Here is a 288358-nt window from a genome sequence, read left to right on the forward strand (position 1 = left end):
TCATTTGGTATTGTTGACTTTCCTTTTGAGTCTATTCCCTTTTGTGCCTCCCTGCGTTGTCTGTCATGTGTATCTTGCATGTGAAGTTCTGTCTCCACATTGAGTCATCTGTTTCCCACTCGTGTCTCTTGCTCCCTCTGTTCCCTGTGTTCAATCAGGCCGTGTCTTAGGGTGTGTCTCATGTTTCCTGTTTTATTTTGATAGTCTCTTGTCCTGTGTCCAGCGTATTCAGTGTTTTCATTGTTGGAAAAAAATCTGTTTGTGAAATTTCTTTCTTCCTAGTATTCCACAAACAACTGTAAGTGGGATTATTGCAAAGTGGAAGAGTTTATGAACCACAATGACTTCGTCACAATATGGCAGACCATGCAAAGTTGCAGATGAGATTGATGAGTGCTGAGACACGTAGTGCAAAAAATGTACCAACGCACTGCTGACTCAATAACTGCAGCGCTCCAAATTTTCTCCGACATTAACATCAGCACAAAAACTGTGCACTGGGAGCTTCATGGTATTGGTTTCCATGGCTGAGAAGTTGGTGTAATGTGTAGGTACTTGGTACCTACACTAGTTCTTTTGTCCATATGCTGTATTTCCTGTCACGTCTTTGCTTTTCTTAATAAGAACAAAATGTTAAAATGGGAAGAGTCAGATCAAGCCTAACAGACAGGTCATCAGGAGGCCTGACAGGATGTACCATTCTTTGTTTCAATGGCACAGCAACGTTACTACAGACAGATTTGGTTATCAGTTGCTGTGCAAGGCCTGAATAAATCAAATGATCTGCCGATTCAGCCCACAGATTCTCTCCATTAGTTCCTTCTCATGAAACCTCGCCTTTGTAATACTGTGTAATGTTAGATTCTCACATGGACAAAATGCCTCAAAAAGATATAAAGCATTAGTGGCTCTGCATCACGAGTGGCACTGGTACCATTTCAGTCTCTTTTATTCCAAGTGATATTGGTATGTTTAATGGAAAACTGCACTCTGTCTGGGTACTTGGACTACTCTTGCACTTCAGAGCTTTGCTCACTTGGTACAAGTTTCCTTTTTTCTGTATTAGTTTTGTGATTTATTGTTGACGCTATTGTTGTTGTTCCTTTGTATTCTTGTACGCAAACCCTTACTAGAGAGCAGATTTGCCCTTGTGGAACAACAGCGATAACTCTGAACCGCAAACATCTCAGCAGTAATGGTTCCAACATACATTGCTGTACATTTAGGTTTGTTTGCTATTAAGATTTTTTATGAATGCTACAGAACGATCTCTCCTAATGTGTCTGTGTGCACTAACTGTTGTAACTCTGTCACTTTTCGGCATCATTTCACCAGCGGTGCTGTTATCTCAGAACTTCTGTTTCAAAGACTCCTTACAATAACTGTGTATGTGTGTGTGAGTTTGTAGTAAAGGATGTTTATATAGGCTATACACAGTATGCAGTACAAATCAGGAGAAGCTGATAATCGATAACTACCCTGAAGTCTAATTGCCAAACAACGCATTTCTCCAAGATATAGAAACAATACGTCAAAGAAACACGCAGAATAAAATGAATTGATTACTGTCTATAGATTTGTATTTCAGAATGTGCAAGCATGCAACCAGGCAGACACACACAAACACACACATAGACACTCACGTTTTTCCTTCTTACATGTAAAAACCAAACAATAAGCCTCTTACATTGTAATTAACAAAGAAACAGAAGTTAACAATAGAATCTGATGATAAGACACGTTCTTGAATGTTCCACCCAAGCCACAAAGCAGCGTGTGCGGTCTGATAAATAGGCATAAACGCCTGGTTTGCAGAAATGCTGTGACTGTGGAACTGCAGAACATTTCTGTTAACATACAGTGGGGCAAAAAAGTATTTAGTCAGCCACCGATTGTGCAAGTTCCCCCACCTAAAATGATGACAGAGGTCAGTAATTTGCACCAGAGGTACACTTCAACTGTGAGAGACAGAATGTGAAAAAAAAAATCCATGAATCCACATGGTAGGATTTGTAAAGAATTTATTCGTAAATCAGGGTGGAAAATAAGTATTTGGTCAATAACAAAAATACAACTCAATACTTTGTAACATAACCTTTGTTGGCAATAACAGAGGTCAAACGTTTACTATAGGTCTTTACCAGGTTTGCACACACAGTAGCTGGTATTTTGGCCCATTCCTCCATGCAGATCTTCTCGAGAGCAGTGATGTTTTGGGGCTGTCGCCGAGCAACACGGACTTTCAACTCCCGCCACAGATTTTCTATGGGGTTGAGGTCTGGAGACTGGCTAGGCCACTCCAGGACTTTCAAATGCTTCTTACGGAGACACTCCTTTGTTGCCCGGGCGGTGTGTTTTGGATCATTGTCATGTTGGAAGACCCAGCCTCGTTTCATCTTCAAAGTTCTCACTGATGGAAGGAGGTTTTGGCTCAAAATCTCACGATACATGGCCCCATTCATTCTGTCCTTAACACGGATCAGTCGTCCTGTCCCCTTGGCAGAAAAACAGCCCCATAGCATGATGTTTCCACCCCCATGCTTCACAGTAGGTATGGTGTTCTTGGGATGCAACTCAGTATTCTTCTTCCTCCAAACACGACGAGTTGAGTTTATACCACAAAGTTCTACTTTGGTTTCATCTGACCACATGACATTCTCCCGATCCTCTGCTGTATCATCCATGTGCTCTCTGGCAAACTTCAGACGGGCCTGGACATGCACTGGCTTCAGCAGCGGAACACGTCTGGCACTGCGGGATTTGATTCCCTGCCGTTGTAGTGTGTTACTGATGGTGACCTTTGTTACTTTGGTCCCAGCTCTCTGCAGGTCATTCACCAGGTCCCCCCGTGTGGTTCTGGGATCTTTGCTCACCGTTCTCATGATCATTTTGACCCCACGGGATGAGATCTTGCGTGGAGCCCTAGATCGAGGGAGATTATCAGTGGTCTTGTATGTCTTCCATTTTCTGATGATTGCTCCCACAGTTGATTTTTTCACACCAAGCTGCTTGCCTATTGTAGATTCACTCTTCCCAGTCTGGTGCAGGTCTACAATACTTTTCCTGGTGTCCTTCGAAAGCTCTTTGGTCTTGGCCATGGCGGAGTTTGGAGTCTGACTGTTTGAGGCTGTGGACAGGTGTCTTTTATACAGATGATGAGTTCAAACAGGTGCCATTCATACAGGTAACGAGTGGGGGACAGAAAAGCTTCTTACAGAAGACGTTACAGGTCTGTGAGAGCCAGAGATTTTCCTTGTTTGAGGTGACCAAATACTTATTTTCCACCCTGATTTACAAATAAATTCTTTACAAATCCTACCATGTGAATTCATGGATTTTTTTTTCACATTCTGTCTCTCACCGTTGAAGTGTACCTCTGGTGCAAATTACTGACCTCTGTCATCATTTTAAGTGGGGGAACTTGCACAATCGGTGGCTGACTAAATACTTTTTTGCCCCACTGTAACTGAACTCTGCTGTAAAGAAAACAGTGTCATTTTGAAAAGGAGCTTTTCTTGTGTGGCTGAAGGCTATGAAGTATACTTTAAAGATCGCGCAGGCTAATAGAGCAGGACTCGAGCCTTGGTTTCAAAGGTGGTTTTTATGGCTTTTTGCCTGATCTGAGCTCATAGATTGTGTTGATTTTCTCTTTATTGTTACTGTGGGCCCATTGTCCACATCACTCTGCTTCACTGAAATGTGCTTTCTTCAGTGTGAATTACAAGTTTCTAAGGGAACGTTCTGAAGCCTGAACTCTTGAGTCCTGCTGAGGTCACTTCAAAGGGCACAGAAAAAAACCCTGCGGCGTATTAAAGGTGGTTCCAGTCAGCAGGGGTCATATGTAATCACTCCTCAGGTTACCTCAGTATGGAATCTTAGCATGGAGGAGATTTTTTTCCGTACTTATTTATTTAATTTTTCATTGCCGTGGATAATATTAAGATATATTTTTTACAAATATCTTTTTATTGCATAGTGAGTACATTGGGGGCATTTTAGATGAAATAAAATACAATTGTTTAATCCCTGAGAGCCTGAACCTTGGAAAAAAAACCCTAACCCTATGTATGAACTTTAATTAGCATCATATTTGCTAAATTTCTACAATTCTCCGATGCATTAGAATGTATTTTGGAATTTATTTAAGTTTTCTGGACGTAAAGAAGTCAAACTAATGATGGAAAGTTCTCAAAAAACTCACAAAAGCTCATGTATTAAATATAATACAGCCACTGTCAAGGGTTTAAATTGGGAAATTATCAGAAAATATTTATACCACAAGGGAAGAATACACTAAAAATATTAACAGATACTTAAAAGTCGTAAATGTTTTAGTATGGCGGTTTACGAGGGTGGACACACTTTTGGAAGAACTTTAAAGTGGCCATTTGAGGGCCTCCAGGTTTTTGACCCCCTTCGCTTCATTTTGAAGCCTTGTGGACTGAAAGTTTTTAACAGGCATTCACTAAGGGAAGCAGTCTTTGTAGCTGTGTCTTTATTCTGAGAATCTTGTAGAAAGGACCGAACAGAAAGTGCTCAAACTCTTGAGAAAGTACACGTCGCATTTTCTGTGCAGATGTTGCAAATACTTGACCTTCGTACAGTCGCAGTACAAATATATGTCTGATTGAATTAATAGAGAGTATGAAACTGAGATGCTGCTTGTGTGTAGATATTCTTCCCTTTATAGATTGTGAGTTGATAGGAGACAAGAGAGAATATCTGAAGTAGTATTGCATGGGTAGTGTATTGAACCCTAAGGGCCCTGTCACAAACACTGGTCAATACAGAAAAGAGAACATTTCCCTACTCGTTGCAAGTGGTCGCTGGCAGTCACTGTGAAATTGATTGCTAAAGCCGTTCACCTTCAAACAACAATCTTTGCCTTTTGAAATGTGTCGGTTTCAGTGGTAAGGCACAACTTTTATTCTGGTGTAAAAACCAAAAGCTTACGTTGCACTTTTTCTTGTAGTTAATGTTTTTGCAGACAAGTTGACTTCTTCCACGTAAACTGTGGGCATCTGCAACCAGAACAATAATAATGAGGCTTTTGGTACAACTGGACTGGCTGCTAATTGGACTCTAGAAGTGTATTACTGAGGCCTAAGACCACCAGAGCAAATCAAATAGTAACTGGACTTAAGTGTATTCTGGAGCGCCTAATTTTAAGTTGGCAACTGAGAGAGCTGTATGGCACAGAAAGACCAGACGGTGTAACAACTGGTTGGTTTAAATGCGCAACAAATGATATCAGGGAATGTTTTGTTAAAAAATAAATATTGACTGAGTTTCTGGAAAGAGAATAAAGGATAGTGGAGCTGCATACGTTAGCAGTTAGAAGAATCAGTCACATTCAGCTGTGGTGGTTCCTGCTTTGACTGAATATTTTGTGTTTCGGTTTAACTCCCCTCCACACATCATACTGTGTGTGTGTATTTAATTTCTAGTATTTAAACGTCACAGAGAAAATGTGGGTTTTTACTCTTTTCCAGTTCTCCTTTATGAGATTTTGTGGTGTGTGTGTGTGTGTGTGTGTGTGTGTGTGTGTGTGTGTATGTATGTGGTGGACGAGGGTGGCCAAAGGTAAACCTCGAGGGTGGGGGGTGGGGCATACAGCTGAAAAGCCACTGTAAGCTTAAAGAAGTTTGCAAAATGCAGCAAAAATGCTTAGCCAGGAGTTTAACAGATGAAAATTATTCACTGGGGCACCATGTAAGGAAAACCAGACCTACTGGGAAAGAATTTGAAAAATAAAACCATGAGCGAACATGCATAAACTCAACAGACTGTAAGTAAGTTTACACCTTTTAAGAAGCCGAGAAATGGGCCCGTCTCTGCATATTTCGATCATGGAAACAAAAAAAATTATTTTAACCTCATGAAAAAAGTTCAAACTTCATACTGGACTGTGTGCTGAAGTTCATAAAGGGAGGTCATATCATTGGAGATGAAATTAGTTCATTTAAATAGTTAATGCTGACTGTGAATGTGAGGTTATTTGACTCCTAATAAGCTTCAGCCTTGTTAGCCAGACATGCTTGTTCTTTCACGCCACAGACTACCTACAGAAATGGTAAATGGCCTGTATTTATATAGCGCTTTACTAGTCCCTAAGGACCCCAAAGCGCTTTACATATCCAGTCATCCACCCATTCACACACTGGTGATGGCAAGCTACATTGTAGCCACAGCCACCCTGGGGCGCACTGACAGAGGCGAGGCTGCCGGACACTGGCGCCACCGGGCCCTCTGACCACCACGGGTGAAGTGTCTCACCCAAAGACACAACGACCGATACTGTCCAAGCCGGGGCTCGAACCGGCAACCTTCTGATTACAAGGCGAACGCCCAACTCTTGAGCCACGATCGCCCCATCACAGAAGAGTGATGTCGCCACCATGACTTCACTGACTGGGTCGTACACAACTGTTCTAAAGCCCTGAGGCTTGAGTCCCTTATGCAGTTTAAATTGGTATAAAACGGTGTCCTTATTCTACAGTGGCCCTGGGAAATGTCAAATACACCACAACCTGAGAAAAAAAACCCAGCAAAATACACAAAACACAATAGAAATAAAGAAAATACACAAAGGAAATCGAATAAAACACAAAGGAAGTTTTTATGGGGAGGCAAAAAATGGTAAATGGCCTGTATTTGTATAGCGCTTTTCAAGTCCCTAAGGACCCCAAAGCGCTTTACACTACATTCAGTCATCCACCCATTCACACACCGGTGATGGCAAGCCACAGCCACCCTGGGGCGTACTGACAGAGGCGAGGCTGCCGGACACTGGCGCCACCGGGCCCTCTGACCACCACCAGTAGGCAACGGGTGAAGTGTCTTGCCCAAGGACACAACGACCGAGACTGTCCAAGCCGGGGCTCGAACCGGCAACCTTCCGATTACAAGGCGAACTCCCAACTCTTGAGCCACGATCGGACATAAAAGCTGCAAAAGTGGAAAAAGTGGAAAAGGGTCGCATTGAGACACGCTTAAAAGAAGCAGAAGATTCATCTATGTCGTCAGGCAGAAAAAGATGCATGTGGTGTGTGTTTTAATTGCATGATTCATACAATTCTACAGATAAATGTTCGCTATTAGCTGTTTACTGGTAGCTTCTCACCTCCACAGCTGTTCTATCACGCTCTTGTCTCCTAAAAACACTTCTGTTGTGTTTCGTGAGGGTTTTTTCTGGATGTTTTTCTGTTCCTTTGTTGTCTTTTTCCCCTACTATTTCTGTTATGCGGCTTTGCAGCACTTTCTGTTGTTTTCTCAAGTTGCCATGCGTTTGACCCCTCAGGACCACCGTACTGTACCATACGGATGTCATGAAGGGGGAAATTAGCCAAGGAGACCAAAATCCCTGTTTCTTAACCAGCTGTATTCCTGTTTATTTCTGCAGGTTAAGTTTTAAATTTTAACATAGTCTAAGGGGACTGACTCGTTTTTTTGGAGCCGGTCTCCAGGGGCCATTAGAGGAACTGCATTTTTTTATACCTCTGTGCTGGCTGCATTTCTTAGCCCTGGAGGTTTTTGCTTGGTTAAGTCAGATAAGTGTTACAGTCTCATGTTCCTCTTGGGTATGAGGGAATATTATTGGTTTTAATGAAGTGAAATACAAAAATCATAACAGAGCCCCCCGGATGACACCACTGACAACCCATTTTTTGTGTCTTGTGTTTCTTCTCCTTTATGATTTTCATGTTTTTATTACAAAAGTTTTTGCCTTGATAATTAGTAATACTTGAAATACAAACTTTGTCCCGGGTTTGTAGCAACATAGAGGTGATGTACAAAGACTCAAAGAGATGAGGCTGAAAGATGCAGGGGGAGGTGATATTATAATCAGCACTTCCAAAGCTACCAGTGCTGAAATTAAACAAACAAAAATTTTAAGCAGCAGAGATATCAGCCTGTGATGATTGCCACTGGGAAGGATTTGTTAAGGGCGAAGAACGATGACAATCCAACGCTGTCCCCTGAAGAAAGGAGCATTTGGACAGGCTGGATGGGGAATTGCCCGAGGCCCTACTAAGGAACAGAAGGAACAGCTGTCCTTGACACATACACTGCACACAAATATCTGTGCAGGCACGCAGACAAACACATGTGCATGGACATGTACATGCAGAGTGCACACACAAACACACACAGTCAAACTAAGCCTGTTTATTGTTGCCTGGGGGCATATTGTTTGCAGGGAGACGATTGATTCCACAGAAGCCGACGAGACTGCTGCTCATATCGAAACCTCATATTTCTTGCACTGCAGAGGAAGCACCTCGTATGAGGCTCTGTGCAGACGTGTGTCCAAACGCAACCTTAATAAAATATAAAAATCATCTCCAGTTCCATTTCTCCTATAACTCAGCTTTATGTCCCTCTGCGACTTGTTAACATAGAAGGTCATTAACTGACCCATTTAAAGCAGACGCTGCTTAAGCCATCTGAGAATTGATAAATCAATGCGACACACATACACGCACGTACTGTACATAAACAGATACTGGGTCTTTAGGGAAGTGTTAAGGTGCTGGTGAATTATGGCAGCCATTATGTTTTCACATGAAGCGTTTCCTGCTTATCGGCTTGTGTTGGCTTCACAGAAACACTTCATCTTCCTTCTTGGTGGAGCTTTGCTCTTGTTGAAAAATAGAAACACTTTTGGCATAAAAAGTTACCGTCTGTCAGCCCTGTGTTTAGAACTTAAAGGCAGCACTAAAACAGCAATATAGCGCACATCTTCAACTCATAAACAGCATGGAGGCGAAATATGTCATCTTGGAACATCATGTACATTATAAAAAAACAACAAAAAAAGATGACTGTCTCCATTAGATTTGTTACACGCCAGCTCTATTAGAAAACAGAAATCCTCAAAACCTGCAAAAGCCTTCATTAAGTTATTTACTAGCTTGGAGTGCAAGACAGATATTTATAAAATAAAAACTTTATCAGGCATTGGTAGATTTGAAAGCAAACATTTATGTTCTTGTTGTAGAGTTTCCAGTCAAATATCACTGTGAAACAGGCAAGGTGCAGCAGGTCTTGAATAAAGGAGACCAGACAGGATTAAGATTTTAGTTGGTAACTTTAGGGTATTTAGAGTGTAAAAGGTAAAATTTAAAAGGAAGACTTTTTAATCAGAGTTAGCATCAAGTCAGTTAAACTTGTGAGATATTGATCTGTTCAGTTAAGTAGCAAAGGGGGTTGTTAATCAGTTTCAGCTGATTTCGTGTTAATGAAATTAACAACAGGTGCACTAGAGGGGCAACAATGACACCACCCCCCAAAGAGGAATGGTTTTCCCTCCTTCTCTTTTCTGACTGTTTTTTTTTACGGGTTCTGCATTTGGCTAGAGTCAGTGTCACAACTGGTAACAAAGACCGTCCAACACCTCCAGGATGGCACTTCAATATGCACCATTGCCAAAAGGTTTGCTGTGTCTCCCAGCACAGTCTCAAGAGCATGGAGGAGATTGCCTGCCTCTTGGAGTTGCTCTAGGAGAGCTTGGCAGGGCTGTAGAAGGTCCTTAAACCATCATGATTATGTCAATAAGGACCCAAAGTGTCTAGTGGGTCCTCTACTCACTTTTACTGATAAAAGAAGGTTCACGGTGAGCATGTGTGACAGATGTGAAAGGGCCTGGAAAAGGTGTGGAGAAGGTTAGGCTGCCACCACCAAGCTGGTCATGCTTGGTGGTGGGTCTGTGATGGTATGGGGAGGTATATCTATGCAGGGACGCACAGACCTCTACAGGGTAGCCAACAGCAACCTGACTGTCATTGGGTATTGGGATGAATTCCTTGGATCAATCGACGACAGACCCCACTTTAATGCAGTGGGTCCTGGTGCAGGACAATGCCCGGGCCCATGTGTGAGAGTATGCACTTATATGAATATGAACAGACGTCTGTGAAAATGCTAAATCAAAATGTTAGTGATCTACAAATACATCAAAGGCAAGTAGATAATTATCAGTCATACCTGTATGTTTCTGACACAACAGTACTTGTTGAAATAGATGTTTGCAAGATAATTGGCGAGGCAACAATATGCTCACCAGTCTAGAAAAGTGGAAGAAGTTCAGTTCTGCTATACTGTATCTTTTTCAGATTTTCCTTTCTTTTAAGGTACTACAAGTCCCTGTGCAGACCTCTAAAACGTATCCAAGTAAAACAGAGTGTGAAAGGAAAATCAATCCTCAAACAACTTGCTCACAAATCATAGATGTGCACTGAGGGGGTCACAAAAAATCTCTGCTTTTGATTACAAGCAAAAAGGGAACCACAACTCTAAAAGCCCAAAGTGCACTTTTAAGTTTGTAGAAGTCTCTCGTGTGGATAAATATCATTAGCATCAAACTGTGCTATTCAACAGCCATGGGTACGTACCTAAAGATTTCTCTCCAGATGCTGCTGATCCATCCATGTATCCAATGTTCCCTCTAATTTTTCACATGTCTGAGCAAACACACAAACTCCCTGAGCGATCCCTTGGACCACTGTGAGCAACATTAGACGTGTGCACACAACTTTATTATTATTATTATTATTATTATTATTATTATTATTATTATTATTATTTTGCTCTGACTTGTATTGTGAGTATGAGTCTGTGGTCTGGGAGAGAGTCCTGTATGACATTTAATTTCTGTCCACTATGAGAGAAAGGAGAACAACAGCCTGATACCTGCAGGCCTGACAACAGGAGATGTATCACTCCTGTCAAAACTATTGACTACACTACACACTAACTACACAAGATTTGCGCTAAACCTCTCAAATCTCGCACATCTCAAAACACCGCTGTCACTCCTAAAACTTCCCCCTTCCTAAACAACTAAATGCCATGTTGCCATCTAATTTGATTGGTCGACATGGTACATTTTTCGACCAATAGGAAAGGCTGGGGGAGGGGGGTGTTTTTGCTCACAGGCTTTCTAGCGTTTTCCTTATAAAACGCAGTTTTTACCGTTTCTTCCCACAGTAAATATAAACAACGATAGTGTTCAGGAAAAATAACAAACATTGCATATATTTTTTATCATAACTCTGGTTTTCCGTGGTCTATCAACACAATTTAAAAACTATAAAAAACTATAAAGTCCACACTTTTTCCGTCAATTGTTCCGTCTGTCCTGCTCACATCTCCAATGGTTGTACACGTTGTAATTAACGTGGCTTCACTCCACATCAGCCACGCTGCTTAACTAAAACACCGGTGTCGGCCCATAAGGACGCTGTCATAGCCTGTCAGCAACGTTGATTAGCTGCTTATACACAAATGCGAATGCATTATTGGCTGGACTATGGGATAAAGTGGCATCGTTCTAATCCCATATGGGAGCAGCCAGTCACTCACTGACTAACACTGCAAAACAGAGTTGTTAAAGTATTAATGTTAATTTCAATTCAGGTTAGATTTTTTTTTGTGCACAATGCAGAATTTCTGTGCGCAGAGACTGTGCCAGCAGTGCGCAATTAGAGGGAACATTGCATGCATCCTTTTTTTTTTTTTTTTTTACCACTTATCCAATTTAAGGTTAAAGAGGAAGGGGCTTATCATTTGACTGGTTGCCAATTGACGGCAGGGCTAACACAGAGAGAACAAAAGCATTCATACTACAGCCAATTTAGATGCATGTCACACAGGCACGGTGACAACATAGAGAAGGTCCTGGTGGGTTTGAACTCAGGACCTTGGTGAGTGACCACTGTGGTGCAGTGGTCACTCACCAAGGTCCTGATTGACTGATCAATTAAACAGGTTGTGTTAACTTTTTTTTGTTAACTTTGGTAGATAGCTAGTTGTGCCTTTACTGTGCTATTAGTTTTCCCCTGATGCCAGACTTTGCAGATGGCTCAGTCCTCTCATTAAAAATTACTAAAATTGATCTGTGGAAGGAGAGCTGGATTGATTTTTTTTTAAAGAGACACTTTGAAGAAGAGGGTCCCCACCAACACTTGCCTTTACAGTGACCATTTTACCTGTGAAATTATACTGAATTACTGGAGACAACTTTCCCTCCCTGGACTTCATCTTCACATCCCATAGCCGTGTGCTGCCCTGTTCACTGCAGCAGTACACACCACCACAGTTTAAGCTTTCTTACTGTTCACCAACACAATGGCACTGTGATTAGCACTGTTGCGTCACAGCAAGTAGGTCCTGAGTTTAGTCCCACCACCTGGATTCTTTGTGGAGTTTGCATGTTCTCCCTGTGTTTGCTTGGGTTCTCTCTGGGTGCTCCGGCTTCCTCCCACAGTCGAAAGACAAGCAGTTAGTGGGGTTAGGTTATATGGTAACTCAAAACTGCCCATGAATGAGAATGATTGTCTGTCTTTATGTCTTAGCCTGGTGACCTGTCCAGGACGTACCCTGCATCTTGCCCTATGGGAGCTGGGATAGGCTCCAGCCCCCCTGTGACCCGGACTAGGATATGCAGAAGAAAATGGATGGATTTACTACAAAACTGGCAAAACAGGTGTTAAAATGAGATAATGCTTAAAACTTGGCCGTTCTCCTTGGGGTGATGGGATAGTTCTCTTGTCAGTGAACGTGCACTAAAATCATGCCTGCCAGCTTGAGAACTAAATAAGCTGACGTTCCATGGAACCTTTATATTTTAGTTTCTTTATATGAACTGTGAAAGGATAAAATACACTCAATACTTACACACAATTACAGATTTCCACCTTGTTGATGTGGATGCTGGATGAATGACTGTCACCTGCTAGTGTGCATTTCCTGAATCACTGACAGATGGTAAACAGCTGACGAGTAAACACACACTGCCATGCCATGCTTTCTGCAGAGCCGAGCATCAGCTGTGTTTGGAAGTAGTGATGTAATAAATGTAATAAAACTATTTTTTTTGTTTTTTTTGTTTTGTTTTTTTTGTAGCGTTCATTCATAGCCAACATTCATAGTCATAGATTTTTTATGTGCCATTATGTGTTGATGAGTTACTCACCAAAACTATAAATCTGAGCTGTAAAGAGAAATGTTTTTGTTGCTGTTTTTCACTAGCTGGGCCCACGTCCTCATTGAAGGTTGGGCAGCATTTTTTTAGTAGATAAAGGCGAATGGCTTAATCAAGAATTGAGGTGCGGTTTGGGGAAGGCCTCGATGGGGACTGGCGGTGTCTCCTGGGCCTGGCAGATCCCCATGTACTAATTTGAAGTGAAGAAGCGAGGGAATTGAAATTCAGATAATTTATCTCCAAATAATGTTACGATTGGTACACTGAATTGCCAAAAGTATTTGCTCATCTGGGTTAACGGGCATATGAACTTGTGTAACATCCCATTCTTAATCCATGGGGATTAATATGGAGTTGGCCTACCCTTTGCACATATAACAGCTTCACCTATTCTGGGTTTAGGGGGGTGTTTATGGGAATTTTTTACTATTCTTCCAGGAGCACATTTGTGAGGTCTGACACTGATGAGGGATGAGAAGGCTTAGTCTCTGCTTTAAATCCTCCCAAAGGTATTCTGTAACATTGAGGCCAGTCAAATTCTTCCAGACCAAACTTGCTCATCCATGTCTTTATCGATCTTGCTTTGTGTACTGGTGCACAGTCATGTTGGAACAGGAAGGGGCCATCCCCAAACTGTTCCCACAAAGTTGGTAGAATTAAATTACCCCAAATCTCTTGGTATGTTGAAGCATTAAGAGTTCCTTTCACTGGAACTAAGGGGCTGACTCCTAAAAAACACCCCCACACCATAATCCCCCCTCTACCATACTTTATATGTGCCACAATGCAGTCAAACAAGTACCAACAAACCCAGACTCATCCATCGGATTGCCAGATGGAGAATCATGATTTTTCAAAGCAGAGAACACATCTCCACTGCTCTAGAGCCCAGTGGTCACATGCTTGACAGCACTAATTCATTCATTAGTTTTAAACCTAATTTAAAGTTTGCAAGAAAAGGAACATAGTGTTTTGTTAGAGTAAAATAATAGCTGGGTGTGCTTTAGGGCACGATAGGGCCATTATCCTTGGTTTGTCAGCCAAATTCAACTGTCACTCATGACATGATGATGCTCAATGGCCAAATGTTTCAAAACAGGATTTCACCATCGATGGATGATGTCAGGGTGGGGTATCTTTTATCTTTTTTTCTTTGGCATTTCACAAATAAACAAATATTACTATTCAAGGAAAAAGGCAAATCTCAGAATGAATGTAAACAAAACCCACCTGACAACGTGGCCGCTACTTAAAGCACAACACTGCCATGAGGTGATTCCAGGGGTCCTTGAGTAGCCAAACAATGCCCAAAGGACATTTCTATTAAGAGGGTAGGAAAGCACAGAGATTAAAACAAACACAGTCTGAAGGGGTAAATCAGTGACTTCTGTAATTGCTGAAGGGGAAAATCCATATCGCATGAATTAAAACAGAAGAGGACAGAAAGGGTAGTGGTCACAAAAGAGTCAATTTATCCAATGGAATCCAGTTTGAAATAAATAGAGAAAAGCAAACGAGCGTGACTAAGAAAAAGTACATCTGGAAGAAAGTGAGTGGCAGTTTGTATGCAGAACCAGCTGGATTTCTTACTTGGCCAACCATGTGCTGCTTGACAGAGTGGCAATCCCCCGAGTGGCTATGATTGATTTTTTTTTAATCTTCACCTTTTTCTGCTTGACTTTTCCCCCCTTACTTTACTGGATATTCTGATTTGCCCAAAGGAAGCAATATATTAAGTCATCTGTTTATTGAACAAGTTTTTCCTACTATTTCAGAACAGCTCTTTGTCTGCTTTGTTGTATACTGGGACTATGAAGGTCTTAGTTGGTTCAGAAAAGGGTGAGTTATGTATTTAGTTTTCTCTTTTCTCTTGCTCGAGAGATGGTAGTATGTTATTGATTGCAAAAATGTATATATATGATAATCACAGATCCTCCATGTCAGTCTTACGACAGGAGAGCTTCATACCCATTTTCATGAAAGTGTACATTTATATAGTGTAAATGTAAAAGTAAGTAGTTCCGTGCGTTTGGTTACTTCCTGTCATAATGGTTTGATTGGTCAGCTCCTGAGTGGGCTCCACCCACCATTCCTCATCCAGGTTGTGTTCAGCCTTGACAAAAAGTCTTTATTTATATGGAGACTGCCAAAGTATGAGAAAGTTGTGCAGGTATGTGTGTATGAACTAGATTATCTGCCTGACAGTCTTCATCGATACGCACATTTTGCAAATTGCTTGTGAGAACCTGGGAACATTTCTGCTCCAAATCCAAGCAGCTGCTCAGTTTTGTCTTAATATCAAGAGCCCGCGCCAACTTGGAAATGTCCACTGATCATGCTGCATTCCTTCACACATATCTGTTTCTGTACAGAAAACATGCCCTCCACCCTCTGGAAACATGGGACTACAGAGCTTATGGAAGTGGCATAAAAACGACCTCTAAAATGAGTCTTAGTTTGACGTTGAAGACACCCAAAACGACCACATTTAGATTATAAAAAGGCGGTCCTACACACGCCTCTCGCCCTGTGACAACTGGGATAGGCACCCTGAAAAGGATAAGCGGAAGAGAATAGATTGAACTTCAAGAACATGAGGTATACCTTTAATTTTAATATTCATACAGGTGTTCTGACGTTGTGAAGTTCCACATCTTGACTGTCTCTGACCTGCTCCCGTGAATAAATTCTAATCAGACTTTTAGCTTAATGCTAATGGGACCGGGTGGAAGTTAGTTGATTGGCAGGAAATGATGTACACTTCTTAAAGGTAAGTGATTAGTGAAGTAGCAAATGACTGGGCCTCATTAAAACACCCATGCTGTCACACACACACATGAACGTGCACACACACAAGCACGTCCTCTGGTGAATATGCATGAGACTTGATGCTTCCTAGTGGGATGACAGACTGTTTCCAGCCCCCTTTGATCTGAATGCCCGCTCACACACATGCGCACACTTGCACACAAACAAACACACTGTCCCTTTGAACCCTGGCCAACATGGTGGGTCAGGAACACACAGCCTCCAAACTGGACAGGAAATGGAGCCGGTCCATGTAGAAAACAGCATCAACAAACTCCTGTTTACGTGTTGCGTAGAATAAATGGACAGAGGGGGGAAGACATGAAGGAGAGGACAATGAGGAAAAAATACCAGCTGAGGACAGACAGAGCAACGTCTGTCGAGCCTTTCTAGTACTGCCACGGTCTCTTAGGGTTGACTGTAAATGCAGCTAAGTATATTTGTGTGTATGCACAGCTTGTGCGTGCGTGGATGCAGATGTTGGAGTTGCTCATCCGTGAATGGTATACTGCGAGTATTTGTGTACTTTTAACTTGTGTGTCGGCGTGTCTTTCTGTTGAATAGGCTTCTTGTCATTGACCTAAAAACAGTGTGAGAGCCTGCCAGTGTCGCTTAAATCCTCTTTTCTTCTCCATTCCCCCAGTCTCTGTCTTCTACTCAGCGCACGCACTCGTCTTTGTGCATATGCGTGTCTTTTGGCGAGTGCGTGCACGCACGCGTCAGTGGCTGTCTCTATTTAAACATCATACAGACTCACAAATGGCGTTCCTGCCAACGGAGATGAGAGCACACTGTTCACAAAGACTTACTCTCCCGCTCTTTCTCTTTTCCACTCTCCTTCTTCAGTCCCTTTTTCACACTTTGAGGTACCCATGGGATATCATTAGTCTTATTACCGCATCAAGATAAATGAGCGCATGTATGTCTGTATGTGTGAGCACACTGTTACATATGTTTGTGTGAGAACCATGAAGGCTTGGATATAATTACGGCATATGAGTGATTACAGATGCTGCCTTCAAAAGATTTCAAGTGCAATGTTATTTTTCTTTTCCGTCTTCATTCTGTCCTCCATCATGTGTGTGTACATGTGTGCTTCTTATTTAAAAAAAAGACACTTTTTCTTTAGCCTTACAAAAGGTAGAGCGATGTACTGTTGTTTTATCAACCTTGGTAAAGGAGGAGCGATGTTGCATCACCAAATCTCTCCTTAAGGGGGTGAGGGTTAAGCATAATTACGGCTGCAGCTTTCATGTTTTCTCTTGCCTCGGCTAGTCTTCGCTGCCACCGCTGGCCTTTCGTTCCATATCAAAGGAGACTTTGGTCCTCTGGGGCTGCAGTCCCAGACAGACGTTGACACAGATTAATGCACACATATGCAGACCCGCACACATTCATCAGGATTTTATTTGGTGGTTTGCATCAGTTAGGTTTTAAAATGTTGTGATGTCGATCAAGATTTCATTTACATTTTAACTCTATTATTGATTTTGGGCAGTAGTCAGTTAGGCTTTGGATCTTGTTTTTTTTTAGTTCTGACACAAAAGCAGTTTTGATTTTGCTGTCAGCTGTAGTGGACTAATTTATTAAACTTATTAAAGTTCATCACTTTAATCAAAAACACTTCTTCTCTCTCTCACTTTTTCTCAGCTTCTTTCCATCTGACTGTTTCAAAGTTTAAACCTTAAAGATTTGAAGGCATAACAATTAATTTTATTATAGAAAGAAGAATCTTTTACTGATAAATATGTGCATTAGTATGTAATTACTTCTTCTAACAAACTGATGCATTGATGAACGTATCCATTAAAGATGCATAGTTGCAGTTTGTGGAAGCCATACTGTTGCCCCACTATTTTGAATACAGTGGCCAAGGCGAACATCATGTTCCATCTAATCACATTTTACGTATGTGGTTAGAGACTGGCCACACATGTTGAACACATAACTTATTTTTTCATTTAAAGATCACAAATAGCTCTTTTAAACTATATGTGACCATTTAACCTTTGCACATGTAGCTATGTAGCTTTCCGTAATCTCTTTCTCATTATGTCTTTCTCCTCCCTCATTACCGCCTCATCCTTTTCCTCCTCACCTCAAGGGTCACCTCTTGAACTGAAGTCAAGGCTCTAACACACAAAAACTTGCATCAAAATGCTAATTTATTGATGTTGTTGTCAGCTGATTAGACATATGACCCTGCTGTCCCCAGACACCTGACGCTTCCTAATCTAAACAGCAACGACAAGTATTTTTAAGCTAACATTAGCCAAGCTACTGTTGGGCTTGAGAGACCTAATAGTCCCACTTTCTCTCTGCTAAACAGTTTGATGACATTGTTGCAACACAAGAGAGCTTATTCACGATGTCTGAGTCCAACAGTGTTAGATTCACTTCAAAGAAAGTTTCACTACCATCGGCTAACAGCAGCAAAAACAGCAGTGCTTACCTCGGGGGTGGCTCCTGATGTGTCCATTGGACTGTGAATGTAAGCTAGAAAGCACTTAGACATATGAAAAAAATGTTTGCATACATGTGTGTGTGAATGAAGCATGTTGTATAAAGCACTATAAAAGTGCTATCTAAGTTCATTTATCATTTACTGACAGGAAAGGTGATCATACCCCAATAACTCAACTCAGTATCACTGTCATCAGACGGAAGTGAGCTTCAGTGACTCATCAACTCGTATCAGATGACTTTTTTTTACACTTCCTATAGAGTAAATAGACTGGACACATATCGACAGCTGAGGTAAGACAGCCTTTTTCTCACCACAGGTGAATGGGGGCATCATACATGTGTGATAATCTAAATGAAAGTTTATTTGAACACAATTATTTATGGTGCTTAGCATAAAAACCTAAAAAAAACCTAAGTGAAAATATGTTTCGATACAGTTCTCTGCATTTGAGTTCTGCTTTATTAAATCCAACCTATACTTCATCCTAACCTCTAAGCAACATACCAGGTTTAGCTTTGACAAAAAGCCAAATTGTAGACTGGGAAACATAAATATAACACTTAAGGGTCACATTTACTTTGGTAATGATATAGCAGTGCTTTTTAAGATTCACTTATGAACAAAAACTACCATGATGTGTTTTTTTAAAATTATTACACTGTGCTCTAAACATAAAATTATAGCTTTAAATCCCAAGTGATATTAATTAAATATTAAACAGCAACAAAGCCTTTGAACTTTTTTATAGTGAAATTTAAACTCTAAAATGTTTTCTTAGTCATCTAAGTCGTAAAAGGTCTAAAAGTTATTTTAGACCTGAAGAAGATTTGCTTTCTTTCCAAGCTCCTTGGACTCTTCACTCTAATCTAAAATGTGTTAAACTGTAACTTTGAGAGTAAATATTTCATGCCATATTCGGTGGCTCAGGTATTCAGGCAGGCAGCTGCTGAAAAAAAAAATCTATCTAAATCATTGTGTCACACCTCATGTTGCTCCAAGAAATCAAATATTCAAAAGCTTAAACATAGCCCATGCCTTTTCCAATAAACATCTTTATCAAACACCTGAGTAATGCCCTGATTATTTCCTTTTACCTCTTTCTAGAGCATGCACTTGGAATAGTCTGTCTGTGTTTCCTCATCAGAGAAGGCTCTTCCTCTTGTAGCATTTGCATATAGTTTTCTTCTGTTTCATTGTGCTTTCTGAAACCAAAGTGTGCTTAGATGAGGGCTTATTTCTTCCATACTAGCTCATCTTCATCTGCATTGTGACGGCTTCTGTTCCTCTAGCCACGGGCTAATTTTCACTTTTCTTGTCCCCCATTGCTGAGCAACGGCAGTAACATTAACCTAAAAATGTTAGCTGTGAGCTAGGAGGAAAGATGCTGATGAGCATGTGTGAACTCAAACAAAGGTTATGAGCACAAAAAAAAAGGAGATTGGTGAGGCAAGCTTTGGGTCCTTGTTGGAACTGAAAGTAACTGTAACATTGTAATACATCACACATTGTATTATGCATTGCATATATATATGTTGTAACTGTGACAATAGACATATACAATACACAACTGCCACAAATGAAGGTGACATTACCAGCAGCTGCACTGTGACAGGGGTCCAAAGCAACTCAAGAATGCTCGATAGGCTTCCTTCTCACCTCTGCTCTCCTCATGTCAGTCATCTGAAGCTCTCCACCTGTCGGCATTTTATTCTGCCTGCCTGTCTGCCAGATCGGTCGACCTGTAAGTGTGTTTCTCCACACTAAATGAGCGATTGTGTGCCCGTTTGTGTCTGAATGTAGGCCACATGCGGAGGAAATGTGGCGGGTAAAAACACACATGGAACAAATAGGGTCTGCAAGTGAATATTCTCAAACTGATGATAGTATACCACAACTGGCCAAAGAAAAACTGACAAAATTAATTGTGGATGATTGAAAAAAAGAAAAAAGATTTCTCTACACTTGGAGCCTTTATGCCAGCTGCACTTGTTGCTGTCTTCCATGTTTTCCTGTGTTTGTGGGCAAGGATAGACAAGAGCACCTGAAGCATATGCCTAGTTGCAGATTCGGTACATATGCTGCATATGGTCGTCACAGGAGGTCCCACTCCTCCAAAAGAAAAGAAGAAAAAAACCCAAAAAAGTGAAATAGGTGCTGTAATGTTTTCAGTATTTTGCTATTAAAATGTATCATAAGTTCTTGAAGCACATTCAGAGTTCTGCTTTAGATTTTGCCTCCTTTTATTCCTCAAGATCCATCAAGATGATCCCACACTGCTACAGTGATGTTAAGGTCCAGGTGCTGGGAGGCCAATCCATTACTGATAATCCTTCACTGTGCGTTTTTCTATCCAGGTGTACTTTTTTTTTTTTACTGCATTGGCACTGGCAGTGTGTTTGGGATCATTGTCATGCTGAGAGATGAACCTGTTCCCAATCAGAGGCTTTTCTCGTGGTATTACACGATGGATTGAAATCTGACAGTACTCATAAATCCCAAACACCACTGGCTTAAATGCAGCACCAAGCCATGACAGAATCTCTACCTTTCTCTCTCCTGACCCCCTCCATGCATATTGGCAACTATTTGAGCTACAGATTTCAAGTTTGGATTCATACCTGTTGCCACTTCAGTCCAGTTCTTGTGTAATTTGGCATAGCTCAGCCTTTTCTCTTCCTCAGAAATGGCTTCTTGACAGCCACCCTTCAACTGACACGATTTCTGATCAGGCTTTTGTAAACAAAAGCTTGCTCAAGTGAAGGGAAAGATGCATCTCTTGGGTCCTGGTCTTTGCGTGATCTTTTACTATTTTGATACTGTTCATCTGTTGTAGTTTTTTTTAAGGCTTACCACTTTGTCTTTTGACTATTTGTCCAGCTTTCTCAAATTCCTAAAGGCACGATGCACATTATGCAGTACAAAAATACTGTTTTATGGTGTCAAACTGTGTTATCTATGGGACTTTTTATGGATTCATCTCTCTTTTTTTTAGATAGGCTGCTACTAACAAAGTGACTAAAATCTTCTGTCTCCTCTATGTCCTCATCTTTAGTGGTCTCCACAGCAGGTATCTGCCTCCATCCTACCCTGTCCCTTGCATGCACCTCTGTCAAACCAACCATTTGCATGTCCTCCTTCACTAGATCCATGAACCTCCTCTGAGATCTTCCTCTTTCCTCCTGCCTGGCAGCTCCATATCCAACATCCTTTCTAGCGTCTTTTCCTAGAACCTTTCCTAAGTTCTGTGTTAGCTGTAGATGGAACACTGTTTCATCTCTTGATTTAGGTGCCATTTCTGTGCTTAAATGAGCCACATTCGCTCACATTCACACTTATGGTTAATTTAGAATCACCAGTTAACTTAACTCCACTACTTGCATTTCTTTGGACTGTGGGAGGAAGCTGGAGTACCTGGAGAGAACCACCACAAACATGGGGAGAAGATGCAAACTCTACACAGAAAGGTAGATTCAAATTCAGGACCTTCTTGCTGTGCGGCAACCGTGCTAACAACTGCACCACTGAGCCGTCATAGTTAAGAAAAGTAGGAAATCAATGATTACGAGGCTTGATAGAGAATTTTCTTTATATTTGTGTCCTTGACTGGTCAAACCACAATAAATAACAATATCCACAGTGATTTTCCTGTGGTTTGAATATCGCGAGTCTAGGCAACTATCCACTCTTACTAGATTGTATCATGTCATCACAACAAGAATACATTTAACAGGTGTTAAGTTTTTGAATTTCATGCATATTTTACATGTTTTAATTACATTTAACATAGAAACATGAAATTATTTGGTTCAAATTACAAGTTAAACTCTTGTAAATGTAACAACCACCCAATTTCTCCCAATTTAACAGTCAGATGATCAATCAGTCGTTCAGTCATTCATTTTAAAACAATTAATGATTCACCCATGAATCTAGCTTCTCCAATATTATTGTTGGTCACTCTAGAAAAAAGTGACGGACCTGATTCAAGTCGCCTTCACAGCTGCCTAAGATATTTTACGAGCTTTGCTGAGTTTGCTTTTGGACAAAAAACACAAAATCATGGTTATCTGGAAGAATTGTGCATACAGATGTAAACACATCACACATGCATTTAAAACTAATTATAAAACTTCACTCAGTTATAAATAGAAGTCATGTTGAACTAGCAGGTTAGTTCCTGACCCTGTAATACGTGCATGCATACACAGAGTGAATTTGCTCAGCTGTCACTGAGAGTACAGAAAGAGTCAGCATCTCAGACGACACCTTGACGGACAATTAATCAAATAACAATCTGCTAAAGCGACAGAATGGCCTCTGCAGTGTTCTGACACATTAGGCTCAATAAGATGATGTTTAATTGATACACAGAAACATACTGTAGGTGAACATTCACATGCAGTGCTCAACTCAAAGTCATGAAACTGGGACAGCGGCTCTTTGAGTTTCTTGAAAAGATGCTCACAGGAGACATCCAACCATGATCAGCAGCTATCCTGGTTACTGGCCTTTGTCCAAAGGAAAAACGTGTTGTTAAATACCTTAATGTGACACAACATCTCTTAAATATGCTTAGTTGTAAAGGTCTCGAAGCGAGACACTTTTACAGCAGGTTCGAGGTGTCCATGGCTCAGTTTCAAAATGTCCCACTGACTTTCAACAGTCACACAGGAAGTGATGTATTTTATATCCACAGTCGACCACAGTGCAGGGCGGATTTAGTGAACTACTGCATAGTGGTGCTGGGGTCCTGCCAACGCGCATGACCTACAGCTCAAAACTTCATTCTTATTTTCCAGGTGTTTTTGAAAGTCACTGTGTTGTGGGGAGAAAAAAAGATACTGCCAAACTAACACCAGAAGTATGACTCACTTGTTTTTACAGTGAATCAATTTGATTATGCATCTTGACTATTTTATTCAAGAGTTCAAGAATTTTTGCCCTTCGTTTAAACTTTTGGAACTTTTGAAGCAAAAAACAAAAACCAAACAAAAAAGCACTGAAATAATTTTGTGAAATCTGGATAAAGCAGGGGTGCTTTATAACAACACACACAGATTATAAAACTCTCTGCTGATACTTAGTGAAAATATCATTGTGGCTGATAGCAGTCAAGTCTTTCTTCTTTTCTTTTCATGTCACGCATTTCCAGTTTTGTTCCAGAGAAAAAAAGAAATCTTTATAAGTCATACACCTTCATATCAATCTTCATAAATCTCCTCATATGTAAGAAAACAACTGAACTGTTTGTCACTCTAAATCTTTGTCACTCTGTCTTTAAACATTTAGCCGGTGAACAATTGATACAAGAGATAAATATTAGCCACTCGTGTGAGTGAATAATGATGCAACACAATCAGTAAATGATATCAGTCAACAAAGCATATATATATATATATATATATGAGCATAATCCTACCAAAGTCGCTTTTGAATAATAGATGGAGTTACTCTAAACTTTTAGTTGAGGTTCACTTGATATGTTTAAGTCTGCATAGATTACAAATCAGAGTGGATTTAGTTTGTTTGGTATTGAATATTGATTTCTGCTAAAAGCTCCCATGTGAACTGATTGTGTTTTAGTAGATCTATAAACTGATCACGCACAGTGTAATCAAAGCTTTAATGTCATGAATAAATCATTTTACCTCTAATAATCAAACCTTGGTTTGAAAAAGCATGTTGGGAAATTAGGATCATCAAAGTCTTAGTGCGAGGGCATCTAAGAAGAGGCTGAGGCGGACTGATGATCGCTGCAAATAATACATGCAAATCATACAGAGAGGGTGTAAGAATACTTTATGTTGCATTTCATTGATTTGTCCATCTAAAGGTAATAATCTTCCTTTTAGCGCTGCGTGCAGTGCAAATGAGCTTTGAAAACAACTACTGTGTGCTTCACTAATGTCGCATCTTTGAAGCATCCAGCAGAAATGTTCTCATTTATTCGATTTGTTTTATTTCCACCCGAAGAACGTCAGCCCGGTGCTTGCTTGCCAGCTGGTGTAGGAAATGTCTCTTTAGCTGCTGAAATCTCCGCTACATTTACCAGCTAATCGATAACTTTGTCATTAATCTGGTGCTGCATGAGAAGGTAGGTGTGCCGTGGGCTTTTCAGAGCCTTTCTCCTGGAAACAGATGCTGATACATCTGGACGCAGTTCTGATGGGAGCAGAAGGAGTGAAAGAAATGAGTGTAGTTGAAAAGCTAAAACACGGCGCTGGAGGGAACTAAATGTAATGTTGACATCAGGACACAGGCGATAATGCCCTGTGGGCTCATTCTGACCATTGTTATTGCCTGCTGTAAATCTACCAAGTCAGGCAATCTTCAGATTTTGAAGAATCCTTTAGTAAAAACACACAGAGTGGCTTTGATATGCTGATTAAGTTTTCTGTCATTTAACTCACCCTTTTTATTCCATCAATAATAATATGGTGATTCATCATTCAATACTTAAGTCCCTCGTGGGGATGCTTTAATACAGTAGGTCAGCGGTCAGCTGCCTCAATAACCCAGCAGAAGCAGGAGATTTAATATGCGATTCACAAAAGCTCCTGAGTGGTCTGCTGTGCAGTCCTGTATGATTTTACTTACCCCACATGCCCACAGAGGCAGACACGAGCATGGATTTATGCAAATGAATGAGGTGTCTTTCCCTCTGTTTCTTCCTTTGTCCCCCCACCCAGCCTCATCTGCCCCTAATTCCTAAATACTCAATCATGCAGGATGAGGGTCACAAGGCTCGGGTTCACTATAATGCCAGCCATCACCTGCAGCCATGTAGCGCTAGGTCACTGGATTTATATATAGTTTCCATATCCATTAATGCAACACAAAACATAAGCCAGAGGACACCCAACTTTGTGTTTAATGTGCACGACTTTTAACAGAAGCTCTGATATTTTTTCTTCTTCTCTTTTTAGACCACAGTACATGTTGTAGTGGTGATATGTGGTTTCAGCATTCATAGCGCTTTTAAGTTGTTTAGCTATTTATCCGCACCCACGTGTGTGTGTCTGTTTCTGTATGTGTGTGTGTGTGTGCCTGCACTAAAGAGGCAGTTAATCTGACCATGTCTGCTGGCAGGACATCAGGTTGCCCCGTAGTGCATGTAGGCAAACAGCCAACCTTAAATAACATTGAACTGTTCAGTCTGGTAGGCTTCTGTCACTCCAGCTGCAGAGACCTGATGCTTCCAGCAGCGGCAGCTGGAGTGCAGATAGAAAAAGGCAGTAATGTGAAATCCTATCACTCCAAAACAAACTACAGTATATCTCTAATGCTATTCTGCACGGCTCTTCTAGTCTTCTAAAGAACTCCAGGCTGGATTTCATATAGTTTCGTGAAGAACTTTCACGGTTTGGGTTTGATAGTGCAGCACTTATACAGCTACAGTATGTCACTCTCCAAATGGGAAAGCATCTAATCTAAATGACTGTCTGCTGCGCTTGAAGTGCCAAGCAACCCTCTCTCTCTCTCTCTCTCTCTTGGCTACCGGAACAGCTGGCTGGTGGACGCTTTAGTTCAGAGAAGAAGCGACGGATCGAGGCACATAGCTATAGAAACAGAGGGAGAGCAGAGGAAAGAGAGAGAGAGAGGGAGAGAGAGGTGGAATTCTAACGAATTAATCACCGTCTGTTCCCGTGAGTGTGTGTGTGTGAGAGAGAGAGCGTGAGAGTCAAAGGCAGTGAAATAGAGAGAGAGAGAGAGAGAGAGAGAGAGAGAGGAGGGGGAGCGGAGCCTGACGCAGTGTGAGAGGCAGAAACTGAGAGGAGAGAGGCAAAGAACGAGGGAGACAGCAGCGGGCAGGCAGCGCGTCACATCAGGCGCCGTTTTGCATCCAGAAAATCTTGACGCGGGTCAATAACCACATTGACTGATGCCGTGATCGCACGAGCCACTTCCCGGTCACCGCTCTTCACGGAGACCGCAGAGGAGACAAGCTGGGACAAATCAGTACAGACAAAGATAAATACACATATATATAAATATAAATATCCCAGTATCAACAAAACCACACATACTGCCAGAGGCAACGAGGGGACGTTGGTGCCGCGGACACCTGCGAGGCGAAGCTCTTCTTCTTCTTCTTTTTCTACGCTTGCATCTGGAACAGGTAAAGTGAAAAACCATGAGGAGCATGTGTGAACTGCGTGCAGGGCTTTCATGTGCGTTTCATGTGTGTTTCTCGTGATGGCTGGACTCGCATTGCGTAGGCAACTTTGAAATATGTCAAGCGCTCTGGCATTCCTGCGGTTCCGAATTTACCGACACTGAAGCCCGTGTCTAAGAATGTGTGTGTGTGTGTGTGTGTGTGTGTGTGTCTCTCTCTCTATGTGTGCGTGTGCACGCGCGCGTGCATTGGTGGTGAACGGGGGGGGGGGGGGGGGGGGGGGGGGGGGGGATTTGCTGAATGGCTATTCCCAGGCAGCTTGTCTTGACTGTCTTATCTCCATCCTCATGAGTCCATTGATAAATGCGGGCGCAGATACAGTACGTACACCCAGATTTACATTATCAGTCCGGTGGATGCATGCCTGACAGACACCGTGCTCAATTCCGTGCAAGTAATTTCTGTTCACATTTTGATGCAAGCCTGCTCAGGATTTGGTAATATTTCTGAGGTGGGGCCACATTTTGCTCACATTTAGCTCGGTCACTTGCTCTTACTGTAGTTTTCGTCCCGGGACGCTCTGTAGTGCCAGAGCCTTCATACCCCTCTGCAGCCCCGTGTTCAGCACCTTGGACAGCGGCTCCACACAAGCCGGGTCGCCGGAGAGAAAAATCCTGCACTCCGAACTCTTTCCCCCCCTCCTCTGTGTTGATGATGTTTTGAAATCGTTATTTCAGCTGTAGATGTCTTACTTTATTCTCAAGCGGAAATAACTTTACACTCATATGATGCCGAAACAGTATTCTCCATAATTTCTGTTTTCCCCCTCTAAACACGCAGAGCACCTTCACCACTGCACTGTAGAAAATCCCACCATAGAAGAAATTGACCATGTGCAGGTGCAGGTGACTAATTAAAAGGGCATTCCTGGGATTTGGTATTATGTTACCTTAAAGTTGGGAGAACATGAGATTGGGTGAAAATTGGGTGTCTGTTGGTTTCCTCCCTTCAGGGGTCACCATAATTTCTCACACCTCAGTCGTTTCTCCACATTTCTCTTCCTTAACAATGGCTTCTTGACAGACAGCCTTCCACTGAGACCTTCTGATGATGCCTCAGTGAACAGTAGATGGATCAACTAAAAGTCCAGATGCATCTCTGAGGTCCTGTGTCAGGCCCTTGTTGGATTTTTCTTTTCCATTTCTTAAGGACACGACTTTCAGATACTGTTCTGTTATAGGTAGTTTTTTAGGCCTGCTACTCCTTTTGTCCTCTACTTGTCCAGTATCCTCAAATCTTTTAAGGACACACTGCACACTATGCCAAGATATGCCAGGTTTTCAACTAAAAGCTCTTTCGAGAATCACCTTGTTGACACAGAAATGCTATTTTATGTCTGCTAATTTTTATATATACATTTTTCCCAACAGGCTGCTAATTCCTCTTTAAGGGTCTCCACAGCAGATCATCTGCCTCCATCTCAACCTGTCCCTACCATCCTCCTCTGTCACACCAGCCCTCTGCATGTCCTCCTTCACTATATCCACAAACCTCCTCTGTGATTTTCCTCTTTTCTCCATCCTCAACTTCCTTTGTCAAGTATATCCACAATCACTCCTTTGCCCATGTCCAAACCATCTCAGCCTTGTGTCCTAACATTGTCTCCAAACTGCTCAACCTGAGCGGTCCCTCTGATGTACTCATTTCTGATTGTGTCCATCCTGATCACTCCCAGTAATCATTTTAGCCTTTTGAACTCTGCCACCCACTCCTCCTCCCATTGTTGTGTCAGCACCACCATCTCCAAACCATACATCACAGTCGGTCTCACTACCATCTTGTAATCCTTCTCTTTCCCTTTAATTTAGACCAAAATGAGGTCAAAATTAAAGCAGCTTATTACGAATCCCAAACATAATATTGTGTCTCCTAACTAGACCTTTTGTCAAACTTTAGTGTCACCTCCTGAGCTGCATAAGTCATTATTTTTCAGGTTTCATGATCATTGTGACAAATAAATGAAACTTCCTGTGTGAAACCAATGGTGAATCCCTTAAAGGAAAAACTGAATACGAGTAGAGAAACCTAATTAATGATAATTCTTCCTAATAGGGCACCGGGTGGGCTGGACTGACTTAATGAACACTGGAATAACGTGAAGTGTATTCACATGGTTTTCACAGTAACCGGATTTGAACCCTGTTGAATACTTAAAGTAGATTTTTGGGAGACCTTTTGTTACCTCTCATCGCCATCATGCAAACATCACTTCAACAGAGTTTCACACATTCAGAGTGACGAGCAGCAGCGCTGTTTAACACTGGGACTCGTGGTGGCTCCAGACTTTGCTAAATAAGTTTCATTCCTTCCCTCCATGCTTTTATTTGTTTCCACAGCTTTTCCATAAACGAATAAACTGGCTGTGAAGCCATAAACCACACCTTTAAAAACAGCCCTGACGTGTTTTTTATAAACACAGCAGCCCGCTAAGTGCACGCGTGTGAGCCAGAGTCACTCAGCCAGTTAAATTTTGGCTTCTGTGCCCCGTGCCTCCTGCCCACTGCCCCACTATCTCTTGTAACGGATGTTGTTGCCACTTTGTCCCATAGGGCATGGACTACTAACAGAGTTTTTCCACTGACTGACTCCAATTGTTGGCTGAGTGCCACAGAGGGAGAGCAGGAAAGAAAAGGAAGAAGGAAAGATTGATAGAAAGAAAAGAGCGAGAGAGGAGCATGGCCCCACTCCTGGCACCATGAATAGACACGAGGTAGTTCCAGCATTAACAGTTTCAATGACTCAGTTTAGGACATTATGCTTTTGGGATTTTAAAATGGTTGACTGGCTCTTTTTAAGGCCGGAGATCCTCTGTCACAGTGAAGTCTTTACTTATCCTGGGAATTCACTGATAACTATCTTAGAGGTCGCTCATCTTGCTTTCATCCTGCATTAGCACTGCAGTGCTTGCTGCAGCAGTACACTTCTCCAATCAACAGGGACATCCCCCCTTCTCCCCTACAAACCTGTGCTTACCAACCTGCTTTTTTTGGTTGTTAAGACCTAAAAGCTTTGCACGACTAAGCTAAACAACATCTCTTTGCAAGCAGCTCCACAGTGAGAGCATTTTGTGCCAAAGCGGCACAAGTGGGAAAAATCTTGCGACCTTAATGGTTACATTTCTAATAAGACAGGTGGCAACACTAAAAATCAGCCATAATGAGAAGTGACAACTTTAGTGGAGAGGAACTGCCAGGATGTCCGCAGGACTAAATGAATGAAAACTGATGGGCGGTGATGTCTGTACTGCTTTCAGTTGGTGCTCTTAACCTTCTCCTGAAGTTGTAAGACGTTTTTTTCTCTCCATCTCTTGCTGTCTCATTTACTGTAGACCCAAGAGCGAGCTATCCATCCATAGTACAATCCAAGTACCTAGAGGCATGAGTGTGGGGCAAGTTCTTCAGGAATAGCGCGGCGATGTAATGGGAGCTCACTCCTCGCTCTCCCATCCACTTATTGCATTTTTTCGCCCCTTTGGCTGTCGCTGCAAGAGAGCAACACAGGGCGTGTATCTGGTGAAATCCCCAGCTTAATTTCAGAATCAACTCTCACCAGTTTTTATTTGTCAAAGCCATCCATATTTCAACAGAAACCAGCTCCCCATATTAAGCATGTTGGTGCAGAGTGCTGGCAGAAGCTCTCGTCATAATGTTGATCTTTGTTGAGAGGGAATACCCCGTCGTGTGGAAGCAAATCCGCTTGCATAGTTAATGTGGCACCTCAGTGCTGACTGGGCCTGAATGTGAATACCTTTTTCCCCTTTACTGCGCTATTACTGCAAAATGTTGTGTTACATTTATTGTTTTTCCTTCTTTTTCTTAATAGAAATACAAGTTGGTTGTACAAAAGTCTTAGATTAGGCTACTTGTGTTGAAAGGGAAACTTAACACCTCCACGCTCATGGAGTCATGCACAACGTGCAGCCACAGCAGCCGTGGCATGCACACGTACTCAGCTGAATGCGAACAATGCATGTGCACAAGAAGGGGAGAGGGACGGGTAGCGCAAATAAACACACGTCTACACACAGAGGTGCACGCGGGCGTGCTACAGACACACACTTCCCAGCAAAGGATGCGCACACTCAGGCGAGCACATGGATTAATAATGTACCATATTCCCTGTAGGAGGCTAGTTAGCATTTCAGGAAGATTGCACAAACACTGGGGAACTGTAATTAGGAAGTTATTGTTACAAGTTGCAACTCTCTGTCTCTCTCCCTTTCTCTCTCTCTTTCACGACACACACACACACACATACACACACACATTGGTAAGCATATAGGCGCATGCATGAATAAAGAATGCAAATGGTGAAGGTTGGGGTAGAGTATTTCTCAGCAAAAATGAGCAGAAACAACACAGAAAGATTAGATACACTATAAAAATGCAAGAATTTTTGCACAGCAATTTGCAGTTTTTGTAAATGCAGCTGAATATCAATGCTGACGCCTCTGAAATACTACCGGCGACCTACTGTGATTATATTCTATGCTGAAATGCACTTTATTTTATTAGAGTTAGTCTGCTGATGTAGATTACAGTAGGAGTACAATGCCAGTAAGTCTACTGAAATTAACAAGGAATGTTTTTGCAGTTTATGCCACAAGACATGTGCAAAATAAATCAGGGGTGTGACGTTGCCCCAGACAAAACCTGAACAGTGCGTTAAAGCAACACAAAAGTTGTCTAAAAGAAGACTAACGCATTAAAAATACTCCAAAAACCTGCTGCCACAAAAAAGGGGGGCGCACAGTTTCTGTGGTCTGGAGTGTGACTGGAATCCAGCTTGTGGTGCATACAGCATTAAAACGGTGCGTTTAAAAAAAATTCAGAGTAACATCTCCTTTCGCAAATAGTCCCGCTGTCAGAGAGCGGTAGCTTCAGAAAAAATTCTTCAGAAGTTTTTTGTCTTATTCTATCGTGGATCTCAAATACTGGGCAAGTGAGCCAATCAAATCTGTCTGCATAGATGCAAAGAGAAAATCTTCCTCTAATGTAGCTGTAGCTCTAATGTATAGCCAATTAGCGAGTAAGAAGCTATCCTCTCACAGCTCTGAAGTGGAAGGTGAGCTTTTCATTTTGGTCTGACGAAGGCCGTCAAAGTTTGCCCAACAGCAGCTGCATCCATTTAGGGTCTCGAGTCGCGGTGCATAAAGATTCCTGAGAGCCTGTTACATTTTGAAATGCTGAGACAACCCAAAGCTGACCTCATACCTCATATCCATAGCGTAAATGATGAACGAGGTGCTTAATATCTGCTGACACGTATCTCGCTGTTGCCAGTTTTCCACAACTCGACCTAATCCTGACCTACACTCCCCAGTAAAGCTCTACGTAGCTTCTCCTTTTTCCTGTGTCTGTCCAAACATATTCCCGCTCTTCCCAAATTTACCTCTCATCTCTTCCCATCTATCTATACACATACCATAATGCACACGTCCTATGTGTGTGTGTATGTGTGTATTGAGTCAGCTAGTTTGTATGCCGGTTGCTGCCGTACCACCCCTCTCTAGAAATCAAGGCGAGATTGCTGTGTGTATGAGAGGAGGAGAAGAAGAAAGAGCAGAGAAGGGGGAGGGAAGGTGAAGAGGGTGAGGCGATAGAGACTGAAAAGAGAGATGGAGAGAGGGATAGCGATGCCACGGGGCGAAATGAAAAAGGCAGAGTGGAGAAAAAACCCCAGCAACAAAAGGGTGGAAGAATCGCTCAATAGACATGTTTTCCTCCCATTCTCCTCGTCCTTTTTTCCCTTTTCCCCTCTGCCCTCTGTTCTGCAGACAGAACTGTCGCTGTAGCAGAAGTGGTTTGGAGACTGTGGTCTGGCAGAGACTTGAAAAGCTCTCTGATGCTCTGTGTCTGAGGTGCTCTTCAGGGCTAAGAGGAGAAATCTCTCCGGCTGTCCCATTAACTAGTGGAGGCTGGACCATTGAAATCGTATTACCTTCTCTGACTGAGCAGCACATCGGCTTCCTGACAAAGATCAGATCTGTTGTTAAAACCCCGAGACGCCGGCAGCAGCAGAACAACACTGAGATTTTGTTTTTTGATATGTCCCTCCTCTCTTATCTTTCAGGCATCTCTTCTTTGGCGACAAATTTCTCTAGGGTTTAGGCGTCATTTGTATCCCCCTCCCATTGCTTGAAATGCTCTGAGAGCAGCTTTGAAAGAGGCAATGGTGGAGAAGAATGGTGAAGATGATTCTCTCCCCAGTTGCTTAACAGGTAACTTTTACATTTGAGAGTAAGATGATGATTGAATCCCCCCAAAACAATTTTGCTCAGTTTCTAAAAATCCAACCATTTTAACACCTGGAAGCTCTTTTTCAAACCACTTCACGGCGTGCATGGCTGCCCCGGAAACAAGATGTAAAGAACGTACTCAAATAGAAACCCTGAGACACGTCTAACGACTTCTTATTTACAAGGAGCTCATTATCTTTCTGTGAAGTGTGTGCGTGCCCTCAACGACTATTGTTTAATTACAGCTGAGCAATATTATTAGGAGACATCGGGATAGTCAAGCTTAGGGGTTAAAAGCAGAAAGTTTGGGCTTGTTTTTTTTTGTAAAGAAGAATTATAGAAATACAAGTATAAAGGGGAAGTATTCTGTGCCAGCAAGTGGGAAATATTAGCACATCCTTGTGAACTAGCTTGCTACTGACAGCATCCTGTGCTTAATTAATTCTGTTTTTTCTCCCATACTGTTATAATTGGTGGGGTAAGTCTTATTCACATCAGCACAGTCTACAGCACAGTTGGGTCCGAATCCCCCCCCCCCCCGAGACAAAACACTAAATCGGGCACAATCAGCTAACCTCGTAACTCCTCTGCTCACCGTCAACATACATCAGCAGCACATTGAATCCCTGATATGCGTGAGTTGTGTTATCAGGTAAGCTCTTTGTTTCTTTATTTTTCCAGCTTGTGGCAGAAGATCAAAAGAAAGCACTGAATGCACTGAAGAAGCTACTTTGTATGCATTTGTGTTACAAGTGTGAAAGTGGGCATCTACAAAAAGAAAAACAACATTTCTTATGGTTTCAGTCTGTCAAGTCAAGTCACGTCAAGTCAAGTTTGTTTGTATTGTCCAATATCCTATTCAGTGTCTCAGCGGGCTTTATAGGCTCACAGCAACAACAGCTCAGATCCAGAGCTTTCGAAGAGACAAGGAAATAAAAAAAGCAAAAAAACCCCCCAAAAACTGTGAGCACACAAAAAATTGAAACTGCTTGAGAGGAAATTCGAAAAGATATTCTCTCCTCTCTGCTGGGAGTATCGAATAACCTCAGATGTGTCAATGATGGAGCAAGACATGGTCTATAATTCCAATGTTTCCACTAGCCTTTAGGTTTGTATAAACTCATGGAGCAGTTTGTGTAACGTTCTCAGGCAGTGGGGAGGACGAGCACAGGACTGAGTGAAAAAGCTCTATGAAATACACAAGTGTTGGCCGTTTCCAAAACCAGAGACCAAATTCAGAATCAGAATCAGAATACTTTATTGATCCCTGGGGGAAATTATTTTTTGTTACAGTGCTCCATTTTAAACCAACATTAAGACAAGACAGACAATACGCTAACTAAGAATAGTACAATATATACATATATATACATACATACATACATACATAAGTCACTTATAAATAAATAGTTGGAAAAGAAACATGTGTAGTTGTAGCAGCAAACAGTGTGTTAAGTGGATGCGTTGTACAGGGAGATGGCCACAGGCAGGAATGATTTCCTGTGTCGTTCAGTGGTGCTTTTCGGTAATCTCAGTCTCTCACTGAACGAGCTCCTGTGACTGACCAACATGTCATGGAGTGGGTGGGAGGTGTTATCCAACATTGTCTTTATCTTGGACAGCATCCGCCTCTCCGACACCACCTTGAGGGAGTCCAGCTCCATCCCCACAACATTGCTGGCCTTACGGATCAGTTTATTAAGTCTGTTGGCATCTGCGACCCTCAGCCTGCTCCCCCAGCATGCAACAGCATAGAGGATCGCACTGGCCACAACAGACTCATAGAAAATCCTCAGCATTTTCTGGCAGATGTTGAAGGACCTCAGTCGCCTCAAAAAATAGAGACGACTCTGGCCCTTCCTGTAAAGTGCTGTGGTGTTTTTAGCCCAGTCCAGTTTATTGTCAATGTGTACTCCAAGGTATTTATAGTCCTCCACAATGTCAACACTGACCCCCTGGATTGAAACAGGGATCAAGTGTTTCCTGGTCTTCCTGAAGTCCACGATCAGTTCCTTGGTCTTTGCCACGTTGAGCTGCAGATGATTCTGCTCACACCACGTGACAAAGGAGTCGACCACAGCCCGGTACTCTGTCTCATCATCCCTGCTGATGCATCCAACCACCGCAGAGTCATCAGAAAACTTCTGAAGATGGCAGGTCTCTGTGCAGTGGCTGAAGTCTGTGGTGTAGAGGGTGAAGAGGAAGGGGGAGAGGACAGTCCCCTGTGGTGCCCCTGTGTTGCTAATCACCTTGTCAGACACACACTGTGGGAGACGTACATATTGTGGTCTTCCTGTCAGGTAATCAACAATCCAGGACACTAGAGAAGCATCCACCTGCATCGCTGCTAACTTATCACCCAGGAGGGTCGGCCTGATGGTGTTGAAAGCACTGGAAAAGTCAAAAAACATGACCCTCACAGTGCTTGCCGGCTGGTCCAGATGGGTGTAGACACGATTGAGCAGGTAGATGATGGCGTCCTCTGTTCCGAGACGAGGCTGATAAGCGAACTGAAGGGGATCCAGATGTGGTCTTACTATGGGTCGCAGCTGGTCCAGGATGAGCCTTTCCAGGGTCTTCATGATGTGGGAGGTCAGTGCCACGGGCCTGTAATCCTGGGGGCCACTGGGACGAGGCGTCTTTGGTACAGGGACGAGGCATGATGTCTTCCACATCACCGGGACCCTCTGCAGACTCAGACTCAGCATAAACAGTTTATGAAAGACTCCACACAGCTGGGGGGCACAGGTCTTGAGGACAAGGGGACTCACTCCGTCTGGTCCAGCAGACTTGCCTGAGTGAAGTCTCCTCATTTGCATCTCAACCTGGTATTGAGTGAAGGTGATGGGTGGGGGAGGGGTGTCAGGAATCTCACAGGAGGCAACATGTGAAGAGAGAGGCTGGCACAGTGGTGTGGCTCTGGATTCCAGGCTGACTACAGGTGAGGTTGTGGGGATGGGAGCAGACACTGTGGTGTCGAATCTATTGAAAAACAGATTCAACTCGTCGGCTCTATTCTCACCTCCCTCAGCTCCCCTGCTGTTGGTTGGCCTGAATCCAGTGATGGTCTTCATGCCCCTCCACACCTCTCTCATGCTGTTCTGCTGGAGTTTCCACTCCAGCTTCCTCCTGTAATTGTCCTTAGCCTCTCTGATCTTGTCCTTTAGTAACACCTGGATCTTCCTCACCTCCTCTTTGTTGCCCCCTCTGAAAGCCCTCTTCTTGTTGTTGAGGAGGGCTTTGATGTCCTTAGTCACCCACGGCTTGTTATTTGGGTAACAATGAACAGTCTGAGCTGGAACAATGGAGTCGGTGCAGAAAGTTATGTAGCCTGTGATACACTCAGTAAGCCCATTGATGTCCTCGGCGTGAGGCTCACAGAGTGTTTCCCAGTCGGTCACCTCGAAACAGCCCTGTAGTTCCGCTATTGCCTCCTCTGACCACCTCCTAACAGTCCTGGTGGTCACAGGTTCCCTCCTCACAATTGGCACATAGCGGGGGGTGAGGTGAATCAGGTTATGATCTGACCTACCAAGTGGGGGGAGGGAGGAGGAGCTGTATGCATCCTTGACGTTAGCATACAGTAAGTCTAAAGTTTTCTCTCCCCTGGTGGGACAGTCCACATATTGTTTGAATGTTGGTAGTGTATTGTCCAGTGATACATGGTTGAAGTCACCCGAGATCACAATAAAGGCACTCGGGTGCTGAGTCTGTAGCCGAGCTATGGCAGAGTGGATAGTGTCACATGCAGCTGTGGGGTTAGCAGAGGGGGGTACATAAACAGCCACCAAGATGACGTGAGAGAATTCCCTGGGTAAATAATACGGCCTGAGTCCAACAGCACACAGTTCAGTGTCCGGGCAACAAATCCTTTCTTTGATTGTTATGTTGGCAGGGTTACACCACCGGTTGCTAACTAAAACAGCAAGCCCACCTCCTTTACGCTTACCGCTAGCGATGCTGTCCCTGTCCGCCCGAACAGTGTGGAAGCCTTCCACGGAAGCATTCTCATCGGGAATGTCCTGGTGCAGCCATGATTCGGTGAAACACATCAGGCTACACTCTCGGTATTCCCTCTGACTCCGTACCAGTGCTGAGAGCTCGTCGATTTTAATTGCCAACGATCGCACATTTCCCATCACGATAGACGGCAGACACGGTTTAAACCTCCTCCTCGCTTCGAGCCTCCGCTGTCTCACCGTCACCTTTTTTCTTCTCTTCTGTCCTTGACCTCTGCATCCCCGATGTGTTTTCCTCCAAACTTCAGCTGGTACTTCTGCGGGCCTGGCCAGCGAACCGGCCGGCATCAGGGCGATCAGCTGATCTCTGGAGTAAACAGTCCGTGCGTGTAGGAGATGTGCCGCGGTCCCGTTCCTTGATAAAAGTAACAGTTCCACGGCCACCAGAAGAACAAAAACTCTCTCAATCCACATGATTGAGTAAGAGATAGAAAACGGAGGAAAATACAAGTCAGAAAAAAAAGAATACGTAAGAAAAAAGAGCTAAACTAAGAGAAAAGCAGGAGCGACTGTAACAGGCTGCACGCTGGTTGGCGCATGCGCACTACTCCATTCAAATTCAAGCTAATACTGGATGTTTTCACCATTCGAAGTGGAATCCTCGTGTTTTTATCAAAACATCTTAAAAATATATAAAGTAGGATAGTTAAAATAATTCAGCAATGCATAACTTGTGAGGTTTTCGAGAAAGGTATAGCTGAAGAAGTCAAACATCAAAAAAGACACATGAATGTACATTCACTGGCCACTTGATTAGGTTCAGCTTACTCTTACCGCCTTGAACCTCTTTTGTCTTCAGGCATATATTTAACAAGGTTCTGGAAACATTCCTCAGAGAATTTGGTCCATATTGGTAAAAAAAATGGTAAAATGGCCTGTATTTGTATAGCGCTTTAATAGTCCCTAAGGACCCCAAAGCGCTTTACACAACCTGTCATCCACCCATTCACACACTGGTGATGGCAAGCTACATTGGAGCCACCGCCACCCTGGGGTGCACTGACAGAGGCGAGGCTGCCGGACACTGGCGCCACCGGGCCCTCTGACCACCTCCAGTAGGCAACGGGTGAAGTGTCTTGCCCGAGGACACAACGACCGAGACTGTCCAAGCTGAGGCTCGAACCAGCATTACAAGGCGAACTCCCAACTCTTGAGCCACGATCGACCAATATTGAGATGTTGGCATCATTTGTTGGTCACACATCCATGATGTGAATCTCCTGCTCCATCGCATCCCAAAGATGCTCTGCTGGATTAAGATTTGTTGACTGTGAAGACCACCTGAGTACAGGAAACTCAATGTCATGTTTAAGAAACCAGTCTGAGATGATCTGAGCTTTGTGACATGGTGTGAGATCCTGGTGGAAGTAGCAATCAGAAGATGGGCGCACTGTAGTCATAAAGGGATGGACATGGTCAGGAACATTACTCAGGTAGGCTGTGGTTTTTGAATGATGTCTTGCACCAAGGAAATATCCCCAGCACTATTACAACGCCAGCCTGAAATACTGATGGTTTTGATTTTTGAAACCAAATTCTAATACTACCATCACAACTTCAGCAGAAACTGAGACATCACATCAGGTTTTTCCGATCTTCTATTATCCACCTTTGGTCTCAATTTCCTGTTCTTAGCTGTCAGGAGATGAATCCAGTGTGGTCTTCTGCTTGTAGCACAACACAAGGAGGTCTGACATCGTACATTCGGTAACGAGTGGTTATTTGAACTACTTTTGCCTTCATACCAGTTCAAAAAAGCCTGGCCATCCTTCTCTGACATCAACAAGACATTTTCTCTCAGAGAACTGCTGCTCACTGGATAGTTTCTCTTCTTTTGAACCACACTCTGTAAACTCTGCTGATGGTTTTTGTGGGAAAATCCCAGTAGTCCAGCCTGTTAGCCTGCCTGCAGTTGGTGTAGGCAGGCTTTAAAAAAAGCTAAAGCTGCAACCTACTTTCACCCAAGGTCCTCTTTTTTCATGTGGCAATTTAATCGTACCATGTCATGTCAGTTGTCACTGGTGCATACTGTGCTTTGTGCAGGGGTCTCTTTAGCCAAGACATCATTAAAGTTAAATGGATCAATAAAATGAATGACTATTTCCTTAATCAGATCCACTATGACAGTCTTGGATGGCTGAAACAACTTCTCAGTTTTCAGCCACTCGCTCTGTGTTAAATAGTTTATGGTTATGATTTGTACTTTTTCAAGTTAATTAGTAATACCCATATGGCTGGCAGGGAAGCCAGCTTGATAAGTGGGTGTCCAATTTAAGTGTCTGTTTTGGTAAATTTGTGAAACACGGCCACAAGTGAACTTCAACCAGGAACAAAAGAAAACTAGTTTTTTGAAATAAACAGTTTCGGGCATTTGATTCATGAATAATGCGTAAACACAGTGTGTACGTGTAAAAGTAACGCAAGCCCCACTATTTGTTGTTTCTGAATTTATTAGTGTAAGTGGATGCCATACTATTTGATGGTAAGGCTGCTGTTCACAGCTGCAGGTTTTTAGGAGTCCTGTGATCAAACATGTTTTTGCTTAATTGATCCCGTGTTTCCATGACTTGTCCTTGTTCCTGTTTTCGATTTTTAAAAATCTTCTTTGTTCAATTTAGCACTCCAGCTATTTACAAGCTTTGTGAAATCATCCAGTTGGCAATCACAGCAGAGGCTAAACCATACAAACCCTTTGTCAATTAGCGCGCTGCAACACCGGGGGGAAATACCAGCGCTTGGCAGGCAAATGTGTGTTTGGTGTGTGTGTGTGTGTTTATTAATGTGTCTGTTTTGTGTGAATTACTAAGTGACTGAGTGAACGAGTGGGCAGACTAAGTGTTTGAAGGAGGTCAGAGGTCGTGTGTGTATGTTTATGTCAATTTGGGTGGATAGCACACATGCATATGTGTGTGTAGGCAGCAAATGCTGCCGGAAAATGCGTGTGTGTTTCCGAGTGTGCGCCGAGACAAACTAAATATCACTCCTTGTATAATCCTTAAAATTTCCCAGAGCGTTGTGCATTTTATCCAGTTTTTGTAGCCAGCTTGAAGACACACAGAAGTGTGCTGAGAGTCTGTGTGAGGGAGTGTGCGTGTACGTGTGCGTGTACGTGTGTGTGTACGCGTGCGTGTGTGCGCGTGCACTATGTGTCGGACAGTCGAACCAAAGAAAAGAAAGAGAAACATGAGCACGGCATTGATATCTGTCAGCTGCTGGCAGTTTGTACTGCATGTTGGAAGTGTGACATGCTCTGTATTGAGGCATATGCTGGGTGTTAAATGTGTGAGTGAAGGCAGTGTAAGGTGTATATGATTTATAATGGCTGTCTGCGCTCCGCCTATGATTTTCTCCTTCTGTCTGTCGCTTTTTCTGTTTCCCGGGCATTGTGTTGTGATGTGACATGTTGTCTTCTAGCTTCTGCAGATTGGTTTTGTTTGAGGAGCCTTGCACAAAATGTTAAGAGTCGGCTCTTTATTTCAGCTTGTCTCGGGCGGTAAAAACATGCTGTTCAGAGTCATGAGTGCTAAAAAGGGAGCTGTCCGGTCTCGGGCTACAACTGATGATTGTTTTTCTTTAGAGTGAATCCTCCAATTATTTTCGATCGATGTTTATGAAACCACAAACAAGGACTTTAAAAAAGTTCATCACCTTTTTTTTTTTTCCAAAGGGACCAACAAAAAGAAGCAATTCTTCCACTGGAGAAGCTCGAATCAGGAGTGTATGTTTGTTAATAAAGAATGACTTGTGATTAACTTGTCATTGACCCCACTAATGGATTAAATGACTGTATAACTGATTTGAGATTTTTGGGTTACGTTACTGTGCAAAAGTCTTAAGCCAACCCACATATCTTTATATTGTACTTACTTTTATATTATGCTTAATTTTCAACGTTTTGCTTTGGTACCTGGCTGCTTGTTCGATCATTTGCAGTTCAATCCTTTTCATTTTTTCATTTTTTCAGAGGAATGTTTTTTAGTTTAACTGTTTGACACTGATCTATGGCTCATTCAAGAATAAGGAAAGCACCTAACTCAAGAGATAAACCAGACGACTGAGCAAAGAACCAATTTTATTACCAGCAGCCTGTCACAAAAACTAACTTTTAGCATTGCTTTAGCTGAAGCTATGAAAAATGTCAAAGATGCCCCAGATTAACAGGCATAAAATAGTATTAATAGACCGATGAGGTGATTTTCAAAGAGCTATTAGCTGAAACTGGACAAGTAGAGGACAAATGAAGAAGGCCTTAAAAAATTATCGTCAGCAGATGAAATGTATCTTAAAGTCATGTCCTTAAGAAAGAGAAGGAAAAATCCAGCAAATATCTGACACAGACCCTGAGAGATGCATCTGGCTCTCAAGCTGATCATTGAAGCCTCATCAAAAAAGGAAACAAAGCCATTTTTAAGGAAGTGCTGAAATTATGCCAAATTATACAGGAACTGAACTGAGAATCTGGGGCAACAGATCTTGGAGAGTGATGAATCAAAAAATAGAATTTTTGGTCAATATGCAAGTAGAGGGTCAGGAGAGAGCAGTGAGTGAGGGTAACAGCTGGGAAACTGAGAGAAATGCTTAGTTATGCCATATCAGACAAGAACTGGACAGAAAATCATTTATGGAGCGACGAATCCAAACGTGTAAGATTGTTCAAATCAGCAATATGTATGAAGGAGGTCAGGCAAAACTGAGGGCATTATGAACGCAGGAAAGTACCGTCAAATTTTGATCCACTGTGTAACACTATCAGGAAAATGTCTGACGGGCAACAGCTTCATTTTTAAGCATGACAATGATCCCAGACACACTGTCAGTGCAGTAAAAACATACCTGGATAGAAAGGGAAGAGAACAAAAGCAGCCAGCATCCAAAGAAGAGCTTTGAATGTCCTTCAAGAAGCCTGGAGAGCTATTCCTGAAGACCACTTAAAGAAATGACTAAGAGAGTTCGGGCTGTGCTGAAGAATAAAGGTGATCACACCAAATATTGACTTTCAAACTTGTTAGAAACGTACAAGCTCTGTTTGTGCCTCTGATACTGTATTTCCATGTATGTTTGCATGCTTTAATAAATCACTCTACCTATTGTCAATTTTTTATACAATATAAAGAAATGAGGGGTGATTAAAAACATCTGGACAACAGCCAGTAGTAGATCCAGTAACTGAGAGATGGGGTACATCCTGTAAGCCACAAACGGCAACATGAAAGTAATTTTTTTATTACCGCAAATGCTTAATTAAAGCTCAGATTGCTGCATAACGTTTTCTGTTGTGTCACGCATTAAATAAAAAGGTTGTAACTACAGTCATGTGTCTAAAATATTGTTAAAAATAATTTGAAGCTGACAGGAGATTCAGCTACTGCTGTGCAAGAATGACAAAATGCACCTACCAGCACTTCCAAAGTGCACTAATTAACGCATCAGATCTTATTTGTTTTAATTGTTCAGAAACCAAAGTGTACAAACACCTCACAACCACACTGTGATAACAAGATCCCTCCGAATTTTAAAGTACAATGAGTCGTGAGCTTCACGTGTGCTCGCGGCTCGATTTTGTTTCTTCTGGACAGAATAAGGCTCGTTTTCCCCATTTTTCTAGTAATGGCTTCATATACCTTACAGACATGAGAATGATACTGATCCTCTCATCTATGAAAGCAATTAAGTGCATTTTCCAAAGTGTCAAATTATTCCCTCAAGCAATCGCAAATTATATTTAATCTCTACCATCAGTTTGACTTTGGAAGTAATGCATAGTTAAACACTTTAAACATTTCTTTAATCTTTAAAAGTAAGGTAACTTTATCTTTTACTTTTCTTCAAAGTTTTTATTTTTTAAGGGAACTGAAAACACACGCTGAGCATGAAATGCTTCACAGGGCAGGCGACATCCTGAGATGGTGAAAACAGTGTGAAAAGAAATTAAGAAAGGCAAAAGCAAAGAAAAATCTTTGTGAATGTATCACAATGGCTCAGTGTTAGATGCACTCCCATCCTTATTTCTCCATCTCCATCTCCATCTCCCACAGACATCTATTACCATGACAACACCGAGAATCCTGGGTAACGACAAACAACCGCTCAGGACTGTTCAAGTGTTCAAGTGCTTCAGAGCTGCAGCAGGCGATGCTTCGCTCTGTGACACAGGGAAACTTAACCTTTCCCTTTTAATGACTTGTCAGTTTAAGCGACAGCAGAAATGTGTTTAAATCAGCTCGATTTAACAGCATAATCTCACGACATGCCCCTTTTCTATGAGGCCTTCCTCCTTCGGGGACTTTTTGGGAACAGTTCCCATCAGCATTACACAGGTGCGCTGCACCAGATGCCAAGATGCTACAAGTGAGAGTAAAGTTTTTTGGCCCATAAATCACTTATTCAATCAAAAAATAAATCTGAAATCATATTAGGAGTGAAAGGTCAGGGCTGTCCTTAAACTGCAGTTAAAATAATCTCATCACAAAGTCCATCCACTTCCTGTTCTGGGCATTCAGTCATTTTACAAGCAGGGCTGGTTCTTGCCTTGGTGACATCACCCACTGGTCTCTCAAGTCCCAGTGGATGCATCAGAGGCAACTGCGTGCAGACTGAAGTACACAGGGCATCAAACCACTAAATTGGCAGACAACCCACTCTTCCGGGAGTGGAGCTATTTGCCCGTCACTGCCATGAGTGGGATTTAACATCATTGTAAAGCTGTTGCTATGAGAGGCATATTTTCAACCCCCAGCACCTGCTTTCTTTTGGCACCACTAATCCACAACTACTGAGCTGAGCGTTGGAAAAACCCTAACGTCAAAGTTTGTTTTAGTGCCTTCTGTCTAGAATTTCACAATACAAGTTAGAGAAATATAGCACCATATCAGTGTCAGGATCCCGTCTGCCTGCTCTTCTTCATGTCCTCTGGTTAGAGTGGCACTGTAGCCTACAGTACAGTTAACCAGGCAGTGTCACCTAGCAACAAGTGTGTACATGCTCATGCTTTTATATGAAACATGTTTACAGCTCGTTTTTTTTTATTTTTTTTATCATTTTGTTTCTTCTTCTTCTTATTAGACGTTATGTGTAACATATCAGGAAACAATTAGAATTACAAGTGATGCATATTTATAGTTTGTGATGACTGTTGATCTGGTCATGGTGTGCCCAGGCTTTTACCCTTTGACAGCTGGGACAGGCTACAGCCCCCTCACCCCCAACCCGCTGCCATTTTCACAGTAGGCCTCTATTCAAAGCTGAGGACATGAAGAACAGCAGGCAGGTGGTTTGAAAGTAGGTGCCAGATCAGAATCGCCTGCTTCCCAATGAAAGCTGAGCCGGGTCCTGTGTTTAAAAATATATTTAAAAAAACAGGAAAATAACTAGTTAACACTCATTAAATTTGCACTGAATAATCAAGACTGTGATTGTGAGCCACTGCCACTCCTGTGTGCTGAGGCTGCCTTCCTCATGAATATTTCTGACATCAAAAAGCACAGCAGGCTTATTTAAAAGCATTTCAGCGTCTTAAAAAACCAGCAGCGCTCCAGAGATTTATTTAGATGTTCTTTCTAAAAGGCCTAAAATGTACATATTTAGTAAGGCAAAGAGTAACTGCAGAGAGCGAGAATGGTGCTCAGATTTTATCTCCACCGTGCACACAAAAATAAAGATGCTGTTTTAGCTGAGCTTCCTGATAAAATCAGAGTAGCATATCATAGAGCGTGAGGCACTCACACACACACACACACACACACACACACACACACACACACACACACACACACACTGGTGCACACACTGGTGCACACACACGGCAGCTGCATGGTGATGTCAGGAACAAAGTCACATCATCTTGGAGAGAAAACAGGCCAGAATCTCATCACAGCTTCCTGAAATGAGATTACCACCACAGCCTTGCTTTTATATAGAAGTCAATATATCATTCATTCCTCCCTGCCTCCTTCCCCTACAAATTGCATTAAATCCCACATGCGTCCCTTAGAATCAAGACTGGATTTCTGGGTGGGGTGTTCAAGCAAGAGCTGGAGAGAGAAAGAAGGGAGAGCGCGAGTGAGAGAAAGAGAGATGCGAGTGGTGGGGACTTTAGAGAGCAGAGCCTCTTTGTGCGTCACTCAGAGCGAGCTCAGTCAAGGACACATTGAGACGTGTAAACTGAAAATATCACACACGGGAGGTTGTATCTGTTGTGTGTCTGCGTCTGTATGCGTGTCACACGGAGTTGGATGCACCATTATGTCTTTGAACACACGGGCTGAACGCAGTTAGGCTTTTGTGAGCAAAGCTGCTGCTCTCACATGCCTGCACTCACACTGGCTGCTGCTACAGGATACAACCAAAAGTACGTGGACACGTTTCAGTTATTTGCAGGTGGCGCAATATTTGGAACTGAGGTGACAAGATCCCCTGCTATTGCTTGCACTGGCAATAAGTCATCACACATTCAAATATACACATGTACATATGCATCTGGAAACTCACTCAAGAGCACAGCGTTTTATTTGCCTCTAACATACACTCTGAGCCATAATCATAAAACATCAAAAAATCGACATCGACGAAATGTAGGATCGATGACAAGGAAGACAAGGATCTTTACATCAGAGATGAGATGTAGTTGGGAGTCATGCTTATTAGATGCACAGCCACCCCGCATTTCTTTATATTTTGCTAAGACGATAGGAAATTTATTGAAACGTGCAAACTTATAATGGAAATACAGTTTATATGCAAACAAAAGGAGTATTTAAAATTCTAATGAGTTTATTCTTCAATACAGCCTGAAGGCAGCTTTCTTGTCATTTCTTTAAGCGGTCTTCACGAATACTTCTCCAGGCTTCTTGAAGGACATTCAAAGCTCTTCTTTGCATGTTGGCTGCCTTTTGTTCTCTTCTCTGTCAATATGATCCCATACTGCTTCAGCAATGTTGAGGTCCAGTCCTCTGGGGAGCCAAATCCATGACTGATAATGTTCCACTGTGTGTTTTTCTATCCAGGTATCTTTTTTTCCTAGTATTACACAGTGAATCAAAATTTGATGATACTTTCCTGTGTTCATAATTCCCTCAGTTTTGCCTGACCTCCTTCATACATATTGCTGATTTGAACAAACTTAAACATTCAGATTCATCCCTCCATAAATGATTCGCAGTCCAGTTCTTGTCTCATATGTCATAACTAAGCATTTCTCTCAGTTTCCCGTCCTTAAGAATGATTTCTTGACAGCCACCCCTCCACTGAGACCATTTCTGATGAAGCTTCTGTAAACAGCAGACGGATCAAGTGAAGGGCCAGATGCTGCTGCTGGCGAAGCTGCTGAAGTTACTGTTAATCTGCTGTAGATATATTTTGTTCTTCTTTTGTCCTTCACATGTTTGGTTTTTGGCAAGTTTCTAGCAAATAGCTCTCTGGGAATCACCTCGCTAGCAAAATGCATGTTAATCTGTGCTATTGGCATTTTTAGTAGATTCTACTAAATAAATTGGAACAAATTATATGTTTTTTGGAACAGGCTGCAAGGTACAATTTAAAACTGGTTCTTTGCTAAGTGGTTTGCTTTGTGTAGACACAATACTGGATCATGAGGACTGAACTGAAAATAAGTGAAAAGCAGCCAACGTCGAAAGAAAAACTTATATTGCTCCTTAAAAAATACAAGCATGCCTGGCTCTTTGTAAGCATAATATAAGGATATGTGGTCTGGCTCAAGACTTTTGCACAACAACGTCAACCAAAAATCTGTGCAAAACAATCTAATGTATATACAATTGGGAACTTTCAGGCTTTCACTGTAAATTTGTTTACTAAGCTCTAGTTTTAGTGAGGAAACACTGTTTCCTGTGTGACTACAGCGCTTTGGAAGATACTCATTACTACACTCGTGATTGGGCCAAGTTGTGCTGTTGAGGCGGGATTTTCTGGAATAAGTCCCCATCTCTAATAATAGAATTAGAATAGAAAGATCTCCATTTGGACAGTGTAAACAGGAGGAACGCATTGTGCACAGCGTACATACAAGCATGTGAGGCATGCTCGTATGTAATAAACAGTTTCAGTTTATTGAAAAATCTCCAAAGTAGACTGGCCTGTTTCTTCTTCATCAGTCTACTAAGGCTCTTATACCTGAATAAAAGCTAATCCCTGCAGCCATAATTCATTATCTTGTGGACAACATACAAAGCAGTGATCTGTCCATATATTTCTGGTCATGTGGTACATTTTATTCCTCTCTTTTTTTTTCTGGGCAAAATTAGGCCACAGATTAAAGTCAAATATGATTATCATAGGAAATAAAGCACAGAAGAGCAACCCCCACAACTATACAGACACACAGCTCATTGCTTCCAGCCACCGAGAACATTTCCCCACAGGAAGAAACAGAAAAAGTCCACTGTCCTTACACTGTACCTCATCACAGAGCAGTGTGACTCACCCACCCTTCTCTTCCCTCTCTCGTCTACAGTTGCCAACTCAGCTATTTAGCTCACGCCTGCCCTCTCTGACCATGCACGGTCTCACTCCTCTCTTCTCTCTCCGCTGGTTTTTTGCAGCACTACAACTCTTAGCGAAACTGCTCACGCACACGAACACATACGTGCCCCACTGCCTGCACTGCATTGCACCGCGCTGCACACATGCATGCACGCACACACACACACGCGCATGCATTTCAGGCACTTTATATAGTTAAGATGCAAATGTAACATAAAGGAGTGTCTCGATCAGCAAAAGGTCCCGCAGCCAATCACAGTAATGAGATCCTTGGGGATACGTGTGTTTAGGTGTTTAGTTGCGTACGACTGCGCTTTACCGTGTGCGTTTGTGCGCTCATGTGTGCCCTGTCTGTTTGAATGGGGCACTCTGTAATGGCTGAACAGTTGACTACTGTCACTCTGTCCACGTTTTCTACAATTAGAACTGAGTGGCTGTCAGAATATTTGGCTCCTCTTCTTCCATCCTCAAAGCCCTTTGATGTGTGAAGCCAGCAGCTGTGTATCAACGGGCCTCTTGCCAATCAGAAGGCCAACTAGGACTCCTTATATTTTAGCCTAATGGTGCAAAACACTGGACTCTTTGATTTAAGTGACATGATCATTTTGCGTTTGAAGACGATAACGTGGAACAGAAAGTGAACTCTATTGTGCTTTTTGAAGACTCTGAGTAGTAGTACATGCATCACATCTAGAGCTAACACACACACACAAATATATACAGCAATCTGAAAGCTAGGACCTCTCTGTATGTGTATACAGAAGCAATACAATAGTAATTTATGCATGCTGCCACCAAAGTTACTGTAAATTAATATCTGGGCCCTAAATTAATAAAAATTAACTGGCAAAGCAACAAAGTGCAAGTGTGGAAAACATCCACAAGAATAAACTGAGCTTAGCTTGATACACTGGGCGAGTTAATGAAAGATGGCTCATGGTTAAATTAAGATGCGATTCACACAAGAGAATCGACAGGTCTTTAAATTTGTTGATTTGCAGTTAACACATTCTTTTGGGAAGTGTAAGGTTGCTGGTTCGATTCCAGCCGGAGAAACAAACCGTTCTTTTGGGTTTCATCAGCGTCTGCCAAATCAAACCAGCTTACCTGCTGTGGCAAAACCCTTGTGACAAGGGAGCAGCTGAAAGTAGCTTTGATGATTTAAGTAAAGGAAAACTTGAGCTGGAACAATGTCACATCCCTTCAAATAACACTTCACTGTGATGTTTTTCTAGCTTAAAAAGGAAACGCACAAGGTCATCAACAAATTAGTGATTAGCTTGTAAGACAAGATGCACTTCACGTAGGTGCCTGATTCCCTGATTGATTGAAGAAAATTGTCACATATTTCCTCTAGAGTTTGCAGGAGCAATCAGGACCGTCCCCTGCTAAGTTGGCTCTCCACTCTAACGCGGTTGTAAGTGAAAAAGTTTGCCGTGACTTCTCAGTGAAATGGATGAAGAATTTAAACATGAAAAACAAAGAAAATTAAAAGAAATCTGATAACATTCTTACACAATGAAGACACCTCAGACCTACTTTGGTAAATTTCCAGAGTGAGGGAGGGAACTCTAAATCATTACTTGCTGTTTATTATATATTACGTCACAAACAAGTGCCTGGTAAAGCCCACCAAGCAAGCTGTAAGCTGGCATTGCCAGGCGATGAGTTCTGTTTTATAATAAATGTCGGGAAGAAATTCATGTGCTTTGTATTCACATAACAGCCCGTTATCTTGTGCCAAATTTAAGTCTCCCAGAAACATCTACTATTTGTTTGGATATGTTTTCTGCTTGGCTCGAAGACTTGACGGCTGGAAAACCTAGAAACACACAATAATAATATCTGTTCAACCAGAATGCTGCGATAAATAGTGATGTTAACAGTTTCCAGTGAGCTGATGATACAGTCAGATTTTCTGCAAGGGGCTCCAAAAAGCTAAACTAAGAATTAATTTGATCATTTTACCTTGTTGATACTTAATATACGCACACAACACAGAGATACACATATTTTATTCACATATTCGCATACATATTTTTCTTCTTTATAGCTTTTCAATAGACTTTGTCTCTTCATTAGGTACACTTTGCTAGCACCAGATTCGACCTCCTTTTGCCTTCAGAACGTCCTTGATTCTTGATGGCATAGATTAAACGAGGTGCTGGAGATTTGACATGATGACATTACAGCTGCTGAAGATCTTTGAGCTGTGCATCCATCATGTGGATTCCCATAGTAGAATGGGACCATAAGGCCATTTGAGTACAGTCAACTCATTGCAATGTTCAAGAAACTAGTTTGAGAGGATGTGAGCTTTGTGACATGGTGTGTTATCCTGCTGGAAGAAGCTATCAGCCTTGATTTCCTGTTCTTAAATGACAAGCCTGGCACCTGGTGTGGTCTTCTGCTGCTGTAGTCCATCTTGTGTGTTCAGAGATGCTCTTCTGCATACCTCGGTTGTAATGAGGGGTTACTTCAATTGCCGCTGCCTTCCTATCAGCTCAAAGCAGTCTGGCCATTCTCCTCTGAGCTCTGACTTTAACAACGCTTTTTAGTTTTATGTTTGTCTCATAATATCTAGTTTTATTCAACCTTGTGTTCAGACAATCAGTGATCATGTTCAGACAAGCTTGTCGTTAAACATGATCACTGAAGGTAATTTTAACCATGATGTTGGTGTTCCTCAAGAGCAGGTCACTCATTCTAAGTTTCTCATTATATTAATGATGACTGCATTTAATCATCAGTAATTGTGCCATTTGAGTCTGAAAAGAAGATTTGAGAAGATGCAGTTACATTCATCATGCCTGCCTATAATTACAGTGACATGCTGTTTTTGTGCAAATAAGAAAAAAAAGCACAACCAGAGAAAAATAAATTAATAACTGAACTTGTTTGCACTGACTTAATAAGCACTTTAAATATCAACATACTGTGCTCATAGAATTAAATCAAATATTTAAGTTTTAAGTTTATCAACTTCCAGGACTGATCTTTGAGGTTTTTCTCCACTGGTAGAAAACATCCTCACTGAGTCCCTCAGTCTCCTGAATGGGCCATCCCGGGTCATCTGCTGATAGTCATGGGCTGATGACTGTGCTGCACACTGTTTGTCAGCACTCTCGCCGTTCCTCCCTGGTTTCCAGAGAGACCACATGACTTGACCTTAAGCGTCGGACCTGGCGAAGTGTCCTTAAGCAAGACAATGAATCACTTCTGGTTCTAAATGAGGCTGCTGGTGTGTATAGCTGGAGGGCAGCGGTGAAGAGAAACTCCCCAGAGGGATAAACAGAGTGTCACATCATTGCTAATTATCAGTGGCCCTGATGTACTGATGATGAACACCTGATTTAATTATCATTGAAGAGTCTTTTTCTTATCAGGCTTATCACAGCGCCGAGGTGCCAGGGTGCAGAAAATTAGGAAGTAGATTTCAGGGAGCACTATTTCCCCGCTTAACCTGAAATGATCGCTGTTTAAAAGATATCTTCTCAGATGTGCGTGTTGGAACTAACAAAACAAAATCACAAAATGAGCAGTTCTGATAAATATCAAGGCGATACTGGCAGTCTGTGTGTCCATAATTAATGAAGTAGCAGTGCTCGGAGAGAGGGGACATAGGGGTCGAGCTTAGAAAGACTGGCATTGCCATAGGAACGAGCTGCACCCACGCACTCACGGAGTGAAGGCAGGGAGAGTCACAGAGGCAGAGAGAACAAGGGAGAGTGAAAAAAGAGAAAGATTGAGAAAGAGAGTGATGTCTTTGATGTGACTATGAGCCTCAGGTCTCTAATCTCTGGCTTCTAAATATTTTTGTGCTAATGTGATGAGATTTACCCCCTTCTTTAAACCCCCCTTCCTCCATTTACATGTTCTTTGCATCCGTGACAGATGTCTTCGGGCAGAGTGAAGATGGAAGTTTAGTGGGAGATGGAGAGCATCCGGGGCAGTTCTGAAACAGTAAATGATGTCAGTCAGTCAGTCCACCTGTGTGGAGGAGGAAGAGATAATACTCCCAGGGTGCCTGCAGCTTGAAGAAGCCTTCGGGGGAAGTAGGGCTGCACTGTAGGATTTCATATGCGCCCGACATGTGGGGGCCCATGTGTCAAATCTTATCAGGCTGGCCAGAGTGTCTGAGCAGCCGCTCGAGTTTTGCCGCGTGGAAGCCCTGTCTGTCACATGCTTGAGCTCTTTAGAAATACTGTGGCGTCGCTTGCCTTGGCTGCATTGATCTCTCTCATCTATCTCACAGCAAGGCCATCAAAAACCCCTTTTATTACATCCAGGCTTCCATCAATTACTAATTAGGCTTGGGTCGCAAAACGACTTTGTTTCTCTATTGGCTTTATCAGCTTGTTTCCATACTGTAGACCAGGGGTGTCAAACTCAAATACACAGTGGGCCAAAATTCAAAACTGGAACAAAGTTGCGGGCTGACGTTAATATTTATTGAAATATATTTATTCCTCCAGATATAAGAATGAATCTTTTCTTATGGACTCAAACACGTTTTGCTGAAAAACTGAATATGGAACAAGCAAAGCTTAATACTAAACAATATATATATTAGCTGTATAATACCAGTAGGCCAGCTCTAATAGTAATTTGGTATGGCTCCGCGGGCCAGAGTTTGACGCCTATGCTGTAGACACAGCAGTCATGTTTTAGCTGTAACGGGCGTGTAGATGGAAGTGCTGCTGTAAAATACAGAACACACATGCACTGCAGGTTTGCTGAAGTTCAAAAGCAGACAAGATGTGTCTGTATGAGCAAGATACAAAGAGTTAAGTGTTGAAAGTGATGTCATTTGTTATACCGTTTTGCATTTCTCTATTTTCTCACTCCTCGATCACTATATTTCTTTATTCTCTTGTCACTTTTTAAAATAACACCACGAATTCTGCTTCCGTCTCAAGCATCAGCCTCTGTCATTAAGCCATTTACATCTCTCTGTAATCATGCTATCAAAGCGCTATCCACAAAATCATCCTTATTTCATCACGGAAAAAAAATGTAATGAATATAATTTTTCCCTTATATCTGACAATTTAAATAATTAAAGGCATACGCTTAAAGTTAAGGGTCTTCCTCATTATTAACTTTTGCTCTCAATGTCCAAATAAAGCTGAAGAAAATGGTAGAGTTACACGATGTAAAACATTTGCACAAACTTCAGTCCTCAATGAAAGGCTGAAACTTTCTAAAACTCCATAAATGCCAGCTCAAATCAGATTCACGATTTTAAAAACCTTTGGTTAAAATTTAACCACAACTGCAGTTGCTGTGTAAATGAACTCACACTCTAAATGTTGCATAAGGTGATTATTCTTGCTATTTTAGGTCTTTACTCACCATCAGGGAGCAATGTCAGTCAAGGACCTTGTGTTAAAAAATTAGCCACATATACAGGACACTGGTGATGCTTTTTCTCTGCAGTTGTTCTTTTCAGTTAAATAAATTCTATTGAAAACAAGAACGAGAAGCACTCAGAGAGCCAGAAACTAAACCACAGGAGCTCACTCTCTGGGCAGTCTTTAATTTGAATAATAACTTGAGCTTATTATATAATATTATACTACAGTATTTCTAACTAACTAGGCAGCTCGTTCTCATTCTTCCTACTTTCTTTAAAGATATAAACGACTTTAGGTTCAGCTTGAAAGAATGGCAGATCTGAGGTCAGAGGTCAAATGCGATATGGTATTTGGATGCAAACTATAACATGATATTTAGATTTTCTCCATGTAGCTCTATTATTTACTAAATGTTGCCAACAAAGGCAGGAGAATTTTGCACAGCGTTTTAAAGATGAAATTTAATGAAGGTTTGACCTTATTTGATGTTAAAGAAGCAGTCAGAGGTCCAAAGTAAGGTGATATTTAGAATCCAAATATATTGTTCCCTATATGCCTAAATACCGTGAATACAAACAATGGTAGTAAGAAACATAGTTTTAAATTGTTTGGTATAGCATTATTATTACTTTGACTTTCAGATCAATTAGTTGACCTTGAAGGTGAGGGGGTCAGAGGTCAACTGAAAGACGATATCATAACATTCATATAAGAAACTTTCCACATGCTAACAATACACAGCACACCTATAAGAATCACAGATTCTAAATGATAAGACTTTGTGTCAATTTTTCACCAATAAATTAGTAAGTCGACTGTGAAGATTTTAACAAACTGTTAACACGAATCCATCTACACCCAGTTTTATTAGAATTCATTCAAAATTATTCAAGTGGTCGTTTTTATAGCCTGAAAGAAAAGCAAACCTCCTCAGTGGAGGTAAAGTTAGTTAAACTAATTTATCACATTAATGAATATATGCAATGCCAGTTGACAGCTGGTTCGAAGATGTTATGCAGCCGGCTGCCAATAGGCAGACAGTACAACTCCCTGTGACTGCAAGTTAGAAATTAGCAAGGTGAGAAAAACAACAGCCATAAGACGCAGTGGAGTTGTGCCGTACTTTGACATAGGAAATGCAGAGTTGTGCCAATACATGCTATGTCACAATAAACAACAATGAAACAATGCCTAACTAATTATAAAACCATTAGATTATTGAAGAATTTGAGTATGTTGAGTAGAGTTACATCAAAAAGAGTTGTTTCTTCTCTGAATGTTAGATATGTATTTTAAGGTGTTAAAGCTGATTTTTTTTAATTCCCCAGGAACATCCTTGACTTTTGTTACGTTACTGTTTCTGTAATCCCAATCATCTGTTTCATCTTATTTCTTCGGATTCCTCTCTTACATAATTTCTTGTATCTCATCTCATTATTCCCTTTTAATTACTCCATTTCTCTCTCTCATCATTTCATAGTTTATTGATGGTAGCTCATTTAATTCCTGCTGTAATTTTTGTCCAACTTCTCGGATCTTATTTTCCTGTCTTTGTCTAAACCTGCCTTCAATTGAATATTTTTGTCAGCTTCCTTCCAACTCATCAGTTTTATCTACCCTTTCCTTTTCTAAACGTAAAATCTATTTAATAAAAAAATTGAACTGAATTTCAAATTTTCACACAATTAGCAGATCTCATTTCTCTCACTTGTGTCGATTTTTTAATGTAACGTCTTCGTTGTAATTTAGTTCTTAAATCTAATTTTGTTCTCTAATTTTACTATCTCATGTGACTGCTTATGCCTTACTAAATGTTATCAAATTTCTCAGCGATTCTCTTTGTTGTAATATTTCTTAAATGTGATCAAATTAGCTCATCTCTAAAAACAAGGAATTCTTAATTCCTTTACTTGTGACGTCGTTTCTCATTTCTTTTTTAAAATCTTCATAAACCGTGAATTCGTAAAATGAATTTGCAAAAATGACCTTAAACTTAGAAACTTAGATTTGTAAGTCACTGAAGAGTAAAGTTAAAGAAAATGTAATGAGGAAGAGAAATAAAAGAGTGCAAAGAGGTCAGGGGAGATGATAAAGAGGAAGTCGGGTGTCATTCTGACGCTCGCTCTGATGGGACCATCTGTTATATGCACCTATCACCAGGCTCGCCCGCAGCCACCTCACTCATTGTCATCACCACGGCCTGATGGATTGGCTCATGTGGTGTGTATATGTGTCAAGTCCGAGTCAACACCAAAGTGACTGCGCGATATTTTGTTTGAGACAAGGAACAAAGTGCTTCCAGACAGTTTTATCATTAGATAATTGTGCATATGTTGTTGGCACCGCACTACACACATATGCTTCAGGGCAGTCGGCTATCATTCTTCCATTCCTTTGTTCTTCCTCCCTCTTGTAAATTCCTTTCCTTTCCTTTCCTTCCCTTTCCTTTCCTTGATCCCTTTTTTATCGTCCCCGTCGTCTTTGGTGAATGAACTTTTCTCCCTGAAGTTTCTTGCTCAGTCCTCTTTGTTATTCTGTCTAGTTATTTCTGACAGGAGCTTTTTGAAGTCTTTCTCCCCTGAGGTTGACAAAAAGACCAAAAAAAAAAAAATCTTTTGGAAAAAGATGTGGGTCATTCTGTTGTCAAAAAAGCAAAACACAAAAACTTCTTATTATATTATATTTGTCTCATAAAAAATAGGGTCTCTCTCTTCTCTCAGGTGGTATCACATTAGATATTCTCATGACAGATTGATGTTTGGAGTCAATTTACCAAAAACCCGACTCCCTCTGTTGTTTGTTGTTCGGTGAAACACAGTAAGTTCAAGTTGCTCTTGCTCATTAATATTTCTTTTTCACTTTCGCTTATGCCTCCCAAATCTTTCCCATTTATCAAACTAGAGTATTTCAACTGCTTTACCTTTCTCCCTCCCTCTCTCTCTTTCTCTCTGCGTTGAGTCCTACCTTCCTAAAAGTGATCTATACCACCAGAAGGGTAATTTGCTTTAGCTCAGATCCCAGATGAAAGCCATTTTTCACCCAAAAGAGTCAGGACGGATACATATTCAAGTGCTAAGAGCAATATATTTCACAGAAAGGCGGTGAAGAACAGGAGGAATAGTAAAGACCAACGAGGGAAGGACTGAGAAAAACTTGCAGTTTGCAAAGAATGTGCTTCTGAGTATCGGGGACACTCTGTTCCACTCTTATTTTCCTGACATCAAACAAAATACATGCTATTGTTTTTGTGTTTTGCCGCTGATCAGAAGTTGTTCATTAACCAAGGAATGCATTTGTGCAGAGAGAATAATGAGGAAGAGAAATACTTACACTTGCATTTTTTTTAACGATGCATCATTTCAGAGTTGAAGTCTAGAACGTAAAGTGTAGGGCGGCTGTTGTTTGAGCCAGTCAGAAATGGACCTGACTGAAAAAGAGGTACCATAAGCCTTATGTCTGCATACTGGCTTTCATTTCACAGTCCACTTCAGTAATGTATGTGCAGTCACAGTAAGGTCCAAATCATCCCGCAGCCCAGGGAGTGGCTGCTTTACTGCTTTGGCGAGCATGAGTTATTATAGCCTCTTCTCTTCCAGCACCAGTATTGGCACTCTAGAGTGATGTTAGGCCAAATGACTTTACATATTTAATGCATCGCCACAGGCTCAAAGGCAACAGGCATCCACTCCTCACATTGTGCACCACTTGTCCCTCATGCCTTCTAACAGCAGACCTAAATGATGCTGCTGGGGGGATTTGTCAATTCCGCCCCGGGCTTGTCCACATGCCATTTTTAAAGGCTGCTGTGGTTTCAGGTTTGAATTTGAAAAGAACATTAGCAGATGTGCATGTTCTCCAGCTGAGCGAAATCAAAGTGTTTTTGCTTCTCACGGAGAGTCACGACTGAGCTTTAAGGCACAAGCTCCTCGTTCGGCTTTGTGCTTGCTGGAGGAAAAAAAAAATCTAGATTTTCGTGCCACAAATTGATTAAATCAGATGTTTAGCTCATTTTGTCTTCAAACTCAGGTCAAATTTTGGTGTCTATACGGCTTCACTCAGAGACGTGTGGTGTTTGCATGTTTCTGGGTGAGGCAGGGATTTATTCGTTTCTGCTTCTCTTATCTTTGTATGGGAAGTGCATATTACATTGCTATCTCTGTGAAGAGCATGCATGTGTGCACTCAGGAGGTTGTGCACAGTGTAGCTCTACTCATCAGACCAAAGGTCCTTGACACTGTAATCTCTGACATACAGGCAAGCGCCCACATAAACTCCCATGCCTTTATTTTTGTGTTGATATGCTCTGAATCCACTGACCTGTGCATATATTTCTATGTTAGATTCATTATTTTACTATTTTTAACAATAAAGTCCTCACATTATGACCTCAATGCAAACATAAATGTGGACTGCCAGGGTCCAGATTTATTTTTGAAAGGTGACACAAACCTACTCGGCATGAAGGAAGCTAAATTTCTGTAGAGACTGCAGAGAGACCTTTTTTTTAAAAGCCTCCTTGCTGGAGGAAATGTGCCATCTTTCCCTTTAAAACACCCCAGAGGTGTTCTGTTGGATTTGAGTCAGGTGACCAGGTCATAGTTTCCATTTTTTTCTTCTTCAGAGACTCCTGTGTGATTTTGGCAGTGTGCTTTGGATTATTGTGATGCTGGAATTTTCCTTTCATGCCAGACTTCTGGAGGCTTGGAGTATTTTGGTATGCCCATAGGCACTGATGGTGCCATATTTAAGTATGATCCTCCCAGCACTATTTGTACTCATTTAGCCCCATATCATCAAAAGTCCCAGCTTCATACTTCACTGTGGTAGCCCTGATAAAGTCAAAGTTAAAGTCAAATTTATTTATGTAGCATTTGAATTGATCTTTACCATTACACCGCCCCGTTTCCCTCGCCTTCTGTGGCATTTCTTCCTGGAGGGATGGCAATGTGGACCGCCGCTGTAGAACAGTGGTACGGTCTCTAACACACGTGGGATACAAAATTCCTCACATCATGGGGCCAGTCAGGACTGCTCTCCAACAGTAGCTCAGATATTTAGTAGCGATTGGAAGTCATAAACCAGAAGAGTAGAGAGATTTTTTGAAGAAAACAGATGTAAACAAAGCTAGCAAAAACAAAAGAGGTAACAGCTGACAGCAAGCAGCGCACACACAGGCGCCATCTTAGATTAGGAAGAGCTCAAGGTTCACACGAACATACTGGATCCCATATGAGCCAGAGAAATGTACTGTGGCTTCACTTGAAGACAGAATGTGTTACCAGTATTCATTAGGCTTCTTTTCATCATCTTTCAGGAAGTTAACCTTAACCTTGGATGCTGTCCTTTGTCACTGTTTGAGCTGTTACCAAAGCTTTGATTACCACTAATGACGTTTTAGTATGCTGTGACTAGTTTGGCTACCTGTATGCATTGCTAATTAAAAATATATATAAATAAAAACTAAAATGTGTGCACTGGTATGTAATTTAAAGCTTAACACCACCATTTGACTTAAATTAGACTCTGATGAAATGCAAATCTTAAAAAAAGACAAACAAAACAAAAACACATGATTTAAGCTGTTAATTTATGAGAAGCTCTTTGTGTTCACATAAAAACTATTAAAAAAAACCCACAACTCTTTTATAGCATCAGTTTTGATGCTATAACACAACAGGGCTGCGTTTTTCCATCTGTCATGCTAATGCGCATGTGCAGATAAGAAACTGAGTGCCGTGTGAAAGCCCGAGAGGCCTGAACGATTACACAGGAGCTGCTGCTTTGATGGTTCCATACACAATAAAAAAGGCAAGTGTCATTAAAGAAAAATTGACCCTCAGAGACGAATGCATTGTTATTTTCAGCTATTAGGCTCTGATGTTCAGTACATTCCAAGAATTATTATGCGCTAAAGTGCTGTAATTTACTCTCTCCTGCATACCCTCATGTGCTTTTAGTTTAGCCCGCGATTTCCTCCTGAGACACTATTATGAACTAATGTACGAAGCAGTGGATTGCAAAGTGCAGCAGTATGTATCCCACGAGTGAGGTTTTCTGGTCAAGAAAACGTGAGATCCACATTAGGAATTGCGCCTTGTGGTTTATCGGTACTGCTCTCACAGGAGAAGCCGGTTTGACGTCCTTTTTATTGTGTTTTTCTTCACAGTGAGTGGAGCGTGGACTATTTTTTTTAATCTTTGTGATTCTGAATGACCCTTTGTGATTTGTCACTTTGAGTGACACAGCTTATATACATGTTGTCTGTGGATAGAGTGCAGTGGATCTTTTTTGTTTCTCTTTTTTTTGTTCTCTTGAAAATAATGGAGCTTGGTGGTACTTACCTCATACAGTCTGAGATAAGATGGTGATTTCAAGAAAGAGACATCACTGATGAGTTTTTCAAATGTATACTTTTTGGTTCTTTGTGCACCACACAGCATTGTACCATTATATTCAAGAGGCGGCAGATATTTCTGCAGCTGATATCTCCGTAACTGGGCACCACATCGAAGCCATCTAAGTGTATAAAAAGCCCTATAGGCCTCAACAGTAAAAAATCCAATTCTTTTTCTTCATGGGGATTTTGATTGTGAGCTACAGGCTTCAAAAGTCTAGTGGGTAGAGCTACTCTACTGCAGTAGTGGGTAGAACTATTCAAGCTGCAATCCTAACCTGAAACACCAATGTGTACGGAATATGGAATTTGTAGTGCATTGTGGGATGAGTAGTTCCTTCACTGTTAAAAGTAATTCTTTACAGTCGGGCACCTTTTTGTTTTCCCCCCCCACATTTTTCTTTGTTCTTTTGATCAAAATCAACATTGTTTACAGGTATGAGTAAAAAGCATCATAGCTTGTTGGATTGGTTCAAGGCTCAAAATTTAATATAATGATTTTCTGAAACATCGGAGAAAAGATGTAATCTTTTTGATGTAAAATCACCCGTTTGTTGAGCTATCCATTCTTCACAGCAAAATCTCCAGTGTTAAATTAACACTAGAGAGTGTCTATATGGGTCCACACCTCTGAGTGTTAAATACAACACTGTTGAGTGTTAAATTAACACTTTTGACAGTGTTATATGTTTAAAAGTAACCTAGTCAGTTTTGAAGATTAACAAAGACTAACACTGAGCAGTGCTGATGTTCTAACACTGGAATATTTCTAACATTTTGAGTTATTTTCCAGTGTTAGAAAATCAGCACTGCTCAGTGTTAGTCTTTGTTAATCTTCAAAACTGACTAGGTTACTTTTAAACATATAACGCCGTCAAAAGTGTTAATTTAACACTCAGAGGTGTGGACCCATATAGACACTCTCCAGTGTTAATTTAACACTGGAGATTTTGTTGTGTTGGATTACAACATGCATTTTTTAGAGTTTAGGTAGCGGCGGCATTCGGTTATGGTTTTCTGTCAAAAACATCCACGTCTATTTTGCATTAAACAAAAACCTCGATCGTGCTCTCGTTGCCTCCAAACCTAAACTCAGACGTGAACAGAATCCAGTCGGTCATTAGATTAGCACCACATCATAGCTGTGAAAACAACTCGGTAATATATGAACGTGATTTCTGGGGAATAAGGTTGCCTTGGAACACATTTTAGGTTATCGCAGTATATTACTTCTGCACTAATCTACTATCATTTTCAGTTTTATTGCTTTGCCTACAGTCTGATTGAATTTTCAACCTTAATCTGGAATTTGAGGAGCAAGTGAAGTTCTCCTCAGTGTCACTCACAGCCCTGAGCAGAGCATTATGGCAGCGCTTCAGTAAGTGTTGGAAACACAAGTCACACGCAGTCACTTATATACTGGAGACTTAGAGCAAATGCAGAAAATTGGGTTTGGGCTCAGATGAGTGTTTTGTTTGTCTTTGAAAGACACTAATTTTAATGTTAAAGCTGCTGTGTGAAACTTTTTATTTGAGTCCCAGTTAAGAGGAAATGTCAGCGCCTGAATATAAAAGATTTCATTACTTCATCAGAAAGATTTGAAAGCTGCCTTTTCACATAAAAGCATCGTATCCCAACTTAAACATAATACTATTATATACACACATCCCCATTACAGGCAACACTTGGCTCCGACTCTGATCCAATTGCTACTCTCTGCATGAAACACATAATGTTAGTTTATTTTCTTATGAGAAATCCGATTTAAAAATGGCCAAGTCAATTTAATTGATACTCTTAGCTGTCATTAAATAGAATGACGAAATTTAAAAAAAAGATAAAAATGATATAAGAGATTAAAAAATATCCTCTGTACAGTGATTATGCAGTGAAAATCTCATGAACACAATATGTGCTGAAAAAATGACATCATGAAACACAGATTTTGGACCCCAGGAGCTTCCAGTGAAGAAAATGACAACAGGTATGACACAAGGCAAAGAGTGAATGAGTGAGTGAGGTTATGCAGCAATTCTGCATGTAAGTCCTTTAACTGCAGCAAGTAACTATTCAGACCAAGTTACTGGACACCATGCATCATCACTACTGCACTCCATATTAGACTATTAGACTACAGGAGAGAATAGGTATGTGCCAATTCATAGGCTGCATCCTTGGAGGCCGCATTTGAAGGCCGATTACGTCACAGCCAGGCGACGAAAGCTGTCCCAATTCAAAGGCTGCTCCACATGTGGCTGACAAATGGGTCCTTCATTTGAAGGATGGGTCGGGCGTATCCTTCGTGGCCCAACCTATCCCAGACGTCTGTTACCCACCAGCCTGATAGCTGACTGGGAGGTTGAGGCTCACTAGAGCTGGCGAGAACGCTGGACCCCCGGCACATTGCTTAGGTAACTTAAAAATTTTATTGTTTGGCTTTTTTCAGTGTTTTATTTGTTCCTGAGTAAATCGGTTTGGCTGAGATTAAAGTTATTGTTTTCACACAGCTGAATAAATGTCAAACAGAAAACTGATTAAACAGAAGTGTGAGATGCGTTAACATCTTTAGGCTCTATGCTCCTTTGTGCAACTTGGACATTGCTAAAGTTGTGAAAGAGAACCATTTACTGTTTCTTCACCATTTTCTAATTCTGAAATGCACTCACCATGGAAGAGCAACAACGCAACAACAAATCGACCCTGAGGAAGGCAATAAACAGAAATACATCAATAAAATAATACATTAGCACTATAGCATTAACCTCATCCAAACAATGGCCTGATTCCTCCAACAGTGTCCAGAGGCCAGGTTGTAAAAGGTTAGTGAGTTTTGTTTGTCTTCATTAAAAAAAATACCACATTACGCATACATTTACATGTACATGTAAACTGCAGCCAGACAAAACATGGGACATAGTCTCAGTATGTGGGATGAGGAGAAAGATAATCCTGTACAAAGATGGACGGAACATCTTTATTTTATTATAATTCACAGTCCTCAGATAATTAATCCTACTGACTTTGGCAATACTCAGTCTTTACCACTAAAGCCTCAATCACACAAGCCTAGAGATTGGTCAGTGACTCCCTGGCAACCTCCTGTCACTAGGGGAAAAATGTGTTTTCCCTGCTGGTTGGTGAGTACCTGCTTGAGGTTGCAAAGCTAGTGCACCAAAAACCTCTTGTGATTGCTTTGGTAGTTAGCGGATTGCCTTGGTCACCCTTAGACATCGGTTTGTCTGAAAACATTCACTAACAAACCACTAAGTAGAAACCTTAAGCTAAATTGTGCCCTAATGTTAAAAAACATCTCTCTCAAAAGGCAAAAAGCTTAATTTCCAGCGTATGTTGCATGCTTTACAGTCCACAACTGCTCACAATCCCAGCAATTACAAGGTTTTCTTTAGCAACTGGTGGTTACAAAGTGTTGGTCTAGGCTTTTTCACTGGTCCTTAATTAAAATATGTTAGCATGCTAACAAGCTAAACTCACGACTGGCATTTAGTTTGCTAGCAGGATCTGGGACAAATTAAGTCCCTGTTCATTTAGCTCACAACACAGTGTTACAGTACAAAGTCTTCTGGGACTGTTTAAAGTGATCTGCCACCCATAAAAAACCACATTGTTCACCTTGGGCTGGTTGGGTTTAGACAGTACTGTCATCATTTTCATAAATGTCCCCCTTTGCATGTTTTCTCCTGCGCATGTTGCTGTGTGCCAGTTATTATCTTCTCTGAATTATGTGTTGTGACAAAAGTCTCTCTAAGTTTATGCAAACTGCTTAAAAATGAATGATTACTAAAGGGAAAAGGATGCTTACTGAAGTATATAATCGTAATATGGTGCTACTGGATGGTGTAGCGATTATGCAGCTCAGTATTCAGATTTCACTCCTTTGCCTCAGAGCGACACAGTTTGAAGGTACAATCTGACATGTGACAGAAATGAGAGTGAAGAGGTGGTCCTGCCTCCCAGACAGTGACGTCTCTCTGATCTTTGTGTCTGTGAAAAGAGACTTTCAGAGGAGTGATTTTCACAGCAAAAGGGTTACATGCTGATTTTCACACTGAACACAGTTTAAACACTAAAAAAAATCATTTGAATGCATTAATCATTGAAATGAGTCTAATTAGCCCTAATTAGAATGACATTTCAGATAACTTCCTATATTATCACATTTTCAGCTTGTAAAATTGCCCAGGAATGCTAACTTGTAGCATGTAAGACAACAAATGTTGGTAGTTGTAGTTAAAAAGCTTTTTCAAATCCTTTAAAAATGACTAATTTCTTCATATAGTAACAAAATAATTATGCCCCATGCTTATCTTGGTCCTATAAGATTTGATACATGAGTTTTGTTAGCTTGTTAGACTTCTACATCATCAGTGGGATTTTCTTTTCATCAAAAACTTGCACAAAAACTTTTTAAGCAAAAATTCCACAAAAATGCTGGATGTTGCAAAAGTGATACAAATTAAAACTCATATATGCAAATTGATATTTAATTTCTTTGTTTTAATTTGTTAGAAGGTTAAAAAAAATGTATATATGATAACTTATTACAGAAAACTGAAAAAATGAAATATTTGCTGGTTTCAGCTTTTACAAAAATATGATTTATGTTCTTGTAAATTCAGTTCAGATAAATGAGGAAATCTTAAGATAAGCTGTTTTTATGCATGGTTTTACATCCTGCTTTTCTTTAAAGTTAAAAAGCTAAAACCTCCAAAAAACATTTACATTGGTGTGTTCAGAAGTAGTGATTGATATTTCAGGTGGAAAAAATCTGTGCAGCCTCTGAGTTTTGATTTGATTTGATTAATTGTATTTGCTCTTGGCTTGAGGAACAGTATTATGTAAATTCTAAATCTGAGTAGTAGGCACCTTGTAACACAACTACACCCCATATGGCCTGAGTAACGCCTGTGCTCGACTCTGTCCCAAAATATTTAAGTCCCCATGGAAACCAGGCACGCCAAAAATCCATAAATAATGGTGAGTGTTCATATGTGCTTCATCTGAGTTCAGATATACAAAAGTTACTACTTTTATATATTTACTGTACACATCTGAGGGAAATCAACTATCTGTATAGAGTAGGCTAAAATAAGTGAAATAATTTACAACGTGATGAAATCAAATGCAACACGATGAAACAGCATGAAAATGACCTAGTTGTGAAATGTACACTATTCCCTTCAATTTTTGCATGTTATGTTGTGTTCTTGCCGTTTTTTACATGTTTATCATAAATCTACAATAATGACAGAGGTTATAAATGCATGTTTTTAAATGTGGGGGCAAATACAGATATATATAAAAAAAAATCAAAAGCTGAAGTTTCTCATTTCCAGAGATATTCAGGCCATTAATTCAGTCCTTACTCTAGAAAGTCTCTATACGCTTTGCACACCTGGATTTGGGCAGTTTATCTGATTCTTCCTGGCAGATCCCCTGAGCTCTGTCAGACTGGATGGGAAGCATCTGTGAACTGTCATCTTCGGGTCTCTCCACAGATGTTGTGTGCAGTATAAGTCTGGAAAATAGAGCTTTACAGTGTGTGATTTATGTTGTAAAAGGCTCTACTTTAATGCAGATGATCTTTTTTTGTAACACTAACCACTATGACTCAGTGGAGTCAGTCTCCTATGCCATGTGAAATATAAAGTTTACATGAAGACATCTGCAGTGATCTTAAAGAAGCAATTGTTGTTTTCTGTCAACCTGAGAAGGGGTTTAGGGCTATTAAACAAATAAATCCATCAACCCAGCACAAACCAAGCACAGCATAAGAGCACAAACACCACACACCAGCTGTTAAGCATTGAATTGGAGATTCACAAGCTAGATATCCCCAGACTGGGATAAATGATGATCAGAAACAGCATAAAATCTTTGGCAATTCAAACGTGATCATCAAGTGTAAGAGTGAAAGGAAAGGTTTACAAGACCAAGCTGTGACACCTGCTATGAGGTATGGTTTAAAGATGGCGGCTCTGACAAAAAGACTGGAGGCCAAGCTACAGATTAAAGTGTTGAAGAAGATAAGATGTTCATTGGGTGTCAGAAACAGCATAAAAGGTGAATTTTGGGGTTTATGTGGGTTGCAAAGTGACATGCAGATGTGCAGCAACTGTCATGCTGTTTAATAGCCAGCCATCAAAATCAATCAATCAATCAATCAATCAATCAATGCTTTAGTCGCCACGTGCAGGTTGCCCTGCAGTGAAATAGGACCCCCCCCCCCCCCCCCCCCCCCCACCTTACACACACAACACAGACATCACATGGGGATACAGGTCGGAGAGCATTACAGAAAAAAAACACTGAAATATACACTACAATGGGAAAGTACAAGAGGAAAAAAGGAGACCTCTACTCATGCTGGGCTCCTGGGAGGAAAGCATGAGAACGGGAAACAAAAAAGCTCCTCTGCAGAAAAAAGCACATAAATGTCGACAGCACAACATTATAGAACACGTGACAAGCCACAGGGTCGGGTGGGGGGTGAGGAGTAATCTGAAGCAAACACAGCAGGCATCCTGCCCAGCGCTGCCATTCCAGCGCGGGCTCAAACCCGAAGAAATGATGAAGACGAGACACGTTATGGATGAGGGAAGCTGAGAAAGGAGGGCTAGCAGGGGTGTTGGAGGCAGATGACATGTTTTGGTTTCTTTTATAAGAAAAATGTAATTTCACTGTATGGTGGAGTTTCTGTTTAGGTTGACACTGTTTGAAACACATTATTACTGAATTTTGTTTGGTGAACATTTAGACTACACAGTTTTCCTGTGGCTTAGGTACAGCAAAACATAGCATGTAAATTTGAATTTTGGCGTTATAAAAAGGCATAGTTCTCCTGTTTAACCTAAGTCTCCTTTTTTTTTTTTTTTGCCTGTCCCATTTGGTTCTTTAGCCGTCAGAATTGTTGTCTGAAGACCAACAAGGATACCCAACGGATTTACTTTGCCAAATGGATCATCACGGCCTTGCCGTATTGGTCCATTTGATCGACCTTTGTTGTTATTATTTATTTTATTTTATCTTTAGTTGTTACAGACAGGACAGACATGACTGAGGGATAGAAAAGGGAGAAAGAAAGATGAAGGAAAAGAAAAAAAAGAAGGGAAGAGGGACAGTGAGAAAGGGCACTTAAAAAGAGAAAAAAGAGAAAAAAAATCTCCTGGATCACCTGTTGAGAGAAAAAGAAGAGAAAACAAGCAAAAAAACAGAGCAACATACTAAACACAACACCGTCACGTTAATCTAGCTAAGTGTAAACAGCAGTAAATACTAAATATTGAATGTTGTTGTGTAGCAAGCAGGACCGACAGCGCACAATGTGCTTGGAAATAGCAGCCAATAAAGGTGTAGTTTATGTCTATGAACAGTGAACACCCATGTGCACACCTGTGTGGATCAGTGCGCTTGTATTCAAAAGGTTTCCCCGTGTAATGGTCTGCTAGAGAATGTAGAGAGCCATAGCCCCGTCCCCCAAGGCATGAAGCAGGCATGGAGGAGATCCAGGCTCCAGACATCCAGAGGCCCCAGAGTGCGAGAGCCCAAGGAGGACCACCAGAGGGGCATCCGTAAGTCTCCTGAATCAGTGTTTCCACTGTATGCTCAGAATCAGAAGAAAAGCAACCTTGATGCCATAAATAACTCTGGGTAAGACGCTTTACCTATCCCTTCAAATCGATAAATAGCATTGATGTAATCTAACTGTAAGTGTTTTTCAACTTATTTCTACTTGTTATTGAAGAACATAATGATTTTTACTGTGACATTGCTGTGCAGTGTCATTAACAAACCAGACCCATTTCTCATTGTCCAAATATAGTCTTCTTTCACTCGTACATCTAGCTTTCTTCTCCTCGCAATCTGCCCCGAGACTTTCCCCTCTGATGCCTCTCATCTCCAGTGGCTCTCGTCTCTCATTGGGCCTCGAGTGTCTGGTTCAACACCCACTCTGTGGCTAATGACTGCTGTTGGAGGTTAAATATTTTGATTTCACAAAATCTAAAACATCATGTGCTTTGTGTTTTTATTAAGTGCTTTCTTTTTTTGTGTGTGTGTCCTTGCAGTGGACTCATCCAAGGATACAAATATCTTACTGTCTCGCTCACGCACACATGTACACGCTTTCACACAAGAGAAGTCAGTGAAGTGTCCCAGTTTCTTAGAAGGGAGCAGGCAACTGATGCCCTGATAGCTTCTGATCACCAAATGTCTCCATCATCTGAGTGCTGACACACTCCTGTATGCCCAGACACCGCTAACACTACACTAGAGTGTGACTGAGAGCAACAGCACAATACACTTCAACCGACAGCACTCAAGCGCTTTTTCAGTTTAGAGCACAACTCTTCTCCCTTGATCCTCCTCTCACCTGTCTCCCCCCCCCCCCCCTCTGTCCTTTGCTGTTGTGTACTGCCCGCTCCTCTTTTTACTTTCTTCCGCCAAGATAACTCATCTGACCCCAGCTCGAGACCCTTGAGAAGCATTCATATCTTATCTCCCGTAGCAAGATTAAAAGGGAAAAAAAGTGGAAGTGAGAGAGAAAGTTTGGTAAGCGCACATATGGTTTGATTGAACTGAGCCCTCATTCTGTTGAGCTTATGTTCTCTATAGTGATGAAGAGGAGACGAGACATGGATGAGGGAAGGTGAAAAAGGAGGGCTGGCGGGGGTGTGGGAGGGAGGTGACAAAAGGAAAGCTGATTGTGGCCAGGAGTGGAGGGGAAGTGGGTCTCTTTCGGTGCAGCGCACTGATGAGGCAAAGAAGTGATTGGATCGAAGAAACACTTGCGTATAGTGTCAGTTACGTGCTGAGAGGCTTTGGCTATTTTGGGATCTCAGGCAGGTTTTTTTTTTTCAGTCAGACGCATTTTCTAGAATAAACCTGCCACAGGACACGTGCCTTGAAAATATGTTAAAAAATGTATATAGGTCCTTTAAAAATTGCAAAACAACCAAAAACTCCTTCCCAGCGTTTCTGCTTTCTCAGTAGCGCGTGACTGCAGACCAATTAATGTCCTCTCTGCAATCAGCCTGTGTGCTTTTGTTTGCCTTTGGGCTGGCAAATATAAAACTTGCATACAAGTTGTTTGTTGAATACTAACAGTGAGAAGTGACCTGTTTGGAAACAAGGACCTTAAGGAAAGCCACCTTTTCCCTTAAAAGCTGCCTTAATTCTTTGTGGCACAAATCCAACATTGGCTGGAAATTTGAGTGCAGGGAACTTATTCTCATGTTCAAGAAACCAGTTTGAGATGATCTGAACTTTGTTATGTGCTGCATGAAACACATTCCTGAAGATGGGTACACACTAAAGGGACAGACATGGTCAACGACAGTACTCGGGTAGGCTGTGGTGTTTAAATACTTCTTAGTTTCTACTAAGGGTCTCAAAGGGGACTAAAAAATATCCTCCTGAAGCCTGAACCATGAATGCAAGGCAGGGTGGACCATGCTGGCAAGTTGTTGACTTCAGTCTGAATCTGAATCCTTTTTCCTTCTTTATCCTTTATCTTCTTCTTGCCCAGTGTTGTTGAGCACATGTGAAATATAGTCTCAGTTTCCTGTTCTTAGCTGAAAGAAGTCACTCAGTGTGGTATCCTGCTACGACAGAGGTTCAAGGTTGGATGTATTGCATTCCAGAGATGCTCCTTTGCATACCTTGCTTGTAACGATTGGATATTTGAGTTATCGTTGCCTTCTTATCAGCTCAGGAGTCTGGTCATTCTTCTCTTTATTTTGGCATCAAAAAAGCATTTTTCACCCAGAGAATTCATACTTCTTTCTGCTTAAAAACACCATTGCAGCACATTCATACACAGAGCCTGTTCAGTGCTCTGTGTATGGCTTATTTAACAAGTCAGAAATACACAACAGTGGCAGTAAGGGTTAAAAGTTTGCGTTCAGTGCCACAATCTTGGAATATGTAGAACTGCTCAGACCTTCCAAGTGGGAAATATGAGTTAAGGGAGAGTTGAACAAATAATTTCAGACTGGGGAAAATTTCAACTTCCGATTCATTCATGAGCGCACCTATCAGGTCCCAACAACTATGCTACATTAGAAGTCATATTTATTAACTTTTAGTTATATGAAACAAAAAAAATCTTTTTTCATAAAAAACCCACTGAGATCTTCAACCCTTAACAGCAAGTAAGATCAACTGCAATGGTTAAGTAAGTCACTCTAGTTCTGCCAGTTGGCACGACTATTAAAACCTTTTTCTGCTTGTTTTGTCAATGTTGAAAGTTGTTGATGTCTTTTAAAATGGCTGTAATTGGGGGGGGAAAGTCTGTTTTGGCCCAAACATTTAATGGGGTTTTCCCCTGAGTCTAGATGCTGCCGATGTTGAGCAGCCAACAGCTGGTAGATGGAACCACTTCATGAAATCTGCTGATCAAGGTGGTAATTAAAGAGGCAGCGAGTTGTGTAAAACTTGCCCAAATGAATATTTCAGGTTGGAATTTAGCTAATTAGGTAGATGTGATCATGGAGGAAATTGCAAAGGACAGAATTTGGACATCATGGATATGTTGAAATTGAAGTTTTGCTGCCCTTGGTTGGTCATTATATATTGTGATTAAAAAAGGTGTGAAAGTGTATGTGTGTGTGTAAAAGTGCACGAGAGATGAATCAGGAAAATAGGTCCAGCTTTTAATCTGTTCGCAAAATGCACAAACATGTGTGGCGCAAGGACCCACTTACACACATGATACACAAACTAGAAAGTGCAGAGCTGGCAGGGTGGACTAATTTATGCTTGAGTGCAGTTCAATTAAGGCAGATGTTAAAAAAACTGTTCCCCAGTCTCAGCATGTGCTACCCCGTTAAACGCAATGCAGAGAGCACACATCCTCCCTCTGTCACACGTACACACGCAGATACACATACATGGTACCAAGGGTGTTGGAAAAATCCAGGAGTTACATAATGCCGCTGGAACTGTTCACCGAGCCATAGGATGTGTACCAACAGTAGAATGCCATGGCAACACAGGGAGGGCACTGGATGAAGGAGTGCTGGAATTCAACTAAAAGGCATCGTGACTGAGAGGATTGTGGCTTCTCTCGGAAAGGCTGGGGTGATGATCTGACACAGAGAAATGTTTTTCATCTCCAATCTGCTGTGTATGAAAAGAACCTTTATATTGTCAGAGTAGATTAACAAGGTCAGTGGCATGAGGAACATCAGACTGACCAAACAAGAATTCAGATTAGCCGTTATTTTTTCATTTTTGTCCAGGGGCTCCTGTTGACTGTATTATGTGCTCGGCTTACTTGTGACTATTTGACAATTTTTCAGTGATAAAGCATTAAAGCTGAGAAGTTCATCAGCAGCAGCTATACCCTGGTCACTAAGCAGGGTCGAATTACAACTACCTATTCGATGTCATCTGCTTGACTTTGGACTGCATGCAAAAACTTTGCATAAAAGAGTGGTCGTGACCTCGTGCCATCCCGTTTTGTCTTGCCAACATCCTGCTGACTAAATGTAAAATTAGCTGAATTTTGGCCACAAAGTCTAACAGAAAATTAGGGTGCAGTGAGCTCTTTTGGATGAAGTAGGCACTAAACGGTTCATTATAGAGGGAAAACCTTGCTCTGAGCAATCCTGTAGTTGAGACATGATAAACTGTTCTAGGGCTTCCTTTGAATCACGACTTGTCTTTTTTCTTTTTAGTAGAATTTGGCAGTTCACTTTTTTTCTTTAAGAGTGAGCCAGGACATACACTTAATGCATACTTTGCTTGGAAAATGGGAAATAATTGCATGAATGGATATAGTATATGATGCAAAAACAGAGTCTGTACAGTTTTAACAAGCTTGAAGGTCAATATTTAGTACGACCAATTATTCTTTAACACAGACTGAACTCTCTTAGGTAAGCTGTCAGTTCTTTATTTCTTCAGGAAAAGTTCTGCAGGCTTCCTGAACAACATTCGAAGCTCTTTGTTTGGATCTCGGCTGCCTTTTGATCTGTTCTGTGTCAATATCATTCTACGCTGCCTTTAATAATACTGAGGTGCGACTCCGCGGACACTGACACTATGCACATTACATTGTGTGTACTGCATTGGCAATGTATTTGGGATTATCTCCTTCCTACATACTGAAAACAATTTTCACCAAAAATTTCAAATTTGGATTCCTCACTCTGTTGCCACTGACTTTCAGTGCAATTCTTGTGAAATGATTCATATTTCAGCCTTTTCTCCCAGTTTTCCCCTTCTTTAAGAATGGCTTCCTGCTGCCAGCCTTCCACTGAAATCATTTCTGATGAGGCTTCAGTGAACAGTAGATGAATCAACTGAAGGGCCAGATGCATCTCCCAGGTCCTGTGTCAGCACTCTGCTGAATTTTTTAAGGACGTGATTTTCAGATACAGTTCATTTGTTGTAGGGATTTTTTTTAAATGCCTGACACGTTTTCTTTTGTTCTTTACTTCTCTAGTTTCTTAAAATTTTATAAGGACACAGTGCACACCATGTTCAGATATGCCAAGTTTTCAGTTAGTAGTTCTTTAGTTATCACCTTGTTGGTGCAAAATACTATTTTTTTCTGACAAAGTGCCTGAAAATACAATTTAAAAGTGGTTCTTTGTTTTTCTAGTTCTTTGTCTGCTGCTGGTTCATTTTTTGAGTGAAGTGCACTTTTTGCGTGTGAATGATTCACAGATCATTCACGCATTCCTTATGTGCTTCATAAACAAAAAAGACAAAACAAACAATTAAACAAATAAACCCACAACTTTTAAAGACTTTCAGAAAGCCTGGAGTGTTCTTGTTCAAGACCACTTTAAAAATGACAAGTCTGGCTCCTTGAATAAAAAATAAAGAAATGAGAGGTGGCTCAAGACTTTTGCACAGTGGTGTACATTCCAAGGGGTTTGCCATAGTCGTTGTTGTTGCATATTACATCATTTCTTGCTTCCACAGTTTTTTCTTTTCCCATCCCAACTGAAACGTTGACACTTTACGGTTGATTGCAGTAACTTAATCACCGTAGCTGGCAAGAAGTTCTCAGTGGCTGGAGCTGCTTATCACACTGGTGTCAAACTTTCCACAACCTCTGTCACACACAGGTTTCCGGGATGGAAAGGCTCAGTTGGTAACAAGAGCATCACATCATTGCAGGTTTCAGCTCACCAATGAGTAGATTTTTATCACAAGCCAAGCAAACTAACTGAAATCAGGGACATTTTACTGATGTTCGGTAGCTTCGACATTCAGGCAGCAGCTTTATACTTAATGTGTGACTCTACAGTGCGCCAACAAGCTACTTTTTTTTGCATATGTTGTGGCTAAATTACTATAATTTTAAAATTTGTGTGGTTCTGCTGCTTAAACAAGAATCCAATAAGTAAATTTGGTCAGTGAATTATTTCTAAAGAAGACCTTCAGCTCTGATAAACTCAACAAGCGTTTGCCATCTTCTCTTAGCTGCTGTTTACTCTTAAATAACAACACCTCCTCCTCCCGCGCTCAGTTCTGTGAGCATGGATAAGTGGCATACTTCAAACGCACTTTTCTCTAACTGCTCACTTTCCCATCCATCCATATCTGCGTATGTCCTTGTTACTGTATAGTTTTGGTTTTCTGGGTTTTGCTTGATTCCCTGTGTTACGGCCCTAGCAGGGCCTCTCTCTCTCCTGAGGGTGCCTGTGTGGGCGTGTCCCACTACCTCCTGCCTGAGGTGCCACCTTTCCCTCCTGTACAGCTGACTCCCATCAGCAATTAAGGGTATTTAAGCCCAGAGCAGGGTGAGCTCTGGGCCAGAGTGCCATGAGTGTGGTTACAGCTAGTGAGCTGAGTGTCTTGTGGTTTCCAGCTAGTGAGCTGAGTGTCTTGTGGTTTCCAGCTAGTGAGCTGAGTGTCTTGTGGTTTCCAGCTAGTGAGCTGAGTGTCTTGTGGTGTTTCCAGCTAGTGAGCTGCGCTTTCCTTTTGACTTTTTGCCTTACTGACCGACGCCTGAGTTTTGTTTGTTTCTTTTATGGTGATAACGGCTTGTCCGTCTCTTTTAGTTGAGCTACTTTAATAAAACTCTTTAATTTAACCCTTTTGCCTCCTTGACTCCTTTTTCTGACCTGGACACCTTTTGTTACTTCCCCCTCACCGCCTAGACCCCTCAGGGGAACGTAACAAGTGGGGGCTCGTCCGGGATTTGAACCCGGGACCTCTCGCACCCCAAGCGAGAATCATACGCCTAGATCATTACTTCAATAAAACAGTTTTATTGAAGTAATTCAACTAAAAGAGACGGACAAGCCGTTATCACCATAAAAGAAACAAACAAAACTCAGGCGTCGGTCAGTAAGGCAAAAAGTCAAAAGGAAAGCGTAGCTCACTAGCTGGAAACACCACAAGACACTCAGCTCACTAGCTGGAAACCACAAGACACTCAGCTCACTAGCTGAAAACCACAAGACACTCAGCTCACTAGCTGGAAACCACAAGACACTCAGCTCACTAGCTGTAACCACACTCATGGCACTCTGGCCCAGAGCTCACCCTGCTCTGGGCTTAAATACCCTTAATTGCTGATGGGAGTCAGCTGTACAGGAGGGAAAGGTGGCACCTCAGGCAGGAGGTAGTGGGACACGCCCACACAGGCACCCTCAGGAGAGAGAGAGGCCCTGCTAGGGCCGTAACACCTGCTCGCTGGCTTTCTCTGTGTACATCTTCTGCCACTCCCTCCCACATCTTATCGCTCGGAGCAAACAATTACTTGCCTTGTTTGAGATACTCTGGACTAAAATAAATCTGAATAAATGTAGGGATCACAACTGCTACAGAGATGTAGTGCGGGTGAGGGAGGAACAGATGAAGAAACGCAAGAGATGGTATGCAAAGAAAGAGGATGTCACTGGCCATCAGAATAGTCCTCCCCGCCTTTTTCTGCCTTGCGTCCACGCGCACACACTAAAGAAGTGTAGGGTTATATTCGTAATCATAACCCTACTAGGCAGGGAGGAAATAGGTTATTTTCTAGGAGATTACTAAAGAAAATGTGCAGTCCTGTCAAACCTGAGGGCTTTTTTAAATGTATATGACGAAAATGTTTAATTTTCTGCTTTTCCCTCCATCTCTGCTTTGCATATTTAGGTTTGTGTTACTGTAAATTATTAGCAGCTCCCCTCCCACCATCGATCCCGGTCCATCATTCACCATGGCCTCCATTTGAGGCTGTTTCCCCAGCTGCACCTCTAAGATCTTGGAAGAGATTTAAAGAAGCTGGAAAAAATTTAAATTGCAAATAAGACTGTGGGACTCTTGAGGGTGCACATGCGAGATTATTTAAAACATTTATGACATTTCTGACTTTTTTTTCCCACTGAATGGATGAGAGAGGAAAAATGAGGGATGGAAAGATTAAATGTGGGGAGGGATTAACCCTTTAAATGTCCCACCCCCTCAAAAATGATTATTTGGGATGCTGACAACAACAAAAAAAATATAAGTATATTTTAACAGCATTTTAAACTCACTTATGAGCCTCTATCAAATACTGTTAGGTATGAAGTCTCTATCTCACAGGTTCAAAGTTTATAAAGAGCCACTGCAGGTTTAGGTTATGGTAATGTGGTTCTCTACAAAGATATAGGCTTAGGCTGCAATTCTGCAGTTGAACTGTAGTTGGACATTTATATATATGTGTGTGATTGTGTGCTGATAATAGAATCTTAATTGGTTGATTAAGGAGGATTAAGGTCATTGATTGGATAGAGCTCAGGGTTCACCTGCTGTTCCCAACATCTAATTGGTTGGCTAAATAACATTTCAATGAAAGGCTGGGAGCTGAATCAGGCGAGCTTTCACACACTCACACAGACACACACATACACAGGCAGCTGAGAGAGGGAGGGAGGGACGGAGGCAGATAAAAAGAGGAGCAAAGGGTGAAGGATGAGGGATGAGGGAAGAAAAGAGAGAGGGAGAGAACATCCTTTTACACCCAAGTGTCTCAGCCTTTCTGGGTGACAAAAATATGGCTTGTCAATCACAAAGCAGGGTGAAAAAATGTGTGTTTGTGTGAGGGAGAAAGATGTTCAGAGTGCAAACGGTGCAGGTGTTCAGAATAGACTGTTAATAACCTGTGTCAGCACACACCGTGCTATGTGTGTGCGTGATAGCTGCAGTGACAGTAACAGGATGCAGAAGATGAGGCTGATAATTGATTGACACCGATGTCCTTGCAGCTGTATCTGTGTTTGTATGTGTCGGTATGGATTTTGTGAGAGTGACTTTAAAATGTGGTGCGAATTCGTGTCTGTGTGAGTGATTCGAATATTGAATTTGACACGGTGATGGGAAAAAGGGTGCACATCCATGCAAATGTGTTTGCTTTTTTCCCCCTTTTTGTGCAGCTGCATGCTGCGTCTGCACCTGCAGGCTTTTATGTGCGAAAGCACATGTTCAGGAGCTTGTTGTCAGTTTGGTTTCATGGAAGGGATAATAGACTTTCACCTGGTTTATGAAACCACTTGAGTACTGCAGGCTGTTAGAGGGTTATTGAGGTGTGTGCTTGGCAACCACAGCCTGTATCATTATTATGGGAGACCTTAATGATGGTGAATTATCATTACTGCAGAAAATGCTCCCCTGCACAGCAGGAAAGAGGTGCATAAACTACATATTCACACACGCAGGAGGTTGTAAATCTCACTCTAGATGTTTCTAATGTGATGTGTAGTGATGCACTAGAGTCACCAGGAGCGCTGCTAATATTGTTTGTGTTATTAATCCAGAAAGAACGTTAGGAAATAAAGGAAAAACATTACTTAGTTATGACAATGGTTCTTTTTATTGCAAAGAATTTGCACATTTTTAAGGTCCAATGAAGATCTAGCCATCTTTTTTTTTACATTTCAAAATGTGATATGACTTAAATCTTAAGTACTTGATAATAATGACCTAATGATCCTGACCAAAATACACTTGATGAGTCACACAAATTCGACAAGCACATACCTTCTACTTGCCACTTTCACAAAGTAAGCGACATATGCTGTGCACTAAAATCCAATCCTTTCTATTGCTTGCACCACGCAGCAAGGCTGGACTGAGACAAAAAATTGGCCCGGGCATTCTGACTAGAGACCGGCCCACCAGGATAAAGATTGAAAATGTGACGTCATTCAGGGGTAAAACCGCAAAGGATTCTGGGAACTTGTGGCAAGAGGTACTAGCGCACGCAGGCTTTCAATTGAACTCAGTTACACAGCGATAAAAAGAAACACAAAAAATGGCAAGAAGCTGTTGTATTATTAACTTCAATAGCCGGTCGCATGACAGCCACGGGAAGCCGACGGGTAAAGAGATCTTTTTTTTTTTTTTTTATCGGATTACGTCGTTGAAGAGAAATTTTTTAAGCCATGTTTCCGAAGTAAGAGCCGACGGATGGTCTGGATATACCAAATATAACGTCTCAGAACACTCCAGCTCACATGTTAGTCTGCTCCAAGCATTCCCACAAAGGTCAGAGTTTTGTAGTAGTTAATGAGTCATTTTTCTTAACATAATTGGTGATATAGGTTACAAGCAAGTCTGGCGCTGAACAGAAATTGTCGCACTATGCTCCTTTGTTTATTGTGCATAAATAGTGAACTGTCCTGACACAATATTGCGTTTCGCTTCTGTTATTACCATGGTACATTGACAAAAACATATATTTTTATTCACAGGATAAAACAGTTGTTTTGTATCACTAATTGTCCAGTGCGATTACAACATACAATATTATTGTCACTGCTACATTTCTGTGATGCTACCAGAAATTATTTCCACTACTAATTAATTACCGTTGAGCTCAAAGGTTATATTAATAAACGGTTAACGAATGTGTATTTATGACGACGATTTGTGAGACTGGTAAACTTACCTTTGTTCGTACGATGGTCTTTCGTTCTACACGGTGCATTTCAAGGTCCTGTACCCATCCATCGGTAAACTGTACCTTGTCTTGTTGCAGTGACCTGAAGTTACTAAACTTCATGAGTGTATGCACTCACTCCAAGAACCGTATAATTATAAATCTGAGCGTGGTGAAAGTTGGGCAGCACGCTAACGTCTTTTGTCCACTCTGTGTGCTCGTAAGGGTCTGACCCTTTCACTCCTTTGATTTTTTCCTCGTATCTTTTCTTTGTCTTTTCGTCGAGTCTGTCTTTGTACGGACCGGCATTGTTCTCCTTTTGTTTTGTACATTCCTTTTTTGTGTGGCAAAGAAAAAACAAGAAGGTATTGGAACCGGAGAATGAACGTTTTGCGGTGCTGCAAATGCTTGCATTTGATGCGGTACTTGGATTGTTTTGCCACTAGTTCCCGGCATGCAATGCGCGAAAATCACATGATTGCTAAACAAGGGGGAGGGTACATCCGGCCTCCTCGGCTGTAATTGGTCCAGCCCAGAGTCGATCATGACCAATTGGCCAATCCAACACCTTTCATTATATATACCCTTCCTTAAAAAAAAAAAAAAAAAAAAAAAATCCATCGGCCCATAAAAACAAAAAATCGCCAGCGGCCCACCAGGCAAATGCCCGGTATGCCCGATGGCCAGTCCAGCTATGCCATGCAGTAATGCTTTCCCACTGTGCTGAGTAAAGTCCAGCGCAGTGGTGGTGTACTGGCTGGTCAGGACACTTTGGCTTTTGCTCAGCACAGCGTGACGAGCAGTTGTGCAGCCAATAGAAATTCAGAATGACAGGGAGAGGGTAGAAAAAATGAATAAAATACAGACAGAAAGCCACTCAACACAAATTTTGCGCCGTTTTCTCAACCTAGCAACAATGCATCCTTCCTTAACAGTTAGTGATACTAGATGAACAGGGTGACACCAAAAAAAAAAAGAGGCGCCATCAATGATTGCAGGAAATGAGTTAAATCCTCAACAAAGGTTGTTTCCAGCTTGCCATTTATTGCTATTACTGTTATTATTGTTGTTGTTATTGCCTTGCTACTAACCAAACGCAATTAAACACATGCCTCTTCTCTCTAATAGTTGACTAATGAGAATGAATGAGTGAGAATCAGTGATCAGTTGGGGTTGTGATGTGCAACACAATTAAGTAATATGATGGACCGAGAGGGCTCGAGGCTCTCCAGCTGATGTAGGTCAAAAGTTTGATGGAGACACTTCAACAACAAAAACAACATTTGCCACCACAAACATTCCTCCTCTGTGTCATTTAGTGGTTGTCAGAGATGTGAGTTACCTATTTATAGACCTGATCCTGCTCAGTTACACACACATCGACACACACATTAAACTGCCAGGCCTTGACCTTTTGGCCAGTGGTCATGTCATACTAAGCACGGTAAGAGAACAAACCTGACTCAGCTCTTTAACTGTAGGTGTTCACACACACACACGCACGCACACACAACAGCACACACACGCAAATACACACAAACACAGATTATGTGTATGTGTGTAACTATAATAGAAGGTTCTGCTTTCCCATTTGCCATATTGTTCAGAGGAAGGTACTTAGAACCAGATGGATCTTCTTCAAACACACACACACACACGCACACACACACACACACACACACACACACACACACACACACACACACACACACAGAGTCTTTCACAAATTGAATATGCATATTTATAAGATGAGTCACTGAATAATTGAATGGTTTGAAATAGAGCCAATAAAGGTACAGCAGGACTGTGTATGAGTACACACTCTATGAATATGTATGTGGAAAAAATGTGTGTATTTAAAAACTCAGTGACCCCCAAAGTGCTCCCAAAGCGTACATCTCCTCACCTATGGAGGTAGTGATGGCTTTAACAAGTACATGAACACACACATATGCAGGCACTATAACCTTAGAGGACATTTACTTATACTTCCTTGTGTTTTACTAATATGAACCATAACTGCTAATTTCCTAATCTTATCTCAGCCTCATGTTAAATCACGTGTTTACCTTAAAGAGTAACATTTTACACTGTAGAGACTTATATTTTCTTCCCTATAAGGATGACAAAGCCCCTCGTTAATGTGACTGTGGGAAAAGATTTGGAGAAGGTCCCCACAGCATGAGTAACAGTTGGGTCTCTTACACACACACACACACACACGCACGCGGCGCGCACACACACACACGAGGGTTTGACAAAAATATAATCTCTCAAAATCTTTCTACTGTATGGAAACCTTTTTATTAATTCATTAGCTAATCGCTCTTAAATGCTTCCCTGGAAGTTTTTAACTATTTATATTTTCCTGATTCATACCCTTAGAGGGTGTGTTTGAAAAGTTTAATACTCAATGGGAAAACTTGTTCACTCAGCTCTCCATTAGCAGACCTCACATCAGGGTGCCAATCTCATCAAAAAAAATATACAGGTTTGAGATATTCTTAGGAAAATAAAAACCTTTTTTATCCTCATGGAGCAGTGGGAGAAAAAAAGAGAAGAGAATGAAAAAATAAAGTCACATCTTGATTTAAATCAGAGGTAGACAGCAGTGTTTCAAATAAAGTGAATTAAGGGCTACATATTGGATAACTTAATCAAAATATGTAGATTAGATGAAAACACTACATTTAAATTAGCCCATACCCACCACTTAAGTAATGAAATCTCAGCACTGTTTCCAGGTCTACTGAATTGATTGAGGCTGTCATCTTTTTAAAGTGTTGTAAATGCATTGTGTCTTGTATTGCATGCATTGTGTGTTGTAATGCAATCCTACGTCTTTACTGTGCTAATCTGTTTTTAGCTTAACCCTCACTTGCCTAGCTAGCCATCAGATAGCATATAATATATGTCAGCTTGTCCAACACCACTAACCTTCTAGTAGTTTGTGTTCTGTCTTTATTTACTTGCAAAGTTAGGGCAGAGGTTTACATTAAAGAAAAAGAAAATATTTCAGTCAGAAAATAATATATATTATCTTTAGGTGAAAGCTAGATTAGCTAACTTCCTGCTAACCTCTGTCTCCGCTAGACCTTTTAAATCCTCTTTTTCATGGATGCTTGGGCATTAAATAGCATTGTAACACCTGTGAGAACAGTGTCATTGATCCATTTACTGTAGCTGAAATAATTTAGACTGTTTTTAATACTTATAGGTGCCTCAGAGCTTGTTTGATTTTGGGAGCATTTGGACCCAGAAACAGGTAACGATGTTCTCCTTAAGAAGTGAATAATCTTTTGCCCTTCAGACCTTTGCAATGCCATATTATGATAGTACAAGTATTTCATTGATGTGGGAAAAAAAGGTAAAAAAATCCATTATGTATTTCCAAAGCAATCACATGCAAACCTATAGTGGCATAAAAACATCTAAAAGTCAGGAAGTTTATATATAGAATTAAATACACAAACAATACCTAACAGTGCTCAAACCATATATAAAATAGGATGGATTTGCTATTATTCAAGAGTAGTTTGCACTTTTTTTTTTTTAAGTTGGAGACGCCACAAAGTTTTTACCCCTCAACAAATACTGAAAGGCGAAATAAATGATGAGGTTCCCTAGTTTAATGCAGTGCCAATGTTCACCATTTTGGCATGTTTCACTAATGTGTTTGTGTTCATCGTAGAAGAAAAAGAGGGAATACTGAAGGCAAGAACACCATACAAACTGTTCTCTCTTAATAAAATATAAGTGCTAAAAGGAGACTTCTGTAGTTTATAATGTAAGTGGTGATCTGATTTGCGCTTTTCACAGTCATTAAGAGGTATAAATGATCACATGACCTGACCAGCCAACCCACACCAGTCATCCTATTCTTAGAATTTTAATGATTACAACCCACTTTAACATCCTCTTATGAATCACCCGCCGCTCAGACTCTTCAGTATAAACACTCTCTGGTCGTCACTCCATGTTAACTTGAGAGCGTACAAAAATAAGAGCTACTTATTTAAATGTTCATGGCAACAAACCACATCAATCCAATTTACATTTTCAGATGACAGACATTTGCAGATTTTGGCCTCGGAAGACTGCGAGCACCGCAGTTGTGTACACTCACAGTTATGAGAGCCCAGCTTGTACATTTTGATGAAAAATGAACTTAACCCAGAGTCATTAGTACTGTATGTGGGCTGCTCAAAAATCCACATACTGTATTTTCTTTAGCCTGAGGCTTAAATTAAAGCCCTCTTCGCACTGGTAATCACACTCAAAAGGCCTGGGCTGAACATGTCCATATTTCATCCTGATCTCCTCTAACTCACTGTCTTCTTCCATCATCTGTACAACATATTTACACTCCCGTGAGAAATTCACTGCCATTTTTTTAATCGAGTTTTGATGATTTGCTAACCTCAATTGATCTGTTGTTGTGTGTCCACATTTTTCTGAACAGAAAATAACTTTATATATCGCTAGTTAGCAACTTGAATGCGTATTGTTAGCGTGCACTTTGTGACTGCTTAGGCTTAAAACGTAGTAGGATCTCCCTGCGGCTTTACACTCTTTCCTCTTGGCTCTCTGTGTTTGCTCATAGTTGAGTAGGATAAGTAGAAGAAAAAACACCTTGAGTGTTTGTTGCAACTGCTTTGCCATCAAGAGGAATCTCAGAGTCACCTGAATTTTTTTTATTGAGTTGAATGCAGTCATTCCTCTAAAATTTGCTTTGAATTCAGTCTGAACATCAAAATTGGCTTTTCTGTTAACATTTTCAGATAATTACTTTGCTTGTAAAAAAAAAATCAACTCACATTTATGGAACTAAATGCCATTTGCCTTTTACACTGAAAAAGGAACTAAGAACCTAAAAGCTGTATCTTGGTACAGTGGTCACCACTGTTATCTCACAGCAAAAATGTTCACTGGACTTAATCTCCTGGTTGACTCAGGCCTTTTTGCGTGGAGATTGCATCTTTTCCCCATTCCTGTGAGGGCTTCTTTAGCTTCCTCCCACAGTCCAGAAATATGCTTGTTAGGTTACCTGGTGATTGCAAATTGGCCGCATGGGTGGATGTGATGACCCATCCAGTCAGCAAGCTGCCTCTTACTTAATGCAAACACCCCAGCCCCATGATAGCAGTTGGATAAGTGGTTAAGAAAATGAATGCATGGATTGAAGTGCAAGTGTTGCAACTGCACAACCTGTTTCAAACATCAGAGGGTTTATAGATATAGACAGATGAACCAACTCTTCCATGGCAGATGACAAAAACAAGTCATGAAGCTAAAATCTCATGTTAAAATATGTTTGACAAGAAGCTCAAGGTTCTATCAAATAAATATTATAAAAAAAATTTTAAGAGCATTTTGATTTTTCATAACAGGAAAAAGCACACATGCTATTAATACAATTAATAATGGCTCTTTTCAAAAGTCCCAGTCAGTCACAGAAAGCAGGCCTTTTCTTACTGTGATAAATCAAAATGTCTTTACTGAGCCTTATGTCTTGCAGTGTGACACTGTTTAAAACACAAACGTGGTGTGAAATTGCCACTTCAAGTTTCCTGGCAGCTTTGAGTGGACTTCTGAAATATTTCTATCAACCACAACACGTCATGTCTTTTGGCGTTTTCTGATTGTTCCCTAATGTTTCCAACATAGTTATATCTGCACATACTTTGTTGTTTTTGTTCAGATGCATTATCAGCGCTCACTTTTGTCCAGTCCACCTTGAAAAGAGCATTTTTCCATTTATGAGTGTTATCAGCAATTACCAGCTGCTATCCTAATACAGCTGCATCCACAGGTTTGTGTGTGTAAATAAAACAGATTGTTTGCTTTTCAAAGCTCAAGAATAAAGTAGACTGTAACAGTTTTCTAAAGGTGTGCATGAACTCGCGTGCCTGAATGCGTGGCAGGAGGAAATTTCAGCTTCTCAGCATGCAGGGAATGTATTGAGGCACTGGTATTGATTGGAACCCCCGCAGATATATTATGGTTGTTTTATGTGACACTAAAATTTTACTCAGTGCAACTTAGACAGCTACATACATTTTGCAATTATTTTGCAGTTGAAAGAAATGAAAATCCACAGTGCTAATATCAGGCATCCTTTATTGATAGGGATTGTTTTTTGCTTCGTAGCCTCTTGTGCTCTCAGAGCATTGCCTACTAAATGAATCCCTGCTGTTTTATGCGAGGAAACAAACTCTGAAATATTAGTAAGATAATGCGAGTCGACAGATGCGGGAGACACACGAGCAGAGATCAGTGTGAGAAACTGAGAACAAGACTATGAACACTTTGGGGAGTGCGGCCCTCCCTGTCTCTTCTGGATAAGTGAGATCCTTGTTCTGTGTTTGGAAGTTCAGACTAAAGTGATCAAAGAGTAACAGGTGGAGTCTTAAATTGAAATTGCCCTTCTAATAAGCATCCGAATAACAACAATGAGAATCTAGCACATCTGCATGCCTCCCAGCAGGGAAGACTTAATCATTCGAAATCTTGGTTAATGCTTTGTAAATAAGCCAGACAGTGAGCGCAAAGATGTTCAGATGTAATACATGCAATTTTCTGTTTAATTATGCATAACTTAATGATGTCGTTTTTAAAAATGTACAATGACGGGGTTGTTCAATTGAGACATGAAGTAAACAGCATGCCGCATTGAAAGTAAAAGTTGTGCCTTCGTTGTGACCTGATGGTCGAATGGCTGGCACGACGGCTACAGTACCTGAATGGACTTTCCAATGCTGCACTTTTATCGTTATGGAAATCGAAGCAAAGGGGTATTTTTAGACCAATCAACCTGCATGTTGCACTCTGCTTAATATGATTTTATCTATAAAAATTAAACATATGCTCATGAGACGATCATGTTTCATATGTGTTAGATACAATAAGATATACCTGTGATTACTAGTAGACTATTAGTATAAACTGGCAGGAATTTCACATTACTTCACCTATTGGTTTTTTTAGGCTTCAGTATAACGTGGAAAGGATTTGTTGTTGTTGTAAAAATTTAGAGTTAGCTTCAGAACAAAAACAAGAGCAACCCAACAGGTGGTTTTGTTCAGATATACATTTTAAAAAGGTAAAAGCTTCACTGTGATTAAACTTTTTTTTTCTCTCGACATGCAGGTGCAAATGTTCCTCCTGCGATCACTAAAAGGAACAACAACCAGAGATTTCACAAGTGTTTGGTAATTATAACAATGGGGCAGCTGGAGTTTGTTTGGTAGAGTATATTTGGCCTTTAAATGCAAAAATATAATTGCGGCGATAGAGCGTTTCCTCGTTTTAGCGAGCACTGAACCCCAGTGGCTACCAGTGCATCTGAACTTTAATTAAAAGTATGTTTATATTGTTAATGTGTTGTTCTCTCCGTGTGAGGCAGATTAAACAGGTTTTCTGCTCAGACTCGTAGTCCTATTCGTATTCATCTTTTTTTTCCTATTATAGTCTTGCGGAAACGATCACTTACTGCATAGTGGAGCACTTTCTCTAACACAGTGTGTTGGTGCACAGCTGCAAATAAAGTGAAAGGACGTGAAGGCAGAGAACAGGTGGCGTATAAATGCCTTGTATTTACAAAATGAGGATTTCAGGAGGTTATATGGAGGTAGAGCTCAACTGAAAATGCAGCACCTTTAGGTAGAGCAGAGGGCAATGAAATCCTTTACAGGGGATTTCGTGAAGGTTTTTACTCCCAGTTATAAATAAATAAATAAAAATTAAAGAAACTAAATCAACACTCCCCTCCCAGCTCTCCCAGTATTTCACTATATAGTGCTGTGATGCCTAAAAGATGCAAAGCAAAGAATTTCAGATGATTTAACACTTGCCTACAGTTCATTTACAAATACCAGTATCGTAGAAAAATGCAACGCCTCCATGTTTACCCCCGTTTTTCCAATTTTGGTTGGGTTGGAAACTGCAATGTTCTGTGTACACCATCTCATTCCAAAGTAAGGAGCTGCTGCTGCACCTGCTGCTATCGTTGATGTGGCACTGAGTTCTTAAAATGGTTTACATCATTAGGATCAACGATGTGTTGTGTGTAGTAATTACATTCCAGAGGTCTGACGGCATTCGTGCTGCGAAGCAACAACCGATATCCTGCTCTGCTTTAATAACTTTTATACAGTCTCTGTAAGGAGAAAGATGTTATTGCAAAAGTTCTCAAACTTCTTAATATAACATTCAAGTTCTCAAACTTCTTAATGTAACGACTAAATTTTTATCAACCATACAAAATATTGGAGAAGCAACAAAGGAGCCAAGTTGAATATTATTGTAATTAAGGAAACTATATTCAAGTCAGCATGAGGGGATCAGAAAAACTGTATCATCGTCGCTACATAAATCACATTCGTTGTATCGAGAAATTAAGGCAACATGCCTTTCCTATACTCCTATAATATCTGATACTACTATCCTATTTATCTGTTTTCAAAATATTGGTGATTAAAAGGTGTTACGTCCTACTTTATTTTTATTAAGAAGATTTTTTCTGTGGCTTTGCATCATTTTGGTGTGAAACAGCCTTTTTTCACAGATAGTCTCAACCTGGGTAAACAAAAAAAGCCACTGAGATAGAAAAGATTTCACCCTCAAGGGTAGGAAGGCTCACAAAAATCGACCTCTACATCTGGCGAGTCTCCATTTATTTGACGTTATGCACTCAGGTTTGGATCCTTGTTTCTGATTGGTTCTTCCTTATGTATTCGTGCAGACTCTTGCCAAGGTAGATCAATCGGCATTGCTCTGGGAAACGTGTTTCTCAGACATACAAGAACAGCTGAGATGAGTGACTGTATCGCCTGGCAGCTCCTCAGTTCTCAGATTTCAATAATATTTTTGCTCTAAAGTGCGAACAGAGCTCTAACATTACTGCCTGTTTACCAGCAGCGTAAATGTAATAAGTATCGAGCGCTCGGCGTCAACCTTGGCAAGGACCGAAAGCCTTTAGAGGACTTTCCATGATTCCTCTTTAAAAAAAAAAAAGAATTTTTTTCTAAAAACAAAAAGTCATCAAAGTTACGTTAAAGTTTCATTACATACTTCATATGTAAAAGGGTAATTAATAACCTGTAACCTTTTACATTTTACCAGCAAACTCTCCTGATACTGTTTATGTAATCTATCAAAATGTGATTAGAGCCCATGAATCATCGAGAACTCACATACACAGCAACTTATACACCAACACCTGGCTGGTAAATATTCCCTGCAGTTTTTCGGGTGTGCACAGTGCTCAAGGTTGCTTGCAAATGTGAAAAAGTCCGTTTTAAATGATTTTTTTCCGAGATGAAAAACAAAGTGTGTGGGGGAGGGGAAATCTATAAATGACCTTTCAGCCTGCTGCATCCCCTCATCTCTCGGTTCTCTGTCATGTTAGGAGTAGTACCACAAGTTATCACAGCTGCACAGTGTTTCTGTTATGTTTGTGTATTAAATTTGTGAAGAGTGTGTGTGTGTCTCTCTCACGTTTTCCGTCCCATCCACATGTGTGCCTGCCTGCTTCCTCCATTAGAGAAACAGTATGTCAGAAGAGCTAGTGTTGAGCTGTTAAGAGTTTAGCCACGATCCTGTCAAAACCTTGAGTAAACAAACACACACAGATACACACACACAGAGGCTCATTTATAGGGGACGCTCGACGATGAAAAGACAAGACAAACAAGGCGTGAAACAGGAAAAGACATTGTACTGTGCTACTGTTTGCTGTGTGTGTGTGGATCCTTTGTTTTTGTGTGATTCCTCTGTGTCCTGGCCTTATTTAGGCTCACTTACAATAAACAGATGAGTTAGAAATTCTCTTTATCAGGTGTCCGGGGGGGTGGAGGGAGTAGATGGAGACGTGGGAAAGACGGAGAGAAGAGGCTGAGCAGCTCCTCGCATACAATGATCTATTTATCAATTCCCCATCCTGTTTCTCTCCTCTCCACCCATTCTCTCCTCTCCTCCTCCTATTTCTCCTCCTCTCTTGACTGGCCTACTTGCTTATCCTCTTCAGAGCACTTTAAATTCAACTTAATTTTTTTGGCTAATGCATCCTTCGTCTCCTTTTTTGCTCCCTTCATTTAATTTCAGTTTGATTGCTTATCTTCTCTGGTAGAAACACGATACTGTAGAAACAATTGGCTGCCACTAGCTCATTCCCGTTATTGCTCCATCCAAGCATGTGCATGTGTAAATGTGTTTGCAGTTTGTTGCAGGAGGAAAAAAACAATGAGGACAATACAGTGGGCCATATTAACCATAGAGTTGTTGTTCTCTGTAGCACACTGCTGCAATGCTTCAATTAATGCCTAAATATAGAGATTTAACTAAATGCTTAGAGGCTGATTTGAACAAATCCATGCCAATTTCCAGTAGGCATATTGTTTAATTAAAAATGTTATTTTTGGAATATAAGATTATGTCACTCTATAAATTGAACGATGCACAGGAAGAAAGCGAGATAGACAGAGAGTTGGGCATCTCGTTGTAAAGGAGAGCTTGTGGAATGAGTCTGCAGTCGGGTCTGCGGGAGCTGTGCTTACACACAGAGATGCAACTAAACACATGAAATTGCAATAAGAATTTCCACCAGCTTGGTCTCACGGAAAGCTCGACCTCTTAGCGCTGCATTTCATGGTGGTGGCACATAATGTGTTAAAATTACACAGGGGCACCGCAGAAGGCAGCAAGCTGCTCCTCTATTGTCTTGGTTACCAGGATGTCAAGTCCCGCCCCGGGCAGCGGTAAAGACACCATTGCCTTTCTGAAAAAGGTCGGAGATTTTTCACGCATTTATTCACACAGCCACCCACTTACACCAGAATTTTTTTCTGAAACTGACCAGTTAGCTGTTTCGTCTAAACCTGACTAAACACAAATGAAAACAAAATTATTTTAATTAAACGAGTCGCAGTGTCTCTTTATAGAGTTGTTCCAGTAACCGTGTGATTCGATTTTATCAGTGCCTGTTTGTGTGTGTGTGTGTGTGTGTGTGTGTGTGTGTGTGTGTGTGTGTGTGTGTGTGTGTGTGTGTGTGTGTGTGTGTGGGTGTGTGTGTGTGTATACTAGTACCGTGGGGACCTTAATCTTTTTACAGAGTCACATTATGGGGACGTCTCTTCCTTAAAGGGACAAAAAGCCAAAAAAGTCTCTACAACATAAGTTATAGAAGAAGTGATTATAGTCAGGATCCAGGTAGGCTGAGTTAGCCTAGAACTGCTGATGGGGATGATTATAAGTTGATGTAATGTTCTCTGAAGTAATTTATACACAACTGTAAATGTGTGTGTTTTTGAATATGTGTGTGTGTGTGTGTGTGTATGTGAGCGAGATAGAGGGAGAGAGAGAGTGATGATAAATCTGTATCTTCTCATTTTCTGTCAGAATTGAACATCCTTCTCACAGTGGGTTTTGTTTTTGTACGAACAAACAGTAATCAGAGCAGGAAACCCCAGTGGGGGGGCAGGAGAGAGAGCGAGAGCGAGAGAGTGGGTGGAATTATTACTGTGTGTGCTGCTGTTTGTGCTTTTCACAAGGGGAGGGGGGAGATTACACTGAAGGGATAACTCAAAGCTGATTGAAGGCTGTGGCAAGGCCCAGGAGCATGTGACTGTCTCATGTTGATATATGGTGTCATCAAGATCATAGTTTGTATTTTTCCCCTCTAACAGCCTTTAGTCAGCAGAGCTTCTAAACAGCATGTGTTCAAGTGTATATTTAGCACCGCTGCAATGCTGGCTTCAGCATTTGAACAAAAATGTCAAATATGGGGAAAAATGTTTGAGTTGGGGGACATAAAGTGCTTCCTTGTAAACAGGGATTATTACTGGAAAGTGTCAAGGAAAAAGAAAACCGTCACCAGTGAGCAACTTAGTAATTTTCTGCCTGCTTTACATACAAAAACACATCCTGTTGCACTTATAGTTGTGCACTGAATGTAGCGCAACTCATCATATCTTGAGGTGATGATGGGTACATTTTCTATAAAGTGTTGTTCACGCGGAGGGCTTCTGGTAAACCAAGAAATGTCTGGCACACGATCACCCATACAAAGGCAAATGGATGTTTTCAGTATGTTCAGCCAGGCTGCCTGTCTTATCCTGATTGTCTTTCTAAGCTAGCTGAATGTTAGCTCTGGCTAACATAAATGATGCACATACTTCCAGAAAATAGCCATTTGGTGATATGTGCAAGCTGTCTTTACAAGATTTGTAATATTTAAACACCTCTACCTTGTGAATAGTTTTGGATAACATGGACTAGTGTTGCCACCTGCAGATGGGATTAAACCCAAACTTGGTGGGATGTAGTAAAAGTGTGCATTTTAAACAAACAGCCTTCTTTCCCTAGCATTTTGGGGCGTTATAATAACCAAATAACAAGTCAAGCGAAACTTAAATGTGACTCCAGACTATGCAGAGGTAATATAAGGGAGGACTCTTTGCCAGAGAACGAGCATGTTTATTTCTCAAACTTTGTAACATATGTGGCATGTAGTAAACTATTCCTCCAATTTTTGGTTTATATCAGTTATTGCTGCCATGTTACTGTAACGGCTCTAATTGTAGTTACAGCTATTCACCCCATCCATATAAGCTGTAATGACAGAATTCAAAGTCAGTTTTCATTTCCCTTCAAATTTTCTAACTCTTTCAAAGGACTCATAGTGTTTGCCAGGTTTGTACTGAAAATGTGTTAACTATGCCAGCAGAACGCTAATGAACTGTTTTGGATATGGAGGAGTCGTCACTCTAGTAGTGCCATCATCATGTGTGCTACAGTTTGCCAAAACTGTCAGAATCATCGCATCGGATCCTTTTCAGAGCTGTGCTGGCAATTTCAAAGCAATTTGCAATTTGCAACACCTCAAGGCACTATGTTATAAAGTTAACTCTATACAGTATTAGAGAGAGCTCCAACAGTCAGACAATCCCTTATGAGCAAGCTCTTGGCAACGGTGGGTAGGCAGAGCTTCATTTTAACATGAAGAGACCTCCAGCCGAACCAGGCTCAGGGAGGGGGAGCCATCTGCCATGACCATTTGGAGGGTGAAGGGAAAGGCAAGATGGGGGGAAATAAAGCACTGAATGAAGATTAAGACCATGGCGATCAAACTGAGAGGCAGTTCTGACTGACAGGTGGATGCTCACACAAACGGTTGTACTTGGTAGCTACCTGCTGGGCTCTACCTCTGCTAATCCAAGTGTTTGTGGAGTTGGTGCCTCTTAGAGCATTTTAAATACAATCATCTGCAGTGTGCATGACTCCACTAAGAGAAATCTGTGCTTCGGTGTTTGTGAGTAAAGTCTAGTTTTGCATTTTTTACCTTTTTGTAACATAGCACTAATTAGTATTAGCGTACACTGCACAGATCCAAGTGTAAATTCCTGGTGCAAAAAAATTGCAGTTTCTCTAGCAGTCACTTAAAGCAAGACCAACACAAAAACTGTTTGAATAGTTGGATAATTTTCCTCCTCAGAGCATCTCTTCAGTGGGTTATTTTTGATGACCTAAAGTTAAGGGTGGAACTGCCTTAAGTAACATGTCGATTGTCTGCCAGGCCTCACCTCCACTGGCTCGAGTCACTGAACTATGTTTGTGCTGTTGGTGCCTTTTGGAGTATTTCTTATGCAATTATTGTGGACAAATAATAACACCTCCTCTGGAGGTCCCACCCATCAATGAAGTTCTTGCTTCAGCTTAGGTGAAGTTCTTGCATAGCAAACATTAACCTGGATGTGTGTCTGTGCATTGCACCATACAGTTTATGAAGTAGCTTGCAAACCAAGCTTGGTAGTTTTTAACTATCTGATACAGGACATTTCTATACTTTATACAGTCTTTTTTAAAATATTCAGTGAATCAAATTTTGCAGTATATAATTTAAGACTCTAAGCAAATTGCTTTGTTTAATGTTTGACAACATTTAACATGCTTCGCTGAACAAATGTGTAAATCTTTTCCCCTTTGGCGTTGCCAAGCTCTAAAGGTCATAAATAAGCAATGTCAATAACAAACCCTGACTTGATGACACCTCAAATAAGTCTCCAGTGGGGGAGGGGGACTAATGCTCTCACAGTATCAGGATGCCCGCGCTGCTGAAATAACCCAGGATAAGGCCGAACTACACACACCCATGCAGCTCTATTTATTTATGGTGGCAGATATATATATATATATATATATATATATATATATATATATATATATATATATATATATATATATATATTTCTGCAATCTTAGGGAAAGCTGCCACGGCATGAGCTTCCGCAGCTATAAGGTTCTTTCTTTTTTGGCAAAGAAGAAAAGGGAGATAGGGAGAAATATAGAGAAAGGGGAGCCGGGTGACAGAGGGAGAGGTTGGTGTGTTTTCAGCTGATCCACTTCCTCCCTGATGTTGGCTCTCATTTGTCTTGGCTGGAAACTGAGTACAAGGCTGGAATACTGATGACTGTTACTCTTCACCCCCCCCCCCCCCCCCCTTCTCACTCCTCCTCATCCTCCTCTCTTTCTACTTCTCTCCCATCCCCCCCCCCCCCCCCTTCATTTATCCTCTCTACACATACTCTACATTCTGTCTGCTCAACTGATTTCCTGCCTCCTGTCTCTCCCCCTTTTTACCCTCCTCATTTCGGCTCCCTCCCGATGCAGCTGCACTTCGCCGACCCAAATTTCTCTTCCACCCCTTCACTCCTCTTCTTCTATCCATCTCTCCATCTGACCTCACTCTACCTCTCCCACTGCTTGGTCTATCACTTACCGGCTGCATTATCCAGCTCCATTCCTCCTCCCCTTTGCCCTTTTTTTCCTCCTGAATCTACATTCCCACCAATTCCTCCTCTCATCTTGCCTTCAGGATCCTCACTGCAGACTGCTGTCTTTTCTGCTCTCTCTAATTTAGTGTCTCAGCCTCCTGTCCTTCTCATTTGGTCTGCCTCCTGTCACCTTTCAGTTTCTCCCTCTTTCTATCTGTTTCTTTCTTTCCTGTGTGAATTAGTTTCCTTGTCTATGTGGGTCACGGGGGTGATGAGACGTGAAATCAGAAGTGTGTATATGTGTGTGTTCTTATGACAGAGAGCAAGGGAAGGTGGACTGGGAAAATAAGTGAGGAAAGGCAGGAAGAGACACAACTGCAGGCACAATGTATGATGGCTACTGTAGTCTCAGGGAAACTACTGCCTTTTAGCTATTCAGGTTAACATAACTTAAACTTGCAAATAGCCCAGTTTTCAGTAGACAGTAGACATCATCGTTGCCAAACGTGTTAACATAATGTTATTATGCAAAACACCCTTTTTATTTATACTGGACAATCTGTAAGTCTAATATGGGCAACTGTAAGCGTGATCTGCCAAATCAAAACAGCAAGCAAGGGAATTAAAGTTGTTACACAGATTTGTGATGCACATTTAATCCCTTTTGATTTGTATTCTCGTAATTTCAACCATTTCAGATGAACTTTTTGATCTTTGTTTTAAATGCTCATTTAACTTTGCTTATAAAGCTTGCTTGGTTTTTATTAAACTAATCACAGCAATCACAGAGGAAGGCCAAAGCACACCAGGGACCTGGTTCATATTCCTACTTTTGTTTTGTTCATTAAAGTCCAAACAAAACATTTGGGAAGTCCATTTACAGTGGCAAGTTTTTCATCTCTGACACCTAAAGGAAACAGGGGAAATGCAGTTTTCTGCATGTACTTAATTGCCTGGCTCAGTGCCCTGTCAGATAACTCCGCCTTGCATTGCAGCAACACTTGAGCCTCTGTTCAAATGATGAGAAGAACGCGTTGTTTTCCTGTCTGCTACTGATTTAAACCCTTAAACACTTATTTCCCTTATTACTGCATCTCCTGTCTGTTGGAATCAGCTTGTGGTGGAATATTGATATTTTTTTTAAAGGGAAAGGAGCGATACATCACTGTTATAGGCAGCGCATAAAATGGTGAACACCTAACTTATTCTCTGTTTGGAGGTTTTCTGGGCATGTCTAACTGGGAGGAACCCTGGGACAGACTCAGAATCCACTGGAGAGATTATACATGCTGTCTGGGAAGGCTTCAGACAAGAGGAAGAACTGGTGCATGTTTCTAGAGTGAGGGATGTCTGGAATACACTGCTTAGCCTGATGCCACCACAACCACATTGGATAAGCAGAGGATAAAGCATGGATGATCATCTAAGCCACCTAACATGGAAGCCTAACCCAAGTACCTGTCTGCAAGCCAGGGGCATGAATACTAGTGTGTTCATGCCCCTTGAATTTTACTTACTAGGTGCTCACTGAAAAAACACAGTGCTGCCACATGGTTCAGAAATGACCATGAATGTTTGTGTTCAGAAGCCCAGCAGCAGTGTTTTCCTCTAAGATTAGATGTGTCTTTGCCTTACTGACATGATGGTTGTAACATTGTGTCATCTGTTTTGCTGCTGCTTTCCAGAATGTAAAGCATGACGGTACACTTTACAGCATGAACACTGTTAATGAATACTAAGGAAATGCATAACCTCATCACACCCTATACCCTTTAACCTTCAGTCAGGACCAGAGATTGGCAGTAACACGTTACTTAATCTGATTACTTTTTTCAAGTAACGAGTAAAGTAAGGGATTACTATTGCAAAAAAGGTAATTAGAGTACTGTTACTTTCCCGTAAGCACGCTGCGTTACTGCGTTACTAAAACCGTGATTTTTTTTTTTTGCGCGAGTGTCTCATGACAGTGACGTAAGCGAGTGCGACGTTCGTGGCAACAGCTGTGTGCAGATCAACAATGAATAATATAACGAGTGCGGGACAGAGTATGAGCGTGCAGCGTTTAAAGCGTGGAAGTACTGACCTTACTTTGAGTTTGATTCTGTAAAAAGTGACAAAAACATTAGCATCCATTGTGCGTGGGAAGAAAACTTCTTTTTACAGCCAAAAAACCCCTAAACATCCGAGCAAGCACCGAGTGAGCTACCACATAATGGGAAATTCACTGAGAAACCGCCAGATCCTTCCGCTGACCACTGCGACACACCTGCACCAGAGCACACCTCCGCCTGCCCCACTCCTGCTATACAGGTGAAAATAGAGCAACAGGACCCCTGAGTCTTTGATTTTATTTATTTTCTGCTGTGTTTTATGTGCATCTATTTGAAAGAGTGAGTATAAATACAAACTATTTTATTTTATGTGCTGGAATGTGCAGAAAATAGGTTTAAATGTTAAACAAATTTATTCCAGTCAGAGAATGTTGCATATAATTTAATTTTTGTTTGATGCATAAAGTTAAAAGATTAAAACTGATAAAACAAGTTTTTAAAAGAGACTTTTTAATTTCATTACACGTTATATGATGGATTATGCAGAAAAGTAGAATTGGGCTGAAAGATCTATTGTTTTATTACATATTCAGGTTGTAAATCATGTTTTTAAAAAGTAACTAAGTAACTAATTACTTTTTAAAATAAGTAATCAGTAAAGTAACAGGATTACTTTTTTCGGGAAGTAATCAGTAATTAGTTACTGATTACTTTTTTCAAGTAACTTGACCAACACTGGTCAGGACCGCCATAGTCAAAAGAAGATTGTTGTTTCCATATGCAATTATTTGTATGTGGTGGCATAACGCTGGAAAATGCAAAGCTAGAGGCAGAGAGCGAGGCCGCAGGACGCAGAACAGAGCAGGCATCGATGATAAGAGTTAGGACACTGATCAAGTCAGACCAGCATGAAGGTAGGAACTGGGGTGCAAAGCAGCTTGCAGATATGCAGTCACTGTGGGCGTGCTAAAGCAGCTTAGACTGCTATATAAGCGACAGATATGCAGAAGGGCATCTCAAGAGCTATCAGCTGATGCGAGCTGATGGCTCAGATGATCAGCTGATCTGCTGGGGTAAGCAATGCTCGATTTAATTCCGAGCATGTAAACTATGGCATCACATTGTACATCAGTACATTTGTTATTTACAGCTGCATTTTGCATGGGGAATCTGCAGAGGGGAGATCTAATGCGTGCAGTGAATATCTGCTTCTCTAGCTGTTTCACATTTAGGACAATGGGCGGTGAAATGCATTTCATCCTCAATGTCACCTAAACTGCCTTCTTTCCTCGGTCAGTGCTCCCTAGGTGACCAGGTGTTTAGATGGCTCTCTCCCTCTCTGCTCAGTAGAAAATGACATGATCTATGAAAGATGTCATTGGTATTAGCACAGAGGTACAGAGGAGCAGAACATCTCACCACACACTGGGTAACTACAATTTATCATCACACGGCCAGGCTGCTGTCGTAGTGGACCGCAGAAGTGGCCGTGTGTGTTGTTCGTGTCCGTTCATTTGAGCTTTTGTGGCGTAAATTGATTCACTGATGGAGTGTATGATGGAGTGATTTTCTGACTGAGCAGGGCATGACTAGGTTGGCAGCTTCTCCTGCCTTCCAGCACACAGCATGTGTGAAGCTAACTCAGCAAAACAAAGCAAAGTTTGCTTTCAACATGACGTTAACTATCTGAGGGGAGCTTTTGCTTTACCCGGGATGATCTGTTGTTGCTTCGATGAGGTTTGTCAGCAGACGGTCCATCAGGATCTCTCTGAGCCTCATCACTCCGCCTTTCTCGGCAGCAGCGTGAGGCAAAGAGGAGCCATAAGGTTGTCTCTCTCTCTGAGCTCATTTTTACAATCTCTGAATTTAATGAGCATCTGCAGCAGAGCAGTCGATGCTTTGCTGATGAGCGAGAACTCGTTTGTTTTGATCATTTGCTATCGGGAGGACTTCAAAGTTGGAAGTCTTGATAGATTTTCTGTGGGATGGAGTGGCAGAAGAGCTCCACGGTGAGTTGCAGCGGTGAAGGAGGATGTTCTTCTGAAATGCCAAATCAAACCTGCACTCACAAGAGAAGGCAGGAGTCACGAAGGCCAAGAGGTGGTGCTGAATTTTGTCCATCGACTCGCACAAGTCTGATAAACCGGCTTCATCCAAGTCTTTCTTCTCTTGGAGTAAATTAAGCTCATTTATTTGAAGCCAGCTTTCTGTTTCTATTGAACCATGATCAAAAACTTTACTGCTGAGTTAACATAAGTTTGCGCTGTGGGAGTATTCTCCTGCTGGTTGCATAGCATGATTCTTACTTTTTGATAAGATCCACGTTTGGCGTCTGAGATTAAAAAAAAAGGAGAGGCTTCACTGATCAGCTGGTTTTTTGTATGATATTTCGTGATTATACTATACTCTGATGGGGAAATGACAGCTGTTGCTATATGATACCATAACACACAATAGGTCCACAAATTTTGATAGCTTGGCTAAATTTCTCATGTATGACTTTGAAGCATCCATTAAGCACCCTACACAGGTTTAACCGAACTGAGCAATGAATGAAGAGAGCACCTGCGAGTGTGCTCTCTGCCAGCACAAGGACTCTAGTTGCACAGCGATGACATAATTGTTATGCTTATCATGTTTTCACTCTTAGTGTCTATTACACGGGACTCTGCAACAAGACGTGCATGAAGCTACTGCTTTATTTCATGTGAGGCCTCATTTTACAGGATTGTATCATGCAGAAATGTGACTGGTACTGCACGCGAGGCATACAATACCACACCACTAATATTAATAGTAATAATATGTTACTCAGTGACATTAATATCTCCTATTTTCAAATCAAGGGGGAAATGAAAGTAAATGGTTGCGCCATCATGCCTTCGTCTTCCGAAACAGTGATGACTGATAACCACCTCAACCCCTTTCTCATAATTACGAGATCAGGATCTCATAATTATGCGATAGTGTCTCATATTTATTAGATAGTGAGTCGTAATTATGAGAGACAGATGTTATAATTACATGAAAATGCCTGCAGTGTTTGGTGAGTGCACTGCGTCTCCACAATAAACAAACTCAATAAAGCAAGGAAGGGAGTCAAATAAGCTCTGAATACTTCAGGTGGCTAAAAGCAACTTAGCTAATGTAACACATAAAGAATCACTCAAATCATTTAGTTAGCTGTTCACTTTGACTTTTACGATTTTAAACACCCAAATAAATGTAAAAAAAAAATACCAGAAAGGTGTACTATGAAGACAAATGTGATAGGTGATAGTCAGGAGTCACTAATGTGGTGCTCGGCTAGATCATTAGAGTAATTTACACTGCACACGTCAAACATACCCATTTAATCAGAGTAAATATCGAATCAATAAAAGCAATTTTAAGTGTGGTCTGTCTGGTAACAAAGTGGTATTTCTATTCCTCGACTATCAGAGTTAAATGTATTGAGTTGGAAGCTCTAATTTGGAGCTGTCACATTACAAACAAACAGCAGCGTTTCAGTGCGTCGACTGAAAAATAAATATATGAATTTACAAATTTGTATGATTCATTTGGAGCAGCAGTCTTAATTGCAACAACACTATAGGTTTTTGTCTTAGCTCTATCGTTCAGACTGACCTGATTTAGACTGGAGAAAGAAACATTCGAACGATTCGCTTCGTGCAGAAGAATGAGCACAAGAAGACATCTATCTCTAATCCAGATTCTTAGTTTTACCAGTTAAGTTAGCACAGCTGTGCTATGTTAAAGTTGCTTCTCTGGTTTATTATGTTCATTATTATTTATTTGCAGTCATATTTCAGTAATTCCAGTATTGACTTGGGATCTTCACATTACTTGTTTTTGGCTTTGTTTTGGGACTCTTCATTTTTCAGATTGACGTTTTTACTTCACGGCACTTTGTTAAGCCACTTGGAATGTGTTTGAATGCATAAACACTGAAAAGTGCATTAAATTTGCCGCTGTGTTTATCAGTGAATCTGGACAAATTCGTTATGAGACGAGTCTCGGGTTTTCCCGCAGAACAGAAATAATCAAAACACTAACGCAGAAAAGAGGTCAGATTCATCTTCAGATGATTTAAGAGTTGCAAACATTTTGTTTGCAATTTTGTTTTCAGCGTTTTTAGCGAGCTTCATCTTTACTTCAAGATAAAGCTTTGATTTAATTTAGTTAAAGCTACTTTCTCTTATTTTATCTTAAAAGAAAATGTTTTTCCTCCTATCTGTACCTGTAGTACTATGCGTCACAAACCTTTTTATGCTATTTACGATGACATTTAAAGACACAAATTGTATATGAGTCACATCTGATGTTGTTCTGAGCCGCACAAGCTACAGTTAAAGAGCTCTTTGGGGCTTTCTGATCGCTGATTCAGTTTTGTTAAAGTTTCCTGTTTCTGCAAAGAGAAAAAGTGCACAAATGCTTAACTATGACTTTAATTAATGACATTGGCCAGAACGTGGTGTAGCAGCAGCTTATTCTCTTTTATACTTTACAAATAACACTCGTTACATCTTTTCTCCCTGTACCCACCACGTCCCCTCCCCCCACACTCACACTCACCCACTCTCCTTCCCTGCTGCTCCTCTCCTCCCTCCCTCAGCCCCCATCTCTTTAATTCACATTATTTTAATTCATATTTCATCCTTCACTGTTTTATTCTAACTTAATCTATTATTCACGGCCTGTTTTAAAAATGTAACAGTGCGAAGGTCACTGATCCGTGCTTGCTCCTCCCTGGCTCATACAAGGCAGCGTGCACGTCTGGGCCTGCATGCACGCGCGCACACACAAATAAACAAACAAACACACCAGCACACATAAAACTCTAAAATGTCTACAGAAATTATTCATGAAGCTTGAGTCTAAGGTTTTTTCAGAGAGGCTTCATGGAAGACGAGCAAGAGACAAATACACAGAAAGAAAGAAACAGTTGAACAAAACATTCAAAGAGAACAAAAGAAAAAAATACATCCATTCCTGGACGGTTACCACTACTGTCATTCAAATTTAAACGTAGTAAGCCCACTGCATGTGATGCCAGGCAGCCGATTTTGGGGCTCTGAAAGCTACCAGAAATGAGGAAACACAAACGCTAAATACAGACTTAACAACCACAACATAGCAGATCAACACAAACCTGGCAACCCAGATAAAACAAACACTTTTTACTGTATGGGGGGGCAGCAGACACAGAGATCCAGATTCTGCCATTCTTCAGTCTGTGTGAATACATGAGAAGGAAGTTCCTTATTTGAATAAAGCTAAAATTTCAAGGATTAAACATAAAAAATTAAACATCTCAGACCAAAACAAAATTTTATATTTTCTTACAGAAAAATAAATGTCAGAGAATGTCACAGTCAGAAGGAAAACCAGTGGGATGACACACACCAGCGAATCTGTGCTTCTTGATTTGTACTTGTCCTTTCCTGTACCCCTTACATAAGCACCTTACTTTATATGGGTATATGGGAACCTGATTGGCTCGCAGAAGGCGGGAAAGGAAGTGATTGGGCCAGAGTGATAACAACTTACAATGAAATGAAGACTCTGTAATTTTTATGGTAGTTTCTAGGATAGGCTACATGACCATCAGCAAGTAGCTTGGTGAGAAACTGCTTGTGTGATTATTATGAAATGGAAGAAATATAAACTAATCATCAGTCACCCTTGGCCTGGAGTTCCATGCAAGATCTCACCTCATGGGTTGAGGCTGAATGTGAGAAAGGTGGCAGATCAGCCCAAAACTACACGGGAGGAGCTTGTTAACATTCACCAGTAATACCACCTTGATATCACACAAGGTGCCCCTGCTTAAGAAAGACCGTGTACAGGCCCGTCTTAAATCTGCCACTGAACACGTCTAAACGATTAAAGGGAAAATTCTGGAGAAATCTTAAATCAAGCTCTTTGTCATCAACTCGACCCGTCGTGTCTGGAGCAATGAACACCACGCCCACAGTCAAGCCTGGAGGTGGAAACATGGTGCTTTCGGGCTGTTTTTCTGCTAAGGGTACAGGATTACTTCACTGTATTGAGATGCCAATGGATGGGTAAATGTATCGTAAAATCCTGGACGAGAACCTCCTTCCTCCACGAGTGTCTCCACCAAGGACAAAGTCATGTTTTGATCAAATACTTATTTCAATCAGTGACATGCAAATCAATTTATAACGTGTATGTAAAGTCAGATTACTAATGTTTATCAGGGCAGTCCTATGTGAAAGGGGAAGTGTTACACTTTGTAAACCATATTGAAGTTAATCAAGCAAATCAAATAGACAGACATAATGGACAGAGAGCCGCATCTGAGGAGAGACAGGAGGAAAGTGACAATAAGAAATTGGACAGATGTTGCATAGTGTTGAGTGATGTTGCCAGCAGATGGTGATGAGAAACACGAGAGCGAGAGAGAGAAAGAGTGAGCCATGGCCATAAAGAAAAAGATGTGAACTAGGATTGAAATGAGAAAGAGTGCAGGGCGGCGATAGAAGAAAAATAAACTAGAAAAAGTGATGAAGAAGAAAAAGAAACCCCCTGCATGCAAAGTAACCCACATGTATTCACACTGACTGGTAGATTCATACTTCAGATCATGGAGCAGTTCAAAAGCATAATCAGAATGAATAATAATAATAATAATGAGTGAGTGACATGCCTCCGGTGTTCCAGTGTGTGCTTCACTTTGAAGCGAACAGTCTCACACATAATGTACAGACAGCCTAACCCGACTGTCTTCCTCTCCTGATGTGCATCTATGCACTGAATTCTAATTGCCCCCTTTACCAGCCAATTAAATGGCAGTATCAGTCACCATGACAGCTCATTAGCAAATCAGCATTCAGCTTTCAGGCAATGTCTTCTCAGTGTGCGTGTGTCAATGTGTTTGTGTGTCAGTTTGCCCAGCATGAAATAGCTGATCGCTGACCTGACCACGTGTGTGTCTGGGAGTGCTGCTATTAGCAGGAAATTGAAAAAGTTTTTCTCTCTTTTTTTTCCTTTCCTCTGGGACTGTGCATGCAGATAGACAAGAGGACTGTGAGCTCTGAATCACTGTGTTTTATATCTGCAGTCGCTCCTGAATCCATTTTCATTTGTTTGGAGGAAAGATTAGCCGCACGCCTGGCAAGACATCGTCAGGCAGTGCAGGGAAGCGGGTTTGACACCTTGCCAGAGAGGAAAACGACCCAGCATGCATGCTGGGAGTAATGACTAAGAACAATGGCATTGTGCCTCATAACCAAGGGAGTTCAATTATGATCTCTACTGCTTCAACTATGACTGTACTTTATGTTGGAGTCAAGTTGGATGTTTCTGCTACTGATTGTAAAATTGCATTACAAAGAAACAAAAAAAGAACAAAAAAGAAAAACATCGGCAACCAAACAAACACTCCTTGACACGTTAAGTAACACTGTGACACTGCAGTCAGAATCAGCTGGAGCACCTGGAACAGAAACAGAAACAAATATTGGTTTTCAGCTGAATAACTGTGCTGGAGTTTCAGAAACTTCTTTTTGTTTATCTTATGGCCTTAGTGTCTTCATTTTTCATTATCATTTGCCACTAAAACCAGCCAAACAAAAGGTACATAATGGGAGAAAAGGAGGGCATAATTTCTTACTTTGACTGTATTATGTAGCAGGAAGCATTGGTTTGGTAGTGATAAGAATGTATCACATCAAATCAACTGAAGTCAAGTCAGTCTTATTTTTACAGCCCATAATTACACGTAAATGTTCAAACACACTCAAAACAGAAGGAAAAAACAGTTTAAAACAGCCTTTTTATTGCTAGCATTAACCATGAACTCCCATACCACACTGAAAGAAACTGCTCAGAGACCTCCAGTATTCCCTCACTGCTTGCTGTGTGGTTTCTTGAGGCTGTCACTAGGTGGAAAAGGTTAGAGAGAAGGTCCTGCATTAAAAACCTTCTTGTCATTTCTGTGGTCACTAGACGATTGGCCCAGAGTCTGCATGGAAGACACTAACACTGGCCAACTACTCATGGAGCAGTAGTTGGGGTAGAAACCACAAATGGGGAGTGTTCACGTTCAAAGTAAAAGTACAAAACAAAACACAGATTTCATTTCGCTTGCAGGTCTCTGTGTGCCTAGGGCCTAAGGCGGTTAAACTTGGGAGTTTGACCAGCAACCTCACATTTCTGATAGTTATAGTTAGTGGTAGTTATAATACAGTATAATACAGGATTCACTAATGCACTGCAGGTTTCCTGGTCACTCACCTCTTCACTCTCTATGAGCCTGGTTCTTTCAGAGGTGTCTTCCTGTTAAAAGGGAGGTTTTCCTTCCCACTGTCGCCAAGACTTGCTCAGAGGGGGTTGTTTGATTGTCTCTGTATTATTGTAGCGTCTCTACCTTACAACTAAAGTCTCTTGAGGTGACAGCTATTGTGATTTGGTGCTAAATAAATAAAATTGAATTGAACTGAATTGAATTGAAAACTGGTCTGGTTGAGATCAAATTTGGTTGTGTTTGGGTCATGAACCTAAACGACATTGACACCCCTGGTTCTGCTCTTGAGCTTTAAAAAAATAATACTATCACAACAGAGACAAGCCAAAGGTGTGACTCACAGTTGTAGGAAATCCACAGAGCAGAACAGGAAGTACTAAAAAGCCCTGCTGTTAACCTGATTTAAACTGCTAATTGCTTCTAGCATTTTTCTACAGAACCTGGTATTGGGTTTGTCTTCACTGGAGTTGTGTGCTCAAAGGTAGTCATACAGTAGGTAACTTCTCAACTTAAGTATTCATGTACGTGCTTCTTTAAACTTTTTTATTATTAAAAAGACAAGTCTTTTACACGGACAATGAAAACAGAACACTCAAATGCCCATCTGAGGCCCAGAAATGCTGCATCTGCCAGTCACAGCTAGGAAATTAATGAAACTTTCAACACTTCAAATCTTGGTTGCCTAAAATACCTCCACCCACTTCACCACAGTACACCACGTCTAACAAAATGCTGCCTGCTCTGGATTTGTAAGCCACAATTATAAGCACAAGTTAATTTACATTGTGTGCCCGCGTCCCTGCCTGCTCAGCTGTGAGGCCACCCACTCAGGGGCTGTGAGGCTAATCCCAATCTCAAAAGACGTGTTTTTCTTTCAAAATAAAATGCATTCACATTTGATTTGAAAGTCACAATGACAGTCATTTTTATTCTGGAAATACAAATCCAGCCACCCATAGTGTTGAAATATATATCTATATCTATATTTATATATTAACACATTGATGCAGTTCATGCATACTCAAGTGTCTGCGGAGTGGGACAGAGAGGGTGATTAAGACCAGGTACAAACTCCCAGTGTACATAAAAATTTTACCAGCTAGCTGTTTCCCCTTTAAGTATTCCACTTTTTCCTCTCTCGGTTTGGCCTAGTTGCGTGTTCGATTGTTCTCATCACACTCTACACCTCCTTTAGACTGTTTTTGTTGCAGATTGTTCTCTTCGGTACTGGTAGGTGTTGTTCCATACTCCATTCTCCTTTTCGGCTCCCTCTGGACAGACTTAACTTCCTCTCTTCCCCAAAGCCCCGAGAGCTCTCTTCTTCCTATTTATAAGGGATTTGATGGCTTTTGTCGTCCAGCGTGTGTCCTTTGGAAAACACATTTATTGGTATCTTAAGTGTCCACGCAGACACCGAGGTAATCTCTAATGCCGTGGGAGAGTCCTTTGATGTCCCACAGAGCAGGTTTGGCTGTGTGCATTCATTAGCGGTCATGCAGCCCATCAAACACTCCTGAGCCCACACACTTACAGTCTTGATAGGAGCGGGCTTCTGCTTGACAGCAAAGAAAGATCAGGATCAGTCTGTCTGCTGCTCTGTGTCAGGCAGGTGCTGTGCAGCTTCCTACGACTTAAGCAAACTTCATCCAGCTCTTTATTCAAGCACGTGTTGTTGACAAATGTTAACACAATGCATACACCACACGGTACATTCCACATACAGGGCATATGTTTATAGTAGTCAAGTGAAATGACATTCAGAGGGCTGAGACAGAGTGCCCTGAGCTTGCCTGCGGCCAAACTTCCCTTTTTTCTTTTCTTCATATATATATATATATATATATATATATATATATATATATATATATTTATATATTTCTCTCAGCAAATCAGATATCCCACACTACAGACCTCCCACTGATGGAGACCAGCTGAGTCTGACTCACTCACAGTGCTCCTGGGCTCGCTGGTCACTGCGTTTTTAGCCTTTACAGACACTAGTTTGTCAGGATAACAATAAACACGCAGCACCTCTCTCTGCTGTCCTCTCCATTTGCAGTCAAGGTGACTACAGAGAAGCAAGCGCACTGCTGATGCATAAGGAATATTTGAAGAGCACTCACTGTGCGTCTGTGTGAGGCAGTTCAGTAGTAGTTTCTATGTTTAGCTAATTTGCCACATCACAACCTCAATTTTAGCTGTTCTTTGCTTTACTTTAACACCCCCCACCCCTATCATCTCCCCATGCTTTTCTCCTTTATTGTTCTTGTAAACCTACCACACCTGCTCTGTTTCATCCTCCATTGCATGTGGATTGATTTTAATGTGTGTTGTCTCCATTCGGTTTGTAATGTCAAATGCCAGAAATGACACGAGAGACTTTGTGGTTGATCATAGAATACGTGTTTTCGCCGTTGCCCTCCGCGATTACGGAAAGCGTGTGGTGTTTGAAAAAACGGATCCCTGCAGTAAAGATCAGAACTGCGGAGCTCAATGATGTTGTCTGAATGTCTTACTGTTTATCCTGGCCGGCAGGCTCCAAGGACTCACACAAGTACAAAATGGCTACACTTGTTAGCAGTATCATTCGGCTGTAAGTAACATTCTATAGCCGTTCAACAGTTTGCTATTTTGCCTTTTTCCACTCAGGCAACTTCTCATTTCCCAGAATCCTCCTGTTCCTCCTTCAGTCTCTCCCTCTTGGTTCTGTCCATCTCCGCATCCTCAGGCTCAAGCAGCTCTCTTGCTAATAAAAAGACATAAGCTGCAGTGCTTGAATGAGTGTCTTTGTGTATGTTTGTGTAGATGTGGTTTTTTATTTTCGTCGTCATTTCTTTCAATTGTGGAAGCAGATTTAATCATTTTCAGTTCAAAGTACCAACTCGAGCTTTAGGCCAAATGACTTGACTTTAGACTTGACATGGCCGAGTTGACTTCTTAAGCCTGTAAAAAAAAAAGCTGGAAGATCTCCAAAGACATCAGGTTTATATTTTTATTCTTTTTATTCTTATATTTAGTTTCACTCTCAACAGCCTGATCTAACCTCAGACCAGTGTTGGGAAGGAAAATGTGATGGGATTTTATTTTCCGGTACCAAGCATACACACTTCGTAAGGGGCAGCTTGTTCGCTATCTCCAGTTAGATAAAGGACTGCTCTTGCTGTTCAGTGGCCAGATGTGGCCAGATGTGCTAGACTGGAAAGTCTGTGATGGGTGAAGGGAGTACAATGTAAAAAAACAAAACAAAAAAAATGGATACATTATTACATGGCAAGCGCTACTATTCAGCGTGTGGTTAAAAAATATGGGAAAAAATCTTTAAATTAATAAGGAAAATTCCTTGATTGTAAAACCATATATTATTTTACTTTTCAGTGTAGCATGTGATGATTATGCACTCTGTGTTTTGAAATGTATGTGCGTGGCTGGTTTGCTGTCAGTAGTTTGCTGGTATCAAAATGTTTAAAGATTTCTGGAGAACTGTGTGGAGCATCTGAGGCTAAAACACCTGCTGTTGAAAAGGTCATTAAATGTTTCTAAACTGGAGGGATGGCAGCAAGTCTGATGTTTGATTTCTACTTATTAAATACAAAAGATGCAACATGTAGGTGTGAATGATTGGATGTCTGCTGCTGAGCTCCCCGGAAGCAATGTAATAACTTTTTTCATTGGGAATACATATTCAGTAAAAGTAACTGGTCTGACACTGACAGACAGACAAAACAAACAATAAAGAAAAAGAGAAAAAGATCAGCATCTTTGTTCTGGTTTACAGGCCTACAAAAGGTCACTTGAGTGCTTAAAATAGAGGAAACTACAATGAAGGGATTATGTAGTATACTGACTATTCAACAAGATGCATAAAGCCAACACTCCAAAGCTATGCTCAAGCTTGAGAGAAGCTGCATGACTAGATTTGGACTTTTCTTTAATGACATCAAATCATCATGACGCAAAAGGACTTGAACATTTGAGCTCTTTGTCCTTTTGAAAAAACAGAGATAATCTTGTAATTTTTACTCATGATTAATACAACATGAATCTAATTATGCAATGACTTGATATGTGCTACCAGTTTTTATGTGCAGATATTTATGTGAATATAGAGTAGATCTATGAAAAGGTGAAATTCAGTCTGGGTCTAAGACTGATTTGGGAATGACGGTGCTGTATCGAAGGCAAAAACTAATTTATGTGAGATCTTTATTGCCAAAAAGCATCTTGACAGAAGAATAGACCTCTGCATGCGTAACACATAACATTCTGTCAATTTGCATTAAATTATCCTGCAAAATGTAGATAATCAAATTATTGAGCTCACAATATCATGTAATGAAATTTAAATCTAATTTGTAATTCTGCAATGACACTTACCATTAGTAAAGGTGCTGTAGGGGAACTGTATGACACTGACTGCCAGGAGTATTAGTCTTGATAGACTTAGGCAAGATTCACATGGATGCATTTCAGAATTTGGCGCCCTCGCTTCTCATTTACGCTGAATCGGGTGATGTCACACAGTGCCAAACTGAATTATGGATCCATTGTTTCGCTTTAGTCTTCCTGCTTGGAGTCAAAGTCGAGAGAAATTCAACTTCCCAAGGGCCAGTGCGAGCGTCAGCCAATCAAATCACATTTATTCAAATGATCCAGTGCAGCTGTTAGCCAATGAAATCATTTTATGCAAATATCCTGAGAGGGCGATGTGTTGCCTGTGGAGTCGGTAGCATGACTTAAAATATGTGCTTAAATCAGTGGTTCCCAAACTTTTTCTGCTAGACCCCCTTTGTTTTACAAGAAAAATGTTCGCCCCCCCCAAACCATCTACCCCGCCACCGCACACCTCAAACATTTAGTAAACAATTAAGCAAATACAAGTAAACTGCAAGAAATTACAGGTAGTAAGAAAATACACTACTAACTTTTTTACGCTACGTCCACACCTACACGGGTATTTTTGAAAACGCAGCTGTTTCTATGTGTTTGGGCCTTTCGTCCACACGTAAACGGCGTTTCGAATCACTGAAAACGGAGAGTTTTTAAAAATCCTTTTTTGCGTTTACGTGTGGACGAGGAATGCAGAGTTCGTCACGCAACGTCAAAGGTATGTGCCTTTTTTCACGTCACGCTGTGCGCCACGTTATTGTTTACATGAGATGAATTACAGAATGGCAGATAGAGACAAAATACTGTTAATCTGACTATCCTCAGGTTTTACACGCTTACATACACACGCAGTTACGGTCCCTCCATTTACAAAGGCAGAGGCGTCACAGTGTGATTATTTTACGTGTAGTTGTTCTTTTCCTGTGTAATAAAATTCAACATTGCTATCAATACATTTTTCAAAAAATGCCTCTCTGTGCAAAATGGGTTTAAAAACATAAACAGCTGTGGGATACTGTTTGTCCGGGATTTGAACCAGGGGAACAAATTGTGGCAGGATCAGCCTGATATTATTTGTATCCCCACTTTTTTTTTCTTTTCATACCGTGACACCCCCCCCCCCTGCAATGGCTCTGCGCCCCACACTTTGGGAACCTCTGGCTTAAATCGATAATACTGCCTCTGTCTGAGTCTCGACACTGTTGCATTTTAAAAAATCTTATCCTCAAACAGCAACCTTAGCTTAAATAAGCTGCATGTTTGTGAAGCATTTGTGGGTCAGCCTCGTCACAGTCACAGGTCTGTTGTGATGTTGTCCTCTGTAATAGGCTGCAATGAGCTGGTCATGTTTTAGTGGGGTTTGACAAAATAATAGGGGTACTTTACAGTAACATAGCCGGCAGGCTTTTGCTTTTTGTTTTGTTTTTTTTCTCTTCATCCACCAACTGAATAATGGGAGCTTCTTCTCTACACACACTCACATACACATGGGTCTTGACACAAGTAAACAGTCATGTGCCAGAGAGGCCAGAGGAGGATGTTAGCGCTCTTCTGCGAGACAGAGCCACATATTAGCCTCAATATATATAGGCTCTTTCTCTCTGTCTCCCTCCCTCTGTCCATCATTGACTTGCCAACTGTCAGATGTTGCTGTCATCCTCAGCCGTCCCTTCATTTGTCTCTCTAATGGGAATCCCCCTCTGTTTTCTCACACAGCTCTTATTTCAACAATTCCTCACTTTTTTCCCATGACTGTGTCCCATTTCACTGTCAATCTCTCTTCCCTCTCTGACATACATAGATTTTTTAATGTCCTATAAATGTGTTATATAAATCTAATTCATATTATTATTTTTGGATGACTCTCGCGCCGTAACTGCAGGAAAATGGCACATTCAGACTTATAGTAAGCAGCTCCTGTGTTTTTCCTGATGCATCCTAACTGCTCAGCTTTCTTGTTTTTGAAGTAGAGGCATTAAATGGGCTTAATGACTTGTTTCATTCTACCCTAAACTAACCTCTCTCTATTTTCTTCTTCCTGTTCCCTTTCCCACTTTTGGTCCCTTTTTTGTTAGTGATGTGAAAAGTGCTCTGAGACTGAAGGCTCAGCTGGTTTGGAAAAGACCTCCATCTGCAAAGGTAAAAAGTTTCCCCCCTTCCTCTTTGTGTCTGTCGGTTTTTCATTCTGTTCTCTGTCTCTGCTTTTAAACCTTCACTGCTGGATGAGAAGACATCTGCAGAATACAAAGCAGCGCTTTAACAGTTTAGACCAAAAGTGGCATGCGGCAAACATTTCAGACAAATGCACAAAATGCACACACACACATACATAAACAGGCGTGCAACGCGGTGAAAAGGTAATTCATCACATGATTTACCCTTTATTTCCTTTGAGAAAATGTTCATGACACAAACACAGGAGGAGATTTTGTGTGTGCGCACGTGTGTGAGGAGAGATGAAAAATCCTATTATCTCTTCCCTTTATGAGAAATTGTGAGCTGTCAAAGTTTAAGGGTTATGGCCACCCAAGGACACGGGACTGGTAACAGAAAAATCTAGACGTGTTTATTGTACAGTCAAATTGGAGCTGTGCTTAGAGTGAAAATACCACAATATTTCAAACTTACCCTACTGAGCATTACAGCATGACCCGACGGTGTTTTATGTTTTTTATGTTTTGAATCGGAAGCTTTAACATGATTTGTCTAAAGTCAAGCAGGGTTGTAACCAGTAATTAGCAAGGTCTAAATTTTTTCTCTTACTGTGTCACCCTGATAAAGATAAGAGGCAGAGGATTCATGGATAATAGTGATAATGGTTGACGATCATATTATAATGCTGAAATTCTTCTTTGTTTGAAGTTAACAAAGTAACAATGTTTATGCAGAGGCAATAACCAGGGATCAGAGTCGCACACATTACGTAAAGTCAAACCTCAAATAATGTGATGATTTCCTGAAAACGTGTAGTAGCTTCTGTGTAATAACCAAAAATCACAGCTGCAAAATGCCACATTTCCTCAAAATGTCACAGTTTCTATAATTTTAAACATAGGACAAGAAAATAATGCTACATCCAAATGTGAGAATTGTGAACAGTGTTGGTCAAGTTACTTGAAAAAAGTAATCAGTAACTAATTACTGATTACTCCCCCCAAAAAAGTAATCCCGTTACTTTACTGATTACTTATTTTCAAAAGTAATTAATTACTTAGTTACTTAGTTACTTTTTAAAAACACGATTTACAACCTGAATAGGTGATAAAGCGATAGAGCTTTCAGCCCAATACTTTTTCTACATAATCCATCATACAAAATGTAATCAAATGGAAAAGTCTCTTTTTTTAACTTGTTTTATTAGTTTTAATCTTTTAACTTTATGCATCAAGCAAAAATTTAATTATATGCAACATTCTCTGACTTGAATAAATTAGTTTAACATTTAAACCTATTTTCTACACATTCCAACACATAAAATAAAATATTTTTTGTGTTTACACTCACTCTTTCAAATAGATGCAAGTAAAACACAGCAGAAAATAAATAAAGTCAAAGACTCAGCGGTCCTGTTGCTCTATTTTCACCTGTAAAGCAGGACCGAGGGTAGGCGGAGGTTTACCTTGGTGCAGGTGTGCTGTGGTCAGTTGCGCATTACGTCGTTGCGCACTTGGTGCTTGCTTGGAAGTTTAGGGGTTTTTTTCGCTGTAAAAAGAAGTTTTCTTCCCACGCACGATGGACGCTAATGTTTTTGTCACTTTTTATGGAATCAAACTCAAAGTAAGGTCAGTACTTCCACGCTTTAAACGCTGCACGCTCATACTCTCTCCCGCACTCGATATGTGATCCATTGTTGATCTGCACACAGCTGTTGTCACTAACGGCGCACTCGCTTACGTCACTGTCGTGAGACATTCTCGCAAAAAATCACGGTTTTAGTAACGCAGTAACGCAGCGTTCCTACGGGAAGTAACGGTAATCTAATTACCGTTTTTGCAATAGTAATCCCTTACTTTACTCGTTACTTGAAAAAAGTAATCAGATTACAGTAACGCGTTACTGCCCATCTCTGATCGTGAACCGAGCATGGTAGCTCTGGTTATTTTATATTACACTACTAGGAAGTAAACAATTTACATATGTAGGCTGAATGATAGCGACAAAAGATTTATTAATAATAACATTCAGCTTTCAGCACTAATTTAATCATTTTTTAAGGATTTGATTGAGGTGTTATTGGTAAATCTGTTTAATCTGGTATCTCTTTAATAAGTGTGCAGTCTGTTTCTACACAGTACACGAACCCGTGCCAGCAGTGTTGCTAGTTTATACACTTTCACTTAAAAAAAAGAGAAAGAGTAAGAATAATAGACTACACTTCTGACGAGAATTAGAGTTGGTAGTAGGTCGTAGAGTTGGAAGACGATCAAAACCAGAAATTTTGAAAACCAGAAATAAATGTGTGTTGTAGTTTGCATGTTTTGCAAGAGGGACCTTGTATATAGAAATATAGAAGTATAAAACAAAACAAAAGAATTAGAAAGTATTTCTTTGCTTGAAATTACAATAGCACAACAGAAAAGATGCATGTTCTCACATATCATTGCAGTTCCCATAATATTTTAATCTTCCTTTCACTGACAAACACAGTGAAACATTGTTGTTTTAGCCTCCGTGCATCTGGTGCATATGCCCGATATAGTCTGATTATAATTATGACTTGTCAGAGGTTACTTATGTTTGCATGATTACAGTGTGTTAATCTGAGGCGTGCATTCAGTGAGCATCAGCACAAACTGAATTCCAGTCCTCTTTTGAGATTTTACTTTCCTTCCAAATTCACATCAGGTTGCTACAGTATAGCTCGATAAAATAAACAATTATTTTGTGTCATAGATTAGGATTGTTAAAATTCAGCTTCCCAGTACAAACACACTGTGATCTGTTGATCCCTGAGCTTCTCAGGCTTGTTGTGAGGATAGGCCAAAGCAAAACTGACCACCAGAATTTATTTTTATTCTGTATGTTTTAGCAGCCTGGGGATTGTAACATTAAAAACACCTGGTGGATTTTATTTAGATTATATATACTCCTTATATGTGAAATACTGCTCAATGAGCCAGTTTAAATTTTACACTGTCTGGAGAACACATTCAAACAGTGCTTTGTCTGAAGGTATTCACGCTGTGAAGCTAAATTTAACTTTTAAGTAAATAATTGAAACATGAAGAAGATGGATGGGTGGATGGATGGATGGATGGATGGTTGGTTGGTTGGATGGATGGATGGATGGATGGATGGATGGATGGATGGATGGATGGATGGATGGTTGGTTGGATGGATGGATGGATGGATGGATGGTTGGATGGTTGGATGGATGGTGGGATGGATGGATGGATGGATGGATGGTTGGATGGATGGTGGGATGGATGGTTGGATGGATGGATGGATGTTAAAGAGTCCTACTGAAGTGTTCAAATGTAAGAATTTGGGCGTAAGTCAAGTGTGACACTGCACCAATGGCAGTGTACCTCTGAGATACTGATAGCTATGATAAAACAGCAGCATTTGATTGATTTGTGATGAGAACTGATTCACTGATTGGCTATAAAACACTGAAAGTCATTAACACATACATAACAGAGGCAGTGTCATCAAAACAGAAATCTTGTCTCTTATCCTCGGCATGCTACACGAAATGGCTAACTAACTAATGACAAACAAACACTTTTAATGACATTGTTAATCATCACTTCAGTGTTTATTAACAGCCATCAACGATATACTTAAGTGAAATTAATGCTAGACTGATCATTCATTTAAAATGTTGATTATATAATGATCACAATGATAAACTCATGACAAAGCTTGTGTATGTAAAGGGTCTCGAGGACTAGCCACCAGTAGTGCAAATTTTCTGTGTATTTTGAATTCAAACCTATATTCATGAGGCAGTTCACAGGTTTGATACCTGCTCTGTAATTATTGCCCTATTATTGCCACTTCCTGTGAAAGTGCTCTTTGTCGATTCTTAACGGGTGACAGTGTGTCAGCCTTCAGTGTTTGTTTGCGATGCTCCCTGTGGCCTGTAGCTTTTTGAAAACACACTGTTGCCTATTTGCACACAGCAGTATTCATCCAGTGGCATACATTTCATTCTTTAAACAGTCCTTGTCTGTCAGAGCTGAGCGCAAACTAAAAGATTCCTAAAACAAAATTAACAGCAGGAGGCTTTACACATCTTATTATGATTGTATCCACCCAGTGTGCCAGGATCGATGATCAAAAGGAGATAATGGTTGACAGAACACTATCATTATCATCAGTTTCAGTGCTTATATTGTCACTGTGACCTTCTTTCATCAGACTAATCATTATCATCATTATTTTTATCCTGCACAAATGTACACACCATTGTGCCTCCGTCCGTCCCTCCATTATTCCAGCCTCTCTGCCAAACACCGTCTCTGATCCTCCAGACACAAATGTGGCTACCCTCGTCTGTCAGCATTTACACACCAAATGGTGTTTGACCAAGATTCAAGGCTTCTCTATTCCCATCCCTAATGCATGTGAATGACCTGCTTGCCTACGTTTGTCTGCGTATGTGTGTGTGAGGGATGTGTATGTGCGTAATGAGGTGATTTTTATTCGTCGTCCCTGTCCTCTTGGCCTGTCAAGACCGCAGATTCAATTTGAGTGGTGAGATAGAAAGCGAGAGATTATGCTTGTCTCTCCCTGTGTGTGTGTGTGTGTGTGTGTGTGTGTGTGTGTGTGTGCGTGTGCGTGTGCGTGTGTGACAGAGTGATAGATTCCTGCCAAAGTATTCTCATCTTTGAGCCCAAAATCAGAGATGGATGTAGAGATGAATGCTATTTTTGCAAGGCTGTGTGTTTGCCTCTATTTGTGCATGAGTGTGCATGTGTGTGTGTGAGTGAGAGAGAGAGTGTGTGTCTGTGTGTGTTTGTCTGTATAGGAAAGTAGATGGAGAGCTCAAATTTAACAACTTGGCACCAGCCTGTGTGTGTGATAGAGAGAAGAAAAGATAAAGAGCGAGGAAAAGGGGACAGGGGAGAGGAAGAGGGCTGTTTGGGTGTGAACAGGGGAGTGTGTTTGCTGCGACGAGAGATTTTTTAGGAGAAAGTGGAATTTTAAATTACAGGAGAGCAGATTATCTGACTGGGGAGACAAGTGCTGCTTCATCTGTCTTGTGAGCCAAGCAGGCACAACAATGAGTACATGAATTTACATACAAAGACATGCTGCTTTCTGCTGAGAAATTAGACTGTTTCCCATGTGTTAGTGTGTGCGTACACCACCATGCATCCACGCATATCCACACATTTTGTTATCATGTGGATTTGTGTGCATTGTTGAATTTGGACAACATGTTAAGTTGGGTCTCAAAGGTGTGCCAGGGTGGGAGCTACAGGCTCAAAAGACAACCTGATTCTGCTTTCGGAGACCTTTATATATTATGTAGCATTCGATTTTTAATGCTGACATTTCAGTTTAAAAGAAGCATTTTATTACTGAGTTGTTGTCTGAGATAGAGCTATGTTATGTATGTTTGCGAGTTTAATTCGATTCCGTTTTATTTTAATATAGCCCCAAATTATACCAACAGCTTTATACAGTTTTATATTGTAAACTAAAAACCTTACAATAATTGAGAGAAAACTCCAACAATAAAACAAACCTGTATGAGCAAGCACTTGGTGACAGTGGGAAAGGAGAACTCCCTTTTAATGGGAAGAAAGGCTCAGAGAAGGACGGGACAGAAGACACAATGATAATGATGATAATTAAAAAATGATCTGTGGATGGGCTGAGGGAAAGCAGGAGAACAATCCAGAAAGACCAGGCTCAGGAACGGGCAGCAACCTGCATCAATCAGCTCTGGGGTGAAGGATTGTCCACCTCCTAGGATTCATGAAGCATGTGAAGGTGTTATTCACTGTATAAAGAAAAAGAAGGAAATATACAAGACACTTTGCTACATAAATATTCTATTTTTTCACTCTTTTTTTGTGAAAAAGGGAAAAGTAATCAGCAATTAACTTCTACATACAGACATCTGAAACATTACCATATGCTTCAGAAAGATGTATTAGAGCTTTGTAAATCCACAACCATCAGATACACACTGATTTAATATTTGTTTTCATCTTTGTTTCTGTTTTAGACTTAAAACGGATTCGAATCTTATCTTTTTCCTCACTGATGTACACACAAGACTCCAAAATTATAAAGTAAAGATGTGGGGTTTTTTAGACTGAAAGGCTAAAATATTCCACTAACAATTCTGACGTTTCACTTAACAACAGGTTAACGTAGCGATATCTGAGGAACTAAGAGGATAAGCAGCAGCCACTCCATGCTAATCAAATCCACTTCATTAATTAATCATCGGCAACTGTGACCACAGCTGCAAAAACAGACGTTTCGGTATCCTGCTGGTCTGGAGCATACTAATGCCACAATCTTCCCAGGACTGATCCCAAGGTTGGACTGTGCAATGCTCAAAGAAATCTCCACAGGCCGCACTTAGCATGTTAAAGTTCCAGGCAGCACAATAAGAAACAAACTGAACAAGTAAGGTTGATTTGGAAGGGTTGCTAGGAGAAAGCCTCTCCTTTCTCCCTAAAAACAACATCAAAGGTTAGGTTTGCAAATATACATCTGAACAAACCACAACACTTCCAGAACAATGTCCTCTGAGCAGATGAGGCTAAAGGCAGATAACAATCAGCAATCGTGCACAGCGCCATGCTTGGAGAAAACCAAACACCTCCTACAGCTGCTGGAAGGGTGATGATTTGGCCTTGTATTCCAGTCACAGGGCCCCCTGCAGTCATTGAGGTGAGCACATTGTCCTGGTCAATGATCAGGAGAGCTGCGCATAAATGACTGCCTGCAAACTTCAGTGAACATAAGGAAAGAACATGATTGCTGCTAAAGGTATAGCAATATATACTTTTTCCTCAGCCAAAGAACTTAAGTAATTACAAAAACGTTTTTATCCAGTCCCGTTTTATGTTTTTCATTTACCATCCTCGCTGTCCCTGTGGTAGAAACGCTCCACAGCGTGATGCTGCCACCATCGTGTTAGACTGCAAGGATGGTGTTAATGAGGTGTCTGACTCAGTGGCTGCTTCCCTCCACAGACATCATTGGGAAAAGCCAAAAATGATGCTGTTTGATTTCAATGGTAAACATTACAGAGTCTGGCTTGACTCATGCTAGTTAATCACATCATGGCTATGCAGTGCAGCCAGTGGTCAAAACACACAGAGACTTTCATTCCTGCTGAAGGAAATGTATTTACATACTGTCTGTACCGAAAAAAAGGAGAAAAGATGCAGGAAAACACGCATGACATCATAAATTATACCAGCTCGTGAGTGATCAATCACAGGGCTGTTAGGACTCACAGTATGTAATGGTGCGTAATGATACAAAGGCTGCTTCGGGGCTGTTAGTAAACGCTGACACTGCAAGAATGAGGATAGACCAAGTCCTATTTTCTGGCACACGATCATGATTGAGCTTCATGCTCAGAGCAGATTTAGTAGGGGTGTCTCAGCAGTCCTTTATAGTGGTAGCTAAGATCCCTGCTTAGGTTGAGCCATGCAGCGTGGGGAGTTGTGTTTTTGTTCTGTTTGGTTGTTTTTGATATGATTAAAAACAGGAGTTATATCAAATGCATTAAAAATCCAACAAGATTGTAATGAAGCAAAAACTGGTAATGATGAGAAATTGAACAGTTCAGCACTGAGATCATCACACAAGGGCATTTCCTTTGAATTTTAATTAGCAGGAAAATTTATTTTCAATGAAAACAAAAAATCATGAAGAAAACCTTTTAATAAAAAAAAAACAAAGGATTTTTCAACAATTATTGTTTTCATTTTACAAATATGACTGGACTGATTTTGAATAGTCTTTTGCTTCTTCTTTATAAAGGCCAGAATAAAGATTATTTTCCTTCAATATAACCTCAAGTTGATTTGATGCAATAAGAAATATCACGCGCAGCTCGCTGTGACATCTGATATCTCTCTGGTTGGGTGTCAGCTCTGGTAGACATCCAAATTAGACAGAGCGGCACGCAGAGGAGATCCATCTTGGTTTATTGATAAAGCACAGCGACAGCAGGAGACGCATTTCTTCACTCAGCCGTCACTGGCACCACACTTTAGTTGTCCATGTATCTACCTGACTGAATGTGGGCTATTTGTAAACATCAATATATATATTTTTTGTCAAATTAACTGCCATTCTGAGGAAGAAGACCGAACTAAACATGCAAAATAGCGTCTGATTTCTCATTTGAGAAACTTTTTTGTTAAAGTTACATTTATGATGTGAACGGTGTGAAGATGTTTTGGAGTTTCAGGAAACTGAAATAGATGGGAAATTGTTTTGCAAGCATTTGAATGCAAAGTCTAGAGCCTGGATGGGGTTACCTGTGGTTAGCATGTTAGCATAGAGAGGGATGCAAACAACTTCCTGGGCATCTAGGGGTGCCATCAAGATGGAGTTGCATGGGTAAAAGTTTGTGCTGCAGACGTTTTCCTTCATGGTAATGTGACCATCATCCCCTTCTATACTTGGCATGCTTGGATTTATTCATGGTCACCATAACATTTGGTAGCAGTCGGCATCAGATCCAGAGTAATGCCTCTTTGAAAACACATAACTGAACCATCACAGATGGACCCTCAGTTTCCTCGCATCCATCATCCAGCGACAGCACATTATAGAAGATATAGTTCATATCTCTTCAGCTTTTTTTCTCATCATTTCTTTCCTTCTTCACATCCTCTGTGTGTCATCCTCTGCCTTTGATCCTTCAGCGGGCATGTCTGTTGTTGTTATTCTGGTCACCACGCAACAGCAGCACCATAAAAACCAAAGCGGTCATAACATATATAATGAGAAAAAGAAGTAAATAAGCTGGGTGCAAGTTTCCAAGCACTATATCCAGAGATGGAACAGCTCAGAAAAGCCACCAGAAATCATAATGAAAAAAAGAAAGATATAAAATAACAAGAAAACTTTAGCTTTTCGCACAGCAAACAATCCTGATGAGACACAACAATTAAACCTACACAGACATGGGAACCACATGCAAACACGGCACAAAAAAGACAGCAGGCTCCTATAACTTTTTAATTCCTTCATATCGTGGGAGGTTTTGTCTCCTGGTGTTTGTGCTGCTTTCCTCTGCTGGCCCTGGTTTCTGCAGCCCATCAAAAAATGCGACTAACACTGCCCATCTTGGCTCAGGACACTCTTGCACAAGACATCGTAATCCTGTTTGTCTCTGCTCAGTGTTCAGCTCACTTTTTCTTTGAAGGTTTAAGGATTTTTAAATGTGAACAAAGAGTCATTTTCAGAAAATCAATCTGTTTTTTTTTTTTTAATTAGAAGAGGTATTGGTTTCATGAATGATTTATGAAACAGCCAAAGACAGACACAAATGGAAAAACACAACTGTTTTCATCAATTGCTGATTGTTTTCAGAGATTTCTTTTTGTTTTCTAAAACAAATCGTCCCCTGATTCAGAGATCTTCATGACATGCAATCTGAGAAATGTCATCAACACCTTTGCAATATAATACTTGTCTTACTTGTTCCTTTTGTTTTTTTCATTGTTTTTGGAGTATCCATTACTGCCCCAGTGTTGCTGTTCCTACAGTGTTATGATTAATGTTGCTTCAGGAAACTTCGGTGGGGTTGACCTATCACACCGCTGCGATGCCATAGATTTGGGACTTGGGGAAAACACCAGACTGGTGAGATAGCAGAGTAGTTGGAAGCTAGTGTGAAGTTTGCTTGCAGGGCTTTATGCCAAATAAGCCTCACTGGCAAAAATGCCAAGTTGGACTACTTGGCAATCAGTGTGTTTCTGTGTCTTACAGGCCTCCTGGCTTTTAAGCAGAAAGGTTCAGGAAGTGAGGTGAGATAAAGAGCAACACAGTCTGTGCAGACTATTTTTTTGAGTTTTTTACTTTCCTTTGGTTAAGTGTAGGACAAAATCATTTGTTGAACACAGTATTAAAAGTGTTACTGCCAAAGTGTCTTGAAGTCAAAATATCCCAGACAACATGGCAACGTGACTGGTCAGTTGCAGACATGTTGCTTTAGCAACACTGATGCTGTTGCAGCACCATCAATACAGAATCGTCATGATTGTGCAACTGTTTTCACACAGTTTTGTTTGAAGGGGACAGGACCCAGATCCTGGTGGCAGGGTTAAAAACAACTAAATGTCAAAGTCCATAAATAAAAAATGAACAAAATAAATAATTTAACACAGTCCAATGAAAAACTCAAATGCAAAACATATCAGAACAAGGTTATCCAAACATTAGGAACACATCAGGAATGCACCATAGAAGGAAAAATAAAGCCAATCTGGAAATCTGAAGGCCACCAGATGACGATAGTCTTGTAGAAGTTTATGGGAAAACGTCTTTCTGTCCTTACCCCTGTAAACACATTTCTGCTGAGATAAAGCTCCACGTAGTCCAGATGAAAAAGAAAAACATGATGTCAAGTGCTGTTAAGAGCATGAAAAATCAACAGCTGCTGGTATAAATCTAGTCATAAAGAAACGTTGGCCAATCAGAAGATTACAAGCAATAAATCAGTGCACAATCCAACATCAACGAAAGATGCAAACACCTTTGATACTGCAGGACAAAATCTCAGTTTCTCTTCATCCAGACACATAAACGGAGCTTCTGAAAATCATTTTACAGAAACTTAAAAAAATACCTAAGGTAAATACTAGGGGTGCAAGGATACACAAAATTCACGGTTCGGTTCGATACTTTGGTGTCACGGTTCGACATTTTTTCGATCCAAAAAAATGTTCATGCCTTTTTAATTTGTCATTTATTAAAATTCTAAATATATATTTTAACTCAAAAGTACGGTTTTTAAATTTAATGTTGATGAAACAACAAAATAATTTAAAAAAAAATAAATCTGATTTCTGATTGAGGAATCACTCATCTTTGGAAAAGAGAGTTTATTACAGAGAAATGGCTCTTTCCAAAATAAAAGCTATACTATACGCTTCTTCTGGGCTATATTCTCAGCAGCATATTAAACATATCAGGTCCCCATAAGGAGAATCATGTGCTAACGGCTGTCTAAATGACTCGGGTAAAGTTTGTAGCATGCGTGCTTGTTGTTTTTGTCTGCTTCCACTTGTCTTTGCACTAGGATGATGTCGGTGTAAATGTGCCGTCATATTCGTTGTGTTCCCACTAGTGCTGTCAGCATTCATCTCGTTAAAATGACGTTAACGCCATAACGCGGCAAATCTCCGTTAACGAGTTACCGCGGATCGCCCCGTGCGTGGGGCTGGACGGCGTCAACACGTTAACAAGCTAACTGCGCTAACGCACCAGTTCCCACCAATTGAGCATTGCGTGGCACATCCAACATACTGTTTTACTTTAGTCCATGACACGCTTACCTTCAGGGTCATACGTCACATGAAAACCAAAATAGTTCCAAAGGCCAGATCTGAATGAGGGTGGGGGAGGTTCAATTTGCCATGTTGCAACGAGCTTAGCTTCTGTCTGTCTGCGCTCAGTGGATCTGCGCTCAACAGTGCAGCCTAGGCGGAGTAGTCAAACGCAGATCCACTGAGCTCTCAACACAGACAGCATCGTCAGAAGAAAAGTTGATAAAATAAATAAAAAAAATTGTATTGTTCGATACATATGCGTACCGAACCGAAAGCACTGTATCGAACGGTTCAATATCGATACGAGTATCGTTGCACCCCTAGTAAATATGTATAGAAAAAACAGGCAAAAGAAAATACTTGTGAACATGTGGACATATGCGCACACACACACTGATGGAAATCCATACAGCTTTGTAACAAGAAAAAACTAGTGACAATCAAGACAGGAAATGAACAACTTTAACTCATCCAAGGAACGTGGACACAGGAATGAACTAATAAAGTAGAGAACACAGAAAAATGAGAAAGAAAGATGAGACTAGCAGCTGAATTGAGTAAAAGAAACCATGGATTTAAGGATATAAGTAGCAAGAATAAAGACAAAGTACAAGGAAGAAAAATAAAGTCAAAACAGGAATCGTGCCTGAGCCTATAGTCACAAACAAACAACACATAAACACTAAGAAAATACAAAAGAACCCAATAAACCAAAATACAAAAATCTCCAAACACAGGGAAAGACCAGATATGATGACAAGGATGAACAAAATAACACGTAGAAGCATTTTAACTGCAGCGACGTGATGCGGCCGCTGTTTGCATATGCTTGATGCAACAGTGCATGCAGGCTTGAATTAGACAATTGAATTTAGATCCTTTGTGTGAGAGAATAATGATATTTAGTTTCTCTTTTGTTGATCTATTGCTTCAATACCATCTGGATTACTCGCCTAATCTCCTGTTTGCTTTCCTAATTATCCAGTCAGGTCACACACCTGAATTAATTCATTAAAAGTTCCACCTCTAGCATTTTCTCTTGATTCGAACCCCAGCGGAGACTTGCTGAGTTCACTAAAGGTCAGTTATTTAACTGTTTTAATAACTAGCCCTATAATCGATTCCACAGCCTACGTTCTTCTGTGCGTGAGCTCCCAAAATCAGCTGCTTTGAACAAATTCAGCCATCCAATATGTGCTGAGAGAAAGATTATTCTGTGAAGCCAAAGAACAGCAGCTTTTTGTGCAATGCTACAGAAATCTCATCAAATCTGGTCCAGAGGGACAGAGAAAGAGAAGAAACGGTGCAATGGGCACTGCCAATTATCTCGTTGGTAGTGTTGTTTATGTAATAGTAAATGTGTTTATTTCAGAAAGTTAAGCAAAAACAGAAACACATGAGGGTGATGGAAAATGTTTTGAAAAGATCCTGTCACCATCCGTGAGGCTCATTTGTCTCTGTTGCATGGTGGTGACAGGTGTAGAAAGAGAGGCATACATAGTAAAAGACAGGCGGAGGGAAGTTGACGCAGAGCCGGCTGACACTTGAAAGAAGATCAGAATCAGCCACATAACTTCTTCCTGCTTTAATACGGGCCCACACATCTACGCCGCATGTGCACAGACACCTCCGAGATGTGACAGACTATCGTCTAGCGGCGGGACACGCGAGGAACACAAAACCTTAACAAAAGGAATCAAAGAGGATGAGGACGTGTAATTTGTTTTTATAAGAACTACAAGGACAAGGAAGAGGGACAGAGTGTAACAACTGACTTGCGAACGTGTGTGTGCGTGCGTGCGTGTGTTTGGAGGGCTGGCATAACTTGAGACAGAAGTGCTTCTTATCCACTGAGTTCTGCAAACAAGGAAAAACCAGCGAACAAATACCATAAAGTGAGTGATACACAGATAAACAGCAGTGCAGCTGGAAAGATTTTGGCTCGGGATTTACTCTGCGCACTCACACGCGCAGAAAAACACACACCTTAAACAGTTATGGTTTATTTTTGAATTAAAATCTGGTTTAAAGTGCGTACATGCTTTAGGGCAACAGAGATTATCCGCGAACAGTCGATTATCTGTTGGAAATTAGCATCTTTGCCTGCATGTGTTTAGAAAAGTCTGTTAGTGTTAAGTCCTTAAGCGCCTCATTTAAATTCTTCAAATGTGAAATGTACTAGGTGGGACTCACACAGACAGATGTCTCCTGGGATTATGCAAAATGGTCAGAACCTCGCTGTAAATCTGCAGTCTAGTCAGATGCTTTCCACCCAGCAGGCAAAGCCATATTAAATATTCCCGTGTACATTATTTCAGAGAGGAAAAATGAGTAATAGAATAATCCCTCATCATCGCTTTAGAGCCCGACTCTACGTTTGTCACGAATCCGAAACAATACCTGTCTGCGGAAGAGGGAACCAAAAATATACCGCGCACATTTCTGTTCCTGTGATGAGGAAGGCAGGTGAGGAGGCTGGAAAGAAAGAGCTCATTTCAAGCATCAAATGATGTTTGAGAGGTAGATCCTGTGAATGCATGGTACTTCATTTGGAATAGATTTGTAAAAGTGCCCAGTGATGTTTCACCACATGAATATTGATGTAGTGAAACTTTGCTCTTCATCCAGTCGAGTGTTTCAGTGATTTGAGCAAATTCTTTTTATTCTAAAAGCGTTCGCATCAGGACCATTTCAGTCAAACCTAAACTGTTAATCCATCCGCATCCGGACCTCCCTGCCCTTCAATGTACATGTCAGAGTCAGACTACTGATGCTCGCTTAAAGTATTAATATTAAAGATAGAAACTCTATAGAAAAAAAATAAGTGAAGGTAAGTAAAACTAAGGCACTCGAGTGTCATGTTAAATTAAAATTGAATATTCCAAAGTTAAAACAATACTAGCTACAGTATAGAAAAGATATTACAAGCGATGTGGAAATGTGGAAAGTCAAATCAAAGCAACAAGATTCCCTCACAGAACAGAGATGGCATCAATAATAACAGACATGACTGATAAATGGAGAAATAACATGAAAAGGAGGAGCTGGGAGGCAGGTTGAACCATTTTGAACAGGTTGCCTCATAAGATGTTTGCCAGTTGGATGCTTAGAAGAGCATCAGGTGAACCATCAGATAATGCCGGCTGGCACCGACATCAGCTGATATTCACGGATTTGCAGCTGAGCTTGAACTTGAGGCCTGCCAGAGCAAAAACCATATGCTCAGTTTTATATACATTAGATGACTGGTGGGAAAAATCTCAGCCTAAAGCAACAATAACTACAATATTTCTTTCTTGGCTCAGAAAAATGTTCTTTCAGTGCAATCTCAAGTTTTCACACATGGTGTATATATATAACCCTGAACTTTTCTAGACATTACCTGATGGAACTGCATGCGACAAGCAAACATTATCTCACCTACTTATGTCCAGCAGTTCTGATGTGAGAGCAGCTCTGGTACAGGTTCTGTGTATTTACAGTGAGTGAGTGGTCATCACGTGGCTCTAAAAGGACAGCGGTCTTGACTAAATTAGTATTTCCACTAAAAATGTGCATGAAGCTGACTTTCTCCTCCTGTGTGCTACATGTGATAAGCCTCGAAAAATATTCTTGTGAGTCTGCTGATAGGTGTCTGAAGTCACGTGTGCAACATTTTAACTAAGGAGGTTAGCATGTGTGCAGGTAATCACCACAAAACAAAATTGCACTGCTCCTAACAGTGTGGGACACTTTTTTCTTGTCTTTGTATAATGTCACTGAGAGGATATGCTCAGTGTGGTCTGTGTGTGCACAGCAGCACCACCCACCTGATGCCACACCAAACCTTTTGTTTGTTGAAGGGCAGCCAGTCAGAAGAAAGAAACTTAAGAGGAAAGGAGCTGAAACAGCTTGTTCCAGACAGAAGCTGAAGTGTCAGCTTCTGTCTGGAAGCTGCACCAAGATGCAATTATTTTGAATCTTGAATCATGCAAAGATACTTTTAGTGGGAAACATAAAGAAAATATGGAAATGATCATCATAGGACTAGTTTAATTTAGTGCTGCCTAAATAAATCAATAAAAATACATTTTTTAGCGTTATTAGTGTATCATGCCATGTTTTTGTCCTTCCTGCCCCCTGTTAGCATGTAATGACATGACATGATGCTCATGACAAACACTGTGTTTATGTCTGTTGGCTTCATCCTCAACCCCCTTTTTCTTTTTCTGTTCCTCGTTCTTCTTCTCCTTTCACCAACCTGGCCTTCACCCCCTGCCCACTCCAACACAATACACACAGATAATAATGTGAATAATATTGTAAAATAAATAAATAAATACGGCAAAAAGAGTAATAAGAGGAAGCCTATAGAAAGCCTACAATGCTCCTCTTGGGTAAGCATTCAGACCATGATTTTCTTGGTTGTGCCTCAGATTTGTACTTGGATTTATCGTATGCTTTCCATCATTGTGTGTGAGCTACAGCTCAGTTCTGTGCTGAAATAGCTACACGTTGAAGGTGAGCAAAGGTGAACTTTGTTATAACATGATGCACTCCAATAAAAAAGAAAAAAATTCAGTCTTCATCTTCATCTTGTGTTCTCCACTTTATTTTTCAGTTCAGTTCATTTCTGTCTTGATTGTCGTCACTTGTTTCTCGTTGCCCTGCTGTATCCACTACCCTGGTTTGCCATCCGTGTATGTGAGTGTAGTTAGATGATTTGGTTACACTCAGCTTTGAAAAATTTGCTGTAGTGTTTTAAGTTTTGTGGAAAATGTTACACCACAAAGGTTACAGCCAGATTTTCATGAAGTTATTATTCTATAAAAAATATGATGTGAACTTTGACCTCTGTCTGGGATTTATACCAACCTTTTTGCTTTTGTTTTGTTGTTTTTACAATGAATAAATGCTTTCTGTTGAAGTATGAGCAAAATAAAACAAACAGTTGGTCATTGGAAATAAACAACAAAAGCGTAGAATATGATCCTAGCGAGTTTTATAAACAGCATCTTTTTCTTTTCTTGTTTTTTTTCCTTTCCTGTCTGATCATTTGTCTGAAATATTCTCCGTCTCTTTTTGGTAGTTTGCGCACTCGGTAGCCTCTAATTTTACGGCTGTACTTCATGTTCAACAGAGATATAAAAAGAGCAGCAGGCATTTCAATGCATCTGATTGGTGCTGAAAGGACCTTTTAATATGAGCACCTCTGCCAAGTATTCGACGGCAGTAGCATAATACAGAGAATGTGAGGAGGTTGGCATAACAAAGAAGGAAGCAGTGTTGAAATATGACACTGGTCAAACTGGTTATTTGTGCCTGAGTGGAGCCATGGAAATGAAGCTCTGATGCGGCACCTCGGAGATGTCTGTCAAACCGCGTAGAGCATGCGATTCTCCACAAAGCATTTAAAGAGCGGCAGCAGAGAATGACGTCTCAGTTGTTTTGTTTGTTTTGTTTGAAATATCGATCTTCAAACTTTCCATTCTGTCACTGAATAGCTCAAGAAGACCATATTGCAATTATCCGGGTGTTATCATTGCCTGACCTCAACAGTCTACTGTCACTGAGTAATTTGATTGCTGTCTTGTTATGGTGTTAATAACTCATTCTAGTCTTTAATATATTATTGGCAGTAGCAATATTGATATTAGCAACATTAATAAAATATCACCCTCAAGTTGTGACTGAGATGACAAAAATCTTTTGCTTTTCTCTCCTCATTCACAACCTCCTTCGGCCACCCACTCACTCCTCCTCCTCCTTCCCTCTCCTTCCTCGCCTCCACTGTGTGTATCCACATTCTTGAGCCTATATGAGACGTACAAACACATTTATCACATTGCCCTAGCTCCTAGCTATGGCCTGCCGCTGCCTCCTCCATCCTTTCAAGCGTGTGTGTGAATGCGTTCGTGTGTGCACTCACGTCGGGGGAGGCTGTGCTTTAGTTTACCCATGTGAAGGTATTCTGTTTACACAGAAGCCATGTTTTATGTATAAAAGGCATGGAAATGTTGCAGCTGCATTGAGCATGTCTAAGCTGATCAGCAACGTGTGCAGTGAAAGTGTGCATGTGTTAGCGTGAAAGTCAGCTTGGGTCAACAGATCTTTATGAGGTCTAGACAAAAAGGTTGCATGAGCCTCATCGGATTCATTACACACACACACACACACACACACACGCACACACGCACAGATGCACTCGACCCCTTCATATCAGGTCATTCCAATCACACGTCTGGATTCACAGTTTCTATGAAGTAACCTTGGTAGCGTTACTGTAGATTTCTATGAAGCTCTGGTGCAATGAGCTGTTGAACTCGGCTTGCTTTATGTTTTCAGTCGCCAAACAACTTCCCCACACACAAGCTAGGAAATGAATACGCTGTTTTCTCCTTGTCTACGTTCTCTGAAAATAATGAGGCTGCTGGTTCCCATGATGCCTGAATGGCCCGGTCCTCCTTCCCTCACATAGAAAACCGGCTCATTACAGCTTAAGCGGACATGAACGCCTTGATATACACGCACACACATACACACTCACTGACTTCACCTCATGCTGATTTAGCAGCACATACCATCTGTCTAGAATGATTAACCTTTCCATCAATCACTGGACTCTCCATTATCCAAACACACATTTACAAAGCAGGCACTCGCCGATTCTCACTCGCACTTAGTGAGAGCATCAACAAATTCATGAAACAGATGAAATAAGAAATTCCAGTTTTTATCCTCAATGTTTTTTGTGCCAGAAACTGAGGCGTGTATAGATTTTTCAAAAAACATAAATAGACGGATCCCTCCCAGCCCCAGTAAGATGTTTGTTCAAGCAGCTTAAGTGACTGGCGTGGTTATGGCAGCGCTCCTACATGGAGCTTTGCAGATTATCGTCGACGTGTTGTAGCTGTGTATTGTCACCAGGGGACATTGGCAACTTTTGTTTGTGGTCGCACTACTTTTGTTCCTTTAGCTACTCACGGAGAACATACGTAACACTTCTTCATTATGAAGTGAGCGTAAGAAGCCATTAAAAATGTTAACTGCAGCCATTGGCTTTTATCCTTCCTTCTCTCACCCCAATTGGTTGCTGCAGATGGCCCCGCCCCTCCCTGAGCCTGGTTCTGCTGGAGGTTTCTTCCCGTTAAAAGGGAGTTTTTCCTTCCCACTGTTGCCAAAGTGCTTGCTCATAGGAGGTCATGTGATTGTTGGGTTTTTCTCTGTATGTATTATTGTGGGCTCTACCTTGCAATATAAAGCACCTTGAGGCGACTGTTGTTGTGATTTGGCGCTATATAAATAAAACTGAATTGAAATGAATTGAATTGCATTGATGTGCTTTGATGAATGTTTTATACCTGTCAGCGTGCTGTCACTCCTTTTTCAATTCAAGCCAACTTTTCAACAAATCAGTATTTTTACCTCCCTGTAGTGTCATCACCATCAAGCTGATGAACTGTCCACAATCACTCTGTGTTGGTTGCACACCCAACAATCACTCACTCTGTATGGAATGAAATAGTGAAACTGATAACAATGAATTCTGTGTTAATTCGACCCCTTTTAATGTGACAGCACCTTCCAGTGGCCACAGGAAGCATTTCACACATATATTAAAGAACAGATATGGTGTATTTAATGATACAGTTATGTAACCTCAAATACTGTAGCTGGGTTCTTGGGAGTATGTTTGGAAAATGACATAGTTTTTGTAGGTTTTGTCGCTGTGTGTCACCACAGTGGATCTTAAGTTAAACAATCAAGATGTGGTTGAAATCCAAACTTTTGGCTTTAGTTCAAAAATAATGCTTTATGCTTTAAAATAATAATAATAATAAAAACGTTTTGGAATTACAGCCAGTTTTATATCCAGTCCCTCATTCTCAGAGGATCGAAAGTAACAGGACAATTGTTTGATGAACAGTTTCATGACTACCAGAGCTCCAAATTCAACTCTTTGAATCAACTCCAGATCTTTTATTTGCCTAATTTGCTGTGATCTACTGAAGGAACAGGCCTCACTTGGCCATGAAGCTATTGTATCAGTCAATTGTCCAATTATTTTTGAGCCTCTGAAATGTGGGACGTGTATAAAAATGGCTTTAATTCATGAACAGTTCATGCAGCACTTTGATTAAACCCTTTGAATTAAAGTTGAAAGTCTGCCACATGGTGAGTGTTTGACCTAAAATCCACTGTGGTGATGTACAGGAGAAAAAAACCTAAAAACTCTGGGTTCCTAAGGGTGGATAAAATATTGGACATTATCATGAGAGTTGTTAGGTCAAGTCAGCAGTCCATAGGCCTGCAAGACAGGACTGTGTCAAGGCAAAGATCTGGGGATCGATACAAGACAATACTTTAAGCATTGAAAGGAATTTCTAACAAAGTTACTTTGAACAGAAGAAGTGTGAAGCAACCAACAGTCAAACTGAAAACCCAGTCAAAATGAGTAATAAGGGATGGATGAGAGCCATACTGTGGTTCCTTGTTGGCTATAGGAGAACCTTCTACAAGGACAGCCTTCAGTGCAGCACCAATTATACCTTAATGGTGGAGTGGCCAGATGGACTTCATTCCTCACTAACAGGCACATCACAACATGCTGGGAGTTTTGCCAGAGGCCACCTGAACGACAACTAGAAGGGGAAATTGGTCTGATGAAATGATGATTCAACCATTTGGCCGCAATTTCCAGCGGCATGTTTAGAGGAAACTAGGCGCTGAGCATCACCTCATTAATACCACCCCTACAGTCAAACACGGCAGTGGAGGCATCAAGCTGTGGGGGACAGGAACTAGAAGACTATAAATGGGATATTTTCTCTCTGTTTCCTTGTCTGTTTGTGTGTTAGCAGAAATATGCAACAAATCCCAGGTTGGTTTTTCATAAACTATCCTTGCAAAAGGTGACAAGGAAAGCACACATGGACAGAGAGAGACACACAGTGGCACACACTAGAAGACACAACGGTGAAAAGAAAAAGCAGGGACAGGGCTCAGACTTTGAAAATGTGCCAGGATAAACCTGATTCGTTCAAAACAATCACAAATACCATTCAGTATGAACAGGCTGTACCTCAGTGGCAGGTCTGCAGTGTTTACATCAAAATACCTTCTAGAAACATCTTCAGAATCTGAGGATGGTTACTAGGAAGATATGTCAGTCAGTCTGATCGAATCAATTAAGTTATCAATCAAGAGTAAGAAAACTTCTAGGAAATATGAAATGTTTCCAGGTAATTTAACTTTCTCGTGATTGTTCAAATTAAGCTCTGTTTAACCACATGTTTATTCTTACACACAGAGACAGAGTATTTGATCCATTGTGCTGTTGTGCCATTGAGACTGTTCTGCAGATTTGCTTTGGAAATTTCACCAGCAGTTTAGTCCAGAACGGGCAGCGATGCACTATTCGAATTTTAAGAAAGACGAACTGCTTCATACTTAAGACAAGACTGAATTTAAAGCACCCAGCAGAGCTGATGAAGGATGCTGCTGGAATTTTCTTGATCTGAGAGTTTAAAAATGTTTGATTGCACTGTCAAAGGAGCCCAGCGCGGGCTTTTTATGTAAAACTACAAATATTTCATCAGCCAGGATGACAAAGTAGAGCAACATTAGAGGAAACAACAACCAAAAAAAAAAAAAAACACGGGCAAACCAGATGCAACACAGATGATTTGATCTGTGCCTGTATCAGCGGGAAACGTGATACACATATCAGTGCTGTTGTCACTTTGTATCCTGTTTAAAGTGCAACAGCTAAGTATTTGAGCAATCGATCCAGCTGAGATTGTTAAATAACAACTGAAGGTTCACTATGTTCAGTAATTGTGATCTTCTTTATTACATGGTAACCTGAAGATCTTATTAATGTACCAGGGGTTCAAACAAAACAGCTGTTTTAGATAGAAAAGGTGAAAAACAAAAGTGCAAACTCTGTCGAGTGAAAGCTCGGCAGAGAATTTATCGTCCAGCTGTGTGCAGTTTACTGGCAATGTGTTACATGATTACTGGATAATAAAACTCCAAGTTGCAAGCAAGCAAAACTGTTTACTGCAACTTTGGACCAAGCACTAAAGATTACAGATGAGTTAATGGCAGCGAGGCAGAGACGGCAGCTGCAGCGGCTGTGTCCGAGCTCCGGGGCAAAGTTGATGGAGGTGCATTATGACAAAAAAAGGTGGGACGAAATTGTTAAGATCCAATATTGAAGCCAAATTGCAGGACCTGGACTGCAATCTTACAGTCACAAAACAGAGAAAGTCTTACTGAATTTAGGATGGATAAATAAAATCAGCAAAGTTGCCCACAGCACTTCTGCTGTTAAATTCTATCATCTGCACCAGGTGAATTATTGCAGCACACCGCTTTTTTTTTCTTCTTTGAAGCAGAGAAAGTTTTCACCTTTGCCTGTTATCCACTTAGTGTGTCTTGGTGAGCCAATAGCTACTTATCAAATCAACCCAAGTGCACTGTCATCTTGATAACTCATGTTGTTTTCATGTTTTTAGTACCAAAGAAGAGTCTTGAGATCACGAATGCCTCTCACTGAACAGATATCATCCAAGAAAAGAAAAAAATGACCTTCTTTCAGAAGCTAGCAGCTCTTCCTGTTTTTTTTTCCTGCAGAATTGCACTACTTTAAATCTATAATTAATTTTACCAGCATTTGGCCCACAACAATATCCTGTGACAGGTGGACCCAGAGACTTTAATCATAATACATAATCCACTTTGTTCACGGCATCTGCATTTGCTGACTTTCCCTTTTTTTGAAGAATTACTAACTACTGCCAAGTCTGAGCAAATAACAACAGTGTTTGGAAATAAGCCAGACAAATTGTAGCAGGGCAACAGACCATCGGTCCCAATTTGGGTCATGCACTTTCATTTTCAAATCCTTTGCACATGGATATTGTTTTTGTCCCTCACTCTGGGCACTTAGCATTGTGTATGTGGGTATATCCCCACATACACAAACTAAGGGTGATTAGCCAGCATTTACAAACGACTCTATAAAGGCATTTATTGTTGATAAAATGAAGGAGTAACTGTGCCTCTTTATATCAAGGAAGTAAAATTATATTTGCATGAAATTTAGAGTTCCAGTGAAACAAGACGTTTTGTGCTGAGAGCAGGGGAAGCTTTGCTTAAAAGTATGTTCAGTTACACAATATTATATTCTCATTTTGTCATCGAGCTTCTTGTAAAATATTGACAATATACCTTTTAATAAGGAGGGATCGTTTGGAAGGCTAGGATGGTGGTGTTGAGGTAAAGACTTTGGATCAGAGTTTGGATGACACACATCCAGCCTGAACAGTCCAAATGTACCAATACAGAGCCTGAAATGCACAGTGACAGATCGCAGTGGATTTAAAGAACAGGGAAAAGGGGTCATTGGGCAAGAGAGATTTTGAACAAGGTTATTATGAGAGTGTAGGAAAAAGTGGCAAAGAAAGTGTAGCAGCAGCAACAACGGCCAATATAAGCAAGAGGAATAACGACTAAATGAGAGCGGTTAGATCTGTCATTTCTTTATATTTTGCTTCCAAGAAGCCAGACTTTCTTGTAATTTTTTATGTGGTCTTGAGCATTCTCCAGGTCTTCTGAAGGTCATTTTCTTTTGGGCTTTAGCTACCTTTTCCACACAATTTTAGTTTAGTCCTTGTATCTGACCATTTCAAGCAGATTTCCTTCAGCAAAGATGACCTGGGAGATGGATCTGGCTGTTCAGTTTGGCCACTGTGTTCACTAAAGCCCCATCAGAAATAGTCTCAGTAGAAGGGTGGTTGTCAAGTCAGTCTTAAGGAAGGAAAAAAGGGAGAAAAGGCTGAGGTATGCCAAATGGCATACAAACTGGACCCAAAATAAGTCAAAATGATCCCACACTGCTTTAATAACATTGAGGTGCAGGCTCAGAAAAGGGCAATCCACAGCTGATGTATGCTTTTACAACACTAGCAGTTTTTTGGGGATCACTGTCATGCTGAAAAATGAAGCTGTTCCAAATCAGATGTTTTCCAGGTTGAATTAGATGGTGGACCAAACTCTGATGGTACTTCAACAAGTTCCCCAACAGCAGTTTCTGTGGCTTCTTTTCCAGTTTCCTCAAAATTTTAAGTGCAAACTGCACACCATGCTATGATAGATGCAACAAAAGAAGTGGCAACAAATTATGTGCATTTACAACTGACTAATAAAAAAAGAGCCTAAAGATACAATTAAATACAATTTTGCTAAGTCATCTGTCATGTGTAGACACAACACTGATTCATACTTTTAGTCAGGTGCATTTTATGTTTCAATAATTCACAGGTCAGTGTTAACGGTCAGGTACAACGACTGAAGTGAAAATGATTGTAAATCAGTCCCATGTCCAAAGAAAAACTTTGAAAGACCTCCAGGAAGCCTGGAGAACTACTGCTCAAGACCACTTTCTATAAAATTACAAGAATGTCTGGCTCCCTGAAGCCTTCTGCACAGTATCAAAACTGAATGCCAGTTATGCATAGTTGAAAGAGAAAAACAAAGTTTGTACCATGGTGTGCCATTATTTCCATCATTTATCTCAATTTCTGTCCCCACCATCACAGCAGAGGTCGCCTCTCCATCAGTCGGCACGTCAGCAACCAGGAAAGCAGGTGAGCCGCATTTCCATTACGTCCGACCTCCCAGCTCACCAGTGTGTGCCACACAGTAACACACACAAAGCAAACAGCAGCCAGCAGGCACTCCTGGCACAGTCGCACAGATTCTTTTAACCACGTGTTTGTCAGAAGGTGAAAAGAGATTGGGGTGCTTGTGTGAGCGCTCAGCGGACACACTGCTGTTGCTTCTATAATATTTTCCACTTGGCTGCATGTATCAAGACAGGAAGGAAATTAACAGCTTGAGGTGTCTGAGTGATGCTGCTTCAGCTGCCGCTAGCTGTGTGTGTGTGTGTGTGTGTGTGTGTGTGTGTGTGTGTGTGTGTGTGTGTGAGAGACAGATAGAACTAGAAAGCGAGGGAGAAAAAGAGGAAGAGAGAGAAAGATGCTTTCCTCCATGACTTATGGTATGTGGCCCGGGTCATTTGTCTGGTGAAGTTCTAATGCCAAACTTTGCAAAAGTTTTCAGACAGGCCATAACACGGTCCACCTACCAGAGCACATAAGCTCTATTACTAAGAAATTCCTCTCTCGCTCTCACTCACTCTCTCAGCGTAGAGGTCCCATATTTTATTGCATGCTCTGAAGACAACAGATAACTACCGCAGAGTTTCTTGTTTGGGGAAAATAAAAAAAAATAAAAAATGCCATCCACTTTGAGAGAAGTCTGGAGCCTGTCTTCTTGAGAAATATTAAATTGATCCCCAAACACACCTGTTTTTGAGCATTAGTCCCAAACAGATGTATTCTTAGAGAAATAAATCTGAAGAAAATCAATTTTATTGGAGTGCTAAATTCTCACCGCACAGGCTTGATAAGTGGCTCTGGAAAGTTTGTTGCTTGCTACTTGGTGAAGCTTTCCGGGTCTTTATAACTCCACACAGTTGATGTTTTTAGTGTGTTTAATGAATGCATTTCACACATGATTTTACCAATGTTTTATGGCGGTTTTTGTGTGCACACATTAGTACACCTTGGCCTGTGTATGTGTGCACATTTTTGACAGTCTGGATGGAAATACATTCATTGTTATCGGTCACAATTTAACCAGAGTTGCTACGCTCATATTAGTACATGCTTGAGAAATAAACCAGCATGTTTAGGATGGCAGGAGAAACCAGAACTCCAAGAACTGAGCCAAATTTTTGCATAAATTGCTTTTGGTTTGAACTGTTCCTTTAATCTGTTTAAGTCGATCCTTACATGGTTTCTAATAGCAATCAAGAGGGATGGAAAAAAAGTTGCTCAACCGCTCATGTGACAAGACAGAAAAAAACATAAATGCACAGATCAAAAAATAATGACTTATGATTCAATTTCTGCTCTAACTGCAGTCAAAGCAACCCTACCACACCTGTCGTTCTCTGCAAAAAGGCGAGCTACAAACTTTTTGGTGCAGCATTCAGCAAGTTTTGAGACACCAAGTACCAGATGATTGAAAATATAGATTTTCAGTAGAGCACTCCTTAAACACTCCCTGAAGAATAAGAGGTCACCATGACCACAGCACCGGTAAAGCCCCAACTGTCAGGCGCAGTGGCCCGTGGACATGGGATGGACTCAAGCGCAGATTCAAAACCGGAGGCCAGGGGTGAGGTGTAACGAAAAGAGACTTTATTTTTACAATGCTCAGAGGCTAACAGAAAGTGCAGACTAGAATCAATGAACATAAACTAGATGTCTGAGGCGAGAGAAAAATACTGTGGTGAAAACTAGATGGCAGGGATAACTGGGTGCAGGTACTGGGCAGGGAAAACTGTGGCGGGCCCGGGCACTGAAACAGAGGACAGAGCAGTCAGGGGAATCCCACAGAGGGTTGCGAGTGAATCTAAAAAATAGTACACTGAGCTGTCTTACAAGCTTGCAGGTGGGGGTTGCGTGGAGGGGGGAGGCAGGAGAGGTCCAGGTGGGTGCTGCATGCAAGGCAGGGAGGCAGGCAGGAGAAAATGGCAGCTCCAAAACGGAGAGGGATTACCGGTGGCAGCAAACGGGTATCCAGGAGAACTTGGTAGGTGGTTTTCAGAGGCTGACGAAAAAAACAGAGATACGGTTAATACACGCGATTAGTCACCAAGGAACGGACGTGAGGCCGAGAACTGACTAAAGTTGGCAGATAATCTGGCGAAGACCAGTTGAGTGCGCCGGTCATAAATACTGCTGGTCCGATTGCCATCAGGTGAGGAACAACAAAGACTCCACCCAGTGGGGAGGAGCTGATGCTGTGGAAAACCACCCAGACCACGACACCAACAATCCTGGGCTGACACATAATGGAAGATTTGTATAGCGTCTGTGTTTCTGCGTCTTCACTCTGTCAGGTGTGTGAAGCCACATCTCTTTTGTAAATGACTGAGTAACAGTCGTGTTTCTGTGTGGATATTGGAGTCCATTAATTTTGCATGTGTACAATGTGGGAGCCTGACAAATCCTTTTATATCAGAGAGTGTGCATGTGTGGGTGTGTGTGTGTTTATTTGTCTGGGATCACACATAGCTTTCAGACATGTTTATCTTCAACATTAGTGTGTGTCCGAGAGTGTGTACACGTGTGTACTTCAGAGTGTGAAATCCCATTAAGTGTGTTAAAACCCCTCTCTGGCCTACTGCCTGTTTGGAGAGGCAGACGCCCTACACACAGACACGCTCGCAGTTGTCACACCTGTATGTGTGTTTGTTTTGTTACGCAGGCATCTGTGTATGTTTCTGCGTGCGGATATGGATGCACATCGGCTTTTGGAGAAGAGCTATATCGTGTGATGGTAATTTTCAGGTGAATATTTTCTACCGAAAATAGCGTTTGTGAATCTAATGTGGGTTCAAGGTCTCGTTGGTATCTAGAAGCTTTGGAACCATGAATATGTCACAAACTCAAAAAGTCTGCATACTACATATGACCACAATTTAATGTGTAATCTGTACAATTCCTTTGAAAAGCAAGGTGAAAGCTTTCAGAAGGGGACTTCACAAGTCTTTAGCTTCCACTTATTTCTTTGTATGATGCTAGAAAAATAGAAAATAGACTCAGTGGCTTATTGAAATGTGCAAACATACGTGGAAATGTATGTAAGGCAAAAATAGAGTTGTTATAATGTTTGTAAAAGTTCTTCACGGCTTCTCCAGACCTGCTGATGGGTTAAGGATGTTCTACAGTCTCCTAGAGTAACTGCCTGTCTCCTAAATCTCCTCTGCACCCCTCTATGGGAAAAAATGTCAGTGGCCTTAACCTGTAAATGCATTCCTTTTCTGGGGGGTGTCTCATCGTTGGATCTTTCGTTAAGGAGCTGAAACTAAAGAAAAACATTCAAGCCTGGCTAAATTTTGAAACAAGATACACCAAGTCTTCCAAAATGTGTTGTGCTCTGATGTAAATGGTATCTTTGACACAAAAACAGCACTAATATACTACATATTCATCAAAACAACACCATTGCCCCTGTCGAGCATGGCGGTGGTTGTGTCATGCTTTGAGGCTGTTTATCTGGGAATTCAGTCAAGGTTTAGAGAATCTGAAAAATTTCAAATACTATTCAATTTGAAGCACACGTGCCCACCACACAGCTGAAATTGAACATTTTAATACGAATGTGTGCCAGTGCAGCAAGATCGCAGCTGTTGGCTGATTCTTTGGAATGACAGGCTCCGTTTGGCTTTCGAGAATACTTCAATAAAGACCTTTTCCCGATTGCTAGAGTGCCACGGCTTTCTCTTTTAATGTCTGTGGTGATAAAAGCTGGCTCACTCTCTTGTTTTTTATTTGTTGGTTTTAGGTCAGAGCTCTGTGGCAGTCATTCTCTAGCACCACACTAGAAAAGCTATTTTTGTGGACTTGCCTTTCTTCACAGGGGCACTGACATGTCAGAGTTGGAAGTAAACTATCTGTGCTTCCTACGATGCCTTATGAGATTACTAGATGATCAAACCATGGATAGATGGATGGTCCGTAACAAGTGGTCAGATGTTTACGAGCTGGTATCATTACACGGTTGCGCAGGGCTGTGCGAGATTACATGACTTTTTGAGAGAATTCTCTTAATTAGAACCAAAGCAATTAACGCAAATCATTAATTACTTTACTTAGTTTTTAATGCATAATTTAAGAGCACTTCGTTAGCTGCTTTGAAATAAGCAGTAGGAGGGAGTGAGGCTGTGGCTTAGAGTCTATTCTTGACCTTGGCAACGAAACAATTGACAAAATAATCTCACCTCAAGGTCTGTTTATGGCAACTGTTCCCTTCATCTACTCAAAAATGAAGTAAATGTATCTTAAAGTATTAAAATTGTGTATGTGACTCAGAGATCTCAGTCTGTCAACAAAAACATGTCTGAGAAAAAATAAACTCATACTTTAAACAATAAGACCCTGGCGTCATAAAGAAATCTAATATTTGGAAGACTGTTATGAAGACAAGCTCTTTATTCCTTTTGAACCACTGACGAGAAAACATGAATCCATTCAGCCAGGACTTTTCTTTTCTCTCACCTTCAGTTAAGGTCTTTTTCTTAGAACCAGCCAGGACCCAGAAATGCTGACTGCTGAGGAGAAATTGCTTTTTGAGGGACGCCCATATAAACAGAGTTCTAAAATATATCTATCATTGTTGAATAAAGGGCTTTGTGCTACGTTTTCACAAATCTACAGAGAGACAGCGAGATGGGAATCAGATTTGAACACTACAACTGAGGAACATCTGTGGTCAGATCTGTGTCATCAGCCACTGTGAATACGCAGCATCGAGCATTTAACCATCACTTCTGTCCTGAGCTACGACCTACTCTGCATACACGACAACTCCAAACGTTCATTATCTGAAATGAGTTTTAAATGTGAGTTGAGATCGTTCCTGACTGCAGTGACGAACATTTGGCATGACATGTGGGAAACTTCCTTCATTTAAATTACCTTTAAATTGACAAAATAAACAGTTCTTTGATTCAACTTTGAATTCACTTTGTGAAAATGTGCTACACTGCAAATGTTTGGCAGTCTCCTTACTTCTAAATGGAACTGAGATGTGAACAGTTACATTCACTTTGGAAACGTTTGAATAAATTCTATATAATACTGTGCAAAACTCTTGAACCGACCGTTATTTCTTTATATTTTGCTTCCAAACACCCACATTTTCTCAAACATTTCAAAAGTGGTCTTGAGCGATAGTTCTCCAGCCTAAGTTGTTCTTTGACTGCTTTTTCACTCCTTTTCAGTCCACTTCTTGTACCTGACCATTTTCAAGGTCTTTGTGTGTGTGTGTGTGTGTGTGTGTGTGTGTGTGTGTGTGTGTGTGTGTGTGTGTGTGTGTACAAAAGGTAACTTCTTGATGTGTGCTCAATCATCCAGGTAAGTAAATCTCCAAAAGTTGATTCTGTTCATCTGGACGTAGCGTTTTGTGGGAGAAACGTTTCGTCACTCATCCAAGTGATTCTTCAGTCTCAACTGACTGCATGTTTCCCCAATTGAGGAGGGGGGCTAAGGGTACATCTTTTGCCATCTTGCAGTGCTGTGATTGCAGCCATTCCTCAACTCTCTATGGAGTCATGGTCATTGATCAATGGTCTTTCATCAATGGGCTTTGATTAGTGGTTGTTGAACAATGGTCATGAGAATTTCCATATTAATGATCAATGAACTGACCTCACAGCCCATTGTACCTTCAGTGGGCTGGTTTCAGTCATTATGTAATGTGACGTTTCTCCCTCTGACAACGCTACGTCCAGATGAACAGAATCAGCTTTTGGTGACAAAAGGTAACTTTATTGATAGCACTGGTTCAACAGATGAATCAGTGTTGTGTCCACAGAAAGATCCAATTATCAATGGCATCTTTAGGCACTTTGTCTCAAAACATTCACAGTAATTTGTTTCCATTCCTTCAGTTGAATCTACAAGAACAAAGATAAAAATAAATCTCTGTCTGACAGGCATAAAATAGTATTTTTACTGCAGCAGCGCTGTGTTAAAGAATAAAGGTGGTCATACCAAATATTGACTTTCAAAGTTGTTGAAATTATACAAACTCTGTTTTTGCCTACTGTTCTGTATTTCCAAGTATGTTTGCACATTCAATAAATCACTGCGCATATTTTCCATTTTCCCATAAAAATCTAAAGAAATGAGGGGCGGCTAAATACGTTTGCACAATATTAAATGTTAGCAGAGTGGCACTTTATGTTTCTTTTGGAGGCATTCCAGTATGAGCTTGCTTTATTAATATCAGTCAAGCGAGCTTGCTTGTAGCTGGAAGCTCAAGTTTCTCTGCGTTTATCTGCACTGGCTGAATGTTCAAAGATGTTCGATGAGTAGCTTAAAACTGTTAATTAATTTTTTATGATGAGGGTTTTTTTCTGTCTTCTGGTAGTTGTTGTTCTTCAAATGCTAAAAGAATACAAGTAAAAACAAGATTACAACTGATATTTAAAGAGACCTCCAGATGTGATTGTTTTCAGGTAGCACACTCAGCACTCCATACTAAGAGTAAGAAATGGGAGATTTAATTCTAAGGCAAAATGAACTACGTGGCATGTTTCCAGTCAGCTCCTCGCCCTCATTTACTGAGCCGTGTGACTCTTTCCACCTCTGCTTCCCATCTTTCCTCCTTCCTCTTGTTCTCCTCTCTGAATACCAAATGCATTACATAACCGTACAATGTTTCGCCACAGAGGATCATCCACGGCATCTCACATGTCCACATCTCTCTACAGGGGAGTGACAAGTGTAGCACCGCAGGGCCCGTGGAGGAGATATATATCAGCACTGCCTATTATTCTGGCATAACCCTCTCACTGCAAAGACAGCGAAAGACAGACAGGAAGACACTCTGTGATGGAGAAAAAGACAGAGACAGATACGACACAGATATTAGATCAGGATGAGAAAAGTACAAGCTTGTATCAATAGCATTATTCTCCACATTTTGTCCTGTCTGGCATGCCTTACTGCATAGAAGTCTCTCTCTCTCTCTCTCGCTCCCAACTGCTGGGTAGCAAGCAGCATAGAATTTCTATAATAGAAATGTCCGTCACGCTCCGTGTTTCCATATCTCTTATAGAAACGTCCATCATGCCAAGTCTGGACGTCAGCTTAACCTCCAAACTCCTCTACCCCTCGCTCCATCCATCGCTCACTCCTCGGCCCGCCCCCACTTTTTAAACCCCTTACCCTCGTGACTGAGTAGAGAGGGGGAGAGAAGACTCTTTTGCTTTCATTCCTCCCTCAAGGACGTGTGATGTTGTGTGATGTTGAAGCCTTATATCCGTAATAGTCAATCACTGTGGTGGGGGGAGAGTGGGGAGGGATGGGTGAGACTGAGAGTCAAAACAAATTACATTCTCACAGATGTCTTTGAATCACGCGGACGACAGGCAGACGCATACTCGTGCTGCGCCTCCCGGTTGTGAGAGATGTAGTAGAACTTGCCTCAGAGCGTGGCGCTTTTGATCTGACTTCCTTAAACTCCCGTTCCTCCTTTCTTCTCTTTTTCTCTCGTTCTCCATTCCTCTTCGCCTTTTCTTGCTCTGTAATCTAACCTAATCCAGATGACTCACTTTCATCGATTGCACAAATGTGCAAAGTCTGTGTGTGTGTGTGTGTGTGTGTGTGTGTGTGTGTGTGTGTGTGTGTGTGTGTGTGTGTGTGTGTGTGTGTGTGTGTGTGTGTGTGTGTGTGTGAGGACTTTTGTACTGCCCAGAGCTGACTGTGTGATACGGTTTGTTGTGAGGTCCCAAGATACTGAGAAAAGATGAATTCTTCACATGCGTGGGAAATCAATAAGCATCGAACATAATCAAAACACAGGAAAGGGATTCACTTATGCTCCATTTTAACGCTAAATCTATATTTAACCAGATTGCACCTTTTGGGATCCAAAATCTGCAAGGGAGTCCTCACCGATAAGACAGCCATATTCTGTAGATAGAGGTCTTAGATAAATAATACAGCGTAAAAAGTTCTGGGGACAGACAGGCAGAACGACAGAGAGACACAGGCCTAGCATCCCCCCCAAAAAAGAAAAAAGAGAGAAAAAAAAAACTTATTCAAAGCAATGACAACTCCCAAGGATTCATCTCACACAGCTGCAATGAATGCTTTGAACTCTGCCAGAGAAATGAGTTTCTGAATTTTCGAGCCTTTAAGAAGACAAATTTACACGATGCACTCAAAGCATCATAAAGACTGTCTAGAACATCTCTGTCAGGGCTTGAAGCTACAAAGGGAAAACTGTACACTGCTAACGTCCATATATTTGTGCTGGTTACATAAATACCCAAATAATTTGAGAGCAATCCCAAAATAGCCTTGCAAATCAACATACAGCATTAAGAGAAGATGCATGTGACAGTATTTGTAGAACGTCTAGTGGGTGTAAGAAAAAATCAAGTACAAGGCGAAAACTCAGTTAACCTGACATGCTTGTCTTTCGGGTGTGGGAGGAAGCTGGAGTTCGCGGTGATGACCTGCACAGGCACAGGGAGAACAAACTCCTCATAGGAAGGTCCCGGTCAACTGGCAGACTCAAACCCAGGACCGAGCTGCTCTGACGTGACAGTGCTAAACACCACACCCAGAAAACAAAGTTGAACTGAAATTCTTCAGACTGTTTGTGTAAGAGAATACTAACTTAAGCAATTAGTAGTTATTTTTAATACTATTCCAGAGGATGAAACCCTTTTTTGGCTATTAAGTATTTTTGGATTCAGAATTTAAGCTAAGCTAACCTTCTGGGCCATCGTTCTTTCATAAGACTGCGTGAACGACATTTACCCTCCACAGCAGTCCCAGTTTCTCATTTGACCTGTTGGAGAAATTAAGTGCTTACACCTGGCCTAATGTGTAATTGCTAATTTGCAGATGTGCACATGTGGTTTTCAATCGTAAGTGAAGCTAATTGTGGGCTAAGTTAACAATACAAGACAGCAACATCCACAATCAAAGTCTCAAACGAGGCATCGAAAAAGCACAGACTGATGTCATGGCAGACATGTTCATCTCTTACAGTTTATGAGGAAACCCAAGCACAGATGTACAGTCAGTGGTTCACAAAAAAACTCCACCATGTCATCTCATTGAAAGCTTTTAAAGTAAAGTAGAGTCAGGTGGAAATGTTAGGTTTGCATAAGCCGTAACACAGCAACAGTTAACGGTGAGGGTCTTATCAGTGAGAAGCACTGCTGCAATAAATGCATGCATCAGGCAGTCTGATGAGTTTCAGGGTGGAGATGGCCAGATTCCACTATTTGTTATAGAAATAGTGGAATAGTGTATACCTCTTTTCTGAAAAGAAAAGAGGTATACAATTTTAAACTCCAGATGAAACCATTGCATTAATATGCTATTATTATGCTATTATTACAGGCATACCAGTTAAACCTATTCTGACAGGACTTCTACTTACATTTAAATATAGTACGACTTCACAGTAAATGCACACATACACACACATACATATACAGGTATATGGGCAACATAGGTCATTTGTCTTCCTCATTCTGCCTCACCTTCTTCATCATTTTTCCGTTCATGGCTTCCAGCCGCTTTGTGCCGCTGCTGCTTTCCACATTGCTTTTGAATGGTAATGAAAGCACTGGCATGAGTTGAGATGCACCACTACACACAGAAATGGGGATCTACATCTCCTTATGTATGTGGGTATATGACAGTATCCCTGTTATTAATGCGCGCATGTTTTAGCCTCATTCACAGCCTGCCCAGGAGTGCAACCCATCTCCTTAGTGTTGCTCATCGGTCACATGGGGGGAAAAAAAGTGAAAAATGATGTAGAAGATGTTAAAAAATAGACAATTCAGTTCTACTAGTAAGAACATTTACTTTTAATTTACATTTACGTTAAAATTTTTTGCAGCGGTAAAAACTGCTGATCTTTTTAATGATCATGCAGGTTTTTAATCAAACTTCCAGTTTATCCCAAAGTAGGAACACCAAGCACTTTATTATGAAAACCGTCATTACATCGACCAGTCCCATCTGCTGTCAAAACAACCTAAATGTTTTATGCCATAGATTCTACAAGATGTTGGAAACATCCATTTGAAATGCTGGTCCATGCTGACATGATTGGATCGCGTGGTTTCTGCAGATTCGTCAGCCATACTTTCATGTTGTGAAAATCTCAGGAGATCAGCAGTCTGAGAAATACTCAAACTCACCCATCTGGCATCAACACTCACATCACGGCTGCAGTGACGGAGACCGCTTTTTGTCTTGACTCTGATGTTTGATGTGGACATTAGCTGAAGCCCCGGACTTGTGTGCTGGATCTTATGCTTAGTACTGCTGGTACATTGTGTGACTAGGTAATTGCAGGCATAAACAGGTGAGTGTTTGCATGATAAAATGAAGTTATCACCCAAAGGAAAAGAAAACTGAGTGCTACTAGAAACCTGGAATAAAATAAAATATATATTCCCTCACTTGGTACTTTCATGACTGTGAAGCAGAGAGCTGTACAACCTGTCAGCGCAGACTTTTCCATCTGGTGACTTGAAGATTCACAGTAAATGAGCACAGTTATTTTCACTTGGTGACTCCTTGTGGCCTTTGGATTGAGAGACCATGCCCATTAGGGTTAAAGTTGATCACTCAGGACAATACTGCATTGATGAGAAGCAACCCTTCCCTATAGGGGGACAAAATGCCCATTACAGCACAAGAGACTTAATGGACACCTTTCAGGAGTCAAGGGTTCAGGATTTTCCTTTGACGTGAACCTCTCTATATGCAGCTGACAAACACCGACTAAATATTCCTTGATCCATTTAAATGAGAGCATATAAAATAAACCCTTCAGGGATCTGCACCAGAAAACTTGTTTCTTTCTCTTTAGCCTCAGGGCGTAACCTAAAACCAGGTGTCTCTGAAATGTGTAAAATATCAAACCAACAGGACTGCAACTCTGTAGCTTTCTCAGCAGAGATAGAAAGAACAGCCTTCAGCTTTGTAAACAGGATACATCATCTGCAATCTACTTTCTCTGCTTGACTCTCTTAGATTTTTCTGAGTCATGCTGTGGATCTTTCCCACTTGTTTGGGGTAGCACTGACGCAGGGAGCGAGAAGAAGAGCGAAAATCAGAAATACAATAAAGATGCTACTAAAAATTTTGTTGATAGTTTAAAATGTTTTAATATGTGTTTTGATTGAAAATAGTTTATTATTGTTTTACGGGCCACTTGCTGCTGTTTCACACAAGCTCCTTTCTTGCAAATGAGCGTATGATGATGGATGTTTGTGATTTGAGGTTATTTAGATTCATTAAATCAAAGGAAACTGGACTGTACATTTATTGCCTTGTTAAAGATGACACACTTATTTTTTACTGCACAGAGTAACAGGTAAAATAAAAATAATGATGCGGTCTGCATCCTCGCTTTTATTATGCAATTCTGTCTGGATACTAAAAATCTCCCAGGAAAACGAACGCTCAAAAAAGGAAGGAGACTGTGGCTATGCCTGACCAAAAAAAGAGAAAAAATCATGATGAAAAGGGAGAGTGACAGAATCTGAAATGGAAACAAGAGTAAATAAAAAATAGTGACTCTCAAAGGAGAGTGCTCCAGTGCTCAAGAGGGTCTAAAGGGGAGATTCAGTCAGAACTATGTCTCCATATTACAAAGACACAATATAAAAATCATGGTGAAAATCAGCGAGACTCAATAATCTGATAATCATGTGAGGAAGGTGTAACAAAGACCAGTTTTAAGGGTGTTTACAGAGGTTGTGTGCATAAACTGTGTATGTACAAAGAAACATGCATATAATATGACCTTCCCCGAATGCAAAGTGTTTTTTATAATGTAAAAATTAACTGTAAAAATGCCTCTAGAGAAGGCCAAGTCCAATAGCATAAAGATGAAAAATAAGGTGAGAAATAACTAGCATGAAGCAAAACAGCCAGTGCTTTTACGATGGTCTGTCATCACTGATGCTATAAATAGCTGTGACCATGTGTAATGGTCTGCTTTCTCTTTTTTATCCCCGTTCTGTTTTTCTTTTCTTTTTAATTCCAAAAACAATCAAAGCCACATTTCCCTTTCTCCACTTTCTTCACATCCTCCCCAAAGTAAATTGCACTTCTTCATTAACCTGAGTTGCAAACAGCGATTTTATATGGAACTGATGCAATAAGAAAGCATCTGTGTCCACTCGTGGCTAAAGATGCGAGCAAAGAGTTGGCTCGGCCATGTGCGTAAAATCTCACTGTGACTGAGATTTGTGTTTTTAAAAGAGGACAGCGCATACACGTGGCACGTATGCATTTTTCTGCTTTTGTGCACACACAGCTATATGAATCTTTCCCCGGGTGGCTTGTTTTTCCAGAGTTTCAGAGAACATGCGCATCTACACAACATTACCTTAAAGTACAGCAGCCATGACACCACCGTGGTCAAAGCAAGGTTAGAGTCTCAGTCTTTCTCGGGATGACAGTTTGTACCCTATAAATCTTTGAGTGTGACATGACTGAAAAGTGAGGCGGTCACGATGCTGAGTGCTGAAATATTCCACATGCCTGTTCTCGACAGCTGAGGCAGCGTCGAGCGTGCGTACACGCGGAGAGTGCGAGCGAGGTCGGGGAATGCAATGAATGATGCAAAATGGAAAAGAGGCCGACAGGCTCTTAACAGTTCCTTCTGTGCATATCACGTTAGCTACTACAAGTGTATTTACTACACTTTTTACTACAAAGAAGGTCAAGTGAAAGCTAGTAACTGCTACTGGATCTCTCTTTCTGGTAACCTGCACTCTTGTTCTGTCTCCTGGACCCTTGTACTTGCCTCAGTATGAAAAGAAAGAGGTCAGGTGGAAATCAGCATCTTAGCTAACACCCCCCCCCCCCCCCCCCCCCACACACACACACACACACACACACACACACTGCACCCCCTGCTACACCACCATGTTGTTCCCTCTCAACAGTTTGTTTACTCGAGTTTATCTGGTCAGCAAAATGGACATCTCCCATCAGAGTGTGTGTTGCTGGCAGCAGTTCCTACACTTTCTCTCGTGTCCCATCTAGGTAGTTTGCCTCATGCAACGTGGGAGGAAGTCTCACCATCAATTATAGATTATGCTGACTGGGTGGGAAAGCCCATGCATATGGCTACACACCGGTAAACACTCATGCATGCCAGCGTACATTAGTCACATTTATGAAGAAGGCTTCCGGGGGGAGGGGGGGGGGGGGGTCCCCTCAATTCATTTCTATTTCTAAAGTGCCAATTCACAACAGCGATTATTGCGGGGAACTTTACATTGTAACGGCAGGCGGTCGGACTCTGTTTTGACAGGAAGAAACCGCCGACGTAAACCGAGCTCGAGGAGGGCGGCCATCTGCCTCAGCCGGTTGGGGTGAGGGGAAAGCAAAGAGAGAAAAGAGGAGCAACAAATCACGAACAATATAACAGTAAACACTCAGCCGGTTGGTGGGGACAGTCACCGTGCATCAGAAACATGCAGCTCTGGAGTCAGACATGCATGAGAAAAGGTACAGAGGGGAGAGAGGACAAAGAGGAAAAGGGACAAACTGCATACTGGAGAAGTTAAAGCCATCAATCCCTGCAAGTCTAGAAGTTCAAAAACCCCTCACTGAAAAACACATAGCATAAATCAAATGACAAAGAAAACTTGGAGCACAGTTGTGCCTTACAATTGCTGTGCCGTTCAATATCTTTGTCTAGACATGATGGTTGTGCGTGAAAGATTACTCCTATTGTTTTGTTTTGTTTTGTTTTTCATCTCCTTTTAACACTTAGACCCCCGGAGAGCAGTCATTTTGGTTTTCTACCTTAGACCCCTGCGGAGTCATCATTTTGCGTTTCTACCTTTAAAAGCCGGAGAGCAGTCAGTCAAATGCTGGAGTCGTTCATATGTATATTAGGTCGTTACCTAGGAATTCTGGAGGGAGGGGAGTGGGGGTGAGTGATTGAGGGGGTGGGGGAGTGGAGTGTTGCATGATGTCTTGGAAGCGGTTTCGTGCCATAGTTCCAATTATCTGTGGGTTTCCCAGGTTTGCTGACCAGCAGTCATTTACCGATGGAACCCTGTAAACCCCCCGCAAGATGACAATTGCAATAAATGCCATTAGTTCAGGGAGGTCCATGAACCAATGAACATGCTCCATGCACCACTCAGCAGGCCATTTGTAAATATGTGTACAAATGGTTGGTTTTTTGTACTGTTTTCATCAATAAATGTCAGCAACAAAGGACATACACCCATGTGTGTTGATTTCTCCCTAAGATGGCAAACTGAAACACTCCAAGTTGGTGACTTTTGGAGATTTGTTTCCCTGGATGATTGAGAATGCATCAAGATGAAACACAAAAGGAAGCTCACCGCTTTTGTTGCTGCCATAAATGCCATTAGTTCAGGGAGGTCCATGAACCAATGAACATGCTCCATGCACCACTCAGCAGGCCATTTGTAAATATGTGTACAAATGGTTGGTTTTTTGTACTGTTTTTATCAATAAATGTCAGCAACAAAGGACATACAAAGGACATGTGTTGATTTCTCCCTAAGATGGCAAACTGAAACACTGAAACACTCCACTCCCCCACCCCCTCAATCACTCACTGAGTGATTGAGGGGGTGGGGGAGCTGCTAAAAGCGGTGAGCTTCCTTTTGTGTTTCATCTTGATGCATTCTCAATCATCCAGGGAAACAAATCTCCAAAAGTCACCAACTTGGAGTGTTTCAGTTTGCCATCTTAGGGAGAAATCAACACACATGGGTGTATGTCCTTTGTTGCTGACATTTATTGATAAAAACAGTACAAAAAACCAACCATTTGTACACATATTTACAAATGGCCTGCTGAGTGGTGCATGGAGCAAGTTTTGGGTGGCTTGCGACCTAAAATCCAAGTACACAGATGCAAAAAAAATCAGGCCACTGTGCGATGTGTTCACTGCTACAGGTACACATGTGGTAAATGCAGACGACAGATACCGTGGCAGTGCCAGGATTGTGAGTGATTGCTGAAAATGTTGAAATGTACTCACTCACTTTTTATCATTATTTGTAAATATGTGTACAAATGGTTGGTTTTTTGTACTGTTTTCATCAATAAATGTCAGCAACAAAGGACATACAAAGGACATGTGTTGATTTCTCCCTAAGATGGCAAACTGAAACACTCCACTCCCCCACCCCCTCAATCACTCACCCCCACTCCCCTCCCTCCAGAATTCCTAGGTAACGACCTAATATACATATGAACGACTCCAGCATTTGACTGACTGCTCTCCGGCTTTTAAAGGTAGAAACGCAAAATGATGACTCCGCGGTCAATTTAGCCAATTTAGCTTCCACTTCCACCATTTGACTGCTCTCGGGTTTTATAGGTAGAAAGGTAGAAGCCTGGGGATGCTAGTGTTAACACAATATCCAACGAGCTCCAAACCACTGCAGGTTTAGTGCTACCTACTTGACCAAGGCCAGATGACTGATGAGCTATGAGAGGGAACACGGAGGGTATCAACACAAACCCATGTGTCATTAAAAGTGAAAAATGTCATTGCCATTACTCATTATGTGAATGCATTACTAACAAGCTATATGTGAATGTTTCCAGAAGCCAGCTCTCTAAAAGGACACAAAAAGTCGAAGGGAACTGTATCCTATTCCCCACAAGTACGCCGCTCTCATTTACCCTCGTCCTCAGATCAGAGGTGACACATCAGCACCGCTCTGCTTCGCCGTAATCAATAATGTGTCAACAGCAGCCAGGAGATGCTTGTCAGGAAGGCCCAACCTTTTGCTCCTTCCTACTCCTTCTCCTTCACCTCGGTGATGTCACTTCCTGTTTGTTGCTCTCGCAGCTGAGAGAAAAAGGCTTAGAAGAGAGAAGAGGGAGCCACTATTCTCGCAATTTCCCTGAACAGAGTCCCACCACATCCCTTTTTCCCCTCTCAGCCTCCTCTTTCTCCCCACAGAACCGCTGTCTCTTTCACCACCGACTGCTTTATTCCTCCTTCTACCTCAACCTCTTCTCCATCTCACCATCTCTCTCCCCCCTCCCCCAAGCATCTTTCCTTGCAGCTCCCTTGCACCCACTTTTTCTTCCTCCTGCTCTGCACAGCCCTGTGAGAGCCTCTTTCACTTTCCCGCCTCCCCGTCTCTCCTATTCCGTCATACGTCAGCTGTTTTTCCCAGGAAGTGTTTTATTTAGAGCAGATTAATTAATTAGATACAGTATCAGAGCCATGGCCATTCTTAGCCCTGGCCATCAAGGCCCAGAGGCTAATGGAACTGCAGAAAACATGTGTGCGTGTGTGTGTGTGTGTGTGTGTGTGTGTGTGTGTGTGTGTGTGTGTGTGTGTGTGTGTGTGTCTGTTTGTGTTGTTTTTCGCAGCAGCAGCACCAAGCTGTGTGTATTTTTCAGATCTGCAGGTGCTTGTGTATCTGCGCCAGTGTGTACACTAATTGGACTTGTCAAGAAATGTCACTGTATATAAAAATTGTGTGTGTACACATGCCTAAATTTGAGTATGCATGTGCACACGTCAGACTGTTATATAAGAAGAAAAATAAGCACCTTTATCTCATCGTGCTGGTAACAGGGTTGTTTTTGTTGCAGCTCACAAACAAACCACTGTGTGTTACTGGCAATCCCGTTCTTACGCCCTCCTCCCATCTCTCGCTCTCTCTCCTTTTCCCTCCAGGGACCGGTTCTCACACCAAGTACAGAGCAGCACGCAATGAGGAAGAAAGAAAAGAGGTGCTTGTCCAATCAGAGGTGCAGATGGCCACAGAAGACATGAATACCAGCCAATCTGGCACTAGGACGACTTCCACTTGCCAAATCATACATAAATCAAATGTGACCCCGCTAATTAATCGACTTATACAGTTTACCTAGACACACATACTACCAATGAAGTGTTACATCCCATTCATGCACACTATTTCTTCAAGCTTTTAGCAATTCCTCGGTTTGGCACATTTGCCGCTCGTGGAACAGTCACAATTCTCAAGAAAAGCAAATCCCTGTTCATGAAAATATAACCGTTAAAAAACACACCCACCCTCCCTTCGCAATGGCTCCAGTCTACAAGAATAAATGTTAGATGGCGAGCAACTCTGGTCGGCTTTCTCCAGCGGATACTGCAATGACATCCCAAATGGCCCAGAACACTGAACAGGGACGGCAGCGACATAACACGACTGGAGGGTCTTCATCAGTGGTCTTGTCTACAGCCAGCTCCTTCTTCTGTTTCCTTGCACTGCTTTCAATGATGCGGCTGCCGGTGGTTAAGGCAGACTGCTGGCTTATTGAAGGGGAGAAAGGCTTCGTGTGGCTGGCTATCTGCAGTATGAACCAGCCTCCCTACGAGGCCATACCCTCCCACATTAACAGGTACGAAAACTTACAAAGAAACTTATTTCCACAGTATTTTCCCGAGTTGCTGGATGCTGAGAGATCTCACACATCTCTCCATAGCACTATTGTGGATCTGAGGCTGAACGAGAACAAGATACGGGCGGTCCATTATTCTTCACTGAGTCGCTTCAGCAACCTCACCTATCTGAACCTGACCAAGAACGATATCAGTTACGTAGAAGATGGAGCGTTTTCAGCACAATTTAATCTGCAGGTGCGTCCTGACACAATATGCATTCATAGGTTTTTCCATATAGGTGCACATTCATCAATGCACATACATACAGCAGTGGAAAATTACAGTATTATTTGGGTACATGAAATGCACTCTTCAAACTGTTTGGATGTATTTGGATAATGTAAAAAGTGCTCCATAATTTTACAGTATACACAGTAACTAAATGAAATCCATCAGTCTCAATGTAAACAAAGTGTTTGTGCATATGAGAGTGCATATCCAACATTAAACTGCTGCTTAATCCCACAGTGCACCAGAGGACTAATAATCCAATTACACAATATATACTTAACACTTGGTATCAAATTACTATACTATTATGCACCAACCGAATATATTCTTTTTCTTCTTATTATTAGTATTATTAGTAGTAGTATGTATGTGTATGTTTATGTGTATGCAATAAAAATACAGTTCTGCCACTTTCCCTGTCAAAAGCAAATGCCTTATCTCATTTCTAGTAATCTGATCCCCTCCTCAAGGTGGTTTTCGTCCATGCAGTTCGTCCATGTGGCTGCCATTTTACAGTCAGGTCCATAAGTATTTGGACAATGGGACAGGTTTTGATTGGACAATTGACTGACAAGCAGTTTCATGGGCACTTGAGGCCAGGTTCTTTGTTATTTTAAGGGAGATTAAATATAAGCAGGCCTGTCAGTGAGGCCACAAAAACTTTAGGAGTGACCAAATCTGGTACTTTCTAACAAATAATGAATGCAGTTCGACCATGCCAAAAAGCCTCAAAAACCACAGAAGACAACCAAAGTGGATCATCGTAAATTCTTTCCTTGGTAAAGAAAAAGAACTTCATACCAACTAACCAATTCAAAAATACTCTCAGGGAGGTTGGTGCATCACTCGTGAAGTCTACAATGCAGAGATGCCTTCATGAATGGAAATGCAGAGTGTCTACAACAAGGCATTGTTAGGAACAGCTTCTGATCCACAGCATAGCACATCTGCGAAACATGGTGGAGGTAATGTGATGGAATGTGCAGCTCTTGGAACCGTTTACTAGTCTTTATTGATGATGTGACTACTGATAGAAGTACTATGAATTCTGAAGTTAGTGCTGGAAAAGTTATCTGTGTCCATCTTGATGTTTATAACAGGTCAGAGATTTAGTAGCCTATGACGAACCCTCACATTACACTAGTGATGATCGTTGATATCAAACTTGGGTTGTTTTGACATAGAGGTTAATGTTTCATTTATATGGTGAAATTGTCAATCTTATGTGAAAGTAATCACAATAAAACAGTCCTGAGGAGTTCACAGAGACAAATAGTTTAGAATCAAACTATGCATACCATTTCTTTACTTATTCTTATAGATTTCTACAATAAACATAGACTTATTCAAACTGTATTTATCATATATTACAAGTTTAAACTGTTCTATTTAGAATAATATGTAAACCAAAACAGGGGTCTAAAGAGATCGAAATTCTTCCATCGATATACGCACAGATGGACACAGACATGAGAATGACAACACCCGCTCATTATGGCTTCCAGGAATATTCAAGCAAAGTGTTTCACCAAACCGATCTCAACACATCCATAATGAGCTGGCATGCTTACACATCTATCCGGCTGCTGGAGCTAAGCCAGGAGGTAAAATGTGAACAAGAAAGATCTCAGTAAATTCAGCGCAGCACACGGGCTTAGATCACGGTGTCAAACACGAATTGTTTGAATCGTCATCTGTTTGTTCCGTATGTTTCCAGCTTGTGGTGAGTGATGCCTGGCACAGGCTAGGTCTTCAGAGATTAGACTAATCCCACTTGTCTTTGCCTCCCCAGGTTCTCCAGATGGGCTTTAACAAGTTGAGGAACCTGACAGAGGGCATGTTGCGAGGCCTGGGCAAGCTGCAGTACCTTTACCTGCAAGCCAACCTCATTGAGACTGTTACACCCAACACCTTCTGGGAATGTCCGAATATAGAGAATATAGACCTCTCCATGAACAGGTATTGACAATCATGCTTACTAGGTGAAACTGCTTAAATGTTGGAAATTGCTGCTTTTTCAGCCATAATATATGAACACCAATCAGGCATAACATCGTGACTCTTGTTTTGGTGCCCCTTTTGCTGCCAAAACAGCCCTAACCCATCGAGGCAAAGACTCCCCTAGACCCCTGAAGCTGTGGTATCTGGAAGTGAGCAACAGATACTTTAGGTCCCTTAAGTTGCAATGTGGTGCAACCATGGATCGGACTTGTTTGTCTAGCACAACCCACAGATGCTTGATTATAGTGAAATCTGAGGAGTTTGGAGGCCAGGTTAACACCTCAAACTTGTTGATGCGCAAATCATTGCTGAATCATATTTGCTTTGTGGCAGGGTGCATGCTAAAAATGGCTCCAGCCATTAGGGAATAACATGCCCATGTAGATGGTCTCCAACAGTGCTTAGGTAGGTGGTACATGTCAAAACAGAATATCCACAGAGATAGCAGGACCCAAGTTTTTCCAACATAGCATCACACTGCTTGTGCCAGCTTGCCTTCTTCCCATAGTGCATCTCTCACACGTGTCCATTGTTGGTGCTTTGGGCGGTGGACAGGGGTCAGCATGGGCAGCCCCATTATTATGCACTCTGTATTCTGACAGCTTTCTATCAGAACTAGTGTTAACTTTTTTCAGAAACTTTGGTTTCAGTATCTGATGGATCAGACCACACAGACCAGCCTTTGCTCCCCACATGCAACAGTGAGCCTTGGCTCCCCATGACCTTGTTGCAGGTTCACCGCTCTTCCTTCCTTGGACAACTTTTTGATAAGATACTGACCACTGCAGAGTGGGAACACCCCACAAAATCTGCGGTTTTCACAATTTAGCCCTTGTCAAACTCACTCAAATCTTTATGTTTGCCCATTTTTCCTGCACAGTAAATGTGAGGACAAAATATTCGCTTGCTCCCTAATATACCCCACCCACTAACAGGTGCCATGAAGAAGAGATAATCAGTGTTATTCATTTTAAATGTCGCTTGTTAGTGCTCATAATGTTATTCCTGATGATTGTTGATATATATAGATGGTGAAATTGTAATTGTAATAATTGCAGCACATGTACACTGGAGAACAAACAAAAATTAAAATGCCAGGCATTTTAGCTATGCTTGTTTTCTAAATTCAACTATTTGCACTGATGATGGAAAAACGCACTACTGACCATTCAGTGATACTAATTTTCTCCTGTGACGGTATCCTCAGCAGATCCCTACGCTACTCACTTTTTTTCTCAGTGGAAATAACTGTCTTGTTCTTACTATTGGTTTTGGTAATTGGTATTGATCTGTTGACCTAAATGTATAGCAACAGCTAAATGAAATAAGCTTAACTGCTCTTTTGGACTTGTTGAAAATTGTATTGCAGAAGATGTTTTTGACCATAAGCTGAAATCTATTAAATGGAGGGAATAGGTGCATTAAATGTGAAAGAACACATCTAAAGGGGTAACTTGCCAATAAATTTATACTTTCTTATTGATCTTTTTCCAGGATTCAGGTGTTGGATGGCAGTTTGTTCTCTGGACTCTCTAAGCTGACCACCTGTGAACTTTACACTAACCCCTTCAATTGCTCTTGCGAGTTGCTGGGTTTCCTTCGCTGGCTTGCAGCCTTCCCCAACAGGACCAGTGAGAGGATGGTGTGTGACTCCCCTCATGGATTCTCGGGGTACAACCTTCTCAACCAAAATCCCCGCATGCTTAACCAACGCAGTGCTTTGTATGCGCTCAGTCACGTGTGCACAGATGACAGCAGTAGCGCAACATCCTTCTATGGTATTGATTCCACAACTCCTCCGCCAGATTTCGCCTCTCCCTGCGGACTGGATGATTGCGCTTCCGGGACCCCTCCTGATGGGGGTGAGGTGATCAGCTTGAGTCCCATTTTCCCCGATGCCAAACCCTTTATGACTGTAAAGCAAGTGCTAGATTCGAGCGCTGTGATAACAGTTCAGATTCCCGATCCGTACAAGAAAATGTACATCCTGATGCTTTATAACAATAGCTTCTTCACGGATATTCAGAATTTGAAAGATAAAAGAGAAGATATTGAGCTAAAGAACTTAAAACCAAACACTGACTACACCTACTGTGTGGCTTCTATACGAAACTCCCTTCGCTTCAACCACACCTGTCTGACCATCTCAACAGGCCGTCGAGTCGGAACAGGCAGATTACCCACTGAGTCATCAGCAACCCATTACATTATGACAATTTTGGGATGCCTGTTTGGAATGCTTGTGTTCCTTGGCTTTGTTGTCCACTGCCTGAGAAGAAAGAGGATCATGGAGGAAAAGGAAAGGAAGATGAGCAGGATCCAGAGAACACTGATAGAGCTAAAGTATGGTGGAGAAGGGGATATAGAGGGAGGGAGTGGAGGAACCGTTTCCCAGAAGCTTGGTGCTGGGGACAGTCTGTCCAGAATGCCCTACCTACCTCAGGGTGGTGAGATAGATCCATACAAGCTTCAGGAGGTGATAGAGACACCAGCCCACAAGCCCCCTAAACTCAACTATATGGAGGTGAGAGGGTCGGACATTGAAAGGGAGAGAGAACGAGAGAGAGAAAGGGAGATGTCACCGCAAGCAAATCCCCAAGGCTCAGTAGCAGAGATCTCTACCATTGCCAAGGAAGTAGATAAAGTTAACCAGATCATCAACAATTGTATAGATGCTCTCAAATCTGAATCTACCTCCTTTCAACAGGGGATCAAATCCCCCTCTTCTGCAGGTGGAGGAGCTGTTTCAACAGCAGAGCCACAGCTGGTGCTTCTGTCTGAGCAAGGAGAAAGGGAACGAGGAGGTGAGTTCCTCTCCCCGGTGTACAAAGGAGGGAGAGGAGGAAGAGAAGAGAGGGGGAGAAGTTATCATCATTCATTACAGCGACACCACAGCATGGAGGCTCCTCCAACATCTAAAAGGCCCAGCACGTCCTCCTCTCCCGGCTCCGCCCGGAGCCCTCGCTCCTTCCGCTCAGAGGGAGGGTACCACTCATCAGAGTCCCGCTACATTGAGCGAGCCTCACCAGGAGATCGAGGGGAAAGGGGGGGCGGGGGAGGTGAGCCCATCCGCACAGTCACCCCGGCTGCAGCCATCTTACGAGCTGAAGCCCAGAGAATCCGCCAGTACAACGAGCACCGTCACTCCTACCCCGGCTCCCAGCAGCATCTCCAGGAGCTGCAGCACCACCCCCAGATCCTGCAGGAACTCCACCACCACCCAGGAGGCCGCAAGCCCTCGATGTTAGACCCCCTCACTCTCAGCAGGCAGGCCAAGCAGAGGGAGTTAGCCTACTCCCAGCTTTCGCCACACTACCCGCTCTCTCCACAGTACCACAACCTGAGCTACTGCTCCAGCCCCGAGGAAGACGAGGAGGAGGAAGGGCTCCTCTGCACCCCGACCCTGGGGCTGTGGGAGCGGTTCAAACTGCATCGCAAGAGGCACAGGCAGGCATCTATGGAGGATGAAGGCTACGTGGCAGCCGGACATGCGCTGAGGCGAAAAGTTCAGTTTGCCAAGGATGAAGATCTCCATGACATACTGGACTACTGGAAGGGTGTGTCCGCCCAGCAGAAGGCCTGATCCCACGTGTGGAGATCCCCCCAAACCATGCGAAGATGGAAAATTAACAAAAGTGCATCCATGACATACTGATACACAGTGACTTATTCAACAAAGAGCTGTAAATACACACAAATGCACACATCTTACAGGAGCTACAGAATCAGATTGCAAATACGTGTACACACAGACACACACACACGGACATACTTTACACAAACTAAGCCTTTTCTTCTGAGAGCACGGAGAAGGACCAAACTAATATATTATACTGAACGACAAAAATTATAACATATAGAGACTGAGTTACTTTTTGTAATGTAATGGAAGTTATAGCTCAGAGTTATGTAGCTATTTGTACTAAGTTTTGAATGAAGAAAAGCAGAATCATCATTAAGAATAGAAACCTTAAATGTTGCTGGGCAGGCCATCCTGAATAGTCCAGGGATGCTTTCAATCTCGTCGCAGCGGTGTATAATAAAGACTTTGCTTTTCCAGAGAGGTTGTTTTTGCATCGCGTCCTGCGATGCTGCCACATGAGTAGACTTTTTAAATTTTATTTTATTTATTTTTTTAAACTTCTGTGATTTCGGAGATTGAAAACATCAAAAGCAACAAATTCTGGATGGGTCGCCGGGCTACAGTAATATTTAACTGTGCTGAGAATGAGTAGGTAGCTCTCATCAGAGAGTGAATATAATGTGCCAAATCAACCAAGGGGATAGTAGAGCCCTACTGTGTATCAACTTCTCCTCACCACTGTTTTTATATACAGGATTTAAAAAAGGGGGGGGGAAAAAACTGCTAATATGAGATGTTGTTATTACTATTCATTATTCTTATTATCATTACTGGTCTTCTATTATTCCTATGATCCTCATCATTAATATTCTATTATTTGAATATGGCATGGCTCTATCGTGTGACTGTGTTTTTTTGACTGTTTTGAAACTCTCAGCTGAGGAGTGTACGCCAACAGAGACACAAACAGTCGATGGACAAGACTTTTGAGTTCTCCTTTTTCTACCAAGAGGAATGTGCTCCTCGCCAAGCCAGAAACAAGCCCCCCTTTTCTCTTGGTGAACCCCATCCCGCCCACACCCCACCCTAATCCTCCTAAAGAGGAGAACGTTGTACAGATGAGAGAGAGAAGTTCTATATTTGCAAACAGAGGTGACTGTTTTGTTTGTACAACATGGGTTTTGAAATCTTTCAGACTTTTCAGAAACCAGAATCCCGAGTTAGTCACCTGCCGGATCACTTACAAATGGTACGTTTTTGATTTTGAAATCGAACTTCAAAAAAAAAGAAAAACAATTCTAATCTTCAAATGAATGTCTTCAATTCCTATAGGGAAAGCATATCTGCACTGTTCAAAATCAAAAAACGACTCTTAGAAAAAAAGGAAAAAAGACCTAAAACTCTCAGCTTCCTTCCCGATACACTGTAGCGCCACTGTGTTTTTCATCGACAATTCACCCCCCCCCAATCCCAACCCTCAAGCCCATCGCCCCGCCTCCCTCACCTTCCCCTCCCTCGTCCCATCTCCCAGGGTTTTAACGTTTGACCTTTTTTTGAATTCTTCTGGTTCCACTGTGGTGCCATTGTGCTAACTTGACAAATCGCAACACATTTGAGACGATTTTAAGTACTACTATTTACAGACCTCTTACCTTCGCATCAATACTTGTCAGTGTGCCAAACAGAACTACGATTTGCACAAAATGATCCACCACCATTGGCTCACTGCTTCCCCGCCTCCAATCATTTTTAAGACCAAAGTACTGTGGTAGTAAATTGACACCTTACCCTCCCCAACCCGCCCTCTCAAAGCCAGGACCCAACTGTTGACCCACCATCATCCTCACAGTTAACGACTCTAGCACATGCATACATGCAACTTCAAGTGTACTCATGCACTCGCAACCAACACACAGATGAATGTATTCTTCGAGATGTTAATACTGTTCAGCAGCTGGATTCTGATGAACGAGCTGCATTCAGTCTTTGTGCCCATTGTCTGAGAGGAAACTCTCTTTGAGATGGCCAGTTGTGAGACCAAGAATTGGGAGATCAATAAGAAGCGATCGGCTTCCTAGAATCAAATGTGACCAAATTGGTGCACACAGTTGACCAGTTTGTCCTGGAAGCCCAAAGCAGTTGCTAAAGAGGTTCTATTTAAGTACTGGCAGTTGGTTGTTTCTTTTTTTAAATATATGAAGTGTTATGGTAAAATGTGATTAGTATCACTTATGTGGTGAACAGAGACTTTGTGTATATCTGAAATATCTGCAGGATTTAAACACTGGAGGTGAAAAATAGGAGAAAAAAATGTGATAATATACTTTACACAGAACTGTGCTACAACAAGTCATTTAATGAGACTGTAAACCAGGGGTGGAGTCAACAGAGTTTCATATCAATGCACCTTGAATTTAACGTTAACCAGTTTTGCGACATGATTTGAAACAGAGTTGACTCCAACCTTGAAATGATGACACTGAAAATCTACAGAGAACACAACAGATATGGCAAACAATGACAAGTTTATTGTTGAGTGGAAACACTGTAAAAAAAAACAAAAAAAAACAACTTTTTTCTCTGCTATAATGAGTTCAGAATGCTCAAGTCATTAAGCCGGTTAAAGCCATAATCGCGTGTGAGTAAAATCATCACAGCTGTCTGTAGCACCGCAAAAAGCACATTCATTTGTGTGGCTGGAAAAGAAAAAAAAGGCAAATTTTTTAAAATGTTTTTCTTCTTCCCTGACACTGCAGCGGCTATGACATGGTTCCTCTGCTGCTGCAGCAAACAATCCAACTCTGATCTAAAAGGAAACTGATGAGCCGTGGCTGTTGCTGCGTTACACGTTCCAGATTGTGGCTTTAACCAAACAATAGCCTTAAAACATTCTTTTTTTTTCATCTTTTTAACTTTAGCGTTGCTTTGAGAATTGAAAACAAAAATAATCCTGATTTCTTAACATATACTTCACCCGACTGCAATTTTATAATTGCTTGATTCTGAAGCCTCACTTGAGCATTCTTTTAGTAACAGTAATATCAATGTAGCGATGTATTCTATTACTGTTTTTGGTTTGTTTTTCTTTTTTTTCCATTATGTTTTATAAACAGTAATGGCCTGAACTTATCATGTGTCAGAGAGTAGCAGAGCTCACCTCGAGTAAGACACAAACGAGCTGATGGTCAAGGCGACCAGATGGCGGTGACCCCAATCAGCGCTGCTATTCTTTGAACCGTGATGAAGTGAAACTGTGTTTTTGAAACAACAATGCCTAGAAAGTGGAAATAAACCGAGGTCCTACTAACAGAGAGAAATGACAATGGAGCATGCTGCAAGGAAATCCTCAGTGGAAGCTTGTGTTATATTCTTCTAGTGAATGACTCAGGAGCAAGAGAGGAAGTGAGAGAGAGAGAGTGAGCGAGAGAGAGAGAGAGAGAGAGAGAGAGAGAGAGAAAACTCTACCATAGGATCTCTCAGAGGCTTTCTTTATTTTATTGTCAAAAAAAATTAAAATGAGCACAATAAAAATAGCCTTCCTTTCACTGTCTCCTTTCCCTGGAGAAACCATACAAATGCCACAAGTGCCAGAAGTATCACAGGACTTTCATTTCGCATTTAAAAGATGTTTGATGGATTACATTTGCTGGGATAAACTTTTACTTGTATAGCCATAGATAATTCTGGTCTCATATGTTTGTGACAAGGTTGTGGACATTTTTGCTTTTATCTCAAGGCGGAGGCCAAAAAGAAACCGTTTGTGGTTCTCAGTGCTGAACATTTCAGGAGACATCTTTTTCCACAAAACGATACCAGTTACTCTGCAAAATACACAAAAGATCTTGTGGGAAGTTTTAAAATAGTTATACTCAAAAAAGCCGATGGTGAAACCTTTGGATCCTTTAACACAAATAAATAAATGTTCTTCAGCTTTAGGATATTTTATCTCTCAGATTTCTGCCTCCTTATATAGTGGAGGGAAATGACATTATTTGTGGTGCTACTGTAACCCATGTGTGCGTGTGTTACACCTGTTTTTGTCTGTGTTATGTTCTGTTTTGAAATAATGAGACGGGATCTCTGGTTCTTTAGTTTCAACCGAATGAAATACAGAAATACTGAAAACCATGAGTTGTGTGTGCTGGGCGCCTGCGAGGCCTGAATAACATAGTAATGTGATAAACTAAAAACATAAACTGGTCCATCACTGACTTGAATTAAACAATTAATCAGGCAAATAAATTCAAATTTGTAACCTGGATCGTTAAAAACTTTAGTGAAATCAAATCTCTGCAGGATTCACACAGGAAGAATAGAACAGCATACAGCAGTTTGGTCTTATTCAAATTGCAAGTAATGGATTTAACAACTTTTATCATCAGAGTGCCACTGCATGGTAACCTCCAGCCTTATTGGAAAACACTGTGACCGGAGAACATCAGCACAGACTCAAACCACACAGGCAGGAGATTAAAATCCAAAATAAATTATTTAACAGAAAAACGGGTGTTTGGGGGAAATTCATAAACTTGCATCACATCAGCTGCTACAGTAATAACAGCCTGACCTTTGAAGAAGTAGGGCGCACACAGAAATGCTAAGAACTAAGGTATGTATTCAGAGACTGCATTTAAAAGATGGATGAGGCCCCTGTGATGACGTCCCAGTGTTTCTGAAGTCCTGTCTTTGATTTCTGCTTTGCGGCTGGTCATTTCTGTCTTTTGGAATCCAGAAGTGACCATATTTACAAAAATGGGTAGAGTCCCAAGTTTTCAGCTAATGCTAACAAGCTTGGTTAGCAAGACGCACTCACAGCTAGCCTATAGATACTAGCTAGTATCAGACTAAGAAAATACCAGGACTTCACTCACTAAGACTGGAGGACATTCCTCTTGAGTACAGCTGCTAGCAAGTCATTTTATTGTTACGTATTTGCATTAAAAATAGCCTAAAACATACATGAGTAATAAGGCTCAGAGACGAGAATTAGCTGTTGTTGACATCTTGGTTTTGAAAAATCCAATGGGATAAGGAGCAGTGTTGCCAACTCCTCAGTAAGGAAAATCGCTATTGGTTGTCCTAAAAGTCGCTAGAAGTCGCTAAAGATGTCATCGCCTAATTTGCATAATTGGTCATGCTAATCTAATTGTAACCTATGTTGTTGGAGAGAGAAATAACATCGTAGAAGAGACATAAAGTGAGTAAAAACGTCCTAAATGCATTTAGAGTTTATTTATAACTACAAATTCAATTTCTTTTAGCAATTATTGTTTTTTTTTAATGTCACAATTCCAACCTTGCTCCTTTACCCGGGCTTGGACCGGCAAAAGTGACCCGAAATAGGCACTCTGGTGGAGTTACTTTGTGTGTGTGTGTTTATAAGTAGTTTTAAACCTTGTGATCCACAAAACAGCAAAAGAGTAAAAGAAGAACTGACTGCGTTACAGCACCCGCTGCTTGTTGAGAGTAAAAGCAATACGCGCTTTCACGTCTTTTTTTAGCGACTTTTTTTTTAGAAAAAAAGTCGCTAAGGGGTCTGAAAACTCGCTAAATATAGCAACAAAGTCGCTAAGTTGGCAACACTTATAAGGAGGGGTGGGTCTGACTGTGAAACTGCTTGGTCAAGCCATTAGCCAATAAGCAAACCACAGATAATCCACCATTTTCTTTTAACATAACCAATATTTACAAAAAAGTTGTATTTACAAAAATGTTTTATTCAATATGATCAAAACTGGTGACTCGAACTCGAAAGAGTTTATAGAAGTCAAGACAGAAAACAATTCCAATAGAGTTCTATGATAATTAAGTGAAGTTTAAAATAAATATAAACTGCGAAGAATCACAGTATAATATGATTTAAAAAAAATTAAGTGAAATTGACTGCAAAACAAATAAAATTAAATCAGAGAATATTTTAAAAACAGTTACTGTTGGTAAAAGTCTTTATATAAACTCAGGTTAAACAAACTTTTTAAATGTTTTTTAAAGTCCACAGAGTCAGCTAGATGTTGTGGGAGATGTTCCAAAATCTTGGTGCCACAGACCTAAAGGCTCTGTTCCCCCCTTTTCTTCAACCTTATATGATGAACAACTAGCAAATTCTGAGCTTGTAAACAAAGACTGTGAGCAGAAGTGTGTTTAGTGGCAAGCTGGAATACATAGTGTGCAGGAAGTTTGTTTAATTGTCTGTATGTGAGGGAAAAAATGCAGAAAGAAAATAATAATGGACCCAGGAATGAACCCTGCAGAACCCCACAGTAATGTTAAAGGAGAACTGGCGCACCCTAACAATCACAGTAATAGAAATCACAGCTATCACCATCTGGTGGCTTCCAGATACATATTTTATGCTGTCTGTTGCTTAAATAATGGTTAGCAAATAGAATATTCATTATGGTCACCACCTGCGTTTCTTTTGTTAGCATCCAAACATGTACTAATTAAAACTTAGCATAAAGAGCAGGTGAAGCTCATGGATAAGACATTGATTTGAATTTGAAATCTAACTCACCAAAATCACCAGGATCCTACCTCTGGGGGTAATGATAATGCATCTCATGGTTAAGTATGGAAATGGGCAAACCTCAGCACAAAGAGCCACGATCATGCCAGCATCACAGAGGGTCTGTGAAGAAATTAGTTACTTTATTATTTTGAAAAGTTAAACTGGGACCATTTTATAATACAAAACAACCAATAAACCTGCAGCCACCCTCACTGTGTAGGCAGAAATCTGAGAGACAAATACAGCATCTCAAACCGATAAACAAAGCTAAACGATCTTTATAGCTAGAAGCAAGCAACTGAGCACATTACAGGTGATTGAGGGTTACACCAACTGACACGTATTGATACAAAATAATTACATAGATACTTATTAATCCCAAAGGAAAGTTTAAAAAGCTGCTTTCAGCTGCTTCCTTATTCACAGCAGGTTGCTCTGAGATGTGATTTGGCAGATTTTTATACTCTTCCTGATGCAACCCTCAAAGGATTTGTGTCTCCTCCTTGGATTAAATCAGGGATCTTTCATTTGTTAGGTGAATGCATAAACACTATGGAGCCACTACTTAGGTACTTGAACAGTGTCCTGCCATCTGATATGTAGTTAAGACTGGCTGACAAATCATACAGAGGTATTTATATTTAGTTTTGATCTAGAGCCTGAGGCCATTTTGTAAAAAATCATGGAGACATCACAGTAATGAAAACTGGTTAATCTCTGACTAACTGATGCTTGTAAAAAGTTTTTGTCTTGTACTTAAATATATTACTATTAAATAAACTGCATAACATATGTAAAATAAAATAAATCAGTTTTGACAAACCTACACACCACTTGAAGGTGAACATTTCCCCTTAAGAAAACGTGGATGGATATGGATACTGACAAATCTACAACGCCCTCGATAAAGATCGCACTTTGGATTGACAGCACGGTTGGGATGGGATGCTCACTTTGCTCGATTTTAATTTGACAGATAGCAGTTGAATGGACCAAATGAACCTGTCTAATGAAAACTTTATTGACAGTAAGTATTTCTGCACAGTATGTGTCAAAACATATTTTGAAATTTTGTGTTTTATATGCTGACAAATATGCAGCATTAAAAGCAACTTTGACAGATTTAAGAAAACTAGACATTCTCCTTCTTTGTGCAGGGAACAATCAGCGTTTGTGCATACGGCGCTGCTGACGTATCCCACTTCTCGGGCTGTTTTGTGCAAAACAAAACAACAAAAAATAATTTGATGTGGCTGGAGATTGAACTGCCAGCAGCTTAAATAATAGTGCAAAATCTGGGCTACCTGTACATACACAAGGGAATTTTAACTTTCTCAAACAACACAGGAAATTTTCCACATAGTTATGCGATACAATTTTCTCTCAGAGGCTTTGCTGTGCGTGAAGCAGGTGAGTGCACTGATAACAGACATCAATGCAATACAAGGCAGACGTTTTAATGCTGTGCAATGATGGGGCTACAAGAGAAATTCTAAATCAGTTCTTTTACAAATGCTGGTCGTTTTACATCACATGGACGGTTATGTCACATTCGGTGATTGTAAGTGACGACTGTACTCCACTACTTCACTGCTTTTCATGTATTTATTTATTTCTTTTATACAAGGTGAATTTACTGGTACCGTTAAAAGTATTCAAGCTGTGAAAGCAGGAGGAGCTCTGTCACATCTGAGGAAAGCACTTGAGCGACAGCACCTGAGCTGGTCTGCAGAACGCACACTCTGAACACAAATCCTGGTTACAGACCAGGTTATTGAAAGGGAATGTGTTTTTAACCATTATTATGGCAGGTAAGGGCTAATAACAAGACAAGATCAAGTTCAAGTTTGCAAATTGTAGGGACTTAAAGTGGCTCCGAGCTGTGAGGGGAAACAGCTGTGCTCGTTTCCAGTCTAGCCCCTTCAACTTGGTGTGCTGTTGTGGAGGGTCTCTTAGTTGAGGGGTACGGCACGGATACATTGGCAAGCTTTGGAAAATCCTTGCTCTTCTACAGAACCAGAAAGTAACTTAAAATCAGCATCCATGCCGATTTACACTGTTATAACGTGGATGTATTTCAATCAAAAATGTGTCTTCTGTTCTGCATTCAGTTGTTTCTTCCTTTTTCTCTTCTGTCATTAGCTTTTATAACGCCAATAAAAAAAGAATACAATAATAAAGTACATAAATAGCTACAATCACAGAGAGTATAAAAGATGGCTGTGATGATGTCACCGGCTGGTTTCTGAAGTCCTGTTTTGAAGCCTCGAGGTGAGCGTCTCCGACATTGCTACTTCGTATGCAACATACTGGATGTGACAAGAAGGGATGGGTCTCACCTTGAAACAGCGATCAGCTAATGACTTCTTACTGACACGGTTGTGTTATGTGTTTGACAACATGTATTCCAGTATATTGTTTTTATAGTTACTTACAATGACTGCAGCAAGATGACATTTTATAGAGTCTGCCTTCAAATACAAGAAACTGCCATATATGTAAACTTAGCACAAGAAGTAAGGACGTTTGTGTTTTTGGTCGATTACCTCGTTGTTGTAACAATGCTTCTTGGCAATAAATCTTGTACCATTGGAAAGCCTGTTTATTTTCCCATAAATGGTAAAAAAATGTAAGCAAAATGCATTTGTGGGTTGAGCTACAGAGTGGAGTATGTGGGTATTGATTTTACTTGGTCACACACTGCTGTCCCATTCTTCAACGCACATTTGTCGCATCACCCATTGTGGTTGTGTTAATCACTGTGGCACAAACAGCATGTCCAAGCTGATCCCACAAGTGTTCAGTGGGGTTGAGGTCACTCCGTTCCGTCCTCTCCAATCCCAAATTCTGGAGGTAGTCTCTGATAAACCCCACCCCGTTGAGACAGGTTTTTCTCATTTTAGAGGACAGAGTTGAGTCTCAGACTGTGGAGATGTGGTATGGCCACTGGTTGCAGAATCTCATCTTGATATGTATCTGCATTGAGATTGCCTCCAGTAAAGACGAGCCCTATTTTTCCAGGGAGATGCTGCCACACACTGTTACATTGCCTCCACTGAGATCTGTTATTCTATCAGTGCTGCAATCAGCATAGCCTTCTCTCGGTCTTCTCCACATTTTGACACCATGAGCAGAATCTAAACTCATCACTGAACATAAAGTTCCTCCACAGGTTCAGGTTCCAGTGCACATGTTGGTGACACCAGTGTAAACGGGCTTGACTGTCATCCCTGTGATACCAGAGATTGGCTGTGTGCAGTCGGGCTGGGTAGAGAGCGATCAGCCATATCATCCTACAAACCTTGAATGCAAATCGTTTCCTTAGTGCTGACAGGATGAGGAAACAGTCTTCTTGTGGTGTTGGTTCTTGGGTAGTCCAATTTGTGGCCTGTCTCGGCTCCCCCATTATAGGGAATTTGCTTTTCAATGTGGAGATGGTACCAGGGCTTCTTTCAAATAACACTGCAAACTGAACACCAGCTTGAAGTTTCCCTGTGGCATGAGCCCTATTCAGATCAGTCAAACGTGGCATGCTTGGAGCAGACACCAACTGGGTGCTGTAGCAGGCCTCATGTTCTCAGGCATGTGATCAGGCACCTGAGTGTCAGGACCTGGGGCACCAGAAGCTCGAACCAAGAGTCACTAGTGGAATAAGCTGTTTGGCACTGGCAGAGAAGATTTGATGAGTTTTTCATTTGATGAGTGCAGCTCAGATACTCAACTCTGCTGCTCAACTCAGAAATACATTTTCCTTAGAAATATGTTACAGTTTAACCTCCTAAGATCCGAACCCTTCCACAGCATGCATTTTTAATTTCTCTCTTTTTACCTAATTTTTGTTTCTAAGAAAAATGAGAGCCACTCATGAGGATATTCATTTAAAATTTCAATAGAACAGTAGCAGTATAATGTCCTCGTAAGTGGATATCAGGCCCTTGTAGAGCAAAATTGAGTATTTTGGTCTAAATAACCCAAAATGTGATGTCCTCATGTGGACGCCAGGTCCTGTGAGGTCAAGGGTAGATAGACAGGTTTTCCACTTGTTTTAGATTTATTGCTAAAGAAAAAAAATATATTGTTGCAACAAAGAGATAATAAAGCAAACAAAAATTATCGTACTTTTTTTGCTCAGTTTACATTAACGGAAGCCATTATTTTAATTTTTTATTTAATTTTATTACTAAAGTAGTCATTCTGAAATAACCAGCTGGAACTCATATTTGTAGGTGTGATGAGGTTTCTCTCTCTGGGCAGAAAACAGATGCTGCACTTGCAGGAGGTGTGGTTAGTAAGCCGTTAGCCCACTTACCGCTTAACTAATATTAGATAATGTAGTGAACCCTTCACTTGTACAATCAAAAGGACAAGAGCAGAGAGTTTGGGGACTTAACAATTGAGATTTAGTAATTTAGTGAGCTTTACAGGTGCTAGTAGGCAGGCTCTTTTTTTAAACTGTTCCTCCTGCTATAAAGAGTGACAAACACCTAATTTGAAGTGTGTATAGCTAAGCTAATCACCTCCCAACTCCAGCTCAGTACTTCAAAGGCACCCTGTAGAGCGATGTTTACCTTCAGTGTTCCTCACTAAAAATGAACCACATGGATCCTTGCAGTCTAACAAACATGATGAAAGAGCTTTCTTGCTCATTCAACATTAGCACTATTTAAATCTTTAAATATCCACCTGTTTACAGCAGTATTTTACTATCCAGTAGTTTTTTTTTCTTCATCACTAAACGGCGTGTTACTTTACCAACTCTCAATCAGCAAGCTAGCACAAAATGACGCGTTCCATTCGCCTCAGAGGTCCAATGTTGCATGTCAGTAACTTAAGCGCATGGACTGCAGTATGTTCATACGGTGGCCCTCAAAGGTCAAACGCACTGCAAGTTAAGAAAACATCAGCGTCTACTTCTGTTGCATTTCATTCAAACTCGATTGTGTTTTGTGTGCTTTTGCAGCATTTTTCTATTTGCTGGTGTTTTCTGAAGTTGCAGTGTGTTTGACCCCTCAGGGCCACCGTAGACAATATGGCTTCTGTATATGCCTTGTTTAGTAACTCACAAAATCCACAAAGGTATCTGTACAGATTGCAAGTTTTACAGTTTTGCTTTTTTTTTTTTAGTTTTTGCATTCACTGCCATTTTCCAAAAGTCAATTTCCATACACAAGCTCAAAAATAACTCGACATTTGACTGACATGCAGTTTCACAGCCAGGTGAGGCCTCTTTGATTATTTTGATAAAAGTTCTGGAGTTGAAGCTCTGAACTCACTGCACCTGGTCATTTACTGGAACAGATGACACAAAGATGAACTTATGTGACAGGAAGATGGGAAGACTCGGCCACCTGATCTGAACTCAACAGAGCATGCTCACAGAGGTTGGCTACAGTAAAGACCTGCCAGAGCATCTCAAGGGAGAGGACTAAAGGTTCTCAACTTCATATTTAAAGTTATGTTGGTTTGTCCGATTAATTTTGAGCCTCTAAAAATGGAGGACCATGCATAAAAATGGCTGTAATTTCTAAGCAGCTCATGGAAAATTTCTGTAAAACTTATTGAATTAAAGCTGACGTCTGCACTATGACTATGATTGTGCATTTACATTTAGGCAAAATGACAAAAAATAATAATAAAGAACATCATCTCAAAACAAGACAGGGACATGTAATTTTTTCACTTTGAAACACGATATTGAGCTCCCTATTTTCAGGTCTCATGTTGTCATTTTTGTGCAGACTTTCAGTATGCATGTTTTAATGGTGAAGAAGAATTAAGTGCACATATAGTTAATGACTAAACCGCCACTAAGCCTGTACCGGGAGCTTATCGCTGCAGGTGAAAAAGCTCTTTGGATTCATAGCAGTGGTGTAATTCACGTTCAGGAGCACAATACTGTTCTATCCTGAAATGACTGTCTGGAAATTGTGACTTCAGTACATCACCAGCAAGGTTCATTACTCCTTATCTTTAAACTGCAGTGGTACAATTGGCTTAGGGGCTCGACAGTGGGCGGCTTCTATCAAGACAGTGAGAAGGGAACCTGCTCTGGCAGAGCCTTTTCATTATCCTTCCATCTCCCATCTCTCCTGTGTGATTTTTACCGAGGGCAGGTGAGTGTGGTATGTCTCTGTGCTTACATCATCTGCCTCCCCAGCCTCATTTCCCTCCCTTTGTGACATCTCAGATCTCTTGCTCACTCTCAAACTCCCAGAGACAGATGTACTCTGTAGTTGCAGATTTTTTTTCTGCGAATCGGAACACCCGGGGAGGGTAAAACACACTTTTTTGTGCCAGGTCATTAAACGATTTTAATTTGGAGCTTTTGGAGATTTAACTTTATTGCTGAACTTTTAAAATTTGCACATGATATTTACAGAAATGCACAAAAACGCACCCGTAGATATGGGGGTGGTTCATTAAAGAGCACTCCCGGCCAGGAGAATGAAAGATTTTGCTCCTGTACCCGGTGGGCCAGTTGAAAAGGGCAGCCAAACAACTCCTGGTATTACTGCTGCTGCACAGTGGAAAGGAACCTACATTAAGTGTAGTTTTGAAGCGCTGTGCTTGAGAGCTGCCCTTTCTAGATGTGGTATTATCAAAGCAGTCTGACGCAGAGCGGAGAAGCCTCCAGCTTGACCCGGCATCAGAGTTTGGAACACAAGTAGTTGTCAGGCTTGTCACAGCCAACACTGCAGTGACCAAAATAACCGTCTTTCTATGTGTCTGTGTGTGTGCGCACGCGCCGCCTGTCTCCCCCATCACTCTATGCCTGCCCAAGTAACAAAAGGAACCCTCCCCAGGCACAAACAATAACCACCCTCCTTCATTCTCCACATTGGCATTTACAGTGACGCCTCCGGCAGGGATGGAGGGTGGCAGAGATATGAGGACAGGAAGAGAAGGGGGGGGGAAAGAAAAACAGAAAGGGGAAGGAAATGGAATTAAGAATAAGGGGCTAAAGAAGATAAAAGAGCGAAGAAAGAAGGAGTTCTTCGCTCATTTTCGGTTTTGATTTCTCACAGAGCCCCGGGGGTTGTCTTTGTGAAATAACCTTCTTTTAAAAATGACAATTAGACTCGCTGTCTCTCTCAAAGATCACGGCCTAATGTGGGCCAGCCTGTAGAAGGAGGCGGCTTGATAGAGCATGATGATAAGGGCAATAATGAGAAACATTCTCACCACTGTATTAATACATATTAAAATCAACCCGCTAAAGGGAGGGCCCCACTTCTTACTTCAATACACAGGCAGCCACACATAGAGGCCAAGCAGCATTAATAATGTACAGTCTAACTAAGAGAACACTGTGGAAAGGTTGAGGCTGGCTGAGAGGCAAACAACATGACTTGGGAGTTATTAGGTCAGTGGTTACGCTGACAGGAGGTATATATCCAACCTGGTGCTGGTTAAATATCTTATGAGGCCAATCATTCTTGAGATAAACATCTCAGCAGTTTTAGAGAAAGAAGTTCCTATAGTTAAGTGATAGTGGGGAGTGTCAGTGGAGTTGCTGGCATTACAAGTGAGCTTTATTTAGCTTGTTTTGCTTGGATAGCACGCTGCATGCACAGACTGTACAGCTGCAATGTACAGACACACATCTACTATCTTACATACAAACAAAGGTCTAGAATTTCACCTACCAAAACTAAAGCTGAAGACTGCTCGCGTGGCCTCTACCTCACAGGAACACGCTATTTATCAGGTGATTCCATGAAAAATGAATCAAATTAATGCTGTCAAGATAGTCAACAGTTCCAAGAGGTTAAATGACTTGACAGAGGTGTGAAGTAAAAAGTACAAATAAAATACTTCGTTACTGTACTTAAGTACAATTTTCTGTGCTTTACTCCCTACATTTTTAAACAAATACCTTTAGTTTTTACTCCCTACATCTTCAAAACAGGCTTGTTACTTTTGGTTTAATGCATTAGAGGGGAGTTATTATTTCACATCACTGACAGCCTCCAAACATCAAACCGATGCCTAAACAGTAACACATGAAAGACAGTCCTGTTCATGTCAAAAAAGATGAAAGATGCGGAACTATGTGCCAGAGTCATGGATGGGTGGGGGAGGACGGGGAGGGGGGGGGGGCACACCTTAATGACTGCAGGTGTCCATGAGTTGCGGTACTTCTAGCTAGCAAAGAAGAGCGAGCATAAAGGTGTGACATGTTGTAGCACAAATGCAGTGTTTCCATTAGCTCAACAAACATCAGCAAACACACAAACTCCAAAGACTTTTTTCTTTCTTACTCTGAGTGCCTTTCAGAGCCGGTATTTTTTCACTTTTACTTGAGTAAAGAAGATGAATCAGAGCTGAAGTATTTTTTAACACTATGATCTGTACTTCTACTTAAATACAGAAAGTCTGTAGTTTTGCCACCTCTGGAATTAGAAGACAGATCACCTACGAGCCATAGGTGATCTGGGTCAGCACAACTCTCAATCAAAGCGACCAGACAGCTGCAAATAAATCCAGCCGGTATCCAAATAGATGAGCTATTAAATGAAAAGCAGCTACAGGACTGTTAAGAAAGAGAAACGATCACCAGAGCCCAAAACTGGTTGTTATACCAGGCCATAAACATGCTTTTAATTATCTAAAGTTGGTCATTTTTAACAGTAAATGGGATTGACTCACTTTTGGAGCCGGCCAGTAGAGGAACTGCAGTTTTACACGCTTTAACTTTTTTTTTTGGCCTGTGCGTTGCCACTTGGCACACACAAACTACTGTACTGAGTGTCAAGAGCGAGTATATTTGGAGAAATTTGGGGTTAAATCCAATAAATACAAAATAAATAAATAATTTAACAAAAATAATTAATTAAAAATCAAATCATAGAACGTGCACCACAAAGAAAATGAGTTTGGATTAAAAACCCAAAGAATTAGCAGATAAGCAGAGGACAAACAAAGTTTGGCGGATATTTGGTTTCTTAGACTTCTTCAGACTCTCTCACCTTTCTAAATTACCACACAAGGTGACAGCGAATCAGCTCAAAATACACGAACACGCACCAGCACGTGTTCCCGCACATACACAGACTGAAGGGAGCTAAGACGAGAGATCGAGGCAGTGCATATTAAAAGTACTCTAATTAGCCAAACTGTCACTCTCATTCTCTGGCAGCCACACTGGACTGTGCCTGGCGACTTGCCTGCCTGCACATTTCCACTGGCCCTCTCAACTATATATTATATACTGTATGGGTCTGAGGATTAGTGGATGTTTAGACTTTAGGCAGAGCAACTGCTCCAAACTACAGAAATTAATCGAGAGAAATGTAAATGTAAATGAATCTGCTCTGTGGAAGTTCATAATGTATGCCCCCTGACAGCTCCTGCAAATAGGCTCTCTTGATCTGGCATCAGTACTGAGTGTATATCAGTCTAGACCAACTGTTATGCCAGAGGATGATCACCAACTTGCCCGTAGTAACGATGGAAAATATCAGAAATTTCAAATGAGTGGGCCAGCTTTTACTAAGAACTTTACTGATACATTTCTAAAGCACACACCTTCATGGCTTTTAGCTCAGAATCTTGTTACTTGTTACTGTACCTGTTCAACTGCTCGCTAAGGCAAATATCTAATTAACCAGTTAAACTCAGAGCACATAACCATGGACTTTGACGTGGTCAAGACGACCTGCTGAAGTTCAAACTGGACATCAGAATGGGAAAGAAAGGCGATTCAATTACTGATTACTGGACCTGAGTATTGTTGCTCCTCATGCAACCTTCATGACCACAGTGTAGCCATCCTCTCATGGCCGCTTCCAGCACAAATGACGTCAAAATTCGATACTTGAACACGACGATGAGTTCAATGCCCTCCACAGCCACCAGATCCCGGTCCAGCACCTTTGGAATGTGCTGGAATGGGAGATTCTTGTCATGGATCCATCTGCAGCAACTGTGTGATGCTGTCATGTAAATATGGATTAAAATCTCTGAGGAATGTTTCCAGCATCTCATTGAATCTGTAGCATGAAGAATTAAGGCAGTTCTCGAGGAAATAAAGGATGCCCAACCTAGCACTAGTACAAAGATGCAGTTCTGCTGAGTGTATTAAAACTATACACTGCAGTTACAATTTTACTACCAATCTTTCAGAGAGATTTTCCACCATGAGAGCCACTGATACCATACCACGCCAGGGAAGCATGAAAATCAATTTGGAAAAGCTTGAAATGTTGTCCAGTTTGGTAATCCATCACTGAGAGCATTTCCTTAGCGTAAGGTTTTGTCAGAGTTATGTTATTGTCATGAGGAAGGGGGCACAGAGAGCCGTGTTTTCTGTTGGTGTTTCTGTCACCCACTGACATTTTAGCATTTCAGAGTCAGAACAGCAACTTGGCTCATACAAGCGATGACATTATGCTTTTCAAACCATCTGTGCTTGCTTGTTGTCCTTTTCCATATATATATATATATATATATATATATATATATATATATATATATATATATACATATATATATATATATATATATATATACACATATATATGGGGTTAAGAGCAGCAGAACGAACGTTGAAAACAGGCAGCCAAAGAGAGCAAAATTATTAGGACTTTTGTAGGAAACATAAAGAGGGATGAAAGTGGGCTGGAATAATCTGAAACAGCGTTCCAGCACCTTCTGTTAATGAACAATTAAATCTGATAGGTAGGTTATTGCATATTACTGTCAAATGAGTTCATTTTTCATGTGCTGCAGCGCGGCGTCACTTCCAGTGACAGCATGGAGATACTTGCATGGTAATAAGAAAATAATGACATCCAAGGACTCGCTTTTACCATCGACACATCCTTAATGCTCAATGCTGTGATGCGTTCATGGTGCAGATGTAAAATTGTGGTTGCAGTCAGAAACTACCAATACTGTTAGATGCAGGTGGCGAACACGTACGGCTTCTGCACAGTAATTTGGAACGGTACAGAGCAGACATGGTGGTATTGGTCAGTGTTTCTGATCCGGTCATCAAATTATAACTTTAAAAATGGTTTTAAAGTGCAAAGGAGCTGAAAACTAGCAGTTCGAGTAACATCTACTTATATTTTGTTGAATTCAGGTGGCTAAATCAATAAAGAGCAGAGTAGCAGCCCAGGTTCGCTGATCACACCCTAACAGATGGCGTGACAATGTGAAGTATTTCTACACTGGTTGAACAGGTACCTGGTTTTAAGGTTTCCCCAAATCCCAATTTAACCTCTGAATATAACCTCATATATTATATAAACACATTACATTAAGTTATAAATAAAAGCCTTTATGGTGGAGCTTCTCAAATAAATGGGAATGAACTGAACAGAAGTTGCAGCTAGACAACTCCAGTAGGTTGTTAATGACATTTTTGACAATTTTTAAAACTCAAACAGCTACATCAACGCTACCGTGCACTGAGCAAATTCAATTAGGCAAATATGATATATTGTGGATAAATGTCTGGTGTTGTAACCCCATCATTAACAGATTAATCAGGTAGGGGCAGTTTGGGGGCTTCTAGAGGGGATGTGAAGTTGGAAGGGTACTGGGAATAAAGAAGGACAAACGCACAAGAGCGTTCTCTCATGTCTGTGTAAACTCACAGAGGGATGCTGGAAAATAAAAGCTGTCTCAAACACAGGAAAGCAATGTTTGGGAACTTGTCAGCATGCAGCAAAGTAGGAAACATTTAATGAGATGAATCATTTCCCGTTATGAATCTGAGGATAAGACATAACTGGAGAGTTGAGAAAGAACATCAATTACGTTTGACCAGCTTGTGATTCAATTTTCAGACTTCTGATTAGAATAAATTATACTCTCTCCTCTACATCACCTTACTTTTGTCTCATCAAAGGAGACAGAAGAAAAGAATCACAAGTCATTTCCACATTAAGGGCTGTAATTGTGGCGAAGCTTCACAAAGCAGATATTCCTTCACTAAAGTGTTCCTTGCCCTGAAAGTTTGGGAAAACCAGTGAAAACCAGTGCGTAAGGTGATGTTTGAAAGATCATTTCTGTTGAATGAAAATTCAGCTAAATCAGTTTTAGTCATGACCATGTAATTTTGAACATGATACAGTCTCTTCAGTTGTATGTCTATCTGTCAAAAGGCTGAATTGTCAGCTGCTGAGATCTAATGTTAAGGCAATGTTGATATGTTAACAGCCAGATAATCAGGAAAACTGCTTTACATGCAGCAAATACACTCACCAGAAATTTTATCAGAGTACACCTGTTTAATCGCCCAATTATATGGCAGTAGCCCAGCACATTTAGGCTGAAGACATGGTCAAGGTGAGCTCAGAGATGGGGAAGACACCTGACTCAAGTGACTTCCAGCGTGGAGTGAAAATATTTGTGAAAGACAAGAGTAACTTAAATAACCACTCGGATCAACCAAGATATGGAGAAGAGCATCTCTGCGCATAAAACACACTGAACTTTGAAGCAGGTGACCAACAGCAGAGGATCACACTCAGTGCCACTTCTGCCAGCTAAAAACAGGAAACTCAGGCTAAACATTGCTACATTTAGCCTGCCCATCCCTGAGCCTGGTTCTGCTGGAGGTTTCTTCCTGTTGAAAGGGAGTTTTTCCTTCCCACTGTTGCCAAATGCTTCCTCATAGGTTGCCATCTGATTGTTTTAAAAGGTTTTCTGTATTAACGTAAGGTCTCTAGCTTACAATATAAAGCTCCATGAGGCGAGTGATGTTGTGAACTGATGCCATGTTTAGGATACTGGTGGTGTAATGATGTAATGGTGTGGGGGATATTTTCCTGGCACACCTTGGACCCCTTAGCACCAACGGGAGCTTTACATCCTGGACAAATCTGCGGCTACTGTGTGATACTATCATGTCAATATGGAGTAAAATCCCTGAGGAATGTTTCTTTGTTGCATCACCAATCTGTATGCAGCACCAGCTGCAGTATTTCGATCAATAAACCCCCTGCCAGAGCTCTGCGATGATAATATAATAGCATCTTTAAAAACAGGGCTTAGAAAGTGCTTTGGCAACAGTGCAAAAGCGAAGTCCAGTGGAGTCCTGGCATTCATGTGGATTTTTCCTCAACACTTTCCACCCAATTAATCAGTGTTGCAGATGAGCTGAAACATCCCCAACACCCTGCAAATTCCACAAGTCTCCTGAAGGCTCAAAGAACGTGAGAGAGAACCCAAGAGAGATTCCAAATCATCCCAACTCCCCATATCTCAACTGGATTAAGCATCCAGAATACATCTGATTCATAGGGACCCCACAAGACAACCCACAGGACCCAGTGGATCTACTGCTAACATTTCAAAGCTGACAGGACACCAACAGAGATCCTGCATTCACGCCACAATGGGTAAGAAGAGCATAATAAACAATATAAGACAGGTGGTATTAATGTTGTGCTGTAGCTGTATAGTGCAGCTTGTGGAAAATCCCTTTATTTACACCAGCATCAAAGCATGTAACACAGCCCGTGTGTATTTTCTATCTTGGTGGGTCAATAATCTTGTTCAGGAGGTGAAGGATGAGAAATTCTTCATTGTCAAAGCAAAGCTTGGTGTTGATGAGCTACCTTTCAGTGTCACTGAGTTCTAGAGTTGTAATGTTAAGACAGCAACATGTTGTTTTGTGTAGATAATAGCTCACATCTCCACTCCTTTTCATTACTTACACCTTCCTAGTAGCAGGTTGGACCCCCTTTGCCAGGATGGATCCATGCTTTCGCGTTGTTTACACCAAATGCTGATGCTGCCATCAGAATGTCACAGCATAGATCGAGACGCATCAGGCCAGGCAACTTTTTTCAAACCGTCTGTTATCCAGTTTTGGTGAGTCCGTGCAAATTGAAGCCTCAGTTTGTTCTTGGCTCACTGGAGTGACACCCGGTGTGATCTTCTGCTGCTCTAACACATCTTACTGTACTTCAAAGTTTGACGTGTTGCGCATTCAGAGACACTCTTCTGCATACCTTGGTTGAAATGAGTGGTTATTTTAGTTTCAGCTGCCTTATTACCTCGAAGGTCTAACATCAACAAAATACTATCACCCGGCAACCAGGGAACTGTTTCAAATTGGAGATTTTCTTCTTTCAGATCAGTCTTTGTAAACCCTTGGGATGGCTGTGTGAGAGAATCCCAGCAGATCAGCCCAACAAACCACGCCATGTTCACAGTCACTTAAATCACCTCTCTTCCTCATTCATATGCTCAGTTTGAACTTTAGCAAGTTGACTTGATCATGTTTACAAGCTGCTGCCATGTCTTAAAGAGCTAAGACCTATTTCAAGGGTGAGCTTAAATCATGCAACAGTACCCAATAAAGCCTTGTTTTGTCTTCCAGGTAGGCATTCCCATTACAATAATCTCAGCATTTATAATTTCAAAAGAAAATCTGGCACGCGCCTACTGCTGGCAGTAGGTCAGAGTTGAATTCTCTTTTACTTTCTCTGCTGAGGTTTTCTTTCGATTTTAAACGTTAAGCCTGTACGATAAACCTCACGCCTCCTGCTGTGTTGAACGTTCACGTTTGCGGGATCTCTAAATCCAAGTCGGTACCAAGAATTTCATTTCAGCTGGAAAAGGCACCGCATTACAATAACTGTAAAAGTTCAGCATCTGTTACGACCAGTTAAATATTGGACTGGGTTCCTTCACATAAAACAGTTACATAGCAAAGAGCTTTTTACTGCTGTTCTGGGGCACAATACTGTAAGAATACATGAATGCCCTCGCACACACACACACACACACATACACACACACACCTTATTCAGTGAATACAGTATCCTGCTGTTTCTACTCTAGGGGGGAACCCGAGGAGAAGAAGCTCAGATCTGAACTAAAGCATGACAGCTGCACTGTCTCTCTCTCTCTCTCTCTGCTGGGACTACAGTGAAGGAGAGAGCTGGAGACTGGGAGAAAGACTCACTTCAGAGAAAATGATGCAGAGCTTCCTGTGCGAGTGGAAGCCGGCAGATGGAGAGTTTAGTGAGGAAGGTATAGACAGAGAGACAGAGAGAGGGAAGAGGGATGAGATGAAAGAACACAGTGGCAGCTTCTTTCTCTCTCTCCTCTTTTACTGTCCCACAAGCCTCCCTCTAGTTTCCAGCTGAGACTCCCCTCTGTAGCGGGCATGTCTCTCCTCAGCGGGTCTCATCAATATTTCTCTGTGGTTTACAAAAAATAAAGCTGAAAAGATGAAGTTGAAGTACCACTCCTTTACTTTAAAAAATAAATAAATAAAAGATAAATTAATCATGCACAAGAATTGCTTTTAAAGATTTAATGCTGCCTTGAGATGATTTCCGCTGCGTATTTTCTTTTAAAAATACACCTTTCAAACGGATTGTTTACTGTCTGATGAGGTTTGGCACGCCAGTGCAATCTGATGCACGGCGCACAGCTCAGCTATGGAATTTTTAACCTCACTCCACCATCTCATTTATAGTTAATGAGATATCAAGGGTTGTGCTAATTGTTTTTCGACTCTGAGATGATGGGCTGATGAAATAAAGATAAAGGAATGAATAAAAGAGCGTAGGGGAGCAGGAAGATGAAAGAGTGTGAGGGGGTTGTAGTTTAGCAGGTAGCGAAGGATTATAATAATAATGGAAATAATGTGGTCGATTGAGATGTTCACTGCTTTTGCTGTTTTTCTTTTATTCTGATGTACACTTAAGGTTGTAGCGATGCACTAAGGATTAGGAAGCAATCATTCTTTTATTAGCTGTGTTTCAGGTAATTCTCTGTGGTAAACTAGAGCTAACCATGGTTCCAGCTGATTACAAGCAAACAAAACCTAAAAAAAAGGACAGTCTTAAACATATCTTCTCTTTTTTGCCTGGAGCAAAAAGCCATTGTTTAAGCACAACAACACTCTGAAGGCTACTAATGACATCGTGACTGAAAAAACAACAGAAATTAAAATTCAAAGACAGAAACGAAACTGTTCTTTGCCCACAGTGGCTGTGTCGGAGAAAAAAATATCCCTCCTATTTGATTCATTCAAACGTACATGCAGAGTCAACAGGTGTGTGCCGGTGGCGTGCCCAGGAAAGCTGAAAAAGAGAGACCCATGTAAGGAAAACGGTGATTAGGGGAGTCTGAACACTTAGATTTGGACTAAAATTATCTGAAACTTTGGACAGGTTTCATATAAGTGTCCCCCAATGCAACAGTGGACCTACTGGGACAAACACAAGTTTTTGAAAAATGACAAGTTTGGTAGTTTTACTTCTGTGCACTACCGCAGTGCATTCCAAATCAATTGTATAGGATTGAAGTGCAGGCTTTCAGCTTTAATTCAAGGCATTTAATAAGTAACATTACTTTTTTGCATAGTCCCCCATTTCTATAGGCTCAAAGGGAATTGGACTTATAATTGAAAAACAGGCGAGGTGAAGCCTGCTCCCCATTATTTCAGACAAAAGATCTGTGAAGTCAATCAACTGAAAATGAGTTTTGTGCTTTTGCTTGATTTTATTGTGTAAATCTGTCCCACGAGGTTGAAATCTGGTGAATTAACACAGCTTATCTATGCCAAAGTATTTAAATAAGACTAAATGCATGTGGAGTCAACTTGATTTTTCTAATTGATTTTCTACACAAATCTATATTTTATTGTAACAAAATTCAAAGGTATTGTGTACTAAGTACAAAAATACAATGATAAAAGATCTGTCGGTGATTCCAAGTGCTGAACTTGTATTTGGTATCAAGATGAGACCCAAGGAGATGCCATCATTAGGCTGAAAAAGAACACACTGCAGGAGGCATGTTGCTGTCTACAACCAAGAGATGGCTTCAGGAACTGAAATCTGGAGTGTGCACAGTTCAGTCTTAGAAACACAAATACAAAATCGGAGGCAGAGACTCATCATCATCATCAGATCAAAAACAACTAGCGAAATTAAAAATACAATAAAATAATTAATAATACAATAAAATTAATAAGAAAGGTGTCCGTTTCCTACAGAGTTTAAAGCCAGGGAATAAAAATAGGTTTTCAATCTGGACTTAAAGACCTGCACTGATGACGCTTGTCTAATATGGAGGGGAAGGTCTACAGGACTCAAACAAGCAGCTACTGAAGCTGCAGTAAAGGCCTGACAGAGCATCTCAAGACAGGAAACAGCATTTGGTGATGAAGGTAATAGCAAAAAAGAAAAAGTCACTGTTCAAAAATGAACTAGAAATGAGCTAGAAATGGCAAGAGAACCATAACGTGCCAGACATTTTTCCTCTATTGCAAAATGGAAACGTACAGCGTGTAGGTTAACTCTCATTTAATAACCCCGTAGACTGTTCTACAGTAGCACTAGCAGGCTCTCTTTTTTCCTCACCTGTTTTATTTGTCAGCTAAGCCCAGAAATCCTTGTACTTTGGTTTGACAGATTCCTTCGGCATCCAGCACCATGTTATTGGGTTGTCGGACAGGAGCGCTGGCAGCAACTTTGACTCAGAGCAACTCCAGCCCTGGTGGGAGTTTGACTCCAGAAAGAGAGCCGTGCTTAGACGTAGTCTTAACTATATCCACTTGGTAATGCTCGGCCCTCTAAGCACACAACCTGCTGCTATAGTAATAAGGAGTTTGAACACCCCAAAATATAAATAAATAAAATAAATATTAAGTTAATACAGTGTCGTGCAAGAAGCAATACACCCGAGCTGTCCACTAGTACATATTCAGTGGCTACTACTCGTTACCTCTTTGGTTGAGCTTGCACATTTATAGACACTGTTCAGTAGAGACTAATTTACATGTAATCAGCATTCAGAAAGAAAAAAAACACACACAAAACAAAAACGTGTTTCTTCAATTATCCATGACAAAAAATGTGATCCAGGAAGTGCAGTTTGGGTAACAGTTCCATTAGTGTGAAGGCTTATTAAACACCAAAACACTTAGAGTGCTTTATAATAACACAAGGATGGATCCCCCCCCTTCCTAACTCTGGAAAGGGGCAGAGCGGCTGTTGCTGCTCCACTGACATGCTGCTCACACTACACCTTCTGTGTAGCCAATCTGTCAATCTGGACATAGTCTGAGGCAAATTAGACCCATGGGTGCGAGCCCGGACACCAGTCATTCGGGTGCTAGCTCCAAATCCAAGTGTCTCCTAATGCCTGCGGTCTGGGTATTTATTAACGCAGTGACTCATTAAATCTCACTCGATCGACAGTCCAATGTGTTTTATTAACATTTTCATTTCAAATTTAAGACAAAAACAACAAAGGTACAGCAGATCGCAGCGTGTGCTGCACAGCTTACGCAAAACCCTCAAACACATGACCTCATCGGGGCGGTGGGTGTTCAGATGTGCTGCGCTGTGAAAAAGAATGTGTGTAAAAAAACAGAAACAAAACAAGGACAGTATGTGGCATGTACTGTGCAGAACATGTTGCCTCATGAGGCATATGGCTGGGCCAGCTGGAGTCCTTATATCGTTGCTGTGATGAGTGGCTTCATCCTCAGTTTGCTTCCTTTTGTTTCTCGGTTTTATTGGACGGCTTCCTCATTTCCCCTCTTCAGCGTGTTTATTTCTGCCATTTTCACGTTATTGTTACCAAGAAATTCCACTTGTGTTGTGTTCACACACACAAAGATGCAATCGCTAACTGAAGCCATAAAGGGGATAAATCGCAATTCATCAAACTCAAGGACAATGACTGTGTTACAGGCACTAAACATTACAGCTTCCCTGCACATGGCACACCACACACTGTAATTCTTCTGTAAAGCTGGTGCACAGGAACAAGTAAGAGAGAGCAAATGCATAATTTCTCAATTGAAATTCAGAGTCCTGAACTAATATTATACTGTATGACACTGTTCCTTTCATTCGCGCCTGCTCCGTTTCTCCTGGGTGACAGGCTGATAGGTGACACAAATTTTTAAATTACCCATATCCATGATTTTTCCATCTATTACATCTAAAATGACTGCACACGGTTACTCCTTCAGTGTTTCAGTGTCAGTCAAGCTTAGTGATCCTGCTGACAGTGGAAACGCACAAATACTCCCCGTGTGATTACCCTGCACCGCCTCCTGACTTCCAACCTTTAAAAATCTTGTGAGGGGAAAAACAAATCTGAATTACAAACTGAACTAAGCAGGATTCAGTGATTGCTTTGACACCGGCTCAGATTGGCTCGGACAGAGTGGAACTACAACTGCTTCTTTTCTCTTGTATAAGGCCCCTAGAGCAGCGGTCCACAACCGTTTTTGTGCCATGGACCGGTTTTAAGCTGTCGTGGATAAATACAACAAAATAAAACTAGTACCAGTACCGAAAAAAAAGAAGATTTATTCATAACACACGTGAAAAGACCCAGGAAAACAGAGTTAACGATAAAAATGATAACAAAATAACGCTAAAACCATACATTTCACACCCGAGCCTCAACTCTCGCGGCCCGGTACCAAACTACTCACGGACCGGTACCGGTCTGAGGCCCGTGGGTTGGGGACCGCTGCCCTAGAGAAAGGAACAAACTTAGAGGAAGTGTGTTTCCAACATCCAGTATTTTTATTTTTATTTTTTTAAAGAAGGCTCTAAATACAAATATAAGTGATTTTTATGGATCATTTTCATGATGACTAGGAAAAAAAAATGGTTTCCTCGAGACTTTATTGATGAAATATTCATTGTACAAATAGGCGCACCAAGCTGCTTTTCAATGAAAGAAATTCTATCAAAGCAGGTGCTCATCCGCCACAAAAACAGCACTCGCTGATCTATTCATACAACAGAGCTGCTGAAACATACCGGCACAATCAAAACAATTTATGAATATTGTATGAGGCGAGGGGAAAAGTGAAGTATATAGAGGGCGATGGGGGGGGAAAGTCAAAATAAAAGTTAAGCTCATCTCGAATTTTTACACGAGTGTGTGAGATGGTGTGCAGTTCTGTCAGACTGTGGTCTGTCGGCTGAAGAGGTCGAGGGTCACGGCGGAGAGGAACGCTGGGATGCTCTTCTGGTGATGCAGATGAAGAGCCACCATCTCTCCCAGAGTTTTGGAGAACTCTGTTTCCATAAGCTGCATGCTTCCGTTGGAGCCCTGAACCAAAACACAACACACAATAACAAGCAATCAGACCCACTGCATTTGTTTCCACACAAAAAAAAAAAAAACTTTCAAAGTGAAGCAAGCTCACTTAAAAGTTGTTATTCTCTACTAGGAATTAGTGTGTGTGCGTGTGTGTGCATTCACAGCAGGGTGAAGGTGTCTAAATCTGTGTGGATTAATTAAAAGGAATGAGGAGCAGCTCGGGGCGATGAAGTGAAGGAGAAAGGGATGAGTGAAACAAGGGATAAAGTAATTAAAGCATCGCAGGGAGGGGGAAAGCAGTGAGCAGCAGAGTCCCATGACATACAGAGAAGATATTGAGACATCTTAGAAATGCCCCGTGTCAATGTGTGTCAGACACACAAATCTCTGATTTGACAAGTGTCACGAGAAGGCTCATAAAACGAAGGGCAAAGGGAAAATACTGAAGAATGGCATTTAATCAGAAACAGAAGTCCAGAAGTCGAGAAAAGAATAAATCAAAGGGTATTAACAGACAAAGATTTAATCCCGCGCTAAATCATTTCCAACAGAGCACTTTTATTGAAGGAGCAACTCTGTAAATGTCCTCTCACTGTGTGAGACCTGGAGTTAAAAACACATTAGGAAAAAAAATGATAATTAATGATTTGACAAACGGATCCTGTTTGAGCATCATTATTTCTAAGACTGAACAAAACAGCTGGAAATTGCAAGGTAGTGCATGATTGTGTTGTAAAAAGTATTATTTGATAAACTAATTAGTGCGCTTCCTCTCACACAACAACCTGAAGTGAACTGTTCATTTCTGTGTGAAGAGTCACAAATCTCTAATGGCTGAGAGGAGTGGATACCTGAACTAATGGCATTTGCTAGCTGACTGCACAATGCCTAAGTGAGGCTTAACGCAGTATGGAGCGCGCTCAGGAAACGCAGATATACTGACCTGCTGTTTCAATGTCATTCTTTGGAAATATGAATGAAAAGTTTATAGTCAGAGCCGCAAAGTCTGTTAGGCTACGTTCACACCGCAGGTCTTGATGCTCAATTCAGATTTTTTGATCAAATCCGATTTTTTTTGTCTGCGTGTTCACACTACAAATAAAATGTGACAGCAAACGCAGTGGCCCGCATGCGCAAAAGAAGACGTCACACACAACGCGCTCTGTTTAGGCCCAGAGCAAACAGTATTGCTTGACTGATGGCTCTTAATATAAAGACTTCGGACTTTACGTTTCCCAATTTTTGCTTTAAGTTATTTTGTTATTTACATAATAATGTAGATAACCTAATAATAATGTATGTGTAATAATGTGTATGTGTTAGTCCCCATAGGGAAATAGTTCCTCTGCATTTAACCCATTCACCCAGTGAAGCAGTGGGCAGCCACCAATGCAGCACCCGGGGAGCAGTGTGTAGGGATGGTACCTTGCTCAGGGGTACCTCAGGGTAGCCGTTCAGTGGAGTCGAACCCCCGACCTTCTGATCATGGGGCCACCACTCTACCTACTGAGCTATCCCTGCCTAATGATCCTTATTGCTGTTTTAGAGAGGAGCGGTGCTTCAAAGGGTGGTTGCAGATTTCTGTCAGAATCTGCAGATTATACAGTACAAATAAAATGTTCACGTTTCTCCAACGTTGTCTTCCCAACAGTTTCACTGACATCTACACTGGATGGCCAGGAAGCGTTCGCGATGTCTTCTCCGGCGCTGATAATTGGCGTCTGTCTTGTGTCGGTGACGTAAAAGACGGATTTAATGCGACATGACCGTTCAAACAGCAGTCGCTTTCTAAAACATTGGATATGTATCTGATTCAGTACCACATACGAAAGTGACCCAGACCGGATTTGAAAATATCGGATTTGTGCCGTTCACACTGTCATAGCATGATCGGATATGGGTCGCATAGGGTCAAAAAAAATCGGATTTGATGCGCTTTCGCCTGCAGTGTGAACGTAGCCTTAGAGACGTTCTGCTTCAAAAGACAAGCTAAACTAAATCAAGTCATAGGTGTGCTTCTGTTTTTTCAAAGACACTTGTAACATGTATGTAATAAGTCCAATTCTAATGTAAGAGTAATTTTACTCCCACCGTGTCATTAGGATTGGGTGGTGGTGTATTTTTTATTTTGTTTAATTTTTATGGTGATTTAGTCTCTGTACAGCGCCAGAGTGGATATTAAATCAAACAATCACGAAGTGCAGATTGTATTAATTGTTTAGAAATTACATCAAATTTTATACACACACAGTATGTGTGTGTGTGTGTGTGTGTGGGGGGGGGGGGGGGGGGGAGGGGCACTGGCAGGTCGTTTGAAACTAAGATGAGTATTGCACATTTGATGTGTCACATGACCCTCTTCCTATTGAAAAAACAAAAGTTGTATCCAAGATGGCCGACTTCTAAATGGCTACCATGGTCACCACCCATCTTGAGGAGTTTGCCCCCTCACATATACTAATGTGCCACAAACAGGACTTTAATATCACCAACCATTCCCATGTAATTACGGTGTATCCATATAAATGGCCCACCCTGTACAATGCTGTTAAAAGCGCAATCTTGATATGTAGAATCAAGCAGGATGAACAGCTAAATTTTAACCTTTGTTTAAACTGTCCCAAAATACTCTTGACGTTCATAAAAAGGTGAAATACCTCGGGCACGTTATTACTGAGCAAATGAATGATGATGATGACATATACAGATAACGATGTAAGCTCTATGTGCAGGCAAATACTATTGCATGAAAATTCAGCTTTTGTTCACTTCCAGTTACAGTGGCTTTATTTAAAGTGTATCGCACAGTGCTATATACTGCACCCTTGTGGTCATCTTACAAATAATGTAGCACGCAGAAGCTGCATGTTGCATATAATGATGCAATGAGAATCCTTCATAGGATATCTATGCCCAGTCAGATGTTTGTAGCTGTGGGTGTTTAAACTTTTAAAGCACTTTTAAGAAAGTACTCACTGATCCGACAGTGAGTGTTCCCGTTACTCATCCAGTCTGAGGAAGCATTGGCTGAAGTGTTTGTGTATTCATTGATTTCTTCTAAGTAATTTTGTATTTTATGTATATTATGGTTTTATATTTTTACAAATATTTAACATTTTTTATTGAGGTTTATATGTTGTGTTTTGTCTTGTTTCTTTTTTGTTCATACAATATGGCCAGGCCAAGATATTTTGATACTATGCTGCGTTGATCCTCTCTTCCCACTCAATTAAATAGCGATGCCAGCAGGATATACTACTTTACAAGTAGTGAACAAGTTTAACTCTGAAAACCAGCTTAGCTGATCCTGATCATAGTTGTGTGTAATTAGGACACCTGAAAGAAATGTGGCTTTGGTCACTTCTTCAAAAAAAAAATGTAGTCTTGATTTCCCTCTAAAATAATCTGTGCATCACCGCAACACAGCAGTTCAAAGGCTTTTCTAATCGCACCATCTTTTCTCTGACTACTTCCCATCACTTCATCCAACTGCCTGACAATCCCTGGTGAGATTTTTTTTCCCTCTGCGCTGCAGTCTCAAAGCTACACCATATCCTCAAGCTGCGACTCAAATCACAGACACGCGCATACAAACACGTGTGCACGCACGCGTTTTTAAAAAACGCCGTGGCTTGGAGAACATGAAACGCATAGATCAAAGAGAAAACACTGGGACTAGTTACCATGGAGATCTGTGTGTTTGTCTTTGGCAGTCTGTGTGTGAGAGACACGTAAGAGTGGACAAGCTGATGGAGGCCTCTGGGGTCCGAAGACTGCGAGGACGCTCACGGTCGTCTAGAAAGGAAAACTGAGATACCAGCCTCAACGTGAGGCGAAACAGTACAGCACTGAACAAAACAATTGTTTTAAGTGGCCAAACGTGGAATCAGACACACACACACACACCTGAACTAAGGTTACAGAGATTTACAAAGATTACTAAAGGTTATAGATACAAAAAGCAGCAGTGCTCTGGGACTGAGGCAGAGCAACATGGAGACACGGTAAGAGGGCACAATGAATAAGGCGGTGAAGAGCCAGACTCCAGCAATGTTTGCACACAAACTGCCTTGCTTCAGCACCGCTCCCATTATGTAATTTATAACTTTACAGTCTGAAAACTTTCAACTCTACAGTTCCTTTTTGAGGCTATATTAAGCTCACCATTTTCGATTTCAGTTCGGCCATTTGCAGCACCCATGCTACAAGCTCTGTGAGGCTGCACAGTGGTGGTGCCTGGAGCCGACTGTTGACATCACCCTGCTAACATGCTCACACTGACAATGTCACGACACTACCTCTGTAACACTAACATTTGCTAATTAGGGCTAAACACACAGTACAGCTCGGGCTGATGTGAGGGTCATTAGTTAAGCAAATATTTGACCATAAACCAAATTACCGGACGACCTGCACTTGCGTCCAGATGATTGAGCCAGCAGACGTGTAACTATTTCAGCAAGGTCGTCAGGGGTCATCTTTTAAGACCCCGAATTTCTGTCCACATATTTGTTAAAGTCTAGATAAGTGCAATGGACTCACTGGCTGACAGATATGGCAGCATCACATCACTGGCTAAATTTTGACCAGGAATCTTAGGGCTCGCCGAAGATATTCACATCAATCCTCTGGGCATGTTGGACACTGGAAAGTTCTGAGCGATCTACATGGGATTTTGCTCTGCAATAGTGGTGGTTTTAATCTTCAAGTTGGTAACTTTCAATTCGTTTTTTTTTTTTTTTTTTTTTAAATAGTCCTGCGTTTTTTCTTGTCTTACTTAACAAGATGTACATCTTCTCTGTATTCAGTTATTACCTTTTCACACTGATGTTGACCATCAACTTTTCCAGGTATGTTTCCCTCCACCTCTCAAGTGCCAATACGTCTAACAGTAAATGGGGCTGTCATAACCTTGTTGCGTTTATGTTTCTAGTAGAAAGAAAAATATCACCTGAAGTAAAAAGACTGAATGCTGCCATTTGTCAGGTTTACAGTCCCTCCAGTGCTCCGTATGAGGATCATTGACATAACATGAACTCTTGTTTTCAGGGGAAACTAATCTTAACACACTAATAGACATCGTTTAGTTGATATGATTGTGAATCAGATCAAGGGTTTATTCATGATGTTTGTTATGATGCTGTCATTTTCTTTGTGTATTTACTCTCCAGCTGCTACACCCAGCTAGTTATGCATTAGTGGCCGTCAAGCAAGGGATGTTGGAGCAAGCTGAAAGAATATTTCTCCTGCCAAAACAGCGAGTACTGACCCTCAGCCAATTATTCATAAAAAGAAATGCAGTGACACAGAAATGGGCCATCAAAAACAACTTTTCCCCTCAATCACAGCTAAATGTGCTGCGTCTGTGTAACAGTGTGTTATAATGCATTAGCTTTGACGTTTTTGAGGCAAACTGAAGGTTTAAGAAAAAGGGGGAAAAAAGCTGAAGTGAAAGTGAACTGTGGCTCAACCTCTGCACATAGTCTGATAACATAAAACTCTGATAAAGGCTGAAAAAGACCAAAGCACTGTTGAACAAACTGTTACTATATGAAGAACTGTTTAAATTAATAAATGAATGAATGAAAGACGCTTTTTGGTTCTTTTAATGTCCAAGAAGGTCACATATCTGCCTGAGTAAATCAACAGGTCTCCAAATGGACTTGTACTGAGTAGGTTGCAAACTGATATCGGATGCACTCATAAACAATTCTGTTTAAGTACAGATGAAGGGGAGGAGTCATTTTTGCTTGTTAACACAGGCTAACCTGTGATTACAGATTTTAATTACACATCAAAGCTGTGCTATAAAATTAGAGCTGGGCGATAGAACGATAACGATATGTATCGCGATATAACTTTTACTCGATAGAGAAATTAAGCTATCACGATAGACCTCGCCGCTCTTGTCCTCTTAAAATAAAAAAAAATAAATAAATAAAAAAAAGGTCAGCCAATCCAAACTAAGTAGCGCAGAGCCGAACCAATCACAGCCGCAGCGTCACGTCGCGTGACTTGTTACGTACAGCACAAGTGCCAAGCCGCACGTGTGTTTGTTTGGGAAGCAGCCAGCGGGTAATGGAGGAAATGAGTGTGCCGACTAGAAAAATCAACCGAGCGTGACCGAAGAGAAAACGGATGACGGTTCCAATGCCGGAGAGATTGTCGAACGGAAGAGCCATAGAAGTTCCGTAGTGTGAAGGTATTTCGGCTATTTCAAGTCTGACAAAAAACAGAGTAGCGTGCACTGTAAATTGCACGCTACTTGGCACGAAAGCAAGTCTGGAAATACAATAAACTGGTGCATGCGTCACACTGTGCGCCACGTTATTGTTTCGGTGAAATGAATTTCTACAATACTGTTACTGTTAATTCTACTCTCTGCAGTGTTTAAATGCTTACACACAGTTACTGTCCCTCCACACATACGACTGTTCTGCTTCTATGCCCCAGCTTTGTTTACTTTTTCCCACCGAGGCTTCTAGACTTCTGATTGGCCAACATTTCTGCACGGTTAGGAATCTAGCGCCTCCTGCTGCTTTGGCATGTTCATAGCAGCGTTTTCCTTCATTTCTGCCTTTATGTGTGGACGGGATTATTTTTTTAAAACGAAAACGGAAAATCTCCGTTTTCAAAAATACCCGTGTACGTGTGGACGTAGCCTCAGTCTCTGACTGGAAGCGCTAATTCGTCATTCGGCTTTTGTCAGACTAAAGTAACTGTTAAAACTGTTTGAAAAGCTAAGCTATACAACAAGGAGAGATTGAGAATTTCCTTTTAGTTCTCAGTTTATTTGATATTGACAAAAGTTAGTCAGTTTTGTCTGTTCTTCTGTAAAACAAACTAAGATTTATTTTTAGAATTAATATTTTGTTTCTAAGTGGAATTGACAATTTAGTCTGTTTCGTTTGTTCTATTTTGAAACTTAAACGCTTTAGCGGCTGCCTTTTGTGTAGTTTGCAATATTTGCCTTTATTTATCTGAAAAAGTCTCATGTTCCTTAAGTACATCTACCCTGTTGAACTTATTATGGGAAATAAATATTTAAATCAAAACAAGCTGCTGATTATTTCACATTTTACTTGTGAGCAACGGCACATTTAAATCTTACAAATATAGTTATTTGGCTTATATCGTGATAGATATCGTTATCGCCTGAAATGAAAAAAAACATATCGTGATATGAAAAAATCTCATATCGCCCAGCTCTATATAAAATTATTTTTTTTAATGGTTAAAAGAGACTCATATTTTAAATGAACATGACCCAACGGGCCATAGGCTTAGCGCCACTTGTTACATTTATTTTCACATTTCTCTTTCCACGTGCACAGAAAATTCAAACCAAGTTAATCAAAGGTCAGGGGAGATTTTTTTCCTTTAAATCAGCTTTATTCAAATACTGACCTTATCAATCCCTATTTGCATATTCACGCGTCGCTAAGAAGTGTTTTTAACTATATCTGACCTTTATGAAAACAACAAGGTTGTTTACGTTTGAAAACGTGTAGGAAACAACCAAGGTGACATCAACGTGCCGTAAACACAAATATCACAGGTTCCTCCAACAAGGTGACTTCGACCTCACCCAGCATGAAAGCAGGCAGAAATGAAGGAAAACTTCTGTTTGTTTCCACAAGATCAGGGCTAAGAATCTAAAAAGACAAACTTGTGCACAAAAACTAAGGACAACTCAACAATGGAGAGGAGAAGTGCTATCCCATTCATCTTTTCATTTGTCTATCCAATTAAAGGAAATCGATGCTTCCTGGCTTGAGATGCAGGGTGGGGCTTTATAGTGACCTCATCCAAGCAAGGAGCTGCATACTTCCTGAATGACAATAATGCTCCTCTCTGAATGCAGAATGGGCCAGAGTAAAAGGTTTACACCTACGCCATCAGACACATGAAAGACAACAAGGCAAAAACAAAACCCTGGTCCCTCTGTTGTCATGCCAATAAAAAGATCAGCAGCACAATAATCAACGCTATTATTTTTCTGACCTTGAAAAGGTTTCTCTCGATAGAGATTTTGGGATTTTTCAAACATTTCCAACCCCAACTTCAAAAAACTTGGGAAAGTGTAAAATGTAAAGAAAACAGAAAGCAATAATTTGAAAATCTCAAATTCATATTTAATTCAAAATGACTTTGGTGTCAGAAAAATGCCTCAAAAATTGGGATGGGATAACAAAAAGCTGGAAAATTAAGTGGAGGAACATTTAACAGCCAGCTAGGTTAGCAACATGACTGGATAGAAAAAGTTCATTCATAAATTGTTGGAAATTTTCACAATAATGTTTTTCAATGTCAAAATGCAAAGACTTCAAATATCTCCTGATCTAGTAAACATATAATGAAAGGGTCCTGATAATTTGGAATTTGTACAATCAAGAAGGCTGAAAATCAGTATTGGCTGCTTGTGATCGAGCTTTTTTCTTTTCATGCCACATCTTTGTGAAACAACCTCCTGCAAGATATTAGGCAGGCCTGCTCTGTGGGGGCTTTCAAAGCCAAGTTAAAGACCCACTTGTTCATCCTGTCTTGCGTGTCTTAGCTCTGTGCCTAGAGTTTTTACTCATTCTTATTGCTGTTCCCTTTAATTTATCTGTTTTTTAAAATTTGTTTTTATTCCTTTATCCTTTTTTTTAAAAAAGTGATTTATATAATAAGTTATTATCACCATCATCTTTGAACCAGAAATGGCCGTCTACTCTTGACCCAAGCTTCAAAAGCTGCACAATAGTAAACATGGCTCTTGTAATGCCCTCTTCGCCAATTTAAGGTTTTCTTTTCTGTTGTATTGTGACATGACGTGAGGGTGAATTTGGGTGAAAATGGTTCTTTTAATGATTTTAAAAAGTATTGAGAAAATAAGCTCTCTCTCTTTACAACGAAAAGAAAACAAAAAACAAAACTCAATTGTAGAGGTTTATTTTTTTTAGTCATATTGGAAACTTTCTGAATGAAGCCCATTAAATGACTTTATTAAAGTATTCACGGGGTAATATTAATGTTGCATGTAATTGTTACCATTTCCAAGCTCTCATTTAGTGCAGCTATCACCAATACCATTAGGTGGCTTATTGTGCTACAAAAATAAAAAACACGGCAACTCCACGTGCTTAAATTCACCTTTAAAAAGGGCAACACTTGGGATTTTGGAATCACCGTTTCACGCCACAATACAACAAATGTTATTTCTTTAGCAGAAGTGAAGCTCTCTGGCTTCTCATTTCCATTTGATGAGCTGTTTGTGTTATTACAACTGATTGGCACAGCTGTTTGGAAGTTTAGATTGTGGAGGGGAAAGATGATGATTAATCAGTGCTCTTCAGCAAATCATTTTCCACTTCCCTAAATCTGTAACGCCTGAAATACTTACAGAAAATTTCACTGTTCTTGGACAAGGCATGCCGCTTTGCACTGGTCTTTTTCAACTGCACATTAAACTCAGAGTCCTGATCTGGCTGCACATGTGTGGATGTGATAGATGGCTCTATATTGAGGTGGTGACATGCAGTTCACAAATCAGCTGACCTCTGCCTCTACTCTCCACCGCTAATGAGTAGACTTTTCTTCTCTATCCTTCTCTGTGTAGTTCTTTCCTCCCTCTGTTTCACTGCATCTTTGTCACCGCGATTAGATCATTCGAATAGAAATCAGTGCATTTGAAAACATTTCATTATCATTTATACCTTTGCCTCTTTACACACACACGAGAAATTCCAAAGGATGTCATAGCTGTTGATGGGTGCGGGTGAAAAACAGAAGGCAAATTAATTGAATATGCAGATTAATAGCTTGCAATTTAAATGCAGATTTTGGCATTTTTCCAGAGTCGGGAAGAGGATGAAAAGGAGAGAGGGAAAGAAACACTGTGTGGAGTTCCCACCAAAACTGAATCAGCAACAATTCAATACATATTTATATTCTAATCAGCTTTTTGTTTACACATTTAAAAAAAACGCTACTAATGTGACTGAGCGCTGAACAACTAATGGCAACATACATCTGACGAAATGATTTAGTGAGTGCTATGAGAAAGACCTCAGCTTAATAAATGTGATTAACCTGAATCTCAGGAGCACAAATACATAAAACATGGAGTAAGTTACAGCTGTTAGTAGAAGACACCTAAGATGAACATTCATAATGACAGGCGTGTTCATCTGTATTTGTCATTTTAGATTTCTCTCATCGTTGCCTTTGCTCCCATCAATCTGTAATCAGAGATACAAAACACCGCTCTGCCTCAGTCACCAGCTTTAATGTGTGATTAGCTGGCCACTAATCACCAACTTAGAGTTCTCATGATTCATGACTTAAATATATAAACTGAAAGAAAGTATGAACTGGCCAGTTGTTTTTTAGCATTAAAATACCAAGTAATGAATGCCAAGTGAGGAAGAGCAAGGGTATTTATATGCAGTGACAATGAGCTAATCCCAATGCAAAACATTATATGTAGCAAGCATTCCCGATAAGACGCATAAGAAAACAAACTGGGTAAACAAGATTTTGCTGTTGGAATTCTGAGCAGTTCCGAGCTTTTCTCTGCATTATAATATAGAAACTGGCAGTGATGCTGGGTTTGTCACGTGGATACACTTACGGCTGGGTGGACACTGTACTAATGCAGCTTGTTGGAATCGTTAAAGCGTCTCTCTTTGCCTCACGTGCACACACGGTTAATTCTGCCCAGACGTTATCTTCCCATTTACTTGTGAATTTTATGTAACACACGTAACACTGTATTTGTGTATACAGACATTGTATCAACTCAAAAATGTTTGGCTCAGTCCAGGTTCAGTAACACTGTCTTGATGTAAAATCAGTTAAGAGTGGAGTGATGTACGCTGTTTATAAAATGTAGTCATTTATTTTGAAAATGAAATTTGACAGTGCAATTTTTAAAATTGTGATAGAACAATAAAAACCAGGGCTCGCAAAATCGCTAGCGCAAAGTCCCGGGGCTAGCGATTTTTCCAGTCGGGCTACCAAAATCCATCTCAGCACTGCCCGTCGGGCTATCATAGGAAGGAAAGATATGTCAATGTTTTTGCATTCTTTCGCAAATGTAGCTGAGTAATTAAGTCATCGGCATCGATGAGCCACTGTCAATATGTGACACATTGAAATCGCGTTTGAATTTGCGCTTGTTTTTTGCTTTCACTTTCACTTTGCGATCGCGCGAACTGTGTATAGAGAGCGGCAGGGCTACCAGGGATTTTGAAATTTTGCGAGCCCTGAAAACATATTACATTATTAGAAATGTCTTAATATGACTGTATTGGGAGCACTCATCATCTATTTGAGTTTTTAATCATTTTTAAACTCAGGCTTGCAGAGTGGGCGGAGACTATCCTAGCACTCATTATAAGCAAACAGTGGGGCACACCCTGGACAGGTCACCAGTTTGACTGGCCAATTCAGAGTCACCAGTTAATCTAACATGTCTTTGGAATGTGTGAGGAAGATGGAGTACCAGGAACGTGCAAACCCCACACAGAAAGACTCGAGCCAGCAGGTTTAAACCATGAACTTTCTTGAATGGCGCTCACCACTGCACCAGTTTGCTGACCATATTCAGACAAAATCTGTTTATTGTATACTATATGAGCTCACAAAATTAATGCCAATAAATGTCAGACACACACACAGACTCACTCTCAGACACATTGGCATAGTTTACGAATAATCATAGTCTAATTTACAAATGGAGACAGATTGCAAACACATTGCAATCAGTTGAAGTCAGTCTGTGACCAGTTGCAAACTCATAACACCACTACTGCTAACCAAACAAATTGGATTCAGAGTGTAAGATTTTACATGGCACTATTTCCACAAAATATTTAGTAAATATTAATACTGAGTGTTAAAAACAGACCTGATTATCAGAATTCCCTATGAAGGTGAGATTTACAGCCTATTTCAACTTAATTTGCTGTAATGCACCAAAGTTGCTGTGTGTTACAATTCAGTTAGAAAGCTAATATTATGAAATATTATGTGCACGGTTTGTTGGCTTTGCATCTGATTCTCAGTAGAAGGGTTTCACAGTTTACATGTAATTAAACTTTTCTCTAACTGAACCCTTGTTCTTAAATATGCAGAGATCTATTAGTCATTTCTTAACATTTATACATTTTCCGTAAATTCATTTAGCCCTGAAACACAGGTTCCCATAGGACTCCTCAGCCTCAGGGATTTGTGATGTGGAATCTCAAGATTGTTAGCATAATGAACATGCTTCTCCTGATTTAATTTGCAAATAAGGATAGGAAAAAAAAAAAAATTTGGAAATAAGAAAAGGATGGCTTATAAACTGACTTGGCAATAAAAACAATTCTAGATTGAGCGTCTAAATCACATTTACAAACATTACTTCGACAAAGCTATCTGTCTCTTAAGTGGATTTCTCTTCCGTGTAGGTGGCTAATTACAGGTTCTATAAAGCAAAAATAGTAAGAGTCACAGATACATAAGAGAAAGCAGAAAAGATAGGTAACCTTTTATTGCCAAACAGCAGCATGGAGAATATTTACAGCACAAACCTCAAAGCTTACATTAGCCTACATTTCTCACATTGCAACTTGACTGATGATAGCTCAGTTAGAAATTCTAGAGTGTTCTGCTAGCAGTGGCTAATTCAGCAGCTATACTATACGATGGGTGACCCACTTAGTCCTGTAAGCTACACCATAACTGCAAACGGACATCAATGGGGCCGATGTGTACGTAGCTTTCTCAATCCATGAGTTTGTGCGCACACGTAAACTACTTCTGAGACTCAGCAGCCCTATTGATCAGAAGTGGATAAATAATTGATGTTATTTTTCCCCAAAAAATGTTTTTTATTAATACAAATGTGATTAACTGATGACCACTTAGCACCGGCATTAATGGGTCATCTTTCCTCGAGTCCGTGGCAGAGACGAAGCAGCCTTCTCCGGCTCGGGAATATTCATGACCTCAGGTGGACTTATGTGTGGGTGTGATGTATCATGTTACCATGGAGACAGCAGACATATGTTCCGAACATCGACCAGAGGAGGCAGTGACGCCGACAAGAGCAGGCACGCGAAAGTGCACGCACAGACACACGCGTGCCCGCATATTCACATACACACCCCGAGGGCAAGCGGGACAGGAAACTGTCAGGAGGAATCAGAGTCAACATTCTCCTCTTTCTCTGGGAGTTTTCACTCCGAGACCGCTCTCTGAAGGCTTAAGTACATACAGTCCTATCCACTGAAGAAGTATTCTCTCTTGTATTCCCACCAGCCTTTGTGTTTACTGTTTATTAGTGCTTTGCTCATGTTTATCTTTATTGCTATCAGCGATACATCATTGAGTGTTTTGTTTCAGTCAGTGAGCAAAGTGAAATTCAGTCCCAGTAAGCCTTCTTCTCCCAAAATATTTCAAACACCCACTCATCTCTTTTTCACTTTCATATTCATTTTTATGGCTCTCAACTCCATCTTGTACACATGAGCAAGAGGCTATTGTGTGTACATGCGCTCTGAGATTTTAATGAAAAAAAAAAGAGAGTGGAATAAAACACACAATGTGCTGTTATTCCACTGTACAAAGGGAGTTATCTGACTGCACAGTACACACAAACAGTGGCTCAACAATATCCTGAAAGACTGTTTTTAATAACTACATTAGCGGTTTGAAAAAAAAAAAAAAGACCTTGTTTGATCAGATTCAGCTAAAAATAGATATGCTACAATGCTATAGCAGCTACAGATGAATGAGTACTGATGGCGAAGTGTTCACTGAACAAATCGGAAAACCTAAAGGTGGCAAATTAAATTTGCAATAAGTTGGACATAACTCCTGGAATTTAGGCAGGACATTTATTGAAATTGTACTGCAGTCCCATTCTTCCAACTTTTCAGTATTTTTCGTAAGGCTGAATGGGTTTAAGCTGAATATTAATTAATATTAATAACCCACAAAGTTCCACACACAGCTTCAAATTAAAGGTATCAGTCTTTTAGGGTTTTGATTTAATTATGCATTGAATTATAAAACATTAATGTACTTTAGATTACTCTAGCATCAATGTGGAAATGGCATTAACTGCTATGTACAGCGCACTGTATATTATATTATTCCTCCTTTGGAAAGTGAGAGGATTGAGACCTACAACCTGATTGTTTTACAAAAATCAATGCGTTAAGCATCATTGGTTTGCTAGATCGCAAACTGTACATTCTACTTAAAACTAAAATTGGAAGCCACTGAGAAAATAAATAAATGTTACCAAACAAACAGCATATTGTAACCTCCTGAGGGTCTGTCAGTACTACTACCTGTAGAACGATCCATAATCATAATGAACTAAAACAAACAAATTAAAACAAGTTTAAAAACACTCGAAAACTACTAAAGTGTACTGCCAACTTCACTGACAAATGCAAGAAAGTTACAAACCACAACTAAAGAAAAACTACATCCATGTGACTTTAAATCTCTGCTGAATGACTCACCTGGCCTGCTTCACCCACATGTCAACTCAATCACTCCAGACAAGTCATGTCAGCCAAGCTGTCCGTGTCTCCAAACATACTTTTTTTTGAGGCCTAATAAATACTTAATCCCTCATCGTCATGGAGGTATACATATTAACTTGATTTACAACAAAGAAAAAAAAAAGGTGTCAGGTCCATAATCAACATCACAGTGGACTTCAGATTAAACAATCAATATGTGATTAAAGTGCAAACCTTCAGTGTCAATTCAAAGAAGTTTGTAGTAGTAGGGCTGTCATGAAACTAAAATTTCAAACTTTATACTGATACCTGGGAAAAGGCTCAATGCCATTTTTAATACTGCAGAGGAAAAATAATAAGAAAGTAAAAATAAATAAATAAGCCTACATTTCCCAAATAATAATAAAGATTCGAGCAAGGTAAATTATAAATGGACTGGTTCTTACTTTGGGGTTAGTAACTTGGCGACTGCAGACTGGAGCAGGGATCGAACCACCAACCTTCCAATTAGCAGATGACCTGCTCGGCCACGATGTTCTTTCTATGAAATGTTTTGTCAGATGTGATCAGACCCAAACCTTCTAAAAGCTTTACTTTTGATTCATCGGTCCACAGAATCATTTCCCAAATGTTTTGGCAATCATGAGATGAGCCTTTGTGTTATTCTAGGTCAGCAGTCGTTTCTCCTTGAACTCTCCCATGGATGCCATTATTTGTATCTTTCTTATGGTTTAATCATGAACTCTGACCTTATCTGAGGCCAGTGAGTCTGCAGTTCTTTAGAAGTTTCTGGATTCTTTCATGACCTGCTGTCTCTTGGTTGTAGACTTTGAGAATGACAAGCCTGGCTCTTCGAAAAGGTTCTCTGTTTGGTTAATTGTTGTAGAGGATTCTTAACCATGGAAATGATTTTGTGATCTTTAAATTCAGTTTCCTTCTGTGGATCTTCAGGCCTTTTTATATTGCTGCGTTCATTGTTGATTTTTAATCTCATATTTAGTTCTAGTGAGCAGCTAGTTGAACACCGCCTCCAGATCTTTTATCAACTTAATTTGTCATAAAGTAACAAAGAAGCAGGCTTCGCCTGGCCATTAATCTGCTTATCAGTCAATTGTCCAATTAATTTTGATCCTCTGAAAACAGAGGGATGCGTATAGAAATGCCTTTCATTCCTAAATTGTTAATGCTATAGTGTTAAATCACTTGAATTAAAAGCTGACAGTCAGCATTTCAATAAAAAACGTGATTTCATGTAAAATTCACTGTGGTGATGTACAGAGGTAAAATTACAAAAGACAATCACCGTCCAAAAATGTGGAACGGCAAAGAACTGATACAGGAAAAGGACTAATGTAAGCATACATTATAAATAAGACTGTTCTATAACTGTCCTCCTTTTTAACATCAGCTGTGTCGATATTTTAATAGAGATATTCAATAGCACTGTAGTAGAGGATGAATACATAAAACCTCCTTTCCCTTTGGGAGGGAGGCGATGTTGACACCAGTAACCTTTCGAGCTCCTTACAGCTGTTGCAACCAGCTTCCCTGGCAGTCAAGCTCTGCTTTAAGTTATTTCAAAATTAAGCTATAACAGACAAATGAATAAACTGTTCAAGCTGTGATGGCTTACAATCCGTCTTACACACCCTCACAGGCAAACACACATCTGTGTGGCGTTAATCATTCTCCGGTGGCTGATAAAACAGAGACAGGTCATTAAGTCTCGACAGTGTTCATAAACTGTACTTTATTAACTGTCCTCTTCTTTCGCCCACTGACACACACAGACACAAATTATTTTGCTTTTTCAAAAGGCACTTTTTCCATTGCTTCTACTCTGTCTGCGTATCACCTATCCTCAACCGTTCCCTCATACGTTTTTCTTCCGCTCCATCTCTCTTTTGTGAGAGGGCTGACAGTTAATTGGGAGTGTGTTTTAATGAGCTGGCCCTGAGATTTTATCTTCTCCTTTCATTAGGAAGGGAAGACAGGGGAGAGTGTGTCAAGGAAGTGAAGGAAGAGGGAGAGAGAGTAAAGGAGGCAAGGAATGAAACGAGAGGAAAAAATGTCAGTGAATAGAGAACATCGAGAAGTTTTTAGTAAGTGCTGTGGAGAGCTCTGTGCGTGTTTGTTTATTTCTTAATGAGCTAATCAATAGCAGAGGTGTGTAAGCCCAGCAGTGGGTCTGCTTTGGGAGATTACTTACAAAGACGCACAACTTGGAAGACTTGTTTATCTACAATGTTCTTCTCTTATTTTTAAACTGGCCTGACTAGACTAAAAGTTGCTCATCTCAGGTTTCTCAGGCACAAGTCAGGACAATATAAACCTCAATCTCAATGTGAATCACATTGTGTCAAATCTACCATTTTATTTAAGCAACTGCACAGTTTGATTGTATAAAACAAAAATAAATAACAGTTTAAAAATAAAATTCTATTTCTAATACCATAGAGGAAATGAATACAGAAAAATCTACAGCAAGATTTGCAGCAAGGTCAAAAGTGTTTATGCATAAATAAACAACCTTTTCCAGTCATTTTTCAATATTTGGGGGGTTTTTTTGGGTTTTTTTAACCTATGGGCTTATGTGAACTCTTAAATTCACAAACGTTAATATAACACTCATTTGGCATCTTCTCCTTGAAGCTTCATGAAGAAAAATGCTAAAATAAGTCAATCACTCACATTCCTAAGGTGTCTATCTCTCTGATTAGCAGAGCCTCATAAATATCTAATCACTGATGCTAATCAGATTGCTCACCTAGGAGTGAGCTAAAAATATAAAGCACATGCACAAGCTACACTAAGCCCCCCCCCAAAAAAAACCCTACCCTTTTCCTAGGTAAATAATGGCTTTAACAAATCTAATGTAACATTAACCCATTATTGATCAACCAACAACAGTTCTGCATAAACTCTGGGCAATGAAGATGATGATCACTGTTTCTTGTTGGCGGCACTAAAAGAATCACACAGTTACGGTCGGTTCTGATGCCTGCAGCTTTGATCTCCTTCCACTTTAAGGCTGGCTGTTACACAGTCAGGCTTCAGACTATTTGGTAAAACTGATCAAAAACAGCAGCATTTTGGTGCCAACATAATGACATTCCCTTTGACTTTGAAGTATATCGTGCAAACATATCAAAACAATTGACATCAAATGCTGTACAGGTCTATAACTATTATGGATGATAATATAACAATTGTACCACAGCACATCAAACCTATCATTTTATTAATGCAGAACTTTACCATGAAAACCACACAAGTAATTTCCTAATCTCAAAGTAGACTCCAAGTCGATAAACCTTTTATTTTCCTTTTTTAGGTAAATTGCAAAGTTCAGCTGATTATGGCTGGATAATTAGATTTATAGTCAATTTTTACATTTTGGTTTAAATGAAGTTTGTAAATTATTAAAGCAGACCCTATAAAACGTTTTGAAGGCTCTGCTCTGTATTTACCTGTTGTCATGGTGAAATGTGGTGAAACTAAGATTGAACATGCTCAAAGTTGATTGAACTTTCTCTGATCAGGAAACTCAGAGTGGTTTTTTATGGTTTTAGTTCTTATGTTAATGCATTTCCATGTTCTAAGTAAAATGAGTCGAAAGAAGCTTGATCTGAACAACAGTATATATGTTGTCCCTGTATCATCGAATCATTTTTCTGCTCCACATGATAGCCATACATCAGACATCAACCACGAACTGGAGCAAATATCTGAACTGCTGTGTTTAAAAGATTCAACTGACAAAATTCTTTTAGGGAAATCCAGAAAAAATAAGTTCTGAATATCAAAAACATGTAAGCATATTCTAGTAGAACCAAAACATAAAACTGTGACCCTGTAAATGAGCAACATGTAGCCTCATTAACCATTTAAAACACCAAACTACAGTAAGGTTACAGGGCTGACAAACAATGAAAATACATTTTAATGAGTGTGACATACAGTAATGAATGCATGAGACAAGAGCGAGGGCAGGGGAACGTGACTACTGCAGGTTAAACAGCTTACGCTATAGGAGGGGGATTTGGGTGCCTCTTCTAGAGGGGGATATTAGCAGGATTATCTGGCAACCCTGTTGCTGAGGTGAATAACATTAGAATCCTATTTGTAAAGACTTCTATGCTTCCTGTCCCAAATCCCCCCATTTTATCTCCCTTCTCTCTTGCTTCATAGTACAATTAGTCCACTTTACATTCTCATACCCCAGATTAAAGTCACACGCATGCTTAAAAAGCAGAATATATACACATACTGTATTTATGTGTCCTAGTGTGTATCCTCTTTAAAACATGAATGTCACTGTGTGTTTATGTGTGTTTATGTGTGTTACGGCCTCCGGCCTCAGGTGGCCCCGCCTTCCTCTAGGTAAATCAATGTGTTCCAGGACTCGTGTGTGATTGGTTACTGGGAGACCCGTGCCAACCCTCACTTATGCAGAATGAAGTGTGCCAGACCACACGGACGATTGGCTGCCCCGGGATCCCATGATGCTCCAAGAGGCAATCAGTGGCTGATCGTACCCACCTGTGGCTACAAAAGGCTGGAGGTCCTTCACTCAGTGGCGGCTGCTTAGGACTGAACATGCAGTTTGCCCTTCATGCCTCCCTCGTCGATCTTTGTTGAACTTATTCATATTGCTGACCTTTGTCGAACCTTGGTGCATGCTTTAAACCTAGCCTGATTAGAGTTTTGAGCTGCTAGCTGGCTGTGAGTAGGATTGCGTGAAGCTGGCTTGCCTTAGTTAAAACCCTAGCTTTTATTTTGTGTGCGGCCAGCCTGCCTTAGTTACCCTTTAACTTTTACTCGTGACTGTTCTTTCTTTATGTAATAATTGTCTGCCCAGTGGTCTGTTGCACAGCCCTGTCGGTTTTCTGTTTAAAGTTTGGAATTAAAACCTTTTGCTTTACTCAGTTTTGTGTTGGGGGGCTCGTGTATGTTACTCCCTCCCTGACGCCTAGCAGAGGGGGTCGTAACAATGTGTGTATGCGCGGGTGTTGATTTTTGTATTCCAATAATAGTACAGGCCTTTCTGCTCCCATAAGCCACTAAGTGTTTGTCATACACGCTCGCAATGGTGCATACTTTGAATACTAATACAGAGGGTGTTAGCATTCGTTTTGGGTATGCATGTGTGGCTTTGTACATCTGTATGCACGTGCAGCCAGCAGTGGGAGGGTGAGGTGGTAGCAAGTGCTGTGCGGTGTGACAGAGTGTTGAGATTGGAACGAGTATGTGTGCATTTGAGTGTGACAGTGCGCGCCATGAGGGCATTATGACTGTGTGTGAGTCTGTATATGTGTGTGTTTTATGGACACACTCTGAGGTTAATAAATATTGACAGTGAATTATCTCTTCTGGCAGAGTCGCAGGTGGTTTCGATGGAGCAGACCGGACAGAAATCAAAAGAAAAAACAAAAAAAGTGCATGTGCACGTTTACACACCGCTCCTATTTTATATTTTTCCTTTTTCAGCTATTCTTAATTTCAGCAGAATTCTCGAGAGTCCTTGAGCAAGGCACTGATGACCAGTCGCAATAAATTAGCATGTGACAGCAATAATTACCTGCCAAGATAATAAAGCCGCCCCTCTGCCACCTTGCCATCACGGATTCTCCAGGGTTTCTGCTCTAGCTAGGGGCCGCCATCAGAACACGATAGCCGCAGCAACATGGAAATTAGCTAATGCTACACAATTGGGCTACAGAGAGAACGAGAGACAGACTGAGCAATAAGCAGAGGTAAAAACAAAACTCCAGGATGGAAAGATGAGAGGAAAGTAAAAGAGTAAAAAAAAAAAAAAAAAAAAGCTGTGTTAAGCTTAAAAAAAAGTGCTTTCTAAAAAGCTAAGGGATAATGACAAATTCAGCTTTTATTTAGCCCATTCAATAAGTGAGTGGTGATCGATTAATGTAAAACCCACCCTGTGACACTGCCCAGTCATCACTCTCTTCTTCTCTTCCACACAGACGCTGCCAGTCTCCCACACATACAAATTTAAACCACAAAGCAAAGAGTCTCTGTTGGCATAGTGCTCGTCTCGCTGCATCGCTAAGCCGATGCACAATGTGGCAAAGTGATGCGGCACCTTGCAAGGTCAAATCTAAACTTCCCGAGGCGCTTTTTTTTTTTTTTTAAAAGAGCTCCCTGGGACAGATATCAACACTTACACAGATGCCATAGCCTGTAGGAGTTTTGCTGACAGTGTGCCCATTTTAACTTCACGCTGCTGTTTAATGATGCACACAATCTGCGGCTAAAAGCTACATGTTTCCATATCTGATCAGTTCAGGTCTGTATATAAAGAAGGATGTAAAATAACACAAACCCCCCCCCCCCCCCCCCCCCCCCCCAAAAAAAAAACGTGTTACTTGTACGCAAGGCTGGATTATCAGTGTACGTATAAATTTCAGGTCTTGTTTCAGCTTCTAATTATTGTTCTTATTTATTTAAATTTAAAATATTGTGGCATTTGACGGCATCCCCAACCTTAGATGAACTCTTCATACCTTTTTGAAGAGCAAGGAGTCATCCATGTGCTCCGCGTAGACAGACGTGAGCCGGTATTGGTTCTCAGTGGTTATATCGATCTGGTAGCCGGTCAGGACGTAGCACACTGTGCGAAACTCCTGTATTTTTCTCTGAAACACCTCTTTAAGTCTCTGGTTCCTCAGCTCTGAACTCTCCATTTGTTTACGCAAATCTGCAACACACAAATCAGTTATACAGCACAATTATTTTGATAGCATAGTTATATGCTATCAATATGTAGAGTTTCTGGAATAACTCCAGCAACTTAAATTAGCATCTCAAAGACTTGATATTATTAAATAGCAAAGCCATAAAAATAAAGATTTAGTCAATTTAAATAAACCTGGATTCTGAACGCACAGAAGAAGCATGGAACTACTTAACATTTGAGGGCGATGACCAGGGGGTGATAACTGATTCCCAAAAGGCAATATTTAAATCATTTCCATTTTTGCTTTTCAGACCAAGAGAGGAAGATGTGCAATTAGATCTGCGAATGCTTTTCAATTTAACATCCATGAACATTCAGAGTATCAGAGTATTATCCTTCTCATGGTATAGAGCACAAATACGTTACTATTTAGCTTGAGATGGGTGGAATTAAATCATCGATGAACCATAGGCTGAAATATTAGCAATGCCTAATGTTGCATAAATATTTAATGTTACAGCAATAGTTACATTAATCATCAAAACACTGCTGCCTGTCTCCCATCAATGATATAATTTTACCATTTTAAAGTTTCCCAGTTAGTTAAAATAACTTTTTATTAAAGAGTTTATGGTGTTTATGTTTAGCAACATAAACTGGGTGTAGAGAATCATGTACTCATCTACTGTTTTTGGTACCAACTACTAAATATCGTGACACCCCTAGATACCAGCATCAAAAAGTTGTGAATGATATCAATCTCTACCCCACAGCAATCCCTCTGCTCACTCAGGGTCTACATACTACTATAAAGCAGAGCACGGTGGCGTCTGAAGCAGTCAGCTGCATCTCCTAGCTGGGAGCAGAGATAATCATGAAGGGGAGAAACAGAATGGGGCTTGACTTTAATTTGTTGAAAATCAATTTGGGATAATTACTTTAATTTGGAGACTTGATTTGAGAAGTCAGAGAAATTAGTTTGTCTGAGGAAAAAATGAGTCGTTGTGGAGGTAATTATTTACAATGTGATCACCACAGAAGAGAAAGTTAAAAGGATATAGATGCAAATGTGGAGCCATGAACATTTTGTAAGTACACAAGTGGTAAAAGGAGAGCTGGGAAAGGAACAACCACAAAGAGGCAAATATTTACTTTTTATAGATATTTGTGCCAATCTTCTCAACACTGTGATGTATGCAAATCTGAGAAAATGTAAAAAGAAAAAAAAGAAAAAGAAAAAAACGAGTGCAGGCAGGAGCACCGTAAAGACTATTAACCAAAAAAACAAAAACACATGGAAGGAGATGATGTAACCAGGCAAAGAAATGCTTACCTAACACCTCTGAAAAGCTTGGTGTTTGCTACTGATTTTTTAAAAGGTTAAAAGCATTTCTGCTGCTCAAATGTGAACCTACATTGTTCAGGGTTATACCTTACTTAACAACCAGTCCTTTTCACTTTTTTCCTCTCTCTCTACAGTCAGCATCAGTCAGTCAAAACTCTCTATTCTCTTACAACATAATGCGTCGTTTCAAGAGCAGTCAGGGAGTTTTTATTCCCATAACTTCTAACCCTGCTGCGACTGATAATTATTTCTACTCATCATTCTCCTCTTCATAGCGTATAGCTTGGCCGATTACATTTTTATCTGTCATTATTAAACAAGTGAATGACTAGAAAGTATAAACTTAAGAGTCTGGGACTGAGTCTGCCAGTGAGTGTCTACGTGCCTGTCTGTCTCCTGGGTGACTGGGCTCCTCTCAAGTGTCAGTCACCGCGGTTAAATAGTGTTTCAAGACTTCAGAAATGTGACAAAACTGTCACTTTATGACAGCCATCAAAATGCCCTGAAAATGGTTGGGAATTCTCAGGCTGCAGCAACCAATACATTTCCTTCTCCGTGCAGACAAGTGGACACACAGGAATGTGGACATGTCGTTATCTGTGCAATCGCAAAGACAAACACGTACAAGTGGGCACACAAATGTGTCAACGTACGTGTTGAGTTACTAAATCCGAGTATTAGTTAGAATACTTTTCACACAAACTTTTACAGTTTTGGTGACTTCTGTATTTCAGTCTTGATTGGTGTCTACAGGTCTGTGTACATAATGGCTCAAAAGCTGCCAGCTGCATAGGGAGCGTCTTATTTATATATTTTCTTCTCTCGTTTTCAGTCTAAAATACTGCTACAATTTGCACTCGTATCAGAAGCAAAAACAAACAAAAACTAAACTAAACTGTAGTGTCCCAAAACATCTGCAAACGTCTTGAGCCACCCCTCACATCATTATATAAGGGAAATGGGAAATAGGGGCAGCGATTTACTGAAAAGTGCAAACATGCATAATCAATATTTAATACGACCATTTTTATTCTTACTCTTCAACACAGCCTGAACTCTCTTAGTCAAGCTTTCTTTTCATTTCTTTAAGTAGTCTTCAGGAACATTTCCCCAGGCTTCTTGAAGGACTGTTCTCTGTCAGGATGATCCCACACTGCTTCAATAATGTAGAGGTCTGGCCTCTGGGGAGGCCCATCCATGACTGATAGTGTTCCACTGTATGTTTTTCTATTCAGGATCATCATCATGGTGAAAAGTTGTCCAGTTGCCCACTTGTATAATTTGCCATATGTCAGGCTTTACTACCCATTAACTACCCTTTCTAAAGACGTGGCTTTCAGATAATGATACTTTTATGCCTGCCACTTCTTCTGGCCTCCACTTGTTTTTTGCTGAGATAAGTTTTCAGCTAATAATTTTTGAGAATCATAAAAAACTATATTTTAAAACCTCTCAAACTGTAATATTTAAAGTTTTCATAGATTTGAAATAAAATTTTAAAAAAAATCTCTGCACACATGAACCAAGAGAAAGGTTCCACAACAATTAAAATGCAACTCGTGCATACTGTCTCGATAACCACTACGACACTTATTAAATCACAATGTTTCAGTCTGACTGACTTGATAAAGGTACCTGATGGAGCTAAGTGAGACAGTGTGCGGAGGTTATATTTAAACTGTTATAGATTTTCATTAAGAAATGGGTACAAATGGGTACAGGCTGCTAATAACTGCTTCTTTGCAAAGTTATCTGACTTACCCCTCGAGTTAGGTGCCTGTTTAATGCTTTAATGATTCACAGTTAGTGTTAAGTGGCTTAAGAAACCAAAAAGAAACAAACTAAAAAAAACATTCATCTGAAATTGTACGAGGACTGGACTGAAAATGAATGAAAAAGCATCCAAAGTCCAAAGAAAAACTTTGAAAGACCTATAAAGACCTAGAACTACTGCTCAAGACAACTTATAAAAAAGATGATGATTATTTATTATTATTATCATCATCATTAAAGTTCATTTCCCAGCTGTATTTAATGAAATAGTAATTTGTAACAGCAAGAGTAAAAAGTTAAAGCCCTGATTTTTTTCTAATTCTAAACTTACTTTTAAATTTTGTCATCACAATTGTCCAGTATTAATGTGTGAAAAATGCAAAAATGTGGAAACTCATCATCAACACCCAGGGCAGAACTAATAACCGCTGGTGTATAAAACTGGACAGTAAATTTTACTAATTAAATGTAATTAAAAATGGAAAACATTTTCTACCTGCTGCTAATTGCTACATGAAGTATTGTTCCTGTAATGTTGCTTAGGTAATTTCTTAACTGAACACACAAAGCCTATAGCCAAGTTAAACTACTACTGACAGCAGGGTAACACTACATGGGGTAAAATGTCATTAAATAATTTTATAGACATTAAAACGTTTCTGTTGATCTCTGATAAGTTTGTAGACTTTCTATTGCACTGACCCAGGTCTTGCAATAAGGACAGATATCACACACTAGGTCTGCTTTATCTATACAGAGTTTAAACTGAACTTACTTGTTACAAACTCAATTTTCATATCATAAGAAATTAAAAGCCAGAGAAGCGAACATGTCAGGAACAGGAGAAGATGACAGAAAAGACAAGAATGAAAGATGAGAAAAAAATAAGAAGGCTGGGAGTTGGAAAAAAGAAGTGCCAAGAAAATTGAGACCGTGAGCGAGCAGCAGACAGACAGAGCGAGCACAGAGCGCTGTGCACAAATTGGCCAACAGACTTTTACCAGTGAACTGTCCTGAGCTCCAAATGCATATTTAACCCTGTCATAACTGCACGTCCTCCCTCTAACAGTCTGTCATATAGACACTTAAGAGGACAGAGACTTTCTGAGCCAAAATATCAATGAAGCAGTTCCCAAGAGCAACATGTTCCTTTAGAAAGCAACTGTTGGGTATGGCTTTTCTCTTTTTTTGCCATTTCATATTTTTTGGATCAGTCTACATGTAAAGAGGACCTTTAACAACCTTTAAAATCTGTACTTTATGTTGTCTAAATATCCACTTCCCCTCTAATGTTAACTATAACATTATATAACAATATAATTAAAAAGAGAAAATCTAGTCATCGGATCAGAAAAGCTTCATCCATGGATCAAACCCTCCCTTGGCCCCTTATCCATTCATCTAACATCAGCTATCCGAAACCTGGATCTGCAATTTCACCTTAAAATATATAAACGAGGTCACCCAGTCCTCCTCCTACCACCTAAGGAATATTGTGAGGATATGAATAATACTGACTTCTAGTGACACCCATACTATCAGTCATGCTCTTATTTCCTCTCAGATTACTGTAATTGTCTTTTAACAGCCATCAATCATATTATTCCACTCTTAATGATGGTATACTGGCTGCCTTTGACTTCTAGACATTACCTATTACTTTTTAAGCCCTGTTTGCTGTTGAATGACATTATAGCTCACTCTTATTCTGATGTCACACTTCTGTGTCATCTTACCCAACACTTCCTTTGAAGGAGCCAAACTAAGGCTGAAGCTGGGGTTGTGCGTGTCATCCTGGGAATGCCCCACAGCACCTCCACTCTGCAAAGAGCGTACAAGATCCCTGAGCCGTGTCACTTCTTGTCGGAGAGCCTCCACTTCCTGCTGGCGCTCTTGTTTGGCAATGGCGGTGGGGTTCACTTTGAGGTGGAGAACACGGGTTTTGACTGGATCGTAGTCTCCCTGAGACACAGAGACATAGATCAAACAGCCATCAGTTATAGAGCAGAACATTTTTTATGCACCATCTCATCTTAGCATCCAGGGCGCCTCACATTCCTCACTCACAGCAGTGATCATCACGCTTCAGTTCACCTCGCTGTTGCCAACTCAACAACTCTGTCAGATTTAGTGACTTTTCATATTCTTTTACAGAGCGCTTTTCCCCCTGAAAAATAAGAATGCCTTGTGACAAATGCAGCAGTGTAATGACCAAAGAGTGGAAAGTTGCATTCCCCTGCCTGAGTCTCTTCTCTGCTCGATGAGTGCCCTAGATGAGCAGGCAGCAGCACCCATGAAAAATCTGATTCCTTAAAAATGACTGCCTTTAAGGAACCCGGTGTCCTTCCAGTCATGATCAGCTTTGTAGCTTTGATAAACGAAAACTGGCAGCAATAGCTCTATTAATGCCAAAGAGTTACCACACCAAATATTGACTTAATTTAGCTGAGCCACAATATCAATGATTTCTATCATTAACTTCTTTGTGATAACAAAAATATTGACAGCAACAAGTAAATAACAATAAGAAATTAAAATAAACGGAGAGAATACAAAATATACATTGTGAGAATACAGAATACATTGTGTGCTGTCGGTCCTGCGTGCTGCACAACAACATTCAATATTTAGTATTTACTGCTGTTTACACTTATCTAGATTAATGCGACGGTGTTGTGTTTAGTATGTTGCTCTGTTTTTTTGCTTGTTTTCTCTTCTCTTTCTCTCAACAGGTGATCCAGGAGATTTTTTTTCTCTCTTCTCTCTCTTTTTAAGAGCCCTTCCTCACTGTCCCTCTTCCCTTCTGATTTTCTTTTCCTTCATCTTTCTTTCTCCCTTTTCTATCCGTCAGTCATGTCTATCCCGCCTGTAACAACTGAAGATAAAATAAAATAAATAATAACAACAAAGGTCGATCAAATGGACCAATACGGCAAGGCCGTGATGATCCATTTGGCAAAGTAAATCCGTTGGGTATCCTTGTTGGTCTTCAAACAACAATTCTGACGGCTAAAGAACCAAATGGGACAGGCAAAAAAAAAAAAAAAAAGAGAGAGAATACAAAATATAACCAGGCCAAACAAAAGAGAAGACGAAAAGTCCGAAATATTTAATGTACAATAATGATCCTACCGTACTTTTAAATACTGATCATTTGAAAACTACATTAATTAAAAGACTTGTACTCTGCTCTCATCTTGGGATGTCAGATCAGGTCATTACAGTTTTACACTCATTGTAATTATAACGTTCCACACGTTCTAACACGCGGAAACACCCCAAAACACGTTCCTTTGGTGTGAGACCAACATATGCAAGAAAAACCCTGCAAACCTTTTATAACCAATTTCAGTTTGCTATACATGGAGAGAAATGGTTACAACTGATCTCACATTACAGATTGGGAGAGGAGGTTAGCATAAAAAAATACTCGACAGTGTGATCGAAAGCTCTTGACGTTCACGTGAGCTTTCCCTATGAGGAAATAATGTTTTCAGTTATATCAAACAGACACATTAACGAGAAAGTATTCTTTCCCAGTGTTTTCTTCTCACTCTGCAAGGTCTGGCTAAATAAAAGTCGCTTAATGCCAATATAAGGAGAGACACACTCAAACAGGAACGCTCACAACATGTACACACCCCTATCTGAGCTCTTGATTACAGGCTAAATTAGATTCTATATGCCTCCAAGCGACGGTTGCCAAATAAACTACAGAGTAAAAGACAGAAAAGAAGAAAGAGTATATGAGGAAGAGAAACGGTGAAGGACAAATAAAAGAACATGGTAAAAAACAAACGGTGTCCGGGTACCACTGCCTTCAGCGTCGAGAAAGACCAGAGTGGATGAAGCGTACAGAAAAGCTCATAAATAACTCTTTCATGTACTTTATAAGAAACGATTACATTTCTCGAACTGAGTAACAGTAGATGTGTGTACTTAACATCAAGTATTTTTCCACAGCACACACACAGTCACAGCCAAACAAATTGCCCTTTCATTTTCTTCAACTTCAGTCTTTTGAAGTTCTACATCTGTTTACAGAGAGTTTATTTAAAGCTGCATCTGTATGTGCTTTATGATAACCAGAGAGAGAAAATGGAAGGAAGAGACAGATATGTAGATTAGAGTTCGAAAAACGCAGTCAAAAGCTACATACTGTCAAAAAGCAAAAAAAATAAATTAAAAATCTTCGTCTTTAAAATTTTAGGTCAAGCTAAATTAAATTAGAAAGATTTTGCTGTGGATTCATATTTCACTTTCAGGATGTCTGGACTGAGCTGAAGGGCAACGTTTTAATTTACTGCTCAACAGAATAAAAACAAACTAAACTAAACAAAAAACAAAAGCAAAGTTACTTCTCTTTGCCTTTCAAGCACATTGCTTTCAAAGCAAGCCAAATGGCATAATTATTTTTAATTGGGTTGACTCTCCTCCTATATTGAACTGAAAGTAAAAAAAAAAATGGAAGTCTTTAAAAAGGCATCCATTTGCTTGTCTGAATCTATTTGCCATTTTCACATTTCATAACAAAAGTAATACAGTGAATAAGTGTGATCCACTGATCAAAAAAAAAAACACACACACACAAAGGACAATCATCTCCAAAATGAGCAAATGTAATATTACACTTTATTCTGCATCCATGTCTGCATTCAGTAGGAAAAAAGGTGCACCATTTCATTAAAAATTATAAATACGTTTATTGCTGCAAAAACAGAAAACAGCCAAATTGTCTGAGTTTTCAAAGCGAGCTTCTTAATATTACAGTTCTTCAGATTTTGTAAGTTGGTGTGTGTGTGTGTGTGTGTGTGTGTGTGTAGACGTATTTACATGCATATTATAGAGCCTGTTCTTCCACACATAATTTACAGTGCAGCAAGGTGGAATGCCATTCTAAGTGCTCGAGGCTACATATCTCTTATTCATAGAACAACAATAACAACACATCTAATACCAGAGTGCAGTCTGTTAAAAAAATAAAAAATAAAAAAAAAGAGCAAAAGGCAGGGAGAGAGGGAGCATCGGAGCAAGATCAAATGTATGAGGAAGAAAGAATGAATAAGAGAACAAGACAAGAATACGAGTTTTGGGGGGAGGTTGAAGTCCAAAGAACAGTCTCTGTTCTTTAACAGATGCAGAACAAATTGCGCTGAAACATCCACTTATATACTCAACACAGCACCAACCACAGGGGACACATGAGTCACTGATGGAACAGGTGACACATTAATGATGAGTGTGCATGAATTTGAGAGTGGAGGGTACCATCAACCTTAAACCACACGAACCGATAAAGTGAGGTTGAATGGAAAGACAGCAGAGATGCTGGCGAGACGGGCTTCTTCCACTGAGTGACATTATCAGAAAACAGATTGAAGCTGCTGTCTAGATATTGGCAGGCTAAAGGCTCAGTCCTTTTAAAAAAAAAAAAAATCTGTCCAGAAGATCAGATGCATTTTAAGGACCAGATCAAATTGAACTGTGATGTACACTCACCCCATCTGCCAAGAGTGGAACAAGACTTTATTTGAAATAATTTTAACATTTTTTGAACAAAAAGGGAACAGTTTTCACTTATCCATTTCTATTCTTTTTACTTTTATTTTAGTGTGATTTTAGTGAGAGGAAAATATTAATACTCATTACCCACCATTCACACCTAGAAGCTGCCTGGTACCATTCACTCTCACATCTGCTTGCCAATGGACAAGCACCAGTACACATGACTACTACCCACCCAGGATAGTTTGGAGATTTGACACAAGAATTGGTAACTTGTGTGTCCCATGTTTGCCTCTTTAATTCTTCAGTGACCACTGTTGGGACAATCCCTATTAAAAGATGCAAGTCACTTTGTCTGATAGCTGACATCTCAAAACTCCATCCATCCCTCCCTCCCTGCCTCCTGGGGGCAGGAGTCTAAGCAGAGATCTCTAACCACTTCCAAGAAGCTCTCAAGAGATCTCTTTAGTGTGTGTGTGCCAAGTGGGAGATGCCCTGAACAACTCCAGGTCATATGCCAAAACTACCTCAACCAGCCTCTTTCACGGTGCGAGTAATGACTCAACTCAGACACGTCAGCATTCTCATTTTTCCAGTCACTACCAAGAGCTTTTGACCACACATGAGGGTAGGAAAGTAGACTGAACGGTCAACCAACAGCTTACCGGCCCATGTGGCTCATTCAGTCACATGGGCCACCACAAACTGAATTTCATTAACACGGCACTGACCTATGCCTAACATGTGGACAGCTTTGGTTTTAAGTAAAACAAAGTGCACAAGCACGTAACTTGAGAATAAACAAAAGAGACTTGCTGCTTCTATGGAACAACTGTGTGATGTCAACTGGCAAACAAACACAGCAAGCAGAAACCCTAGTGTGGCCTCCTGTGACACAGGCAGGCTATGAGAAACTCAGAGCAGTTGCTGAATAGGTACTATATCCCTGTCTCAAAGGCAATGAGGGAACTAGGGCTGTATCTTTGTGGAGGTTCCACTCCAATGGTTATTCCTGAATGGGTGAAATTTGTGGATGACGAGCTATCTGCAGCACAGATGTCCTGATAGTGACTTGAAATTGGCTCCCTGTTGTTAAGCAGACATGAAGTGGAGCCTGAAAGCTCAAGACAGAGTTAGGAGAAGTCACAGTCTCCGCTAACAATGTTTTGACTGGTAATGGGCTTACCAGCGTAAGGCTTGGACAATCTGGTATTCTTTGATAAAATCCTATCTAAGTTACGGTTAGACACATGAAAAGAACAAACAGCAGATTCTACGTCGTTCTGAAGAGCCAGGAAGCTGCAGATCAAGGGCTCCAAGAACCACAGGTGTCCATGAGGTAACCACCGACAGTGTAGAATATGAAAGTAAATACTGTGACATCACCCATTGTTTTTTAAAGTCCTGTTCTGAAGCCCCAAGATGAGCGTTTACACCGCCCCAGCTTGGTTGCAAAATAGCACAGGTTTAAGGCATGTCCTCTCTCCCCATCAGGGCCCTACATCCATATTTTACACTGATTCAGATTCCTTGGTTTCTGTGTCATAATACATTAAGTGTGTATCATTGAGAGCACCTTCACATCTATATCTTCAGCTGGATTTGAGCAGGTCTAAAAAAAACCACCAGGTCTGTGCACAGGCCCACAGCAGTTTTCTATGTAATATTAATATAGGAATGACTGTCAGGCAATGCCATAGGGACCCAGGCCTTAGGGATTCATGGATGAGCAAGAGGAGATGAGGGCCTTGCCTACAAAGCATGAAGGTCTGCAGAGCAGTACCATGTCACATGGAAGACCAAGTTTTACGGGCTCCTCCTTAGTATCAAACCTCCCACATGTAGACAGATCAGTAGAAATGATGCTGTCAGGAATAACTAGAATGCACAATGTCATCTTCTCTTCTGCCACATGTATAAACCAAGTCTTTGCATGACCACTCTTGTGTCTTGCAGCTCTTATTTATTTTGTTACTTAAAAAACTGAACATTGATGGCTTTTCTTGAATTTCTTGATCAAATCTGTTTAAGTTATTTATAACAGGAAATGGCTATAATTCATTTATGTAGCACTTTTCTCATCTTAGTGACCACTCAAAGCACTTTAGACTATAAGAACACACTTAAAAGACTGTTAGAATGTATGGTTATCCTAAATACTATTTATATCACATAAATAGTATTTAGGATAACCAGTAAAGAATCACAATCTCAACAATGTCTTTGGACTATGGGAAGAAGCTGAAGTAGTTGGATGAAACCCATCTGGGCTTAGGGAAAACAGGGAAATGCAACAGAGAACAGATCCAAGCTGAGGTTTGAACCCAGAAACAACTTTTTATGAGATGAAAGTGTAGGCAAGACTGATGTTATATGTGGGAATAATCTGGTGCCAGAACCTTTTTTTAGCACCAGGTTATTGGTGCTTATATCATCAATGTGACCTTTAGTAGGGTTTGTAACAGCAAAGCTTAAACTGTTTTAGTAAATTCATGAAGAATATCAAGAAAATTAGTTGTGAAAGTCTTATAAATGGGCCAAAGGCATTTCTAAATAGATTTCCTGTCCATCTGTCAAAACATCACTGTAAGACCCTATATTCAGTTTAAATTAATAAATAAAAAGGCATTGTTAATGAAGCACCTCAATAAACCAACCCCCCCCACACACACACCAAAAAACAAACAAACAAACAAAAAAAAATCAAAACAACAAAATACAACTAAACATGTTTCTGTGGCTGTGTATTGCACAACTACACTCGCAGATGTAAGCATATGCACAACACAGAGACTATGTTGATGCAACCTCATGCAATAGCAACAATTATTTCTGTTTAGACACTAGCATGAGAGCAAAGCATAAAGTACAACCCTTCAAATCTACCATTACGACTGCCATGATCTGTGATGTATCAATTAAAGAAAAGAAAAGAAAAAAAACAAAAAGAGAGAGATGAACAAATATTAGCGGACAAACAAGTGAGGGAAACTAAGGAACAGATTCATATTACAGACCACAGATCTTTTTGTTGTTGTCATTAACTAAATTAAAATTACATGGTAATAAACATCATTTTTCCCCATTAAGAATAAAGACCTGAAACCACAAAAGGGCCAACTCGACATGAGACAGAACACACAGGGTGAAACAGTCCTTCATGGATTCTCAGAGCTTCTCTGGAAAAACAATGTTAAAAATAAAACTGAACTGAACGCTGAAGGTTCTTGGAGATGGTTTTGTTAGAACATTTCAGAGCTACTACTGTTACTAAAATAAGGCTTAAGAAAGTCAATGAAATAACAACTCTTTTTAAATCTATACTGAAATATAAAATAGCAAACAAGTTTATGTTTTGCCCCTCTCCATTTCCAAATCAGATGGTTATCTAAAAATCATACAGCCTCTACAGTCACTGTTATGAACGATCCAGCATGTTTGGGGGAAAAACTGGTGCACATAACGTAATCAGTTTATATTTTTGCAGTCATTAATAATGAATGCAGTTCAAAAATAAAGAGATGAAAGCATAGCAGTTCTTATTCTCCCAGTGTGTTCTCTTAAAGGTGGCTCTTTTATCAGTGAGAGAAATCATTAGTTAGCAAGACCAGCAACCACAGAAGGCTGACGTCAGCCAAATTACACAAGAACTGACCTGAATGCAGAAAAGTACTGTCAGGTTTTGATAAAGCAAATTAATTGCAAATTAATCACTGCACCCATTTCCCATTTTTCCAAGCAAAATATGAAAAGAATTAAGGGTACCTGAAAACCGTCACACAGCACTATACTTAAGCAACCTCCGCCAAAGCACAATACTTGCAAAATATGCACAAAAACAAACAAAAAAACAAACTGCTTTTGCTAAAAGGTATAAACAACACATTTTACTTAAGTCAAAATGCATGTCAAGTACAACCAGGCTGTGATTGCACACCAGGAAGAGATATTAGCACCTGGGGATGTGTTATCCAAATGTAAACAAATGACTCAACTAACCATCGCTGAAGCATTTGCTAGTTGCACTCCATATGACAGAAACAGCAAACAGTGGGTGGAGGTTACTAATGCATTTTACTTTGTTTAGTCAATGATATGATGACAGTCCAAACTGTGGAAAAGAAGGGCTTTAAACAACTAATTAAAAAGCTCATCCCAAAATGCAACATCCCAGCTAGCAATTATTTTCTAATTTAAAGTTAATTTTGTAACAATATGGTGCAGCTCCCAAAAAGTTACAAGGTTAAGCCGTGTTATGCAGTTCTGTTACACTTTTACTTCGTTTTCAGAGAAAACATTACCTTGGCTACTTCTGTGCCTACATTTGACTGATGCTGTGTCACTGGATACAATACTGTGTCACTGCTATTGTACAATAATGCTGCTGCTCCTGGCACCTCGTGACAATAGATTCACACTTTGAAGTATGTAGTCTGTCATCAGTGACAGCAGCTCATTGGAAAAGGAGGATGGAAAATACCCTTCATTTTGTTTGCACTAATAAATGCTGCTGCCTGCAAGCTGCAATCACTGATAAAATGTTGCTCGGGACTTTTAGCTATATTGTCATAGATGTCATTATTGCAAATATTCTTGAAATATTATGGTTTAATTCAGAGGCTATAACATCCACCCTCATTGCCTAGTATGTATGTGTCCCTACAGAACACAAGGTGCTCGAGTTTGTTGAAAATGTGCCGAAAAATAAATAAATAAATACAATGTGATATCAGCAATTTTTCCTTTTTTCAGGCACACAAAACAAACAGATTTCCATAACATTTGTTCTCTGTTGTTTAAACAATTATGTAAGTTCTGCCTGACTCTGCTCTCTGCCACCAAAGATGCTGCAGAGTGCCCTCTGGTGGACAAACTATGCAGCATCAAGTCTGTGTAGCTTCTCAGTCATCCAGGTCATGGTAATCTTAGTAGGGGGAAGGAAAAAAAAATATCGACTGGACTTCTTTAAGTTTCTATGCAACATCAACACTCCCGACATTCGCTGAAAAGTGTTTCTCCTATCTCGTTAACTGTTTGAATTTTCATTTATCGACCATTATAAATACCAGCATCAGCAAATGGCGAATCTTGGCCGTTATACTGAAAAAGTTATTAAAACCTAAATGATATGGAATGTACTACAGTCCTTGCAAAAACTGGATTTTGAGGGCCAATTACAGCTGTGCCATTGGGTGATGATCCTGCAAATTGATGCTAACAAGTAAACAACAAGTAACTGATCAATCAAACGTTTTTTAGCTTGTGCTCTCATAAATGCATGAAATCAATGTTTTTATTATAAAAATCTGTCCCACTTTAGATTGCTGTTGAGCATTTAACCAGCACTTGTGCAAGTACATGCACACCCTTCTGTACTTTTCTTTAAGTCCATCAATCAGCATGTCTAAAGAGAGAAAACAGAAGTGTTTTTAAGTGTTACACTTTAACTTTAGGTTTAATGAAAATGGGCTGGATGTATGTGTCATTTAAAGTCTCTGCTGTGTCCAGAGAGGACAGAATTTGATTCTATTTGCCTTTGTAATAGGCATCTATCGATATCAGCATTGATACTGACCAATATTTATCAACTCTCATCGATGCTTCTGAATTTTGGTGTAATATAAAGCTTTAACTGGATGCAACACTCCATCACAATCCCTGATGTTTGAATGCAAGTCTTCCAGTTTGTGCAAGTCCTCTGTCGCTAGGGCCTCTTGTCTGATCTGTGTGCAGCTTGGAGTGTTTGCCTAGCAACACTGACTTCACAGTCAAAAACACCCTCTAGTCTGAGCCCAACTGCCAACCACACAACACTGTGTCAAACACTTCCACCTGATTTTCTTTCCCATTTATTTAACTCTAGAAGAACATTTTTTTTGTTTTTTTTCTTCTCCAGTTTACATCATGTTTCTAAATTGAATAAGTAACTATGTTAAATGACTCTGATCTCAATCCTGACTGAAATAACCCAGTATCATTTAATCTTGATTATCAAAATAAAGAAAAAAAATACATGTTTTAAAAAAATAAGTACATAAATATGGTAGAGAGACCCTACAATAATACACAGAAAACCCCAACATTCAAACAACCTCCTATGAGCAAGCACTTGGTGACAGTGAGAAGGATGGTGACTATAATAACTCCGTCGATAGCACTTCTAAAATCAGAATCTCTTTGTATGGCGTTTTTAGAAGGATTATATCTGCTCATACACTGTCATGTGATTCCTAGTTTAAAAAGTTGTTGCTTAGTTTTTAACTAACTGTAAGATAAAAAATTACATTCATTCACTTCTACTGATCTACTCAGAGTTAATTTTAGGTGTTCAATGATCACTATGCTGGTTTCAAGATTTTAAAGGTACAACCACTAGTTTTATAGCTAAATTGCTCAAAAGCAATCTCACTGCACTGGTCATCCAAGCGATCGACACCTGTGTATTTCAGTACGATTTAAATATAAAGGCACTAATAATGGGACTGGCTACGAAAATCTTATATGGAAGTTGATATAATACTAATAAAAAAAATGCAATGTCAGTTTATTTGAGCAATCAATTCTGTTAACTCATCCTTATTCAGCTATTCACTTCTTCTTTCAAATAGTTCTCCATTCAGTCACTCATCTCCTCAGTCAGTCTGATGTAGAGGTCTCTTGGTGTGCATTAGACCATGAAAGAGTCATAAAAATTAGCTCCTAAGAACTGACCTGATCCATTGACTGTGTAACCTTGAAACACACACACACACACACACACACACACACACACACACACACACACACACACACACACACGTCAATTGCCTTAAAGGTGGTGGTCATGCTTGAAAAAACATGGATTTCATTCAACCCACTGCTAAATGGAACCAACACGCTTGCCCACACACGTTTCATTAAAGTGCCCTGTTGGCTTAGTTTGGCACAGTATGAGTCAGGGGAGTTAGAGAAGCTGACTGAGATGAAACGCACACACGCACGCACACACACCATTTTAAAAGAAAAAAAACAGGAAAAGACTTAAATAACTTTGGAAGATGAAAGCAGCTGGATTAGATGCACACAGTCAAATGTGTGTGTCTGTGTTTATGTTTCACAAATGTTGTCTACCAATTTAATTTTAGCCAGTGTCATTCGCAGCTAACACTAGGGAGGTCCACGAAATGCTCTGTGTATTGTAATCCTTTCCACCAACAAAGGAAGGATTTCAAATCAGCCACAGGTTGTGCGATTTTTCCATTGGATGCTGCTCAAGTCACACCTGGGTCCAATTATGTTTGAAAAACTGTCAGATATGTGAAACGTTTGTGTGAATCAATCTGTAGTGTCATGCGGGCTCGTCTGCTGCCCTTGGGGTTATTAAATTGGTTCCTTTGTGCCAGACGAGTAAATCCATCACAGAAAACAGTTGGAGGGAACTTAAAGCGCCTACCTGTAGATTGTGCCTCTCCAGTCTCATCTCCAGAATGTTATTCTGCTCCTCCAAACGTTGCCGCTCTCTCTCTAAATCTTCAATTTTCTGTCTGAGAAAAAAGATGCATGCACATACACTGTTTAATAACGCCTAACATGCAAAGATGTGACCATGTATGTCACAGAGTGAACAGGTTAATCTTAGGCGTATAGCTCTGCTCAGGCATGCATGTGAGGCATTAGTGATTTAATCCTTTATATCATGAATCATGAGTCATGAATTTTTCATTGCAACAAGTTGAGGTCAACCCACCTGAGAATGGTGACCTCTTCTTTGGTCAGTAAAGAGTTGCTGTCAGTAGCAGAGGCCTGCTGCTTCTTTAAAGACTCCAGCTCCAGCTCCGCCTGGGACACAAAGAAAATGATCCTGGTGTACTATCATCAGACCACCTTTGGCCGTGTGCCTGGCAGAAACCTTCTGCCTGCAGATAAATCCTGAAGACTGTATTATAGTGGGCTGCTATCTTTTTGACACAGACATCGAGACAAACAGATATATCCTTTACACACCATTAGCCCACTAACTTATTTTCTGTTTCACAACGTCCTGATCTTTTTACCTCTTACTCGTTTCTATTCCATCTGCCTCATAGTTGTTTTTTTCCCCTCTGATCTTGCTCTCGTCTGTAAAATTATCCCTCATTTCCATTTGCACACCAATTTTCCTCCTTCTCTGACAGCATCTGCCCATCTCTCGGTGCATCCCCACTCCCAGTCTTCCCAAGACAGATAAGTAATTACTGCTATACCAGACAGGTAGATTTCACGCGTCAATACTCATTGCTATGGCTATGTTGATGTCACCTCGGCAACAAGGAGCCAAGAAAAGAAGGAAGATCATAGAATGAGTAAAGAGGGTGCGTTTCAAGGTTTCAGGTCACACCTGCCAACTCGCTACGTTATCCGGGACTATATTTAAAAGCAGAATACTTCTGTCTGTAAGAGTTTTCTGTCATTTCTAAAATCTTCAATTGAGAAAAATGTACATGCCAAGATTGACAGATAAACCTGTTAAATGTACTGACACACTCAGGACTGAAAAAAGAACATGTGCTAAAGTTTACATCTGTTTTCATTTTTTTACACTGTCATTAAAAGATTACTATGTATAGATAGATGCATAGATTCTTTTGCATCCATATTTCATTTTATTCTTATATTTAGCTGGTTGGGTGGTTATATTCATCAATTTTCTACCACTTACATGAATCTGGGCTGTTTGAACCAGAGTCTAAACAAAGATAACAGGATTTCTCTCTCTCCCCAGCCATCTCCTCCAGCTCTTCCAGGGGCACAGTGAGGCAAGCCAGACATAAGACAGTATCTCTCCAGTGTGCCCCTGGGTGTCCTCCTGGTAGGACATGCCTGAAACACCTCAACTAAGAAGTATCCAGGAGGAGTCTTAGTCAGGATGTATAGACAGACTATTGTGAGCCTCTACTGAATGACTGAGCCCCTGACCTCACCTTTAAGTGGGATCCCAGAAAACCTTTGGATGAAGCTCATTTCCACTTGTACAGTGGCTTGCAAAAGTATTCGACCCCCTTGAACTTTTCACACACCCCACTTTGCAGTTATTTATTTGTAAAAAATGTTTGGAATCATGTATGATTTTCGTTCCACTTCTCACGTGTGCACCACTTTGTGTTGGTCTTTCACGTGGAATTCCAATAAAATTGATTCATGTTTGTGGCTGTAATGTGACAAATTGTGGAAAAGTTCAAGGGGGCCGAATACTTTTGCAAGCCACTGTATCTGAGATTTTATTCTTTCAGTCACTGCCCAAATCTTGGGGTATTCAGTGACGGCAGAAAGGTAAATCAACCAGTAAATCGATGGCTACACACTGACACTCAGCTGTCTCTTCACTGCAACGGACTGGAACAGAGTCACAAAGTCCTTTAATTAACTAGAAAGTGCATTTTCTGAAGAAACTGCAGTGTGAATGCTTGAATCTGAATGTATGCACTGAAATGAATTAATTACTGAATTTAAGTTAAAAATCTTGAATGAGATAAAAAAAAAAACCCGAATTTAACCTGAAAACAAAAGTGCTGAACTGCTAAAAGCTGAAGGTTACACAGAAGAAGAAGTTGGAAAAAAGCTGAAAATGTTTTAATTGTAAATTAGAAAAACCTAAGAAATGAGAAAAGAACATTTAGAGTCAGAAAACATCTGAAAGAATATTAAAAGGTCATATTCTTTGAATCACTAAATGACTAAAATGTGATCCCTCCACTTGGACCCACACAGTTTAAAAAGTTTACATCTCTGAGCTTTGAAAGACAAGATGTTGGAAAAAGAACAACGATGGCGACGTTTTGAGGGTAAAATGATGGCTTTAACACTGTGGACACAGCAGCAGTTGAAAGAGAAGTGTTTAAGATGAATCTTGGCAGAGTGGCAGAGAGAGCTCTTAAGCAGGCAGGTGTGAGCCTGGTTGCTATAGTGACCGCACCCAATGGCTCCATACACACGTACACAGACATGCGCCTCACTTTTGCTGCTTAAAATGAACAGAAAAGTCAGGCCGAAACAAATCGTTCCCAAATGAAAAGTAAAAGTCGTATTGACAAAATTCTTTCACCGTGAGTGACAGCAATGTCTAGTCTACTGAATTCTCAGTTTTCATGCCTGTGGAGTTTATTATATGGACGTGGTGACAGTGGAAAGACACCATGCTCTTCTGATTTTCAAACGAACCTTCTGAGCCATTTTAACATTAGAGTCTATGGAAGAGTTGGAGGGAGGAGGCTGTGCATTGGTGACATTTATGAAAGAACCATAACACCTAGTACAATAGTAAACACATTGGATGAAAGAGGACAGCGATGGCTACGTTTTGAGGGTAAAATCATACCTGTAGAGCAAACGCTGTGGACACAGCAGCAGTTTTAAAAAAGATTTTAAGATTAATTTTTTTGCTCCTCTCACTCTAGCAGTTGAGCTGCCTCACTCTAGCCCCAACATTCCGTCCCATACACACCCATTATAAACTCTGAAACGGGTGAAAAAACATCATGAAACTTAAACTGGAACTGAAGAAAAAGTATAATAGATATTGAAAAGATAAATACAAGTTGAATAGTTGAATGTCTTGTCTTCGTTTTAAAGTTTGAATGGTGGCTCTATGTCAATGTATGTGGAAGTAGTAAGAGTTTAAAAATGAGTAAATTGAATGAGAATTTGAAGGGTCTCCCCATTGAAATACATGGGAAATTTTTGTTGAATAAAGTTGAATAAAATTAAAAATATAAATGTTAAAAATGAGAAAAATAGAAGCAGTCATGTCCAAAAGAATAGGAATCTAATGGTGTTTGAATGGTTTTTCTAAGTTGAACGGTTTTGAAGGAGTAGGAGTACAAAAAACGTACGGAATAGATAAAATAGAATAACTAGAAAGTGCATTTTCTGAAGAAACTGCAGTGTGAATGCTTGAATCTGAATGTATGCACTGAAATGAATTAATTACTGAATTTAAGTTAAAAATCTTGAATGAGATAAAAAAAAAAAACCCGAATTTAACCTGAAAACAAAAGTGCTGAACTGCTAAAAGCTGAAGGTTACACAGAAGAAGAAGTTGGAAAAAAGCTGAAAATGTTTTAATTGTAAATTAGAAAAACCTAAGAAATGAGAAAAGAACTTTTAGAGTCAGAAAACATCTGAAAGACTATTAAAAGGTCATATTCTTTGAATCACTGAATGACTAAAATGTGATCCCTCCACTTGGACCCACACAGTTTAAAAAGTTTACATCTCTGAGCTTTGAAAGACAAGATGTTGGAAAAAGAACAACGATGGCGACGTTTTGAGGGTAAAATGATGGCTTTAACACTGTGGACACAGCAGCAGTTGAAAGAGAAGTGCTTAAGATGAATCTTGGCACAGTGGCAGGCAGAGCTCGTTAAGCAGGCAGGTGTGAGCCTGGTTGCTATAGTGACCGCACCCAATGGCTCCATACACACGTACACAGACATGCGCCTCACTTTTGCTGCTTAAAATGAACAGAAAAGTCAGGCCGAAACAAATCGTTCCCAAATGAAAAGTAAAAGTCGTATTGACAAAATTCTTTCACCGTGAGCGACAGCAGCTTCTAGTCTACCTAATTCTCAGTTTTCATGTCTGTGGAGTTTATTATATGGACGTGGTGACAGTGTAAAAACACCATGCTCTTCGGATTTTCAAACCAACCTTCTGAGCCGTTTTAACATTAGAGTCTATGGAAGAGTTGGAGGGAGGAGGCTGTGCATTGGTGACATTTACGAAAGAACCATAACACCTAGGACAATAGTAAACACATTGGATGAAAGAGGACAGCGATGGCTACGTTTTGAGGGTAAAATCATACCTGTAGAGCAAACGCTGCGGACACAGCAGCAGTTTTAAAAAAGATTTTAAGATTAATTTTTTTGCTCCTCTCACTCTAGCAGTTGAGCTGCCTCACTCTAGCCCCAACATTCCGTCCCATACACACCCATTATAAACTCTGAAACGGGTGAAAAAACATCATGAAACTTAAACTGGAACTGAAGAAAAAGTATAATAGATATTGAAAAGATAAATACAAGTTGAATAGTTGAATGTCTTGTCTTCGTTTTAAAGTTTGAATGGTGGCTCTATGTCAATGTATGTGGAAGTAGTAAGAGTTTAAAAATGAGTAAGTTGAATGAGGATTTGAAGGGTCTCCCCATTGAAATACATTATAAATTTTTGTTGAATAAAGTTGAATAAAATTAAAAATATAAATGTTAAAAATATGAAAAATAGAAGCAGTGTTGTCCAAAAGAATAGGAATCTAACGGTGTTTGAATGGTTTTTCTAAGTTGAACGGTTTTGAAGGAGTAGGATTACAAAAAACGTACGGAATAGATAAAATATAATAATAACTAGAAAGTGCATTTTCTGAAGAAACTGCAGTGTGAATGCTTGAATCTGAATGTATGGACTGAAATGAATTAATTGCTGAATTTTGAGTTAAAAATTTTGAATGAGATAAAAAAAAAAAAAAACAACAACCTGAATTTAACCTGAAAACAACAGTGCTGAACTGCTAAAAGCTGAAGGTTACACAGAAGAAGAAGTTGGAAAAAAGCTGAAAATGTTTTAATTGTAAATTAGAAAAACCTAAGAAATGAGAAAAGAACATTTAGAGTCAGAAAACATCTGAATGAATATTAAAAGGTCATATTCTTTGAATCACTGAATGAAGAAAATGTGATCCCTCCACTTGGACCCACACAGTTTAAAAAGTTTACATCTCTGAGCTTTGAAAGACAAGATGTTGGAAAAAGAACAACGATGGCGACGTTTTGAGGGTAAAATGATGGCTTTAACACTGTGGACACAGCAGCAGTTGAAAGAGAAGTGTTTAAGATTAATTTTGGCAGAGTGGCAGAGAGAGCTCGTTAAGCAGGCAGGTGTGAGCCTGGTTGCTATAGTGACCGCACCCAATGGCTCCATACACACGGACACAGACATGCACCTCACTTTTGCTGCTTAAAATGAACAGAAAAGTCAGGCCGAAACAAATCGTTCCCATATGAAAAGTACAAGTCGTATTGACGAAATTCTTTCACCGTGAGCGACAGCAGCTTCTAGTCTACTGAATTCTCAGTTTTCATGCCTGTGGAGTTTATTATATGGACGTGGTGACAGTGGAAAGACACCATGCTCTTCTGATTTTCAAACGAACCTTCTGAGCCATTTTAACATTAGAGTCTATGGAAGAGTTGGAGGGAGGAGGCTGTGCATTGGTGACATTTATGAAAGAACCATAACACCTAGGACAATAGTAAACACATTGGATGAAAGAGGACAGCCATGGCTACGTTTTGAGGGTAAAATCATACCTGTAGAGCAAACGCTGCGGACACAGCAGCAGTTTTAAAAAAGATTTTAAGATTAATTTTTTTGCTCCTCTCACTCTAGCAGTTGAGCTGCCTCACTCTAGCCCCAACATTCCGTCCCATACACACCCATTATAAACTCTGAAATGGGTGAAAAAACATCATGAAACTTAAACTGGAACTGAAGAAAAAGTATAATAGATATTGAAAAGATAAATACAAGTTGAATAGTTGAATGTCTTGTCTTCGTTTTAAAGTTTGAATGGTGGCTCTATGTCAATGTATGTGGAAGTAGTAAGAGTTTAAAAATGAGTAAGTTGAATGAGAATTTGAAGGGTCTCCCCATTGAAATACATGGGAAATTTTTGTTGAATAAAGTTGAATAAAATTAAAAATATAAATGTTAAAAATGAGAAAAATAGAAGCAGTCATGTCCAAAATAATAGGAATCTAACGATGTTTGAATGGTTTTTCTAAGTTGAACGGTTTTGAAGGAGTAGGCTTTCAAAAAACGTACGGAATAAGAAAATATAATAATAATAAAGATTAGAAGAACAATACTGTGAATGCTTTTCAAGCATTCACACTAATAATAACTAGAAAGTGCATTTTCTGAAGAAACTGCAGTGTGAATGCTTGAATCTGAATGTATGCACTGAAATGAATTAATTACTGAATTTAAGTTAAAAATCTTGAATGAGATAAAAAAAAACCCGAATTTAACCTGAAAACAAAAGTGCTGAACTGCTAAAAGCTGAAGGTTACACAGAAGAAGAAGTTGGAAAAAAGCTGAAAATGTTTTAATTTTAAATTAGAAAAACCTAAGAAATGAGAAAAGAACATTTAGAGTCAGAAAACATGTGAAAGAATATTAAAAGGTCATATTCTTTGAATCACTGAATGACTAAAATGTGATCCCTCCACTTGGACCCACACAGTTTAAAAAGTTTACATCTCTGAGCTTTGAAAGACAAGATGTTGGAAAAAGAACAACGATGGCGACGTTTTGAGGGTAAAATGATGGCTGTGACACTGTGGACACAGCAGCAGTTGAAAGAGAAGTGTTTAATATGAATCTTGGCACAGTGGCAGGCAGAGCTCGTTAAGCAGGCAGGTGTGAGCCTGGTTGCTATAGTGACCGCACCCAAGGGCTCCATACACACGTACACAGACATGCGCCTCACTTTTGCTGCTTAAAATGAACAGAAAAGTCAGGCCGAAACAAATCGCTCCCAAATGAAAAGTAAAAGTCGTATTGACAAAATTCTTTCACCGTGAGCGACAGCAATGTCTAGTCTACCTAATTCTCAGTTTTCATGCCTGTGGAGCTTATTATATGGACGTGGTGACAGTGTAAAGACACCATGCTCTTCTGATTTTCAAACGAACCTTCTGAGCCATTTTAACATTAGAGTCTATGGAAGAGTTGGAGGGAGGAGGCTGTGCATTGGTGACATTTATGAAAGAACCATAACACCTAGGACAATAGTAAACACATTGGATGAAAGAGGACAGCGATGGCTACGTTTTGAGGGTAAAATGGCGGCTGTAGAGCAAACGCTGTGGACACAGCAGCAGTTTTAAAAAAGATTTTAAGATTAATTTTTTTGCTCCTCTCACTCTAGCAGTTGAGCTGTCTCACTCTAGCCCCAACATTCCGTCCCATACACACCCATTATAAACTCTGAAACGGGTGAAAAAACATCATGAAACTTAAACTGGAACTGAAGAAAAAGTATAATAGATATTGAAAAGATAAATACAAGTTGAATAGTTGAATGTCTTGTCTTCGTTTTAAAGTTTGAATGGTGGCTCTATGTCAATGTATGTGGAAGTAGTAAGAGTTTAAAAATGAGTAAGTTGAATGAGGATTTGAAGGGTCTCCCCATTGAAATACATTATAAATTTTTGTTGAATAAAGTTGAATAAAATTAAAAATATAAATGTTAAAAATATGAAAAATAGAAGCAGTGTTGTCCAAAAGAATAGGAATCTAACGGTGTTTGAATGGTTTTTCTAAGTTGAACGGTTTTGAAGGAGTAGGCTTTCAAAAAACGTACGGAATAGATAATAATAAAATAGAATAATAACTAGAAAGTGCATTTTCTGAAGAAACTGCAGTGTGAATGCTTGAATCTGAATGTATGCACTGAAATGAATTAATTGCTGAATTTTGAGTTAAAAATATTGAATGAGATAAAAAAAAAAAAACGAATTTAACCTGAAAACAAAGGTGCTGAACTGCTAAAAGCTGAACGTTACACAGAAGAAGAAGTTGGAAAAAAACTGAAAATGTTTTAATTGTAAATTAGAAAACCCTAAGAAATGAGAAAAGAACATTTAGAGTCAGAAAACATCTGAAAGAATATTAAAAGGTCATATTCTTTGAATCACTGAATGACTCAAATGTGATCCCTCCACTTTGATCCACACAGTTTAAAAAGTTTAAATGCCTGAGCTTTGAAAGACACGGTGTTGGAAAGAGAACAATAATGGCGACAATTTGAGGGTAAAATGATGGCTGTAACACTGTGGACACAGCAGCAGTTGAAAGAGAAGTGCTTAAGATGAATCTTGGTACAGTGGCAGGGAGAGCTCGTTAAGCAGGCAGGTGTGAGCCTGGTTGCTATAGTGACCGCACCCAATGGCTCCATACACACGTACACAGACATGCGCCTCACTTTTGCTGCTTAAAATGAACAGAAAAGTCAGGCCGAAACAAATCGTTCCCAAATGAAAAGTAAAAGTCGTATTGACAAAATTCTTTCACCGTGAGCGACAGCAATGTCTAGTCTACCAAATTCTCAGTTTTCATGCCTGTGGAGTTTATTATATGGACGTGGTGACAGTGGAAAGACACCATGCTCTTCTGATTTTCAAACGAACCTTCTGAGCCATTTTAACATTAGAGTCTATGGAAGAGTTGGAGGGAGGAGGCTGTGCATTGGTGACATTTATGAAAGAACCATAACACCTAGTACAATAGTAAACACATTGGATGAAAGAGGACAGCGATGGCTACGTTTTGAGGGTAAAATCATACCTGTAGAGCAAACGCTGCGGACACAGCAGCAGTTTTAAAAAAGATTTTAAGATTATTTTTTTTGCTCCTCTCACTCTAGCAGTTGAGCTGCCTCACTCTAGCCCCAACATTCCGTCCCATACACACCCATTATAAACTCTGAAACGGGTGAAAAAACATCATGAAACTTAAACTGGAACTGAAGAAAAAGTATAATAGATATTGAAAAGATAAATACAAGTTGAATAGTTGAATGTCTTGTCTTCGTTTTAAAGTTTGAATGGTGGCTCTATGTGAACGTATGTTGAAGTAGTAAGAGTTTAAAAATGAGTAAGTTGAATGAGAATTTGAAGGGTCTCCCCATTGAAATACATGGGAAATTTTTGTTGAATAAAGTTGAATAAAATTAAAAATATAAATGTTAAAAATGAGAAAAATACAAGCAATCATGTCCAAAATAATAGGAATCTAACGATGTTTGAATGGTTTTTCTAAGTTGAACGGTTTTGAAGGAGTAGGCTTTCAAAAAACGTACGGAATAGATAATAATAAAATAGAACTAGAAAAATTTGCATTTCCTGCGAAAATGCAGTGTGGATGCTTAAAGCTGAAGCTGTATGCAAAAAGTAGCTGAAAAAGCTGAAAAGTTGCAGAAATTGTAAAAACTTTGCAGAAGCAAAAGAAGTTTGCTAAAATGGAATAACTTAGCAGAACTGCAATATCTTAGAGGAAACATAATACTTGGCAGAAATACAATAGCATAGCAGAATTTAGCAGAAATCTTGTAACTTACCAGAAACATGATAACTTCTCAAAAATACAAGAATTTAGGAGAAATAGTATAAGATAACAGAAAGAATATATTTAGCCAAAAATACTTAAACATTACAGAAACACTATGATTTAGAAAAATAGTACAACAGAGCAGAAATATTGTGATTTACCAGAGACACTGTGATGAACTATGAATATTGTAATTTTAAATTGAGACTATGTTTTAGCACAAATATTATAATTTGGCAGAAATACTATAATTTAGCAGAAATACTATATTAAGCACAAATCCTATAAAAAGCAGAAATGGTATGATTAAGCATAAATACTACATTTAGTAGAAATACTTTGTTTTAGCACAAATCCCATAAAAAGCAGAAATACTGTACTATGATTTAGTAGAAAAACTATAATTAATCAGAAATACTAAATTTAGCAGAAATACTATATTAAGCACAAATACTATGAAAAGCAGAAATAGTATGATTAAGCATAAATACTACATTTAGCAGAAATACTATATTAAGCACAAATCCTATAAAAGCAGAAATAGTATATTAAGCACAAATCTTATAAAATAGCAGAAATGCTATGATTTAGCACAATAGTAATAAGTTAAACAGAAAAATTGGAAAAGCAAAATGGACAGCTGAAAAAATGCTGAACATGCTGAGGGTCCCTCAAATATACTTGTTAAATGACAAAAATCTGCAAAAAAATTTATTACAGCCACACAATCACAAATATGTACACATGAGGAAACACACATGCACATAGAGACCCACACACAAGATCCAATTCAGTCAACCAGTCTAAATATATTGAATTTAAATCTTAGAATGAGATCATCCCATTAAAAGCCTTTCTCTCTCTCTCTCTCTCTCTCTGTCACACACACACACACACACACACACACACACACACACACACACACACACACAGGGAGAGAGAAGTAAGTTTCTAGGTCAGGCTGGGAGCTGGTGAATTTGAATCCACCAATCAGAGAGGCTGTGCACTTTTCCCCACCAAAACAGGTGCATCTGTTTACACACGCAGCAGCACAGAGAGACACAGGATTTTTGCAGTTTATTTCTCATAGTGACGACTCCCCTCAAACAAATGACCGTAATTTCCTAACCGTAGGGGCTAGAAGGGTCATTCTTACACCGTTTTGTTCAGAAGAGATGGGGGAATCTTCAAGTGTTGACAATTTAATATTAAAATATGAATTTTTAGAGATATATGACATGGATGACTTGTTGACTTAGAAGCCACGAATTCCCCAATATGCAAATTTGAATGCCTGAGACCACATATGTGATTGGCTGGCTGGGAAGCCGTGCAGGCCCTGATTTGTGGATTTGAATTCCTCAGCCCTCAGATATGATTGGCTGGCTTAGAAGCCACGAAGGCCCAAATATGCAAATTTGAATGCCTCAGGACACTTATTTGATTGGCTGGGAAACCGTGCAGGCCCTGATTTGAAAATTTGAATGTCTCAGTCCTCACAGAGGATTGGCTGCCTGGGGACCTGGCAGAAATATATAGAAATACTATTATTAAGCATAAATACTACATTTAGTAGAAATACTATGTTTTAGCACAAATACTATAAAAAGAAGAAATACTACATTTAGTAGAAATACTATGTTTTAGCACAAATACTATAAAAAGAAGAAAAACTATAATTTAGCAGAAATACTATATTAAGCACAAATCCTATAAAAAGCAGGAATACTATAATTTAGAACAAATAGTATAAAAAGCAGAAATACTATAATTTAGCAGAAATACTATGTTAGGCACAAATCCTATAAAAAGCAGAAATACTATAATTTAGCAGAAATACTATATTAGGCATAAATCCTATGAAAAGCAGAAATAGTATGATTTAGCAGAAATACTGTATTTAGCACAAGTACCGAAAAGTACCAGAAATACTATGATTTAGCAGAATAGTAATAACTTATTGAAACACAAATGCACAGAGGGACACACAAACACAGGCTCTAATCCAGTCAACCAGTCTAACTATGTTCAATTTAAATCCTACAATGACATGCTGCCAAATAAGGGCAGGGTCCTCTCTCTCCCACTAAACACACACACACACACACACACACACACACACACAGGGAGAGAGGACTAAGTTTCTAGGTCAGCCTGGGAGCTGCTGAATTTGAATCCACCAATCAGAGAGGCTGTTTACGTTTTCCCGCCAAAACAGGTGCATCTTTTTACACACGCAGCACAGAGACATAGACCTGCTTCTTTCAGTTTATTTCACATAGTGAGGATTCCCCTCAAACAAATGACCATAATTTCCTAACCATAGGGGCTAGAACGGTCATTCTTACACCGTTTTGTTCAGAAGAGATGGGGGAATCTTCAAGTGTTGACAATTTATCATTAAAATATGAATTTTTAGAGATATATGACATGGATGACTTGTTGACTTAGAAGCCACGAATTCCCCAATATGCAAATTTGAATACCTGGAGCCCACATACATGATTGGCTGGCTGGGAAGCTGTGCAGGCCCTGATTTGTGGATTTGAATTCCTCAGCCCTCAGATATGATTGGCTGGCTTAGAAGCCATGAAGGCCCCAATATGCAAATTTGAATGCCTCAGGACACATATATGATTGGCTGGGAAGCCGTGCAGGCCCTGATTTGAAAATTTGAATTTCTCAGTCCTCACAGAGGATTGGCTGCCTGGGGACCTGGCAGAAATATATAGAAATACTATGATTAAGCATAAATACTACATTTAGTAAAAATACTATGTTTTAGCACAAATACTATAAAAAGCAGAAATACTATAATTTAGCAGAAATACTATATTAAGCACAAATCCTATAAAAAGCAGAAATAGGATGATTAAGCATAAACACTACATTTAGTAGAAATACTATGTTTGAGCAAAAATCCTATAAAAAGCAGAAATACTATATTAGGCACAAATCCCATAAAAAGCATAAATAGTATGATTAAGCATAAATACTACATTTAGTAGAAATACTATGTTTTAGCACAAATAGTATAAAAAGCAGAAATATTGTAATTTAGCAGAAATTCTATATTAGGCACAAATCCTATAAAATAGCAGAAATAGTATTATTTAGCACAATAGTAATAAGTTAAACAGAAAAATTGGAAAAGCAAAATGGACAGCTGAAAAAATGCTGAACATGCTGAGGGTCCCTCAAATATACTTGTTAAATGAAAAAATCAGCAAAAAAATGCACAGGGAGAGAGAAGTAAGTTTCTAGGTCAGCCTGGGAGCTGCTGAATTTGAATCCACCAATCAGAGAGCCTGTGTACTTTTTCCCGCCAAAACGTGCCTCTTTTTACACACGCAGCACAGAGAGGCACAGGATTATTGCAGCCTATTTCTCATAGTGAGGACTCCCCTCAAACAAATGACCATAATTTCCAAACCGTAGGGGCTAGAGCGGTCATTCTTACACCGTTTTGTTCAGAAGAGATGGGGGAATCTTCCAGTGTTTACAATTTATCATTAAAATATGAATTATTAAAGATATTTGACTTCTAATGCACCATAACTGAGTAGAGCGAAGCAAAAACTGCCTTGACTTGCCCTCAAACAACGCTTTGTGACTTGAAATCTATTTGGAGTATCGATATCATTCTTTCACCGTAAGAGACAGCAGGCTTTGGTGAACAATCATGGAAATTTTCAGGTCTCTGTGGAAATCCAACAAAAAGTTATGACGAGAGAAAAAAGTGGTTCATTTCCACAGTTTGAAATCTGAAGAAATCTGAGCGAAGGACGAATTTCCTACCCTCAAACAAGTCCAACTCATTTCAGAACGGTAATAGGTGAGAAAGAAATTCTTGAATTGTGAGCGTCAGGGGTGTCTGAAGATATTCGGGGACAAGCCTCATGTCTTAACTTTGCTTCGTTAAGGAGATATGACGATTCGAATATGCCTCTCATTACAGAAATCCAGCGGTGATTTTGAACAAGCTCTCCATTCACTTTATATGGAGAGTTTTCTGACCTTGTGTTAGTCTGAGGAGATTTGCAAAAATTCTATAAATCCCACAACAATGATGGTAACATTTTCTGAAAGCCAGCAAAAATACCTACGTTTTGATGTATAATTTGTGGAAGTTGAGTGAAAATTGAGCAAGTAGCAGGAAGTTGTTCGGACATGAAGTGAAAATTGCAAAACCTTCAGTGGCACACTGGAAGCCAAGAGCATAGCAACCATAACAACACATGTATTTTGTGAAAAATCACAATTTTGCAACTCAAAACTTTAAGAGGCATAAAAGTAAAACAGTAAAAGATTTGAAAAAGCTGAATCATACCTGAATAGCCCAATAATTTGTGAACATTTTAAAGTTTGAATGGTTGTTCTAGGTGAAAATATGAGGAAGTAGTTAAGTTTCAAAAACAAGCAAATTTTAGCAGAATTGCAGAAGTTTCCCATTCATTTCAATGGGACAAATTAAAGGAAAAAAGTGGAATATTTTAAAAAGTATAATAGTTAAAAATAGCAAAAATCGTAGCGTAAATTAGCAGAAATAGCAGAATAGTTTAAAATTTGAACGGTGAAAATCGGCTGAAAATTGTGGAAGTAGTTAAGTGCCAAAAAGTGTACGGAAGCAACTAGAATAATAATAATAATAATAATAAAGAATAAAGAGAAACAGGAACTCAATAGTGTGGATGCTTAAAGCATCCACACAATAATAAAGATTAGAAGAACAATACTGTGAATGCTTTTCAAGCATTCACACTAATAAAGATTCGAATAACAATACTGTGAATGCTTTTCAAGCATTCACACTAATAAAGATTTGAATAACAATACTGTGAATGCTTTTCAAGCATTCACACTAACTAGAAAGTGCATTTTCTGAAGAAACTGCAGTGTGAATGCTTGAATCTGAATGTATGCACTGAAATGAATTAATTGCTGAATTTTGAGTTAAAAATATTGAATGAGATTAAAAAAAAAAAAAAAAAAAAACGAATTTAACCTGAAAACAAAGGTGCTGAACTGCTAAAAGCTGAAGGTTACACAGAAGAAGGAGTTGGAAAAAAACTGAAAATGTTTTAAATGTAAATTAGAAAACCCTAAGAAATGAGAAAAGAACATTTAGAGTCAGAAAACATCTGAATGAATATTAAAAGGTCATATTCTTTGAATCACTGAATGACTCAAATGTGATCCCTCCACTTTGATCCACACAGTTTAAAAAGTTTAAATGCCTGAGCTTTGAAAGACACGGTGTTGGAAAGAGAACAATAATGGCGACAATTTGAGGGTAAAATGATGGCTGTGACACTGTGGACACAGCAGCAGTTGAAAGAGAAGTGTTTAAGATGAATCTTGGCACAGTGGCAGGCAGAGCTCGTTAAGCAGGCAGGTGTGAGCCTGGTTGCTATAGTGACCGCACCCAATGGCTCCATACACACGTACACAGACATGCACCTCACTTTTGCTGCTTAAAATGAACAGAAAAGTCAGGCCGAAACAAATCGTTCCCATATGAAAAGTACAAGTCGTATTGACGAAATTCTTTCACCGTGAGCGACAGCAGCTTCTAGTCTACTGAATTCTCAGTTTTCATGCCTGTGGAGTTTATTATATGGACGTGGTGACAGTGTAAAGACACCATGCTCTTCTGATTTTCAAACGAACCTTCTGAGCCATTTTAACATTAGAGTCTATGGAAGAGTTGGAGGGAGGAGGCTGTGCATTGGTGACATTTACGAAAGAACCATAACACCTAGTACAATAGTAAACACATTGGATGAAAGAGGACAGCCATGGCTACGTTTTGAGGGTAAAATCATACCTGTAGAGCAAACGCTGTGGACACAGCAGCAGTTTTAAAAAAGATTTTAAGATTAATTTTTTTGCTCCTCTCACTCTAGCAGTTGAGCTGTCTCACTCTAGCCCCAACATTCCGTCCCATACACACCCATTATAAACTCTGAAACGGGTGAAAAAACATCATGAAACTTAAACTGGAACTGAAGAAAAAGTATAATAGATATTGAAAAGATAAATACAAGTTTAATAGTTGAATGTCTTGTCTTCGTTTTAAAGTTTGAATGGTGGCTCTATGTCAATGTATGTGGAAGTAGTAAGAGTTTAAAAATGAGTAAGTTGAATGAGAATTTGAAGGGTCTCCCCATTGAAATACATGGGAAATTTTTGTTGAATAAAGTTGAATAAAATTAAAAATATAAATGTTAAAAATGAGAAAATTAGAAGCAGTCATGTCCAAAATAATAGGAATCTAACGATGTTTGAATGGTTTTTCTAAGTTGAACGGTTTTGAAGGAGTAGGCTTTGAAAAAACGTACGGAAAAATAAAATATAATAACTAGAAAGTGCATTTTCTGAAGAAACTGCAGTGTGAATGCTTGAATCTGAATGTATGCACTGAAATGAATTAATTACTGAATTTAAGTTAAAAATCTTGAATGAGATAAAAAAAAAAACCCGAATTTAACCTGAAAACAAAAGTGCTGAACTGCTAAAAGCTGAAGGTTACACAGAAGAAGAAGTTGGAAAAAAGCTGAAAATGTTTTAATTGTAAATTAGAAAAACCTAAGAAATGAGAAAAGAACATTTAGAGTCAGAAAACATCTTTAAAAGGTCATATTCTTTGAATCACTGAATGAGTAAAATGTGATCCCTCCACTTGGACCCACACAGTTTAAAAAGTTTACATCTCTGAGCTTTGAAAGACAAGATGTTGGAAAGAGAACAACGTTTTGAGGGTAAAATGATGGCTGTAACACTGTGGACACAGCAGCAGTTGAAAGAGAAGTGTTTAAGATGAATTTTGGCAGAGTGGCAGAGAGAGCTCGTTAAGCAGGCAGGTGTGAGCCTGGTTGCTATAGTGACCGCACCCAATGGCTCCATACACACGCACACAGACATGCACCTCACTTTTGCTGCTTAAAATGAACAGAAAAGTCAGGCCGAAACAAATCGCTCCCAAATGAAAAGTAAAAGTCGTATTGACAAAATTCTTTCACTGTGAGCGACAGCAGCTTCTAGTCTACCAAATTCTCAGTTTTCATGCCTGTGGAGTTTATTATATGGACGTGGTGACAGTGGAAAGACACCATGCTCTTCTGATTTTCAAACGAACCTTCTGAGCCATTTTAACATTAGAGTCTATGGAAGAGTTGGAGGGAGGAGGCTGTGCATTGGTGACATTTATGAAAGAACCATAACACCTAGTACAATAGTAAACACATTGGATGAAAGAGGACAGCGATGGCTACGTTTTGAGGGTAAAATCATACCTGTAGAGCAAACGCTGTGGACACAGCAGCAGTTTTAAAAAAGATTTTAAGATTAATTTTTTTGCTCCTCTCACTCTAGCAGTTGAGCTGCCTCACTCTAGCCCCAACATTCCGTCCCATACACACCCATTATAAACTCTGAAACGGGTGAAAAAACATCATGAAACTTAAACTGGAACTGAAGAAAAAGTATAATAGATATTGAAAAGATAAATACAAGTTGAATAGTTGAATGTCTTGTCTTCGTTTTAAAGTTTGAATGGTGGCTCTATGTGAACGTATGTTGAAGTAGTAAGAGTTTAAAAATGAGTAAGTTGAATGAGAATTTGAAGGGTCTCCCCATTGAAATACATGGGAAATTTTTGTTGAATAAAGTTGAATAAAATTAAAAATATAAATGTTAAAAATGAGAAAAATACAAGCAACAGTGTCCAAAAGAATAGGAATCTAATGGTGTTTGAATGGTTTTTCTAAGTTGAACGGTTTTGAAGGAGTAGGCTTTCAAAAAACGTACGGAATAGATAATAATAAAATAGAATAATAAAGATTAGAAGAACAATACTGTGAATGCTTTTCAAGCATTCACACTAATAATAATAATAATAATAAAGATTAGAAGAACAATACTGTGAATGCTTTTCAAGCATTCACACTAATAAAGATTAGAAGAACAATACTGTGAATGCTTTTCAAGCATTCACACTAATTAAATGGAGTTATATATGCATGTTGTCTAGGTAACTTCAACAGATTGTACATAAAGATGCATGATTCCCACCTCCTGCTACTGAAGTCTGCCTTCCCTCTTCTTCTAATTATATCAATTATTAACCTGGAGCCTCCAGGACAGTGGGCACATGATACTGGTGGCCACCCAAAGGTGCACACACATGCTACTTTCCTTTAATTTCACATAGTGTACATGGCACAATCATAGATGCTGGTTATGCTCTTATCTTTTTGTAACTGCTATATGTGAAATTAGCTAGCTACATCTCAAACGCTTTTTGCAAAAATAGACTGATTGTGCTCTTGGATCCATGTCTCCAAACTGGTTGATACTGCTTATACTTTGGCTGCTAATTACTTGACTGGTGAAAAATGCCTGTGCCTTTTATAGAAACGGCATGTTGCAACAACAACAACAACAACAAAAAAAAAAAAACAACAACCCAAAAAAAACAACAAAAAAAAAAAACGGGATTGCAGGTTCACTTACTGTTTGTAGCTGCAGTTTTAGTGTCCCTGTCTCCTCCTGCGCTTTGGTCAGCTGAGCCTGAATTAACAGGACAAAAGAAATGTAATGCAGAAGCAAAAAGAAAAATGACCCTAGTCTACTGATATGCAGTAATAGCCCTCCAAAAAACAAAGGAAAGAAGCCAGTTAGTACTTCAAAATAACATCCCTGTTGAGAAATGAGCTGCTATCAACCAAAATATTAGGTCTTTCATGGGTTATTATTTTGTATTGTAGTGTCCTAAGGCAGTGTGTTGTGGAGGCTTTTGTGTTTGTTCCATTTTCTTACAGATCAAGCTGCATTTTAGCTTTTGTAGCTTGCCATCACCAGTGTGTGAATGTGTGTGTGAATGGGTGGATGACTGGATATGTAAAGCGCTTTGGGGTCCTTAGGGACTAGTAAAGCGCTATATAAATCCAGGCCATTTACCATTTTATTAACCTTCATGTTAGATTAGCCAAGCTGTGACACTACGAGTGCAGGGGGTGCTAGGTTAGTGCTGATTCCCGTTTCAGCACAGCAACTGCCAAATTCACAGTGATTGTTGGCTGATTATTAAAATAAAAGATTTGTAGAGAAATTCAAGGTATTTCGCCCATCTCTTTCAAAAGTGAGTCACAGTGTAAACAGCATAATGCAGTAACTTTAAAAGGGCAAAACTGGAGAGAATCAAACTGGGGTTCTGCACTTAAACATGGCAATTCTGTCAAACTGAGGGAATTAAAAGAAAAGGGTGACAATCTCTGCAACGTAAGTCCAGTATTATCCATTTTTGTAGATGTGTTTCAGTCTGCCCGCTAAACAAGAGTATTGAGGATGTAAACAACAAGCAGCTGAAGCTAAGCAGCATGCAATTACTGTGCCCTCAGCTACGAGTCATGTGTCAAACAGCTACATGCATAATAATCTGGTTGGCAGCTTAGTGGAAGTCAGTACTTTCAAATTCAACTTTGAAAAACAAAACAAAGAGCAGAAGACAAAAGTATATTTATGCACGCCTGCAGACACACCTCCATCTCTGCATTATGGCTCTGTGTCTTCTGCAGTATGTCCTCGGCCTCCCTGAGGCGTTTGCTCAGTTGAGGAGAGTACTCAGTAGGCGCCAGCTCGCTGTCATAGGACTCTAATATGGCACGCATTCCATCCCGCTCCTGCAACATAAAACGTTACACATTAACAGCACTATAACACGGTAAATCTGCTGATTAATAAACAAATTTCACCGTATCCAATAAAGTAAAAGAAAAAGTTGTGGGAATTTTTACATTTTGTAGCATCACATAGTAAATGTCTATCTGTGTCTGCATGAAAAAACAAAGTAAGAAAGCATCTTTCTTACTTTTTTTCCTCTAATTGTTACTATGTTTCTTTTTGTTTGCTTGCATAAGTCAGTAACACAGTATGAGGCAGCTACAGCTGTCTTATCCAAGCTGTGATAAGAGAAGCTTGCGTGTGCCCATGCTCATCTGTATTTCTAAAACTGAAAGAATCAAATCAAAGAAAAATGTCTTTGTAGACAAAGAATACCAGAATGAATAAAGAGCACGTGTTGCCTATATTATGCTTCCTCATCATCTCATCTTTAATGTGCTGAATAGTAAACGTTTTGTCCTCTGTAATGGAGTCAGAGGCATACCTGCTTCTCTTCAACAGGAAAAATATTTCTTTTAAAGCGTCAACAGGACTGACATAGTTTCCAAATAGCTATCAAAGTTGTCGGTCTGTGTGCTTCATGTCTGAGTGGTTCATTTTATATTTCACTGTCACAGGAATCTCATGGAGTCCCAAAAAAAAAAAATCCATATAAAAAGAGATTTTTACATTTATTGTTCATATAAGAAATTGAAGTCATAAGCAAAGAGAAAATAAACTGCAATGGCCTGTTGTGGTGTGTGAATGGAACATAATAAATGCACGATCATTGTATAGAGGATCAAAAAGGCAATAATAATAGGATTAGATATAAATGAAATCACTCAAAAACAGGTATTAAATGTTCAAAATTATAACGGTATAATATATAGATACAATAATATAATATATTGTGGAGGTATGTAATAACGACAGGAGAGGTCTCTGTGTCTCACTCCAACTTTATTAACTGACTCTCAGAACTTCACATATATATTGAGCGCCAAAATCTCCACCCCAACACTTCCGTTCAACTTGGGTGTGAGTGGAGCCACCTGGTGGTCCGCCACAATATAATATAAATTGTAAAAGACTATTGACTGTCCCATAGTTTAGAGAAGACAAAAGGTTAACGTTGTTAATTTATAGTAATTTAATACACAAGCTAATCTAAATAACACTTCATAATAATTGGTAATCATCGTCTACATTTTTGTGAGACCTGTAACCACTCCAGTCAAGAATACTTGTGAGAGAAAGGAAAAGCACAATGCTCTGAGGTCAGCTGTCAGTTCACTTTGCTATCTTAGAAGTGAACTGTCAGTCAGCACTGTTCATATGATGCAACTCCTCCCCTCCTGACTCTGTCAGTGTACACTGTGCACTATAAAGCAAAGCAGGTGGCATTTTATGATAATCAAGTTAAGAACCAAACATTACGTAGCAAAATTTCTGTGAGAAGTCACTAATGGCTGACTCTGTGAATCAGGAGGTGCAAATACATGAAATCTGTTCTAGAGTGGCCACTGACACTGCAGCAGAAATTACATATTAAAAGGCAGAGACAGAATCCTGAACTCTGTGACCTTTGTGTGGGCCACTTCATACCAGGAACATCCCATAAGACCAGCCATTATGGAGATGCTTTGACCCAGTCAAACTGACTTTACACTTGTGTAACACATTTCATCACTTGAAAGCTGCTAATGTAACACGGCAATAAATGTCATAAGTTTTAAAGTACACTGTGTAATGTAATCAAACTGTTTACCAGAAGGAAAGTGTGATTTTTTTAGCCGAAGATTAGCTGGCATAATGCTAGCTTATAACCAGCTGTTGATTAGCTGACTTGTTGTCAGCTGTCCAGAGACAAGAGGGTCGCATGTCAAATCTGCTGACAATGAGCACTGTGACAATATCGAGAATAAATGAGTGTTTATGGATGTGACTGACTCCAGTCCAGTTGAGAAGAAGAGGAAGAGAATGAGGTGGAAGAAAAACGTTTCTCAACTTCCAGACGGCGGCTGAAGCAACTACAAATAAGAGTGAAGGATACCGTTGATTGGCATATGACCTGCTACGTAACACATTAGAGGGTCACCTAGGGAACCAGCTTCAAAGTGACGTGCGTGTGGACGCATCTTAACCCTCGCCTGTGACCATAACCCTAACCCCAAATTTTGCCCAAATCCCAACAGTGGGCAGCAATAATAATCCTTGTACAATAGCATACTGGTTACTACCTGCAAACAAACCATGGCAAAACTAACCAGTCAGATCAAAATCAAGATAGTCTGCTAAGAAATGAGTCCGTCAAATGCATTACAGCAGTTTAGTTTGCCAAGCATTGACACACAACCATTGACTTCATACATCCTACAAGATTCTCTTTAGAGGAGAAAAGAAGATAAATAGGAAGACAGAATGAACAGAAGTAAATACAAAAAAGGCACACATGAGTACGTTTAGAGGTCAATGTGCATGTGTTCACTCCCAGTACTAACCAGCAGGCCCTTTGGCTGTTTACTCTCCATTAATGTGCCAAGAAATTCACTCAATCTTAATCAAAATCTGTCACCTCTTCTCTGATAAAAACTCTCAATTTAAAAACACACAAACAAACAGGGAATGGGTGGACAGAATGATAAAACTATCATTACTGTTTTCATCATCTTTTTTTTTTTTTTTTTGAAATTGCTTTTGTGTCAACTGTTTTATCCAGTGCGTGAAGCTCTGGCCATGCCTCTAATGGGTCACGGAGTCTGTCCCACTAAAGTATGTGAAGGTAAAAGAAGTAACCAGACCAATGGTGGCTTAAAGGAGATGCCGCCTTGTGGCAAAGACAAAATGTTGCATTTCATAGTAAAGAGTAGAATAACCTCAAGGGTTTGTGGGGCAATTAGTTAATTAACCAGTTCTCTTCTCTTCTCCAAAGAATTCTTCAAAGGTCAAACATTTACTTGATGAACTGGTTAGCTGATCAATATACAAACTACTGACGACAATCAAAACCGAATAACAATTTAGTTATTTTGTCAGTCACTTTGTTGGTTCCACATACACAAATAGGAGGACCTGCTGCTTCTCTTGAGTTTTATTTCTTAGTTGGGCAGGGTGACATTTCAAATCCATCTAAGACACCTGGAGGAAAGTTCAAAAGTGGATAAACATGCTCTGATTAATCTTTTTTTTCCCTTTATAAAAACTTAAAAACAACTGCTCAGATATTCTTCATATTCCTCAGATAGCTTGTATTCTTCCCTGAATCAAAACTCAATGAGCTATTATTTTTCATTTTAAAAGTATTGAATACATAAATGAAAGACCATTCACATTGTTTTTGCAATGCAGACTTCAGGCTATATGACGCATACCCTAATTGTAGGTGAGCAAAAAGATCCTTTCAATTTTCAGTAAAGTTCAAAAACTAAAAACCATTTGAGTAAAAAAGGCATTTTCAGTTGTTTGTCATTAAAGTATATAAAATGCCTTAAACCTTAAAATTAAGCTTAAAAAAAGGAGAAAGAAAGAAGGAAACTGAATAACATCAGTGGTTGCTGGCTACATTACAAGCCATAGAAAAATTATTTAAAAAAAAAAACATAATAAAGAAAAAATTATGAATAAAAATAAACTTGGGCAGTTGGAGATATGGTTGAAGTCACGTCATTAATATACTTCACTACAATCATTAAGGTAATTCGAGTGTTCGGCATATTTGCATTGTTGAAAACAAATTGTTCTGCGACTGCGCCTGAATAAATAAACAGCTTAAACAGTTCACGTTTAAAAGCTCAGAACTTAACACCAACTATAATGGATTTTTTTTTCTAAATAGGCTGTGACTGGCTGGGAAATAACAATTACTTATTTCGCTTTTGTGAAAACTTGATGCAAAAAAATTCTTTCACCGAGCTATAATGTTAGCACCCCTTCAATCCTGCCTAGTTATGGTGGTGGTGTGTGCATGTGTGTGATTTGTGTGGTGAGAGACTAAGCATGATAACGTCGGGAATTACACACATCAAGAAATCAATATTACAGGGAGGTCTTCTCAAGAACTGCAGAGCAGGGGGGGGGGGGGGGGGGGAGCAAGACAGACAGATGGAGGAGTCATGTGACACCCGGTGGCCAATTAGCAGGACAGAGGCGTAAAGGCGAGATTAAGAATTCAATGCTGGCCTTGCAAGTCTACCTGGCTACTGTGTTCACTGAGTGTTTAGAGTCAAATTACCGCATTGGGTGATGTTTGAAAGGTCATGTTTGAAGGCATGAATACTTCTCTGTGTTTGAGAGTGCGTGGCTGATCGCCAGGTACCTTGGTTAACAGCAGCACCCGCTTCTGCAGTCGACGGACAAGAGCGTCCTGTGCCTCTCTCTTCTTTTGCTCCTCCAGAGTCTTGCTGTGCTGCTGGGTCAGCTCTGCACGAAGCTCAGACTGTGAACGCTCCACACTCCTCACACTGACAGAGCAGAATAAATGAATTGGTGGGAAGCAATTTTTATGTGTGCGCGTTCGTACGTATGTGTGTGTTTGTTAATAACAGGGGAGAGAGAGGGGAGAGAAAGAAGGAAAGAGGTTGATTAATGCAGAACAGTCTGACAATTTGAGAAAGGCAATTTATAGTCAATTTATAATAAGACTCACAGACGACTTACCTGACTGACACCAAAAAATCCCAGACAAGGGTCCAGAAATTATTTTCAGCAGAGATTTGTGCCAGGTCTGATCAATAGGACAATAATTACGCCGAAGGGCAATAATTACACCGCAAGCTCCCATCACCATCCCCTCCCACACCCACGACTCTCCCATTCTGCTGTTTCTAATACTTCATAATGAGCCCAATACGCTCAGCAGAAGAGGAACGCTTGTTAGCTAATGAAAGCTTTCTTAGCTGGACTGAGTTGCAGCACGAATATACCAGAGCACGCGTGTGCGGCCCTCCCTATAGACATCACCTCTGTCTAAACAGGACAAGTTTAATTAGTGACTTCCTTCTCTCGCACACGTACACACACTCACACACCAGTGGTTACTGTCAGGAGTGCTATCAGAATCAGGACCAGTTTAATTAACTTTGTGACAATTAAGGACTTCTCAGAGATATGCTCTAATAGATACATGAGGGGAAGAGAGGCATGCAAGCAGACAGAATGAGAGAAATAGGTCTGAAGAGAGAGAAAGGGATTTTGTGTGCGAGCGAGTGTGTGTGTGTATTACCGGCTGTTGAGTGTGTAGTTCTGCTCTTTCAGAGCAATTTCTCTCTGCTGGATCTGAATCACCTCCCTGGACAGATCCTCGGGTTTCCTACAGGCAAGACACAGCACAGAACAGTTAGCATACAGATGTGTACACACACTTACTCCCGCAATGAAAAATTGATACGACTGAGAAAGCAGAAAGGGCAGAATAGATGAACACGACGGCACTGCCACAATCTTTTGTTTGCCGGTCAGTAGGGAGCTCAGAAATAAAATGACACGAGGAGCAGGGGGGGAGATGAGAGGAGGACAGTGGGGTAAATACTGGTCACTGCTCTACAAAACAAACTCACTCGGTGGAAGAGACTGACGGATTACAAAACAGACGGTGAAAAGGCAGCAATGCATGTGCCACATATGTGTTTAAAAGCCAACATCTCACCTCTTGTGAAATGGGTTTAAGATTGGGCAATTTAGCTCCACAGCACTTTTAGTGCAAAACTAGAGACTTTCAGAGGATGTAGCTTACTCTTCAGAGCAACTGAAAATTACCAGGTTAAGCAATTCAACCAACAAACCTGGAAATATCAACAGATGAAGGCTAGTTGCTTTTCCTCGATGAAATCAATCTGCTTTACATGTTTCACATACTAGCACCAAGAGACCTGACCTGGGCTTGTGTGCCATGATTAGGCAATCTACTGACAAATTAGGGATATGAACAGAAAAGGCTGAGCAGGCAGATTAAGGGTGTACTCACACAATTGCTTTGTACCATGCCCAAGCTTGACTGTCCGCCCTCTCCCCTCGCCTGCTGGGCTGCGCTAACACTTAACGATCCGGGGCCAGAGTACACTTCAGTTTCTCAGCATCTTATCCCCTGCTTACTCTCTCTCCCTCTTTCAGGCAGACACTTGCTTTTGAAACGCATTCTTGCACAACAAATGAGGTTCATGATTTTATGTGCTTTAATTGTAACCTTTTTTTTTTTAAGCAATAACACGTTGTCCTCACGTACCTTATAGATTTGTTAATTAGTTAGCACGGTGATTTTCACGAGAGAGGGTGTTAGTGAGGAAGTGTTACACGGTTAGTGATTACACTACAACGTGTACCCTGTATGAGTCCAACTGAACCGTGCCCGGGCTCACCTCCTAAAAAGTGGGCCAAGGCTTGATGTGCTTAACTGAAACGGTCACACTAGTTAAACATAATGGACTTTGGGGGTCAAATGTGCTTTGACGCACTACGGATTCCCTACTGTGAGTACACACCAACTTCAAGGCAGACAAGAGTATTCCATGTGAAAACTGGATGGTGAGGATTTATTACAAACAGCATTTCAAGCCCAAAAAACTTCAGACAAATATAAAATGTACATGAAAACTGGAGGCAATGACAACGATCATTTAGAGCCTATAATGTCTTAAATGTAAGTATGATGAAAATAACACAAAGACTACCTGCATACACATTCACATACACACGCATATCCATTTTCTTCCGCTTATCCATGTTAGGGTCCCGGCTGTTGAGGGACAAGACTCGTGTGCACCCTGGGCATGTTGCCACTCTGTCACAGGACTAGCACAGAGAGACAGTCAACCATTCACAACTATGCTCAATTTAGAATCACCAATTAACCTAACATGCACGTCTTTGGACTATGGGAGGAAGCCAGAGCCCAGAGGGGAAGGCACAGGGAGAACATGCACGCTGCACACAGAAGGGCCCAGCTGGCCGAAGGGGATCTGAATCCAAGATCTCTTTGCTGTGAGGCAACATTGCTCACCACCACACCAAATTTATACTCACGTGTTCATATTGACCTCAGCAACATTACAGCTGCTGGAACAGGAGCCAGAGAAAGAATTAATCTTTTTTTCAAGGTCATGATGTGAACACAAATAAGTCACAGCCTCGAGCAGTCATCTCGTCTCTCATCCACAGGTACTGTGTGTGTTGTTTTATATATTTTACATATGAAGCTGGTGCTGGATTATCCACTCAGCACCTGATTCATACTACTGCATTAAGTCCATTTAAGAAAAACAAACAAACAAACAAACAAAAAAAAACATATACGGTAGCGTGCTAACGTTGCCTCTGTTACTGCAGTTGTGAGATTTAGGTGGCCTATGCTAGAACTTGTTTCTAATGAAAAATTATCATTACTTACTGTTGGAGAGATATTAAGAAAAAACTGCATTTGACCATCCTTTGCAAACTACCCATGTCTGAAGACAAATACTGTCAATTCTGGGAGATCTAATAAACTGACATCACCTCCCATCTAAGTTTTTAGTTTCTTACTCTTTTAATCTCATGGAGCAGCGTTAACTGATATTACACTGTGTAATGATGGTTAGTAATAAATGCATAGATTTGTACCAATTGAAGCAACACTGACTCTTGAAGATAGGATGCGAGCCTTTTCATTCTGAGGGTTTCAGAGTACAGCTGCTTCTCCTCTACATTGAAAGGAGCCAGGTGATGTGGTTGATAAGGACGCCTCGTGGGCGCCTTCTAGGTGAAGTATTTTGGGAATGTCCTGCAAAGAGGATGCAGACCCAGGACATATTGGAGAGATTATATCTCTCACCTGGCTTGGATGACACCAGAGAAGAGCTGGAAGTGGGCAGGGAGAAGGAGGTCTGGGCATGTTTGCTTGGACTGCTGACCTCACAACTCAGACATGGTTAAGCAGCGCAAAATGATTGAATGGCGCTTATGACAACCACTGTAAGTGATCGGTGATTACTGCATCCCCAAACGCTAAGCTATAGTGCTTATTATATGAATAAACTAGCTGCTTTATTCAGACCATGGTAAACTCATTTTCCATGGTCTGAACTCAAATCTGAAATTCTTTTGCAAATCCTGAATGCCTTCAGGCCAAAGAGGAGATACAGTATCTTCCTTGTTATCAGCACACAATTCAAAAGCAAGCGTCCATGATGGAATGCATTATTGTACAAGGCATGCGAAACGGTCTCATCTCAAGGGACCTTTAATGCTGAGCACATTTTCACAATTGAACTGTTATAACTAGAGCTGGGCGATAGAACGATAACGATATGTATCGCGATATAACTTTTACTCGATAGAGAAATTAAGCTATCGCGATAGACCTCGCCGCTCTTGTCCTCTTAAAAAAAAAAAAAAAAAAGGTCAGCCAATCCAAATTAAGCAGCGCAGAGCCGAACCAATCACAGCCGCAGCGTCACGTCGCGTGACTTGTTACGTACAGCACAAGTGCCAAGCCGCACGTGTGTTTGTTTGGGAAACAGCCAGCGGGTAATGGAGCCAGCGCGTAATGGAGGAAATGAGTGTGCCGACTAGAAAAATCAACCGAGCGTGACCGAAGAGAAAACAGATGATGGTTCCAATGCCGGAGAGATTGTCGAACGGAAGAGCCATAGAAGTTCCGTAGTGTGAAGGTATTTCGGCTATTTCAAGTCTGACAAAAAAACAGAGTAGCGTGCACTGTAAATGTGCCGAAAGCAAGTCTGGAAATACAATAAACTGGTGCATGCGTCACACTGTGCGCCACGTTATTGTTTCGGTGAAATGAATTTCTACAATACTGTTAATTCTACTCTCTGCAGTGTTTAAATGCTTACATATACACACAGTTACTGTCCCTCCACACATACGACTCTGTTCTGCTTCTATGCCCCAGCTTTGTTTACTTTTTCCCACCGAGGCTTCTAGACTTCTGATTGGCCAACATTTCTGCACGGTTAGGAATCTAGCGCCACCTGCTGCTTTGGCATGTTCATAGCAGCGTTTTCCTTCATTTCTGCCTTTATGTGTGGACGGGATTATTTTTTAAAACGAAAACGGAAAATCAACGTTTTCAAAAATACCCGTGTACATGTGGACGTAGCCTCAGTCCACATATAGCGCTAATTCGTCATTCGGCTTTTGTCAGACTAAAGTAACTGTTAAAACTGTTTGAAAAGCTAAGCTATACAACAAGGAGAGATTGAGAATTTCCTTTTAGTTCTCAGTTTATTTGATATTGACAAAAGTTAGTCAGTTTTGTCTGTTCTTCTGTAAAACAAACTAAGATTTATTTTTAGAATTAATATTTTGTTTCTAAGTGGAATTGACAATTTAGTCTGTTTCGTTTGTTCTATTTTGAAACTTAAATGCTTTAGCGGCTGTCTTTTGTGTAGTTTGCAATATTTGCCTTTATTTATCTGAAAAAGTCTCATGTTCCTTAAGTACATCTACCCTGTTGAACTTATTATGGGAAATAAATATTTAAATAAAAACAAGCTGCTGATTATTTCACATTTTACTTGTGAGCAACGGCACATTTAAATCTTACAAATATAGTTATTTGGCTTATATCGTGATAGATATCGTTATCGCCTGAAATGAAAAAACCATATCGTGATATGAAAAAATCTCATATCGCCCAGCTCTAGTTATAACTGAATGTAACTCCTGCACATTGTCTACCTTAAAACATAAATTACAATGTTTGAGTCTAATCAACATTTATCAGGTACAAAAGTAATGTCCACACACACACACAATTTTAATTATCCATTTGATGTCTTTTTTTGTCATATTTCTGCTATATTAATCATTTATGGGATATGTTAATCATCCCTTTTGGTATTGCAGCTATAGTTAACAATTTTTGAAGTGATATCCATGCAAGTTGGATATCACTTCATGGTTATCACAACTATTATACATGTACATGCGAGTATATACATAACATATCCATACATAGACGTTCCCTTTGCACCTGGTGAAAGGCAGTCGGACTGAAACTTCATCATTTAATAAAGGCATAATCTGTAAGCGAGACACTGTGTGGGGGTTATGTTCAGCCGTTATGTGGAACTTTTTCTAGGAAAGTGGGTTGTACCACTTAACATTTATCTAGGCGTGACTTCAGGTATGGAAATAAACTCATGACTAAAATATGACTTTGTGAATTATAAGCTGGAATGGCCTTGGTATCCCAAGTAGATAATTCAACATTGCCCTGAGCACAGAGGGATGAGCCTTTTCCTGAACTCACACAAGCAGATATTTCTCTGTCCTCTGCCTTTTGTTTGTTTTGTTTTGCAGGTCATGAGTCAGTCATCTTGGATGCTGTTGCAAATAACGTGATGGTTGCATATTATTGGGTGCAATGTTGTGAACAACTGGGGTGTAACCTGGTCTACAAAATGAACTGTCAGATTAGAGAGTCTTGCTTACAAAACGCACATAAGTGAATCGGGAAACGTGGCCAAAAGTAAAATTTAGTCCAAAGCCCAGATATCAAACATAGCTATAGTAGCAAATAGTCCAATTTGTCCCACTGGATAGATGCGAATGAGCCTTAGTGATTTTATTCACCATAGCCATTTGCTTTCCAATTGTTAAGTAAGAACTGGGAGTAAGAAATGCTAAAATCATAATAAATATAAATAACTGAGAACACTGACTTTCTGTGTTTGGAAACTTGACCTCTGACCTCGACAAAATTCACTCCAGAACTCATACAAGATTTGTAGTAAACGCACCCATGGTATTAATTTGAAAATCTTACGCTGTGTCGTTCTTGAGTTATATAAAGTCGGTCCCCCTCTTTGCTGGGTGATGACAATCCCCAAACCTTTCATGCATGAAATTTAGCTTGTTGGCACATAGAACAGTATCACCATGCTAATTTTAACTCCTCTATAACCAGCGTAGATGGAATCAACTGGCCGATTTTGATGTACTTGATGAACTTCTCTCTCTTTCAGTATGATTATGTATTCCTGAAATGGATCTGTACACATGTTTAGCCCATCTAAACCACCAACAACAACAACAACAACAACAACAACGTAAAGTGAAACAGTGTACAGGAGTTGTACTGTAATTTCTCCAGAAATTGCACAAAGTTATCAAAACTCTTATTGGTTTTATTTAATTGCGAGTAATATTTAGCATAAAAATCCAGCAATTTATGAACACTGGGTAGCATTCCAACTAAACTTGTTTCACTGGTGGATCATGGACACATACGAGCTAAAAGAAAGTCTTAATCCACAGGGAACAGCATCAAGTTTGTATGGCCTTCAATGTGGCATCAAGATTCAGCATACACACAAACACTACCACGAAGTAGTTAAATCAATTTAATACACCATCTATCACACAAAAACCAGTCTGTGACTTACATGCACAAAATAGCTGCAGTTCTTTCTGTAGCTTGTGAAAGTTTCAATAATAAGGGGGGAAAAAACATTTTCTGGAAGACCTTTCAATGTATTTTAATCATTCAGCTGTCCTTCAATGGCAAGACCAGAAGCACTTCCAGCAACCAGTCAAGTTGCACGAATTCAGTATCCAACTAGATATGACTAGACGATCACAATTTCCTGTTGAATTGTTGTCAGAAAAGTGATTTTGTGGCACATTATGATCTCACAGCGATGAGAACATGTGACCTTTTGGTGTAAAAATGTCATTATCTGATCATTTTTATCATATATGTCATTTTCCAGATATTTAGAGATTCTTGAATTAGGGCCAAATCAAGTCTTGAACTTTAAACACACAAAATTCTAATCACTTCATCCTCCAGTCAAAGTGAAACTTTCGAGCGATATCATGTAAAGAAAGCGACGGACAAATCCAAAACTTAAATGCCTCCAGCCCCAGCTGTTGCCAGCGTGGAGGCATAAAGATATTTTCATCTTCTATTTCTTCCAATTTTATTTTCAATTGTCATCCCCACTGGCACGCACATAACCAAGCACAATGTTATCATCTCACATAACAGAAGGAAAGAAAATAACTTCTAGCAACCAGCCAGCTGCTAACAAATCCAGGCTGCAGCTTTAAGGCTTGCGTCTACTTCTCAACACATTTATTGTTCTTAGGAGTTTTCTCTTTTCCCTTTAAGTTATTTCTTCCTGGCAAAAGACCAACATTGTTGGTAAGAATTAAATCTCAGGGTGATGGAGGTCAACTCTTCAAGTACAGTAAATTACATTTATTCAATCCTCAGTCGCAACTCAGCTACATACTCTTCATATCCTGATATATCTTGTGAGAGAAAATGTTTATCATGTATAAATATAAATTATATTTAGCTTTAAGTAACGCAAGATGACAAAACAAACCATAGAAAAATCAACAATGAAAATCCAAACTTTAGTGTCAAAGCACAGCAGCCCTTATGAGCCATTTCATATTTAATGACAGAACAACAACCGCCCTAAACAAGCAGCTTCGACTTCATGTCAGCATTAATTCAGGCACTGTTACATTAGTGACGGCCCTGAGATATGATCATTATTCTGTCACTGCAGTGCCATCAATTCTTTCTTCTGAAAGCTCCTGATCATTCTTAACCGCAAAAAGAATATGACATATATCCAATTCACTTTCACTTACTTTGTGATTCTTAAACTTCTTCATAAAAACTTTGACAATTATATACCTGACAAGACTCCAAGCAGTAAAATGCTGAAATAATGACTGTTTAATAGCCTACAAGGCAATCACAATATCCCACTTATGCACAAATCCACATCAATAGTAATTTTCGCACAGCACTGATGCACCGAGTGCAGTAAAGGTGAACAAATTGCTGAATGAAACACACTTACTTCCACCTGCCTCTACGTCGCACACACTGTGACAAGAAAATAACATCTTGACCGCATTGACATTTTATTTCGGGCTTTTATTAAACACCAGAATAACAGCTTTAAGGAGTTTCTAAAGGTGACTGTGATGCTATTTTGATCATCAGGAGCTAAACATGTGTGCAACATTAATATTTTGCACTTTTACATCAGCATCACACATGAAGCCAATAACAGAACTATGAGATTCCCCTTATCCAGTGGATTTTGAGGAAGAAAATTACAACAATTTACTTTAAATATCTCACTTTTTAAGGATTCAAAATGTTACATAACAAATTACATATGACTAAAATTAAGCCTTACGGAAATATTGATTTCACTTAATTTCATAGTTTATTAGATCGCAGTTTTTACTTTTTCCTCCCACACTTTAAAAAAAAAAAAAAAAAAAAAACCACACACATCCTCACACACTTTTCATTAAGCGCTGTGTTTACCTCACAGTCAACGTTAATCACAAAAGAAAGAAAAACACGGTGCGCATGTGTGCGTGCATGCATGCCATCGGCAGGTCTGCAGTGTTTATGTGTCAGATCAGCTTCATTGCTCACGAGGAAACATGCAATCATTCTCTCATTACCAGCTTTGAGTGAATGCATTGAGACTCATTTGGTGCACTCACAAGCAGGTACCAAACAGACATCTATACACAATGGTGGACTCAATCCACAATGATGAGGCACATTTGTATGGAGTGACCACAGCTCCACCTAGTGGCACTTTATACATGATTAAAAACAGGAAAAAAAAAGAAAAAATAAAAAGAAAGAAATACACAAATGTCTATTTAAATATTTTTCTTTGTGATTCAAACGTACACACTTTGAAATAGTGTCTGACCTTATGTTGAGTCCAGTAGATTGCCCAAGGTTCTCCCAGGCGTGGAGCTTCTCTGTGAGCCTCTAAGTTTTAATGACACCAAAGCAAATAACTGTTTTTGAGTACAGGAAAAGTTGATGCTGATATAATACAGTCAACAGCAGAAGAAAAAGAATACTTTTATGCAGTATGAAGTCTTGCAAATATGGCATCTTTACATCCCACAGCAGTATAAATACATTATTTTCTTCTCTTATTATTGTACATATTTTATAATTCACCAATTATCTCTGACAATAGCTTTTTAAAAAGTAATGACTGAAATGTTTACTCAAGTTGCCTACACACAGGAAGTCAGTCTTTTGTCAAGCATCAGCTTGAAGCTGACACTGAATGCTAGTGGACATTCCCATATTTGCTACCAGCTTATATGTTAATCAACTGTATTCTTCACTCTCATTGGTAGCCACCTCAGTTGCTCACGTGAAGCTGAGAATAGTTTATCGCAAGTCCCGCCCACTTCAGCAGCACTTTTTTCACCTGTAGTTGTTTTCTATGGTCTGTTGCCACCATATCACTACGAACTGCTCCCAGTGTGTATAGGGCTTTTTGGAGGACATTCTAAGCTTAGATTATTAATTAAAAAATATATTTGATAGTAAATTCTAAAAGTTAAACTTCAAAGTTTGCAAAAACAAACATAGAGGACAGGGAGTCACAAAAACCTTCACGAGGATGCAGCCAGAGTCATTAATCTATCTAAAAATGTCTCATTGAAGCTTTGCTTATTCCTTAATTCTCTTAATATTTATATATTTCTAACTGCCCACACTTTTACCTCTTTTTCCAGTTCCATGTTGATCAGCTCTTCTTTGGTTTTCTCCATCCTCTCCAGCTTCTTCCGCAGACCCTCCACCTCCTCTTTCAACAGGCTGCAATTTTCTCTGCTCTCCCTGGACAGAACAGAGACAAAAAAGGTAAATTAAACTGATAGCTCAGTGTCTAATGCAAGACATGGAGAAACTTTCAATCCCTGGCTACAGTCACACTCGGATGCAATTTTGAAAACCGTTTTCAAATATATTAAGATTACAGTGACTGACGACAAATGCACGTAACAATGTACCAACTGTGCATTATAGCTATAATACATTGCTCTCACTAGTTTTCAAGTTTTCTTTACTTTAGTCACACTTGTTGGATTAGGGTGACTTTTCTGTGAACTCTACTTGAGAAACGTCTGATATGTTTTGGCCATGTTATTACCCACTTCAATCAACAACACTATTTTTGCCCAGCTCACATTGTTTACACCAGGGAGCTGATTATGCTGACACAAGCCGGTAGAAATTAGGGGGGGGGGAAATGCAAAGGTTGCAGAGGAGGAAAGAATAAGGGAAAAGAGCTCGGTCCAGACAACAGAGACTGATTAGGAGATAAAAGAAGAATTTTCCTTCTATTGTTTCAGGCAATGTGAAACAAGAATCTCCCCACAGTTTGAGGACTTCCCAACCATCGGAGACCAGACAATGGACTCGCCTTGGAAGATCAGACAAAATGCTGATTGATCCACCTGGTCTTTCTTTTCAGTCACATTTCCCAGACTAAACCTGCAATACTTGCTCCTCTTGCTATCCAGCACCAGAAATACTCAGTAATATGAACAAGTACTTATTGAGATTACATTCATGTATGCCAGTTGACTGTTGGCCCTGAGATGTTAAGCAGGATTTCTCAGTAAATGGCAGCCCCTTGCCCCCCAGTCACCCTCTGTCTCAAAACATGTAAACAAGGAGTGCAGTGCAGCTCTGCAGTATTCCATTTACGTCTGGCCAGAGTAATCTTAGTGTGATGACCCATTCCATTATGCACATCCCTTCCTTGCTTTCCTTACTGATTTTTTATGAGAGATGGGGAGAGTGTGAGGAGCATGTCCCCCACCACACACACCCTCCCCACACTACTGATATAACATTCCACTTAAAAAAATAAAAATAAACAAATAAAAATTATTTAAAAAAATAAAATAATTGGCTAATTAGCTTTGTTCCTGTTTAGGACAGTTACACACACACACAAACACTCGACCAGAAAATACTGCTTTCTGCATAAGTGTGTAAAGGTTTATCTGTAAGGACAGATGGCTGCAAAACACTGGCACACTTTGCAAGCTAATGTGAATGTGTATGCACAGCACAAAGTGTCACAAATTTCAGCAGCATTTAAAATGCAACTTGATTGTCTGAGTACTTTTAGAAGGGTCAGTCTTTTTTCCCCCTCCCATTTAATCGACTTATGAATAAGGAACATTCCTAGTTACAGTTATGGTATCTTCAGCAAAATTCTTAATCTGTTATCTTGAGAAAGTATGAAGAGTTTCATGCTTTAAATTGAGATTTCTGTAATACAACAGAAAGGATAAGTGGATAAACACACCAACTGCTAAATTTCTCCACTTAGTCTGACAAGCTGTTTGGCTGTTACTTGACAAATGGATCTTCTGTTATCCAACTTAATCTTTCAAAATGCTTGTATGCTCATTAATGCCCGATAGCATCCAAACTACGTGGTACAAACAGAATCAACCTAAACATATAGTGTAAGGTTTTAGAGACAACACAGGCACAAACACATATTACAAATGCCAAAAACACTTGTTAAAGAAAAGAGAGCTTGTGGTATATGTGTGTGTGAAACTTGTGGATTGAAAGGTCCCTCCACTACAGTGTAAAGAGTTTACATGTTAAGGAAACTTCAAAAATGTATTTAACCTGAGGTAGGCATTATCATCTCTGAGGCGCTTCAGCTCCTTTTCCAGATCTGGAACTCTGGCCACCTCTGACTTTACAGTCTTCACAATGGCAAAGTCCTGCTCCTGGAACACAAGCCGCCTTTCCAACTCCTGCCAAATTAGAAAGTGAGAAATTCACCAGTAATACAGTTTTCAGATTAATGACACACTTTATGGAAACAAATACCTGTAACAAACAAGCAAACACACACACACACACACACACCTGTATTAATGTAAATATCTAACCACCAATCATGTGGCAACGACTCAGCAATCTTTTATTGTCCAAAAGTGGACAACAGAAGATTAGTAAAAATTGTTGCCTGATCGATGTCGAGCTGATCCGAGTGGGTACTAATGGAAAAAGGGCTTTAGTACCAACTAAGCATCATTTAAACCTACACCCTACCTGACGATTGTAGCTGACCATGTCCATCTCTTTATGAACAGTGTACCCAACTTCTGATGGCTGCTTCCGGCAAGATCACGTGACATGTCACAAGACTCCAAATCACCTCAAACTGGTTTCTTGAACATGACAGTGAACTCACTGTACTCCACAGTCCCCAGATCTCAGTCCAACAGACAGACAAATCTGCAGCAACTGTGTAATGCCATCATGTCAATATGAACCAAAATCTGTGAGGCATGTTTCCAACACCTTGTTGAATCTATGCTCTGAAAATTAAGGCTGTTCTGAAGGCAAAATGGTATGTTCGATAAGTTTATGTTATGAGGGGAAAAAATACATTTAAACTCATTTTATGCAATTTGAAGGAGAAAGGTAGTTTGAACAAAAAAGCTGATATGTAGAAAATTGAACTGATATACTGCACATGCATTGGTTATACGTCTAAATCGTAATCATATTTAGTAGGTTTACATTCGCTGTAGAGTGAGCTACATAACACTGTGTAACCACACCGTCTACATCAGTGCAAAGACGTACAAACTGCTATGTTTAACTATTTCAACTAGTTTCTCTCCATGAACTGTGGACACTGGAATGTTCTGAACTACAGACAAATCCGTACACCATTTAAACTCTGAAGTGAAACCATAAGGAGCCCAATAGAAGCGACAGCATTTCGTACCTTAATCTTGATTATGTGATCAGAGCATGAGGACTGCGCAGCTTGGAGACTTTGGCAAAGTTGAGAGACTTCCTGATACTTCCTGATCATAACAGCAATCAAAGAAAACTGCATGGTCAGCATTTATATTAAGCAGTACAGCTCAATATTTATTAGCATGAAAAAGAGCAAAGTGTCAGTCCTTGTTTGTGTGTGTACCTTTGTTGCAAATCTAGCTTTTCCTGTAACTCCTGGTTTTCGAGCGTTTGAGCAGACATTTTTGAGTCTTGGTTTTGAATCTTCTGCCTGAGCTCTCTGATCTCATCCTTCAAAGAGCTGATGGTCTGCAAACAGATAACAGAGGTAATCCAGTATAAGATAAGAGGCACTACCAGACTGGCAAAATAACTGTGCGTGCAAATCTACAAGCATGCGTGCACCTGGTTAGCTGTGCCAAGCTTATCATCTCTTTCCTCCAGTGTCTTGTTTAGACCCTCCAGGTTCTTCTGGAGAGCATCATTTGCTTCCTTCTGCTCTGTTAGCTTCTTATTCACCTCTTCCGCTCTCTCCTCCAGCTTCTTTATTTGTCCCAAAAGCTCCTGGTTCCGATCCACCTCATGCTGCAACATAACAAGGTGGTGAGCTATCTGATGCCTTGGTCATGTGGTATTAAAGGAGTATGTATGGCATGTACCTCCAAGTCTCGTGCGCTGTCTGAGGCTGCCTTCTCCAGTTCAAAACGAGCCCGTTTGTGACTCAGCTCCATCTGTTTCTTTTCCTGGTCCAACTGCAGGTAGCGATTCTTGGAGTGAACCCTCTCTGCTGCTTCTAAAAGCTAAAAGAAGGATATGCTAGTAAGTGCGGAGGCTGAATGCTGGTGCTATTTTTGTTCAGCTTTTTTGCCCCCCTGTTGATGCAAACAGTTTCTGTATGTACCTCCATGCTGCGCTTGTACTGACTCTGCAGGATTCCACTCCCTGCTGAGTGTTCTGACAGCCGCTGTGGATGTTCGGGGCGGCTGATGAAGGAATTGAAGGACTTCAGGGTTGTTAAAATGGTCGTGTCGTCTTCTAAATCCATCCTGGAAGATGCAGCACACAAACGAAAGGCTCACAGTACGAGTAAAAAAAAGACTACACTACGGCCATGTAAAGTTTAGCTAAGCAATTCTAAAGTGCACCATTTTCATGCTTTATAACTTTACGATAAAAGTGTTAACACGTTAATGTTATATGCAGACAGGTTCCTAGCATTAACTACGTAAAAGTGCGAAGTAAGATAAAAGTGGCATTAGCTTCTTTGCTCAGCTGCACAAACACGAAACCAACTTTAGTAGCTTAACCAAAAGCTAATGTTTACGTTAGTTGCCATATTTGACAATTATCAAGAATTATCTCAAGAAGGTATTCACTGGTTTGTTAATAACGGTTTAAACTGCTTCACTCCTGTATCACCACAGGCTACACAAGAGTTCAGTTTACCATGACTGTTTTCTACAGCTATTCTCTCTAAGCTACGTTTAAGTAGCTAACAAATGGGCATCGCTTGTAAGAATACGTCCTCACCTCTGAGCCGGCTTGGTTTCCTTTTTTAAGGAGCGAGTTATTTGCAAATAGATTATCTCAGTGTTGCTAACGTGTTAGCTGCTCGCTCAATACTACAGAAATCCCTCCAGTTTAGCTCGAATGGGATGTACGTAGTATCGCGAGATTTGGTAACATATCGCGAGTATCAAAAGCAAACTTTTTTGTTTGTTTTGGTTTTAATCAATGACTGTAGAAAGGTTTTCTACAGTCATTGGTTTTAATAGGAAAAACGAATAAATCGTGCACTGTTATCAGTTTGATTCAACGTTTCTTTGTTAGTTTGTTTTTTCCCCCCTCTGATTTCTGGTTTTCTAATAATAAATACAATGACGCTTGGAAAAGCCTGGTAACTCCGGCACTATTCAGGTAGAGCTGTTTTCTTACAATTGGTATTAGACAGAATTTTACCATTTGCACAACCTCTGTCATACCACTCCTACCCTTAGAGGTCAACCACCTCCCTTTACCATATAACCCAGGTTTAATAATAATCTTAGCGCAAATTGCATTAATAAATATGTATACTATACACTGTGTAATATGTTTGGGACTAGCGTGATTCAGCTATCACATAAACAAAAGTTATTTTGCAGTTTTACAGAGATTGGTAGGAATCATTTCATGAAGCATTCTTATCTGGCGGTAGGGTTTTGGATCAGTCTGATCAATCTTGCTGGAAAAACTCAGGGAACGTGCCAGCTTCAGTGCATAAAGAGGGAAACACATCATCATGTAGCAATTTCAAATATCCAGTGGCCTTGAGGTTTCCATTGATGAAGAATGGACCCACTATCGTTGGACCCCATATACCACACCAAACCATCACTTTTGTTGGTCCAACAGACTTGGAGGGATCCATCCAATGTGGGTTAGTGTCAGACCAATCTTCACCATTCACATAAAAGTTTGCCTCATCACTGAACAAAATCTTCTGCATGAACTGAGGGTCCTGTTCCAATTTTTGTTTTGCCCATTCTGCAAATTCTGTGCGCCGATCTGGGCAGGGCCGTGCAGAGAGGGGCGGGTGCTCAAAGTTAAAAAGGGGCACATTGAACCAGGCTGAATAACAACAACACACATTCATCAAGAATCTAATATGGGCAACAAGGCAAAGCAAACGTAGCCGATGGGTACAATGTTGCTGTTGAGGGGTTGCTGCTGATAGTGCTGGAGGGCAGGGCTGTGTTGATCTGAGACTGTAAACATTAAAAAGTCCACAGGAGAGATGGTAGCTGATTAAACAAGTGTCATGAGATAATAACAAAATGCAAAGATTGGTGACAGCGCTTGGAACCATAAGGCAACAAAAAACTGTGAGAAATAATTTAGGCTCTGCCTGTGATTCACTCTTTGCTTCTCTTCTTCCTTCCATCATTTCATATATCACTCTCCACTTGCTGTCTATCTGAGAACAAGGCACAACTTGCTATTGCAATAAACTATAATCTAATTATCCACACCTAACAACTCTTGCACTTAATCTATAATAAAATGATGACAGAAAAATGTTATAGCCCTGCCTTTAGTAGCCTCACACAGCTCCTACTGTTTCCTCCTCATGTCCTTACCAGGCTTGTCTGGACAATGTTATATCATGAGTAATATTTTTTTTTAAAATCCATCTAAATAAAACAAACACACGCACACACAGTGACATTTTACACCTTCTTCAGAATACTGTATATACTATGGGCATCATGGTGCTGATCCAGAATCCTTACATATTTATTACTAGAGCTACAATAATAAAGCAATGAGGAGGGGGAAGTAATAAATATGAAATAATGTATTTATGATGATTCCATTTGTTTCACTATCCACTCTGTGCAGGGCAAAGCTTATTACATTTTTAAACTGCAGAGATACAATCATTTTACTGCTGTAAAATCCAAATTTTGTCTTATTTAAAATAGAAATCTAATATAATCTGCTTCTTAATGTATGTTCTTTAAAATACAGCGTGTGTTTTTTAATATATTATAATTATAATAATGCATAATTATGTGGAAGTGCATATTAGATCGTTTTTTAGTGAAATATAATTGATTGATTGATTGATTGATTGATTGAATCTTTATTTTGAACATGTTGAAAAAGTATAAAAAAATAGAATTAAAAGAGACAAATGAACAAAGCAAACAAAAGGAAAACGAGCAACCACAACTCCAAATAACGTCCATGTTCAAAAAGGAGCAGGAAGAAGCATAAGCTTATTTAATCCCACCCCTTTTCCACTATCTAGTATCTACAGACTACAGAAATACCTCCTTGCAATTACATTATATGTTATGTGTAATTAATCCCTCCAGAAAGGCAGGAAAAGCCCTGTAACTTGCTTTAAAACTAAATATGTTCCCTAAAACGGTGACAGAGCTACAGACCCATGACAGCCTTACACAGGTAGCCAGCAGCTGTGACCAGCACTACTTGTGCAGTTAATAAAAGGACAGGTAATGTTTGTCGCGCTGTTGCACACACAGCACGCTCCAGGGACGTGCAGAGGGGGGGGCTAGAGGGGCTTGAGCACCCGCCCCTTTCCTGATGAGTGCCCAAAGTGCCCTTTTGTTGAGGCAACTTTTAAATTTTTTTAATTTATTTATTATTTTTTTTATGTGTGTGTGCGTGCGGAGTCCTGTCTGTGCCCCTCAACAATAATATTTAACTATTAATCATAGTTTTGCTAAATAAAAGGATCTGGCTTGCATCAGTCACATGTCTTGTTGCAACTGACGAACTGAAACAAACGAGCGTGCTGTGTGTGCAACAGCGCGACAAACATTACCTGTCCTTTTATTAACTGCACAAGTAGTGCTGGTCACAGCTGCTGGCTACCTGTGTAAGGCTGTCATGGGTCTGTAGCTCTGTCACCGTTTTAGGGAACATATTTAGTTTTAAAGTAAGTTTCTGGGCATTTCCTGCCTTTCTGGAGGGATTATATTTTACTAAAAAACGATCTAATATGCATGTCCACATAATAATAATTATAATATATTAAAAAACACACGCTGTATTTTAAAGAACATACATTAAGAAGCAGATTATATTAGATTTATATTTTAAATAAGACAAAAGATTGTATCTCTACAGTTTAAAAATGTAATAAGCTTTGCCCTGCACAGAGTGGATAGTGAAACAAATGGAATCATCATAAATACATTATTTCATATTTATTACTTCCCCCTCCTCATTGCTTTATTATTGTAGCTCTAGTAATAAATAATAATGTAAGGATGCCCATAGTATATACAGTATTCTGAAGAAGGTCTAAAATGTCACTGTGCGTGCATGTGTGTGTTTTATGTATATAGATTTTTTTAAATTATTACTCATGATATAACATTGTGCAGACATGGCTGGTAAGGACATGAGGAGGAAACAGTAGGAGCTGTGTGAGGCTACTAAAGGCAGGGCTATAACATTTTTCTGTCATCATTTTATTATAGATTAAGTGCAAGAGTTGTTAGGTGTGGATAATTAGATTATAGTTTATTGCAATAGCAAGTTGTGCCTTGTTCTCAGATAGACAGCAAGTGGAGAGTGATATATGAAATGATGGGAAGGAAGGAAGAAGAGAAGCAAAGAGTGATTCACAGGCAGAGCCGAGTTTATGTCACAGTTTTTTGTTGCCTTATGGTTCCAAGCGCTGTCACCAATCTTTGCATTTTGTTATTATCTCATGACACTTGTTTAATCAGCTACCATCTCTCCTGTGGACTTTTTAATGTTTACAGTCTCAGATCAACACAGCCCTGCCCTTCCCATATTAGATTCTTGATGAATGTGTGTTGTTGTTATTCAGCATGGTTCAATGTGCCCCTTTTTAACTTTGAGCACCCGCCCCTTTAAACCTCTCTGCACGTCCCTGGCACGCTCGTTTGTTTCAGTTCGTCAGTTGCAACAAGACAGCTTACCAACGTGTACGTAATAAGCTAATACTCCAGTGTGCTACACACTACAGTGTACGCTGTACACCTACTTACTGGTTTTGTCGCATCAGTCTGTGTCTCTGAGTTAACTTGTGTTTCTCCTACAGCTCCGGACCGCAAAAAATGCGCGTGCTCTTTGTGACCTCGTTCCCGGCTCATAACCAGCGCGTTCTGCCGACAAGGGCGATCATTGGTTAAATGTGATCATGTGACTGATGCAAGCCAGATTTTATTTAGCAAAACTGTGATTAATAGTTAAATATTATTGTTGAGGGGCACAGACAGGACTCCGCACTCACACACACATTAAAAAATAATAATAATAAATTTTTTTTTTTAAAGTTGCCTCAACAAAAGGGCACTTTGGGCACCCATCAGGAAAGGGGCGGGTGCTCAAGCCCCTCTAGCCTCCCCCCTCTGCACGTGCCTGGATCTGGGTCATCCTCGTTGAGATGCTGCAGTAGCTGGAGTTTGTAAGGGTGCTATTTGTGAGTAGCTAATATCCGCCAAAGGGATGTTCGACTAATGCCACTCTCCAGTGACATGCGGCGAGTGCTACGCTGTGGGCTCTTGCTGAATGAAGCTAGGACAGCCACTGATGTTTCTTCATTAGTGACAGTTTTCTTGCGTCCACATTTTGGCAAATCCAACACTGAACCAGTTTCACGAAACTTAGCAAGCAGTTTGCTAACTGTAGCATGGGAGATGGGTGGTCTCGTAGGGTGTCTTGCATTGAAATCTGCTGCAATGACCCGGTTACTTTGCCCCCTCACATATACTAAGTCACTTTTTAAAAGGCAGTAATCCTCCTCATCCTTATCATCAGTCCAGAAAATAGCTGATAAATATTGCATGTGTTACTCTTTTACATTTACCTAATTAATCAGTGGGTAAATAACAGACCTGAAACAATGAATCAGTGCAACTCATGCTATTTCATGCCTCAAAATTAAAGCACAGTATTGCATTATGGGGGTTTTGTAGATTCGGCCTAATTTATAGACTAAATAATTTGGCTAGAAGGAGCAAACCATTGACCAGTTAACCAGGTTTATAAATATGCTTGTGATGATCTACATGGCACTACTGTGCTTTTGTTACAAATGACCAAAAATGATATAGTGTATTTACTTTTGTATCCCATTAGCCCAGCACCTGTATGTGCTTGGATTTGTGGGGCCTTACTGGCATAGTTGTTCCAACAGAGGGCAGCACTGCTATATTTATCAGTTTATATTTTACAAAGCATGGTCTTTTGGTGGACACAGAGGTCTGCCTCGGCGTAAAGCCTCGTCTTTGTACAAATAATAAGCTGTGATTGGCTTCGCATTACTAGAACTCACACAAATGTGGATAGATCTTGATATTGTACTTACATAGCACACTGGTATGGAAATGATGCTTTTTTTTCCTCTAGCATAAGGCGTATCACTCACAGGGAGGCACTAATGGCACAGCTTTACAGATGGCAGCAGTGCCACGGACGATGTGAATTACAACCATTTGTGCCACAATGTCACGTCCAAAAGCATTTTAATTCATGTTTAATTAAATCGCCATAAGTCGCCTTGAACGATCCTCCTGATCCAAACAACGGTGATGCTCATTCTTGTGCATCCGGTTTGCATCTTCATTAATACTTCATTTATTCCCATGTGGAAAAAACCTCTGCACTTGACAGTCACGGCATAGCAGCTGAGAATCAACTCCAGTTCTCCTTGTGCCGTCTGAGGTCACGGCCAAGGAATTCTTTACGACTGTCCTGCATTCATGCCCTTCCTGAGTGAAGTAAAGGAAGTGAGACCTTGGGGCATTTATGTAAGAATATCTACAGCAAAATACAGGCAAGACCTTGAGAGTGCTGATCTCTGTAGTTTCAGAATACATGGATGAAAAAGACGCAGACAAGCAGCTCATAGATGGTTGGAACAAGCTGCAACGGACGCACAAGAGAATAATGACTATGCTGTCATCATCTGACAAAAGAAAAGGCTGTAATTACAAAATCACCTCTCTATGACTTGGCTGAGAGCAGAGTAGGTGCACAAGAGGTGAGGCCCGGTGCCCAGTCCATATTTATGTGAGAAAAGAGCTGGAAAACATGAAATAAAAGAGAGGAGGGTCCACGGAGGGATTTTTATGATTTTCTTTTTTTGTATGTGGGTGAGATTCAAGAGGGATTGAATGAAAGGGTGTGAATTTGTCTGAAAAGGTCAAACAGAAGACAATTCCTCTTCAGAGTGACATAAGAGCTCCCCTTTCTCTCTGTCACTGTCTCTTCCCTTTTCATCCTTTCACCCCCGAGAGAATTCAGCCTGTTTTGGTCCACGGTCTCTCCTAGCTCCCTCCTTCTCTTCCTCCCTCATCCCTTCCTTTCATGGTCCTACAATCTCCCCTCTCTCACCGGGTGAGAACACCTTTTTTTCTCCCCCTCCCCTCCCTCCTCACTGTCTTTTTTTATCTGTCATACTCTGACTCAGTCCCTCCCTGTCTCTCTTGGGTATTCAGTCGCCGTCCTCAGCATCTCCACCTGCGTCGGTCCTCCAGCAGTCGACCCGTGGATGCAGCCTTCCCTGCGAGGTGACGCAAATGCTCAAATTCAGACTCCTGCACGTGCACACGGACACACACACACGGCGTACGATGTAAATCAGCAGAAGTGCCCGCAGATGTGCCCTTCATTGCCATCTGTTGAGAGAAATGTGATAGGAGTTCACAGGAAGCCGTTTCACATTCAGTGGGGTGTTTTTTCCACCCACAGCTGTAAACATCAAAACATACACAATGTCATGCGAACTGCAAAAGGTTAGGAAGCTGACACCGAGAAAAATCTCTTTCTTGCGTCGTTACCCGATTGGCAGCAATATCAGCTTTTACAGCTTTGCAGTTAATGACAATGAAAGATATGAACGAGTGTAATTCAGGCTTTCAGTGTCCATTAAACACATTATTTAAGACATCACTGTAACCATCATCATCGTCCTTTTGAATTAATTCACATAATTGAAAACATAACTGTATTTAGTCACACCACAGTAGGCAAAAATAGGTCACCTCAAGGTCATCCAGACATAGTGTGTTACCTCAGTGTCTATTGTGGGTTTTATGAGTGGGTGAAAGATAAAGTGAAATAGCTCAGAAAGAGCAGGCATGAGGAAATGCAGAAGGAAATTTGTGGTCATGGCAGGTTCATAAAGTGCAAAGAAGAGTGTGATGGGGGGGAAAACGTAGGCATGGGAGGCGAAATGAGGAAAGCTGCAGAGAAAAGGCTCAGAGAGGGACAGAAAACAACATTACAGATCAGATGAGAGAAAGGTTAATGAGAAGAATCAATAAGATAGTGATTTCATACCCTTCTAATGAAGGAGGACAGAGCCAATAGCTGATTCAGGCTTTCAGTGCTCTGGAGCCCCGGGGAATATTTGAACAATATTAGTTTACAGGCGTGCATGCTTGTGCACACAAAGGGAGGAGGGGGGACAAAGAAGATGCAGAGGCACCCAGTTATGCATAAAGAAGCCACAATCAGAGGAGAAATTAAAAATAAATTGTGCTTACTAATTAATGAAATAAGCAGTCTCTGTGGGATAAGCCTGATGGGGAGGAGATGCGTGTGTCACATCATTTTCTGAATTCTCTCCCCCGAGGTTTCAAAACATTCAAAACCGTCTGCAGGGCAGAGAGCAGCAATATCATCAGCAGAGAAAAAACTAAGTTATTAATGTGGAACCCAAAATAGATGCTAACTGTGCGTATAACACATCGTCATTTCACAAAAGTGTGGTGCCTGTTTGGATATAATCCATACGTGCATTCATTTTCTTCACTACTTGCTCAGGGTTGCTGGAGCCTATCGCACTAGACACAGAGTAAGAGTTGGGATACACCCCACACACAATGGACGCATACAAGAAATGTATTTTTAAAAAGTCTAGTTTACATGTCTTCAATCCATAAAGCACCACAGTATTCCACTTGCTGTGATATGAAAGAGTGTGTGTGTGTGTGTCCATGGAGCTGTCTGCCCACTTATGTGAGGCATCAGGTGGGATATGACCAGTCACAGAGGCGTTCTATCCGCAGGGTGGTTTGATTGACACACAAACATAAAGCGTCAAGAAACTGCTTTGGGAGATCCAAGTGAATAGACAGGGAGTAGGAATAAAAACAATAAACAAAATGAAACACGCTCTGTGGGAGGAGGGAGAGAAAGCGTGACAGTGGTGTCAGGCAGGTGGGATGAAGGGAGAGGAAGGGAACAAATAAAAGGTGGAGAATCTCAGAGGACTGTGGAAACAAAGAAAGAGGCCATAAGTATTGTTGCCTTGTATCTGCATATTAATGTGGTTGTTTATTATTTCAGTGTGTTCAGTCCCAGAACAGCAGATATCTATGTAATATTAATGAATAAAAATGTAACAAATTAGTCGCTATAATAAATGTATTACTGCAGTCTGTCCATGCTAAGTTAGTGCTTTCCCCCCTGTTATTATCACAAAGAACTAAAGCAGACACTTTTGGATTTAACTATTTTTTATTTTAGGAGCAAAGAGATTACCAGTTGTCAGGGTCTTTGGAACTAACTTACCATTGTGGAAACTAAGGCTCACCTATCGTTTACCTGCCTGCCCATGAACACACCTCAAGTCTCCTAGAAGTCTGCCGGCCCACCTGTAACTCTTCAAACTCTGTCATCATCCAGTCTAGCAAGTAAGGCCTCAGAGGCTTTTAACTATTCTCCTTCACAAATTGCCATAATCAGCCAGCTCTCATCTGTCTCCCTGTCCTCCTGAGTTTAGCTGATGGAAAAGGGCTCAGCGCCATAGCCTGCCTGCCCTTTGTTAATTCCCTGAATTCTATAAATAAACCGTTTGAAACCCTTAGCCACGGTCTGAGTCTGCTCTTTGGGTCTGGTCACTGCAAAAACATGACAGCAGTGCTATTCAGTATCTTACACCATTTATTTCTGTTCCATAAAGATGAGTGAATTTCCTGTTTATATACTGCACTTCAGTAACAATTGGGGAAAAAAATCATGCCAGATATCTAAACTGATATGGATGTGTTAGGAATTAAAAGACACCCCGAAAATCATAGAGAAAAAATGATGTTACAGGCTAGTACAGGGGTCGGCAACTTGCGGCTCCGGAGCCCCATGCGGCTCTTTAGTCGTTATACTGCGGCTCTGCATGGTTTAGGAAAATAAATTACAAGTATTTAGCTGAAGTGTATTTTTTGTATTAGTTCTTTTTAAACTTGTACTTCTAAATTGAAAGATTATTGTGATATTGAAATATAAAAATAAAATTATATTTTATTATTTTTTGTTGCTCAAAATAAGCGTCACACTCGCTTTGGAGTTGACGTCACGCCGCAGTGCATTGTGGGATCGCGGCGCCATGTCAGTAGGCCAGAAAGCAAAACGAGCGCACAGTGCTGGAGTGTTGGAATCGGGACTGCCAGAACCATGCTCAAAATCAGCGCAAAAGACAAAGGGCTGTATCGCGACCGATTGCGCCCAGACGCCAAGAGACGGTACTTTGAAAAAATTGCGTGCATCGGTAATGTGGACCCGTATGAAATAAGGAAGTGGAGTGGAAACCCAGACGACCTACCGCCGTTGTCCTATCCCGATATCTTCGCATACCTTGTCTGTGGAGTCAGCGCATACACAGCGAACCAGTTTAAGAATTATAAATCCCTGGAGGCCCACATCCAATTCACAAACGGCTGGGTGCAAGATTTGTCCATCTTTAAGCCTCCACGCTGCGAGTACGTTGTCGTTAAGACAAAGGTAAGTCGGTTTGAACTTGATAACTTTCTAAACAACTTCCTTGTTACCGTTTTTGCTTTGCACGTACACTCGTACAGCCAACCCATCTATATTAGCCTTGGTTAATTAAAGACCTTTTATTAAAAGTGGCTTTTGTGTGTTTCAGGTACTGCACTCACAACGACTGAATGAAACTGCATTACAGCCATGGGTCATTGTGAGCACCAATGGGAGGGTTGAGGCTGCTCACTGCACATGCATGGCCGGAGTTGCAGAGGCCTGCACCCATGTCGCTGCTCTTTTGTTTAAAGTCGAGGCTACAGTGTGTATCAGAGGCACCAGAACTGTAACAGATGAGTCTGCATATTGGGTATTGCCCGGAAATATGACCAAGATACAGCCCGGGGTTGCACATAACATCGACTTCTCCTCAGCAGCTGCCCAAAAACGTGGTCTTGATGAAATCATAAACACACCCTCTGCATCGAGAGGCAAAAGGAGGCGATCGCACAAAAGGCGGATTCCTATTGCAACGCTGGAGGATTTGTCACCATTACTGGATACACTGCAGGACCACAGCAAAGCAGTGAGTTTGTGTGGAATAGAAAACTATTACACCAACTACACTACACAGTCACCCACATTGCCCCAATCCCCGGCGTGTTTACACAACAAAGACGCTGAGTCCCTTGGCCTTCCTGATCTTCAGGTGGACTGTCTAAAGTTTCTTAAATAGCCTGTAACGTTTCATTTTGTGGTTCAAGATTGATGCCAGCTGTGTGTTGCCATGTAAATAGTTTGCATTTCATTTTTATGTACTTGCTAAGTACATGTGAACAGATCAAGAATAAAAAACAAACAAATATACTATTCTTTTCTGTTTTATTGAAACTGCTTCACACAAAGTACAATTATTTACAATGAACTACACATGCAACACAACAGCTTTATGAATACTCAACAAGAGCAAGTTTCATTTGGCCCTGGTTTGACAACCACACTGGGGCACATATTCACCAAAACACAGCAAACCTTAACAATCTTATCAAGCAGTGTTGTGTTTATTTCTGCTCTGCCCTGTTCACTGCACACACAATGCCCTTTAGCTTCCGTGACGCTGTCTGTCCGATCACCACTGTCCACATTTGCAGCTGGTACCTCAACCTCCACTTGTCCAACACAACTGCTGTCCACTGCCTCCATGACATTGTGATTTTGTTGTTGGTCTTCTGTCAGATCTTCATCGATCACTTCTGCACGGGGCACACCTTCAGACTCTGCAGCTGCATAACGAAAGCCTGTAAGTTAAAATTAGTGGATACACATAAGGTAAATGTACACCAATATTCCAATGACAGGTGTGTGACTCATATGGAAGTTATGTGAGGATTAGTGTACAATGATAGCAATTTAGTATGTTTTTAGAGGCCCATGTGCAGTGTTGGTGCCCAGTCTGGATTTGTTACATGCATTTCATATGCTGGTTTGCCTGCAATAATGCCAAATCATAAGCTACTCAGTCGACATGACGACATGACGTGGTTCTGCAGCATCACACATTAGCATGTTTTATCTCATTATCTATGACCTCAGCGCATTGCAAATAACACTGAAAGCCTTTTAATAGTGATATGAATTCATTTGGAACTAACCGGAAAGAAAATGCGGCGAGCAAACCAACAAAAAGCTGGGGATTGCAGAGAATTCGATATCCGCTCGTCTCACCGCTGCAATCCAAGCCTGACGTCTTTGTTTAGTAATATCGGATCCATGGGATCCCTCACGTTGCCTCCAGGATGGAAAACGATGAAAAGAGAGCCCGTTATCCAGTTTCTTGCCTTCACGATCCTGTGATCTAACGTTGCAACCGACAACACAACACGTATGAACCATAGCTGAAGCTGTATCCTGTGTCTGGCCTACTGTCATGGCGGAAGGGGGCGTTGGCCACTTCCCGTGACATCATGCTCCAAAGCCCTATACTCGCCGAAACGCCGTGCATTTACCGAGACTTTCAACCCCAGGTAGGCCAATTATGGATCTTCGGATCCACATTATGCGAGCAGCTATTCTCCACCGCGAACTATGTTAAAAACAAACACGGCTCCCGCGTCACAGATGACAGCTTACAGTCCTGCGTAAAGATGAAAGTGACTTCACTGTGCGCAGAGGTTCAGGAGCAGAAGTCCCATTGTAAACATATCACGGCAGACCTGACGATGTTTCCATGAACACGCTTTTCGGCATCTCTTTATTGACCACTTTTCACACACGGTTGCTGTGCGCATACAGCCGGCTGTAGCTTTTCAGCTCACAGCCCGACAACACAACAGCAAAGAGAGCACAGACTTTAAGGCGGCGAGGCGTGATTGCGGGTGCAGCTCAGGTGCGTACGCCTCCCCTGCAGCGGCGCTGCAGACCAAGCCCCGCCACACACATTTACCATGTAAAATAAATAAAAGTAATTAAACAAATATTTATGCAGAATTTTGCAAATATTTATTTTTCATTTTTTTAGCAGCATAGTGCTTTTTTCCAATTATTTTTTAAAATTCAGGTCAAGGCTCCAAAAGTCCAAAGGCGATATAAGGCTGGCGGCTCTCAACGGTTTTTCTTTGCTACATGGATCATTTTAGTTCAGCTGGGTGTCTTTTCTTTTATTATATTTCTTTAAGAGTTCAAAATGTGTTCATTACATAAATAAAATGTAATTTTCTCTGTAGCACTTCATGGATTTCATAAGCAACACACTTTAGTTGTTCACACAAAGCATAAAGGTAGAAAAAACAATATATACAGTGTTATCTTCAAGTATTTGCAGCTCCCAGTGTTTTCTTTTGCGTAGAAACTGGGTCCAAATGGTTCTTTGGTTGATAAAGGTTGCTGACCACTGAGCTAGTACATTTTGAGGAGTTTTATTGGATTTAGTTCAGGGAAAATGGGGGTCAATGGTATCAGCTCCTTCATCCTCCAGGAATTGACTGGATATTCTTGCCATATAAAGCCGGGCACTGTACCGCACCAGGAGGAACCCAGGACCCACTGCACCAGTGTACAGTCTGATAGTGGGTCCAAGAATTTCACCTTGAAACCTAATGGCAGTCAGGCTGCTGTTCCTCACTCTGTAGAGGTCTGTGTATATAACTCCTATCACTGACCCACCACCAAACCAGTCATGCTGATCGATGTTACAGGCAGCATAACTTCCTCCATGGCTTCTCCAGACCCTTTCACACCTGTCACATGTGCTCAGGGTGAACCTGTTCTCATCTGTGAAAAGCACAGTGTGTCAGTGATGAACCTGCCAGTTCTGGTATTCTATGGCAAATGTCAATTGAGCTCTACAGTGTCAGGTTGTGATTAAAGTGTCCACTAGAGAACGTCGGGCCCTCAGACCACTCTCATGAAGTCTGTTTCTGATTGTTTGGTTCGAAACATTCACACCAGTGTCCTGCTGGAGGTCATTTTGTAGCTCTGGCAGTGCTCATCCTGTTCCTAAGTTGAACAAAGGAGCAGACACCGGGCCTGGTGATGTCTAGCGCTCCTAAAGCAACCGTGTGTCTTTTGCAATCTGCTCCCTGCTCTTGAGACTGTGCAGGAGACACAGCAAACATTCTGGAAATTGCACGTATCAAATGCAAAATTAGTAAAAAAATAAATAAATAAAAAAGAACAGTCAGAAAAGATGAAAAAGCAATTCCTGTTTTGGTGCTTGCCTCATTGTTGCCCCTCTTATGCCCTTGTTGTTAATTTCTTTAACAACAAAGCAGCTGAAACTGATTAACAACTCCGACTGCTACTTAACTGAGCACATCAATATCCCAGAAGTGTAAATGACTTGAAGCTGTACTCTCATTAAAAAGTCTTCCTTTAATCCGTCCACAGCCAAAACCTGGGTTGGCTTGTTTCTTTGACCTGTCTGTCATGGTTTTTTGAGTTTGTTTTAAATCATTCTATTTTTATTTTGTAATCCCCACTCAGTCTCTACCCCACTCTCCTGTAATAATCTATGCTGCTCTCATTAGGATTTGCTTGTATTCAATCACTTGTGTTCAATTATCCAATCAGATCTTTCTCCACTGTGGGTATATAAATATGGCACGATCTGATATCGTGGTGTTGGTGTTGTTCCCAGATCATCATACTAAATGTTGTTCCAGGATCAACATTGCAAGTGACCAATCAGAATGTTGTAACGTCATACTTTTGTGACTTCGGGAAAAACCGCCGTAAAACAAAAAACTGTACTTAAGCTGCGAGAAACCGCCTCTGTCCGCCGATCAACGGACCCTGACCCTAACCGTAACCCTTTAATAAACGGTAGGCAGAACTGATATTGTCCTTGCAACATTGGAATTTCATAAATGCACGAATGGCTTGGCGCGCAAAAGAATAACGTCACAACAATGTGATTGGTCACTTGCAATGTTGAACCTGGAACAACATTTTCACGATGATCTGGGAACAACACCAACACCACGATATCAGATCATCCATAAATATGCTGTTTCCTTCTGTCACTTCCTGGATTCTCTTTTCACAAGTCAAACTTCCAGGCATTTCCAAGTGTTCTACGTTTATTTTCTCCTCATTTTTCTTGATAGTTGACCTTTTCCTGCATGACTTCTGGACTCGTCTATGTGTTCTGCCTTCTGCCAGCTCCTTCGCTGCTTTGTCTGCCTGGTTGACTGCCTACTCGTGCATGCTTTTGGCCTGGATGAACTTTTACACTGTCTCCTGTGTTTTACTTTCCTCCTTTGACCATTACAGATTTCCTCCTCATCCACTGCAGCTAAGTGACCTAAGGAGGTCATGAGCATCAAACTATCCCACATCACCTGCATGTCATCACTGCCCTCCACAGCCCATTACCCGCCTAACCCAGCGGTGCAAGTGTAACAGCTGCTGCCAGTCAGGGGGAAGACATGCAAGCATTAAACTTTACCATTTTTGTGTTTTTCCTTTTTCACCTCGGCCTTCAGGCCTGGTTTATTTTGAAACCTCACATACATTAGTACATGTGTGCCATCATTTCAGACATATTTATTTTTTAATTATTGTTGTTACTATTTGTTCTGTGGCAGCTGTTTGAAAACAGTCTATAAATCAGTTTGTTTAACCATGTGTACAGTTCTCGTAATTTTAATTTGGCCTCCGTTTTTATAGCTGTAGATTCATATTTGGATTTTTTAATGGTTTAAGACACGTCTAATCACAACTACTGCAAATCAGCTTGATGGACACGACCAATTGATTCTGAAATTTTAAAGCTGGATTCCCTCCGAGTGTAGCCACTTTGTAAGCATGAATTTATCCATTGAAAGTGATCCTGACAGAAATCAACTCCTATTCTTTCAATATTAGACCAACAAGACTTGCTTTTGCACTGCGAGTATGTTTCAGAGCTGAATTTGGATTTTGCTTGTCACTTTTAAGACTCCTATATCAGAGCTCTTGTCTCTCAGGAGACTGCATGTAACCTGAGAGCCTCCAGCAGAAAAACTGCATCTAAAAGTGCAACTAAATCAACACCACAAACCACTTGGGAAAATCAAATGAAATAAGTTCTTGACCTCTTGTACAAGACACACACTTACCAGAGATCCTTTGCTGATTTTATTTAATAGTTATTGATCCCCTTATATTCTCTTTAAATGCTTCCCTGTCGGAGTGTTATGTTGTCTAAAATCATTTTATACTAAATTGGTTTTATGTCTTGTATGGTGGTTCATTTTCTACTTGCTGTTAAAGGGTTTGAGTGTCTTGTTCCTTGCGTGACGCACTTCAAAATTTAAGTGCTTTATAAACTGAGACCAGATTTTTTTTAGGTGATAAAAAATGTGAGGCTCAAAGTTGAGATTACTTGAGACTTTGTCCTTGTAGTTTCTATTCGTGTGATGAATAACTACAAACATCGGTGCAGTGGTTAGCAACATCGGCTCACAGCAAAATGTTTCTGGGTTTGAAACATCCCCAGAAACAACATTTGTTTTTTTATAGAGGAACAAATGTTAACTCTACCTGCACTGGTACTCTGCATGGCTTCATCCCATAGTCTGCAAACATGCACGCTAAGCTAACTGATTGTAGGCATGAATAGTTGTCTATTTCTGTGTTACCCTGTAATAGACTGGGGACCTGTACAGGATGTACCCTGCGTCTCACTCTATGACAGCTGGGATAGGTTTTAACCTTAAGTGGAAGAAAATCGATGGATGGATGAGACTGCATCATCTAAAGCATATTGGCCTTTTTTCAATCAAAAACCACACACACTCATCTTTACTAAAAAAAGAAAAGAAAAAAGAACTTGTTTTGGGTTATTTTACATAATCACAAACATTTAATTAAAACTACAACGCAGATGTCTGGTACTGTCCCACTTCTACATCTAAAAATATCAAACATCAAGATTATTTTCTATTTTTTCTATTTTCTGTCAAACTATACATACTTAGGGATGCAAAGAAACCTCTGCACTCACACAGACCTATTGCTCTGTTCTTCAAGATGCCTGCATCAGCTAGATTGCAATACAGACAGTGCAGGAGGTGGGTGGGGGGGGTGGGGGGGGTGGGGGGGCATTTTAGTGTGTGTGTGTGTGTGTAGAAGGAGACGGGTAGGTGGGTGGGAATACTGCAGAGTTGGCAGCTGGAGCCAATAAAAGACCGCCCTGTGGAAATTGGATGTAAAGGATTTTTGGCAACTTCCACAGTCACACTGTTAAGACACTGGAGGCACCTGAGACTTGAACTTATCACATGCTATGAAGGCTCCTTCAGAGGTAACCAAACAGTGCAGTTCTATCATGAATTACATCCTCAGTCCACCACATCCATCTGCAGTAAAATAAGTCTCTAAGTCCTCAGAAAAATAATAATAAGGACTACTGCAGTTTTTACTCCATATGTTCCCTGTAATATGTCACACGAGCATATTTGTTATTGTGTAAAATGACAAATAAATTAGACCAGAATTATTGTTCCCTGTTCACTCAGCTCAAAAGGAAAGAATGTTGTTTTCAGAGACTGTAGACAAAGATACATAACATTTGGTCCCTGGAGTCCCACAGAGGTTTCCTGTGGGGAGCTTTATCTGCCGTGTTCGGCCCTAAGTAATTTTGGGGGAAATGTACATTCAACACAAACTGTTGACATGATACAAGAATCTGAGAATCAGCAGAGAAATCTCCAAAAAAAAATGGCAAACACATTTGATAAATATTCAGTGATCTTATTTGTAATCCCTTTTCGGGCTTTGTTTCCGTTCAGTCACCTTGACTGGACAGCTTCGGCTGGGATGGAACAAGCTAAGTACAACCGGCTGGATGGAGGAAGAGACTGAAAAAAAAACTGCAACGGTAAAATAAATCTGGCAAGCTTTAGCGGAGGTTGTTTTTACAGCTGTGATCATAAACAGCAAAATTAAGCTTCATGCACGTAAATCATGTTAAAATCTTTGATTTGTGAGTATACATTTGTATGTGTGCGGACATGTATATTGAAAAGGGGGGAAAAAGGATAACTAGTCTGAAAATGATGGCGAATACAGCCATCAGGCAGAAGTACGCTAAAGAAATATTCTCGGAGGGTCTTTGCAGTGTTTTACATCCACTCACAGAGACAACCCGAAGTTGAGCTCCATTTTAATGAAACAAATCCTGCTTTTAAACACAGCACATCTACATGGCCTAAGGCCACGTTTGGTTTAATGTTATTTCCCAGATGTTGATGTTCATATGTAGCGTATACATGACAGGAAATTCAATTGCTCTCCACGTGCAGAGTACTCACAGTTTGCAGACCGTATGTTGGCTGGATCATTGTCAATTTGTAGCCTTTACTTTTTCACAGTGTTCCCCCCAGTATGTTTGTTCTAACACTAGTGGTGAACACTTTAGTATGACACATAAAGATGTGTCAGTGCTTATCTGCAGCAATCTAAATAGCATTAAAACCATTCCTCAGTGCTTTAGTGTGATCCTGCAGTGGTCTAGAACATATGGTGAACTAGACAAGCAAGTTTACTCAATGGATGTTGCTTTGCAGCGCTCCATGATCTGTTTATGTAGAGAAGGACTCATCCATGAACCGCGCAGATTCAATGCCTTTGACTGAATTTGGTGGATGGAAGATAGAGGCTGAAGAGCAATGTGCTCTTACTCGTAGACATGTCAGAGCACAACACAATGAGGTGTAAGGGAATGTTGAAGGACCAACTTCAAATACAGATCACTGAAAAGACTTTTACGCTACTCCTTCTCTGCTTAAAATGTTTTCTTCTACACCAAAGAAGGCCTTCGTTGCATTGCTTAAATGTTTATATGTGGGTGTTGCATGCAGATGAAACAGTAGCTGTGGTCACAGGCCCTACAAAGGCAATGAATAACCTTGAATGAATAATGGTGATGATGTTAGTTCATGGAGCATTTTGGAGTTAGTTGCACATCAACTGCTAAACATCAGGCAGTCGTCTCACTATAGTTCTTATCCATTTTTCACAAACCCGGAAAGTTTTTTGGAGATTTTAGTTGGAGGCGCAGCAGCTCTCTGTGGCTCCTGGAGAAGACGTAGATGGGGGAGTCGCGCTGGTGCGCTGGTGAAACTACGTCGGCGAGGATTCCGCACGGCACTCCCCTCCATTCACCTCGTGAATCTCCGCTCTCTTCCAAACAAAGTCGACGAATTACTGCTCTTAAACCGGACTAATAAGGACTTTGCACGCTCTGCTGCCTTCTGCTTCACTGAAACCTGGCTCAGTGAGCGAGTCTCAGACACTGTCTTAAATCTGCCGGGCTTCCAACTTCACTGGGCGGACCGCAAAACAGAGCTCTCAGGGAAAACAAAGGGTGGTGGAGTCTGCTTCTACATTAATGAAGGTTGGTGTACTGATGTCACAGTGTTACAGAAACACTGCAGCCCACGCTTGGAAAGTTTTTTCATCAATTGTGAACCGTTTTATTCACTGCGGGAGTTTTCTTCCTTCATGCTGGTTGGAGTTTACATCCCTCCACAGGCCAACGCGAACAACGCACTGTGCGAGCTTGCTGACCAGATTACTACCCTGGAGAGGAAATTCCCAGACTCCTTTACAATTATTCTTGGGGATTTTAACAGAGCAAACCTAAACCACGAACTCCCTAAATACAGACAGCATATAGTCTGCCCCACCAGGGACAACATCATACTGGATCACTGTTACACCACTCTAAAAAATGCCTATCGCTCTGTGCCCCGGGCAGCTTTGGGACATTCTGATCACTGCATGGTCCATCTTATTCCAGTTTATAGGCAAAAACTCAAACGTGCCAAGCCTGTAGTCAAAACTGTGAAGAAGTGGACTAACGCAGCAAAGCAGGAACTGCAGGACTGTTTTGACTCCATTGATTGGACTGTTTTTGAAGCTGCATCTGAGAACCTAGATGAGCTCACGGACACTGTGACATCATACATCAGTTTTTGTGAAGACGGGTGTGTGCCAACAAAGACCTTTTGCAGATACAACAACAATAAACCATGGTTCAATTCTAAACTCCAACATCTTCGTAAGGCCAAGGAGGACGCCTACAGAAGTGGTGACAGGGTCCTGTACAAGCAAGCCAGGAACACACTGACCAAGGAGATCAAAGCAGCTAAAAGGATCTACTCCCAGAAGCTGGAAGAACGGCTTTCAGCCAATGACCCAGCGTCAGTGTGGAGGGGCCTGCAGGAAATCACCAGCTACAGACGCCCCCCACCCACTATTGAAGCAAACAAAGACCTGGCCAACGAGTTAAACACTTTCTACTGCAGGTTTGAGACGGACAGACTCCCACGCCTCACCCTCCCCTCCCCAGAGACATTGCTTCAGACATTGACCCCCAACACACCTTCCACCTTTCTCCCCTTCACCCTCCCCCTCCCCAATCCAGTCTCAACAACCACCCCCACCCTCCCCAATCCAGACCCAACGACCACCACCACCCTCCCCAATCAAGACTCAACGACCACCACCGCCCTCTCCAATCCAGACTCAACAACCTCCACCACACCTCTCACCCCCCTTTCCTCCTCCCTGAAACTCAGAATACACACTGAGGATGTGAGCCGACTATTTCAGAAACAGAAGCCCAGGAAAGCCCCCGGACCAGACGGTGTCTCACCCTCCTGCCTCACAACCTGTGCTGAACAGCTGGCTCCCATCTTTACTCGCATCTTCAACAGATTCTTGGAGCTGTGTGAAGTTCCCTCCTGCTTCAAACGCTCCACCATCATCCCTTTTCCCAAGAAACCCACCATCACAGGACTGAATGACTACAGACCTGTCGCCTTGACGTCTGTGGTCATGAAATCCTTCGAACTACTGGTGTTAGCCCATCTGAAAGACATTACAGGCCACCAGCTGGACCCTCTGCAGTTTGCCTACCGGGCAAACAGGTCAGTGGATGATGCAGTGAACATGGGGCTGCATTACATCCTGCAACACCTCGAACTTATGCCAGGGTCCTGTTTGTGGAATTTAGTTAGGCTTTTAACACCATTGTTCCTGAACTTCTCTCCTCCAAACTCTCCCAGCTCAGCGTATCACCAGCTACCTGTCAATGGATCACCAGCTTCCTGACAGATAGAAAGCAACAAGTGAGGCTGGGGGAGATCACCTCTGAAACTCGGTCCCTCAGTATTGGTGCCCCTCAAGGATGTGTCCTCTCACCACTGCTGTTCTCCCTTTAAACTAACGACTGCACCTCCAAGAACTCGGCTGTTAAACTCCTAAAGTTTTCAGATGACACCACTGTCATTGGCCTCATTCAGCATGGTGATGAGTCTGCATACCGGCAGGAAGTTGAGCAGCTGGTACTCTGGTGCAGTCAGCACAATCTGGAGCTGAACACTCTTAAAACTGTAAAGATGACAGTGGACTTTAGGAGACATCCCTCAACTCTGCTCCCCCTCACCATATCAGACAGCCCTGTGTCAACTGTGAAGTTCCTGGGTACCACCATCTCCCAGGCCCTGAAGTGGGAGACCAACATCAACTCCATCCTCAAAAAGACCCAGCAGAGGATGTACTTCCTGAGACAACTGGGGAAGTACAGTCTTCCACAGGAGCTGCTGATCCAGTTCTACACTGCGGTCATTGAGTCTGTCCTGTGCTCCTCCATCACAGTCTGGTATGGTGCAGCCACTAAACAGGACAGGAACAGACTGCAGCGGACTGTACGGGCAGCAGAAAGGATCATCGGCACCCCCCTGCCCTCCATCCAGGATCTGTACCTCTCAAGAACCAGGAAACGGGCAGGGAAAATCATCGCAGACCCCTCACACCCTGGTCACAGACTTTTTGATCTGCTGCCCTCTGGCAGACGGTACAGAAGCCTGCACACCAGGACCACCCGACAGGAACAGTTTCTTTCCCCTCGCCATCTCCCTTCTAAACAGTTGACCTGTCACATTGCTCCCACTGCCAGACTGCAACTGCACCTTATTTACATTCTGTAGTATTCATTCCATTTCTGTATTTTATGTATATAAGTTTAGATTAGTTATTTATAGTTGGTTTACACAGCGTTGTGTATGTATGTGTAATGTGTATATATAGACACGTGTGTGTGTGTGTGTGTGTGTGTGTGTGTGTGTGTGTGTGTGTGTGTGTGTGTGTGTGTGTGTGTGTGTGTGTGATTTACATTGCTGTGCTGGAGAGCCACCATCTACCGGAACCAAATTCCTTGTATGTGTCTGCACATATACTTGGCACATAAACATGATTCTGATTCTGATTAAATGTGGGACCAAAATGAAGGTAAATGGTTATCGTCTAGGAAAACTCACAGCATGCAGATGAAAACAGGCAATTTAATTAAAAAGTGATAATCTAATATTCACTAAATGCATGTAAGTAATTTGTATATATTTAGGTCCTAACTTTCTTCTAGATATTTAATATAAATTCAGTCTTGTCAATAACCAAAAAAGGTTCAAATGACATCTGATGTATTTTTAGGAACCATATAGGAATTTCATCTTGTCTAAATAACTGTAAATATCTCTGTTGGAGATCACTTATCTTTCTGTTCTTTAACCACCCTCCCTTAATCAATTCATTTAATTCTCATTTGTACACGGGGATCTGCCCTGCCCGGGAGCCACCACCAGTCCCCTCAGAGGCCTTCCCCAAACCGCAGCTTCAATTCATGCCCAACCTATCTGCCATATCTACTAGAAACACTGGATGTGGTCCCAGCTAATGAATTTGTTATTTTAGTAGCTAGAGCAGCTGCTAATATCTAATGTTATCATTTTTGACTTTGCCATGCTATCCAGAAAGTGAACGTTATAAAATGCAGGTCAATGTATCACCCAGCTGCTGAAAATAGTGCCGAACAGAGTGGTGAAAGTGAATCAAAACATCAATGTTGTTTGCAGTGAATTCAATCAGCTGAAATATGCTGACAGGCTCTGCACATCTGGGGACATTCTGTCATTTCTTGCATTGCTTTCTTTTGCAGTACACTCGCTCACATTTTATAATCTTTTCAAGTGCTGCTCACACATTTTCTATGTGGCTAACCTTTTGTTTCCATGTAAGTAGCTTTGGTTTTCAGTAATACACCACTTTTACTAGTCAGCAGTGGGTCCATTCATCATCACTCCACTCCAGCACAGAGCAGTGCTGCAAGCTTCGGTGGAGGACATTTTTCCTTCACACACACACACACACACACACACACACACACACACACACACACACACACACACACACACACACACACACACACACACACACACACACACACACACAGCTTAAAAAAAAGGTTTAAAGACAAAAACCAATAAAAACAAAAAGAGGAAGCAATGAAAAATGGATATAGTTTAGCATAATCACAAAATCTAATATGAGGCTGACTTTCAGAAACAGCTGTGCTCTTAAGTTAAAATAGGGCCGCTCTATATGTCCAATGCAGTCCCATGTCTTCATGGTCTCACATGAAGTTGGTTCTGAGTGTTGCACTCATGTCATTGAAAGCATGTGGCCAAAGAAAGGCTGAATACAAGTTAAAACAGGCTATCTTTAGACTGCAAGAACAAAATAAAAGAGAAATAACGAGACTGAAGGAAACCCAAATCAAATGCTTGATACTTTCAGTTAATAGCAAACAGAATGATGAGCTTAGCAACATAACAAGGTCAGGATGTCCATACAAGACGACAATGGGGTATACTTACAGGATCCTTTCTGTGTTAAATAAAAACAGCTCGACAAGTACTCTCCAGTAGGTACGTTCATCATTAATTATAATATGCTTACCTAAAATGGGGGGTTCAACGCAAGTTGCAAACCACTGAGCAGTAACAGCAGGTTTTTTTAAACTGAGTCCAGCTCTTTAAGCACAACCTGTAGCAGACTGATTGGAAGAAAAAGGTTTGTAAATGACGCATAACGAGGCATTCAATATCATCTGATGAAGCTGTAAAGCACAGGAATGCGTGGTTTCACAGAACATTGCTGGTGTTCATTTATGATACAACAGAATACAGAAGATGAAGTGGAGCATGGAGCGTGTAGAGCTTTCTGTTCATTTTCAGCCAAAGTTGATCGGGCGGCACTTCAATACCCACATGGACCCGGGCCCAAAACATTCTGAGGAAAGCCAGCCTGGAGTTTTTTGAAGGAAAAGCCTTAAAATATGCCAAGTCGGCTGTGACTTCATCTTAACTGAATCAGGCTGTAATTTAATTGCTATATATAAAACAAAATGATCCACAAACAAACAACAAGCAAAGTCAGCTGTAGAAAACACATGGCAAAAAACAAAAGAGGAAATGCTTCTTTGGGTTTTGGTTCCAGACTTTGGGCAGCCATTGCCTTCAAATGATTTAGTAATAATTTAGGTTTTATTTACAGTTATGTGCACATAAGGCCTATAGAACAGGGCAAAGTGTAATTGTTCACAGATCATATTAGATTAAATATTATATTGAATCATATTTCACCTCATCGGATTAAAGCAGTCCACGATACCATTGTGCATAACCTTCCAGATCTTCCAGTTCTTTAGTCATCTGTGAAAAGTTGGCTAAGATTATCTAATAATTTCAAAGCCAAACCAGTTCATTTATCATGTTTCCTCTTCTTGAAATGATCGCACAGCACAGCCATATTTGTTATAATCATGCTCTTATTTTACAGTCATTTAGTCACTTTTCAAAAAAGATCCATCTTCTCCAGTAAATGCTAGTGGGGATAAAAAGACTTAATAATGTTTGTTCATGTTTTAAGTCCAGCTTTGATTTCTTTGTTCTTTCTGCCCTTTTTTTTTTACTTCTCTGTCCGCCTCCAGCATAATGAATGCATACACAGTAGCCATGTCTGATGAGAATTAATTATTACCATCAGAACATCACAATACGACTGCACATCATGGAGGTCAGTGGCCCGTGACTGCACATTCAAGTGTGTACACAATGGGGTTTTGTAATAATAAGATCATATATTAGAGAATTCATAACAAAACAAATGCAAATAATTATATAGAAAAAAATAATGAAAAAAAAAAATCTATCCAAGTCACATGGTTTTTATATATATATATATATATATAAAAGCACCCAGCACGCCCCTGCGGGCGGTTTATCCTTCAAGCTCGGGTCCTCTACCAGAGGCCTGGGAGCTTGAGGGTCCTGCGCAGTATCTTAGCTGTTCCCAGGACTGCGCTCTTCTGGACAGAGATTTCCGATGTTGTTCCCGGGATCTGCTGGAGCCACTCGCCTATCTTGGGAGTCACCGCACCTAGTGCTCCGATTACCACGGGGACCACCGTTACCTTCACCCTCCACATCCTCTCGAGCTCTTCTCTGAGCCCTTGGTATTTCTCCAGCTTCTCGTGTTCCTTCTTCCTGATATTGCTGTCATTCGGAACCGCTACATCGATCACTACGGCCGTCTTCTTCTGTTTGTCTACCACCACTATGTCCGGTTGGTTAGCCACCACCATTTTGTCCGTCTGTATCTGGAAGTCCCACAGAATCTTAGCTCGGTCATTCTCCACCACCCTTGGGGGCATCTCCCATTTTGACCTCGGGACTTCCAGGTTATACTCCGCACAGATGTTCCTGTACACTATGCCGGCCACTTGGTTATGGCGTTCCATGTATGCCTTGCCTGCTAGCATCTTGCACCCTGCTGTTATGTGCTGGATTGTCTCTGGGGCATCTTTACACAGCCTGCACCTGGGGTCTTGCCTGGTGTGATAGACCCCAGCCTCTATGGATCTTGTGCTCAGAGCTTGTTCTTGTGCTGCCATGATTAGTGCCTCTGTGCTGTCTTTCAGTCCAGCTTTGTCCAGCCACTGGTAGGATTTCTGGATATCAGCCACCTCCTCTATCTGCCGGTGGTACATACCGTGCAGGGGCCTGTCCTTCCATGATGGTTCCTCGTCTCCCTCCTCTTTCTTGGGTTTCTGCTGCCTGAGGTATTCACTGAGCACTCGGTCAGTTGGGGCCATCTTCCCAATGTATTCTTGGATGTTCGTTGTCTCATCCTGGACTGTGGTGCTGACACTCACCAGTCCCCGGCCCCCTTCCTTCCGCTTAGCGTACAGCCTCAGGGTGCTGGACTTGGGGTGAAACCCTCCATGCATGGTAAGGAGCTTTCTTGTCTTTATGTCAGTGGCTTCTATCTCCTCCTTTGGCCAGCCTATTACCCCAGCAGGGTACCTGATCACGGGCAGGGCGTACGTGTTGATGGCCCGGATCTTGTTCTTACCATTCAGCTGACTCCTCAGGACTTGCCTGACCCTCTGCAGGTACTTGGTGGTTGCAGCTTTTCTAGCGGCCTCTTCATGGTTCCCATTCGCCTGCGGGATCCCCAAGTACTTGTAACTGTCCTCTATGTCTGCAATGTTGCCTTCTGGTAGTTCAATCCCCTCAGTTCTGACTACCTTCCCTCTCTTTGTTACCATCCGACTACACTTCTCCAGTCCGAACGACATTCCAATGTCATTGCTGTATAGCCTGGTAGTGTGGATCAGTGAATCGATGTCTCGTTCACTCTTGGCATACAGCTTGATGTCATCCATGTACAGGAGGTGGCTGACAACTGCTCCGTTCTGTAGTCGGTATCCGTAGCCAGTCTTGTTAATGATCTCACTGAGGGGGTTCAGGCCTATGCAGAACAGCAGTGGGGACAGAGCATCTCCTTGGTAGATCCCGCACTTGATGGTGACTTGTGCTATGGGCTTGGAGTTGGCCTCTAGTGTTGTACGCCACATCCCCATTGAGTTCCTGATGAAGGCTCTTAGGGTCCCATTGATCTTGTACAATTCTAGGCATTCCAGTATCCAGCTGTGGGGCATTGAGTCATAGGCCTTCTTGTAATCAATCCAGGCAGTGCACAGGTTGGTCAGTCTGGTCTTGCAGTCTCGGCTGATTGTTCTGTCTACCAGTAGCTGGTGTTTTGCGCCTCTGGTATTCTTGCCAATTCCTTTCTGTGTCCTGCTCATGTATTGACCCATGTGCCTGTTCATCTTAGCCGATATGATGCCTGACAGGAGCTTCCATGTAGTACTGAGGCAGGTTATTGGTCGGTAGTTGGAGGGGACCGGTCCCTTCTTGGGGATCAGGACCGTCCGGCCTTCAGTTAGCCATTCCGGGTGTCTCTCGTTAACTAGCAGCTGGTTCATTTGTGCTGCCAGACGCTCGTGGAGTGCAGTCAGCTTCTTCAGCCAGTAGGCGTGAACCATGTCGGGCCCTGGTGCTGTCCAACTCTTCATACTGGAGACCCTTTCTTGGATATCTGCCACTGTGATGGTTACTGGACCCTGTTCAGGGAGGTCGCTGTGGTCTGCCCTCAGATCCTCTAGCCACTGAGCATTGCCGTTATGGGTTGCATCCTTCTCCCATATGCTCTTCCAGTATTGCTCCGTCTCCAGCCTTGGTGGTGCTGTTCTCTTATTGTTCCCTTGCCACTGAGAGTACACCTTTGCTGGTTCTGTGGAGAACAGCTGGTTTATTCTCCTGCCTTCTATCTCTCTGGTGTACCTCCTCAAGCGGCTGGCCAAGGCTGTGAGTCTTTGCTTGGCAGTTTCCAAGGCCTCAGGTATGGACAGCTTGCTGTATTTCTTATGCACCTTATTTGTCGCACCTTTCTGCAACTCCGTTAGTTGGCTAACCTCCCTCCGTGCTACTTTGATCTTGCCCTCTAGCCTCCTTCTCCATGGAGGGTACTGCCCCTTGTCGCTGTTCAACTTGTAGCCAAGCATCTCACTGATCACTGCTGCCGTATTGTAGATCAGCTTGTTAGTGTCGGTAATCGTGGTTGTAGGTATTGCCCGTAGTGCTGCATTAACATCATCTAGCAGACCTCCTGAGGGTACTTCACGTAATCTTGGTAACCGGCTACGGGGGATCCAGGTTTCAAGCTTGGCCATATATAGGTCCCTCATCCTATTCATGTAGCCCCTTCCGCCGGGGTTACTTGCATAGTAGCATTCCAACAACGCCCTGTTTTCGTCCCTTGCCCACCGATGCCTTCTTGTTCCAGTAGCCCACTTTTCGTCAGGGTGCCCTGGTTCCTCAACACCTGACGCGGACCTTGTTGATCCGGGCGACGTCCGAGCCGGCATGCCTTCATATTTATCTGTCTCGCTCATGTCTGCGGTAGGCTTGCTTAGCATAGGGGGTCTAGCCTTAGGACCCTTACTGGATACAGACGCCCCAGGCAGGAATCGAACTTGCGATCCTCTGTTCCAAAGGCGTGTAGTCTAACCACTACGCTATCCAGCTGCTCTAGAACAAGAACCGGGCCATCAACACGTACGCCCTGCCCGTGATCAGGTACCCTGCTGGGGTAATAGGCTGGCCAAAGGAGGAGATAGAAGCCACTGACATAAAGACAAGAAAGCTCCTTACCATGCATGGAGGGTTTCACCCCAAGTCCAGCACCCTGAGGCTGTACGCTAAGCGGAAGGAAGGGGGCCGGGGACTGGTGAGTGTCAGCACCACAGTCCAGGATGAGACAACGAACATCCAAGAATACATTGGGAAGATGGCCCCAACTGACCGAGTGCTCAGTGAATACCTCAGGCAGCAGAAACCCAAGAAAGAGGAGGGAGACGAGGAACCATCATGGAAGGACAGGCCCCTGCACGGTATGTACCACCGGCAGATAGAGGAGGTGGCTGATATCCAGAAATCCTACCAGTGGCTGGACAAAGCTGGACTGAAAGACAGCACAGAGGCACTAATCATGGCAGCACAAGAACAAGCTCTGAGCACAAGATCCATAGAGGCTGGGGTCTATCACACCAGGCAAGACCCCAGGTGCAGGCTGTGTAAAGATGCCCCAGAGACAATCCAGCACATAACAGCAGGGTGCAAGATGCTAGCAGGCAAGGCATACATGGAACGCCATAACCAAGTGGCCGGCATAGTGTACAGGAACATCTGTGCGGAGTATAACCTGGAAGTCCCGAGGTCAAAATGGGAGATGCCCCCAAGGGTGGTGGAGAATGACCGAGCTAAGATTCTGTGGGACTTCCAGATACAGACGGACAAAATGGTGGTGGCTAACCAACCGGACATAGTGGTGGTAGACAAACAGAAGAAGACGGCCGTAGTGATCGATGTAGCGGTTCCGAATGACAGCAATATCAGGAAGAAGGAACACGAGAAGCTGGAGAAATACCAAGGGCTCAGAGAAGAGCTCGAGAGGATGTGGAGGGTGAAGGTAACGGTGGTCCCCGTGGTAATCGGAGCACTAGGTGCGGTGACTCCCAAGATAGGCGAGTGGCTCCAGCAGATCCCGGGAACAACATCGGAAATCTCTGTCCAGAAGAGCGCAGTCCTGGGAACAGCTAAGATACTGCGCAGGACCCTCAAGCTCCCAGGCCTCTGGTAGAGGACCCGAGCTTGAAGGATAAACCGCCCGCAGGGGCGTGCTGGGTGTTTTTATATATATATATATATATATATATATATATATATATATATATATATATATATATATGTGTGTGTGTGTGTGTGTGTGTGTGTGTGTGTGTGTGTGTATATATTAGTGCTGTCAAAATTATCGCGTTAATTGTTAAGATCAACGCGAAATGTTTAATGCATTAAAAAAATTTAACGCTGATTTTGTTTTTTTATTAATTTCCTGTAATCTAAGACCTTTAAATTCATGAGCACCTCTGGAGGAGGGGGCAACAGTGTGATATGCTGGCGTTTGGCCTGACAGAAATGATTAGAAGAAGAAGAAGAAGTGACACCATGCTACTATCTAGCTAACACTAGCTAACACACGCAAGCATGGACGAGGGCGGACTTTTGGGTGGAAAGTTTCTCTTTAAGAAGTTTCCTGATGGCTTGTTGGACAAAACGAGAGTAAGATGCACAATTTGCAACGCTGAATTCAAGTACCACAGAAGCAGTTCATCACTGGCGTATCACCTGAGAGCAAAACACCCAACTGAATCCACCTCTACGGGACCTCGCCAGTCTACGCTTCAGGAGTATGGTGCTTGTGGACGAATAACAAAAAATGTGAGAGAAAAGGTAACCAATTCCTTGGTTGTTTGGATAGCTAAAAACTGCCGACCAGTTAGCATAGTAGAAGATGATGGACTGAGAGAAGTCATTCGTGCTGCATCAGGAGATGAGTGTTACAATCTGCCCTCGAGAGGAACCATTGTGTCGAGACTGCACACTTTGTATGGGGACCAGAGGGCTCAGCAGTCCAGCAAGCTTGTGCAAGTAAGGAATGTCGCTCTCACCGGAGACCACTGGACTTCGGTGAACAACGATAATTACTTAAAAATATAAAGAATAAAAAAATGTAATTGGAGCCAGGCTATTAATAAAGTAATTGAGATTAATCGCAATTAATAACAGAAAATTGTGAGATTAGTTAGTTAATTTTTTTTAATCTATTGACAGCACTAGTATATATATATACACACACACACACACACACACATATATATTATATAAGTGTAAGTGTATTGTGCTGTGCTGTGCATGACACACCTTGGAAATGGTTGTGATTACATATTTATACCACAATTTCTAACTAACTGTGGATGACAACAGATTTATTTGCTTCTATATTTATAACTCATGTTTCTATTGTATTGCTATATTTACTCCATAAGACTGGAAATACATCGCATCAGTAGTCTAACATCAAACTGTTTGCTGATGTTTTGTGTTGCTATAAATTCCCCCAGCATGTCTCTGAGAGTCAAAGAAAAGAACAAAATAAATCAGAGTAATATAAAATGCCTTGCATTGCAGATTGGACTATCTTGCATAGCACAGCTGTGTGTGCGTTTGATTGTTTGTGTGTAACAGAGTGTTTCGCAAATGAGGATTTTATCTCTTGCAAATGTCTCGATTAAAATTGTATAAGCACATTTTTATCAAACAAGGACGGTTTCATACCTGAGCCTGTAGTTTCAGTTCTCTGAAGCTGAAAGGCTGTTTATCATTTTCTCGCCAGCTTTGAAAATGTGACCTCTCTGTGCCTTGACTGTGTGGAGGTGTGAAAGACGAGCTGTAACCTCAGCTTTCACATTTTTTTTCTGTAAAGGGAGTCATTTTTGGTATGATATTTATGTAATATTTTTGGGGCGAGTTGTTCAGAACTATCTTTAAGCTATTTATTGAGACTACCAGGCCTGGGAGCTTGAGGGTCCTGTGCAGTATCTTTGTGGTTCTGGACAGTG

The 288358-nt window shown here is 40.6% G+C and overlaps 3 protein-coding genes across 4 annotated transcripts; 2 read left to right on the forward strand and 1 right to left on the reverse strand.

The window, feature by feature from the left end:
- The first annotated feature begins 26053 nt into the window (after positions 1-26053).
- LOC147327452 (protein ELFN1-like) lies at positions 26054-164727 on the forward strand. 2 transcript variants are annotated; one of them, XM_086295099.1, is made up of 7 exons: positions 26054-26379; positions 108381-108444; positions 132377-132424; positions 149106-149800; positions 149885-150038; positions 151867-152033; positions 153570-164727. In XM_086295099.1, exons 4-7 carry the CDS (start codon positions 149511-149513, stop codon positions 155656-155658), a joined length of 2700 nt encoding a protein of 899 aa, XP_086151225.1. In that variant the 5' UTR covers positions 26054-26379; positions 108381-108444; positions 132377-132424; positions 149106-149510; the 3' UTR covers positions 155659-164727. The 2 variants fall into 2 exon arrangements, with proteins under 2 accessions (XP_086151225.1, XP_086151223.1); XM_086295097.1 differs by lacking the exon at positions 132377-132424.
- A 15613-nt stretch (positions 164728-180340) lies between these two features.
- Positions 180341-258080, reverse strand: mad1l1 (mitotic arrest deficient 1 like 1). The gene is made up of 18 exons (XM_086295100.1): positions 257947-258080; positions 257318-257462; positions 257076-257216; positions 256822-257001; positions 256601-256725; positions 256403-256484; positions 255286-255416; positions 253353-253467; positions 252536-252597; positions 244057-244143; positions 243151-243295; positions 238712-238852; positions 237684-237740; positions 219772-219863; positions 219478-219568; positions 208277-208502; positions 203250-203443; positions 180341-182227 (listed from the first exon to the last, which is right to left on the reverse strand). Exons 2-18 carry the CDS (start codon positions 257459-257461, stop codon positions 182078-182080), a joined length of 2163 nt encoding a protein of 720 aa, XP_086151226.1. The 5' UTR covers position 257462; positions 257947-258080; the 3' UTR covers positions 180341-182077.
- Positions 258081-267360: 9280 nt separating this feature from the next.
- On the forward strand, positions 267361-268437 carry LOC147327454 (uncharacterized). Its single transcript, XM_086297541.1, has 2 exons — positions 267361-267687; positions 267833-268437. The coding sequence occupies exons 1-2, from the start codon at positions 267361-267363 to the stop codon at positions 268400-268402; spliced, it is 897 nt and encodes a 298-aa protein (XP_086153667.1). The 3' UTR covers positions 268403-268437.
- Positions 268438-288358: the final 19921 nt, after the last annotated feature.

The sequence above is a fragment of the Aulonocara sp. 'chitande type north' Nkhata Bay genome, linkage group LG6 (genome assembly GCF_057382095.1).
Source record: "Aulonocara sp. 'chitande type north' Nkhata Bay isolate Kocher_YH1m ecotype deep benthic linkage group LG6, A_spYH_male_GT1.1, whole genome shotgun sequence".
Lineage (NCBI taxonomy): Eukaryota > Metazoa > Chordata > Actinopteri > Cichliformes > Cichlidae > Aulonocara > Aulonocara sp. 'chitande type north' Nkhata Bay.

What these genes read in the sequence shown, in the direction of transcription:
- LOC147327452 (XM_086295099.1), top strand. Translation starts at nt 149,511, where the DNA reads ATGGCGAGCAACTCTGGTCGGCTTTCTCCAGCGGATACTGCAATGACA. An exon ending in CAGCACAATTTAATCTGCAG is followed by an intron (nt 150,039 to 151,866) that starts GTGCGTCCTGAC and finishes TTGCCTCCCCAG; the next exon opens with GTTCTCCAGATGGGCTTTAA. An exon ending in ATAGACCTCTCCATGAACAG is followed by an intron (nt 152,034 to 153,569) that starts GTATTGACAATC and finishes ATCTTTTTCCAG; the next exon opens with GATTCAGGTGTTGGATGGCA.
- mad1l1 (XM_086295100.1), bottom strand. Translation starts at nt 257,461, where the DNA reads ATGGATTTAGAAGACGACACGACCATTTTAACAACCCTGAAGTCCTTC. An exon ending in AAGCTAGATTTGCAACAAAG is followed by an intron (nt 256,485 to 256,600) that starts GTACACACACAA and finishes TGTTATGATCAG; the next exon opens with GAAGTATCAGGAAGTCTCTC. An exon ending in TGGAGAGGCACAATCTACAG is followed by an intron (nt 208,503 to 219,477) that starts GTAGGCGCTTTA and finishes TCTGTGTCTCAG; the next exon opens with GGAGACTACGATCCAGTCAA.
- LOC147327454 (XM_086297541.1), top strand. Translation starts at nt 267,361, where the DNA reads ATGCTCAAAATCAGCGCAAAAGACAAAGGGCTGTATCGCGACCGATTG. An exon ending in ACGTTGTCGTTAAGACAAAG is followed by an intron (nt 267,688 to 267,832) that starts GTAAGTCGGTTT and finishes TGTGTGTTTCAG; the next exon opens with GTACTGCACTCACAACGACT.